The 254,294-nt window shown below is 43.1% G+C and overlaps 6 protein-coding genes and 1 long non-coding RNA gene across 7 annotated transcripts; 3 read left to right on the forward strand and 4 right to left on the reverse strand.

Moving 5' to 3' along the window:
- Window positions 1-10,795: 10,795 nt before the first annotated feature.
- Window positions 10,796-72,007, forward strand: MTMR3 (myotubularin related protein 3; the record flags this gene model as incomplete). Its single annotated transcript, XM_088143159.1, has 21 exons — window positions 10,796-10,827; window positions 30,031-30,099; window positions 32,065-32,107; window positions 33,352-33,441; window positions 35,047-35,163; window positions 44,391-44,473; window positions 45,540-45,706; window positions 46,335-46,431; window positions 49,333-49,446; window positions 51,958-52,163; window positions 52,870-53,001; window positions 54,333-54,444; window positions 55,509-55,704; window positions 56,156-56,341; window positions 59,068-59,238; window positions 61,003-61,148; window positions 61,351-62,767; window positions 64,790-64,900; window positions 65,375-65,463; window positions 67,728-67,754; window positions 69,596-72,007. Coding segments are annotated over 21 exons (3,777 nt in total), but the record flags the coding sequence as incomplete, so codon positions are not given.
- A 1,889-nt stretch (window positions 72,008-73,896) lies between these two features.
- On the reverse strand, window positions 73,897-88,965 carry LOC103063163 (acyl-CoA dehydrogenase family member 11-like). The gene is made up of 14 exons (XM_088143202.1): window positions 88,790-88,965; window positions 86,908-87,140; window positions 85,667-85,766; window positions 85,121-85,238; window positions 82,267-82,409; window positions 81,991-82,137; window positions 81,013-81,107; window positions 79,773-79,872; window positions 79,161-79,301; window positions 78,367-78,459; window positions 77,920-78,027; window positions 76,510-76,681; window positions 75,794-75,860; window positions 73,897-74,823 (listed from the first exon to the last, which is right to left on the reverse strand). Exons 1-14 carry the CDS (start codon window positions 88,925-88,927, stop codon window positions 74,697-74,699), a joined length of 1,782 nt encoding a protein of 593 aa, XP_087999328.1. The 5' UTR covers window positions 88,928-88,965; the 3' UTR covers window positions 73,897-74,696.
- An 8,010-nt stretch (window positions 88,966-96,975) lies between these two features.
- Window positions 96,976-119,218, reverse strand: LOC103050364 (acyl-CoA dehydrogenase family member 11-like). Its single transcript, XM_088143204.1, has 14 exons — window positions 119,034-119,218; window positions 116,923-117,155; window positions 112,927-113,026; window positions 111,836-111,953; window positions 106,231-106,373; window positions 105,955-106,101; window positions 104,987-105,081; window positions 103,736-103,835; window positions 102,839-102,979; window positions 102,014-102,106; window positions 101,567-101,674; window positions 100,146-100,317; window positions 99,073-99,139; window positions 96,976-98,102 (listed from the first exon to the last, which is right to left on the reverse strand). The coding sequence occupies exons 1-14, from the start codon at window positions 119,169-119,171 to the stop codon at window positions 97,976-97,978; spliced, it is 1,782 nt and encodes a 593-aa protein (XP_087999330.1). The 5' UTR covers window positions 119,172-119,218; the 3' UTR covers window positions 96,976-97,975.
- Window positions 119,219-119,332: 114 nt separating this feature from the next.
- On the forward strand, window positions 119,333-128,239 carry LOC148215488 (uncharacterized). Its single transcript, XR_015796589.1, has 4 exons — window positions 119,333-119,401; window positions 121,296-121,379; window positions 121,484-121,628; window positions 124,804-128,239. It is a non-coding gene; the product is annotated as an uncharacterized LOC148215488 (long non-coding RNA).
- An 85-nt stretch (window positions 128,240-128,324) lies between these two features.
- Window positions 128,325-144,024, reverse strand: LOC107326783 (acyl-CoA dehydrogenase family member 11-like). Its single transcript, XM_088143205.1, has 14 exons — window positions 143,826-144,024; window positions 141,941-142,173; window positions 140,678-140,777; window positions 140,100-140,217; window positions 137,241-137,383; window positions 136,964-137,110; window positions 135,986-136,080; window positions 134,747-134,846; window positions 134,137-134,277; window positions 133,347-133,439; window positions 132,900-133,007; window positions 131,479-131,650; window positions 130,406-130,472; window positions 128,325-129,435 (listed from the first exon to the last, which is right to left on the reverse strand). The coding sequence occupies exons 1-14, from the start codon at window positions 143,961-143,963 to the stop codon at window positions 129,309-129,311; spliced, it is 1,782 nt and encodes a 593-aa protein (XP_087999331.1). The 5' UTR covers window positions 143,964-144,024; the 3' UTR covers window positions 128,325-129,308.
- Window positions 144,025-144,124: 100 nt separating this feature from the next.
- HORMAD2 (HORMA domain containing 2) lies at window positions 144,125-179,979 on the forward strand. Its single transcript, XM_088143161.1, is given in 16 exon segments — window positions 144,125-144,193; window positions 146,089-146,172; window positions 146,277-146,421; window positions 149,598-149,661; window positions 150,056-150,092; window positions 152,393-152,413; window positions 156,586-156,612; window positions 157,477-157,544; window positions 159,477-159,628; window positions 160,272-160,540; window positions 162,229-162,322; window positions 164,126-164,190; window positions 166,694-166,727; window positions 167,637-167,644; window positions 179,858-179,918; window positions 179,921-179,979. Coding segments are annotated over 15 exon segments (1,155 nt in total). The 5' UTR covers window positions 144,125-144,193; window positions 146,089-146,121.
- A 44,362-nt stretch (window positions 179,980-224,341) lies between these two features.
- Window positions 224,342-232,673, reverse strand: LIF (LIF interleukin 6 family cytokine). Its single transcript, XM_007439005.3, has 3 exons — window positions 232,602-232,673; window positions 228,455-228,633; window positions 224,342-227,945 (listed from the first exon to the last, which is right to left on the reverse strand). Exons 1-3 carry the CDS (start codon window positions 232,630-232,632, stop codon window positions 227,511-227,513), a joined length of 645 nt encoding a protein of 214 aa, XP_007439067.2. The 5' UTR covers window positions 232,633-232,673; the 3' UTR covers window positions 224,342-227,510.
- Window positions 232,674-254,294: the final 21,621 nt, after the last annotated feature.

Raw genomic sequence — 254,294 nt, forward strand, 5'->3', positions numbered from 1 at the left:
CCCTCTTTCTTTGGCATTATCTTTGCAAAATTAAAGCAAAAGCTGAAAATACACAGAATTTAAAAGGAAAAGGAAAAGAAGGCAAAACTGTTTTTTCTTTAAAGTTAAGGAATAGTAATTGGGAGTGTATAGACATAAGAATACATATGTGATCCCGAGAGCTCATCTGTATTATCTGTGTGTGTATATACATATATACACACACATGTATATGTGTGTGTGTGTATAAAATGCTATTTATATAATAGCATTTTTTAAAAATGTTAGTTTTCTCTTCTGCTCTTTCTCCCAGAACAGTGGAAACAAGCAATAAAACAGTCTTAAATAAAACTCATCAATAAACTAATATTTCTTAGTATCAAAAGTAAAACCCCTATAGCCCAAGAGCCCTTTTTCTCTTTAGGGCTCAAAGTATTATACATCTAGTCTCCCTCATTTTATTTCCCGCTTCATGTTGGAACTGGCCCAGAGTCACCTATGGCTAAGGACTGTCTCCCCAGGCCCAGTTTGGCAGTGATGGCAGCTGAAGTTATTCATATCATTCCAGTCAGGACACATCTTAATGGGGCCACTAATAAGTAATGCCAACGGTCATAAAACTCCACCAATAATTTTTACCAAAAAGAAATAGCAGGACCATTTGGGGTAACTGTAATTCTGAAGCTAATTTTTGTGTAAATGAATAACTTTCAGGAACAGGGGAATTTGATAGTTGGATTGTTGGCAGATTAATGAAGGCAAGTGTTTTGTTTTTAAGAATCATCTGGTCTGAATGTACACACAGATGAAAAATGAATTGTCTCACTATAGTGGTGGGAAGACACGTTATCAGTTCTTGTCCTTTCCATGAACTCATTTGTACAAAGTAGACTAATTCTGAAAATTTACTTTATTGCATGCTGTAAAAATATTTAGAATGTATCTGAAATGGTTTGAATGTTGTAAAGCAAGACTGAGCAGAAGGTAGCCAGGAATCTACAGGGAGATGTCTGAAGACTTGGGGCAATTCAACAAGGATTGCATCTCCTTGTCTGACAATAGCAAAAACTGATTCCCCCACACATTATGCATTATACACTATTGCTGAAAATTAGAAGGCTAGGGGATACTGCTTTCAGAAATTCCTGATCTCAGAATTCTTTAATTCATAAACCCAGAATATTTTGTACTAGGCTCCAGTTGGTGGATATCAGAGTTCTTGTTAAAAAATAAAAAGCAAGTAAATTCTTCAAGCCTGAAATCTGCACATTCCTATTCTAAAACCAAGAGTTGTCCCACGTAACAGGTGTCTTTCTCCCATTATTTGAGCCATGTCAAGCAATCTTTCCAAATAATCTTAACTCCCTTTGTAACTAGACAAAACAATGAAATAAAAAAACAGAGTTACAGAAAGAACAATATTTCTGTCTCCCAAAATTTAATACACACTTTAGGTTGTGACTAAAGAGTCCCCAAACCAGAAAGGCAGGTTGAATTGTTTCAACACTCCATTTATCTTTTGGCAGAATCAAGGGCAAATTTCCCCACAGGAATTGTGTGTTACTTGGACTTTTATGTGTCTTCTGCTTTAAGAACATCTCTGCCTAAGCTTGCTCACTTTGCTATGTGTTTTTCTTTAATTCAAGCTGCTTGCCAGAAATCTCTAATTACAATTCCCAGGATTCCTATTTCCCATCTAATTATCCCAATATGTCATGAGGATACCAATGTGGAGATGGCTGATTTAATTTTCACTTTCAATGACTTCTAGTCCTGAAGCTCCACGTTCTCCAACCTAAATTATCTGGGTGGGTTCTTCACCATTTTTATGCCATCCTGACATAAAACACTGTATACATGAAAACAGTCAAAGTTCTCGGGATGGATTACAGTAGTAATAAAAACATTAAAGCTAATTTAGCACAATATGCTTAATCTAGTCTTAATCCTAAAGTTGAAAATCTAGTGGCTGCATTTCTACCACTCATTAACTTTTATCTTCATTTAGTTTTTCTGAGATTTCACATGTGGTGCAAACCCATCCCACTTGGCCATTTTATGATTCAGTGTATTGTGAGAATCTTTTAAAATAATTTACTGTAGTAACTAAGTTAAGTGTGATGTATAAATTAAGCCTATTTCTTCTAACAACATTAAAAGGAAAGAAAATAATAAAGCCAATAAACAGTACAGGAAAACTATATTTTCATTACTTCAGTGTGGAGCTGACTGACACTGAATACAAAAGTATAAAAATTATAATAATGCTATTGACCATCAAAAAGTAGACAAGTATTTGTGCCCCTTCTCTCAGATTTATTGGGACAGAAGATTGTGTTGAGGTTAAAGATTAGTATAGTAGAAAAAATGATAGAGTGCATGTTTATTTTAATTAATTAATTAATTAATTAATTAATTAAAATTCTCCCCTGCCCATCTCCCCCCAATGGGGGAACTCTGGGCGACTCACACAAAACATTAAAACCATAAATACATATATTTATCTTCTCTAAGAGGCTCCCCTTTTAAGAATAAGAATTAAGAATTTTAAGAATAATTTATTTCATCCATCCTACATTCACTTTTCTACTTTTTCCCCCAGCCTTAACTTACACTTACAGATTGAATACACAAGACTTGATCAATTTTTGATTGATCTGTTGTCACTGATGAAGCTTCTTGTATCAGTCTAGTCAACTATACAAAAACACAAACACAAACATTATAAAGATTGTAGGGCATGAAACTTACGTTTGACCTTCTGTTCTTTTATTATTTTTTATGTTCCTAAAAGGCTGCCCTCTCAGAACTTACTAACCTCAGTGGGATGTCTAGAATTCAAAAATGTTGAGGGTGTTTTGAATGTTGAGAGCGTTTTGAAAGTTGAGACCATTTTGCCTTTTTTTTCCTGTGAAAAGCAGACCACGATCATTATGCCTCATCGTTCTGTGCTCTAAGACCAACATACAGTGGTATTTATATCAAGCTGGGGTCACACTATCACCTTTCCAGATTTCTAATCTATGTGAATTTCACACATGCTGTGGATTGATAATATTCGTCGATAGCATTTCTTTCCACAGGTGTGTAACCAACAACTCTGGGCTGACATTTTGAATGCAGTCAGTTGTAGGAGCTTGCTAAGCATTCTAAACCCCTGCCGAGCCATTGGCTGGCTGGGCAATTCTGGGAGTTGTAGTCCACACATCCCAAGGTTGTTAAGGTTGAGAAACACTGCATTAAGGCATGTGTATGTGCTTTGCTATGCATGTTGCCAGGCACGACCCTACCATTGGGTGTTGCCTCAGATGTAGATGCCAGATGTAGCAGCAACTTCCCACTGCCCCCTCTAAATCTTAAAATCAGTTTGTGTTTCACCATCAGCGTAGGTGAGACAGATGTGGTCAAAGGAGATACAATGCAACTCCCTCAATTAGCAGCAGATACAATTACCATGATGGCAACAAACCGGCCTAGAGGTTTGGGAATGGAATGTCAGGTGCCACCCGTTCTCCAGTCCCAATGCAGGCTGGATCCTTATTTGCAAATTGGATTGGTAGAAAAATTCCCATTCATATCTACAGATGCTTTCCACCCACTGTACAAATAGCAGGCCTGGGCCGCCATATTTCAGCCAGGGACTGTAATGGGGACAAATGATTAAGCCACACACTCCATCACATTGAGCCAGTTTCCATTCTTCTTGTGCCTCTGACTGATCTATTTTTCTTTTTAAAGGCACCACAAAATAATAAAAGATTGAGTCCCACAATGGCTAGGTTGCCCCTAAGGAATGGCACAGAAGCATTATATAATTGCTCTAAAAGTATGTTGAACCAAATGTTTAGAAAAGATGTGCACGCATCTAGTATTTTGGCATGAATGAGAGTTGGCCAAAATCTTAAAAGTGTTTAAACAAATGAACTGTAGACCACAGTGCAATTGATATAAAATCTCTTCTTAGGGATGAATTGGTGCTGAGATGTTACTGGGCAGGATAAATGGCAACTATTGAATTGTTAGTAGTACCCCATCCAGTGAATGCCTCAGATAAATGTCTTGATGTGAAGGCTTGACAGATGTATGCCACTAATCTTGGCTCTGTTTTAAGTGTTAAGAGGAACTTCCTGGCACAGCCAGTAATAGGGTACAAAGCAGCATTTTCATTCCAAAGAATGTCAAGAGCACAAACAGAGAGAGAAGGGCAAATTTGAAGTTGGCATTTAATTTATGCATATCTGCTAATGAAGAGAGGACGAAAACTTGCACATTTTCTAGGCCATTTCAAGTGTCAGAAGAGTTCACAAGTGACGTTTCCGTAATTTAAAATAGAAACCTTATTTTCTGTCCATGCAGAAAGATGCTCTTGTACGGTTCTTTCCCTCCAATTTTTGCCAACCTCAGCTGCAGTCAAGTGACCTCTGTTCCTGCATACAAAGAAGCCACCATTGACTTGTCTCACTTTTCATTTTCCGCTTGCTTTTATTTTCAAGGGAAATACAAAGAAGTGCTTGCAGATTGAAGGGTTGGGAGTCGTTGTGTGGCTTTGTCTCTTTTTCTTTCCACAAGTAGGTCAGGGAACCTGGAAAGCATAAACAAGTCAAACTGTACACCCATTGGCAATCTAGGTTACAAAACAACACATTCAGATGTGATTAAACAATGCGTGGTATAAATTCCATGGAATGACAAAAGCTTTTCCATGGCTAACAGCGCTTTTGCCAGGCAGGGTGGGGGAATCTAGAGGGAAGCCATTGGCCAAAGGCAAATGTCTTCTTTGCTCTGTTTGTTTCCTTTCCAGTGACCCCAATGGGACGGAAATTAACAATGCCACAGCTTTAGGGCTGCATAGTTGTTGGCCCTGTTTTCATTACGCAGGTATGTAGGGGGGGCTGCATTCTCTGGCATGCCCGTGGAATGGCCTGCAACAGACTCTACCAGCGGAGAAAGTTGTGTGTGTGTATGAATGCATATGAAAGTGAGGATGGTAAGGAGCGTTCTGTGGAGCAAGAAGGGGACCAATCTCACCACTTTGTGGTCTGGTACGAGTGCTTTGGGATTAGCACATGAGCCATGGAAGATATTTTGGGAATGGATGAGCTTCCTACTCAGCCAGCTCAGTAATTTTGTGAGGACTGGACATAATCTCAAAATCCCAAATGTGCCAACCAGCACAAAAAAAATGGGAGATCATACCTCATCTTGCACAAATAGCTTAAAAGCTTCATCATCACTAACTTCTCAAAGCAAGGAGAGCCTGTTAATTTTTCTGAAGCTCCAGTAGATGAGACCACCAGGTCCTGGAGCTACGCCTCCCCCCCGATGACTAGGATCATCCTTTAATCTTTTTTTGTTTCATATCAAGCATTGCCATATTCCTCTTCAGAAATGCTTTAATGTTTAGCAGAAGCAGACTTAGGCATTTTGCTTCTCCCTCTGGGCTTTGCATGTTTTGAAATCTATTCTTCTTGCAATAATTGAGTCATCTTGGGCAAACAGGATCATGCTTTCCTTCCTGTTCCTTCTCTCTCTTCAGGCACTTCTTCTAAAGAGTGGTAAATCTTAGAGTTCCTGGGGTAGATGGGCGACTATATAAACTACATACATAAATATGTTTTTATATGTATTTAAATTCTTTTTACCTGGCCTTTTTTCAAAAGCCTCAAAACCGCTACCAGTAAAGCAGATACTGTGAGAGATCATCCAGCAGTTTAGGGTCTGGTCTAATCAAAATGGTAGCTTTACATAACTATCCTAGGCCGGGCTGGTGATGCCATTGAAGACTGAAGGTCTGAATGGAACAGGAGAGACTTAAACTGAATCCTACTAAGATGGAGTTGCTGTTTGTCCATCAGGGTTCTCTGCTTGCTCCAGCAGTGTCTCTTGACAGAGCGGCACTATCGCTGAAGGACCAGATCCACAATTTGAAGGCCCTCCTGGAGTTGCAGCTCCTGCTAGAACCACAGATAGAGGCTGCAGCCGGGGGACCTTCCTGGGGTGGGAGAACTCATGCCTTGTGACCACTGTGACACGCTGCCTTTAAAGACCCCTTGGAAGCTGCACTTAGTTCAAACTGCAGCAGCCTGTGTGTTAGGCAGTGTTAGCTGGTGCTAGTGCCTTATACCAGTGCTGTGGGTCCTGCACAGACTTCTGGTCCAAGTTAAACTGCTAGTGCTAAGTTATAAATGCTTCAACGACATTCACTCATTGAAATTGGCCTAAGTAGTTTGATCTAGCCAGGAGAAGCCGCTGGTAGATCCCCACTTTAGGGAGAAGGGAAGCAAGGTGTAGACATCAGGTTGGCTCTCAGTTGACTGCTTTCTGGAAGCTCAAAACAGAGCTCTTCCAGAGGGCATCCTGACTGTGTATAAAATTGGTTTTGTTTATATAAGTGGTAATGTTATCCTTATTTCATTGGATTGTGGATGTTTTGTGTATTTTAATTGTGTATTGTATATTATTTTCTTTGCAAACTGCTAAGATTCCTTTCAGACTGCAGCAGTCTATAAATGTGATTAATAAATAAATAAGATAGTCACTAGCAAGGCAATCTGTTGCATGTATAATAGGAGATAAGTTCCACCTTGCTCTTATGCATATAACATGGGAGTAAACTCGGTTGTAATCAGTGAGACATTCTTCTCAATAATCCTTCAAAGGACAACCAATTAGCAAACATCAAATAAAAAAATATACACACGCAATCAGTCAAATCATTTTCAAAGAGGATAAAAAAAACCCCTCACTTTAAAGATGAGTTCAAGCATGTCCATCCAGTTTTCTTGGCAACGATACAGAAATGGTTTACTATTGTCTTCTGAAGTGTTTTTCGACTTCCCAGAGCAGCCCTGCTATTTTCTGGAGAGTTCCCATCAAGTTCTGGTTCAAAAGAGGATAGACATCATTAAAATAGCCTGGGAGAATAAGGTAAAGATACCTTGCCAATATTCTACAATACAATATCTATGAGAGCTGAGACTGGGGAGGCAGGAACCATAAGTTCCTGAACCAGCAGAGCCTAAGCAGCTGTCAGCTCCCAAGGTCACTATGTAAGTCGGTTCAGAAGAGAGAGAGGAAGAAGCCTAGATTTTAGATCCTGAAGAAGAGATGTAAGTCTTTGGCGGGGCATTGGGCAATCAACTGTTGTGTTTCAGGCTTTGTTCTTGCCAGCAATAAGAATTCTGCTTTATCTGAGTCGTGTCTGGGAGTCATCGCCTCTAGCCAAGAGCTGAACTGAGCGTTAAAGTATTTGGAAACCTCCAAGGCAGTAGTTTCAAATGATGGGGGCTGAGCCTGCAAGCTGTAGGAAATAAAAGAAATTATGCTGGTCTGTGACTATAATAAAGGTTGCTTTGATTTTAATAAAAGAAAGGGGGGCTCTTCCAGGTAAATACCCCTTGTCTAGAAACCCTGTGCAGAACAGAGTCTCCACCCTCTTTGGAAACCAGGCAGGATACAGAGGTTAAACTGTCTTGCTCTGGTGTTTAGAGTACCTGTTCCAAGCTGGGAGCAGGGATGGGACCATCTAGATGGCATTATTCTGCTCTCTTTACATCCATGCAACAGGATTAACAAAAAAGGGACCTTCCTACATACAGCAGCGTAATAAGAGGGCTTTGGTGAACTGTGTGCATGGCACACCTCCCGGCGTGTTGAAGTAAGTCATTTGAAAACTGAAAAGGGATGGAAGAGATAAGTATGAAGTCATTCACAGCATGGAGGAAAATAACTTCCACACCTTACTTTCAGCTGCCCAACTCACTGATTTACCTGCCTACTCCATTGCTTCAACAACCCAGGATGTGTGTCACTTCCCTCGCTCACAACATTCCTTCCTTCCCTCCTGTACCTTCTTTCCATATTTAGTTTCGTTCAGATTGCCTGTCTAACAGTTGCATGTTTTTCATAATACAAAACAACCATTGTGAGTTGCGCGTATGGGGGATTGGCTTGCTGACATGAGTCGGGAGGGTCACTGTCAAGATGTCCAGCCAAGAGAATCAACAAATGTCTCTTGCAATTTTCTGAAGTTGGTCTCAGAGTCACGTGACATTTTTCCTGCCCAGAAATTACTGCTTTTAGAGCCAGAGAAGGACATGTGGCACGTGTCAATTGCATAGGTGATTGGAAATGGCTCCACGTTGTCCTTTAAAACACGAGAAAGACTGGCTACCTTTTCATATGGGATATGAATGTGTGTTTTCATATCTGGTATCGTACAGTGAATTCTTTCAAGATGTCAAGTGTGTGAGCCATGAAAGAGGAGGCTACATCCTGAAACAGTCAACTCTTGGGTTCATGCATTGCACTAAGCTATGGCTTAGTTTAACCATGGTTCATTGAATAACTAAAGCTGTCTGAGTTCAGTTAACATACTAAACCATAAGCCATGGTTTTATAGCAATCTCAGGGCTTGAATTCATACAGTCCATTGAGCAAAACCAACCCCACCCCACTTTTGTAGGCTTTGCGCAACTTCTGTTGGCCACCCTGGGCTTTGCACAATTCATAAGGGACCATGCTTCAAAAGCAGCAGAGCCAGATCCCATTTAGGCTAAATGTTTCCAAAGCTTTAAGCGTCTTCAAGTCTTCATGTACCCGTATAGCCCTTAATTCAAACACAGGTTCAAGCTTTCAGCTCCACCCATTCTGGAAGCCACAAAAAGGCTGTCCTGCACCTTTTCCACTTCCGGTTTGGCATAGTATATGGATCTCATCCATACGGGACTGCCCCTTGCAGTCTGCTTTTGGAGGTGCCCCCTGAGATGATTTCTTAGACTCGACTCGCCCTACTTACCGAGGCTGGCTATTGGTGCCTCTTAGACAGGAAGGGTTGTAAAAGACTTTTGGCTGGAGTCAGAGATTTCCTGACTAATAATGTTTTCTGGGATTCTTGGCTCCGCTTCCAGCTCTTGACAGCTCACAGCTAACCCCTGATAAACGATCTCCCTTCAGGAACCTGATTTATTGAAGAAGTCCTGAAATGGCCTGAATAAAGGCTGGATTTTATTTTTTTTTAGAGCCAGGTGATTTTGCAGCAAGAGGCAGGCAGCGTCCTAAAGCCAGAAAGAAGTTCTTGGTGCGAATCCTGGCAATGAATTAGCTGCGGGCCATTACATGCAAGCATGTACGTCTGATTAGTAGGTCAAGGCAACCCTTTAAGATACTTAAAGGTCATTTAATTCAAAGCCCCTCTCATCAATTCACACTGTTTATGTGGGTAGAATTCAGCCTTTAGAGCAGGCCTTTTCCAAGATGAAGCCTCCAGATGTGTTCAACAACAATTCTGATGAACTTTATACAGCTCTGAATTGGGAGCTATCCAGCAAACGTGGTGGAGAACATTGAGTTAAGAGCAGAGTTTCTCAACCTCAGCGACTGTAAGATATGTGGACTTCAACTCCCAGAATTCCCCAGCCAGCATGGCTGGCTGGGGAATTCTGGGAGTTGAAGTCCACACATCTTAAAGTTGCTGAGGTTAAGGAACACTGAGTTAGAGGAAGAATAACGTGAGACTTCACAGCCAAGCACTGCAGTAAATTGCATTAATGTATTTACCTGCTTCCCCTTGACAAAATAAAGCAGCTTCTGTCCTGGTTCCAAATGAAGGCACCGCAACCCAGCTCCAAAATAAGAGGTTCAAATCCAGCCAAAAACTCATTGAAATGTTTGCAAAACAGACTGCAACGTTTTTTGGAAACATTAAAAAAAAACAAGACTGCAACACTGAAAAGGCGGACTTGAACATCTACGACAGACGCGAAGGTTTAAAAGATGGATTGAAACATGTAAAAAAGTATCGAAACCTTTAAAACATCTGGTCGAAATGTTTAAAAGCGGATTTAAAAATGTAAAACACAGACCGAAACGTTTAAAAAGCGGATGGAAGGGTTTGAAAGACGGATGCGAACATTTAAAAACAGACTGAAACACAGAAAAAGCACTGACACATAAAAATGGATTGAAATGTTTAAAAATGGATTTTAAAATGTAAAACGCGGGCTGAAGCATCTAAATGGCGGATCGAAACGTTTAAGGGACAGATGCGAACATTGAAAAAAGGACTGAGACGTTAAAAAGTACCGAAACATTAAAAAAAAAACCGGAGAGACAGGTTTAAAAATGGCTTTAAACGTTTAAAACACAGGCTGAAACATTTCATAGGTGGATCAAAACATTTCGCGGAGGCGACCGTTTAAAAGAGAGACCTGAACGTGTAAAAAAGGGACGGAAACGTTAAAAAAAGCCGGGTTGAAATGTTTGAAAGCGGATTTAAAAATGCAAAACACGGGCTGAGGCGTTTCCAGGATCGACGCGAACCTGTGCAAAAGGACGGAAAGGTGTAAAAAGCGACGGAAACATTAGAAAAAAGCCGGGTTGAAATGTTTAAAAGCGGGTTTAAAAGTGCAAAACACGGGCTGAAGCGTTTGGAGCGACGCGGACCTGTGCAAAAAGACGGAAAAACCGACTTAAAGGGGATTTAAAAATAAAGCCGCGGTCGTGTGAGGAAAGGGACGGGGGGAGGCGGCGGCCGTCGCGCGCGCTGGAGGCGCCCCCCGCCCCTCGGCAGCCCCCCGAGCGGGGCGAAGCGGCCCCCAGCCCGGCCGGCTCCCCAGGCCCGCCGCGCCCCGCCCCGCGCCCGCCCCCGGCGTGTGGCCGCGGCCGCCATGTTGTTTGGCTTGTGAGGAGGCGGAGGCTGGGCGGCAGCAGGAGCAGCGGCCGCCGCCGCCGCCGCCGCCGCCACGGCCGCCACGGAGGACCCGGACGGGCTGTCCAGCCGCCGCCGCCGCAGGGACCGAGGGTCGCCGCGCCATGACCGGGAGCCGCCGCCGCCGCCCGCGCGGCCAGGTGAGCGGGCCGGGCCGGGCCGGGCCGGGCCTGCGCGCCGGGCGGCTGGGCGGGAGGCAGGGAGGCCGCGCGGTCGGGCCGGGGGCGACGGGGGCCGCCCTGGCGGTGGGGCGGTGGGGCAGCCTGGGGCTGCGGTCGCTTCGCCCTCCAGGAGGGGGAGGGATGCTGACGGCGGGGCGGGGGCGATAATAGCGGGAATAACAACAAGCAGTTTTGCCCATTAATAGGGATCGGGCACCAGAGGGTGAGGGCGAAGAGTCGTAATGATCACCACCAGTTTTACCTGTTAATAGCGATTAGACACCCGGAGGACGAGGGGCAAGAATAATGATATTAACGATGATGATGATGACGATCGCTTTTGCCCATTAGCAGGGATCAGGCAGCAGGAGGGTGAGGGGGAACAAACATAACAACAGCCAGTTTCACCCGTTAATAGTGATTAGACAGCAGGAGGATAAGGAGGAATAATGATGATGATGATGATGACGATGACAGTCAGTTTTGCTCATTGTTACTAGCCACCAGAAGGAATAACAACAACAACAATAATAATAACCATCCGTTTTGCCCTTGAATGATAATAGTTCTTAGCCACCAGGAGGAGGAGGATGGGGATGGAGGTCAAGATGGATGCTGTTGCTTGCCTGGACCTATGAAGGCAGAGGATGGGCGGGAAAGCCTGGTCCCCCCTGCAGTGGGGATCCATCCAGCACAGAGAGTTGGGCTCCCGGTGTCATCGTCCCCTTCCAGGGGACGGATTGGGGAGGGGTGGTGGCTGTCCCGGAGGTGCTTGGGAAGAAGGAGTGAGTGGGGTGTCTGCAGATGGTCCAGGAAGGAAAGTCATGGGGTGGGGAGTGGATTGGGGGTCCAGCAGCTTGTGGTGTAGGGTTGGAGTTAGGAGGCCTCCAGGGTCCTCTCTGGGCAGGTAGCTATGCTCTGAAGAAAAGCCCCTAAGAATTCAGGGGGGCTCATGCCCTGATTGGGGCATGCAAGATTGCTCCCTTCCAGCCCAGCCAGATGCTTGTTTGCTCAAAAGTCAGATTTTAGCCAGTAAGCAGGAGCACACCAGTGTCTGCTTTGCCCTTGTGCTGCTGTGTCTCTCTGGAAATTGGTAAGTAAAGATGAGGTGTAATTAGCCTCTCCGAGGCTGGGTGCAGCTACATTTTGGATCCTCTGTAGGGCAGGAAGCTGGCTGTCCGTCCTCTTTGCTTTCTTTCCTCCACGTGATGCTTGGCAGCTTTCTGTTTCATTCCCCAAGCTGAGTTTTCTATTTTCGTTTTTCTGGCTGGTCCTAACTCCCATCCTGTATTATTACCATTAAATCACCCTTGAGCTCTGCTGTGGTTAATCCAGAGTAACTCCCATCTTCTGCTTCCTATCATCATGCAGATTAGACTACATTGAAAAGGGTGTGGGGAAAATCCACCCCTTCTTTGCTACTCACTGTAATCTGTGCTGTGCTTATGACTTAAGTGATTGAAGCAGGTTTATAAAGCACCTCCAGGTTGATGTGGGTAATAAAAACCTCTGAGTAAGAAAAGGAGCATGACAGAAGTCAGTTCCTAATGTCTTACTGACCACACTGACTAATGTCTTACTGACCACAAATGACTAAATATGAGAATGTACCAGCACATTGGCTATTAAATATTTCGATAACTAGGATCTTTCATATATTTATTTTCAAATCCTGGGATTAGGGTCACTAAGGAGTAACTAATATGTGATCTCTTATATGAGTTTGAGAATCTCTCTTTAGACACCCTTGTAATAATTATGTGTACCCAGAAACACCCATGTGCAGAGATGAGGCTTATGAAAGTACTTTTTTTCCATTTTCCCTCCAACCCTTTGACAGGATGCTGACAATTATTGTTCTTGGTATGGAATAAGCTCTATACTCTATGGGATATCTATATTTAAATTAAGAGGTTCTTTTGAGGAACCTGAATTAATAATCTTCCCCCCACACCAAGGTTACAGGAGATCCACATTGTCCCTTTATCAGTTTAGATGTTTATTTTTCTTCCCACTCCTTTTGCACTATATTTATTTATTCAGTTTGTATGACTGCTCAACTCTGGATAGCTGACAATCACTTTAAAAATAATCAAGAATAAGCTAGTAACAATGGTAAATGGCACATCTGTGCTCAGAGTGATAGCCGGGTTTTACCTGAATGGATTTAGAACTGTTAATGGAATCCGTTCTTCCTAGGTGACATGGTGTGGTTCTGGGAGAGAGGTTCCCTTTGAGGGTCCACTTTGGGAGATCCGTGCTTTGCTGATGATGTTTGAGGTTCTGGAGTGCAGTTATGCTATAGCATGAGAAGACAGAGGTCTTTTCAGTGATGTCTGAAAAGTAGCAATGGGATGGTAGGTCAGGTTCTGTTGTATCATGCCATATCATGGCAGAGTATTGCTGATTTTGGTTACTTCTGAAGGTTCCATCTTGTAAGCTCTTTAATCTTCTCTGGTCCATTCTATCTAATTGTCTCTTACTACTGTTCAGAAATAGTTCTTTTAAAACGTATCATTGCTTGGGACCTGCAAATCAGAATGAGGTTTACAAACTTAAGTCCGAGTAAATGCGCATGTCTAGAACTGGCCTTTCAGCTAATTTGTAGGAATCTCTCAGTTGCTAGCGGAGTTTTCTCGGAAATTCCATTTCTTTTAAGAAATTCTCCACTTTTTCAGAGCGCTGTGCCTCTCTTTCTGGAGTGAGCATTTTCTGTTCTATCATTTCCTTTCAACTGACCCGAAGGACTTGCTGTTTGCTGATGCTTAAGTACTCAGTTCAGATTCCACAACTTCTCAGTTCTCCTTTTCTGTGCAACCTGCTGGGTTGTTGTTGCTTGCTATTTTTCCTTAGCCTGCTCCTTAAAAATCCAGAATGGGAAATTTGTAGAGGTTTGAAAACAGCTGGGATATTTCAGAATTGTCAGAGAGGGGGGAAATATTGGGTCAGAATGGGAAGGCTTCTTTAGCTTGTGGCAGAGGCAGTGGCTGGAAAACTGTGGCCAAGGTTGGAAAAAGACTGGGAGAAGTAATGATGTTTGGGGGTTTGAAGTCACCACTGCAATCAAGGTTTTGCACAGCTTTAGAGGGCTGAATGTTACTTGGTTTATGAAAGGTTGGGATAGCAAACTGCTGTGTCATTTCATGTGGCAGTAAGCAAAATATCTCCTGGTGCCATATGGAGTTGTGCATTGAAATTGTATAACTGCAGAGGTGTTAAGAGGGAAGGAGACAGAAAGAGCTAAGAGGAATGTGAGAGGGATACTTTTTGTTCGAGGGCAAAATTGCAGGTTGCTATTATGCTTATGGAACTGTGTAATCAGGTAAGAGGAAGCAAGGCTCTCCTCCTTTGATATTTCAGATAAATTATACAGCTCGTTAAAGAGCTATTCCAGCTGGCTCTCATGTGATCTATCCTGCTCATGATGAAGTATAAAAAAAAACAAACAAACTTACTAGGTTTTGGATTTTTGTAGAAGGCAGGAACCTGTTTTACTCTGAATTAAACTGTTGGCACATTTACTTTATTACTTCCTTGTAGTGCCTTTTCAGGTCACAGATAGTCATCTTTTTCAAGCTCTGCAATAGGAATTGTTCCTGGGAAAGTCTAAATCTGAAAATGGCCCTTCCCCGTAATGTACGTTCCACAAAAATGCTTTGCAGCGTGCTGGTTATAATATGCCAAGCTCTACTGGAGAGAATATAGTTGGGCTTATAGAACATGCTAGGGTTAAGCTGAAATGTGTTTTGTTAGGTCGTGGATCCTAGTTTTGTAGGAATCCAGGTACTGTTTTAATGTGTGATATGAGCCAGCTATAATATGGTGTAGAGGTTAAAGTGTTGGACTAGGTGTGGGAACATCCAGGTTCTCTTCCCTCCTTAGCCACAGAAGCTCATAGAGCGACTTTGAACTAATCATTCTGTCTCAGACTGATCTATCTCGCCAGGTCGTTGTTTTGGTAAAAAAAATGGGAGAAGAGAGTGCTGTGTCTGTTGCCTGGAGCTTCTGAACAAAAAGCTGGATATAACTCAGTCAGGCATATGATTTATGGGAGGGAATAAAGTATAATGTGAAGTTAGCAGTTGTGGGTTTTTGAGGCTTATTATGTTGCACGAACCCAGACGCTCTGTCATTTAGTATTTTGTTGCATATTTAGAATTTTAGACATGTTATAGAAAAGCTTATTACTTAAAATGACTGATAGAAGTAGGCTAATGAAATGCTTTTAAATTAAAATGGTATTTAAGGAATGTCAGCTTTGATAGAAAGTATTTTTTTAAACCCTTCTGAGTGTCAGATGTGTGCAGTCTTTGAAGGGGGCCTATGCAAGTCAGTCTTTCAACCTCCTGGAGAGCAACAGGAACTGTCTAGTGACATTATTAGAGAGGGCAAGACCAATTTTCCTTCCCCTCCCTTTTTTGGGGAGATTTAGGAATGGGAATGGAAGATCTCTGGAAGGCCCAGTTCTCCATTTCTCCCCTTAAAACATCCCCTTCCCAAACCCCTTACTGTGGCCTGAAACATGCTACTGAAAATTGGCCAGTTCAGGGTATCGGGTCCACTAGTTGCCCATCCTTGTTCAGTGGCATACCATCTGGCCCTGGTGTTCCTGACACAGGGGTGTAGAACAAATGAAATCATTCTGGCATACCTCTGCTTAGGTCATACTCGACTTCTTCGTGCCCACATAGATGACAAGGTTTCTTCACAGGTTTGGTTAGGCTTATTTCAATTGAACAAGCTCCCTTTTGGTGCATTTACACAAACCAGAGGGCATTCAGAACCCTAAATATGCATAAATGCATTCAGAACCCTAAATATGGATACCAACATCGCTGGTGGAGAAAAGGAGTCTTCTTTCTTTCTTGGCTTCTGTGTATGTTTATTCTCTGAAGTGCTCTCGTGTTTGGGAGTTCTTGTTCACTCCCTCCTGACCAGGTTTATGGGAATCTCTGGACTGGTGCAGTGCTAGCAGCATTGTGGCTTGTGCCAGCCATTGTGCAAAATTGATCATTTTGAGCTTCCCCAGAAAGAAATAGCGGATGCTGTCATATAGTGGCTTGCTACTTTCATTTGAATCCTCCTAACCAGTGTTTCTCAACCTCAGCAACTTTAAGATGTGTGGAGTTCAACTCCCAGAATTCCCTAGCCAGCATGGCTGGCTGGGGAATTCTGGGAGTTGAACTCCACACATCTTAAAGCTGATAAGGTTGAGAAACACTGCTCCTAACAGTTGCTCCTATCTTCCTGGTGCTTCAGACTCCAGAAGTGTTGTGACTGTAATCATGGTTTGTTGATTCCAGCATCATGACAAATATACAGTTAAACTTGCTTAATGCTAGTTTTCTGCAGTACCTGAATTGGGTTCTTTGTGTAAAGGTAGAGAATACTTCTCTCAGAGCTTTCTTGTTTTGCTGATAGGTTTGTGGTGACAAAAAGGTATTGGGTTGCAGGTCTGTTACGGTGGGGCGACAGAGCAAGATGAGAGGCTGTTTATATCTAATTTTCCAGTTCCTTCATTCCCTTTCCATACTCATCTCTCTTTGTTTCATGGGAATTGCACTGTTGTTGGAAGACTGGTTAAATTTGTGATCCCAGATCCAAACCCACAAAAAATCACCATCCTGCACGAATGCAGTTGCTAAGATGGTTTTCTTTTGTTTCGTTTTTGCAGAGGGGAAATGCTTCCACTCAGTGTAAACACAACGAAGTGTATGGATGTGACAATATTGCCAGAAGCACAGCATGTGTTTCAGGCTGCTCTGTGCATTGTGACATCACCTAGTTTAAAATGTTGTTCTAGATTCCTTTTTCTGAGCTGGGAATATCCACAGTGGATGTTGGTGTGCATATCTTTCTACTTGCTTTACCCAGGTATAGCTCTTCTGTTGCTGTACAAGCTTTTGAAACCTTGGCATCTGTTGGGGATCTGACCTCTCAGTATGGGTCTGGGATGGGCCCATGAGCTTCCAAATATTGTAGAATTTGAAGTCCAGCTTCAAGTTATAACCTATAACAAAAGTTGCTTAATATGTATTGTTCATCTGGAGAGCTACAGGTTGCTCATCCTTGATTTAGAGTCTTCTCAGGCTAGATGGACCTGGGATGTGATTTGATGTATAAGCCACCTTCCTACGTTTTTATGTCACATATTTTACATTTGCCATAGCTGCAGTGGTTCCCAGGGGGGTAGGTTCGAAATGAACGGGTTACAGTGTATTTTCTTTATTTTCATTCTGTTCAGCATATCAGTTTGTTTAAAACACTTCTTGTTTTGGTCTGGGAGACACACTAGTAATTTAAAAATTGCCTATTAGGTTATATCCAAAAATAATTATTAAGTGTTGTTCATAAAGAATGATTTAGAATGTGAGGACAGGTCTCTGAGGAAATATAAAGGAAACACTGGAGGAAGAGAAGGGCATTTGGGGCAGAGTAAATATTTATGTGCAATCCTATGTTAGTTCCACACACATACCAATATTGATCATAAACCTAGTAACAGTTCCTATCTGTTCATTTAAGCTGTGATCATCTTGCCTTAACTGATGTATGTCCACGTTTCAATCTGGAGCATTCAGTGGGGGTGTGTGGGGGTGTGGGGGTGTACATACATACACTGCCAATTTTTCCAGCTTTTGCGAACCCCTTTTGATGAGACAGAATAATAGTTTAGAGGTCCAAGAAATGTTTATTGCTATTGAGAGGCAGTAATTGAGGCAGCTTCAATTATTCCCATTATTTCCCAGTACTTTGCTGAGGTTGGAAAGCTGTGAGAACCAATCCTGTCACCCTTCCTAGTGTCACTGTCAATCCCTTTCCCAAAGGAATGTGAATTTGAGAAAAGTAGATTAAATTCAGGAAAGATTATTTTATTTTATTTTTAAGCAGGGGCAAACTTCTGAACTTGCCATTCCAAAGTCCTTTTTCCAATAATCTCTGGAAAATCCATGTAAGACTTACTTACTTATCTATTTATTATTGAGAAGACGGGGAAAAAACCCACCTAGAAAGTGCTTTAACAAAAAAGTGAAAGAAATACAACAAAGAAAAAAAAGTTTTAATATATCATTATATAAACATTATGTAAACCATCGCAATTCTATATATATTTATCTAATGCAAATATTATTTAAGTACATATATATTTCTAATACATTTATATGATGATCATGTTTTTGTTTTTTGACCTACTGTATTTTGTATAAATGAGTCCCATATTTCATTATACCTGTCCATACAAAGTCTACGTTTATGGGCAATTCACTTGTAAGTAGCAAGTGCAATCAGGTCCAATCCATTGAATAAATGGGTCCATATATTTATCTTTCTGATGCTGCAATATCAATCTTTTGGCCATAGTAAGGGCACGGATAATCCACTTACATTGTTTGGTTGTCAAGTTCTATGTGCTAGGTATATAGTTCAAAAGAGTATTATCCTCTGAAAGTTTTAGCTTTTGTAACACAATCTTATTTATATAGTCCACTACTTTCTCCCCAAACTTGGTAAGTATAGGATATTGTAGAAACATATGTTTTAAAGAAGCATTATCCTTATTACATCTCCAACAAAATACTGTTTTTTGACGATCCTTTTCTATACAAACGTAATGGAGTCAAATAAATTCTAAATATTATTTTTTGTTGTAAAAGTAATAATTTGAGGTCCATTGATACTCTTTCCATTGTCTAGACAATATAGGAATCTCTAATTCTGTATTCCACTCATTGCTTAATATCTGCATATCAAATTGATTTATTTATGCCAAATATCTATAAAAACTAATAGTAAGCTTTTTAGTTTTAAAAGATTTAATAAGTTGTTCTAATATCTCAGGAGCCGAAAAATCCTATGCAAGACTTTAGGATAGTTCACCAAAGATAGTTACATCAGAAAAAGGAAGGCCCTCCAACCTATGTGCTTCCTGGAGATAAAGGATATTCTTGGTTGTGGCAATACTACAAAAATGTAAAGGAATAGGGCAATTACTAGCAATCAACTTGAAGAACATTTTATTAACAGCAAGTGTGTCTCAATCCGATTTTCTCCACTGATAGGTTAAATGGCTATGGGAAACACTTATAAATCCATTAGCTAAAGTTCACATGAATTAAAAATGCTAGGGGAAGTTTCCATATAGATCTGCTGAAGTCAGTTCTGCTCACTAACTAGGGGACTGGATGAAGGAAACTGTGTGAGATAGGCCTGGTTCTTAGATGTTAAACATCTAAGTTGGACCACTTCATTCTACAGATTCCCCCTTCATTTAAAAAAAAACCCTAGAAGATAGAGTCTAACCTATCCTTTTGCCTGGGCCCCAAAGGGAGAACATTGTACAACTTCGGCATTGTTAAAAAGTCCCAAACTTACTTTTCCTATCAAACCGTTTGTGAATTTAAGATACATGCCATGGTTTCCACCAGCAATCTTCTTGGTCAGTCCTGATCCTAAGAAAGCTGATGTAGAAGGAAGGAAAGAAGTACGTGCACTCTGTTAGCGTATAACAGAAGAATGGTTGCTTTTGGACAAGGTGGAAATGTTTGTACATTGAAGGGAACAAGTCTTTTAATATTTCATTGAAAGGTTTATTGAGATCATGCAATTCAATAGATGAGGAAACTTTCAAAGAAACAGGATTTTTGGAACATCCTAATTATTTGATATATTCATTTCTCTGGAAGGGTATGACCTAACAATGTTATTAGTTATCTTCAGTATTTTGAGGAATAACCTAACACATCTTTCTAGCAATACCATTCCCCCATGCAATTACCTTATAAATTATGATTGACTTCTTGAAATGTGTGTCACTGTGTGTCTGTTTGACCCAGTTGACATAAACTATGGAGTCATAGGAATTCTTGTGAACAGGATAAACACTTCACACCAAGTCATGGCTTGTAATCGTGGTATTTGAAAAAGCCACAATTGGTTAAATTTATCAGCGACGCAAAGCTAAGGGTCCCTGGTTATTTTCAGCTGGTGGGCACATTTGGAATTTTGAAAACATGTTGTGGGCAATCCTGCAAAAAGGCAGCTGGGGAAGTTTGTCCATTGTAAAGCGCAGCCGCAAGGGTCATAATACCCATTTACTGGGATTCAGCCTTTCCCATTAGCCTCGCAAGGCTCCCAATTCCTCTTCCTTATCTTTGACCTTCTTTTGAACATTTGGTCTTACTTCCAAACAGTGTACTAATCTGCAGCATTGTTTTTATTTCCTAAGAAATCTTATGGGGCCCATCTGGAGCCCAGAAGGATTCTAGGAAATCAAGAACATGCTGGAGGCTGCATGCCAGCTTCTTGTTTCATTTTAATTGAAAGCATTTTTTTTTTTTAAAGTCAAGTTAGATGGAGCAGGGCATCTAGCAGATGTAAAAGGAAATAAATCCATAGGCCCGTTTGCTGCATTAATGTCTTTCAGTCCACATTGGCTGTCTGTTAGCAACTCTTAACTTCTACTGGGAGCATAAGTGTGTACATATGCAGTACTATTGTACACAAAATCTTAAATATAGGATTAAGTCAGATTTCTAGGTAACGTGCATCCACCCTAGTGAATCAAGCCAATTGGCTGGTTTGCACAATACATTAATTCAGACACCTTGTCACAATGCCTGGGTTCATACAACACACAACACACAACACACAAAGTCAAAACCAAACAATCCACATTATGGCTTTGCTTGTAATGCGAACCCAAACTTAGATGTTGCCAGTCTGTTTTCCATTATCAGTGTTGGCACATTGTGCCGGAAAAATACAGTTATTTCCAAGATATTAACAAGTAGCATAATATTTCCTTTAGCAAAAAATCAATAACGTTTTTTACTTCTATGGGTGGTTGCAGTATTTACATGTCATTGCTACACTGATGAAGCGCAGCATGCATAAACTGGATGAATTTCATTCAGCTTTAAGTTTCTGCATAGATGCTTCATTTTGTTTGGTATTTTATTTTAACATACTACAGTTAGCTCTATTAACTGATTTGTATAATGCAATGAACTAGGCTGAAATGCAGTACTGTAGGGATGTTTTGTGGTTTAGTGTGTTGTTAACCCCAGCCTTTATCTAAGCATGTTGTATGAATCGGGCTATCACATTAAGCCATCACGTTTATTTTGGTGAAATGATGTCCATTGGGTCACAAAAAAACAAAACAGTTGAGTCAACATAGCTCCATATTAATAGAAACTCCTTGATACTTAACTAAGATTGTGATTTGGTGACCAGTGATTCTTCTAATCGTGTGGAATGGCATACCCTATTAAAGCTAATACTTTGGAGGAAGGCCATCTTTCATAAGATTATTCCAGAGATTGGTGGTGTTTTCGAGGCTTTCCCCCAAAATAAAATTTTTTAAAAAGTATAATTATGTCTAGGGATCTGAATGTCTGGGGCATTGAATGCTTGCTTAGAAAATGCCAGATGTCCATATCCTTCTGCCTTGCCTTTGTTCCTGTTCCAATTTATCACTCACTTTTGTTGCCTTTTTGGGAAATGGCGATAGTTGAACCTAATTTAAAAAAGTATTAATGTATATAACATTTGTTGTAACTTCCTGGCCTCTATGCCTGTCCTTTTAAAACAATGTGAAAATAGGTGTTTATTTCTTCTGATATTCTCCCGAATGTTTAGTATATCCGTTGGAGAAATGAGTGAACAGGAACTTTTTCATTTTTTTCCTTCTCAAACATTAATTTTTCTTGCCTGATATGTATCTCCTGTATCATATACATATTGTCAGCATATTCCTTCCTTATTGTGCCCCCCTAATCCACTAGTGTTGAGCTATAAATTCCACAGGACGAGACTTTAATACACGATGTTCTTCTTAAGGTGGGGGAGAGGGTCAAGATGGGCGAAGTCTTCTCAGTCAACTATGTTTGCAAGGACTTCTTGATTGTATAGTAGGATGAATGTTGGAAGAAGGGGACTATTAATAATGGGATTGTCTCATTTTAATGTGATTACTTCATAGTAGACTGGCTTCTGTAGGTTTGGTATCCTCCAGCAATTAGGGTGGAAACTAATCAATGCTGACATCAGGTTGCAACAGATGTTCCCAGGTAGGAGTTTAATAAGTCATATAAAAAGCAAAGCTGTGAAAACAGTGAATATGTTTTGGGTAAGGATTCCTATCAGTGATTGATTTCCAGGATCTGCCAGTGTGGGGGGCTAAGGATGGTCAACTAGTGTATTGCTTTAAAGACTGACAAGATGCAAAAATAAGCAGGAAGCTGCCAGTTCATTTTTAAAAAGCTGTTGCCCTTAGAGAAGAATAATTATATTTTTCTATTAAATGCAACATATTGGATTATAACTGTAGACCATGGTCCCCAACCTTTTTGGCACCAGGGATCGGTTTTGTGGAAGACAATTTTTCCATGGACCTTGTGTGTGTGTGTGTGAGAGAGAGAGAGAGAGAGAGAGTGATTTCAGGATGATTCAAGCACATTACATGATAAGGGTTTGATATGAGTCTGCAAGCAATTGATTTATTATGGTCTCTGCAGTCAAACCTCTCTACTAATGATAATCTGTATTTGCAGCCGCTCCCCAGCACTAGCATCACCGCCTTAGCTCCACCTCAGATCATCAGGCATTAAATTCTCATAAGGAGCACACAACCTAGATCCCTCCCATGCGCAGTTCACAGTAGGGTTCACGCTCCTATGAGAATCTAATGCTGCCGCTGATCTGACAGGAGGCCGAGCTCAGGCGGTAATGCGAGCGATGGGGAGTGGCGGTGAATACAGATGAAGCTTCGCTTGCTCGCCCGCCGCTCACCTCCTGTGCGGCCCGGTTCCTAACAGGCCACGGACCAGTACCGGTCCATGGCCCGGGGGTTGGAGACCCCTGCCGTAGGCCATTTCTGGTGCCCTAAAGGCTTATGACTACATTTTGAACTCTGTTTATTTACCAAATGTGTAAAATCTAACTGAATTGTTTGAAGTAGAGAAGATGTCCACTATCAGACAAAAGGCGATAGTTATGGACTTTGAAATTGCAGTGGAATAAAGTCTGTGGCACGCAGTTTTCTAAATAAATAGCGCGCTTGTGGAAAACTCAGATATTGTACCTTCTGTCTTCACTGTTCATATTCCTGATAACAAGAATTTGCTGTGAACAGAAACATTAAATTTTGGCTGGGTACTTATTATAATCAAATTATGTTCTTTGTCTATATGCAATGAACCTTTCTACCTTATTAGACAAGCTTTCACAGGAAGATAATGTACTTTTCAACTTGGAAAGAAATTTGCTTCTGCTTCTCTCCATATTTAATTTCTTGCTAAGTAAACATTTTTTTAAATTTCTCACAACGTGCATTCTTGTAGGATTTGGTTTGTGCGTTCTACCTTAAATATAGATTGCTCTGCCCAGTAGTGCAGAGTAACTTAGCTTTTGCTTTGACTTGGAATCCTTTCTATCTCCTATCTGAATATCCTGTAATGTTTTAGGATGCATCATATTGCTAGCCAGGTCCTTGTTTTGTGAGTTAACAAATCTGATATACCATACATTAAAAATTCCATAATGAACATTGTAAACAGATGTAATAGTTATCTAGTTTATGCCATCCTTTTTTTAAAATGCCTTCCTGATGTGACAGAAGTCTGGACAAGATTATTTATCTAATAAAATGTTTATATTTACTTTGACTATTGTGGTAATTAATCTTCTGGGAAGATATATGCAACAAGACCACTACGAAATGGTAAAAGGTGTACGATACGCCCACTTCACCATATCTTCATTTGGACACCTATTTGCAGAGCGGGGGGAAAAAGCTATCCTGTAAAACGAAAAAGGCAGAGAATTGAAATCTGTGGTTTGTCTTGCATATAGCGAGGAGCTGAATAGATGTCTGTCCTTTTCATATCGATACTGCAGATCGACCCCAGATCAAGGTGTGGTCCCCTCAGTCAAGAAATACATTTACAATACTGTTTCTTACTCAGAACTCCTGGCTGAACTCAGGAAAAGAAACCCTTACCATTCAATAAAATGAATAGGTGCCCTTTGTTCATTTTCTTAATTAATATCTGAGTCAATATAATTTTCAGGCTGTCATTCCACATTTTTCTGAAATGACTGCTGAATCTGGTTTGCGTAATTATTGTGGATTGATTCAGTGAAGATTATATATATTCACACATATGCACGCGCGCGCACACACACACACACCATACTTACATATAGACACACACAATGATTTTGGACAGTGTCATATATTTTTGCTGAATGCTCAGTCTGCCTTCTTTCTTGAGATCTCAACTAACATTACTGCATTTCCTGATTGTAATTTCTTGCTTATATTCTGAATGTGTTTTAGGCCTCTCAAGTTGCGTAGACCCACTTGCATACATATATTGCTCAAGGGTACCTTTTCTCAATGTGGACGTTATTTATTTTTTCTGGAAGGCTTCATGTTTTATGGTGAGATTGTAGTTTTCTTATACGTTTTAAAATTGTGAACCACCTGGACTAGTTTTGAACTTGGCGATATATAAGTACTGAAATAAATCAATACAACTTGCTATCCACCTGAAGTATTGGACTTCAGCTCCCAGTTGATATTTATCGAGTTCAAGCATCAGATCAGCCTTTTCTGGCTTGGAGATATTCAGAAGAAAGATCTCCAGGGAGTTCTAGGACCACAGGTTAGATTAGGAAGTTGAAAAAACATCCCAAAGGAAGGTATTGGCAAAACACTTCTGTGTTGTTTCCAAGAAAACCGCATAGATAGTATGTCCATTCAGTCAATGAATTCAACGTGGAGATTTTACTTTTAATTTTATCCAGGGGGAGTCTCCCCAAATCAGAGTATGGCCCTTTAAATTCTCATGCCCATCCTTCTGGGGTGGGTGGCCCAAACAATTTTAACCATCATCCCCATATTTTTTTGCCTAAAGAACCCGTGTCACATAACTTAGGATGTAAAATAGAGAAGATCAGAGGGAGAGGGCTTATTTCACCTTGGTGTTTACATTATTGTACAGTGTAAGGCATGTATTTTCTTTATAATAGAGTCTGAGAAGTGAAGCTATCTTCATTTTAGTTTAGGAAGAGCCTTCTTAATCCATTAAATTGCTGCACGTTTGTGACTAAAGTTTGATCTGAACATTGTAATTATAGAGTGCAAGTGAAAAATAGGTTATGTACCTCTTCAGCTTTTGTTTAGGAAATTACTGGAGAGCAGTGAACCTCTTTTCTATTGATAGAAACCGTCATGTTATTTGTCTGGGCTTTCTTCCTCAAATAGGAATTGTCCTTAATTGTTTGGTGGTAGTGTACTTTTTGGAGCACTGTGGACAAATCTGATACCAGCAGCATTTTTAGCAATATGGATAAGGGGTTTAGTTGAAAAGAAGATAGCAGACATTATGCAAAAAGGAAAGGAAAGGTTAGAAATGGATGTTTTATTCATGTTCACAAATTCACACATTATAGTAACCTTAATATATTTTGCTGTTACTGATTGGAGTTAATATTCATAATGTGGTTTGCTTGTTTATGGCTTAAAGCAGGGATGAGCCACTTTTCTCATCTGAGGGAAAGTTGTATTGGGGAGATACTCCTACTGAGCCACTGTGGTCTATAAGCCATAGTTTATTGTATGAATCCAGCCAATTGTTCAGTAAACTATGTTTAAACAAACCATAACTTAGTACAACGTGTAAGCCTGGCTATTTCACAGAGGGCACTCTAATCTGTTTTTTTAATAGTGATCTTATTAAACATTACAATTAAAAAGGTAAAAACTAATACAAACTAAGGAAAATAAAAGAAAAAAGAGTAGGAAGTGCAGAAAATAAAAAGTAGAAAAGTAGAAAAGAAAAAATAAGAACATAGTAAAGAAAAAGAAAAGAAATATATAAAGAAATGACTTCCCCCTTCATCAAAACAATTTTAGTAACTTAACATCCTTCTCTTAAAATACAACAAATGATCTCATCTTCCCATATCCCATCTCTAATCTATAAACAAATCCTTAAAGCCTCGTTGTTTCAGTCCTGCAAAAGTCTATTAAGGGTTACTGGAGATAACAATATATCTATATTAACCTGATCAGATAAACCAACTTTATAGTCCTTCCTTTTACTTTTAACGATCTTTAATCCCTTCAAATAATGCCCTAGAACTTGATTTCTTTTCATTTTTTCTTTGTCCCTTCTCACAAAATTCTTCAAAACTTTAACAAGTCTCTTTTGTAAATCCAATATTGGAAAGTTATCCAGGTCACTCTTTTGGTTTGTTATTTATATATCCCTTTTAACTATTAAGACATCAGCCAGTTTCATTTATATATCCAGTGTGGCATCTTTTTCCATATCATTCTTGTGGCCTATCATTTTTAAATCCACTTTCAGATCAGTTTTAGTCTTGTCTAGTAAAACGTGTTCCTCTTCCATGACATCTTTTAAAAACAGTCTGCCTATAATGGCAGACACCCTTAAAATTAACTTCTGGTCCATTATTCACAAATATCCCTCAGTATGTCTAATGTTGAAGTATTTTGCTCCATTCTGCATTAATAAGACAAATTTAAGCATTCTTCTTGTTTAATTGTAATCTTTAATTCCTTCTGGTTCCCTGTAGTGTCCAACCTAAAAAGTCCCATCCTATCATGTTTTTTTTTTTTTTTTAAGAATTCAAAACAGCAGCATTTTCCCATGGGAAGGATTCTTATAATTAATTTCAAAATCTTATTTCAAATCCATCTGGACCCTTAGCCTGTTTATAACTTTCCAAAATCAATGTTCTAATCACCCTTCTGCTGATTACTCAAAAAAAAAAAAAAGATTTTTTTAAGTCCTTAAACCTGTATTTAAAAGTTCTTTCACCAAGTATTGAAGTAGACTCACCTGGTGCTGTAAAAAACTTGCTGTTTCAAAGGTTCCTAATAGCTGAAAAGTAGTTAATAAGCAATTTCCAAAAGTGATTAGAAAAAGAAGTATGCGAACCCTGTGTCTATAAAGGCACCAACCATGTTTTGGGCAAAGATGGCGTTCCCTCATCTCCAGAGCTCTAAACCCACTGGAGACTGCTGTTTTGCACTCTCCTCGTGCGCAGCAAGTGTCTGGAGCACCTGTGGGTGATCCCAAATCCTCTCCTTCTCTGGAGAGGAATTCTGAATTGCTGGTCCACTCGCGGCCCTTAATTCTGCCACCACTGAGAGTGGAGTCATCTTCAGTTTGCCATTTTTTCCCTGGAAGCCAGAGGGCACTATAATCTGGATTAAATTTTGATCAGCCTAAAACAAACAAAAAAAGTGCCATGATACTGCCTAGAAAGAAAACTTTTGCCCATCTAGTTTATTCCTAAGAAGCCATGATTTTGTCCTGGCTTGTTTCGGAAAAACAAAGCTCTAAGTTTGCATGTCATGATACATTGCAGCTTCTGCTATTTCCTTAGCTGTTTCTTCTGGCTGGGGAAGAAGCAGAGTCCTCAAGCCTAGCTTAGTCACAATAAATCAGGATTTCCCAAAACTATGGCTTATATGTTATGCAAACCCAATTACAGGGAACAAGCAGTTGAAATTTGTACCTGTTACTTTTCAATGTTTTTATACAAGCAGAGTCTATTTTGAGCTTTGTGTATTTCATATTTATACTTCAGTGTTGAACAAATGATAAACTTTTGGAATTCAAAAGTTTATCTTCTTTCAAGAACAAATGGCTTTTTTTGAGCGCTGACTCCTTGAAAGAATCACTGACCTTATTGCAGACTTTCTATTTTTGAAATTAGAGGATTCTTCAAACAAAACATTGACAACTACTTTGATCTTAATCTGAGAAATCTGTTCTTTGGACTTGGTGTGTTCTGAAGGCTACGGCCATGGAGGAGAAGAGAGATACTATAATAATACTTTATGTACCTCTGTTGGATCATGTGTTACGTGTATTTTTTTTTTTTAATTCACAATGTGATTAAGTTCAGCCCAGCTGGGAAGCAACACAAAGTTGACCTTGGCTGATCTCAGCAAAGCAGAAGAGGACCAGAACTGTGTGTGTATACTTGAATGGGAGATTCCCAAGAAATCCCATCATTGTAAACTAGAATTGTAAACGGGAAAAAAGACATTCAGAAGAAAGACAGTGGTAACCCATTTCCATGTTGTTGATTGGAAAACAGTATTGATTTGTCCATGAAATCACCAAGGGTCAAGCTCCACTTGAAGGAATTTCTCTAAATTCTGAGGGCATATTTCAGGATGCCAGTATGAACCAGCTAATTCATTGTAAAATGTTTAAATAAATTTGCTTATATGATACACTAGGATTTAGAAGTCCAGAGAAGGGAAGAGTCTGAGAACCATTGCTTTAGACTGGGCTTAAGATTTTAGAGGATTACAGTATAGGTATATTGCACACCATTTTAAGGCTAGTCCCTTCCCATTTTGCTGAACCCTGGATTTCTATTCCTAAAGAACCAAGAAGAAAGTTAAGAATGAATGTGTGTACCGGATGTTTATTAATATGTAAAAACTTATCAGAACCAGTGCAGAAGGGCATGTGTTTTAACATGTGTTATCACATGCTTCTGTTTGCTTGAGATACAGCATAAGAGGTTGAGGCCAACTTGATCTGCTACCCTGGGTGTGTTTACTCAGAAGTGCACTTTCAAAACAGAAGCTTGAACCATTGTTGTATCTGTAAGCAGATGCTCTTTACAGAGCTGGTTTTCAGTGTGGGAAAGAGGGTAGTCAGAGAAGAAATACCACAAAAAGGAGGAGATTTGAAAGGTAATTTGGGTACCAAACCTTGACAGTGTCATTTCATTAGCAGACTTCAAAACTGATGCCATACCTTTGTATCTGTACTTCATTTATACCTCTATATTAAGTCTTCCATAATCCTTATTATATTAACTTGTAATAATCACGTGGAATAATCTGTCATTTAAACTGACAAATAGTCAGGCAGCCTAGTCAGACAATTCCTTCATTTCCTGTCCATATGGAGCTTTATCTGTTTTGTTTTCATTTTGTGTTTATCCTCATTTTGGGGAGGGGGGAGAATAGGAATCTGTAGGGAAATATGTGGGTTAGGGTTGACTGTAAAAGCTAGAAAATGTAGTGGCAGACTCCCAGGAAAGCTTTGATGGGAGTCAAAATGTAAGCATCAGCTCCTGACCTTGACTGTCTTCTCCTAGACCATGTCTAGTCTCTCTTCCTTGTTTTTAACAAAAAATATTTCTCGTGTTTTTAGGGTTTTCTCATTTTAGTGAGCACTTTAATTGTACTTGACTGATTTCCAGCAATGAGATCAGTGGGGATTATTTCTAAACAGATTTCCAGAGCTCTAAAGGATGTGTTTTATTATATTTTACTGTTAATTTGAAAAAGAAGGAAACCCCACAAACACATACATATCAAGTACATTCAAGCTAAACCTAGATATTTACACTGTTCATGTGATACAGTCAAAAGCTAAGTTAGCTCATGTTATAAAAGAAAGGAAAATTAAGCAGATGAAGTAGTTTATGCGGTCCAAATTTCTTAAGTATTCCTTTCAGTCAGTGGAAAATACTCAGATAAAGAAAGAGAAATAAGATCTTCAGACCATTGTATGTATGAATGACAGAATGAATATCCCTCGAGCCATGTTGTATCAATCACGTTATGTACACCATGACAGCTTGCGATAGCCATTACTATTATCCACCTATTAATTTAAAAGTAGACAATCATCTACAAAAACCAGTGACTCCCAAAACAAAATTAACATACGAAATAATTCTCATCCACAAGGAATTCATTATAGCACATACCTTGCATTTTGAGCATCATTGGAACCTGCAGTTCTCTCTAAAAATGTTCATTAGTATCCAGTACACATGAAACAAGGGGGACAGCCTCGCAAACAGCAAGAGCAACTCATCTAATCAGGAGGTTAAATCTCAGGGCATCGCCTGACCCAGAGTTCTTAGTTTATTGGGGAGCAACAAACCAGAAGACCCCAGTTTGGTTAAGATACCAGCATTGGTCTTTGGAGTAAATTGGGATTCTCTAGAATTTAGACTTACCTTTGTATAATGACCAGTACCAATTTTAGGAGAATGTCATTTAATCATTTAATTTTGCTGCTTAAATGTTATTTTAGGATGAAGCCTATTCATAAGCAACCCACTGATGCAGTTTAATTACAGAATGCTCTTTTGTCCTTTCAGCGTTCAGCGTAAACTAACTGACAATCTGAATAGCATCCGAAATTTATCAGAGGAGTTTATTATTAATTGGTAAGTTTACAGATACTTAATGCCCAGCAGAGTCCTTTTCATTTTCCAGATTTGCATTTTTCAAAATCCTGCTAATTTTATGCCACTTTGTGGCCATTTGCTTATCTGGTTTAACTTCCTTTGTATTTATTGATTTTTAATTGTTTGATTCTACCTGTAGACTACCGTGGAAATGTGATGAAAGGGCACAATAAAAATACAAAGCAATGAAATAATTGCTTCTTTAACCTTTCAAATATTAGTTCTGAAGTGTCCGGGGGTGTACAGCAGTAGAATGTGAATATTGCCATCATATATATTTGTTGCTGCAATATATGGCTTTTAATGAAAGATTTCAGAAGGGTACATCATCTCCCTCTTTTCTTTCAGCACTTATTTCTTCACAAGTTGAGCATTTTCGTATGATCAGGAAAGCAGCAGTCTGGAGCAGGATTAATTTTTTCCTTTTGTTCTTTAACCAAGCCAGGTTTGTGTGGAACCATGATTCCATTCAGTTGCTAACTAGGAAAGATCCATATAGGCCGTGCCTATAAATCTCTCCCTCTTCCCTCCTGTCTCTCAGACAATGCTGACCTGAAGTTCTCCCTTGCCTTGCATGAAGGATAGATTGGCCTCAGTTAACCAGGGCAGTCCAGTATGCTAATAGTTGTGGTCACTGTGTTTGTGATGCAACTTAGAATGTCACTGGGGAAGATTCACTCCATTCTTCTGTCATTTTGTTCTTTGTCCCAATGAGAACCACGGCAGAAATGCCTGTAATAATGACCTCCCCCAATTTCTAAAATCCTACTTTCCTAGCACTTGGGACTCAGTGTATACCCTGCTGCATATAAAGATCAGAATACCTTCTCCAGATTTGATTGACTTTATGCTAGGAAAATGTTCTCAAAAGGTGCTTCACACATCACACAATATCATGTTTTGTTGAATAAACTGCAGTTGGATAAGTTGATATAACCCATAAGATAAATCATGATTTACAAATTGGTAATGGCTGATCCACGTGAAACACTAAGGCAAAATTAAACAAGCTACGTTACAGTTTAATATCGTTGGTAAATCAGACCAAAAACTTCAAAAAAGGAATGTTATTGGAACTAACCAGTTCACTGGAACATTAAGAACACTTCTCAAGCTTGAGTTATATAACTGATCACCAACTTGTGAAATGATTGTCTTTGAGTTGACTTTGGTTTCTAACACCGTGTTAAACAGTCTCCGTGATTCCCAGTTGTGGCTTTGCTGGATTGTAGGTAAGATCCAGCAATATTAGAGGTCATTGAATCTCCACACCCACTTTAGAATTGTGTATCAGCAGCATTAAAATTTAATTGAGCATTATGGCAGTTGGATTTAATTAGGGATTGAATTGACCAGAATGCAAGGAGCTACTTTAAGTATGTCCAAGAAATAAAATGCTTTTTTTTTTTTTTTTTACTTTTAGTCTTTAATAGCAGACTCCTATATGGCATTAGAAACTTATTTTAACCACCAAGAAAATTTAGAAGGGAATTACTTTGTAGTATCGGAAACAGTTGAGAAACAAGTCAAATTGGTGGTTGAATATATTGTAATTAGTCTTTAAAGGCATTATGCAAATCATTTTTTTCAGAACAGATTCAGTGAGTCAGGTTCAGTTTTGAAGCCTGGGTTTTTAGAATTTGGAAGTGGTTTTTTTTTTTTTTACTTAGATTATATGTTAATTTTAAGAATGTTTTAATTCCTTTTATTATACATAGCCACCTTGGCAAGAGTTTTGACGTGAAAGATAGTCTATAAATATTTTAAATAAAACATAATAGAATTAATAAAGCTTGTGTCTAAATTTTATCACTAGAATTCTATATATGTCCTTTTGGCCTGTTGGGTGATTCAAAATTTTAATATTTATTTGCAAATAATAAATGTATTGCGCTCAATATCCACTGTCTGATCTGATCTGATCTATCTGATTTTGTCTTCCAGGTCTTCCCATGATATACAGTGCTGCAGAATTTTGAAAGCAAGGGTGAGGACCTTGGCTTGTAACTAGGCTCTGTCATGGTACGTGCATAGATTCTTTCAGGGCTGTGAAAGAAAAAGGACAGTTGAAGCACGAGAATCCAAGAGTGGCAACCCTTGGCTGCTTGCAGCAATCTTTCAAAGTTTGATTGTACTAAGAGATTACAACTCCTTCAGAAGATGACTTTGTTTTGATGCTAGCAAAAATGGATGAAGTTTCACTCTGTTCTGTTGAGGGCATCATAGAAAACTGTAGCTTGTAATGGAAGCAGTGAGTTGGGGAATTAAGTCACTGCTGTCCCTGGAAGGTTCATCCAGGTGAAGCTGCTTCACCTGCCCCTTTGCTTTATCTGATCAGACGGAGACTTTTGTCTGTGCCCCTGAACCCTTGTTTCCCATTCACAGAGAAATAAAGGGTGTTTAGTTCAACAGGACACACTTCCAGGATTCCTGATGTAAAATAAATGGTATCATTCAGCACAGCTAAAGCACTGGATTTCACTGGGTTCACACACTACACTAAGTTGTGGTTTGTTGAACCATTGCTTGTTGATGAAACCACCACTCGCTAGGTTTTGTATCCCATGCTAAGGCTCACCTGTGAATGAATGCAGAGGGTTTAGGGAGAAATCCTTCCTGGAGTGCAAACTCTGCTGAAGTATGAGTCAGTCATCCAAACAGTGCATGTCAGAAATCAAGCAACATTGAAAAGCACATCTGTACCCTCCTCCCAGACTCCTACAAAGACAATCTCACCCAGCCTGCTGCTCTCCCCAAGTCTGGCAGGGCGAGGGATAGGGACAGCAAGGAGGGGGGAAGTCAAGGAAGGCATATAGCTGAGCAAGGCTTCCCATCAGTTGTGTGCAGAGAGTGATTCACCAGGAGATTGTGTGCTGCGCTCTGCCTCAGTGGAGTGCTCCACAAAGGACAACCTGAGAAAGCAGTGGAGTGGTGTCCTTTTGTAAAATTCACAAACCATAAATCAGACAAACCACGGCTTGAAGTACTGCATGAACCCTGTTTCAAAGTTGGATTTAAATTCCATAGCGCCAGTTTTTGTACACGGGCCTACCCAAAAGGTTTGGTAGAGGAAGCATAAGAACGGAGTTTCAAAATGTAGTAACCAAGAATGAATCTTTGTGACTATTCAGTTAGTGGAAAAATGTAACTAGTATGTATGGGTGTATAACTCTGTTGACGTGAACAGAATGATTGGCTTGACCACTAAAATTAATAATTAATAATTCTCAGGATGAAGAGACTCATCATAGCCTTGAATGCATCCAAGCTAATCAGATCTTCCCCAGGAAGCAGCTGATCCGGGAGGATGAAAATCTCCAGGTCATCACTTGACTCTCCTTTGCTCTTGCAGCGTGACCCAATGGTGGTGCTGGTTTTAGTCTAGATCAGACAGCAGAACTTTGGTGTGCTTGATTTGGTTTGCACGTAGAAGTTTAAGCTTTTTGGTTGAAGCAGCAAGCTTGGTTGCAAAAGTTCTATATACTTAGAAGTTTTCTAGTAAACCAGTTGGTCATTGGTCTTTCTTCCTGCCATTAGAAATAAAACATTTGTAAGACCTCTGCCTGTGAACATTCCAGGTTTCTTGTTTGGGTCAAGTAGACCCTTTTGAAGACTGAGAAGATCATATATCCTTTGGACATATCCATCCTTTGGAATCACCCATTTCTTCTTAATGCATCCAATGTCCGTGAAATTTTCTCAAGATTGTTTTTTCCCCCATTAAAGTCCAGTAAATAGGAGTGCTGGGCTAGTTCCAACTAGCAAAATAACTCTTGGAGTTATTTTTATTTAGCTGGTTTTCATTCAGAGTAAAAAAGCAATTGGTCCATCCTTGCAATAAGATTCCTCTGTGTGGGAGGCCAAGTCGGATGTCTCTATTCTGCCCCCCACCAAGGTCTTGCTCTGAAATTTCTATAGTTGATGATAATTTAGGACAGCAAAATAATCTTGCTTTCTGGAATGGCTTGAAAGGCTCCTTATTGCTCCAGTGGCTGCCAAGCTGGGACCAAAAGTCATTTCTTCTAACCTGTACTTGGTTTGGTTGAGCATCTGTTACTAACATTCTCTTTTATGAGAATATTAGATAGGGAGTTGATATGAAAGACGAAGAGCAGTCACTATGCACAGATGCTCGTAGATGCTCTTGCAGGGCTCCACAGCTTTTTGGGCTGGTGGGTGCATTGGGCATTTTGGGGCAAAAGTTATATGGCCGCCGCACTTGGGGAGGCAGGCTCAAAACCCCACTTCCCAGAAGGCAGACTGGTGGAGTCGTTCTTCACCACCCCTGTGCCCTCACGACTGCTCTGTGTTCGTTCTTCTAACTTGTTTATAAGTGGTGGGAAGCTTTCAAGTAGAGCATTGGGTGCACTTCCTCTTATGTTTATATTCTGAACTGCCTCCAGAGTATGTAACAGGGCCCAAAAGCACCCAAGGGGTCAAGAGTTCCTTCCCCTACCCCAGAAATAAAGATTAGACTGCAATTGGTGCTTTGCTTCACAACATGGTAGGTTCCCTTTAATGCTTAGAAATTAAAATAATCTATTGATAATCAGGTGGGTCATGGAGCTAGTCTGAGGCCAAGGACAGAGCATTTGGGCCCTTTGAGGCCCATGGGCACCATGTTGCAGACTCAGGTCCCCTTGTTACAGCCTCTGCATAATAATATAGTTTACCCAGACACACGTGACTGTGGGGTCAGGTAACAATGAATATAGAAATGCCCCTGCCCCCTTTGGTTTCTGTCCCAGAGCCTTGAAACCCCATTTTAGGAAGTGTTTGCACGCACACACGTTTGTGTGTTTTGCTATTTCATGGTGACCATCTTATGTTCCTTCAAGGGGCATGGATTTCTGAGATAGACATCTTTGGCCTTGAGAGGCCACCATCCGCTTGTAAAGAAAACGGATCTCTCCGCTGTCTCTGCAGGTCCCGTTTCTTGAGCTTCATGGGGAGAGTACCGAGTTCGTTGGCCGAGCAGAGGATGCTGTCATTGCCCTGTCCAACTACAGGCTTCACATCAAATTTAAGGAGTCCATGGTGAATGTAAGTTGTCTCTTCTGAACCAGAAACTTGGTGGTGGTGGAAGTGGGAGAGGCGTGGGTAGATCCATTTGGGGCCAGGAACTGCACGTAGTCATCACAGCTCCTCCTCCTCCTGCTGTTACTTTTTGCCTCTAAGCACTGCAGTCAGTGCAGTGGCCCCGTGACACCCCTGAGAGATGTGGAGGCTGATGCTCTGAGTGTTTTTTCCAGACATAAAATTTTTTTCCCCAACACAAAGTTGATATATTGGAGAAACTTAACATTTAATTTTGCCCTTCCTCTTCTCCTAAAGCATGAAAAATCAGGCTGCTGGGGTACCACATGCAGAGGTACCTACTGTTGCTATATTCCGTGATGCTCATGAGTTCTACGTTAGATGTAGCAGTTCTGAAGCTGGCAGAGGTTTGGAATTGAGGAAGGGTGTTTGTTTCCCTTCAACTGTTCTGAAGAATGCAGCCTTCTCCTCCCTTTCTGCGTTCCAGCCGCTCCTCCCCTCAGTTTCTCTACTCGATTGCCTTAGCACCTTCGTGCACCAGCTTTTAAGGTTTCTTTCCTGCAGCTACAGGAGAGCGAACCTTTATTCTCTGCAGCTTCTGGCTCAGTTTCAAACTCATTTCTTACCTGTCCCTCTCTGGTTGCTGCTGCTGGTAAGAATGCTTGAGGTTGGTGAATGCGGCCTCTGGGTTTCTGTCTGTATGCTTCAGTACAGAGACCTGATAAGGAAGAATGCAGGCTGTTGCTTGAATGTGGAAGAGTCTGATTTGAATTGGCCCTTGACTATTTGTTGCTGCATATAATGAATCCCACTTGGGCTGGAACACAGGTGTTTTTCCCCCCGCTTTTTCCTCTTCTTTAAAAGAGGCAGCAGACGTGTGAGTCTGAGTTCTACTTCACCTGAAGAGCACTCAGCTCAGAACTGATCTCTGAGAAGCCCGGGCGACCATGGTTTCTCTCCCCTGTAAGATTTTGGGAAAGTTCTATTATTTGTGGCGCTTCATTCCATGGCAGCCAACTGTGGTGCCACCTGGCTGGGTGTGCCAGTGCGGAGAGGCGGGTGGAATTTTAAGTGATCTTACAGGTTCTTTTTAAAAACGGCTGATTTAGGACAAGAAGAGCATCGTTGTTGTGTTGTGTTGTGTTGTGTTGTGTTGTGTTGTATTTTATTTTATTTTATTTTATTTTATTTTATTTTATTTTATTTTATTTTATTTTATTTTATTTTATTTTATTTTATTTTATTTTATTTTATTTTATTTTAATCCTCATGCATATTCTCCTGGGGAAATGCGTGAGTCCCTTGTCGGCCAGCAAGTTAGAACAGTTCTCTTCGTTGGCAGCTGCGCACCTACAAAATATTACTCTGCTTTCTAGCCTATCACAAAGCTCTGAGTCATCCGAAAGATATGACCGTGAGAAGAAATAGAATCAGAACTATATCTTGGTCTTTAACTTAATCCAGGCCTCTGCATGAATGAATCCCCGACCTTGTTGTTTGAGCAGAGCTGCTGGAATGTTGTAAGCAGGCTGTGAAGTTTTGCCATGGGCAAAGCCGGTCCCCAAATCCTTGGGGGGGGGGGCAAAACCTGCAGGATCCTCCTTGCTCCTGCTTTGAGTCCTCCTCTTCCCTCCCCATCTCTAGCACCCCAGCTGACCTGCCATTTCTGGGCCACTTGGCCCATTCCCGAGCAAAGCTCTGAGCTGCACCCATCTCCTTCCTTTATTTTTTCAGAATGCTGACGGGGTGGGTGTGAGGCTCAGAAGCCTTTTCGGAAATAAAGCTGATGGTGGAGATTGGCTCTTTGCTGGGCAGCAGGCCTGGCTGCCATTTTATTCACCTGTTTTAATGAAGAGATTTTTTTTTTAAAAAGGAGGGGCATGTCAAGCAAGGCAGGAGTCAGACAGATCTCTGCTGCCTAGCTTGGAGCCTTCAGTCAGGGCAAACAAAAAAATTGCATCCATTCCATTCATATCTTAACATAGACACGTTTTGGCAGCTTTTTCTAGACCCCATCCTCCGTGGCACGCTCTCACATGATCAGCCACAGCCCAAGCGTGGCTGTAATCTTTCACCGTCTCTTATTTTCACATACAGGACCCTCATGCTAAGGCCATGATGTAGGATCATGTAATTAAACAAAAGATGTCCATGTTAAGCATTGGCTGGATCTTTCCTCTCTCTTTCCTTTGGGGCTGCGAGCTTGTTTTCATTTTAGCTGATTCCTGTCTCGTCTCTGATGTTCAGCTAGTCAGTTGCAAAATTAACCTCAGAAAGAACCCAAAGAGTCAAAATGTTTGTTTAGCAACTGACTGCATTCTAAATGAAGAACACAATTGCTGTTGACATGATAGTAAGTTATTGCTTGGCTATGCAAGAGAGCGTGCTTGGACTGGATACCTTCTCATATAATGTTAAATTATGTAATGTTAAATGAATTAATACTTTAATGTTGCATGGGAATTTCTGTAATGAGAGACCACAGACATCTATGGCAGAAGGTGGTAGTCCAAGAGCTCCAGCTGTGAGTGAGCTGGCATGTGCAACCCATCAAATTCCAAACCTGGGTTAACAAAACATAGAATTGCTATGTTCATATAACATGGCATGCCTAAACAAATCATACATTGGGTTAATGTGGCCTGGTTTACACAAAGTATAAAGATAATGGCTGGGTTCCCACAACACATTGAACCCCCATTAAACCACCATAATTTATTCAGTGATGATGGTTTTAGCTAGGCTAGCATTTGTGCAAATCTGGCCAACTAATTATTTGCTTGCAAACAGAAGACTAGGGTTGTATTAGTTTTTTATCTTTGTATTTTTGAACTTTAAATTATTATTAGTTTACATACATTTATTTGCAACCTTAGGTTTTAGCAAACTAAAATTATTATTAAAAAAAAGCAGAGGGAAGACTAGGGAGAGCTGTGATAGTTGTTTACAAAAAGCTGCTACGTGTAAGAGAGGTGTTGCCATTCTCTGTAGTAATCGGGGGCAGGACAAGGACCAGTGGGTTGAGATTTTGAGAAAGGAGATTCAAGTGATGTGGTCATGGAGATAGTCTTGAAGGGAAGATTCAGAAGCCATTACAGGGACTACAAGGGCAGAAGAATTCCTAAGCCCAGGGAAGAGAGGTACGTTGGGAGGAGGCTCCGGCTGCCTCCTCAATGGGTTACAAGAGGGAAGGAAGGTAAAACACAAGCAGACTTGCAAGACTGTTACTGTATACCCTATCTCAGTATTTCTCAGCCTCAGCAACTTTAAGATGTGTGGACTTCAATTCCCAGAATTCCCCAGCCATATCTTAAAGTTGCTGAGATTGAGAAACACTGGCCTATCTCAATGAAGTATAGTTATAGCCTTCCTGTGGAGTCGGTTTCTTGACCTGGTCTATCTTATAGGGGTGACAGGTGAACATTCAGAGACATTTCCTAACAGAAAAAACTGTTAAGGAATCAAACCAGCTGTAGGGAACTCTCCCCTATTAGCGGTATTCTCATGGGGCTGGACAGCCATCTATGAAAGATACTTGCACTGAGCAGGGAGCTAGTTAAGGTGATCTCTGTGGTTCCCTTCTGATTCTTGCATTCTGTAATTTTGTAATGCTTTGGTTCTAAGTACTGCAGCTGCAATTTTCAGTACTCTGGAGAGCACAGATCCCTTTTTTTAGTATTTTTATTGTGGAGCTAGCTGAACATAGCGAAATCCTTATTAAGTCTAATTATCTTGGTTAGCTTTTATCTCACAGCTTCACTGAAAATGGATCACCTAACTCCTTCCTTGGAATGCTGGATGAAATTTCTGAGTTGTCATTTCTGAACATCTTGTCCAGGCAGAAATTCATAACCCCAAATTCAATTCAGGAAATCCTCAGCTTAACGGACCTTGCTTTAGCAGACTTCAGCCATGAAAAAAACATGTCTATACATTGTAGGTTTCTATGGATGCATCAGTTCTCATTTGCCATTTTACACAAGCATAAAAGCTGTGAAATATATAAAATATGCATGTGTGAAATCCCATTCTGCTTTAATGGACCCCCCTTCCCTCCCATTAGCATGTTAAGTTTAATGGCCCCGGTGTTCATTTTGGGTTTGATAGTTATCTAGCTTGATGTAAGGTTTATATCTCGCAGCCTTTGATTTTTGCCTAATTTTGTTCTTTGTTTGCAATTCATTAGAGTGTCTGTAAATTTGCTGCTTTTGAGATCTCAGTAAGTAGAAAGTTGCTGTTTAGCATTTTTACTGCCGCACTTTTGCTTGGAATACAGTGAACATGTGCTGACCATGGCTTGCAACACGGGCAGGCATGCATGGATCATGTCAGAGCATGAAGTTCCCTCCTGTATAAATAAATACGTAAATAAAAGATTCAGCAGGCCAAGTGGCAAACTAATGGAATGGTGGCTTCTCTGAAGTGCTGACACGTCCGTCCTTCAGGATCAGTTGCATATTCAACAAGGATACTTTGTGCGTGCATGAAATTCGTTGTCTAAATGATGTCATTTGGAAACAATTGAGATGCTCCCAAAAGCTATGCATTTGGACTGGGTTTTATTCTGAGTAAGTCTTGGCTACAGTTCACTGAGTTTCAGAGGTTCAGATATGAAGTTTAATTACACCATAGCCTTTCTTCTCCCATTTGGTTTAATTTTAAAAATTTTTATTCCATTACTCATGGAGAATCATTTATTTCCCCCAAAGTAGCGCTTACCAGCCGTAGTACATAGCCAGTTCAGAAGCTTCTAATGTCTTTAGGAGATTGTTTATTTAATTACAGGTAGTTAACATTCCTAGAGATTGTTCTCTGTAAAATGGCAATGGTAAGCTTGACTAGTTTTGCATGCTCACTCATAACTAGTAATGTGATTGGTATGTATGTACCTACCCACCATGGTCCTCCCTTTTGGAGGATGTGACATTACGTAAGAGCAGAGAAAAGGAGTAAGAAATAATGAGTCAAAGAAATGAAAGGTATAAGATAAGAAAAAGAAAGGGAAACATGGCTAGATCTAGTTTATGTCACTATCATTAACTATCCCTTTCCGTAGCTTTTTGCAAGTGCAAACCATCCACGCTTCCACCACATCCATCTACTGCCTGCCCCACAGCTTTTTGTTCATTAATCTCACCTCTCTTGGAGGACCTCATCACCTTCATCCAGCCATGACTTTCTTAGCCTTCCCCTTCCCCTTCCCCTTTCCCTTTCCTTTCAAATAGTTTGTGATTATGTCTTCATTCATTCTCTGTTTGACAAACCACCTCCATTCATTCTCACTCGTGCTTTCATCCCAGCCCACTTTCAGGTTCATGTTTGCACCAAACATTCCATAATTCAAGTGTATTCTCTTTGTCATAAGCTTTCTTCAAATCATCAAATGTATGGTAAACTTTCTTACCTTAATGCATTTCTCAGTGGCCTCCAAGGAACAAAAATCCAATCTCTTCACCCTCTGCTCAGCATAGGGTCAGATTGTATTTCCCCAATATTGTCACCTCTTATGTCATTTCAGTCAGCATTTCACTCTTACTACCTTCCTTTTGTGTAAGGTAGGGGTACTCAACCTTTTTGGGCCTCTTTGAGAGTCTCTGAAACCTATAAACCCCTTCGCAGAAAAATTTATTTAAATGCACAAAATAATGAAAATAAAGTTGTATTTTTTTTCCCATCCACGTTCATGGGCTTCCTGAAATCTATCCACAGACCCTAAGTTAAGAACCTCTGGTGTAGGGGAGCAATCGTAGCGTTCTTCTAATCGTTGGGCACAGATGCGATCTTCACACATATGTTAAACGGGTCTTCCTAAGCAAACCACATCCATATTCTCCAGTTATAGCATCTATACCTGCAACGATTATTTTCAGTTTTCTCACAACCATGATTTCCTTTTCATCAATTTTTCTTTAGCATTTTACAATTTTAGCATTCATTTCAGTTCCACTCTTTGACATTTCACCGTCATTCTCATATAAATCTCTAAAATACTCCTCCCAGTTCACCCTTACTTCACTTTCATCCCGGCATGCAAGTTGTTTATTATTATTGTTTCCTTCTTTTTTCCTAGAGGCTCCTCTTCACCCATTTCCAAAAGGTTTACATTTTTTTTCTCTGAAAAATGGTTGATTCATATTGAAAGTTGCATTTTGCTAACCAATTCAGCAAATTGTTATTCGAAGGCTGGCACTAATTGTTACCTGCATGGTGTGTTTTGATTTGTGGTGGTTTTAAGCATGGAAATGGCTCGGGGAATGGATATAATGCTTGGCCAAAAGTCAGAATCCAGAGGAGCATGAAATGCCTTTCCTAGGAAGTAAATATGCCATTTTTATGGGGAGTAATGTGAACGGCATTAAAGAGGTTGTGCATAAAAGAGGCTGCTCAGAAGGAAGGAAAGTGAAACAGATGGAGACAAGGAACAGAGCAAGAGAAAACTGAGGGGGCAGTTGGAAACACTGAGTTGTAGGTGTCAAAGAGGCGTCTTTGAAAATGAGAGTCAGTATTAGGAAGAACAAGCCGAGAGAAGACTAGAATGTTTAGTTTAGGGAAACACATTATATGAAGCACTTGGCTTCTGAGTGCAGTTCATCTTCGTGGTTTACGGCCTGGCTATCTGTGGGACTGCCTCCTTCCCATGACATCAAACTGGCTGATCAGATCTAATGGAGTGGGCTCTCTACGTGTCCCCACAGTTAGAGATTGTTACCTACAGGGGCCACAGAAGCACACCTTTTCAGCCACTGCCCCTTTCTCTGGAATAGTATTTCCCTGCCCCACCCAAGCTATCTGAATGACCCCCCCCCCCTTGATTTTCAAAAAATCTGCAAGGATTTGGTTATTCCATCAACCCTGGGGGGAGGATTGCTGTGATTTTTCCTCTATTTGATTAATCAGGCCTGTTTCGGTTTGGAAAGCTTTGGTTCCCAGTCAGTGTATGGCGACATTGGTTTTTAATTTGATTGATTATAATCGATAAGGTTATATTAATTCTGCCTAATTTATCTGTTTTAACCCAAGTTATGGATATGGGGAATTGCATCCCACATAGAATCAGTTGATTGGAGCGGTCTGTAAGGTGTATAGATAAATAGATAAAGCAAGCCACAGTTTGATGAAGCAACTGTGACCTATGTGAGCCTGGTCTTTGGGAAAATCTCACCATATGTCTTTGGAGAAGTCAAGCAAAACTTTTTAACGCGGGGAAGTTTTGCAAAAGCTTCCTCAAGCTCCAACACTCTGTGTCCTTTGGTCATATGTACATAGGCTTTCTTAGTGTTCTCAGAGTACTTTTGAAGGTTAGTGAAGCAAGAACTATTTAAGAAAGACAGCTGACTGTCAGGAAGGCACCCGCCTCCCAGTCCCATGACAACTGGTGAAGCCGCGGGTTATCTGCGTGCAGTAATAAGAAAGAAACCTATAAAAATGGTTCTAACCTTTTGGTTGCAAAGGAGGCCAACAGACATGAAGACAATAAGGCCTGGCTTCACAGAGGAGCTCAGATAATTCAGATAATTGGCTTTTGCATGGAAACTCTCAATCCCTTATTGTTTTTCTGTCTTAGTGTGATATGTGTAAATGTGAGCATAGTGCCCCCCTCCCACTTTGCTGCCTGTTCCACCAGCAATGCTTCCATACCACCCTTGTGGCTCCAATTCTTTCCATACACAACTGATCTGCTTACCGGGTGCCCGAACAACGCAATGCCTTCCCAGTTTCTTCATGCCAGTTGCTTTTCCCCAAGGCACGCTTTGTCCTCCAGACATTCAGTGCTAGCAAGAGACAATGAAAAGTGTCCAGTGTGTAACAATTTGTAAAATTCCTCTCATTATGAGAATTGGAACTGGGTGATCATTTGCTGGTATCTGTTAGAAATGCTGTATTGAGGTCGAATGCTTTCCTCTTCAACCAGAAATTGAAGGCTGCTGTATGTGCTGCAATAGATGGCACCATTTCGGAAGAGGCTGTGATGTTGATGATGTCAAGGTTATCAAGAATGTGCTGATACTCTACTCTCTTGATGAAAGAAGGAATTATTTCCTGGTGGTTTGAGAATCAAATAAAAAGGGACAAAAAATCCTGCATAATCAGATCACAAAAGTAGAAAGGGGAGCTCTGTGTGTGTGCATGTGTATACACACACAATAACATACTGTTGCCACTGGAATCATACAAATGTTTTATTTTTAATTGGCCTATACCTGGATCTCAAGGAGTGGCACAATCAATACAACAATTTCAGTGGCCGCTATAAAAAAAAAATAAAAATCCATGCTTCCGTGTAACCTAAGTAAACATACTGACACTTTCAAGCAGCAGCCAGGAAGATTATAAATAATGAGGTCTAAACCTGGTGCCAACATAAAGTCAGTGCCCGTGCAACTATACCAGTGTTGTCCAAACTTGGCCACTTTAAGATGAGTGGACTTCAACTCCCAGAATTCCCCAGCCAGCATGTTTGGACAACACTGAACTATACCAACCAGAAGAGAGGGTTTGGTAGTCAGGGAATGACAGGTGAGAAACCTGCCCTAGCGTATTGCAGCTCCAGGTGGGGAGATAGAGAGGAGAGTCCCCAAAGCAGAGCTTAAGCCTTGGACAGGCAGATGTGCAGAGGCCGTCCCTCGAATACCAAGATCCAAGTTTGTTTATTTTTATTTATTATTAAATTTATAGAGCCACCCAGCTCACTGGGTGGGTTCCAAAGTTAAATTGCTGTGTGCATCAAACAACCTCGTTCCTTATGACCAAATTCAGATAAGTGTGCTAGAACTCAGTTCAGGTCTTTTGAAGCTGACGTTTCGGAGTTCTGTGAGCAATTTCCCCTCTGCGTTCTTTGTCAGCAGCGGCGTTCTTGCCAGAGTCAGCCTCAACTGGTCTGCCTTGACCGTTTTAACTCGAATGCATTCCTGAAGATAGTCAAAAGGGTCAAGACGTCGTGCTTCCCTGTCTGAAAGTTTACTGTATAAAAAACATTTGCAGCTGTACAGTAGAATTGAATGCAACACCATTTCATCAAGGTGAATTTTAGATCAAGACGAGAAATGTGGCTGTATGCCATATTATTGCTTCACTATTTCATGATTTAACCTCAGATGCTTGGAGGGAAATACTAAGAGGAATTGCCGAAGTGAGTAATGTATCATTCCAAGGCTTCAACGGTCTAATAAATCCTTGTGAGAAAATGGATGTTAGCCTTTTGGAGTAAGCTTATGTAATCTCTTCAATCACAGGTTCCATTGCAGCTTATAGAAAACGTGGAATGTCGGGATATTTTCCAGCTTCATTTGACTTGCAAAGATTGCAAAGTTATCAGGTATGTGCCCACAATCTGTATTTCATGTTAGTATGACCTCCCCTCCCTAAAATAAATATAATTGCCTTTTAAATCATTATGAATTATCCTTTAATAGTAAAGTTTCCTCCCAACTCCAGACTTCATGGTACCAGCAAAATATTGGCAGAGTAAAGTTTGAATTTATCAGTTGATGGCATTGGAATATCAGAAATAATAGATCACTTATTTATCCGTCATTATGAACGCGGCTGTAGGTTTGGCCTGAGCGTAATTGACCTTTTGGATTCATTTTGCTGCCAATGGGAGATGCTACGTTTGCATTATTTCAGACCTTTCATTTCAGACCCATTTTTTCTTCGTGCAAATGATTTCACGATTTTGTGATTTCTATGGCCGAAGCAACCACTGGGGCTACATTGAAGTTTCAATGCTGCATCCAGTGACCCAACAATTTGGACACTTAAATATAATCCTGATAATATTGACAAAGGTGAATGAAGACTGTGTTTTAATTGGAAATGCAATTTATGAGGAAAAGGTGTATGAAAAGGTCCCCCCCAAATTTATAATTCCCAGATATATAGCTTTGTTCGGTCTGTTGATTTATGCCTTGGTACAAAAAATGTTGATTAGCTTTGATTAAAAATATTTAGGCATCATGGCTTGAGTTATATCATCCTTCCACAGCCTGGATGCTGTCCAGACTGTAAAGTTCAGTTCATGAATTCTCACTAATGATGGGGCTGGCTGAGGAATGCAGGGAGTTGAATTCCACACATCTGGATGGGGGCCCGGGGAGGGGAAGGCTGGGTGATATAAGATGTTACACGAAAAACCAAGCACAGATCGGATGGCCCCAGGCCGATGATGCTACCTTGCATTTTTTAACTCATCAATGTGGGATTCACCTGTCAGAAAATAAATATGCAGGCCAACTTAGAAAGTTGAACATCAATAGATACTTCTTTCTGGTCTGCTTTGACCTTAACCTTAACCTTCCATTTAATTCTGTGGCTTGGATTTTTCTGAAGGAAAGTTAAACAATTCTTGCCTCTCATTGGTTTCTGTATTTGTTTCTTTGCAGGTGCCAGTTCTCTACTTTTGAGCAATGTCAAGAGTGGCTTAAGCGGCTGAACAATGCTATCCGCCCCCCTTCAAAGATAGAGGATCTTTTTTCCTTTGCTTACCATGCCTGGTGTATGGAGGTGTATGCTAGTGAAAAGGAGCAACATGGGGATTTGTGCAGGCCAGGTAGGTTTCAGCTTTGGCTTACACAGCAACAGAGCAGGAAGTAACAAACGACAGTGGTTGAAACAGAATGATTGTGAGGCCACCTTCCCTGGTTGTCTTGGGTACTTTTTCAGTTTGGTGATCTGTAAAATTAGTTCCTTGCCTCTTGAAAATAATTTGGATCATATTTTTGTATAAAGGAGACTTTGGGATGGAACAGTTGAATTGATGACTATTTGAAGATAGCTTTGCACATGACAAGAATGTTTTGGCATTGTGGAGCATCAGCTGGTGCGTGATTTGTTGCAAGATTAGTATTTGCATTGTGCTTCCTACATGACATTATCCCATACAGGATTGTTCTGCATCATTTCAGAGGTCAATGCAGGAAATAGACGATAGGTTAATATTTGTATGTTTTGTCTTTACAGAGTATTGTGTTTGCTGTTATGCAGGATTAATAAGTTTTTCTTTGCAATATTATTCAAAGAACTGGAAAACCAGCTAGAATAATGGGCTATGAGTAAAGATGAACACTAAATTCTGTAAAGGAATTTTCTGCTATTACTAAGTCCATTGGGGAATATCTCACTGTACAAAACAAACACGTGTTTTCTGTTTGCTTCCTGTCGTCTCCTGTCGTACCTAGGAGAACATGTGACTTCGAGGTTCAAAAACGAGGTGGAACGGATGGGTTTTGATATGAACAATGCCTGGCGGATCTCCAATATCAACGAGAAGTACAAGTAAGCTCTTTAGATGTTCGTAGACACTTGCCCATCAGAAAGCCATCTGCTTTTGTGGAAGCCAACATTTCAGGGCAAGCTGTACATGGACCTAGCTGTGATCATATGCCAATGCTGCTAATTATTTGAAGCAGCTTGACATTTTGGAACAGCTTTAAAGTTTCCAAAGGCAGATTGAAGGAGCCTGGCACTCACTTGTTCTATCAGCATTTATAAGTGAATCAATGAAAAGATGGATGCAACTATCTCTCTCTCCTTTCTGGCCTCAAAAGGCTACTGAGACTTTTGACACCAGCTACATCGAATGGGTTCACATGTTGCTTTTAGCCATAATATGGTTTGTTTTGTTTCAGTATCTGTGAGAACCCAACAAGTTAGATTTCATGAGTTATGGCTTAGCCAAATCTATTCAATATATCATGGGTAAGAAACCGTAGCGTGGCACAGTGAAAAACAGTAAGAACCACAACGGCTTTTCCCAGATGAGAGTTCCATTCTGAGGCTGAGGAAGTGGTGCTATAAAGGACTGTAGGGAAGGGAAGGGAAGGGAAGGGAAAGATACAGCTGAGTTTTTTACGGTCATCTATTTATTGAGAATAAACCAGTATGTTACTGTAATTTTACGATCTTTGGACCTGCAGTGTTGCCCTGCGATGCGCAGCAGCAAGTGGTACATAGCGTAGCCTGAAGTGGCTCATTTGCCCGTATGCCTTTTCCCAAAGCCATTACATTTACACCTTTTGCTTGTTAATTTCTAGTGGTGCAAATCTGGCATTTTTTTTCAAAAAAGAAAGCAATTGCTAGGTGAGTCAGCGAGGGTCATGCCTTGCTCTCTCTTAATGGCCGTATGCGCACCTTGTGTTTTTATACAGTGGGGCAAAAAAGTATTTAGTCAGCCACCAATTGTGCAAGTTCTCCCACTTAAAAAGATGAGAGAGGCCTGTAATTTTCATCATAGGTATACCTCAACTATGAGAGACAAAATGGGGGAAAAAATCCAGAAAATCACATTGTCTGATTTTTAAAGAATTTATTTGCAAATCATGGTGGAAAATAAGTATTTGGTCAATATCAAAAGTTCATCTCAATACTTTGTTATATATCCTTTGTTGGCAATGACAGAGGTCAAACATTTTCTGTAAGTCTTCACAAGGTTTTCACACACTGTTGCTGGTATTTTGGCCCATTCCTCCATGCAGATCTCCTCTAGAGCAGTGACGTTTTGGGGCTGTCACTGGGCAACATGGACTTTCAACTCCCTCCAAAGGTTTTCCATGGGGCTGAGATCTGGAGACTGGCTAGGCCACTCCAGGACCTTGAAATGCTTCTTACGAAGCCACTCCTTCGTTGCCCGGGCGGTGTGTTTGGGATCATTGTCATGCTGAAAGACCCAGCCACGTTTCATCTTCAATGCCCTTGCTGATGGAAGGTGGTGTTCACTCAAAATCTCACGATACATGGCCCCATTCATTCTTTCCTTTACACGGATCAGTCGTCCTGGTCCCTTTGCAGAAAAACAGCCCCAAAGCATGATGTTTCCACCCCCATGCTTCACAGTAGGTATGGTGTTCTTTGGATGCAACTCGGCATTCTCTCTCCTCCAAACACAACGAGTTGAGACCAAAACGTTCTACTTTGGTTTCATCTGACCATATGACATTCTCCCAATCCTCTTCTGGATCATCCAAATGCTCTCTAGCAAACTTCAGACAGGCCCGGACATGTACTGGCTTAAGCAGGGGGACACATCTGGCATTGCAGGATTTGAGTCCCTGGCGGCGTAGTGCGTTACTGATGGTAGCTTTTGTTACTTTGGTCCCAGCTCTCTGCAGGTCATTCACTAGGTCCCCCCGTGTGGTTCTGGGATTTTTGCTCACCATTCTTGTGATCATTTTGACCCCACAGGGTGAGATCTTGCATGGAGCCCCAGATCAAGGGAAATTATCAGTGGTCTTGTATGTCTTCCATTTTCTAATTATTGCTCCCACAGTTGATTTCTTCACACCAAGCTGCTTGCCTATTGCAGATTCAGTCTTCCCAGCCTGGTGCAGGTCTACAATTTTGTTTCTGGTGTCCTTCAACAGCTCTTTGGTCTTGGCCATAGTGGAGTTTGGAGTGTGACTGTTTGAGGTTGTGGACAGGTGTCTTTTATACTGATAACAAGGTCCAACAGGTGCCATTACTACAGGTAACGAGTGGAGGACAGAGGAGCCTCTTAAAGAAGTAGTTACAGGTCTGTGAGAGCCAGACATCTTGCTTGTTTGTAGGTGACCAAATACTTATTTTCCACCATGATTTGAAAATAAATTCTTTAAAAGTCAGACAATGTGATTTTCTGGATTTTTTTCCCCATTTTGTCTCTCATAGTTGAGGTATACCTATGATGAAAGTTACAGGCCTCTCTCATCTTTTTAAGTGGGAGAACTTGCACAATTGGTGGCTGACTAAATACTTTTTTGCCCCACTGTATTTGAAATTGGCCACTGTGCTGGAATAAAACAATGCTCATCTGAAAAAAAAAAAAAGTAAAACCTGGCCGAATCACGCCTCAGTTGAGTTTTAAGCTGAACAGCTCAAACTGTGATGGCTGGCATGTGCATCTCTTGCACTAGCAAAAAACAGAACAGAAGAAGCAGTTTAGATTTGCCATGTACAGCAGTGTTTCTCAACCTTGGCAGCTTTAAGATGTGTGGACTTCAACTCCCAGAATTCCCCAGCCAGCCACACTGGCTAGGGAATTCTGGGAGTTGAAGTCCACACATCTTAAAGTTGCCAAGGTTGAGAAACACTGCTGTACAGTATATGAATTTTCCTTTTTGCCTATTTCCCGTGTGCAGCAGCATGGAAGAAGAGACAGGAGGCGTCTGCTCACACACGGCTTGTCTCTTCTCTTGCCCGCAGGCTCTGCAGTAGCTACCCTCAAGAACTCATCGTTCCTGTCTGGATAACAGACAAAGAGCTGGAAAACGTGTCAGGTTTCCGATCTTGGAAGCGCATCCCTGTGGTGGTTTACAGGTGGGGCCTTTCCTGAAACACCTTTCTCTCATCCCGATGATCGTTTTTGCAGGTCAGTTTGCTGAATCGCAGGGCCGGATCTCAGAGGGGCATTCCGGAGGCCTCCTTTTGCTGTCGAAGCCAACATCCTTTGAGGATAAAAGGGAGAAGATTTATATTCCTGTAAAGACAGAAAAAAGCTTCTGAACAGGCTGCCCCATAAATATCCATGCCCAATCTTTGTGAACCTTAAGAAACGTACTGAACAAAAACTGTGACATGAAATAAAGGGAAAGCATGGAACAGATGTATGACAAAGGGGAATAAAAAATACCGTAGGTTCTAGCTGAACTAGTAACTTCTTGCTGGCCTTGAGACCGAAAGACTTGTTCTCCAGCTCCATTTGTTTTCTCCTGTTCTTCACCATTCTTGTTGCTCCTCCTGATGTTTGGCCAGTGGTTCCTGCTTGATTTTCCCTTAGTCAGGCTTCGCTGGCCTCTCCCACTTTTGTCTCTGTGCTCCGTTTAGCCCTTGGCAAGAGAAAATGAGAGACATGATGGCTGGCAGAGGAGCTAAAGGAACATACTCAGCCAACCATTGACCTCTTCTATCCAGTATGAAATGTACTCCAATACAGCTCTTAGGTTTTTCTGGCATACATTTTGCATTTCCCGGGGGTTTCATTTATAATGGCGCATGGATTCCTTACTATTACAATTGCTGTCTGCATATCACCCTCTGAGTTAGTTAAGAATCATTACACTTCTATTTTACAGCAGCAAGAGGAGATGATGATGATGATGATGATGATGATGATGATGATGAAGAATTACATTTATATGCTGTCTGACTCCCAGCGATTGTGGGTGGTTTAGAAATGATTTAAAACATGGAAAACAAGACAAGAAAAATGACAAGAAACAAAACATAGAGATGGCAGAATAACAAACTGGGTGGAAACAAAACAACCTAGGTTAGAAGGAGGCTTCTGTCATCCTGGGTAAAGATCCAGGTCTTCACGGCTCTTCTGAACAACAGCAGAGTGGGGGCCCTCCGGATCTCAGGGGAAACCTTGTTCCAGAGGGTAGACACTGCAACAGAGAAAATGCACTTCTGGGGTCCTGATAGATGGCATTGCTAATTGAAGGAACCTGTAGCGCGCCAATCCCTGCCAGATCAAATCAGCTGGGGAGATGTTATGGGAGCAGGTGGTCCCTTGGGGCTTTTGGGTATAAATATGGGTGTGTGTATATGTGCCCTTTTCTGTATTTACACATGAAGTGCGCAATGTGGTCAGGGTTCACTCTGTGTGTGTGTGTGTGTGTGTGTGTGTGTACGCGCGTGTGTGCATGTGTCCCGGCCACCCCCCTTCCCCCCCGAAAGCCTTGCCAGCAACTCTGGAGCCTTTTCCAAAGTTGCAAAATGTTTTTCACACAATAGGAAAGAAGCATTTATTAAATACATGAGAATAATTGCAATCCCAGTAGTGAAATTAATGTTAAATTAATACTCAGTTTATTTCAGTCTGGGGCCCACCATCCACTTGGAACGCAGCCCTCAAAAAAAGCAGCCACATGCTGTTTTTGTTCTGAAAAAGATGGTCTGCCCCAATACTAGATGCAAGAAAGCGGGGAAATCATTTAAGCACCTTATCATGTTCTAGGACTTCAGTATTCTTAGTAGAATAAGAATAGTCTTATAAGAGTAGTAGTAATGAAACTTAGCAAACGTTCATTTCTGCTTCAGTAGGAAGAGGAGTCTTTCCCCTTTCCAATCGTTCTAGCATTTTTCAGGGTACTCGGCTCTGGATTCCTACTTAGAATCTCTGCTCAGAGAGGTAGGGCTAAATGCTGTTTCATTTTGCGGAAACGCGTGAGTATCCGCTGCAGATTACCTACAGCAGAGTACGCAAGGAATCATCATCATGTCTCTCATGTCTCAGTTGCCCACATGGACTGACTTTGGACACTCACGGATTACGTAAACTGTAGATGGGTTCCCCTGGTTCTCTCTTTTTTGAACAAAAGGCATGTCCAAACTGCTGACATTGCTGACCAGCATTAACCCAGCTGCCGAGGGCCGACTTCACGTTCTAGAGGGCTCTGCATGATTTTACAGTTATCAGCAAAAGCTGATTCAGTTTTTCGTTTTTGTTTTTCTTTCTCTTTCTCTTTATTATACTTTTTAAATGTTTTGTGGAGGCGCTGTTCATTACTGGTGTTTGAAAAACAGACAAGCAAATTCAGATCCTCTTAAGTATTCAGATATATGCCAGTTTGATGACTTGGCAGCCTGTTTCTTCACTAGTGTCCCCCAAACTCTTTAAATCCCAGTGGACATTAATTCATGCATTTTACCACAATTCTATCTCAGCAATGGCAAGTTCTGAGAGTTGTTCCACGGGGCATCAAGTCAGCTCAACTGTGAGCTTTCTAAGGCTCTAAATGCCCCTTTGTCCCACACTGCAATTAGTTCCTATGGGTCCACGTGTGACGTTACAGTGGTGCTGGGTTGATTTGTGTTTCCATGCAGGCACCAGAGCAATGGGGCGGTCATTTCTCGCTGTGGGCAGCCCGAGGTCAGCTGGTGGGGCTGGAGAAACGCTGACGACGAACATCTTGTCCAGTCAGTGGCCAAAGCCTGTGCCTCCGATTCCAAGTCAAGCAGCAGTAAGCTTGTGAATGGGAACTGTCCGCGAGAGTTCTCCAGCGGGGGAGACTTCTCGGATGCGGAGTTTGGTAAGCTCAGTCAGGCCACCTCGCTTTGTTTTCGAAAGGTGAGCTGTCTACGGAATGCAAAGGGGGAACGTCCGCAGACGAGTTAGCCGTCAGAGATTTCTGCGTCTTCCCTGGGATTCTCTGCACTGCCGTATGCTTGCGCCATGGATGCTAATCCCACGGCTGCAGTCTTGCGCATAGTCATGCTACTTTGATGGCCGTGGGGTGTAAGCAGCTGAGGTATTCCACTCCTGCAGTGCAGGGTTTATTCGTAACACTTCTGCTTCACTTTTTCTGCCAAACACATTCAGGGCCATTTTAAGAAGTATGATCTGACATAAAAGGGAGGAGGAAACTAATCAAATTCAGGGGGGCAGACGGTGCTGACAAACCACCCAAGCAGCCTAGCTATCTCGCCTGTCTCTGCTCCAACCAAGTGGTAGTGCCCAGTACAGATGCTGGATCGAGACAGACATGGAGTTTCTACCAAGAGCCACAGAGCCGCTTCTCCTGCCTGTGATATATGGCAGCCTTCCCAAAACAGCCTGCTCTACATCTGCTGGGACTGCCACTCCCCTGGCTATGCTGGCTAGGAATTCTGGGAGTGGCAGCCCTGCACATCTGGAGGGCTCCAGGTTGATATAAGGGGTGGAAGTGGGGGAGAAGGATGCACATTTGTGATCGCTACCGCAGAATTGTGTTCTTGTTTTTCCTGTTTCTTCCCCAGATTCCTCCATCTCCAATGCTTCGGGAGCAGAAAGCTTAGCCATCCAGCCTCAGAAGCTTTTGATCTTAGATGCACGATCCTATACAGCCGCAGTAGCAAACAGAGCCAAAGGAGGAGGCTGTGAATGCCCAGGTAGGTCTTGAAAGCATGTTCGTGCATTTATATACACGAGGAGGCAGAGAGCATGTCCAGACTGGCCCTGCCTGCTTCAGAAAGGTAGTCAGGAAGAAGGGAGGTGCCCGAAAATTGTAAAAACCCAAGAGGAGAATCGCTTTAGAGTATGGGTGGCTAATTTCTGACTTGCAAACTCAACTGAGCCCCTCAAAAGAGGGAGCCAAAACTGAGAGCACAGAGGTCTCTTGCTACCTTCAGCTCCTTCCAAAGTTGTGAATTTCATATGACAGAAAGGGAAGACGATAAAATACATGGGGAGTAATATTGACTCTGTGTCCCTTGGTTATAATCGCATTCACATCTAATTTAATCAAATTTAAGACTGATTGGGCCTCACTTGTTTCACGGAGGGCCTTGAAACAAAGACACACGGGGACCTCGGATCGGATTCCACAAATTATAGCTTTTCATTTCCTCTCCTTGTTTGAAGGAGAAGGCCTGGAATGACTATGGAGAGCTCCAGCTGATCTATGTAACATAAGTGACATTGGAACCTAGGATTTCTATATGCTCGATTAATCAAAACCTCCTATAAACTTAGTTAATTTTGTCCCCCAACTGTGGCATGCAGTCATTTGGGTTTACTTTATAAATGTACGAGTCAGTCAAAGACAACAGTTGCATTGCTTAAGAGACACTTCTCTATAAATCTGTAAATTGAAAGTAATCAGTCCGAAACGTTTTGAAAAACTCTGCCCAGTATGTGCTAGCCATGCATGTGCGTAGAGGTAGGGACACCAAAACTGATTAAAGTTTTGTCTGAAGTTCTGTTAAATTATTCCATCCTCATTTGCTAGACGCTCCTCTCTACCTCGAAGAGACAGCCCACCACCGCCCCGGTAGTCACAGCGCCTTAAGGGATGTGGGGGTTGAAAAGAACGTGCTCCCATTCATGTTCCAACTGATGCCAGAGAGGGCAGAGCTGGGATCCTCTCCAGCTGGCACGCTGATGCCGTAGCTTTGACTTCCCCGTTGTCATTTGCTCATGTTGCCAGCCGAGCCGGGGAGGAATCCAACTTCATTTGCTGGTGATCCAAACGTTGAATTTAAATCCACTGTTATTGATGGTGCCCACTGTCCAGTCCCAGCATAGGGGATAAATCCACGGATGTATTTCCTTTTCATTGCGTTAGAACGATTCCCTTCTGTTGTAACCATCTTTCTTTGAACTCCCAAGAGGCGGGGGAGCTAAGGGTGCTGAGCACAGCTGTGGCCAGCTTGTTTACACAGTAAAGCTTGTTCATTCAGTTCATCCCGGCCTCTTCTGAAATGCCTTCTCTTTGAAACAGAGTATTATCCGAACTGTGAAGTAGTGTTTATGGGAATGGCAAACATCCACTCTATTCGGAAGAGCTTTCAGTCGCTGCGTTTGCTCTGCACACAGATGCCAGACCCGGGAAAGTAAGTGGCCTCTGCCGGCTCTCTCCCACCCGTCGCTTCTCGCCTTAGTAGATGCGGATTTTTTTCTCCCACAAAAGGGAGGCTGGATCGTTTGACCTATATTTGAAGAAGTGGCGGGCACAAGGTTTGGTTGCTGTATTGCGCCAGCCCATAAAAGTCAAAGGAAGTTCGCTTTGGGGGTTTCCTCCCTCACGCTCCTCTGTGGTTGAAGAAGTTCCCAGGTCTGCCGTACCCTTGCAGGACCCATTTTCCAGATCACACTTGCAGCCAGTTGGCTCCCTCCTAAGTGATCTCACCATTGCAGAGTTGTGTGTACCATATTTCACAGTGCTTTTGGGTTTTGTTGTGTTTTGTTTCAAGTGACTTCCTGGCCCAGGGTTTCTCAACCTTGGCAGCTTTCAGATGGGTGGATGTCAACTCCCAGGATTCCCCAGCCAGCCTTGCAACCCCAGGAGTTGACGTCCACCCATCTCAAAGCTGCCAAGGTTGAGAAACCCTGTCCTGGCCTGTTGAGGTGTGATGTCTCCCCACATGAAACAAGTGTGTACTTCTGTACCACGCAGACCATGGGCCAGGGACAAAGGAGGAGTTACTGTCTGTCCAGAAAGGTCCTCTGATAATCTTGCTCTCGTTAACATTCTGGGGTTGGTGTTTGGGAAGTGGCTGTTTTGTCACGTGAGCGATAAGTAGATCTTTTCCAGTTGCTGCTGCTCCAGAAATGCCCAAATTACTGATTTTATTTTAATGTAGAGGTGCACAACCAGGGCTACTGGTGACCCCCGCAAAACCTTGCTCAGCTCCATTCCAAACCCTTCCCACAGTCTTCTCTCAACTGTAATGTTTAGTTTACCTGCCAAAGGAAATTACTAAGTATGTAAGGAGTGTTCTGGTTCTCTTAATTAATCAGATTAAATTTTGTTTTCACCCCACTCACTTCTTTGTCCCAGACTCCCCTGCCCCCCCAACCCAATCAAAGCCAGGGAGTGACCCTCATCCGAGGAAAACCCACACTCCGTGCTTTAAGTGAACGTGAACATCCGATTGTTGTATTTTCACATCTGCAGCTGGCTGTCAGCTCTGGAGAGCACCAAGTGGCTCCAGCACTTGTCTGTGCTTCTGAAATCAGCCTTGCTGGTGGTCCACGCGGTGGACAGAGACCAGCGACCTGTCCTGGTCCACTGCTCGGATGGATGGGACCGAACCCCACAGATCGTGGCTCTATCCAAGCTGCTGCTGGATCCCTATTACAGGACCATTGAGGTTTGTGATCATGGAATCGATCTAGATTGGGGTGCTTTTGAATTTGGGTGGTGAGGCTTTGGATGAGAGCACTTACGGTGGTGCTTCCTGAAGGAAGAGAATGCAGAGTGATAAGGTGTTTGGAGAGTACAGGGAGATAACAAGTTGTGTCCTAGAATGAATGAAGCAGGTGGAGATGAGGAGGGATTTGGGCTGCTTTTTGGGAGGGCCGAGCGACAGATCTGGCTCGTGGGGACATACCCACACACATAGCTCTCCTTGTTGCATTGCACTAAAGCATCCTCAGTGTGCTGGCACTTCCACGGGGGCTTCTTGGGGGTTTGATTCCACGTAGGTCATCTGCGGCAGGGTTACGGTTGTTACCACTGCCGTGCCTCAGAATGGCTTCAGTTGATCCACGAGGTCGAAAGGGGCTGGCCTTTTGGAAGTCATTGCCCTGTGTTTCCCTCAGGGCTTCCAAGTGCTAGTGGAGACGGAGTGGCTGGATTTTGGCCATAAGTTTGCAGACCGCTGTGGCCACGGTGAGAATTCAGATGACCTCAACGAACGCTGCCCCGTGTTTCTGCAGTGGCTCGACACTGTCCATCAGCTCCAGAGGCAGTTTCCCTGCTCTTTCGAGTTTAACGAAGCATTCCTTGTAAGTGATTATTTTTCCCACAAAGATTCCATGTCAACAATTTTAATTTATTGAACCCACAAAATCTGAATTTCCAAATCGTAGCTTTGAAGCAAAAGAGTGGCTTCGGTTCATCCTGTGACTCTGCCCTTTACTCTGGCAAAAAAAAAAAGAGTTGAGTCGCTGTTCTCAGTCTGTTCTGTGTTTATCTTTGACACAGTCTGTTCCGTTATTGTGGATTGTACATTTTGTAAGAGGAACGTGCACCCTCTGTTGGCAAAAATTTTGCAAGTGGTGGGTTCCTTTGAGAAATTCAAACAGCTGTTAAAACTGCAGGTAGCGGCTTTGCAGCTTCTGACACGAAGTCTCTCTTGTAGAACATTCACAGTTGATTTTATTCTTCATCAAATTTCTACCCCACCTTCCCTGCAAGAGCAAAAAGGCACCGTGTGTAGGAATCCATTTTTCCCCTTATAATAACCCTGTGATGTCGGCTGAATAGGGAGCGTGTGACTGGCTGAAGTCATCCACTGAGCTTCCGTGGTTGAGGGTGGACTTGAGCCCAAGTCTCAGAAGGGCTGGAAGAGGCCACCCCTTGGAGCCTTAGGGTGGGGCTGGCCAGCCTACAGGTCACACTTGCAGTCTCCCAGCTCTTGTGGCGGCGACGGCGGCCCCTCCCGTATTTCCCAACTCAGATTTCGCCATCGCAAACCAGCATTTGATGTAAGAAGCAAAAGAGCTGCTGATGGATGCGTTTTCTTTCCACTTCAACTGTAATTAATAGATGCCTTCTAAAAAGCCAAAAGACAAGTAGGGAAAAGGGTGGGGGGAAGACATCCGCCCTTCCCTTTCCAGGGGACATTGTTGTCACAGAAATGCGGTCCTGCTTTAGGGAGCTGCAGTCAGTCACAATCGCCTGGAGATGGACAAGTGGTGTTACTTGGTGTAAGAGTATTTGCACACAACTCTTGGTTATGTCGCAGACATGGTTTCTGAATCAGCAAAATGGAACTTCAGTTGGCTTTCAGCTTTCTCAGCGGAACTAAACGTGCTTAACTTGGGACAGGCCATATTTTTCATCTTTATTTTTTTTTTTCTTCTCCTGGCCATATGTAAAAGGAATTGAATTCACAAGGCAGTGAATTCCTTTCCTTTCCTTTCCTTTCCTTTCCTTTCCTTTCCTTTCCTTTCCTTTCCTTTCCTTTCCTTTCCTTTCCTTTCCTTTCCTTTCCTTTCCTTTCCTTTCCTTTCCTTTCTTTCCTTGTTAGGTTTTTTTGTTCCTAAACAAACAAACAAACAAACAAAACTAGGGCAGTTTGCATTCAGTTCTCGAACAATTTGAGTTCTCAGGTTGGTGTTACTGTATTTTAGACAGTCTCCAGTGAGTCATTTTCATTTGAATAATTTATAATCCAAGAATATTCTCAGTGTTCCAAATGAGTTATAAAATCCATTAAGCTGAATCTTTGGTGCAAGTCTAATCAGAACTAAGTACCATTCAGTAGAACTTGACTGTGTGTGGCCATTTTGAACCAATTCCTAACTGAAACTATCAGAATTAGGCACATCTTAAAAACAGAAGGCTAACATTCCTGGAATTTTTATCTTTCATTCTCTTGTTCTCAACCACCTGTTGAACAGGAATGTAGATAATCATAGTTAATAGTGCAGTTTATTTTTCTTTCTTTGTACTTCCTTGAACATTTTGAAAAAGTTCATTTTATCAAAGGTGGAGAAGGCTGCCTTGTGTCCAATGGTTGAATCTGTTAATGTGTGTAAATCAAGCATTTTATATGTATTACAATACATAATAAACCAGTTATTATTCGCCTGGTGTATGAATCAGTACATGTTGATGTATAGACAGTTTCTTCAACTGTAATAACAGAAAAGGTTTTAGTCGCTGCTGCTTATAGCCATGTGCATTCTGTTTCACGTGAAGATTTGACTCCCACACACTTAAATGTGTAGGGTTATATGGAGGAATCTTCATATGAACCAGTGTCCGAATGAATGAATGAATGAATGAATGAATGAATGAATGAATGAATGAATGAATGAATGAATTCAGTCAGTCAGTCAGTCAGTCAGTCAGTCAGTCAGTCAGTCAGTCAGTCAATTTATATGGCCATCCAATTCGCAAGAGCAACTCTGGGCAATTTACAGTTTGAAGAAGCATGCAATTAGAGAGAGAAAATAGGATACAATATCATATAATAAACCCTCAGAATGAAAAAAAAAATCCAAAAACAGGATAACAGAATAACAGAAGTAACAATAATAGCAGAAGCAATAGAGACCAACCAACCCGTATCTCTTTGCACTCTTATATTTTACACAGGCTCCTTCAATTCTCACTTCTTTAGGAAGGACTGGCTAGTTGGGGCCATCTGAGCCTCAAGAGATATGTTGTTCCATAGGGCAAGCGCTGCAACAGAGAAGACACGACCGCTCGGTTCCACTAGGTGACATTGTTTCATGGAAGGGACCTAAAGCTTGCCCACTCTGCTGGATCTCACAGGACGAGCTGAGGCAATTATTACATGGTGTAAATGTGGAGACAAGCAAGCAGACGTCCTTACTTAGGTGAACTGGCCCTCTTGACTTGTTCAGGCTAAAAGAGTAAACACCCTTTGATACCATTCTTCTTCCAAACCTTGATGGGCTTCAAATAAGCGAGTGAATGTATTCTCTCCAGTGGCATATGAGTCTACCAGCCAAGATCTCAGTAGTATCCTTTCTTGTAGGTCAAGCTGGTGCAACACACCTACTCCTGCCTCTTTGGTACATTCCTGTGCAACAACGCGAAGGAGAGAGGCGAGAAGCACACCCAAGAAAGGACCTGTTCAGTTTGGTCCCTGCTGCGAGGAGGAAACAAAGCCTTCAAAAATCTGCTTTACTCCTCCCAGTCTGAATCTGTATGTACTTGTCTTTATTCTTCTTGGTTTGCCCCCTCCTTTCTTCCAAGGAGCACAAGCTCCTCCCTTTCCCTGTTTGACTCTCACAATCGCCCTGTGAAGCAGGCTCAGCAGAGGGAGCAGCCGGCTGAGGTCATCCAGGAAGCCACGTGGTTAGCTGGTGGTTTGTTCTCAGGCCTCCTTCAGCCTAACCCAGTTTCTTCTTCCACATTGGGGCTTTATTTGTTATTTCTGCCCTCTCTGGAATAGGGGATATTGCTTTATAGTTGAACCTCATTAGAGGAAGGCAGATTTTTATTTACCGCTAACATTTCCAGGCATCTCTACTCCCAACAGCTGAGGGCGGCATAGACAGAAAATCAAAAACAAGACATCAATAGCAAACAATATCCATCATACTGACACTGACCACCAGGGGTTGATGCCAAATCTAACGTGCTCGGAATATTCTCTCCCAAACTAGGTTTTTACTTCTTTATGGAAAATCATTAGGGAGGAGGTAACTTTTATGTACGAGGGCAAGCTGTTCCATAAGAGGGTTTTTTATTACCTATAGGGTGGGGCTTTTCTGCTTGGCTCACTGAGCCCAGAGTCTGCATTTAACCAGAGAAGACAGAAGAACATCCTTGACTGTTCCTGTGTTAGATGATCTGATCCTTCTTTGTTTCTGCACTGAAGAGGCAAATTATTCGATCCCAAAAAAGATGCTAGGGACGCTTTTGAGTTGAAGGGCAACTCAGTTAAGGCGAGGAATCTTGAGGTAGAGGGACCATTCTCCTGAAACAAGCATAGCACCCTAGTGGGAAGGGTCTTGATAGCCATAACTATAATGGTGCTGCTAAGGGTGAGCAGGTCCTGACGGAAAGGCTGGATTGATAAGAGCAGTTACCTGCACGTATAGAAGCCTCCATATATGAACACAGATGCACAGCTGTATCACACGCAAACATTTTTGAGTGAATGGCGACATCGCCAGGTTTGGTTTCAGCTGGAGTTAACAACTCAAGGTTGACCAGGTGGGGAAGTTAGACATTGCAGAAGAATTTTTGTGCCTCTGCTGTCTGTCAACAGTCAGAGACTGTTGGAATAAGGGCTTGGCCCAGTGCTATAACTGGGGAAGGAAAAATACATAAAGAGATTACTGTTGTTGCATTTTATATGGAGCCACCGGGATGTCTTTATATCCTGCCACCCACCCGCAAAAGGAATGCTGCTTGAATATGCTCCTTTGACTATACCTAATAGTAAATTGCAATTTACATGGCCTCAACTTCATAATGCTATACCACTGCAGCCTTAAATATAATGCAGAATTTTCTCCACCTTTGGTAAATTGATTGGAGAACAGCAAATAGCCCATTCTATATGAAAGCTTAAAGGCTTAGAATACCCACGTGCCTTTCTGGGACAGAGGAAGTTATGTGTGATAAGTAAAGCCACTTGTCCTTTTTGTCCAACTATCTAGTTATGATGAATGTTAAGTCGGGTGCCATTTAAGATAATTTGCATTATTGGATGTTCACCCACTTTTGAAATAATTTGCTTACGTCCCAGCTGAATGAGATCAGACTAGAGTGCACGCTGTCTACGCAGACAAGGATGCTGAATTGCATTGAGAACGTTGGGTGGGCTGGCAAAGATATCTTAGTGTATATTTTGAATAGGGGGAAGATAACCCTGCGCTCTTGAATATATTCACACTTTAAATGCGGCTGAAACAAACTGTAATGCGGGTTAGGTGCAATCTCTGGTTTTCTTTCTCAGGTGCTGTATCCTGTGTGCCACGTGCGCAACTTAATGCTGTGGAGCGCAGTGTACTTGCCTTGTTCCTCACCTTCTACTCCTGTGGATGACACCTGTGCCCCTTATCCAGTCCCAGGTTCGAGCCCTGAGGATCAGCCTCTGAGCAGGTAAGCTCCGATTTCAGGGGATCTGATGACACCACATGCCCTTCTTTCACTGCCCATATGTTCAACCAACAGCAGTTGTATAAATCTACCGGTTTGTAGAAGAGCACTGTCGGCAGCAGTAGTTTGTGATGTTGTAACTGATGAATATAAATTTATCGAAAATGTAAACTCATATTTAATTACTCGTGCTATTCTTCTGTAGGCTACCAAAGACCAGGTCCTTTGACAATCTGACCACAGCCTGTGACAGCAGCATACCAACCGCTAACCGGCGTAGTAGCGACCCCAGCCTCAATGAGAAATGGCAGGAGCATCGCCGATCCCTGGAGCTCAGCAGCCTTGGGAATCCAGGAGACGATCCCTTTGATGGTGAAAGTTTGGGCAAGCAAGGCAGGATCGCGGTTGGAGCAGAGCTTTCAGTAGCTGTGGCCGAAGGGCAGATGGAAAACATCTTGCAGGAAGCTACCAAAGAAGAAGGAAGCCTTGAGGAGAATATGAGGTATAGTCAAGAAAGAGCAGGGAAGGAAGGAGAAGAGGATCTCATGCTAGATAAGGAAAGCAGGACTGAACACCTGGGTGGTTCTGCTAATAACAATGTTTATGAAAAGTCTGACATGGATGCAGAAACCGTATTAGACAATCCAGTTTCTAACCAACAGGTGGTATCACAGGGTGCTTCTGAGCTTCAAGGACAAGAGGATGAGCACCTGGCTGTCTCTCATGCTGTCCAGAAGCCAACTCAGGGGAGAGAGCTACAACTTGGCTTTTTGGACAATCCTGGAAATAGTGAAGTTTCAAGAGAGGAGGAGGAGGAGGAGGAGGAGGAGGAGGCGAGTGTTAGTAGAAGTTCAGCAGAAGTTGAAAATGCTCCTGGTGCCGCCCATCCCGTTCCATCTTTACTTGTAGGACATGAGGCAGGAACACCAAATATGGAGAGTTCAACAGAAACCTTAACAGAAGTAGGAGCCAGGGCAGAATGGGCGCAGAACGTGTCTTCCCGTTTGCACCATCCCATGGACAACAGCATTGATGAACTTTCCCAGACTGTTGAGAATAGGCTGGAGAGGGAGGGCTTGATGGACCCACACAAGTTGGCAGCAGCTCTAAATAGGACTCCTTATAGCAGCAACCCTTCCCTGTGTGCCTTGCCTTTAGCTGACTATAAAGAGGTCGTCTGTAACGGAGATCTGGGATCTGAGAACAAGACGACTGAGAGCCCTGTGGGGTTTGGTGCTCCTCAGAAATACGCTGCACCCAATGGGCACTGCATGAATGGAGAAGAAAGCAGGATGAAAATTCCCCTGAGCCGGCAAGTCTCCACCGCCAGCTGCAGTTCTACCCCACTGCATCCACGGAGCCTGCATCACAAATGGGTTCACGCCATTCCAGGCCGGCAGCAGACGGCGAGCAGCCCAGACCAGCCTGCCCGGAATCATCTGGATGATGATGGGATGCCGATCTATGCTGACATCATTCAGCAGCGCCTCCGCCAGATCGAAAGTGGGCATCAGCAGGAGGTGGAGAGCTTGAAGAAGCAGGTGCAGGAGCTGCGAAGCCGCCTGGAAAGCCAGTATCTGAATAGCTCGCTGCGCTTTAATGGGGACTATGGGGACGAAGTGGTAAGTACCAGGGCCTCTGCTCTACTCTGCTCTGCTCAAGCCACCCGTACTGGCCAGGGCACAAATGCAGGACAGATAACAGCCCCAGACAAATGGCTGTGCTGGACACGTGTGGCACATTGATGACTTGGAAGCAGGACTGGGGAGGGGCACCCAGATGAAACAGCTTTCTAGTTTGGCCCCTTGGTATTAATTCTTAATCAGGTTGGGCATCTTGATGGCTGTTTACAAGGCTGGCTACTTCATTTTGAAGGAGATGCATGTGTTTAATCAGTAAATGTTTGGTTGGGGAGAGAGTTGCCTTTAAAAATTATTTCATTTAATTATTTCATTTTGGGGGGGTGTTTGCAGCTTGTTCATCTCTTAACTGGTTTCTCATACTTGGTTAAGCCATACTTTTTACCTAATCACAGGTTGTCAAAGAAACTAGAAATTGGTTGCATTCACATAGCGTGTTAAGTCAAAACTGAAGAAAGTATATTCTGGTGCAATGCACTGTGCGCTGTGTGAACTGCGCTGTAGTCTAGAACCATCTAACAAGGAAACTAGGGTAGAAAGCCAGTTGGCTGGTCTAGCAAGTTTGGGGCAGGAACAACCGTCTGCTGATTCATCTGAGTGAGATGTTGGTAAAATTGCCTGCTGGCTAGGATCCAGTCCCTGCTGAATTCTTGGTCCAAGTTTTCTGAATATATGTTCTGCTGAGGTTGATACAAATCTCCAAGACAGTTGTTTGCTTTTCAGATAGTAATGGGTGTCTGCTTCACTGAAAGGTTTTTTTCTTTCTGAGTTTAATCCAGAAATTCTACTCTCAGCTCCTGGCTTGAATCTTGTGTGTTTCAATGGGAAGAACAAGCAGGATACATTTCCTGTTTGAGGCTAAGGCTTCTGAGACCCTCTTCAGAACTAGCTTAACAGGAGTCATAATAAAAAAAGTAAAGTTCCCCAAACACTGTTTGCTTTTAAGATCCTGCCCGTTCTAGATGTGGACTTCTACTTTCTTCTTTGTGTGCTTCTAGTGAAGGAGCATTCTCAGAAAAAAGTGTATTTGCCGCAGGGCTGCAAAAGCCCCATCTGAGGAAGCCAGCACGGGAGCTGTTCCGCGGAGTGACGGAGCCCACAGGAGAAACGAGGCTTCCCAGAATCCTCCTCCTGCTCAAGGAAATGCCTGCCTGGCCCCTGCTGTCACGGGCCCTCTCTTTCCTCCTCCATGTTGCTTAACGGTTTTGCCCAAATGTTAAATCCAGGAGTATGTTTATATACCTGTGGTGCACAGATGCATTGCTCCCATATCTTTTTTCTTACGAGGTTAATACCTGTGGCTGATATTCTCCGGTACTACTGTAGAAGAAGCTGGGAATCTAAGTATCCCTGGGGCCAGGGTTTCGCAACCTTGGCCATTTTAAGAGGTGTGGACTTCAACTCCCAGAATTCTTGCTGGCTGGGGAATTCTGGGAGTTGAAGTCCACCCCTCTTAAAGGTGCTGAGGTTGAGAAACACTGCTATACCCTATCTCACTATTTCTCAATCTCAGCACCTTTAAGAGGGGTGGACTTCAACTCCCAGAATTGCTGGCTGGGGAATTCTGGGAGTAGGAGTCCATACAGCTGAAAGGCTGAGAAATCCTGCCTTGGGAATTCCAGTATTCACTGTGGGCATGTTTGCAGCCCCGTGAGGGTTTCTTGCACCTCCTTTCTTTAAGTAGCTGTCCTGTAAAAACAGGGGTCAGCGCGCACGCCGTGCCTTCAGCATCCTATCAAAGAAATTTCAAGCCTGAAGTAACATTTTCATCATTAGCACAAGCTAATATATCCCTCACCAGTTTTAACACTGGTTTCAGTTTTCTGGGGAGGTAGTTTTCCAGAGTAAGTGAGGATGATAGAATCAGCTTTCCCAACCCCGCTTTTCCCAACCTCTAATCTGATTGCTCCCAACAGCAGATGTAGAAGATTCCCTGTTCTCAGCTGCTAACCCATTCCATGGACTGGGAGTAGGTTACGCTCAGCTGTGTTTATTTGCCAACAGACTTCAATACCTGACTCGGAAAGCAATCCGGATCACAACTGTTTGTCTCGCTGCAGTACAGAGATTTTCTCTGAAGCCAGCTGGGAGCAGGTGGATAAACAGGACACAGAGGTACAGGCCAAAATCCATCTCCGGAGCCTTCTCGTTATATAAGCACATGATATACTAACGATGCTGCTGTGTGATGACTCCTAACACTGGTCTTTATACACTTTCTTCCTTGACTCTGTTGCCTCAAAAACCTTTCAATCTCTGTGCCTGGGCCAAAGAGTCGCTGCTTTCGGTTCTGCCTTTGGGGAGTGATGAAAGCCATTTTTGGATTTGCACACAGGCGGTATGTTTGGCTCTGGAAGCGTGTAGAGGGAAGACGTTTTGTTATGGCTTTCGCAGAGATCAAGCAAAGTGGGCTTTGGATTACTCTGCCAGAAGAATCTTCAGGGTTTTTTCCTCCTCTTGTCTTCTCCCTTCCAAATGCTGGAGCTTCTCTATAAATCATGTTTTGGGGTTTTTTGGCTGTTTTCTTGCTGCTTTTATGCTTATGCATTGGTGTTATATTTGAAAGCAAGGGCTCTCTTGTCTTTGTAGGTGACACGGTGGCTTCCTGATCACCTGGCTGCGCACTGTTACGGCTGTGACAGCGTCTTCTGGCTTGTCAGCAGAAAGCACCACTGCAGGTATTGTGCTTCACGGGCGGGGTGAGGGAGGGGATGAGCCCATATTGGTGCCGCCAGTGCAGTCCTTTGGAGTTACTGCTAGGCCTTTGGACCTCTGACCGGCATCCTTCCCTGTTAGAGCAGCTCCCTAGCCAAAGCATCCAGCTGTAGAGCAAGTAGGACAGCAGGCAGATGTTGTTTTCCAGTGCTTCCACTGTCACCACCAGCTGCAGCTCTCCCCGTTATTTTGCTCTTGTCACTTCGCTCATCTAATCTGTTCTTCTGCATCTCTGGCCCATGAGTAAAATTATAACACCTCTTACACTCTACCATTTCTAGACTGTACTTTCAAATGTTCAAAATGCTTATATTTGAAACATTTTCAGATCATCTTTACAGAACCCTGCAGTAATATATACCTGTATTTTATCTCCACATTGCAAAGGTGGGCGTGAGGCTGAGAGTAGTTTGCCTGAAGCAGCCCATTTGGTTCATGGTAGAAGCAACACTGAACTAGAGTCTTCCTGGATCTCTAGTTAATGAATCTGCCAATGACTCTAGTGGAATTTGTTGGGTTTGTCTGAATAGTTTTGGCCAACATTTTCTTCTGGTCGCCTTAACAACTGTTACTAGTGTCCAGAGCTCCAGACTCCTTGGTGGCTTTGTAATGAGAATTTGCTGTAAATCCTGATTTAAAGCTCATAAAGTCTTCTTAGACCTTGGATTCTACAAGCTAGTTAAAGAATAGTGCAGTCCCTCTGCTCTGCATCTGCTGTCATCCTCTTTGCTCAAGATAAATTGTGGCCTGAAGCAGGACATGGTAAATTCTCCCACCCCCATTCCACAATAACTTGAGGTGCATCCCCCATGGAAAGGGATTGCCCAGTCTTCATGAAGACAGATCCTTGGGTTTCCTAATCTTTGGCTCCTCGTGGCACTGAAACCCATTGCGTGCAACAGATGCTTCTTGGGCTAAGAACACAGCCTGCTGTACCCAGTTGAAGAAGAGGTGTCATTGTCTTGCTCTGTTAATATCAGCCACTAGGTAGACTAGACTGGAAAATCAACTCCACAGGAAGACTAGAACTATACTTGAGATAGGCTGTAACAACAGGATCTTGCAAGTCTGATTGTGCTAGACCTCCTCCTCCTCCTTTTTGAATAGTGAATTAGGGTGGTGTCTGCCTGAGTGGCTTCTAAATGTTGTTTCGTTGCTCTGGACTTAATGTTTCAGCCCCTTTTGCCTAAGTAATGGTTCCTGCCTATTTCTGTCAAGGTCCTCTCTTTTACTCTTTACAGTTAACTCGAGTACTGTTACCAGAGGAACCAGTCTTGCAGAGTGGGCTGCCTCATCTCATTTTCTCTTGCTAACTTGTCCCATTTCCCATCAAGCAGATCAGTGTCTTCCCTCTTTAAATCTTTTTGGGCTTATGCATCTGGCATTACGTATCTGGCTTGTACTTCACCTTATTCTGCTTTGGAGATCAGGTCAGCCCTAGTACAAGCAGCTCTAGCAGACAAGAAGCTGTGGGGATAATGTCTCAGTACCTTTCTGTATCCTGTTTTCTCCAGTTTACAATGGGCTTCCAGGTACCTTCCCACCCAGGCACTGACCAGACAGGTTGAGCTCAGCTTCAGTAAGATGGCTGCATCGTATGCCATCAGAATATGCCCTAGTATGATTCAGTTGTTATGCTTTATTTTATTTTATTTTACTTTATTAACACCATTCAACCCCAAGCAATATCATTTTGATACTGAAGCTGTAGGGTTGTGTCCTTTATATTCCCCCACTTCACCCTAGTTGCCTTCCTAGAGCAGGTAAAGATAAATTCTTCTCACTGGAGCCCACTTGTGTTTCTGCATGAGTTCTTGACATGCCTCCTGATTGGAAATAAGTGAGCTCAGGGTAGCTTGTCCTGTAGAGATACAGCTGGCAGCCTCAGTGGATGGCTAACGTAGGTGTGTAGGAACTGAATGTGTTACTTGTAGCTCACAGTATAAGGGTTTTTCTTTATAATGTGCATTATGGAAGATTGACCAGTTTCTTTTTCAAAAGTGCATAACCCCACTCTCAGGCAAGAGCAGGTGTTGGCAAGCCAAGGCCCTCCAGGTAGGGCTGCATCCTTCATTATTGGCAGTGCTGGCTGAGGTTGCTGGGACCTGTAGCTTGCAGCCTCTAGGGAGCCACAGGTTTCCCATTCCAGGGCGAAAAGATGTCAGTGGCACTTTTTCAACTTCTCTGGTTTAGAGTCTGCTCTGAGCTTTTTCTCCCCTCCTTGCAGGAACCCTGAACACGTTGATCAGACTTGGTGAGCATTTGCGTCAGCCTCTGTTGTCTGTCTGCATTTCTCCGATCACATCTCCAGACTAACATTTGCCTTTTTCCTCCCTGATTCCTTTGCCCAGAAGTCATAAAGTGCAAACAGCCAATAGGATGTTGAGTCCCGGCCTTTTTGTTTAACATTGGACGCTGCCAGTGTCTTACCTGAGAGATGTTTCACTTGCAACAGCAGATGGTTCGTTTACGCTGCTCCATCAGCAGATTATTTCGGTCTTGGTCTTGCTGGTATTATGGGCGACTGATGGTAGTTCGCAGGTTCTTGAACAATCACCCCAGAAAATCTAAAAACAAATAATAGAGTTACGGTTAGGGTTAGGGTTTTAAGCTTTAACACCAAGGACAAAACTTAGATAAAAAAGAATGATTGGAAGACAAAGCAATATTGTCCATAGAATCACCTTTGTTAGACATGTGGATTAGCAAGGACTGTGACTCTGAGAATAAACTTTAGGACTCTGGCAAAAAGAAAAAGTGAATGGGCATGGATCCTGTTTGGGGGCAATATGATCTCTGAGTGAGATTTGGACAGATATACCCTGGCAGAAAATTCCATAAACAGCCTCTGATTCTCAAAATAGCCAGGAGTTCCTCTCAGAAGTAAACTCTCGTCCTATAGCAGAGATTCTGCTGTGATCTTTTCTACACCTGATCCACAATGCTGGTTTGACTAGAGGGTTATTTTAGGATTTTGTTTGGGGTCATACTTCTCTCTCCCTCTCTGTCTCTCTCACTAAAGTTCCACTCCTACTGTTTTTGTTTGGTTCTGTTTTTCCCTTTCTAACAGCAGTACTGTTTTGAGTCCCTAGGAAGATTTCAGAATCTCCTATCCCAGTCTAGCTTCACTTTCCTAATAGAAAGATTACAGCTTGATGTTTGAAGGCTGCTTCACCTGGTGTCAGGGTGGTTGTTGCTTTTTTAAAGGCTCCCCTTTGCTTGCAGCTACATTAAAGATAACATAAAGCAGAATCGCATCCAGGTTCTGAAGCTTAGATCAGAGGGGCAAGTTGTTCTGTTGCATCCTTTTGGCCAGTCAGCTGCCTCACCTCTCTCTAGGTAAGCTGCGTCAGGTACTGATTAGGACCTTGGTGTGAAACGCGGAAGGTCTCCCTCCCTTCCTGCCTGCCTAGGTTCTGGGGGTGAGGAATTCTGACATAGGGACCGTGTCAATCGGTTTGAGAAAGTGAGGCAGTAAGCAACAAGGGTGCGGTTGCATCGGGTCTGGTGACCAGATGACCCCCCACCCCCCACCCAAGGTGCATGTGCTAGAACGCCCCTGCTGATTGACAGCTGACCAGTCTCTCAGCTGCTGCATCGCTCACATGTGGACTGTGTCTTGTTTTCCCTGGCTGCTTGCTGTGTGACTTTGCATGGCCCTAGTTGATTCACAGGCTCTAAGTGCTGAAGCCTCAATGGGCGACAGTGGACTTCCTCCGAGCCCTGTCATCTTCTCGGGTGACGTGATTAGCTTGTCATTGTCAGGATCGGTTGGCATCTAAGTTTGGGAATCCTCTGGAGGCAGAGTTCAAGTGTCCCATTGCACCCAACGCAGACATTTGTGATTCAACGGGGCTTTATAGAATATACCCTTTTTTCGCCCCTTCAACTCCCTGGCATTGCAGGAATGGCGCCGCCTCGTGGTCCATCCTGAAGAGAAGGAGCTTCAGCCTCTACTCCTGGTGTTATTCTTCGACAAGTAACCCAAGGGGGCTCCTTTTCTGCGTAATCAAACCGTGCGGTTCCTGTTTGAAAGTTGCGTTTCTGCATTGCAAACTCACGTTCCTGTTTTTTTCTTCCTGTTTCTGACCGAAGGAATTGTGGAAATGTGTTTTGCTCCAGCTGCTGTAACCAGAAGGCACCGGTCCCCAGCCAACAACTCTTCGAACCCAGCCGGGTCTGCAAAACCTGCTACAGCAGCTTGCATCCCAGTAGCTCCAGCCTCGACCTTGAACTGGACAAACCCATTGCTGCCACCTCAAACTGAGGCTCCAGCCTGGAAGGAAAGCTGGGACAGGACAAAGCTGCCTTTGTCCCTTAAGGAGACACGCCAATTCGTGGTGGACTGGAGGAGCTGTGCACTTTGGCGCTGGAAGTACAGGTTACTGCTCAGAGGGAGAGGAGGATGGGTAGATAGATCCTGGCGGAGCATTCCTTTCCCACTGTTACTTCCCGTTCCCTTGTCATCCTCCTTATGTACATTTAGCGCGGATTTTGCAGGAAGACTGTGGAAGGGGTCTAAGTCTGGAATCTTCCTGAAGGCGTCGAACTGCCCTGCTGTCGAACTGCACTGCAGGCAGGCCGTTCTCCCTTGCCGAGAAGAGAGGAAGGCGAATTGCCAGAGAGGTTGGGAATACCTGGAGCGTTAGGACTAGGGCTTTCAGTCACTCCTGTTACTTCCCAGCAGCCCCTTGCTGTTTGGAGAGTTGTTGCTGCTAGAAGAAACGGAAACTGCCTTCTCAAAAGAACTCTCCCCCTCTCTGTTCTCAAGAGTGGGGCGGGTTATTCCTGTTACACGAATGCCCGGGGTTGATTGGCAGATCCCCACACTGGGCAGTTCTCAGCCAGCGCCGGCCAGCTCGTGGCCAAGAGCGGGAGGAGCCTGGGCCACTTGGCTAAAGAAGATGCTTGCTTGCTCTGAGGGAAGTGAGAGGGGAAGGGGTTGTTTTAAACTGGCACCCCACTGTAAAATTCTGTACATCTGTTTTTATTTTTATTTTGTAAAGGAATTGGTGCCTAGGCTTGACGGTAGCTTTTCAAATGCCTCTCCTTGCCCCCATTTTAAACCTAGTTTACACAGAAAGTAGAGCTGCTTCACTGCACTCAATAGGCTGTGTGCAAAGTCAGATGGCCTAATGGCGTTGAGGTGTCCTTTTCACAAAACAACCCCATAAAGCTAGAGTGCGATGGTTTTACTTTGCTCTATAGCTGGTTAGAAAAGATGGGTTTGCTGGTGCCCCCAAAATGAGGTATTAGGCGAATGTATAACTTGGCCAGAACAAATTTAAAATGCTTTCCTTACAATAAATCAACTTTTTTAATGTCACCCCATCAACATTTGATAGAGTCCTCCTATTTTTCTAAGTTTTATAATCCCCCCCTCTTTAAAATATACTCAGCTTATGGTTTTGGAGGGGGAGGAAGAATTCTAATGTGTTTTGGAGAATTTATAGTCCATGGTAAGATGCCTGAATACATCCTCAGTATCCTCCTTTCTCTTTTCCCCTCACCTGCTTTGTCTTGGAGAATTTGGATTGGGAAATGCAATTCCTTTCTGTGTCACCATTTCAAACACCTTCCATATAATGCCTTCTCTGTGACATTAATTTTTACACATTACAGATCTACACACTATCCTTGAGCATCATGTGGGAAGTTCCCACACCCAGAACTGCCGTAAGTGCACAACCCTGGCATGAAGCTCTGTCTAGCGTGCAAGATCCATAAAGAACAAGCTACATAATAATGGGCATAGAATGAACGAGAAACACAACACACAGGCCGTTCTAAGCGTTTATACTGTAATAACTAGACTGGTCTTCTAAAGGGAAACTGTTTAGTGAACCTGTTGCCAAGGAGGAAATATAAAAGTGAGGCTGTCCAAACTCATGTTTTAGAAGTTTTAGTCTTCATACTGATTTACAGAGGAAAGATGTCGCCCGACTTCATTCTCGATGTTTCAGTTTTCCCATGTTGTTTGTGAAAGCTGCATGTGTTGTGTAGAACAAAATAATGCAGGGAAGGCATTTGAGAATGAGGATCAAAGTTCCAGGAGTGTGTAGCCAGAGGCGTTGCATCCCTAATGCAGCCAGGGTGTACCTTCTTGGCACTCCTTGTTTTCTTCCAACTGGGAGAACCAGTACAAAATTTCAATGTGGCTTTTTAATAATGAATGAAATACTCGGGGAAAATCAGCAGAGATACACAGTTCCAGGTTGTGAAAGTGGAAACAGGTTACTGAAGTGTCATACAGAATGCTGGCTAATCTATACTTTTCCAATAAAATTGGTGTGTAGAGAGACATTAAAAAAAAAAAAAAGAATAATAAAGGGGAATGGTATTGTGTGATGCACTGAGCCAGTGTGATTTTATGGTACAAACAGATGATGAAAATAAGGTCTAATGTTCAGCAATTCATACTAACAGGTGCCAAGAGGTTCCGATACGGGTTTTGGGGGTCTGTGATGTACAGTGTGAATAAACGCTTGCAGCTCTTAGTCTTTTGAACCAATGAAGCACTTTTTTTATTAATATTTTTCCCATTGGATGTGAAGCAGGAAACCTGGCTCTGTGCGTGTGTGTGAGTGTGTGTGCGCGTGCTACATAGATCTTCTAAAGAGCAAAACTACTTTTATATTTTTCATTTTTTTGTCAAATGTAGACTTAAATACTCTAGAATGATTAAATATATAAATAAAAGTGAAATAAACTTTAGAGTTTGTGCACAGGAACAATTGTTGACCTACTTCCTAATTTTTATCTGCCCCAATCCTTGTTTTGGTATTTCCTCCTGCTGAAATAGATCAGTCTGGAGGTTTCTCTCTTCCTAAGATTTCCCTTAATTTCAAGGCCATCACATTTAAAAGCTAGCCAAATGATTTTATTCTCCCAGATAGCTATAAGGAATACTCTTTATATTGCTTGAAGACTAGACTAGATTCCAGTGCATTTCTAGTTCTGGAGCAAGTTAGTAATCTTCACTGGGAGTCAGTAAACTATCTGTTTTGGTACCTGTTAATCATCTTCCTTGCAAAGTTTGTGGAATTTAAAAATTTGGTGTCCTCCTTTGGGACTGAGGGCTGGAGAGGACTGGAATCAGTTTCCTGAGAATCTTGAATGTGGTTTGAAAAGGCACCCTCATGAGGTTGAAAACACTAAAGTACACTCCTGTGAAGAGATAATGGTATATCCTATATAAGTACACTGCAGCACTTTTCTGTATTCCCAGTTAATTGTGCTAATCACTCCTTACACAGTTGGTTTTCTCAAGCGACACAATTCATATATCTTTGAATAAACCAAGAACTCTTTCTGGCCCTCTTTTTATTTGTTCTATTTGGCAAGCCTCATTTTGTTTAAAGCCTTCCTTGCTGCCTCCTCTGTTCAGTCTGTAGAAACCCTTGCTTATGCACTAATGCGAGACTTTGTATGAATGTGTGGGTTTGGCAAGACTCACGTGCCAGAACTCTGCAGTCATCTTGGAATTCCACGGCAAGACCAACATAATCAACAATCAATTACTAGGTGCCCTGCCTGGCTGGAAAGCGTGGTAAGTCATGGAAGATCTTATGAAACTTTCCTCCAGGCTGTTGGGCCAGGTAATTAGGCGAGTTCTATTGGTGATGTGGCTTTTATTTTGGGGGGTTGTTTAACTGGGGTGTCATGGGTTTATATTGCTACAATGGTTTTAAACTTTGTATGCTGCCCAGAGTCACTGCTGTGAGATGGGCAGCTCCATAAATTGTACAAGCCAACCAGCTAGCTAACTCCTGGAAGCGTGGGTGGCAACCAAAGGCTTCCAAATGGGAAATATGGTATAATGAACGACTGAGCATTCACAACAAGTTGTGCTTCGTGCTGGTGTACTCACGTTAACTGAATTCATAATTTAGCCTAGCTAACTTGTATCTGTTGTTTTAACTATTCTAGAGGAATATCCTTTTGGAAAAATTGGCCTCAGTATCTTTCATTGTTTTCTTTAACGGTGGAAAAGCTCATGTGTTCTGCATCTCCTTCTGAACAGTAGCCAGTCAAGTATCTGTAGGAAGCTGCCGAGCACAGCCTGAAGGCAGTTGTGCCTCCTCACTCTTGGTGTTCGGTACCACATCCATTCTGGCCAGTATCCATGGATAGTTTTATCACCCATGGATTTATCTAATCCCCTTCTAAGTTAGCCCTCGCCAAACAGAGGCATCCATTTCCCCTCAGCTCAGCAATTAAAAGCAAGCCACTGCAAGCAGAGCTCTTGATCCTCCACCACCCATATCTGCAAGCAATTCTAGTAATTTGGAACTCGCTTCATCAGATCACCTCCAGTCTACCCTTTGGTTTGGTTGAGGAATACATGAGGAATTCAGGAACTCATCTCTTTGAAAAGGAAATCAACACAGTGGATCTTCATGAAAAAATGTGGAATCTGAAGTCAGAACTTCATTTATTTCTATGGAAATGAAGTTAAATCCTATGAGAAAAGGTCTGTTGCACCAGGCTAAACAGTGTCTACTTCAGCCTCAGCTAGCCAAATGGTTTTTGAAAACAGAGCAAATGCACTATTATTTGATCTCCAGCTATCTCCATTTGGTTATTGTAGTTCACATTCCTGGTACTAGTTAAAATTGTTTAAATTTTGAACTGGAAAAAAGAAAGGTTTACAATTGAACTGCTTTGAATGTTTCATTACAATTGTATTCGGTTAATTGTATCTAGCTGAAATGCTAAACAGAAGAGATTGAAGGCTACCAGCAAGCGTTTACTACTTATGCCGCTACATCCAATTAAGCATAAAATTCTTTACTTGGAATAGAAAACTGGAGAACGGATCCTAAATAAATATTGATTTGAGTCTACGTTAATTGTTTGCCACTGTGTAGAGAGCAGAGGGAATGGCCTTAAAGGACAGAAAAAAGAGCCACCACCCAGGCAGATAAAAAAGGCCTGAGCCAGGGCCAAAATAATGTGAGTAAATGTCTCAGTCGAGCCTCCCTAGTTAACACAAAGATAAAGGGAGGGGGAAAGAAGCTTCCTCAGATTTGCAAGATTCTGTTGCTATAGCCTTACCGTACAAGCAGTATAGATCTACATGGCACTGGTTTCCTAACCTGATGTACCTGGATATATACACGTAGAGACACAGACACACTTCGCATCCATGTCACGCCCTTCACCAGATGGCATCTTTGGCTTTCTTTCTTCTTTGCTACAGTCTTCCTCTCAGAAATGGATACCCATCATAAACCAAAGATGTATCCAGAGAAGCTCCTTTAGAACCGTAAGAGCCAGCCTTGTCTTCTCTGTCCACCAGGCAGATGTCCTGCTGGCACCACCTACAGAAGATACGAGAAAGCCTTCTGTTTGTATGGTCTTCAAATTAAAATGGTTTCCTAGTTTCAGACCCTGTCTACCTCAGTTGCTTCCTGCTGCTCTGATTTAACGAACTGTTGCAAACTTGTGCATCTTGGAGACTGATGCAGATCTGTGACAATCCACAGCCAATAAGGGTGTATAGCAGAAAGCTTTGATGGCATCTGGCTTGGCAGCTAGGTTCTTGAGCCTAATGACACATGCGTATCAGAGACCTCAGATAAACGTGAGCCAAGATTTTGGCTCATCCTTTTGACCTGCTGTAAAGCAAACGATCACATATCTTATCTCATCAGGACAGAGGTGAGTGATTTTCTCAGAATCCAGGACTGGAACTTGCTCTCACAACTAGTTAGAAGGCTGCCTGCGTCACTGGAAGGATGGACTGAGGCCTTTTGGAGACCAGGGCTCTGCCTGGGGGGAAATGGCAGGCGACTCCCTTTTCTCCCTAATTCCCAAAACTCTGAAATCTTGCCATCTAAATTTTGTCAAATTTCAGTAGAATACTTTTAGCCCTGAGAGGGTTTTAAGGGTGAAAAGGGGAGCTGCTGTTATCCCAGGTTTTCCTTCCCATTTCCATCCTTATTTTTCAAAGCGGGGGGAGGCAAGGGGAAAGCAGATTTGTGCCACCACAAACCACACCAAAGTTCAGGGCTGCTGGGGTGACCCCGTGCAGCCGACGCACTGTCCCTGCCTGCATGAAGAGGCTGTCAGCTGCTCTTTGCTTGGCCTCTTCGTTCATTTTTCCTCTCCAATCTCCCGCCAATTCTCTGGGCCTTCGGGAAGGTGTTTGTCCCAATCAAACTGCCCTGTCTCAATTTTCAGAGCAGCTGCTCTAGCCGTATTGGGGAACTGTGTTTCCAGCAGGGAGCCGTGCAATATTTTGGACTTCTCGGTCTTTGCTTTGCGAATGGTATTAGGTTTAATGGATACCTCTGAGCAGCATAGATATCTGTAGCTGAGGCACCAGACCCGGCAGCGTGCTCCAGTAGAAGGACTCCTGCAGGAATTAAATGCACATTCTATAGCATTTCTGATTCACCTTCCTAGTGCGTTATTCTAACGAGATCTACCCAGCAACCTGAATCATCCCAGCATATGGCTACTTCCACACCGCTGTGCACCCACCCCAACCGTCCCCCGAGCACCCCTTCACTCCCTCCCCCACCCGGCAGCAGCCAGTTACCTGCCTAAATCCCACTAACCTGGGAATCAGTTAGCGACGGCAACTGGGACTGCAGGGGTTGCCGTCGCTAAGTGATGCGGTTGTACTTTACAAACGCGTTGCTTAGCAACGGAAATTCCAGTCCCAATTGTCATCGTAACGTGGCCATTCCCTGTATGAAGTGCACAGGTTTCTGGTTAGCCACTGCTCTCTGATGTCAGACTAATTAGCTTGATTGCCACCAGATATGGGGCTTGGGGCTGTTCTGTTTCCTGCTTATTCCATCTTTCTAACCAGAGCCTCTTTCTTCGTGGTTGTATTGTGGTAGAATCTTTGTCTTTTTTTAAGCATTACGTATGAACTAACACAGCTGGGTTGTTTCAGATGATTACTGTTCCATGTCTTCCTGAGCAACACTCAACAATGAATCCTAAACGATTTCCTGGTAAGCAGGCAACAGATTCTGAAACAATTCTTTCGTTACCTGCATAGATCCGTGCCAGACTATAGGCAAAGTCTCTTCCTGCAAGCTGCATCTCAGCTTCTCCCTCCGAGTCCATTCTTGAAACAAACCGCTTGAGTTGTTGTAGATTATTTTGAACTATTTGCACAGAAGGCTGCAGTTCAGACAGTCGGGTAGCCGCCTCCAACTTGGCCTGCAAGGAAACCACCAGAGCAAACGTGCATAACCCAGAGTATTTCTGGCCAAGCAAAGACATCACTCAGCTGCTGCTGCCGCTTCTCTGAAGATCGGATTCTCTTTTTTCCCCCCTAAGACTGTTGCAGTGAAGACAAGGAAAAGTTTAGTGGCACCTTACAATTAATTTATGCCATAGACACTTGTAGATCAGGGAAGAGATGCACAGTGTTTTTCAAGCTAAGGACTGCTCTGGTCTTTTGAGGGGGACATATCCAAAAGGAGGGGATAGGGCTAGTAAAAAAAAGGGGGTGGCTTTCACAGATGCTGTTCCGTGGGCCTGGCAGAACGTTTCACAGGTGTGCTTTGGTTGCAAAAGATATAATTAAAATGGGTAGTTACATCTGCCAAGAAGAATACCAAACAAATCTTCAACCCCACAGCATAGTAATGCATGTTCCCCTTTTAATGTCAGTGCATATTCCAGTGACTACACATGGGCTGCAACTCAACCTTTGCGTTCTGAACGCAAAACTGTTGCCACGTAGTAATGCAGGAGAAGTTTTACATCTCATATACCAGTAACAGTAATTCAGAGGATAACTGAGCACAACGATGTAATCTGACCACATTTCTAAGAGAAGCCAGTGCTGGATCAAGCCAACAAACCTTTGGTACTGTTCATCCAAATACATTTTGGAACGTTACAAGGAAAACGCGGGGGAAGCAATTGGATGGTGCTCTGTCAGGAAGGGTGTTTTTCCACAGACAGAGATGCCAGCTACCTCTCGCCCCTAAGATGCCTATAAATTAATCCAGCCTTCCCTCAAAACATGCGGCAGTTTTAGAGCCCTCTAAACGCGTGATCAACACTACTTCATGTGCTAATGCCCGAATGCTGCTTCTTGGGCTTTCTAAAGCTTCTGCAAACTGCACGTGGCAGCCCACCTTCCTTTTCTCTAAAGCTTCCCCCACTGAAGGCCCCACAACGAAATACTAAAAGAACAAGATGAAATAAACCGCAAGGCACAGCAAATGAGTCCTGAAGCGGCAGGAGCAGCGTAACTGCATTTTCCCACTTCTTGCGGCATCAGCGTACTCAGCAGCGCACGGCCATCAAGAAGGGCCGCCCCAATTTTACTGGGGGCTGATTGAGCCCGTTCCTCAAATCGTTTGTCCTACGAGGTCCATCTCAAAATTTAGCCCGTTTATAGGTGGCGTGACAAACTCCGGCATCGGTGCCTTTCGGGAGCCTACCTGGGCAGTGGCGAAAAAGGCATCCAGCGCTTTCCCTTGGCTCTTGAGAATGGAGCGCAGAACATCCAGGGACAGGACGTTAGTTGTTCCCTCCCAGATTGTTAGCACCTGTCCGGGAAAGAGAGGCAGCGCTAGAGAAACCCAAGTCAAACGCAGAAGGGCAGACTGGGGAGCCAAGCACACGCTCCGCTGCACGGATGGGAGTGCACCCGAGGGCCAACCGTGTCCCTCGTTACCAAGCATCTTAGGGAGGAGGATTTATATAAGCTGCTTTTCCCTGACGCTCCACGCTGTGTTAGCAAAAGCCAGCGGAACAATTACGCTCTGTCCCTTCTCCAGCGTGCAGCCCTCGTCCAGATGTCTCTTCCTGTCTCTCACCCTAAAATAGCTGCACGCTGTGAGAAGGAAGAGCAGGAGTTAACAAAAAACTACTCCAATGCTTTTTACCTGGGTATCCCGGAGCATGACGGCCAGACCTGTATCTTCCATGAAGCCCTGTCCTCCAAAACACTCCAACCCTTCTGAGACCACAGCAACAGCCTGCAACACAAACTGACTCGTTCACACCTCTGACACATCTTTGAACATTCACAGATCCTCCTAAGGGCCCCCCTGTCTGGTTCCTATGCCCGCACAGTGTACAGCGTGTCCAGTCCCTTCTCCAACCTGCAAAATGGGCCTGGGATGGGGACCACTTTCTCTCCACCCGCTCCCACTATAAGGAACGCTGCAGAGAATGGCAAGATTTGCTGAAAAGATAAGCCAGGGTGAGAGGAGGACAGACCTGGGGCAACAGTCCACCACAAAAATGTTTGGGTTTTTTTTCTTCTGACGTATTTGATCTTTAGATGCAGGAGGGACCTCTCAGCCATATTTACTTGACGATGCAGGGCTTGCCTGAATACACTCTTCTGCCAAGCTACATAACAGAAGGAGCCTGGTAGCCCCTTTTCTGGCTAACAAATTTTACTCAAAGCATCAGCTTTCATGAGCTTAAGAAAGCTGCAGCTGACGAAAGCTGATGCCTTTGAATAAAATGCGTTAGCCAAAGAGGGGCTGCCAAACTCCTGATGTTTTGCTACCACAGACTAACATGGCTATCCTCCCACAATGCCAGCCCAAATTTTTCTTTCATGAGATAACCTGGTCCTTCTATGACAGCCTGCATGGATTCTCCCTCCCCCAGACCCTTTAACATCTGCGGGAAAGCACTGAGCCCCTGGAAGAAACGTGAATGTGACCTGCTTTGCAGTGTAGAGTTTAATGACTGGTGTCAGCAGCCTCAGCATGTGCTCATCCTGCTCCGTTGCCTTCTTTGTTTCTTCCAGGCCAAGCAGTCTCCCAGTCTCCATCATCAGCAGGAATGCTCCGTGGGTTTGTACCTGCAGAAGGGGAAGGCAGTTGCTCTGAGCAAGACCAGCACCTTGAGGATCTCCTCCTGACACTGACAGGCAACTTCCTCCCCTCCTCCTGCTACTTCCTTAACCACTGTCCCAAACCAGCTCTCCTTCCCTAGGACGTCATGCCAAAATCACATGAACCAGGCATATGCAGAGAAAGAGAGCTAAGCAGGACTGGACTGGAAAACCAGTTACTATCCCTACAAGCAAATTGGAGTTACAAAATGTGTTGATTGCAGTTTAAGACTATTGCTAACCTGGCATCCAATAACAGTCCAGCTTTCTTTTGAAGCGTTCTTATTACATGGTTTATGTAATGGTTCATTCTGTTCTTTACGTTCCCCAATTATAGGCTAATTCTTATCCATGCTGGCACTTGATTCCAAACAATGGTAGGAAAAAACGCTGGCATCTTTGCCAAGCACACTTAATCCTAAAGCTGGTTGTGCTCACCTCCATTCGTGCCAAAGTTTGCATATGCAAGGGGTGATCCTTAAGGGGTTTTCCAAAGGCCTCTCTCTTGGTAGCATAATCCCGTGCCATGTGGACAATTCTATGGATGGAAACAAAGTCAGGCCTCAGGGATTAATTGCTGCCTTTTCTCCTACATAAAATGTACTCCTGCTCCGTCCCATCATTTAATTTCATTATTTAATTAATGCATAAAATCATCATGGTTGCTGCTGACTCTCATGGGAGTGAATGTACGATGTTATATGCTGGAGGGATACAACAGTAATTGCATATATAAGGTAAATGTTAATGAACTTTCTACTGTCTTTATTAATTCCACCTCTAGGTAGCAAAAGTATTTCCATTTCTCTCTACACAGACTACAGAACAGCCCTTCCACTCAGAATGATGAAGGGCTGTGCTGCCAATATTGCTCAACAAAATGGGCATTTTTGTTGGCACTTTCTTTTTGCTGTGGAACATCATCCCCGCGGAGATAAGACTGGGCCCCCCTTGATGCTCTTCCGCAAGGCCCTGAAGATACGGTTTTGCCAGAAGGCCTGGGTATCCCCGGTAGTTACGGAGCCCATGAAATGGCTAGTGTAAAGGTCGCCAGGAGGGTGGGGGGCGATAGTGGGTTTTGTATTTGAATATTTATTCTTCTAACCCACCCAGAGTCACTGAGAGTGAGTTGGGCAGACATAGAAATTGCTTAAATAAATAAATAAATAAACAAACAAAAGTCCTCAGATAGGTGCATGAAGATTTTGAAATGCTTAATACTCCTGAGCATTCCTCTACAGGCTCCAGTAAGCTGGCCAACATTTTCAGGCAATATCACCACGCCTCACCCGCGGCTCCTACAGCCCTCTGAGGCAAGAATTGTTCTAAAAATAAAGAAGAGCCCTTCTGTACAAGAAAATGGCTCTCCCACGCATAGATGAAGCCCAATTTATGGTTATACCCCAAGTCCATTGGCATCTATATTTTACATAGTAAATACTGATCCACAAGTAAACTTTCATTTGCAGAAGTTCAAAAAATGAACAAGTTGAACTACACAAGAGTATTAAAGTAGCAATTTGGAAATTAGAAGACTCCAAACTACATCTTCAAATTGGTCAACTTAACTTTGCTTAATTATCCTTCAGATTACAGCATAACTGAATCGGTTGTCATTATGCCCAGATGTAGTTCTTCCTAGTCATGTCCACTTCTCAGGGAATGGGCTGAAATTCACCTTCTCATAATTCCAACTGCAGAGACGGCATTATAGATCCTAGCGATGTTCAGCATGTTGGCAATGCAAGCTATACCCTGGCCTTCTGCAGAGATCTGAAAGCATTAAGAAACAGCTTCAGACTACCGGATCTGGTCCGCCTGCAAAAGCCTACATGCAATCAAACGTGTAAAATCAGTCCATTTGCAAAAATAAAAATTCCTAAATGCCATTTCCAGGATCTGAGAATGAGAAGAGCAAGTAGCTTAAGGAAAGCTAGAAAGAGGGCTTTCTTCAAAAGACTGAAACCTACAAACTAACATTTCAATTTAAATAACTAATTCTAAAAGTGCACAAAGACTGAGGATCACAGGGACCATAAAGCTGACTACACAAAACACAACCAAAGGAGTAATTTTCTGGAGCAGCTTAGGATGCTAAAACTATATTCCATCACAATTTGCGGATGGACGCACCCAAGAGGCGTGTTCTACCAGCCCCTGGCTTCTAAGGTCTTTTGAAGCATTGCTCAAAAGCCTCAGGCTATTTTTCTGTTAACAGCTTTAGAAACGGTAGTAATCTTTTCAGATTAGGCGCTCCAGCAACTAGAGGTGAGGATCTTCCCCTGCATAGCTCTTCCACTCACCGGATGTCTTCAAGCAGACCCTGAACAACTCTCTATTGTGAATGCTTCAATTTGTATGCCTTTCTTAGGCAGGAGGCTGGACCTGGTGGAATAAATCAGTGTTTTTCAAACTTGGCAACTTTAAAAAGTGTAGATATCGACTCCCAGAATTCCCTAGTCAGAATGCTAACTGGGGAATTCTGGGATTTGAAGTCCACATATCTCAAAGTTGCCAAGTTTGAAAAACACTGGTCTAAATGATCCAACTTCCTGATTCTCTCCTTTAAAATCCAGCAACCTACCCTGCCCAACTGCACTCTCCTCGCTCGTCTCAATGTACTAAAGAGCAGAAATATTTTCTCCGTGTTTCTTACCAGATGTGCTCGAGCTCCATCCAGCAACAACTCTGCGGTAGGCAACGGCCTGGTGCCCAGCTTCTCTTTCAGCCTCTCTATTTTTATGCCATTCAGCTTCCCGTCCTCGTATAGTTTCAGGTAGAAGAGAGAGAGGCCTCTGGAGCCCTGCCACCCAAAAGATGCTAGCATGAGACATTGTCTGGTAAGAAACAGAGCTGGAACTGGGATGTTACTAAATGCACAATTACTTGCAACAACTGTTTCATATTCTTGTGGCTCCTCCGTGAATCTGACCTGCTTTATCTGCCCATCAGCGGCCATGATCCTTGCCAGGGTCAGGGTCATATCTGAATCAGTGGCCGATGTGAACCACTTGAAACCGTGCAGGCTGTAGGAGCCATCTGGAAGTTCCCGTGCGATTGTTTCTGTTCCACCTCCTGGGGGAAAAAACGAACAAATTTTTGCTGCTGGGAATCTTCCCTGAAAGAAGAACCAAGATACAAATAACCATTGACTGATTAGTTAGCTTTAGATCCTGCTTTTCATTCAGGAGCTTACAGTGACCTTAGCAGCACTCCCTCTTCTTGTCTTCCCCAGCAAAACCCTGTGAGGTAGGTTGGGCTTAAGAGGCAGAGCCTGGCTCAAATAAAAAACATTTTATTACAGCAGGTCCAGATCTTAAAACTGAAAAACAACCAAATACAGTTTAAAACTACAATACATTCTTATTAATGAGTCAATCCCTACTTTTGTCTGATCTGAACATACTGAAGCCTTATGTCTTGGGCCCAGAATTTAGCTACTGTATAGGTAATTTCAGGGTGCTTATCTTTTAGGAAAAATTCTAAATACTATTGGTTTAGTCAGACAATCTAGCTATTAAGGGTTAAATAGGTTGGGAGTGCAATTCCTCACGAAATCTACCCCGCAGAAGACATGTTGTAAGGGTTTCAATTTCATCAGAGGCACTGGGGTAACTTCCGTGGGAACAGGGTGTCTGATTGTATCTACTGTCCCTGATGGCAGAGGGAAGGGCATTGAAGCATGCTCGAGAGAAGGCCCAGATATTTGGAATAGGGTAACATGTAGAGGCATTGTGCAAGTTGCAGTTTCCTTGTTTCTTTATAAAGTCGGCATAGCCCTGGGCAGGTACAAGGCGTTCTGAATCTTCTGGTCTTTGCTTAATTGTCTACTTTGCTTTACCCAATCTCATGGGAAATCAGGAGACAGCTTGCCGGCTGTAGCTCAGCCCAAGGAGCGGCTTGCTGGCTATAGCTCAGCACATTTGGACTGGAAGGTGTCCTGCTCTAAAAAGGGCAGGAGCCTTCAACGTCAGCCCTTTGAGGTAGTCCACACGAGAAACACAAACCATGAGTACTAACGCTACCTTTATGGTAAGGTTACACTAACAGAATCTGCCGAGTCTGAAAGCACCTCTCCCCTCCTTTACTTTTACTTTCTTGAAAACTAGGGAGGGTCCCTTCTGAGACGCTGCCCACGCCCTCCCTCCTTCTGTGGACTGACATACCTTTTGCATGACGGTGTTCTAGGCTGTGGCTCTTCCTCCTGTCTCCCAAGGTCATTCCCACAGGCCATTACACTATAGGACATAGATTGACTTTCAGCCACTAAGATGTAACTGATTGCCAAGCTTTGGTTTCTATGCTAGGCAGCCCACCCTCCAGTCTAAGTAAAGCATTGGGGGCAGTTCTTGGCATAGAAAATATGGCTCACAGAAAACGCAATCAGATTATTTCATATAAATGGAAGTTTATGCAGGGATGAGTATAAAATACCCATCTTTTTTTCTATACATATAATTTTTATTAAAACCTTTTAAATGAGAAGATAAACACTAACAAAAACTAATATAAGAATCTTTAATTGGCTGCCATTCTTCTCTGGGCTACAGAACTGGCATTTTTGATGGGCACCGTTTGCTATTCAGAAGCTTGGAAAAACCACCCCATGGCACTTGAAGGAGCTGAGTTGTTCTACTGGATGTTTACCTATCAAGCAGTTGTATTTTGGGAGGCGATTTGAAAAGACCATTATTTTGGTTTTTTGATAGTATATAATTAGCTGCTTTTTGATGCAAAATTGTCCTCAGTTGACTCAAAATCAGCAATTTTCCATGGTCGAGAGGGATCTTGAACGTGAGTTTCCCCACCATTAGCCAAATATCTTCGCCTCTTTAAAGACTAGGGAAGATGGCACTGATTGAGGCAATCTGATGACAGCTGATAGGACAACCCACATGCTCCATATCTCATTTTATTCTATTTTTTTCCCATTTTATTTTATTTACTTCACCACTCAATTTTGAGTATTTTTACCACTCCCTTCATCACTTTACCACAGCAGTGGCTCATTTGAAACTCTCCACCAAATTTGTTGGCAGAAACAATGGATAGATGTTCTCTCTGAATTTCTCTGGGGAAGCAAAACTTCCCCAACCATTTTCTTCCTTACCAGTGGGTGACACCATTTCTGTAAAAGCCCACCACCCGTAATGTCTCTGGCGAATACACACTCCACAAGAATTTCTCCAAAATTCTCCTCTGCTTTGAAAGAATATAGAAGATAAATTCTCTCCCTTTGGACTAGACAAGCACTAGTAAGAAAAACCACAGAAAATTTCTGACTGGCACTTTTGAAAAAGAACCAGAACTAGTTCCACATTGAAGAAGCAATGCAATTAATGACCCAGGGCTTTAAAGAGCATATGGTGTAGTTACACAGCTTTAGGGCAACCATGATTTTAAGAAAGCTGTTAGAACCTGTAGTCTTATAGCCCTAGCTGCATCCTGACCACTGTAAATGTTGGTCTGCGGATTCCTACTGGACTAGAGGACGTGCTCTAGTGAAAAGACATCTTAAGTTTCCCCACTTGTCACAGCAATATTGGGTATGATGATTTACGCATTTCTCATTGACTTTATATACTGTGGTGTGCATAAATAAAACACAACATTAAAAAAGTAGCAAAAAACACAAAACATGTCAGGAAAAATGGCATAAAATACAAATTTGACATCTTTAAAAGCAGACTGTTGAATAAGCGACTCCACCCAAATCAGGTCTCATTCGCTAAACTGTTTATATTTTAGAAAGAAAGGATTGGGTCTCCCGTTTTGGACATGCTTACCAACATCAGAGCCCCCTTTGCGTTCAGTCATCCATTGGCCAGAGGTCCAGAATGTCTTGGGGTCACATGAGGTCAAATGAGCATAGGCTTCTTCCAGGGGCTTGGGGATACCTAAGGACTGTTGGAGTTGCAAGCAAGAGACAGAAGGTAGATATAGAGATGGATGGATGGATGGATAAAATAACTGCTACAGGACTCCATGCCCATCTGTCAGACCAGCTTGGATTTTGATTTCTGGACTGACTAGTGTGTCTCTCTGTCCATAACCATTTTTGGAAATCAGGCATCAGGATCTATAACTATACTTTTCCTAATCCTAAACCCATATCCTGAGAGGGTATCAATGGACAGGCAGTAGATGAAGGAGGTTATGATACAGCCAGCCCCTCTGAAGGTTAACGTGAAGACAATCTGTTCATTTAGGAGGATAGCATGGAGAACAGAAGCAATATTTTTACAAATGCTACTAAGAAAACTTGGAGATTTTAATTAACAGTAAGAGCAGCTGAGTCCAGCAGTCCCACCTGCTGAACATTAGAGGCTTACCTCAATAGCTTTTGCTGCTCCATCAGTCATGGCTAGAGGGGACCCGTAGCAACCAGAAGGGGGTATAAAAAGATACAGCTTGGCAATCTGATGAACACGGCTATGAAAAGAGAAATACACGAAGCTGTAATTCCAGCCTCCCCAAAACCCCTTTATCACATATTTAAAACAGAACCAGGAAAAGGACTTCCGGGGAAGCAATGGCAAACTGAAGACGGCTTCATGGAGAGCAGAGCCAACGTCTGCAGCAGAAGAAGGAGCTGGCGCAGGGATCAGCTTCTCAGAATTCCTCTAGACAAGGAGAAAACTTTGGATCTCTCACACGCACTCCAGGCGGCAGCTCCCCACAAAGAGATTGTAAAACAGCAGTCTCTGGGTGGGTTTAGAGCTCACAATTTAAAGGGTCTAAAAACCAAGATCCTTAAAAGCAAAGAGAAGGGATATAAAGTGGGATTATCTGATCAAGGTCAAAATATATATGTCATCGTTTCTGGTAACTCTTAATAGTCTTTTGCTTACCAGGACTGAATGAGGAGGCTTTAACAATTTGTTTACAGAGAGGAGATTAGATATGGGAAGGAGAGATCTTCTGTTGTATTTTCAACCTAAAGTGATGTTATTATGTTAAAAGGAAAGGAATATAAAGTTGGTTTATTTGATATACGTATGTATGTATGTATGTTGTTATTTCTGGTACTTCTTAATGGATTTTGCTGATTAGGATCAAATGATGGGGGTTTAAAAATTTGTTGAAAGATGAGATATGGGAAGAAGAGATCCTTTGTGGTAGTAGTAGAGAAGGTGATATCAAAATTGTACTTTTCATGATGGGGATCTTTATCTTTTTTCTTTCATTTTACTATATATATCTTTTTTTTGGCTTTTTCTCTGCACTTTTTTTACTTTTTACATTTTTCTTACTAAATAATAGTTTTTTATCTCTATCTCAAAACGTAATGAAAATCATTATTTTAAAAAAAGGAAGGCTATAGCAAAAACAGTACTTGGGTACAATGGCTGAATAATATAAATTAGACTTTGCAAACCACTGTTTAATATGATTAGAGTTGCTAGGAGTTGGGCAGCATTTGGGCACATTTAATAAATTATTACTACTACTACTACTACTATTAAAAAATAGACTACCAGGAAAAATGAGCCATGCTAGGATTTTGGGACATACAGGAGATACCCAAATAAGTTCATATGGCTTTGCAGGGCTCCAGTAAACCACATAGTACCTCCAACTGGAATATCTCCTTTTATACCCTTCAGCCACAAGACTCTCCTCAGCAGAGATGTCCTTCATCCTCTTCCAGGCTGGGCAGGTGATTATTTGGTCCACACGCTGCCCCCAGGCATCAAACTGCTGTAATCTAGGGGGGTTTAGTTCACACTCATGCCCCAGGAAGTCAATTTCATCTCTCATACGAGCTCCAAACCGTTCCAGGTCAACGTTCACCTCAGCAAACACCTATGAGGTGGATGCAGAAATATGCAATGTGAAGAGATGGTAGGATAGGAACCAGAAGATAATTCTGAGAGGAACAAAGGAAGCTAAGTTGAGGGGCTACTGATTTCTTTCTTATTTGGCCTGTAGTTTCATCTGTGCTGCTTCTTCAATAAGCTAAATTTGTGGTTGGTTCTTAGAACAACCTGGTCACATCCCAGTGTCTTTCCTAAACAGCACTCAGAATATTTGTGAGCCTGAAACCAGCCTGAAGATCCTGCACTTGTTTAATTCACTGTGTTCATGTCATCCTTTTCTTGGGTAAAACAACTGAAGAAAATACGGCATCAAAAAGGAATATATGAATCAAAGGTTAGTGGTGACTCCTTTTCCTGATAGCTGTCTCCAATCCAGGATTGGAACCATGTCCATCTATTAAGATATCTTTATACATAATCACTCATTTGCAATGGTATTGGATCAAATTGCAGCAACCTGACGGCTGAACCACATCATTACTGCTTTTTCAAGGCTGCAAATTTGTGCTTCCTGAATCAGTGTGCTCATGTAAATTTTCACCTCTATCCCAAATATGCATTTTGGGTGCAAAAACGTGAATGCTGTTGCAAAATCTGCAGACAGCTTTTGTTTCCTACTGCACATTCTGCAAGTTCTAGTAAAAAAGTAATGGCCTCACCAGAACAAGCATAAGCAACACAACTGTGATTTAGGACTGCGGATAAGCGGTTTGCATACAGCTTTCGTTAGTAATCCAGATAGATTCCGTGGCTGGAGGATGCTGTGGGAGACGTTTTGCTAAAAATGCAAGACCTTCACTGTCGGGAGACTTGATATTCTACGCGTAGACCTCACTTAACGACCGACCGCTCAGCCAGCGAGCGCTGGAAGTTACGGCAGCGCTGAAAAGCGGTGTTGGAAATACCGGCGTTTAAAGCTTCTTCCGAACCACTTCAGGAAGAACGTGGCTCCAGCACTGCCATGAAAACTCGGGAAGGAAAAGTGCTCTCTTCATGGACACTCACTTACCCCCCGTCCCCGAAAGCAAAGCATTAACGAAAAAAGCCCCCAACCACTTTCTACAGACCAATACTCTTCTGCCCGGCGTCCCCCCCGCCCAGCACGACTCCCACGACCGAGAACAAGTGGCTAAAAGACGTCGACGGTCCCGCTGCGTTTTGCAACCTCGCAGCGCCCGAAGGGGAAGACCGAGCGGCAGCTCCGCGCCTTTGCAGGGGAAGGCCGGAGGATTCCCTTCTCTTAAAGGCAGCGACACCCGGTCGGGGCCGCTCCACGCTCACCTCTCCCGGGGATGAGGACCTCCTTCCCGCAACAGGCGTCGCCGGCACGGCGCGCACCTGCCCGCTCGCGCGCTGCCTCTGTGCGACCGACGCGGGGAGGCAGGCAAGGGGGGCCCCAAGGAAGCCGGGCAGGGAAGGCGACTCCGCGCCCCGCATCCTCCGCGCGGAAGAGGCGCAGCTGCGCTCGGACGCGGGGCGCGGGCGGCGGGGAAGCCGGGCCGGGGAAGGGCTCCCCCCACCCAGGACCGCGCTCTCCCCGCGGGCAGAGAGCCCCGACCCGGGCTGCAGAGAGTCCGAGGGCCCCGACGCCGCCCGGTCCCCCTGGCGCTCCGGCGCCCCGACCGACCGACCGACCTCGGCAGGCAGCCGGGCTCGCAGATAGCCCTGCAGCAGCGGGTCCTCCAGATACGGGTTCCCGAGCCGGGGCTGCTCCGGGCCGGGGGGCGCCGCCGGGGGCTGCGGGGCCAGCGGCCGCGGAGAAGCGCCCTCCATGGCCCGCCTCGCCGGAGTCCTCGCCGAGTGCGCGGAGCGGGCGAAGGAGCGGCCTCGCCCGCCGCCGCTCGGAGGCGTTCCCGCCGGGGCTGGGCGAGGGCGGCCGGCGGGGGAGGCCGCGGCGAGGCAGGAGCCATCCGCCCCCCGCCCCCCGCCCAGCCCTTCTCCCCCCCGGGCCTGAGGGACCTGAATCGATGTCGCCCAGCAGGGCTGGCTAACGAGGACGAGGGGTGCGTAGAGCGCGCGCAAGCGGCTTCTCCCCGAGCGCCGTCCCGCCGGACGACGGACGGGCGGACGGGGGCGAGGGGGGGACGGGGCGCCCCGGGGAGGAGAAAGCGGGATGGCCCCAGCCGTGCCACCGGCGCCCCCAAACGACGCGGCAGGAGCCTCGGTGGGAAAGAAGCGCACGACGCGGCGGAGCTGCCCCTCCAGGGCCCAGCTCCTCCGCGGAGAAACGGCGGCTTTGGCCGTCTCCGCCTCTCCGTCGGGGAGGTTTCTAGGCTGCTGGGCAGCGGAGAGGCACCTCGGCCGAATAAAGAGAAAGGAATAAAGGAATAAAGCGGCGCCTGAGAGGAAGCCTGTCCGGGCAGCGCTGAGGGAGAGGGCCGAGGCGCCACGGCTTCGGAGAACGGAGGGTCGGGAGGCCTCTTCCCGCCAAAATCCCCTCAGGGCTTCTTTCAGAAATCGTCCTCTTTGCTCTACTACTGATGATCAATAGTTATTAAAAAGAGCTTTTTCACTTTTCCGTTCCTTCAATTATTACTAAAAGGAGCTTTTCCTCATCAGCTGCCTATTCTTACCAAAACCAAATTCTTAGCCTAAAAAAAAATTCCCACACATAGTGTACGCCGCTGCGCAAAAACATGCAGCCGTGTTTATTTCTTTTTTAATGTATTTCTTGATGGAAAGGTGGTTAATAAACTGAAGGGCATTGTTTTGATACACAAGTTTATACTCTCTCATAATGTGTGGGCATGCATGTGACAGTGCACTCTATCTTACTTATAAAGGATTAACTTGCTTTTTAAAGAGCACAGCGTTTCTTTCCCCCCACCTTATCTCTTTGTTGAATGCCTGATTGCCTTCCAAGAGAGCACACCATTCCCCCACCCCATTTCCTTTAGAAGCAATTAGCCAGATGCCTGACTGAACAAGTAAGCTATAAATTAGTACTGGGCAGGCAGAGACACCAAATTCCAAAGAAGTTACAAAGAAGGCCAGAAGAAATTCTACAAGAGATAAGGACCGACTTGGGTGTTTCCTTGGTAACCAGAAGGAAAAAAGTTAAACTTAGATTTACTTCTTTAGGATCCACCTTTACTCCTCCCTGGGTCATCCCAAAATTCCCTTGTATGGGTATGAGGGGATGTACTATCTGATTACATTTGTGGATGCCTATAAAATCTTTGTTGCTTGCTTTGCAAGGTGTGGTTCTCCTCAACACGTTGCCACTGTGTTGAATGAGCCATCCAGAATATTTACTGGCCAATAAACTTCTGTTAGCTAAAAATAAGCCTCGTCTCAAGTTAATTTGGTTCTCTAAACTTGGGTAAACGAATAAATAAAGGCTAGTGCCTAACAAAACATTGGCCAGGGACTAACAGGTGTAAATCCATGAGGCCAAGAGGTACAAGATACGAAAACACATTTTTAAGATTTGCTCAAAAATAGACACACAGATAATATGCCTGTTTCTTTTTACTGTATGACTAAACTGTGGCCAAATTAGGCCTATTGCAGTTGAGATAAAATAGAAAGCTTGGGGAAATTTGCTCAAATTGAGGTTCGTGTCTGGGGTGTTTCGTTATTTTAACTTTAATCTTTTCTAATGTGGCCTTATTCATCCACTTCTCAGTCCTCCAGTGTGGGAGAATTATTTTAGTTGTTAAAGTTAGGTCGATACCGTTAAATTTCCTTCTTAAGCTTGAGCTTGGATTCCATAAATATGTGCAGGAACCCAAATCTGGGGAACATTCATTTCTTTGTTTAGGGTTAGGGGTGCTTATCTCCCCCCAAATTTTATGCCCAAATGCCAGGCTGGAAAAATCAGAAGCCGGAATTAAGATTGCAGGGAAAATCTTCAACAACCTCAGATGTGCAGATGATACCACCCTAATGGCAGAAAGTGAAGAACTAAAGAGCCTTTTGATGAGGGTGAAAGAGGAGAGTGCGAAAGCTGGCTTGAAACTCAATGTTAACAAAACTAAGATCATGGCATCTGGACCCATCAATTCCTGGCAAATAGGAGGGGTAGAAATGGAAGCAGTAACAGACTTCATTTATTTGGGCGCCAAGATCACCACAGACGGAGACTGCAGCCATGAAACTAAAAGACGCTTGCTCCTTGGGAGGAAAGCTATGGCAAGCCTAGATAGCATATTAAAAAGCATAGACGTCCCCTTGCCGACAAAGATTCGCATAGTCAAAGCTATGGTTTTTCCGGTAGTAATGTATGGCTGTGAGAGCTGGACCATAAAGAAGGCTGAGCGCCGAAGAATTGATGCCTTTGAACTGTGGTGCTGGAGAAGACTCTTAAGAGTCCCCTGGACTGCTAGGAGGTCAAACCAGTCAATCTTAAAGGAAATCAACCCTGATTGCTCATTGGAAGGACTGATAATGAAGCTCAAGCTCAGATACTTTGGTCACCTAATGCGAAGAGAGGAGTCTTTGGAAAAGACCCTGATGCTGGGAAAGATTGAAGGCAAAAGGAGAAGAGGATGGCAGAGGATGAGATGGTTAGATAGCATCACTGAAGCAGTGAGCATGAAACTGAGCAAACTCAGGGAGGCAGTGAAGGATAGGAAGGCCTGGCACGATGTGGTTCATGGGGTCACGAAGAGTCGGACACGACTTAACAACTAAACAACAACAACATGTCTTTGTTTAGGGTCAGGGGTGCTTATCTCCCCCCAAATTTTATGCCCAAAGCAGCCATTTTGATCAAACAATATCTTTAGTCCATCTTGAAAACAAACTGAAAATGCATCAGTGGCCCAAACCTGGCTCACTTAAAGCAACCAAATCATTTTGAAGATCGAACATAAATTTCTTAGCATGCAGAAAATTAAACTGTACACTGGACTCCCAGCAAAGCATTAATGGCTTGGTGGGCAGCCCTCAGCCGGCTGTGAAGGTCGCAAATGGTGATCCCGTAACCACGGGATGCTACAATGGTCATCAACGTGAGTACTCGTAAAGTTACTTTGTCAATGTCGCTGTGACTTCAAACGGTCATTAAATAGGGCAGTCATTAAGCGGGGACTATCTGTCTACCTTTGGCCTACTACATTGCAAAGGCAAGACAAAGGAAAAGGCAGACAGAGGGTAAATGACACCATGATGTTGGAATAGCCTTGATAAACCTGTCTGGGTGACCTTATTTATCCCTTCCTGCCAGGTCAGCATGGCAGCTATATTCTCTTTGAGATATAGCCAGGAAATATAAATATAATGTATAAAATATAATAGAAGCAATTAGGTTTAGTGGGCCACTGGTCCCTGTCCCATTCCTCCCCTGTTGCCACTCAGGGTCAATTCAGCTTCCTGTGAATGTTCTCTTAGAAGCAGTTCACATCTGTGGGGGGGGAGCACCTGTAGCTCACGTGTGTGTGCAGGGGTAGGTTTTACCACCATACCAACCATGTCATTTCATTTCAGGGGAGAAATGGCTGAAACTTGGCAGCCTTGTGTCGAGCTGGGAAACTCACGAACTCCTAAATACTGGATATCCTAAAACACAGCACAAAAGACAGTTAAGAATGCAAGGGAGGCCCATCTCCCTCCTAGCCCCGCCCTTAGACTCTACATAGCCCCGCCTCTTGACTTCAGTGCCCACCTACTCCAGCCCCGGACCCCAAAGTTTCCTTAAATGGCATCTCCCCTTCCAGAAGGGCATCAAGCAAATCACCCATACAAAGAGAATTAAACATTAATCACAAAGCACACTGATGAAAATAAGATCAAACTCCAAAAATAATCCAGCCCTCTTCATTCATTTGAGTTCCGCTGTTTAGCACAATATGTGTTTAATCAATTTTGTAATACACAAACTGGGGAGTTCTGGAAAGAGGTAAACCACGGAAAGGGAGAGATGGTACCTTTCGTAAATGATTAAGAACAGGATTAAAGAATAACCAGAATTTTTTTCTTTGTTCAAAGTACACAGAGGGATGGAAATTCTTTTTTTTTTTTTAATCATTCATATAGAAACAAAACTTTAAAAAAAGACATCAGAATTAAAGCAAGAATTACACAGGAAGAAAAAAGTAATCCACATAGTTCCCAATAATCAAAACACATTTATAATCTAAAGGAGAGAGAAAAATATTTTAAACATCCACATTCAATATTTCAAGGGCATTTATCATAGGTGTCAGATAGCTATGTTGATATGTGCAACATGTAAAACGATGACTATTTTGTAATTTTGCTCCCCTTCATATAGATGGAGGTACTCTATTAAGAATTACTGTTTTAATTAAGAATACATAATTTTTAAAATTGAGATTTGCTAATTTGTTAATTTTTCAGCCAAACCTATTTCTTCCACTTTTGACAAGTTCCATTTTAATTTTCAGCACTAGGCGGCCTTGTTGAACATCTAGCCTAATAACTGCTCTTCTCACAATTTCACAACTTTATATTCTCATGAAAATGAACCACGTAAATTTGGATATGTTCTTCAAAGTGTTCTGGTTTATTCAAATAAAATAAAAAGACAAAAGACAATACATAGCCCATCAAGGGAGTATTATACCTGTAATTATATTGGCTTGTGCAGGGAAAATCACCTTACATTTTAAGATTATAAGATTGTTCTGGTTTTCTAGGTTGTTATTAAAAAGTCATTTAAATGCCTTAAAAAGTAAATATACTCATTTGTGATCGAAAAATAAAATCAAGCTGGAAACTCCCCCCGCCCCCCATTGCCTCTCTTGCAAACTCTTTCCTCCACTTCCTTCTGCCATTCTTTGCTCATGTAAAACAGGATCAGCTCCAAGGTCTTGCAGGACCCAAGAGTGACCATGTTTCCCTGCCAAAAATAGCCTTCTTCACACTATCCTACTGAAACAATGGGAGGGCCATCACCTGTCTGCTTAAGGGTCTGCCTAAGGGGCAACCCTGATAAGGAAATCCTTTGCTAATAAGTGAGAAACCACAGGAATGCCATCCTTATTAACAGCACACAACTTTCCATTCTCTTTTGCAATAGATTCTTTGACTTGGCTGGTTCTTCTCTCACAATAGAAATGCCATTTATCCCACATTTAACACCTATCCAAACCTATCCTCGAATCAGATCCCTCAGATTTCTGTCTTTTGTTCTTTTGCATTTGCTTTGGATGAACATCCAGACAAAACCAATTCCATGCAAAGCTGTATGCTGAAACCTTTCAAATCCTTAACTTTAATATTCTGCCCCTGGAGTGGCTACAGAAATCTTCATCAATCTCATTAATTGGCATATTATTAAGGTTGCCTGATGCACTGCGATACTTTGCTTGAGAGCGGAAAGTATCATATGCCTTATGTCCCCGTGCAGAATGTAGATTTTGCCGTCTTTATGCTGGGTAGGTGTTAAGTTGCAGGCAAAGACCACAACTTGTTATAATTATGATAGATTTTAGGAGAGGGACTGGCCAGAGTCATTCAGTAATTTGGAAGCTGAGTGTGAATTTGATCCCTGGTCTTACCCGTCCATATCTCATCAAGAGAAGGTAAATTCCTTGCACCTTCATGTTTGGTGCCCAATATCTTACCACAACTTTGTGCCCTGACCAAGTGTTTCAACACTGATCGTAACAGCGCAATGCCAGGTGCCACAGCTAAAGTTCTAGTGGCTTGCTCCTCGGTTGGCCAACTCCACATTTGTGATTGCTCTTTAGATCCATAAAATATCTTGAAGGAAACATTGGCGTGCTCTGAAACAATTTTGTGAAAAGCAGTATCTAATTAATTAAAAAAAATTTTTAAAAAAGGTTGGGAGATGCAGTTTGGTCCCTTGAAAGAGCAGTTGAAACATGCAAAATGCTGACTTAAGCTGGGAATTTCCTTCTGATACATGGCGCAGAAAGACAACTTGTATCATATTTAGAGTGAGGGAAGAGCAAGTGAAAAAGAAAGAAATCAACCCAGGCTTCTGTCTTTGTAATTAATACAAATGGCCACAGAGTGTCAGTGATGTTTCTTGCGATGCATCCGAGTACTGAAATTCTTGATGAGGAAATCGGCAGCAGTAGGACTTTCCCACTGTGAGGAGGCAGGAGAAATATTTCCTACGGAGATCTCTCTTCCCTAGCATGGAAGAAAGGGCTAGCGTCCTCTCCTCGTCTTGCGGCCTTGGGTCTGAGCAACCTACCAGCCACTGTATATTTAAGTAAAAAATATATTAGGATTTCAGATTTAATCCCCAAAGGTGCTTTGTAGTGTGAACGTAATGCCTGTCTGCAACACCTTAAAGCAGCTGCGTCTTTCTGCCCTGAGAAAAGGCCAAATGTTTAAAAGTTTACATTTTAAATGGTTGTGGACAGGTGTTGTGGTCAGATTCCAATGCACGTTTGTGAGATGAAATCCAAAGAACTGCAGAACCCTAAAAGGTATGTGTTAAACATCCATATGTATATTTCAGGGCTGTGCAGCTCTTCAGATGTATGTTGCATTTTTGTGCTATGTAGTCCTCAGATATTTCGGCCTGAAAAGTAGCATTTCAGCAGCTGAAGTGATGTTTATGTGGTATTTATGCTCAAACTTATAAATCATTTTTCATTCTGTCAAAACCCTCCAACAGTGAATATTACAGTAAATACCACTAAATCCTTCAAACGATAAAATCTGCAGTGATTATGTTGGAAGTGTCAGTCTTCTTTATAGTTTTCACAAAGATTAATGAAGCAGTTGTTATAACTGTAACACAAAGATGATTTACTTCCAGGAAAGACTTGATAGGCATAGGCAGACCTAGCACCTAGCTAGCTACATCCTACTTGTAAGAACCTGCAATGCTCAGTTCCCAACGAAAGCAACTCCCCTTGAGACCGATGTAAGTTCAAAGAAAAGTTCATTTATTAAGGACTAGTGTACAGATCTAGAGCATTGCTGAAATTGATGCCCGCGTGCGCCACGAGTTGAATCTCCTCCCTTACTGCCTCTCAGGTTGTCTTGCGCACGTCACTGGTTTTCTCCTGGTTTCACGCTGGTACGGCCTTGGGCATTCCTGAGAACTAGATAACAGTCCATCTGTGCCTAACACAGGGCCAAATGCAACCCCCCAGGTTGGGCAGCAGACCGCCAGGACTGAGCCTCAGCCAAGCTCCTGGAGCTGAGGGCCCGGGGAGTGGCGTCCTGGGTGGCGGTGGCAGCCCATCAACAGCCTCCCTGCTGGTGGGCCAGCGCCATCCTTGGCCTGCAGACCTTGGCGGGATCTGGCTCTTTACGACAGGTTTGCCAACCCCTGGCTTAAAGAAAGAACAAGCAGAGTGATTGGCAAGGAGGAAATCCTCTATCTACCCCCCACTGCCACTTGGAGTCACTCAGTGCCATTGGATTGGGACCTCCAACATATTAGGGCAACCAACTAGCAATTAAAAAGTGGCACATTCCACTAAATAGAAGGGATTTTTCTCCTCTGGTGACTGTCATACAAGGTAGCGTTGGGCACCTTGTAAATAAAATGCCGATTTTGAAGTGTCTCTGTTTCTGTTTTGCAGCTGCGTATGGCAGTTTTGGCAGTAAGTAATATCTACAGGTTTCCTTCTTTCTCTGTTTGGAAAGGGCAGATTGAGGAATCCTACGACATCATGGCAAACACACAAGGGTTTGTCTTTCATATCCAAAGCATTGTCAGCTCAATTTTTTTTAAAAAAAAGAATGTTTCTCACGCCAGTTATTTTTAGACAGAAAAAAGCCCCTCTGGAGTTGTACAGCTGTTTTCTCCTCACTGTGGGTATTCTAACAGCTTTTAATTTCTCCCCATTACTTTCACTGTTATAGGTCTTTCAACTGTGATGCATTTAATCCGCGGATTAACCAAATTCACACGTTATAATTCATCAGGTAGTTAATTCAGGAACACCTTTTATTGTGGGATATGTGAACAAGGAGGTTACTTCTCCCTTCAACTGAAATTAAAGGAACAGAACGTTACATTCCGAATTATTTTACAGAGGAATTTTATGGCTGCTTAAATGCATAAAAGGAAATGCAGCATCACAGCACATGTCGCCTTTGAATCCAGATGTAACAGGCATATCTATCTAGAGCAAACTTGATGATTAGATCTCAGAGGCGCTTTCCGTCATTAGCTGGATGCATCCATTGCGTTTATAATATAGTTTGCTTGGTTCTGAGGTACTATGATGTACTAAGAAGACCCACCACCAAGGCAATGGCCAGATAAAAGGGGCCTGAGCTGCGGCCAAAAAAAGAATGCGAGTAAATGTCTCAGTCAAGCCTCTGTAGTTAACACAAAGATAAAGGGAGGGGGAAAGAAGCTTCCTCAGACTTGCAAGATTCTGTTGCTATAGCCTTACCGTACAAGCAGTATAGATCTACATGGCACTGGTTTCCTAACCTGATGTACCTGGATTTTGACTTGGGTTTATCTTTTCTCTCTAGCAATATAAAGCCAAATTGCTTGTTCCAGGGTTGAGTCCTTCACGATCAGAGTCTCTAATTCAGCCTTTGCTATCCAGTCCCTCTCTGATGTGTTGTCCTTCTACTCCCGTAATCTAGCGGGCAACGTGTTCAATGAGACATGAGAGCTGAAGTCCAACACGTCCAGAGAGCAACGGAAGGGAAAGACTGCTCTAAAGGACATATTTAAGATACAGGGATTACCTTCAAGAATTATTGCAGAAGTCATTCGGTGAGTTCAGTAAGCAACGGGCACAATAGAGGCGCTTAACTGGAATGTACCCTCAGAATGTTGTCTAGATTGGTTCTTTCAACCCGAAAACCTGAGGGTCATATATACACGTAGAGACACAGACACACTTCGCATCCATGTCACGCCCTTCACCAGATGGCATCTTTGGCTTGCTTTCTTCTTTGCTACAGTCTTCCTCTCAGAAATGGATACCCATCATAAACCAAAGATGTATCCAGAGAAGCTCCTTTAGAACCGTAAGAGCCAGCCTTGTCTTCTCTGTCCACCAGGCAGATGTCCTGCTGGCACCACCTACAGAAGATACGAGAAAGCCTTCTGTTTGTATGGTCTTCAAATTAAAATGGTTTCCTAGTTTCAGACCCTGTCTACCTCAGTTGCTTCCTGCTGCTCTGATTTAACGAACTGTTGCAAACTTGTGCATCTTGGAGACTGATGCAGATCTGTGACAATCCACAGCCAATAAGGGTGTATAGCAGAAAGCTTTGATGGCATCTGGCTTGGCAGCTAGGTTCTTGAGCCTAATGACACATGCGTATCAGAGACCTCAGATAAACGTGAGCCAAGATTTTGGCTCATCCTTTTGACCTGCTGTAAAGCAAACGATCACATATCTTATCTCATCAGGACAGAGGTGAGTGATTTTCTCAGAATCCAGGACTGGAACTTGCTCTCACAACTAGTTAGAAGGCTGCCTGCGTCACTGGAAGGATGGACTGAGGCCTTTTGGAGACCAGGGCTCTGCTTGGGGGGAAATGGCAGGCGACTCCCTTTTCTCCCTAATTCCCAAAACTCTGAAATCTTGCCATCTAAATTTTGTCAAATTTCAGTAGAATACTTTTAGCCCTGAGAGGGTTTTAAGGGTGAAAAGGGGAGCCGCTGTTATCCCAGGTTTTCCTTCCCATTTCCATCCTTATTTTTCAAAGCGGGGGGAGGCAAGGGGAAAGCAGATTTGTGCCACCACAAACCACACCGAAGTTCAGGGGTGCTGGGGTGACCGCGTGCAGCCGACGCACTGTCCCTGCCTGCATGAAGAGGCTGTCAGCTGCTCTTTGCTTGGCCCCTTCGTTCATTTTTCCTCTCCAATCTCCCGCCAATTCTCTGGGCCTTCGGGAAGGTGTTTGTCCCAATCAAACTGCCCTGTCTCAATTTTCAGAGCAGCTGCTCTAGCCGTATTGGGGAACTGTGTTTCCAGCAGGGAACCGTGCAATATTTTGGACTTCTCGGTCTTTGCTTTGCGAATGGTATTAGGTTTAATGGATACCTCTGAGCAGCATAGATATCTGTGGCTGAGGCACCAGACCCGGCAGCGTGCTCCAGTAGAAGGACTCCTGCAGGAATTAAATGCACACTCTATAGCATTTCTGATTCACCTTCCTAGTGCGTTATTCTAACGAGATCTACCCAGCAACCTGAATCATCCCAGCATATGGCTACTTCCACACCGCTGTGCACCCACCCCAACCGTCCCCCGAGCACCCCTTCACTCCCTCCCCCACCCGGCAGCAGCCAGTTACCTGCCTAAATCCCACTAACCTGGGAATCAGTTAGCGACGGCAACTGGGACTGCAGGGGTTGCCGTCGCTAAGTGATGCGGTTGTACTTTACAAACGGAACAGAACGGAATGCAACGGAATTCCAGTCCAAGTTGTCGTTGTAACTCAAAGACTCCCAGTAAGAAGCATGCATGACTTCACATGCTTAAAATTACAACGTTGCATACTTGTACAGACTTCAAACTTCTCAACTAGTATATGTGGAGGCATTCACTGACTAACCCAGCTCTTAACGTTTAGCATCCTGTTAGGTTCCACCACACTGTTTCTGTACATGCAAAGCAAATGCCTCTTGGATGTGATCTTTAGTTAGCATGTATGATACGCTTCCACTAGACATACTCCAAGTAATCACAATACGGCAGGAGAAAGAGAGAAATTATGTGCTGCTGTCTAGAAATCATCTGCATCTTTGTAGCCAGATACCCTATGCAATGGGGAGAAGTGGGGATAGGGTTCATTCCTCCCAACTGATTCCTGTTAAAGGTTTCTGGTTAGCCACTGCCCTGTGATGTCAGGCTAATTAGCTTGCTTGCCACCAGATATGGGGCTTGGGGCTGTTCTGTTTCCTGCTTATTCCATCTTTCTAACCAGAGCCTCTTTCTTCGTGGTTGTATTGTGGTAGAATCTTTGTCTTTTTTTAAGCATTACGTATGAACTAACACAGCTGGGTTGTTTCAGATGATTACTGTTCCATGTCTTCCTGAGCGACTCTCAACAATGAATCCTAAACGATTTCCTGGTAAGCAGGCAACAGATTCTGAAACAATTCTTTCGTTACCTGCATAGATCCGTGCCAGAGTATAGGCAAAGTCTCTTCCTGCAAGCTGCATCTCAGCTTCTCCCTCCAAGTCCATTCTTGAAACAAACCGCTTGAGTTGTTGTAGATTATTCTGAACTACTTGCACAGAAGGCTGCAGTTCAGACAGTCGGGCAGCCGCCTCCAACTTGGCCTGCAAGGAAACCACCAAGTCACAGAGCAAACGTGCATAACCCAGAGTATTTCTGGCCAAGCAAAGACATCACTCAGCTGCTGCTGCCGCCGCTTCTCTGAAGATCGGATTCTCTTTTTCCCCCCCTAAGACTGTTGCAGTGAAGACAAGGAAAGGTTTAGTGGCACCTTACAATTAATTTACGCCATCGACACTTGTAGACCAGGGAAGAGATGCACAGTTTTTCTCAAGCTAAGGACTGCTCTGGTCTTTTGAGGGGGACATATCCAAAAGGAGGGGATAGGGCTAGTAAAAAAAAGGGGGTGGCTTTCACAGATGCTGTTCCGTGGGCCTGGCAGAACGTTTCACAGATGTGCTTTGGTTGCAAAAGATATAGTTAAAATGGGTAGTTACATCTGCCAAGAAGAATACCAAACAAATCCTCAACCCCACAGCATAGTAATGCATGTTCCCCTTTTAATGTCAGTGCATATTCCAGTGACTACACATGGGCTGCAACTCAACCTTTGCGTTCTGAACGCAAAACTGTTGCCACTGTAGTAACGCAGGAGAAGATTTACATCTCATATACCAGTAACAGTAATTCAGAGGATAACTGAGCACAACGATGTAATCTGACCACATTTCTAAGAGAAGCCAGTGCTGGATCAAGCCAACAAACCTTTGGTACTGTTCATCCAAATACATTTTGCAACATTACAAGGAAAACGCGGGGGAAGCAATTGGATGGTGCTCTGTCAGGAAGGGTGTTTTTCCACAGACAGAGATGCCAGCTACCTCTCGCCCCTAAGATGCCTATAAATTAATCCAGTCTTCCCTCAAAACATGCGGCAGTTTTAGAGCCCTCTAAACGTGTGATCAACACTACTTCATGTGCTAATGCCCGAATGCTTCTTCTTGGGCTTTCTAAAGCTTCTGCAAACTGCACGTGGCAGCCCACCTTCCTTTTCTCTAAAGCTTCCCCCACTGAAGGCCCCACAACGAAATACTAAAAGAACAAGATGAAATAAACCGCAAGGCACAGCAAATGAGTCCTGAAGCGGCAGGAGCAGCGTAACTGCATTTTCCCACTTCTTGCGGCATCAGCGTACTCAGCAGCGCACGGCCATCAAGAAGGGCCGCCCCAATTTTACTGGGGGCTGATTGAGCCCGTTCCTCAAATCGTTTGTCCTACGAGGTCCATCTCAAAATTTAGCCCGTTTATAGGTGGCGTGACAAACTCCGGCATCGGTGCCTTTCGGGAGCCTACCTGGGCAGTGGCGAAAAAGGCATCCAGCGCTTTTCCTTGGCTCTTGAGAATGGAGCGCAGAACATCCAGGGACAGGACGTTAGTTGTTCCCTCCCAGATTGTTAGCACCTGTCCGGGAAAGAGAGGCAGCGCTAGAGAAACCCAAGTCAAACGCAGAAGGGCAGACTGGGGAGCCAAGCACACGCTCCGCTGCACGGATGGGAGTGCACCCGAGGGCCAACCGTGTCCCTCGTTACCAAGCATCTTAGGGAGGAGGATTTATATAAGCTGCTTTTCCCTGACGCTCCACGCTGTGTTAGCAAAAGCCAGCGGAACAATTACGCTCTGTCCCTTCTCCAACGTGCAGCCCTTGTGCAGATGTCTCTTCCTGTCTCTCACCCTAAAATAGCTGCACGCTGTGAGAAGGAAGAGCAGGAGTTAACAAAAAACTACTCCAATGCTTTTTACCTGGGTATCCCGGAGCGTGACGGCCAGACCTGTATCTTCCATGAAGCCCTGTCCTCCAAAACACTCCAACCCTTCTGAGACCACAGCAACAGCCTGCAACACAAACTGACTCGTTCACACCTCTGACACATTTTTGAACATTCACAGATCCTCCTAAGGGCCCCCCTGTCTGGTTCCTATGCCCGCACAGTGTCCAGCGTGTCCAGTCCCTTCTCCAACCTGCAAAATGGGCCTGGGATGGGGACCACTTTCTCTCCACCCGCTCCCACTATAAGGAACACTGCAGAGAATGGCAAGATTTACTGAAAAGATAAGCCAGGGTGAGAGGAGGACAAACCTGGGACAACAGTCCACCACAAAAATGTTTGGGTTTTTTTTCTTCTGACGTATTTGATCTTTAAATGCAGGAGGGACCTCTCAGCCATATTTACTTGGCGATGCAGGGCTTGCCTGAATACACTCTTCTGCCAAGCTACATAACAGAAGGAGCCTGGTAGCCCCTTTTCTGGCTAACAAATTTTACTCAAAGCATCAGCTTTCATGAGCTTAAGAAAGCTGCAGCTGATGAAAGCTGATGCCTTTGAATAAAATGCCTTAGTCCAAAGAGGGGCTGCCAAACTCCTGATCTTTTGCTACCACAGACTAACATGGCTATCCTCCCACAATGCCAGCCCAAATTTTTCTTTCATGAGATAACCTGGTCCTTCTATGACAGCCTGCATGGATTCTCCCTCCCCCCGGATCCATTAACATCTGGCCTGTATAGACAAACGCTTCGCCCATCGTGGGAAAGCACTGAGCCCCTGGAAGAAACGTGAATGTGACCTGCTTTGCAGTGTACAGTTTAACGATCGGTGTCAGCAGCCTCAGCATGTGCTCGTCCTGCTCCGTCGCCTTCTTTGTTTCTTCCAGGCCAAGCAGTCTCCCAGTCTCCATCATCAGCAGGAATGCTCCGTGGGTTTGCACCTGCAGAAGGGGAAGGCAGTTGCTCTGAGCAGGACCAGCACCTTGAGGATCTCCTCCCGACACTGACAGCCAACTTCCTCCTCTCCCCCTGCTACTTTCTCCCTCTCACAAGTATCTGGGATCATATCCCTTACCAAACTACAAACATGGTTTACAGGTGACAATGGCTATTTCCCTAGTGTTGCGTGTGTGTGTGTTTGTGTCTTCGAGTCAGTGGTGACTCTTGGAGACTGCTTCGACAAATCCCTGCAGTTTTCTTGGTAAGGTTTTTTCGGAAGTGGTTTGCACTTGCCTCCTTCTTCCCAGGGCTGGCCCAAGGTCCCCCTACTTGGTTCATGCCTCAGGCTGGACTAGAATTCGCGGTCTCCCATTTTCTAGCCTGGTGCCTTCACCACTGTCCCAAACCAGCTCTCCTTCCTTAGGATGTCATGCCAAAATCACATGAACCAGGCATATGCAGAGAGAGAGCTAAGCAGGACTGGACTGGAAATCCAGTCAGTATCCCTACAAGCAAATTAGAATTACAAAATGTGTTGGTTCAGGTTAAGACTGTTGCTAACCTGGCATCCAATAACAGTCCAGCTTTCTTTTGAAGCGCTCTTATTACATGGTTTATGTAATGGTTCATTCTGTTCTTTATGTTCCCCAATTATAGGCTAATTCTTATCTATGCTGGCACTTGATTCCAAACAATGGTAGGAAAAAACGCTGGCATCTTTGCCAAGCACACTTAATCCTAAAGCTGGTTGTGCTCACCTCCATTCGTGCCAAAGTTTGCATATGCAAGGGGTGATCCTTAAGGGGTTTTCCAAAGGCCTCTCTCTTGGTAGCATAATCCCGTGCCATGTGGACAATTCTATGGATGGAAACAAAGTCAGGCCTCAGGGATTAATTGCTGCCTTTTCTCCTGTGTAAAATGTACTCCTGCTCTGTCCCATCATTTAATTTCATTCTTTAATTAATGCATAAAATCATCATGCTTGCTGCTGACTCATGGGAGTGAATGTACGATGTTATATGCTGGAGGGATACAACAATAATTCCATATATAAGGTAAATGTTAATGAACTTTCTACTGTCTTTATTAATTCCACCTCTAGGTAGCAAAAGTATTTCCATTTCTCTCTACACAGACTACAGAACAGCCCTTCCACTCAGAATGATGAAGGGCTGTGCTGCCAATATTGCTCAACAAAATGGGCATTTTTGTTGGCACTTTCTTTTTGCTGTCGAAGATCATCCCCGCGGAGATAAGACTGGGCCCCTCTTGATGCTCTTCCGCAAGGCCCTGAAGATACAGTTTTTCCAGAAGGCCTGGGTATCCCCGGTAGTTACGGAGCCCATGAAATGGCTAGTGTAAGGGTCGCCAGGAGGGTGGGGGGCGATAGTGGGTTTTGTATTTGAATATTTATTCTTGTAGCCCACCCAGAGTCACTGAGAGTGAGTTGGGCAGACATAGAAATTGCTTAAATAAATAAATAAATAAATAAACAAATAAATAAACAAAAGTCCTCAGATAGGTGCATGAAGATTTTGAAATGCTTAATACTCCTGAGCATTCCTCTACAGGCTCCAGTAAGCTGGCCAACATTTTCAGGCAATATCACCACGCCTCTCCCGCGGCTCCTACAGCCCTTTGAGGCAAGAATTGTTCTAAAAATAAAGAAGAGCCCTTCTGTACAAGAAAATGGCTCTCCCACGCATAGATGAAGCCCAATTTATGGTTATACCCCCAAGTCCATCGGCATCTATATTTTACATAGTAAATACTGATCCACAAGTAAACTTTCATTTGCAAAAGTTCAAAAAATGAACAAGTTGAACTACACAAGAGTATTAAAGTAGCAATTTGGAAATTAGGAGACTCCAAACTACATCTTCAAATTGGTCAACTTAACTTTGCTTAATTATCCTTCAGATAACAGCATAACTGAATTGGTTGTCATTTTGCCCAGATGTAGTTCTTCCTAGTCATGTCCACTTCTCAGGGAATGGGCTGAAATTCACCTTCTCATACTTCCAACTGCAAAGATGGCATTATAAATCCTAGAGATGTTCAGCATGTTGGCAATGCAAGCTATACCCTGGCCTTCTGCAGAGATCTGAAAGGATTAAGAAACAGCTTCAGACTACTGGATCTGGCCTGCCTGCAAAAGCCTACATGCAATCAAACACGGAAAATCAGTCCATTTGCAAAAATAAAAATTCCTAAATGCCATTTCCAGGATCTGAGAATGAGAAGAGCAAGTAGCTTGAAGGAACGCAAGAAAGAGGGCTTTCTTCAAAAGACTGAAACCTACAAACTAACATTTCAATTTATATAACTAATTCTAAAAGTGCACAAAGACTGAGGATCACAGGGACCATAAAGCTGACTACACAAGACACAAGCAAAGGAGTAATTTTCTGGAGCAGCTTAGGATGCTAAAAGTATATTCCATCATGGATGAACCCAAGAGGCGTGTTCTACCTGCCTCTGGCTTCTAAGGTCTTTTGAAGCATTGCTCGCAAACTTCAGGCTATTTTTCTGTTAATGGCTTTAGCAACCATAGTAATCTTTTCAAATTAGGTGCTCCAGCAACTAGAGGTGAGGATCTTCCCCTGCATAGCTCTTCCACTCACTGGATGTCTTCAAGCAGAGCCTGAACAACCCTCTATTTTGAATGCTTCAATTTGTATGCCTTTGTTAGGCAGGAGGCTGGACATGGTGGAATAAATCAGTGTTTTTCAAACTTGGCAACTTTAAAAAGTGTAGATATCAACTCCCAGAATTCCCTAGTCAGAATGCTAACTGGGGAATTCTGGGATTTGAAGTCCACATATCTCAAAGTTGCCAAATTTGAAAAACACGGGTCTAAATGATCCAAGTTCCTGATTCTCTCCTTTAAAATCCAGCAACCTACCCTGCCCAACTGCACTCTCCTCGCTCCTCTCACTGAACTAAAGAGCAGAAATATTTTCTCCGTGTTTCTTACCAGATGTGCTCGAGCTCCATCCAGCAACAGCTCTGCGGTAGGCAACTGCCTGGTGCCCAGCTTCTCTTTCAGCCTCACTATTTTTATCCCATTCAGCTTCCCGTCCTCGTATAGTTTCAGGTAGAAGAGAGAGAGGCCTCTGGAGCCCTGCCACCCAAAAGATGCTAGCGTGAGACATTGTCTGGTAGGAAAAAGAGCTGGAACTGGGATGTTACTAAATGCACAATTACTTCCAACGACTGTTTCATATTGTTGTGGCTCCGCCGTGAATCTGACCTGTTTTATCTGCCCATCAGCAGCCATGATCCTTGCCAGGGTCAGAGTCATATCTGAATCGGCGGCCGATGTGAACCATTTGAAACCGTGCAGGCTGTAGGAGCCATCTGGAAGTTCCCGTGCGATTGTTTCTGTTCCACCTCCTGGGGAAAAAAACAAACAAATTTTTGCTGCTGGGAATCTTCCCTGAAAGAAGAACCAAGATACAAATGACCATTGACTGATTAGTTAGTTTTAGATCCTGCTTTTCATTCAGGAGCTTACGGTGACCTTAGCAGCACTCCCTCTTGTCTTCCCCAGCAAAACCCTGTGAGGTAGGTTGGGCTTAAGAGGCAGAGCCTGGCTCAAATAAACAATGACACCCAAAGTGTTGGAAGCCTTGCGGGAGTTCATTGGTAAGAATCTAAAGAGAGGTTTTATTGTACCTACACATTCTCAAATTGCTGCACCGGTGCTTTTCAGGGAAAAGAAGGATGGCTCCCTATGTTTGTGCACAGATTATAGAGGGCTGAATGCCATTTCTGCTGACAACTGGTACCCACTCCCCTTGATGAAAGACCTGTTAGCCCATTTATCCAAAGGGAAAATTTTCACGAAGCTGGATTTAAGGGAGGCGTACTTCAAGGTGCGAATCCAGGAAGGAGATCAATGGAAATCCACTTTTAATACACCCCTAGGATGCTTCCGTTATGAAATAATGCGGTTCAGATTAAAAGGAGCGGCGGGGGTGTTTATGCAACTTATAAATGAGGTGTTACAAGAGTATTTATACCAGGGGGTGTTGGTTTATCTGGACAATATCCTGATTTACACTGAGACCATGGAGCAACATGTACAATTAGTCAGGAAGGTACTAAAAAAGCTACTGGAGGCTCAATTGTATGCCAAGCTCTCCAAATGTGAATTTCATAAATAGCAAATTGACTATTTGGGGTATAGAATTTCACATCAGGGAACTGAAATGGACCCGGTCAAGGTGAGGGATGTCATGGGTTGGGAGGGTCCCAAAACCAGGCGTCAACTTCAAAGTTTCCTGGGCTTTGCTAACTTCTATCGACAGTTCATACCTAACTTTGCCCAAGTAGCACTCCCACTCATCGATTTGTTGAAAACCAAGGGCAAGGACAAGGCGAAGGCATCAAAACCTGGAGCCCCCTTGGCCTGGACTAAGGAGTGCCAGGAAGCTTTTCAAGGTTTAAAGCGTCTGTTTACAGCTGAACCGATCTTAAAGCACCCCAATCCAGAACAGCCATTTGTCATCCAGGCAGATGCTTCGGATGTGGCAGTGGGAACTGTGTTGTTACAGAAGGGGGCAGGGGAGGAGCTGTTCCCATGTGCGTACATATCCCGGAAATTTTCAGAAACTGAAAGATGCTGGTTGATGTGGGAAAAGGAAGCGTTCGCAGTACGCTGGGCGTTAGTTTGCTGGAGATACTCGTTGGAGGGATCACCCCATCCCTTTGAAATTTGGACTGATCACAAGAATCTAGAGGCTTTGACTGCACCGAGGAAGCTGTCACCCAAGCAAATGAGATGGGCACAATATTTTCATTGATTTAACTTCTCCCTGAAGTACATTCCTGGGGGAAAAATTTTTCTGGCGGACGCCCTGTCTCGATTGCCTCAACACAACAGCAAGCGGGAGGAAGTGTTCGCCCCTGTAATTCCATGTACCCAAGCAGCCCTAAGAGTGGTCACTAGAGCTCAGAAAAAAAGGGGTGAAGAACAACCAGAAGGAGAGTTGTTGAAAAAATTAAATGCCCAGATTGCTCAGGATGATTGGCTTAAAAACAACAACCAATTGCTAGTGAACAAACAAGGGGCATGGTGGTGGCAAGATAAGCTGTACGTCCCTGCAGACGCTAGAAAGTGGGTCATACAAAGGAGTCACGACAGCAAAACAGCTGGGCACTTTGGTTTTGTGAAAACATTACATCTACTCAGTCAATTTTGGTGGCCAACAATGAGAAAAGATGTAGGGGAATATGTAGCTACATGCCCCACATGTGCAATGGCCAAGAGGAGAAGGGGCAAACCAATGGGGCTTCTACAGACAGTAGCAAACCCAGGTCCCCCTTGGAAGCAAATTTCCATGGACATTATTGTAGACCTGCTTGAAAGCAACAAAAAAACAGTTATTTGGGTAGTTACAGACCTTTTTTCCAAACAAGCACATTTTGTGGCATGCCAATCCCTTCCATCAGCCCCCAAACTGGCTAAGTTATTTATACAGCATGTCTACCGAGCTCATGGTGTCCCAGAACGAGTAATTTCGGATCGCGGGGTCCAGTTTACTGCCAAGTTCTGGAGGGCGTTCCTAAAACTACTGGGGGCATCGCAAGGCTTGAGTTCAGGATACCACCCCCAAACGGTGGGATCCTGTGAACGTCTGAACTCAGTGCTAGAACAATATTTGAGATGTTTCATTAACTACCAACAAGACAACTGGGATGAGCTGTTACCGTTTGCTGAAGTAGCTTATAATAATGCAGTGCACCAAAGCACTGGCCTCACCCCTTTTAAAATAGCTACGGGACAGGACTTTGTACCCATTCCAGAACTACCCAAACAGTCCACTCAAGTCAATTCAGTTGATGAATGGGTCCAACAAATGACACAAGTGTGGCCTCAGATTGCTGCGTCATTGAAGGAGGCTAGAGCAACGTACAAGAAATTTGCAGATGCTAAGAGAACCCCAGAAAAGGACTGGAAAGTAGGCGATAAGGTTCGTTTATCTACCAAGCATCTTAAATCATTACAACCTTCCAGAAAGCTCGCTCCAAAGTTCATAGGGCCTTTTGTTATTGATAAAGTGATTAATCCAGTTTCACTACGATTACAGATGCCTGCTTCGTTTAAAAGAATCCATCCAGTGTTCCACTGCAACCTGCTTAAACCCTACAAAGAATCATCTCGATGGCATCCCTCCCCAGTGCCTCCTAAGCCAATAATGGTTGAAGGAGAACAACATTTTGAAGTTAAAGAAATACTGGACAGTAGAAAACATAGGAGAGGGGTTCAATTTTTAATTCAGTGGAAACATTTTCCTAAATCAATGGCTGAATGGGTTGACAAGAAACATGTAAAGGCTCCACATTTAGTTAAAAATTTTTATGATGTTTATCCTACAAAGCCTTAACAATTAGAATGGTTATTGTATTATGTTTCTTTTTGCTTTTTATTTTTTAGAGTGAAGAAGAGGAATCATCTGACTGACATCCTCACTTGTGGAGGGGCAGCATGTCAGAATCCTCGCAAGATCTTAAAATAGATTGTTATATGGCTAGTTTAGAAATTGCTTTCTATATGCTGCAGTTCTGCCATTGTAAAAGGGAGGGGGGGGGGAGCCGGAATGAGAAACCGTTGAAAGCAGATGGCTCCTTATCACAGGCACTGGAATGTGAAAGGTTGTACCAGCGAGGGAATCAGAAGACCAAGAACTAGGGGTGGTGAAGTGGGGGGGGGGGAAGTAAGAAAAACAGCTCTTGGCGCGCTTTTGCTTACTCTTAGCAATGCTTTGGATCTGCACACTTATTCTCCATAAATGAACTTTCTTTTGAATCAATATTGGTTGCAAGAAAAGTTACTGGATTTGGGATCAACAGGTGGCAGCTCGTTACACAAACATTTATTACAGCAAGACCAAATCCTAACTCTTAAAACAACCAAATACAGTTTAAAACTACAATACATTCTTATTAATAAGTCAATCCCTACTTTTGTCTGATCTGAACATACTGAAGCCTTATGTCTTGGGCCCAGAATTTAGCTACTGTATAGGTAATTTCAGGGTGCTTATCTTTTAGGAAAAATTCTAAATACAGGGTGTCTGATTGTATCTACTGTCCATGATGGCAGAGGGAAGGGCATTGAAGCATGCTCGAGAGAAGGCCCAGATATTTGGAATAGGGTAACATGTAGAGGCATTGTGCAAGTTGCAGTTTCCTTGTTTCTTTATAAAGTCGGCATAGCCTTGGGCAGGTACAAGGTGTCCTGGTATTCCAAATCTTCTGTTCTTTGCTTAATTGTCTACTTTCCTTTACCCAATCTCATGGGAAATCAGGAGACAGCTTGCCGGCTGTAGCTCAGCCCAAGGAGCGGCTTGCTGGCTATAGCTCAGCACATTTGGACTGGAAGGTGTCCTGCTCTAAAAAAGGGCAGGAGCCTTCAATGTCAGCCCTTTGAGGTAGTCCAGACGAGAAATACAAACCATGAGTACTAACGCTACCTTTATGGTAAGGTTACACTAACAGAATCTGCCGAGTCTGAAAGCACCTCTCCCCTCCTTTACTTTTACTTTCCTGAAAACTAGGGAGGGTCCCTTCTGAGACACTGCCCACGCCCTCCCTCCTTCTGTGGACTGACATACCTTTTGCACGACGGTGTTCTAGGCTGTGACTCTTCCTCCTGTCTCCCAAGGTCATTCCCACAGGCCATTACACTATAGGACATAGATTGACTTTCAGCCACTAAGATGTAACTGATTGCCAAGCTTTGGTTTCTATGCTAGGCAGCCCACCCTCCAGTCTAAGTAAAGCATTGGGGGCAGTTCTTGGCATAGAAAATATGGCTCACAGAAAACGCAATCAGATTATTTCATATAAATGGAAGTTTATGCAGGGATAAGTATAAAATACCCATCTTTTCTATACATATAATTTTTATTAAAACCTTTTAAATGAGAAGATAAACACTAACAAAAACTAATATAAGAATCTTTAAATGGCTGCCATAGTTCTCTGGGCTACAAAAATGGCGTTTTTGATGGTATTCAGAAGCTTGAAAAAACTACTCCATGGCACTTGAAGCAGCTGAGTTGTTCTACTGGATGCTTACCTATCAACCAATTGCATTTTGGGAAGCTATTTGAAAAGTCAATTATTTTGGGTTTTTTTAAAATAGTTTATAATTAGCTGGTTTTTGATGCAAAATTGTCCTTGATTTAAAATCAGCGAATTTCCATGGTTGAGAGGGATCTTGAATGTGAGTTTTCCCATCATTAGTCCAACATCTTCACCTCATTAAGGATTAGGGAAGATGGCACTGATCCGGGCAATCTGAGGACAGTTGATAGGACGATCCACTTGCTGTACATCTCATTTTATTCCATTTTTATTCTAATTTTTTCCCATTTTATTTTAGTTACTTCACCACTCAATTTTGACTATTTTTACCACTCCCTTCATCACTTCACTATAGTAGTGGCTTGTTTGAAACTCCATCAAATTTGTGGGCAGAAAAAACGGATAGATGTTTTCTTTGAATTTCTCAGGAGAAGCAAAACTTCCCCAACCATTTTTCCAGGGCAGGATTCTTCCTTAGCAGTGAGTGACACCATTTCTATAAAACCCCACCCATAATGTTAGTGGGGAATTTACACTCCACAAAAATTCACTTCATATACTATGGCATGCATAAATAAAACACAACATTCAAAAAGTAGCTAAAAACACAAAGCATGTATGAAAAATGACATAAAATACAAATTTGATATCTTTAAAAGCAGACTGTTGAATAAGCGACTCCACCCAAAACAGGTCTCATTCGCTAAACTGTTTATATTTTAGAAAGAAAGGACTGGGTCTCCCGTTTTGGACATGCTTACCAACATCAGAGCCCCCTTTGCGTTCAGTCATCCATTGGCCAGAGGTCCAGAATGTCTTGGGGTCACATGAGGTCAAATGAGCATAGGCTTCTTCCAGGGGCTTGGGGATACCTAAGGACTGTTGGAGTTGCAAGTAAGAGACAGAAGGTAGATATAGAAATGGATGGATGGATGGATGGATGGATGGATGGATGGATGGATGGATGGATGGATAAAATAACTGCTACGGGACTCCATGCCCATCTGTCAGACCAGCTTGGCTTTTGATTTCTGGACTGACTAGTGTGTCTCTCTGCCCGTAACCATTTTTGGAAATCAGGCATCAGGGTCTATAACTATACTTTTTCTAATTCTAAACCCATACCCTGAGAGGGTATCAATGGAGAGTAGATGAAGGTTATGATGCAGCCAGCCCCTTTGAAGGTTAACGTGAAGATACAGTGGTACCTTGGTTCACGAACTTAATTTGTTCCACGACTCTGGTCGCGACCCGAATCAAATTTTCCCATAAGGTTCAATGTAAATACGGTTAATCCGTTCTGACCCCTCTGAATTTGGTCGCCAACCGATTTTGGTCGCATCCCGAATCAAATTTTCCTATAAGGTTCAATGTAATTACGGTTCATCTGTTCTGAACCATATGTATATATATTTTTTTAAACCACAAAAATATGACACAAAGTACAGTATGAAGAGAGAGAACGCTAACCTTGCTCGACACGACTTCTGGTGTGGAGGACAGGAAGGCGGGTGGGGAGGTGGTTATTGCTTGGAGGGAGAGTCCCCCTCCCTACAGGAAGCCACGACCACGTGTCACGGGAGGGAAAATGGCTGCGGATCCTGTTTGTCACCCGATCCGGCGTTCGCGAACGGAAGCAAAATTTTGCGAACAGAGCTGTTCGTGACCCAAATTGGTCGTGAACAGGAGCGTTCGTGACCCGAAGTACCACTGTAATCTGTTCATTTAGGAGGATAGCATGGAGAATAGAAGCAATATTTTTGCAAATGCTACTAAGAAAACTTGGAGATTTTAATTAACAGTAAGAGCAGCTGAGTCCAGCAGTCCCACCTGCTGAACATTAGAGGCTTACCTCAATTGTTTTTGCTGCTCCATCAGTCATGGCTAGAGGGCACCCGTAGCAGCCAGAAGATGGCATAAAAAGATACAGCTTGGCAGTTTGATGAACACGGCTATGAAAAGAGGAGTACACGAAGCTATAATTTGGAATGCCTCCCCAAAACCCCTTTATCGCAGATTTAAAACACAACCAGGAAAAGGACTTCCGGGGAAACAAGGGCAAACTGAAAACAGCTTCATGGAGAGCAGAGCCAATGTCTGCAGCAGAAGAAGGAGCTGGCGCAGGGATCAGCTTCTCAGAATTCCTCTCTGGACAAGGAGAAAACTTTGGATCTCTCACATGCGCTCCAGACAGCAGCTCCCTGCAAGGAGTTTGTAAAACAGCAGTCTCTGGCGGGTTTAGTGCTGCAGGAGCCGAGGTAACCCTGTCTTTGCCCAAGCTGCACTTCGGCACCTTCAAAGGGGCACTGGGTTTGCATACTTCTTCTCTTAATCACTTCCAAAAATTGCTTGTTAACTGCTTTTTGGATATTAAGAACCTTCAGAATGGCAAGTGTCATTACACCAGTGAGTCTCCTTCAATTGTTGCCAAAAAAAGTTTTATGCAAGTTTAAGGACTTAACAAATTCTTATTTTGGAATAAACAGCAAAAGGGTGATTAGAAGCTTGATTTTGGAAAGTTATAAATGGACTAAGGGGCCAGGTGGATTTGAAAGAAGATTTTGAAATTAATTATAAGAATCCTTCCTGTGGGAAAATGCTGCTCATTAGGAAAAAACATGATAAGAAGACTTTGAAGGTTGGACACTAGAGACAACCAGAAAGAACTAAAGAGAAGAATTAAAAGAGAAGAGACCCACTAATACAGAATGGAGCAAAATAATCTAACTTTGGAAGAATTCAAGGGTATTTGGGAACCATGCACTCAGAAATTACTCTTAAGATTCTCTGCTATTACAAAAATGGATTTAAAAGAGGTTATAGGAGAGAACAGGTTTCACTGGACAAAATAGAAACTGAGGCTGATTTTAATGTGGACTTAAAAATGACAGGTTATAAGACTGATATGGAAAAAGATGTTATACTGGATTTACAAATGAAACCCAATGATGTCAATAATTAAAAGGGATATAGAAATAAAAAAATAGACTTGGATAACTTTCTTATTTTGGATTTACAAAAGAGAGGTGCTAAAAGTTTTGAAGGAGCTTTTGAGAAGAGACAAAGAGAAAATGAAAACGTATCAAGTTCTGGACAATATTTAAAGCAGGGGTCCTCGAACTTTTTAAACAGGGGGCCAGTTCACGGTCCCTCAGAATGTTGGGGGGCTGGACTATAGTTTGAGTAGAGGAGAGCCATCGGACCCGGGATACCTGTCATGTAGAATAGTCTGGCTCTGTGATCTCCCTCCTCGTGCATCACCTGCAGCTCCTGACACAGCCCCGACACTTCTGCTTCTGACAGACAGCAGCAGCGGCCAATCTGGCGAGCGGGCCGGATAAATGACCCTGGTGGGCTGAATCCAGCCCACGGGCCGTACTTTGAGAATCCCCGATTTAAAGGGTCTAAAAACTAAGATTCTTAAAAGCAAAGGGAAGGAATATAAAGTGGGATTATCTGATCAAGGTTACAATATATATGTGATTGTTTCTACTAACTCTTAATGGATTTTTCCTGACCAGGACCGAATGACGAGGCTTTCACGATTTCTTTATAGAGAAGAGATGACATATGGGAAGAAAAGATCTTGTGTTGTATTTTCAACAGAAAGTGATAAGTTATTATGTTAAAAGGAAAGGAAATGAATATAAAGCTGGGTTATTTGATTAATATATACAGTGGGGCAAAAAAGTATTTAGTCAGCCATCAGTTGTGCAAGTTCTCCCACTTAAAAAGATGAGAGAGGCCTGTAATTTTCATCATAGGTATACCTCAACTATGGGAGACAAAATGGGGGGGGGGGGGAAATCCAGAAAATCACATTGTCTGATTTTTAAAGAATTTATTTGAAAATCATGGTGGAAAATAAATATTTGGTCACCTACAAACAAGCAAGATGTCTGGCTCTCACAGACCTGTAAGTACTTCTTTAAGAGGCTCCTCTGTCCTCCACTCGTTACCTGTAGTAATGGCACCTGTTTGACCTTGTTATCAATATAAAAGACACCTGTCCACAACCTCAAACAGTCACACTCCAAACTCCACTATGGCCAAGACCAAAGAGCTGTTGAAGGACACCAGAAACAAAATTGTAGACCTGCACCAGGCTGGGAAGACTGAATCTGCAATAGGCAAGCAGCTTGATGTGAAGAAATCAACTGTGGAAGCAATAATTAGAAAATGGAAGACATACAAGACCACTGATAATCTCCCTCGATCTGGGGCTCCATGCAAGATCTCACCCTGTGGGGTCAAAATGATTACAAGAATGGTGAGCAAAAATCCCAGAACCACACGGGGGGATCAAGTGAATGACCTGCAGAGAGCTGGGACCAAAGTAACAAAGCCTACCATCAGTAACACACTACACTGCCATTACAGGGACTCAAATCCTGCAGTGCCAGACGTGTCCCCCTGCTTAAGCCAGTACATGTCTGGGCCTGTCTGAAGTTTCCTAGAGAGTATTTGGATGATCCAGAAGCAGATTGGGAAAATGTCATATGGTCAGATGAAACCAAAGTAGAATGTTTTGGTCTAAACTCAACTCGTCGTGTTTGGAGGAGAGAGAATGCTGAGTTGCATCCAAAGAACACCATACCTACTGTGAAGCATGGGGGTGGAAACATCATGCTTTGGGGCTGTTTTTCTGCAAAGGGACCAGGACGACTGGTCTGTGTAAAGGAAAGAATGAATGGGGCCATGTATCGTGAGATTTTGAGTGAACACCTCCTTCCATCAGCAAGGGCATTGAAGATGAAACGTGGCTGGGTCTTTCAGCATGACAATGATCCCAAACACACCGCCTGGGCAACGAAGGAGTGGCTTCGTAAGAAGCATTTCAAGGTCCTGGAGTGGCCTAGCCAGTCTCCAGATCTCAACCCCATGGAAAACCTTTGGAGGGAGTTGAAAGTCCGTGTTGCCCAGCGACAGCCCCAAAACATCACTGCTCTAGAGGAGATCTGCATGGAGGAACGGGCCAAAATACCAGCAAGTGTGTGAAAACCTTGTGAAGACTTACAGAAAACATTTGACCTCTGTCATTGCCAACAAAGGATATATAACAAAGTATTGAGATGAACTTTTGATATTGACAAAATACTTATTTTCCACCATGATTTGCAAATAAATTCTTTAAAAATCAGACAATGTGATTTTCTGGATTTTTTTCCCCATTTTGTCTCTCATAGTTGAGGTATACCTATGATGAAAATTACAGGCCTCTCTCATCTTTTTAAGTGGGAGAACTTGCACAATTGGTGGCTGACTAAATACTTTTTTGCCCCATTGTATATGTTATTTCTGGTACTTCTCAATGGATTTTGCTGATTAGGATTGAATGAAGAGGGTTTAAAAATTTGTTTATAGATGAGATATGGGAAGAGATCTTTTGTGGTAGTAGCAGAGAAGGTGATAAGTTACTGAGGTTGTGATGAAGGGGGAAGTCATGTCTTTATATATCTTTTTTCTTTCTTTCAACTATATTTTCAATTTTTTTTCATTTTATATGCACTTATTTTTTATATTTTTCTTAGTTTCTACTACTTTTTTATCTCTATCTTTAAATGTAATAAAAAAATCATTTTTAAATAAAAGGAAGGCTATAGCAAAAATAGTACTTGAGTACAATGCACTCAATGGCTGAAGAATATAAATTAGACTTTGCAAACAACTATCTAATATAATTAGAGATGATAGAAGTTCGGCAGCATATACATTTAATACATTATTATTCTTATTATTAAAAAATAGACCACCAGGAAAAATGAGCCATGCTAGGATTTTGGAACATACAGGAGATACCCAAATAAGTTCATATGGCTTTGCATGACTCCAGTAAACCATGAAGTACCTCCAACTGGAATATCTCCTTTTATACCCTTCGGCCACAAGGCTCTCCTCAGCAGAGATGTCCTTCATCCTCTTCCAGGCTGGGCAGGTGATTATTTGGTCCACACGCTGCCCCCAGGCATCAAACTGCTGTAATCTAGGGGGGGTTAGTTCACACTCACGCCCCAGGAAGTCAATTTCATCTCTCATACGAGCTCCAAACCGTTCCAGGTCAACGTTCACCTCAGCAAACACCTATGAGGTGGATGCAGAAATATGCAACATGAAGAGATGGTAGGACAGGAACCAGAAGATAATTCTGAGAGGAACAAAGGAAGCTAAGTTGAGGGGCTACTGATTTCTTTCTTATTTGGCCTGTAGTTTCATCTGTGCTGCTTCTTCAATAAGCTGAATTTGTGGTTGGTTCTTAGAACAACCTGGTCACATCCCAGTGTCTTTCCTAAACAGCACTCAGAATGTATGTGAGGCTGAAATCAGCTTGAAGATTCTACGCTTGTTTATTTCACTATATTCGTATCATCCTTTTCTTGGGTAAAATAACTGATGAAAATACAGCATCGAAAAGAAATATATGAATCAAAGGTTAGTGGTGACTCCTTTTCCTGATAGTTGCCTCGAATCCAGGATCGGAAACGTGTCCATCTATTAAGATATGTTTATATATAATCACTCATTTGCAATGGTTTTGGATCAAATTGCAACTCTATTGCAATAATCTGACGGCTGAACCACATCACTACTGCTTTTTCAAGGCTGCAAATTTGTGCTTCCTGAATCAGTGTGCTCATGTAAATGTTCACCTCTATCCCAAATATGCATTTTGGGTGCAAAAAGATAAATTCTGCTGCAAAACCTGCAGACAGCTTTTGTTTCCTACTGCACATTCTGCAACTTCTAGTAAAAAAGTAATTGCCTCGCCAGGACAAGCACAACCATCACAATCCTGAACTCTACAAGGCTGTGTTTTAAGACTGCGCATAATTGGTTTGAATATAGCTTTCATTAGTATCCCAGGTAGATTTGGTGGCTGTCACATTCTCTGACAGAAGTTTTGCTAAAAATACAAGATTTTCACTGTTGCTCAGTGTCTCCCTACTTTGATGGAGAATACTTTCTTTTTACAAGCTTATCTACTTCAAGTACATGTTCACTTTGCAACTACAGCTAGTTCAGATTTCTTGCCAATGATATCTGAAGAATGTGTAAAAGGTATCTGTTTAAATGGTTTTCCTTTTTTGGTTGATGTTCAAGTTACACAAATTGACTGACTAAAGAGCAGAGACTTGATATTCTACGCGTAGACCTCACTTAACGACCGACCGCTCAGCCAGCGAGCGCTGGAAGTTACGGCAGCGCTGAAAAGCGGTGTTGGAAATACCGGCGTTTAAAGCTTCTTCCGAACCACTTCAGGAAGAACGTGGCTCCAGCACTGCCATGAAAACTCGGGAAGGAAAAGTGCTCTCTTCATGGACACTCACTTACCCCCCGTCCCCGAAAGCAAAGCATTAACGAAAAAAGCCCCCAACCACTTTCTACAGACCAATACTCTTCTGCCCGGCGTCCCCCCCGCCCAGCACGACTCCCACGACCGAGAACAAGTGGCTAAAAGACGTCGACGGTCCCGCTGCGTTTTGCAACCTCGCAGCGCCCGAAGGGGAAGACCGAGCGGCAGCTCCGCGCCTTTGCAGGGGAAGGCCGGAGGATTCCCTTCTCTTAAAGGCAGCGACACCCGGTCGGGGCCGCTCCACGCTCACCTCTCCCGGGGATGAGGACCTCCTTCCCGCAACAGGCGTCGCCGGCACGGCGCGCACCTGCCCGCTCGCGCGCTGCCTCTGTGCGACCGACGCGGGGAGGCAGGCAAGGGGGGCCCCAAGGAAGCCGGGCAGGGAAGGCGACTCCGCGCCCCGCATCCTCCGCGCGGAAGAGGCGCAGCTGCGCTCGGACGCGGGGCGCGGGCGGCGGGGAAGCCGGGCCGGGGAAGGGCTCCCCCCACCCAGGACCGCGCTCTCCCCGCGGGCAGAGAGCCCCGACCCGGGCTGCAGAGAGTCCGAGGGCCCCGACGCCGCCCGGTCCCCCTGGCGCTCCGGCGCCCCGACCGACCGACCGACCGACCTCGGCAGGCAGCCGGGCTCGCAGATAGCCCTGCAGCAGCGGGTCCTCCAGATACGGGTTCCCGAGCCGGGGCTGCTCCGGGCCGGGGGGCGCCGCCGGGGGCTGCGGGGCCAGCGGCCGCGGAGAAGCGCCCTCCATGGCCCGCCTCGCCGGAGTCCTCGCCGAGTGCGCGGAGCGGGCGAAGGAGCGGCCTCGCCCGCCGCCGCTCGGAGGCGTTCCCGCCGGGGCTGGGCGAGGGCGGCCGGCGGGGGAGGCCGCGGCGAGGCAGGAGCCATCCGCCCCCCGCCCCCCGCCCAGCCCTTCTCCCCCCCGGGCCTGAGGGACCTGAATCGATGTCGCCCAGCAGGGCTGGCTAACGAGGACGAGGGGTGCGTAGAGCGCGCGCAAGCGGCTTCTCCCCGAGCGCCGTCCCGCCGGACGACGGACGGGCGGACGGGGGCGAGGGGGGGACGGGGCGCCCCGGGGAGGAGAAAGCGGGATGGCCCCAGCCGTGCCACCGGCGCCCCCAAACGACGCGGCAGGAGCCTCGGTGGGAAAGAAGCGCACGACGCGGCGGAGCTGCCCCTCCAGGGCCCAGCTCCTCCGCGGAGAAACGGCGGCTTTGGCCGTCTCCGCCTCTCCGTCGGGGAGGTTTCTAGGCTGCTGGGCAGCGGAGAGGCACCTCGGCCGAATAAAGAGAAAGGAATAAAGGAATAAAGCGGCGCCTGAGAGGAAGCCTGCCCGGGCAGCGCTGAGGGAGAGGGCCGAGGCGCCACGGCTTCGGAGAACGGAGGGTCGGGAGGCCTCTTCCCGCCAAAATCCCCTCAGGGCTTCTTTCAGAAATCGTCCTCTTTGCTCTACTACTGATGATCAATAGTTATTAAAAAGAGCTTTTTCACTTTTCCGTTCCTTCAATTATTACTAAAAGGAGCTTTTCCTCATCAGCTGCCTGTTCTTACCAAAACCAAATTCTTAGCCTAAAAAAAAATTCCCACACATAGTGTATGCCGCTGCGCAAAAACATGCAGCCGTGTTTATTTCTTTTTTAACGTATTTCTTGATGGAAAGGTGGTTAATAAACATTGGCCAGGGACTAACAGGTGTAAATCCATGAGGCCAAGAGGTACACGATACGAAGAAATATTTTTAAGATTTGCTCAAAAATAGACAGACAGACACTGTGCCCCTTTTTACTGTATGACTAAACTGGCCAAATTAGGCCTATTGCAGTTGAGATAAAATAGAAAGCTTGTGCAAATTTAATCAAATTGAGGCTCCTGCCTGGGGTGTTTGTTATTTTAACTTTAATATTTTCTAACGTGGCCTTATTCATCTAGTTCTCAGTCCTCCAGTGTGGGGGAATTATTATTTTAGCTGTTAAAGTTAGGTTGATACCGTTAAATTTCCTTCTTTTTAAGCTTGAGATTGGATCCGTACACACGTGCAGGAACCCAAATCTGGGGAACATTCATTTCTTTGTTTATCTCCCCCCAAATGTTATGCCCAAAGCAGCAACTTTTTATCTTTGGTCCATCTTGAAAACAACCTTTGAAAATGCACCAGCCAACATTGATTTTTGCTGGGTTTGTATCATGCTGTCCTCTCGACTTGAGTCCCCAAGATAAGAAGGTGAACAAGGCATAAACTGCGTTGATTTAAAAACAAAACGGGGCATAGAGCGCATTGATTTAAAAAACAAAATGAAACAATATTTTATTTTATTTAAGTTTTATTTACTGATTTATTTTCCGCCCACGATGTCCTTTTTCATTTTCTTCTTTTATCTTATATGTAGCCATTTATTTTGTCCCTTAAATGTTTTAAAATAAATTTTTTAACATTTAAAAAACGTTAAAAACAAACAACCCCCGAAAAGTGAAACAATACATTTTGAATATTATGGTAATTGTAAAATTCTGTTTACTTAGTGATGTTTTATTTTCCATCCACAATGTCCTTTTTCATTTCCTTCTTTTACCTTTTATGTAGCCACTTATTTTGTCCCTTAAATGTTTTAAAATAAAGGTAAAAAAAAAAGATTTAAAAAGAAAAAAAATCAGCAACGGCAATGCATAAGACGCAGAATCCGAAAGGAGAAAAGTTCAGACGTATTTCAGTGTCGAAATCTGGGGATGGGGGAAAGGTCATATCCCGGAGTGGGCTAATGGCAATTTGTGCTGACCACAGGCCACCAAGCAAAAAGATAATTACACGCTGGATGCATATCGTTTGGACCAAAGGATTATACCTAAAATGCAACTAATCCGTCTCGTCTTCCTTTAGGTTGTAACAAAAGCGCCAGCTCTCTCAATTAATATGGCAACCGCCCAAATCATGCACGTTGGCCAGAAGCATAAAAGCTTGAAGGTATGAAACCCCAGATGAGCAAAATGGTTAGGAAAGAGAAGTGAGGATTTGTCTTTGAATTTCCCTTCTGAAGCGGACACGCAACCCGTCTTTGTCCTATGCAGGAAACGGCCCTCTTTCCAAGCCGAATTGCTTCTGAGCAAGAGTCCCTGATTCTGGTGAAAAGGCTGCTAGCAGTTTCAATTTCCTGCATCAGTTACCTGCGAGGTCTCTTCCCGGAAAGCTCTTACGGAACCTGCTATTTAGACGGTAACCATGTTTGCTGCCTTGGTTCTGTGTAACGAGATTGCAGTGGAGCCAGAATGGGCCAGCACTCTGCCCACCCCCCTTTTTGCAGCCCCAGAGCTACCTCCAATGTTGCGGCCCAAACCTGGCTCACTTAAAGCAACCAAATCATTTGAGGATTATTTGAAGTAAGAGTGAAAGTAAAGGAGGGGGCTGCGATCTGATCGCAGCAGTATCTGATTCGATTAGAGGCAAGGCAGGGACTGGCACCACTCAATCAGAAGTTTTAATAATATGGGTTGATTAGGGAAAGGGAATCACCCTATAGCACCCCTATATTGCCAGTCAGAAAGCCTGATGGCTCATATTGATTTGTCCAGGCTTTGCAGCACATAAATAAGATCCCCAAGGACATACACCCGGTAGTCCCCAACCCTTATACCCTCTTGACCTTATTAAGCCCCCAAGTTGCCTGGTTTACTGTACTGGATCTGCAGGATGCCTTTTTCTGTATCCCCTTACATGAGGAAAGCCAATCCTTGTTTGCCTTCAAGTGGGAAGACTTAGAGGAAGGGTGGGAGATGCAAATGTTTTGGGCGGTGCTGCCTCAGGGATTTAAAAGTAGCCCCACTATTTTTAAATCCCTGAGTGATTTCCTCCACTTTACTCCCATTGACAACCGAGGAGGAATGCCTCCGAAACACCGTAGGATTGCTGAATTTTCTGGCAGGGTGCAGGTATAAGGTCTCAAAGAAAAAGGCCCAAATTTGCCAGACGGAGCTTAGTTATCTGGGATAGGACAAAGGAAAATAAAGGAGGGAGGGCACTGGCGGTATGTCAGATGGACCGGCCTAAGGATAGGAAGCAGTTGTGGGGGTTCTTGGGAATGACAGGCTTTTGCAGGATTTGGATTCCAAATTTTGGGATACTGGCTAAGCCCTTGTATGAAGCGACAAAAGGGGGGGAACATGAGGAATTCAGGTGGACCAAGAAATGTGAAAAGGCCTTCAGGGGACTAAAAGAGGAATTGAGAAAAGCGCCAGCCCTGTGTCAGGTTCAGCCCAAAGAACTCCACAAGACAGTACAGGTATAGTTCTTAGCATTTATTAGCTTTCACCCACAAGACAGAATCTTGCCAGACTGAATCTAAACTTCCCAAGCCAGCAAGCAAACACTGTGAATTCCTTAGAGTGGTGCCAGTCTCAGCCTCTTCACCTTCCCACGCTCTTTCTGGGGGCTAAGGAAATGCTTATCTCCCCGAGCACGGCCTTCACCAAACCGTTCCATCACACCCTGGGACTCCCTGATCTAACAAAGCAATTTCAGCTGTTTATGCACGAACGAACGGCAAGGCATGGCGGCAGGGCTCCTAACCCAACAGCCCTGTCTCGTAACTTCAGTGCCTCACCTACTCCAGCCCCGGGCCCCAAAGGTTCCTTAAATGGCACCTCCTGTTCCAGAAGGGCATCAAGCAAATCACCCACACAAAGAGAATTAGACGTCAATCACAAAGTACACTGCATGAAAATAAGATCAAACTCCAAAAATAATCCAGCCCTCTTCATTCATTTGAGTTCTGCTGTTTAGCCCAATATGTGTTTAATTGATTTTGTAATATACAAGTGCAAACTGGGGAGCTCTGGAAAGAGGGAAAGGCAGAGATGGTACATTTTGTAAATTATTAGGAACGGAATTAGCACAACGAGAAATCTGTTCTTTGTTCAAAGTACACAGAAGTGTAGAAAGTCTTTTTTTTTTAAAAATCAATCATATATTGATTTTTCAAACTTAAAAAAAAGAAATCAAAATAAAAGCAGGAATTAAACAGGAAGAAAAAAGAAATCCACATAGTTCCAAATCACAAAAGTACATTTATAATCTAAAGGAGAGAGTAAAACGTTTTAAATATCCATGTTCAGTATATCAAGGGCATTTATCATAGGTGTCAGATAGCTATGTTGATATGTGCATCATGACATTATTACACACATGATGACTATCTTGTAATTTCACACCCATTTATATAGATGGAGGTACTCTGTTAAGAATTTGTTTGTTTGTTTGTTAAATTTATATGCCTCCTATCTCCCCCAGAGGGCAACTCTGGGTGCCTCACAATTAAAATCCAAAACAGTAAAAACCATAAATATATGGATGTCCATATTAAAATTGGCTAATAACAATTCTATACAAAAAGACTATATACAATTCAAGATGATGGGGGAGCAGTATCCATTATCCCACCAGCTAATTCCAACAATGTGAGCCCCCATCGGGCCCCCAGCCCATCTGGCATAGCCACCTTTTCGTACTTTTCCCACTTAATTCCTGTTGTAATTAAGAGTATCTAATTTTCAAAGTTGAGATTTATTTGCTAAGTTGTTACCATATTTATCGGCGTATGCCACGCACAGGCGTATAACACACACCTTAATTTTAAGAAGGAAGTTTTAGTAAAAAAAACTTAAATTTAAAATAAATGACTTGGAAGCAAAATAAAGGGAGCTCTGAACCTTTTGTTTATTAATATTTATACCGCTTATAAGTTAAATATGTAATATGAAAGAAAAAGCACCTCTTTCAATTAAGAAAACCAGCGTTCCCCATTGCTCATTTCGCTTGCTCGTCTGCCGCTCACCTCCTGCTTTGTGGAGCTGCCCCAGTTACAGCCCTGGCTCAGATGAAGGCTAGGATTTGAAGGCCCCAAATTTTAAGGAAAAAAGTGTGTGTTATAAACCGATAAATATGGTGATTTTTCAGCCAAACCTATTTCTCCCACTTTTAACAAGTTCCATTTTCATTTTCAGCACTAAGCAGCCTTGTTGAAGATCTAACCTAGTAACTGTTCATCTGACAACAGTTTCACATTACATTGTCATGAAAATGAGCCATTTAAATTTGCATACGTTCTTCAAAGTGTTCTGGTTCATTCAAATAAAATAAAAAGACAAAAGACAATACATAGCCCATCAAGTGAGTATTATACCTGTAATTATATTGGCTTGTGCAGGGAAAATCACCTTACATTTCAAGATTATAAGGCTGTTCTGGTTCTCCGGGTTATTAGAAACTGTCATTTAAATGTCTTAAAAAGTAAATATGCCATTCATAGATTCACAATGTTCTATCTTCATAGCACCAGAAATTAACCTGCTAAAATAAGGGTTAATCCTAGATCATTATGTACTTTTTTTTCCAGACATGTGTTTAAAAATCCTCCGAGAAGATAAAAGTTGCCAGGGATCACTGCAGATAGTCAAATGGTAAGAAAGAGAAAAGAGTGCAAAAATACACCAGTGGGTGCCTGCTTGTACGTGACGTGAACGTACAGCTCTAACCAAGGGCTGTGCAAAGCCAGAGGTATTATCTTACTTGTGATTTTAATGGGGGGGTATTTACATTACCAAAGTAACAACCCAACCTCCCACAAGAGGAGGTGTGTAAGGACATTATTCAAACGAGCGCAAACACACTGCAGCAACCCAGAACATCAGAAAAAGGAAACAGACCGCCTACACAGCATCTTCCAACAAAATGGATATCCACGCAACTTCATCAAAAAGTGCCTGACTGCTCAACCTACTACAACAAAACTAACACAAGCTATGGAAAGGATCACACTGCCATACATCAGAAACGTCTCAGAAACCACCCACAGACTATTACAACCACACGGCATCTCCGTAGCACACAGCCAACTAAAGCCCCCCAAAACATCTTAAGCAAACCAAAAGACCCCGTAGCCCAAGAAGAAAAAACAGGAGTCCTCTACAACATACACTGTAAGGACTGCGACAAACACTCTGTAGGACAGACAGGCAGAAGGCGGGCAGAGCACATCCATGAACACCAACCAGCAGTCAGAAGACATGATGAAAACTCCTTAATCTCACAACACTTGGACTGACTCAACCATAGTTTCAACTGGGAAACGGTCAGCAACTTAGACCAAGCTACATCCAAATGTGCGAGGGAATTCCTGGAAGCATGGTGTTCAGACAAGGCAGCCATCAGCAGGCACATAGAGATAAACAACATCTACCCACTATTCAAAAGAGACAATAGAAAAGAAAACAAAAGACCAGAACATCTCTTCACCAGCAATCGTCACCCAGATAAGCAGAGGTTATCACCAGGCACACAATCAAGCAGTGAACAATGCCCTAATCAAGGAACTACCAGAGGAACAAAACCAAACCCGCACCTCCACCAACACTGGCAGGGCATGCCGTAGTATATAAACAGTATATAAACAGAGCAAACCCCATCCCATTCTAGTACTGAAGATGTTACCTAGCAGGTAATGAAACGTTTGCAAGAAAAGAACCAAGCTCAGAGAACCCCAACCCCACAGCTCAACCCTGAGCTACACATATTCGCCTCTATTGGTATCTTCATGTTTTGCACCCAATCTTACCACAATTTGTGCCCCCGTTTCAACACTGATCGTAACAGCGCAATGCCAGGTACCACAGCTAAAAGTTCTAGTGGCTTGGTCCTCGGTTGGCCAACTCCACATTTGTGATTGCTCTTTAGATCCATAAAATATCTTGAAGGAAACATTGGCGTGCTCTGAAACAATTTTGTGAAAAGCAGTATCTAATTAATTAAAATAAAATTTTTTAAAAAGGTTGGGAGATGCAGTTTGGCCCCTTGAAAGAGCAGTCGAAACATGCAAAATGCTGACTTAGGCTGGGAATTTCCTTCTGATACATGGCGCAGAAAGACAACTTGTATCATATTTAGAGTGAGGGAAGAGCAAGTGAAAAAGAAAGAAATCAACCCAGGCTTCTTTGTAATTAATCCAAATGGCCACAGAGTGTCAGTGATGTTTCTTGCGATGCATCCAAGTACTGAAATTCTTGATGAGGAAATCGGCAGCAGTAGGACTTTCCCACTGTGAGGAGGCAGGAGAAATGTTTCCTACAGAGATCTCTCTTCCCTAGCATGGAAGAAAGGGCTAGCGTCCTCTCCTCGTCTTGCGGCCTTGGGTCTGAGCAACCTACCAGCCACTGTATATTTAAGTAAAAAATATATTAGGATTTCAGATTTAATCCCCAAAGGTGCTTTGTAGTGTGAACGTAATGCCTGTCTGCAACACCTTAAAGCAGCTGCGTCTTTCTGCCCTGAGAAAAGGCCAAATGTTTAAAAGTTTACATTTTAAATGGTTGCGGACAGGTGTTGTGGTCAGATTCCAATGCACGTTTGTGAGATGAAATCCAAAGAACTGCAGAACCCTAAAAGGTATGTGTTAAACATCCATATGTATATTTCAGGGCTGTGCAGCTCTTCAGATGTATGTTGCATTTTCGTGCTATGTAGTCCTCAGATATTTCGGCCTGAAAAGTAGCATTTCAGCAGCTGAAGTGATGTTTATGTGGTATTTATTCTAAAACTTATAAATCATTTTTCATTATGTCAAAACCCTCCAACAGTGAATATTACAGTAAATACCACTAAATCCTTCAAATGATAAAATCTGCAGTGATTATGTTGGAAGTGTCAGTCTTCTTTATAGTTTTCACAAAGATTAATGAAGCAGTTGTTATAACTGTAACACAAAGATGATTTACTTCCAGGAAAGACTTGATAGGCATAGGCAGACCTAGCACCTAGCTAGCTACATCCTACTTGTAAGAACCTGCAATGCTCAGTTCCCAATGAAAGCAACTCCCCTTGAGACCGATGTAAGTTCAAAGAAAAGTTCATTTATTAAGGACTAGTGTACAGATCTAGAGCATTGCTGAAATTGATGCCCGCGTGCGCCACGAGTTGAATCTCCTCCCTTACTGCCTCTCAGGTTGTCTTGCGCACGTCACTGGTTTTCTCCTGGTTTCACGCTGGTACGGCCTTGGGCATTCCTGAGAACTAGATAACAGTCCATCTGTGCCTAACACAGGGCCAAATGCAACCCCCCAGGTTGGGCAGCAGACCGCCAGGACTGAGCCTCAGCCAAGCTCCTGGAGCTGAGGGCCCGGGGAGTGGCGTCCTGGGTGGCGGTGGCAGCCCATCAACAGCCTCCCTGCTGGTAGGCCAGCACCATCCTTGGCCTGCAGACCTTGGCGGACTGGGGGCGGGATCTGGCCCTTTACGACAGGTTTGCCAACCCCTGGCTTAAAGAAAGAACAAGCAGAGTGATTGGCAAGGAGGAAATCCTCTATCTACCCCCCACTGCCACTTGGAGTCACGGAGTGCTGAAGGCTCAGTGCCATTGGATTGGGACCTCCAACATATTAGGGCAACCAACTAGCAATTAAAAAGTGGCACATTCCACTAAATAGAAGGGATTTTTCTCCTCTGGTGACTGTCATACAAGGTAGTGTTGGGCACCTTGTAAATAAAATGCCGATTTTGAAGTGTCTCTGTTTCTGTTTTGCAGCTGCGTATGGCAGTTTTGGCAGTAAGTAATATCTACAGGTTTCCTTCTTTCTCTGTTTGGAAAGGGCAGATTGAGGAATCCTACGACATCATGGCAAACACACAAGGGTTTGTCTTTCATATCCAAAGCTCAATTTTTTTTTAAAAAAAGAATGTTTCTCACGCCAGTTATTTTTAGACAGAAAAAAGCCCCTCTGGAGTTGTACAGCTGTTTTCTCCTCACTGTGGGTATTCTAACAGCTTTTAATTTCTCCCCTTTACTTTCACTGTTATAGGTCTTTCAACTGTGATGCATTTAATCCGCGGATTAACCAAATTCACACGTTATAATTCATCAGGTAGTTAATTCAGGAACACCTTTTATTGTGGGATATGTGAACAAGAAGGTTACTTCTCCCTTCAACTGAAATTAAAGGAACAGAACGTTACATTCCGAATTATTTTACAGAGGAATTTTATGGCTGCTTAAATGCATAAAAGGAAATGCAGCATCACAGCACATGTCGCCTTTGAATCCAGATGTAACAGGCATATCTATCTAGAGCAAACTTTATCATTAGATCCCAGAGGCGCTTTCCGTCATTAGCTGGATGCATCCATTGCGTTTATAATATAGTTTGCTTGGTACTATGATGTACTAAGAAGACCCACCACCAAGGCAATGGCCAGATAAAAGGGGCCTGAGCTGCGGCCAAAAAAAGAATGCGAGTAAATGTCTCAGTCAAGCCTCCCTAATTAACACAAAGATAAAGGGAGGGGGAAAGAAGCTTCCTCAGACTTGCAAGATTCTGTTGCTATAGCCTTACCGTACAAGCAGTATAGATCTACATGGCACTGGTTTCCTAACCTGATGTACCTGGATTTTGACTTGGGTTTATCTTTTCTCTCTAGCAATATAAAGCCAAATTGCTTGTTCCACGGTTGAGTCCTTCACGATCAGAATCTCTAACTCAGCCTTTGCTATCCAATCCCTCTCTGATGTGTTGTCCTTCTACTCCCGTGATCTAGCGGGCAACGTGTTCAATGAGACATGAGAGCTGAAGTCCAACACGTCCAGAGAGCAACGGAAGGGAAAGACTGCTCTAAAGGACATATTTAAGATACAGGGATTACCTTCAAGAATTATTGCAGAAGTCATTCGGTGAGTTCAGTAAGCAACGGGCACAATAGAGGTGCTTAGCTGGAATGTACCCTCAGAATGTTGTCTAGATTAGTTCTTTCAACCCAAAAACCTGAGGGTCATATATACACGTAGAGACACAGACACACTTCGCATCCATGTCACGCCCTTCACCAGATGGCATCTTTGGCTTTCTTTCTTCTTTGCTACAGTCTTCCTCTCAGAAATGGATACCCATCATAAACCAAAGATGTATCCAGAGAAGCTCCTTTAGAACCGTAAGAGCCAGCCTTGTCTTCTCTGTCCACCAGGCAGATGTCCTGCTGGCACCACCTACAGAAGATACGAGAAAGCCTTCTGTTTGTATGGTCTTCAAATTAAAATGGTTTCCTAGTTTCAGACCCTGTCTACCTCAGTTGCTTCCTGCTGCTCTGATTTAACGAACTGTTGCAAACTTGTGCATCTTGGAGACTGGTGCAGATCTGTGACAATCCACGGCCAATAAGGGTGTATAGCAGAAAGCTTTGATGGCATCTGGCTTGGCAGCTAGGTTCTTGAGCCTAATGACACATGCGTATCAGAGACCTCAGATAAACGTGAGCCAAGATTTTGGCTCATCCTTTTGACCTGCTGTAAAGCAAATGATCACATACCTTATTTCATTAGGACAGAGGTGAGTGATTTTCTCAGAATCCAGGACTGGAACCTGCTCTCACAACTAGTTAGAAGGCTGCCTGCGTCACTGGAAGGATGGACTGAGGCCTTTTGGAGACCAGGGCTCTGCTTGGGGGGAAATGGCAGGCGACTCCCTTTTCTCCCTAATTCCCAAAACTCTGAAATCTTGCCATCTAAATTTTGTCAAATTTCAGTAGAATACTTTTAGCCCTGAGAGGGTTTTAAGGGTGAAAAGGGGAGCCGCTGTTATCCCAGGTTTTCCTTCCCATTTCCATCCTTATTTTTCAAAGCGGGGGGAGGCAAGGGGAAAGCAGATTTGTGCCACCACAAACCACACCGAAGTTCAGGGGTGCTGGGGTGACCGCGTGCAGCCGACGCACTGTCCCTGCCTGCATGAAGAGGCTGTCAGCTGCTCTTTGCTTGGCCCCTTCGTTCATTTTTCCTCTCCAATCTCCCGCCAATTCTCTGGGCCTTCGGGAAGGTGTTTGTCCCAATCAAACTGCCCTGTCTCAATTTTCAGAGCAGCTGCTCTAGCCGTATTGGGGAACTGTGTTTCCAGCAGGGAGCCGTGCAATATTTTGGACTTCTCGGTCTTTGCTTTGCGAATGGTATTAGGTTTAATGGATACCTCTGAGCAGCATAGATATCTGTAGCTGAGGCACCAGACCCGGCAGCGTGCTCCAGTAGAAGGACTCCTGCAGGAATTAAATGCACATTCTATAGCATTTCTGATTCACCTTCCTAGTGCGTTATTCTAACGAGATCTACCCAGCAACCTGAATCATCCCAGCATATGGCTACTTCCACACCGCTGTGCACCCACCCCAACCGTCCCCCGAGCACCCCTTCACTCCCTCCCCCACCCGGCAGCAGCCAGTTACCTGCCTAAATCCCACTAACCTGGGAATCAGTTAGCGACGGCAACTGGGACTGCAGGGGTTGCCGTCGCTAAGTGATGCGGTTGTACTTTACAAACGGAACAGAACGGAATGCAACGGAATTCCAGTCCAAGTTGTCGTTGTAACTCAAAGACTCCCAGTAAGAAGCATGCATGACTTCACATGCTTAAAATTACAACGTTGCATACTTGTACAGACTTCAAACTTCTCAACTAGTATATGTGGAGGCATTCACTGACTAACCCAGCTCTTAACGTTTAGCATCCTGTTAGGTTCCACCACACTGTTTCTGTACATGCAAAGCAAATGCCTCTTGGATGTGATCTTTAGTTAGCATGTATGATACGCTTCCACTAGACATACTCCAAGTAATCACAATACGGCAGGAGAAAGAGAGAAATTATGTGCTGCTGTCTAGCAATCATCTGCATCTTTGTAGCCAGATACCCTATGCAATGGGGAGAAGTGGGGATAGGGTTCATTCCTCCCAACTGATTCCTGTTAAAGGTTTCTGGTTAGCCACTGCCCTGTGATGTCAGGCTAATTAGCTTGCTTGCCACCAGATATGGGGCTTGGGGCTGTTCTGTTTCCTGCTTATTCCATCTTTCTAACCAGAGCCTCTTTCTTCGTGGTTGTATTGCGGTAGAATCTTTGTCTTTTTTTAAGCATTACGTATGAACTAACACAGCTGGGTTGTTTCAGATGATTACTGTTCCATGTCTTCCTGAGCGACTCTCAACAATGAATCCTAAACGATTTCCTGGTAAGCAGGCAACAGATTCTGAAACAATTCTTTCGTTACCTGCATAGATCCGTGCCAGAGTATAGGCAAAGTCTCTTCCTGCAAGCTGCATCTCAGCTTCTCCCTCCAAGTCCATTCTTGAAACAAACCGCTTGAGTTGTTGTAGATTATTCTGAACTACTTGCACAGAAGGCCGCAGTTCAGACAGTCGGGTAGCCGCCTCCAACTTGGCCTGCAAGGAAACCACCAAGTCACAGAGCAAACGTGCATAACCCAGAGTATTTCTGGCCAAGCAAAGGCATCACTCAGCTGCTGCTGCCGCCGCTTCTCTGAAGATCGGATTCTCTTTTTCCCCCCCTAAGTCTGTTGCAGTGAAGACAAGGAAAGGTTTAGTGGCACCTTACAATTAATGTACGCCATAGACACTTGTAGACCAGGGAAGAGATGCACAGTGTTTCTCAAGCTAAGGACTGCTCTGGTCTTTTGAGGGGGGCATATCCAAAAGGAGGGGATAGGGCTAGTAAAAAAAAGGGGGTGGCTTTCACAGATGCTGTTCCGTGGGCCTGGCAGAACGTTTCACAGGTGTGCTTTGGTTGCAAAAGATATAGTTAAAATGGGTAGTTACATCTGCCAAGAAGAATACCAAACAAATCCTCAACCCCACAGCATAGTAATGCATGTTCCCCTTTTAATGTCAGTGCATATTCCAGTGACTACACATGGGCTGCAACTCAACCTTTGCGTTCTGAACGCAAAACTGTTGCCACGTAGTAACGCAGGAGAAGATTTACATCTCATATACCAGTAACCGTAATTCAGAGGATAACTGAGCACAACGATGTAATCTGACCACATTTCTAAGAGAAGCCAGTGCTGGATCAAGCCAACAAACCTTTGGTACTGTTCATCCAAATACATTTTGCAACATTACAAGGAAAACGCGGAGCAAGCAATTGGATGGTGCTCTGTCAGGAAGGGTGTTTTTCCACAGACAGAGATGCCAGCTACCTCTCGCCCCTAAGATGCCTATAAATTAATCCAGTCTTCCCGCAAAACATGTGGCACTTTTAGAGCCCTCTAAACGTGTGATCAACACTACTTCATGTGCTAATGCCCGAATGCTTCTTCTTGGGCTTTCTAAAGCTTCTGCAAACTGCACGTGGCAGCCCACCTTCCTTTTCTCTAAAGCTTCCCCCACCGAAGGCCCCACAATGAAATACTAAAAGAACAAGATGAAATAAACCGCAAGGCACAGCAAAATGAGTCCTGAAGCGGCAGGAGCAGCGTAACTGCATTTTCCCACTTCTTGCGGCATCAGCGTACTCAGCAGCGCACGGCCATCAAGAAGGGCCGCCCCAATTTTACTGGGGGCTGATTGAGCCCGTTCCTCAAATCGTTTGTCCTACGAGGTCCATCTCAAAATTTAGCCCGTTTATAGGTGGCGTGACAAACTCCGGCATCGGTGCCTTTCGGGAGCCTACCTGGGCAGTGGCGAAAAAGGCATCCAGCGCTTTCCCTTGGCTCTTGAGAATGGAGCGCAGAACATCCAGGGACAGGACGTTAGTTGTTCCCTCCCAGATTGTTAGCACCTGTCCGGGAAAGAGAGGCAGCGCTAGAGAAACCCAAGTCAAACGCAGAAGGGCAGACTGGGGAGCCAAGCACACGCTCCGCTGCACGGATGGGAGTGCACCCGAGGGCCAACCGTGTCCCTCGTTACCAAGCATCTTAGGGAGGAGGATTTATATAAGCTGCTTTTCCCTGACGCTCCACGCTGTGTTAGCAAAAGCCAGCGGAACAATTACGCTCTGTCCCTTCTCCAGCGTGCAGCCCTCGTCCAGATGTCTCTTCCTGTCTCTCACCCTAAAATAGCTGCACGCTGTGAGAAGGAAGAGCAGGAGTTAACAAAAAACTACTCCAATGCTTTTTACCTGGGTATCCCGGAGCGCGACGGCCAGACCTGTATCTTCCATGAAGCCCTGTCCTCCAAAACACTCCAACCCTTCTGAGACCACAGCAACAGCCTGCAACACAAACTGACTCATTCACACCTCTGACACATCTTTGAACAGATCCTCCTAAGGGCCCCCCTGTCTGGTTCCTATGCCCGCACAATGTCCAGCGTGTCCAGTCCCTTCTCTAACCTGCAAAATGGGCCTGGGCTGGGGACCACTTTCTCTGCACCCGCTCCCACTATAAGGAACATTGCAGAGAATGGCAAGATTTGCTGAAAAGATAAGCCAGAGTGAGAGGAGGACAAACCTGGGGCAACAGTCCACCACAAAAATGTTTGGTTCTTTTTTTCTTTTGACGTATTTGATCTTCAAATGCAGGAGGGACCTCTCAGCCATATTTACTTGGCGATGCAGGGCTTGCCTGAATACACTCTTCTGCCAAGCTACATAACAGAAGGAGCCTGGTAGCCCCTTTTCTGGCTAACAAATTTTACTCAAAGCATCAGCTTTCATGAGCTTAAGAAAGCTGCAGCTGATGAAAGCCGATGCCTTTGAATAAAATGCCTTAGTCCAAAGAGGGGCTGCCAAACTCCTGATGTTTTGCTACCACAGACTAACATGGCTATCCTCCCACAATGCCAGCCCAAATTTTTCTTTCATCAGATAACCTGGTCCTTCTATGACAGCCTGCATGGATTCTCCCTCCCCCAGACCCGTTAACATCTGCGGGAAAGCACTGAGCCCCTGGAAGAAACGTGAATGTGACCTGCTTTGCAGTGTACAGTTTAACGATCGGTGTCAGCAGCCTCAGCATGTGCTCGTCCTGCTCCGTCGCCTTCTTTGTTTCTTCCAGGCCAAGCAGTCTCCCAGTCTCCATCATCAGCAGGAATGCTCCGTGGGTTTGCACCTGCAGAAGGGGAAGGCAGTTGCTTTGAGCAAGACCAGCACCTTGAGGATCTCCTCCTGACACTGACAGCCAACTTCCTCCCCTCCTCCTGCTACTTCCTTAACCATGGTCCTAAACCAGCTCTCCTTCCCTAGGACGTCATGCCAAAATCACATGAACCAGGCATATGCAGAGAGAGAGCTAAGCAGGACTGGACTGGAAATCCAGTCAGTATCCCTACAAGCAAATTGGAGTTACAAAATGTGTTGATTGCAGTTTAAGACTATTGCTAACCTGGCATCCAATAACAGTCCAGCTTTCTTTTGAAGCGTTCTTATTACATGGTTTATGTAATGGTTCATTCTGTTCTTTACGTTCCCCAATTATAGGCTAATTCTTATCTATGCTGGCACTTGATTCCAAACAATGGTAGGAAAAAACGCTGGCATCTTTGCCAAGCACACTTAATCCTAAAGCTGGTTGTGCTCACCTCCATTCGTGCCAAAGTTTGAATATGCAAGGGGTGATCCTTAAGGGGTTTTCCAAAGGCCTCTCTCTTGGTAGCATAATCCCGTGCCATGTGGACAATTCTATGGATGGAAACAAAGTCAGGCCTCGGGGATTAATTGCTGCCTTTTCTCCTGCGTAAAATGTACTCCTGCTCTGTCCCATCATTTAATTTCATTCTTTAATTAATGCATAAAATCATCATGCTTGCTGCTGACTCATGGGAGTGAATGTACGATGTTATATGCTGGAGGGATACAACAATAATTCCATATATAAGGTAAATGTTAATGAACTTTCTACTGTCTTTATTAATTCCACCTCTAGGTAGCAAAAGTATTTCCATTTCTCTCTACACAGACTACAGAACAGCCCTTCCACTCAGAATGATGCAGGGCTGTGCTGCCAATATTGCTCAACAAAATGGGCATTTTTGTTGGCACTTTCTTTTTGCTGTCGAAGATCATCCCCGCGGAGATAAGACTGGGCCCCTCTTGATGCTCTTCCGCAAGGCCCTGAAGATACAGTTTTGCCAGAAGGCCTGGGTATCCCCGGTAGTTACGGAGCCCATGAAATGGCTAGTGTAAGGGTCGCCAGGAGGGTGGGGGGCGATAGTGGGTTTTGTATTTGAATATTTATTCTTGTAGCCCACCCAGAGTCACTGAGAGTGAGTTGGGCAGACATAGAAATTGCTTAAATAAATAAACAAATAAACAAATAAATAAACAAAAGTCCTCAGATAGGTGCATGAAGATTTTGAAATGCTTAATACTCCTGAGCATTCCTCTACAGGCTCCAGTAAGCTGGCCAACATTTTCAGGCAATATCACCACGCCTCTCCCGCGGCTCCTACAGCCCTTTGAGGCAAGAATTGTTCTAAAAATAAAGAAGAGCCCTTCTGTACAAGAAAATGGCTCTCCCACGCATAGATGAAGCCCAATTTATGGTTATACCCCCAAGTCCATTGGCATCTATATTTTACATAGTAAATACTGATCCACAAGTAAACTTTCATTTGCAAAAAATGAAGAATTTGAACTACACAAGAGTATTAAAGTAGCAATTTGGAAGTTAGGAGACTCCAAACTACATCTTCAAATTGGTCAACTTAACTTTGCTTAATTATCCTTCAGATAACAGCATAACTGAATTGGTTGTCATTTTGCCCAGATGTAGTTCTTCCTAGTCGCGCCCATTTATCAGGGAGCGGGCTGAAAATCACCTTCTCATAATTCCAACTGCAGAGACGGCATTATAGATCCTAGCGATGTTCAGCATGTTGGCAATGCAAGCTATACCCTGGCCTTCTGCAGAGATCTGAAAGCATTAAGAAACAGCTTCAGACTACCGGATCTGGTCCGCCTGCAAAAGCCTACATGCAATCAAATGTGTAAAATCAGTACATCTGCAAAAATAAAAATTCCTAAATGCCATTTCCAGGATCTGAGAATGAGAAGAGCAAGTAGCTTAAGGAAAGCTAGAAAGCGGGCTTTCTTCAAAAGACTGAAACCTACAAACTAACATTTCAATTTAAATAACTAATTCTAAAAGTGCACAAAGACTGAGGATCACAGGGACCATAAAGCTGACTACACAAAACACAACCAAAGGAGTAATTTTCTGGAGCAGCTTAGGATGCTAAAACTATATTCCATCACAATTTGCGGATGGACGCACCCAAGAGGCGTGTTCTACCAGCCCCTGGCTTCTAAGGTCTTTTGAAGCATTGCTCAAAAGCCTCAGGCTATTTTTCTGTTAACAGCTTTAGAAACGGTAGTAATCTTTTCAGATTAGGCGCTCCAGCAACTAGAGGTGAGGATCTTCCCCTGCATAGCTCTTCCACTCACCGGATGTCTTCAAGCAGACCCTGAACAACTCTCTATTGTGAATGCTTCAATTTGTATGCCTTTCTTAGGCAGGAGGCTGGACCTGGTGGAATAAATCAGTGTTTTTCAAACTTGGCAACTTTAAAAAGTGTAGATATCGACTCCCAGAATTCCCTAGTCAGAATGCTAACTGGGGAATTCTGGGATTTGAAGTCCACATATCTCAAAGTTGCCAAGTTTGAAAAACACGGGTCTAAATGATCCAACTTCCTGATTCTCTCCTTTAAAATCCAGCAACCTACCCTGCCCAACTGCACTCTTCTCGCTCGTCTCAATGTACTAAAGAGCAGAAATATTTTCTCCGTGTTTCTTACCAGATGTGCTCGAGCTCCATCCAGCAACAGCTCTGCGGTAGGCAACGGCCTGGTGCCCAGCTTCTCTTTCAGCCTCTCTATTTTTATGCCATTCAGCTTCCCGTCCTCGTATAGTTTCAGGTAGAAGAGAGAGAGGCCTCTGGAGCCCTGCCACCCAAAAGATGCTAGCGTTGAGACATTGTCTGGTAGGAAACGGAGCTGGAACTGGGATGTTACTAAATGCACAATTACTTCCAACGACTGTTTCATATTCTTGTGGCTCCGCCGTGAATCTGACCTGCTTTATCTGCCCATCAGCGGCCATGATCCTTGCCAGGGTCAGGGTCATATCTGAATCGGTGGCCGATGTGAACCATTTGAAACCGTGCAGGCTGTAGGAGCCATCTGGAAGTTCCAGTGCGATTGTTTCTGTTCCACCTCCTGGGGGAAAAAACAAACAAATTTTTGCTGCTGGGAATCTTCCCTGAAAGAAGAACCAAGATACAAATAACCATTGACTGATTAGTTAGCTTTAGATCCTGCTTTTCATTCAGGAGCTTACGGTGACCTTAGCAGCACTCCCTCTTCTTGTCTTCCCCAGCAAAACCCTGTGAGGTAGGTTGGGCTTAAGAGGCAGAGCCTGGCTCAAATAAAAAACATTTTATTACAGCAGGTCCAGATCTTAAAACTTAAAAACAGCCAAATACAGTTTAAAACTACAATACATTCTTATTAATGAGTCAATCCCTACTTTTGTCTGATCTGAACATACTGAAGCCTTATGTCTTGGGCCCAGAATTTAGCTACTGTATAGGTAATTTCAGGGTGCTTATCTTTTAGGAAAAATTCTAAATACTATTGGTTTAGTCAGACAATCTAGCTATTAAGGGTTAAATTCGTTGGGAGTGCAATTCCTCACGAAATCTACCCCGCAGAAGACATGTTGTAAGGGTTTCAATTTCATCAGAGGCACTGGGGTAACTTCCGTGGGAACAGGGTGTCTGATTGTATCTACTGTCCATGATGGCAGAGGGAAGGGCATTGAAGCGTGCTCAAGAGAAGGCCCAGATATTTGGAATAGGGTAACATGTAGAGGCATTGTGCAAGTTGCAGTTTCCTTGTTTCCTTATAAAGTCGGCATAGCCTTGGACAGGTACAAGGTGTCCTGGCGTTCTGAATCTTCTGGTCTTTGCTTAATTGTCTACTTTGCTTTACCCAATCTCATGGGAAATCAGGAGACAGCTTGCCGGCTGTAGCTCAGCCCAAGGAGCGGCTTGCTGGCTATAGCTCAGCACATTTGGACTGGAAGGTGTCCTGCTCTAAAAAGGGCAGGAGCCTTCAATGTCAGCCCTTTGAGGTAGTCCAGACGAGAAATACAAACCATGAGTACTAACGCTACCTTTATGGTAAGGTTACACTAACAGAATCTGCTGAGTCTGAAAGCACCTCTCCCCTCCTTTACTTTTACTTTCCTGAAAACTAGGGAGGGTCCCTTCTGAGACGCTGCCCACGCCCTCCCTCCTTCTGTGGACTGACACGCCTTTTGCACAACGGTGTTCTAGGCTGTGGCTCTTCCTCCTGTCTCCCAAGGTCATTCCCACAGGCCATTACACTATAGGACATAGATTGACTTTCAGCCACTAAGATGTAACAGATTGCCAAGCTTTGGTTTCTATGCTAGGCAGCCCACCCTCCAGTCTAAGTAAAGCATTGGGGGCAGTTCTTGGCATAGAAAATATGGCTCACAGAAAACGCAATCAGATTATTTCATATAAATGGAAGTTTATGCAGGGATGACTGTAAAATACTCATCCTTTTATATATAATATATATAATTTTTATTAAAACTTTTAAACGAGAACATAAAACCTAATAAGAATATAAGAATCTTGAATCAGCTGCCGTTCTTCTCTGGGCTACAGAACTGGCATTTTTGATGGGCACCGTTTGCTATTCAGAAGCTTGGAAAAACCACCCCATGGCACTTGAAGGAGCTGAGTTGTTCTACTGGATGTTTACCTATCAAGCAGTTGTATTTTGGGAGGCAATTTGAAAAGACCATTATTTTGGTTTTTTGATAGTGTATAATTAGCTGCTTTTTGATGTAAAACTGTCCTCAGTTGACTCAAAATCAGCAATTTTCCATGGTCGAGAAGGATCTTGAACGTGAGTTTCCCCACCATTAGCCAAATATCTTCGCCTCTTTAAAGACTAGGGAAGATGGCACTGATTGAGGCAATCTGATGACAGCTGATAGGACAACCCACATGCTCCATATCTCATTTTATTCTATTTTTTTCCCATTTTATTTTATTTACTTCACCACTCAATTTTGAGTATTTTTACCACTCCCTTCATCACTTTACCACAGCAGTGGCTCATTTGAAACTCTCCACCAAATTTGTTGGCAGAAACAATGGATAGATGTTCTCTCTGAATTTCTCTGGGGAAGCAAAACTTCCCCAACCATTTTCTTCCTTACCAGTGGGTGACACCATTTCTGTAAAAGCCCACCACCCGTAATGTCTCTGGCGAATACACACTCCACAAGAATTTCTCCAAAATTCTCCTCTGCTTTGAAAGAATATAGAAGATAAATTCTCTCCCTTTGGACTAGACAAGCACTAGTAAGAAAAACCACAGAAAATTTCTGACTGGCACTTTTGAAAAAGAACCAGAACTAGTTCCACATTGAAGAAGCAATGCAATTAATGACCCAGGGCTTTAAAGAGCATATGGTGTAGTTACACAGCTTTAGGGCAACCATGATTTTAAGAAAGCTGTTAGAACCTGTAGTCTTATAGCCCTAGCTGCATCCTGACCACTGTAAATGTTGGTCTGCGGATTCCTACTGGACTAGAGGACGTGCTCTAGTGAAAAGACATCTTAAGTTTCCCCACTTGTCACAGCAATATTGGGTATGATGATTTACGCATTTCTCATTGACTTTATATACTGCGGTGTGCATAAATAAAACACAACATTAAAAAGTAGCAAAAAACACAAAACATGTCAGGAAAAATGGCATAAAATACAAATTTGACATCTTTAAAAGCAGACTGTTGAATAGGCGACTCCACCCAAATCAGGTCTCATTCGCTAAACTGTTTATATTTTAGAAAGAAAGGACTGGGTCTCCCGTTTTGGACATGCTTACCAACATCAGAGCCCCCTTTGCGTTCAGTCATCCATTGGCCAGAGGTCCAGAATGTCTTGGGGTCACATGAGGTCAAATGAGCATAGGCTTCTTCCAGGGGCTTGGGGATACCTAAGGACTGTTGGAGTTGCAAGCAAGAGACAGAAGATAGATATAGAGATGGATGGATGGATGGATGGATGGATGGATGGATGGATGGATGGATGGATAAAATAACTGCTACGGGACTCCATGCCCATCTGTCAGACCAGCTTGGCTTTTGATTTCTGGACTGACTAGTGTGTCTCTCTGTCCGTAACCATTTTTGGAAATCAGGCATCAGGGTCTATAACTATACTTTTCCTAATCCTAAACCCATATCCTGAGAGGGTATCAATGGACAGGCAGTAGATGAAGGAGGTTATGATACAGCCAGCCCCTCTGAAGGTTAACGTGAAGACAATCTGTCCATTTAGGAGGATAGCATGGAGAACAGAAGCAATATTTTTGCAAATGCTACTAAGAAAACTTGGAGATTTTAATTAACAGTAAGAGCAGCTGAGTCCAGCAATCCCACCTGCTGAACATTAGACACTTACCTCAATAGCTTTTGCTGCTCCATCAGTCATGGCTAGAGGGCACCCGTAGCATCCAGAAGAGGACAAAAAAAGATACAGCTTGGCAATCTGATGAACACGGCTATGAAAAGAGGAGTACACGAAGCTATAATTTGGAATGCCCCCCCAAAACCCCTTTATCACAGAATTAAAACACTACCAGGAAAAGGACTTCCGGGGAAACAATGGCAAACTGAAGACGGCTCCGCAGACAGCTGAGCTGACACCTGCAACAGAACAAGGAGCTGGCGCAGGGATCAGCTTCTCACAATTCCTCTCTGGACAAGGAGAGGACTTGGGATCGCTCACACGCACTCCAGACAGCAGCTCCCCATGAGGAGATTGTAAGACGGCGGTCTCTGGCTGGGTTTAGAGCTCACTATTTAAAGGATCTAAAAACCAAGTTCCTTAAAACCAAAGGGAACGAATATAAAGTGGGATTATCTGATCAGGATTAAAATATATATGTGATTGTTTCTGGTAACTCTTAATAGATATTTCCTGACCAGGACCAAATGATGAGTGTTTAACCATTTGTTTATAGAGAAGAGATGAGATATGGGAAGAAGAGATCTTGTGTTCTATTTTCAACAGAAAGTGATATGTTATTATGTTAAAAGGAAAGGAAAGGAATATAAAGCTGGTTTATTTGATTAATATATATATATGTGTGTGTTATTTCTGGTACTTCTTAATGGATTTTGCTGATTAGGATTGAATGATGAGGGTTGAAAAGTTTGTTTATAGATGAAATATGGGAAGAGATCTTTCGTGGTAGTAGCAGAGAAGGTGATAAGTTACTGAAATTGTGATGAAGGGGGAAGTCATGTTTTTACATATCTTTTTTCTTTCTTTTAAGTATATTTTTAAATATTTTTCCATTTTTCCTGCACTTTTTATCTTTTCATTTTTTATCTTTTTCTTAGTTTGCATTAGTTTTTTATCTCTGTATCTTTAAACTTAATACAAATCATTTTTAAATAAAAAAAGGCTATAGCAAAAATAGTACTTGAGTACAATGCACTCAATGGCTGAAGAATATAAATTAGACTTTGCAAACGACTATCTAATATGATTAGAGATGATAGAAGTTCGGCAGCATATACATTTAATAAATTATTATTATTATTATTATTAAAAAATAGACCAGCAGGAAAAATGAGCCATGCTAGGATTTTGGAACATACAGGAAGTACCCAAACAAGTTCACATGGCTTTGCAGAGCTCCAGTAAACCACGAAGTACCTCCAACTGGAATATCTCCTTTTATACCCTTCGGCCACAAGGCTCTCCTCAGCAGAGATGTCCTTCATCCTCTTCCAGGCTGGGCAGGTGATTATTTGGTCCACACGCTGCCCCCAGGCATCAAACTGCTGTAATCTAGGGGGGTTTAGTTCACACTCACGCCCCAGGAAGTCAATTTCATCTCTCATACGAGCTCCAAACCGTTCCAGGTAAACATTCACCTCAGCAAACACCTATGAGGTGGATGCAGAAATATGCAATGTGAAGAGATGGTAAGACAGAAACCAGAAGGTAGTTTTGAGAGGAACAAAGGAAGCTAAGTTGAGGGGCTACTGATTTCTTTCTTATTTGGCCTGTAGTTTCATCTGTGCTGTTCTTCAATAAGCTAAATTTGTGGTTGGTTCTTAGAACAACCTGGTCACATCCCAGTGTCTTTCCTAAACATCACTCAGAATATTTGTGAGCCTGAAACCAGCCTGAAGATCCTGCACTTGTTTAATTCACTGTGTTCATGTCATCCTTTTCTTGGGTAAAACAACTGAAGAAAATACGGCATCAAAAAGGAATATATGAATCAAAGGTTAGTGGTGGCTCCTTTTCCTGATAGCTGTCTCCAATCCAGGATTGGAACCATGTCCATCTATTAAGATATCTTTATACATAATCACTCATTTGCAATGGTATTGGATCAAATTGCAGCAACCTGACGGCTGAACCACATCATTACTGCTTTTTCAAGGCTGCAAATTTGTGCTTCCTGAATCAGTGTGCTCATGTAAATTTTCACCTCTATCCCAAATATGCATTTTGGGTGCAAAAACGTGAATGCTGTTGCAAAATCTGCAGACAGCTTTTGTTTCCTACTGCACATTCTGCAAGTTCTAGTAAAAAAGTAATGGCCTCACCAGAACAAGCACAAGCAACACAACTGTGATTTAGGACTGCGGATAAGCGGTTTGCATACAGCTTTCGTTAGTAATCCAGATAGATTCCGTGGCTGGAGGATGCTGTGGGAGACGTTTTGCTAAAAATGCAAGACCTTCACTGTCGGGAGACTTGATATTCTACGCGTAGACCTCACTTAACGACCGACCGCTCAGCCAGCGAGCGCTGGAAGTTACGGCAGCGCTGAAAAGCGGTGTTGGAAATACCGGCGTTTAAAGCTTCTTCCGAACCACTTCAGGAAGAACGTGGCTCCAGCACTGCCATGAAAACTCGGGAAGGAAAAGTGCTCTCTTCATGGACACTCACTTACCCCCCGTCCCCGAAAGCAAAGCATTAACGAAAAAAGCCCCCAACCACTTTCTACAGACCAATACTCTTCTGCCCGGCGTCCCCCCCGCCCAGCACGACTCCCACGACCGAGAACAAGTGGCTAAAAGACGTCGACGGTCCCGCTGCGTTTTGCAACCTCGCAGCGCCCGAAGGGGAAGACCGAGCGGCAGCTCCGCGCCTTTGCAGGGGAAGGCCGGAGGATTCCCTTCTCTTAAAGGCAGCGACACCCGGTCGGGGCCGCTCCACGCTCACCTCTCCCGGGGATGAGGACCTCCTTCCCGCAACAGGCGTCGCCGGCACGGCGCGCACCTGCCCGCTCGCGCGCTGCCTCTGTGCGACCGACGCGGGGAGGCAGGCAAGGGGGGCCCCAAGGAAGCCGGGCAGGGAAGGCGACTCCGCGCCCCGCATCCTCCGCGCGGAAGAGGCGCAGCTGCGCTCGGACGCGGGGCGCGGGCGGCGGGGAAGCCGGGCCGGGGAAGGGCTCCCCCCACCCAGGACCGCGCTCTCCCCGCGGGCAGAGAGCCCCGACCCGGGCTGCAGAGAGTCCGAGGGCCCCGACGCCGCCCGGTCCCCCTGGCGCTCCGGCGCCCCGACCGACCGACCGACCGACCTCGGCAGGCAGCCGGGCTCGCAGATAGCCCTGCAGCAGCGGGTCCTCCAGATACGGGTTCCCGAGCCGGGGCTGCTCCGGGCCGGGGGGCGCCGCCGGGGGCTGCGGGGCCAGCGGCCGCGGAGAAGCGCCCTCCATGGCCCGCCTCGCCGGAGTCCTCGCCGAGTGCGCGGAGCGGGCGAAGGAGCGGCCTCGCCCGCCGCCGCTCGGAGGCGTTCCCGCCGGGGCTGGGCGAGGGCGGCCGGCGGGGGAGGCCGCGGCGAGGCAGGAGCCATCCGCCCCCCGCCCCCCGCCCAGCCCTTCTCCCCCCCGGGCCTGAGGGACCTGAATCGATGTCGCCCAGCAGGGCTGGCTAACGAGGACGAGGGGTGCGTAGAGCGCGCGCAAGCGGCTTCTCCCCGAGCGCCGTCCCGCCGGACGACGGACGGGCGGCCGGGGGCGCGGGCGGGACGGGGCGCCCCGGGGAGGAGAAAGCGGGATGGCCCCAGCCGTGCCACCGGCGCCCCCAAACGACGCGGCAGGAGCCTCGGTGGGAAAGAAGCGCACGACGCGGCGGAGCTGCCCCTCCAGGGCCCAGCTCCTCCGCGGAGAAACGGCGGCTTTGGCCGTCTCCGCCTCTCCGTCGGGGAGGTTTCTAGGCTGCTGGGCAGCGGAGAGGCACCTCGGCCGAATAAAGAGAAAGGAATAAAGGAATAAAGCGGCGCCTGAGAGGAAGCCTGCCCGGGCAGCGCTGAGGGAGAGGGCCGAGGCGCCACGGCTTCGGAGAACGGAGGGTCGGGAGGCCTCTTCCCGCCAAAATCCCCTCAGGGCTTCTTTCAGAAATCGTCCTCTTTGCTCTACTACTGATGATCAATAGTTATTAAAAAGAGCTTTTTCACTTTTCCGTTCCTTCAATTATTACTAAAAGGAGCTTTTCCTCATCAGCTGCCTGTTCTTACCAAAACCAAATTCTTAGCCTAAAAAAAAATTCCCACACATAGTGTATGCCGCTGCGCAAAAACATGCAGCCGTGTTTATTTCTTTTTTAACGTATTTCTTGATGGAAAGGTGGTTAATAAACATTGGCCAGGGACTAACAGGTGTAAATCCATGAGGCCAAGAGGTACACGATACGAAGAAATATTTTTAAGATTTGCTCAAAAATAGACAGACAGACACTGTGCCCCTTTTTACTGTATGACTAAACTGGCCAAATTAGGCCTATTGCAGTTGAGATAAAATAGAAAGCTTGTGCAAATTTAATCAAATTGAGGCTCCTGCCTGGGGTGTTTGTTATTTTAACTTTAATATTTTCTAACGTGGCCTTATTCATCTAGTTCTCAGTCCTCCAGTGTGGGGGAATTATTATTTTAGCTGTTAAAGTTAGGTTGATACCGTTAAATTTCCTTCTTTTTAAGCTTGAGATTGGATCCGTACACACGTGCAGGAACCCAAATCTGGGGAACATTCATTTCTTTGTTTATCTCCCCCAAATGTTATGCCCAAAGCAGCAACTTTTTATCTTTGGTCCATCTTGAAAACAACCTTTGAAAATGCACCAGCCAACATTGATTTTTGCTGGGTTTGTATCATGCTGTCCTCTCGACTTGAGTCCCCAAGATAAGAAGGTGAACAAGGCATAAACTGCGTTGATTTAAAAACAAAACGGGGCATAGAGCGCATTGATTTAAAAAACAAAATGAAACAATATTTTATTTTATTTAAGTTTTATTTACTGATTTATTTTCCGCCCACGATGTCCTTTTTCATTTTCTTCTTTTATCTTATATGTAGCCATTTATTTTGTCCCTTAAATGTTTTAAAATAAATTTTTTAACATTTAAAAAACGTTAAAAACAAACAACCCCCGAAAAGTGAAACAATACATTTTGAATATTATGGTAATTGTAAAATTCTGTTTACTTAGTGATGTTTTATTTTCCATCCACAATGTCCTTTTTCATTTCCTTCTTTTACCTTTTATGTAGCCACTTATTTTGTCCCTTAAATGTTTTAAAATAAAGGTAAAAAAAAAAAAGATTTAAAAAGAAAAAAAATCAGCAACGGCAATGCATAAGACGCAGAATCCGAAAGGAGAAAAGTTCAGACGTATTTCAGTGTCGAAATCTGGGGATGGGGGAAAGGTCATATCCCGGAGTGGGCTAATGGCAATTTGTGCTGACCACAGGCCACCAAGCAAAAAGATAATTACACGCTGGATGCATATCGTTTGGACCAAAGGATTATACCTAAAATGCAACTAATCCGTCTCGTCTTCCTTTAGGTTGTAACAAAAGCGCCAGCTCTCTCAATTAATATGGCAACCGCCCAAATCATGCACGTTGGCCAGAAGCATAAAAGCTTGAAGGTATGAAACCCCAGATGAGCAAAATGGTTAGGAAAGAGAAGTGAGGATTTGTCTTTGAATTTCCCTTCTGAAGCGGACACGCAACCCGTCTTTGTCCTATGCAGGAAACGGCCCTCTTTCCAAGCCGAATTGCTTCTGAGCAAGAGTCCCTGATTCTGGTGAAAAGGCTGCTAGCAGTTTCAATTTCCTGCATCAGTTACCTGCGAGGTCTCTTCCCGGAAAGCTCTTACGGAACCTGCTATTTAGACGGTAACCATGTTTGCTGCCTTGGTTCTGTGTAACGAGATTGCAGTGGAGCCAGAATGGGCCAGCACTCTGCCCACCCCCCTTTTTGCAGCCCCAGAGCTACCTCCAATGTTGCGGCCCAAACCTGGCTCACTTAAAGCAACCAAATCATTTGAGGATTATTTGAAGTAAGAGTGAAAGTAAAGGAGGGGCTGCGATCTGATCGCAGCAGTATCTGATTCGATTAGAGGCAAGGCAGGGACTGGCACCACTCAATCAGAAGTTTTAATAATATGGGTTGATTAGGGAAAGGGAATCACCCTATAGCACCCCTATATTGCCAGTCAGAAAGCCTGATGGCTCATATTGATTTGTCCAGGCTTTGCAGCACATAAATAAGATCCCCAAGGACATACACCCGGTAGTCCCCAACCCTTATACCCTCTTGACCTTATTAAGCCCCCAAGTTGCCTGGTTTACTGTACTGGATCTGCAGGATGCCTTTTTCTGTATCCCCTTACATGAGGAAAGCCAATCCTTGTTTGCCTTCAAGTGGGAAGACTTAGAGGAAGGGTGGGAGATGCAAATGTTTTGGGCGGTGCTGCCTCAGGGATTTAAAAGTAGCCCCACTATTTTTAAATCCCTGAGTGATTTCCTCCACTTTACTCCCATTGACAACCGAGGAGGAATGCCTCCGAAACACCGTAGGATTGCTGAATTTTCTGGCAGGGTGCAGGTATAAGGTCTCAAAGAAAAAGGCCCAAATTTGCCAGACGGAGCTTAGTTATCTGGGATAGGACAAAGGAAAATAAAGGAGGGAGGGCACTGGCGGTATGTCAGATGGACCGGCCTAAGGATAGGAAGCAGTTGTGGGGGTTCTTGGGAATGACAGGCTTTTGCAGGATTTGGATTCCAAATTTTGGGATACTGGCTAAGCCCTTGTATGAAGCGACAAAAGGGGGGGAACATGAGGAATTCAGGTGGACCAAGAAATGTGAAAAGGCCTTCAGGGGACTAAAAGAGGAATTGAGAAAAGCGCCAGCCCTGTGTCAGGTTCAGCCCAAAGAACTCCACAAGACAGTACAGGTATAGTTCTTAGCATTTATTAGCTTTCACCCACAAGACAGAATCTTGCCAGACTGAATCTAAACTTCCCAAGCCAGCAAGCAAACACTGTGAATTCCTTAGAGTGGTGCCAGTCTCAGCCTCTTCACCTTCCCACGCTCTTTCTGGGGGCTAAGGAAATGCTTATCTCCCCGAGCACGGCCTTCACCAAACCGTTCCATCACACCCTGGGACTCCCTGATCTAACAAAGCAATTTCAGCTGTTTATGCACGAACGAACGGCAAGGCATGGCGGCAGGGCTCCTAACCCAACAGCCCTGTCTCGTAACTTCAGTGCCTCACCTACTCCAGCCCCGGGCCCCAAAGGTTCCTTAAATGGCACCTCCTGTTCCAGAAGGGCATCAAGCAAATCACCCACACAAAGAGAATTAGACGTCAATCACAAAGTACACTGCATGAAAATAAGATCAAACTCCAAAAATAATCCAGCCCTCTTCATTCATTTGAGTTCTGCTGTTTAGCCCAATATGTGTTTAATTGATTTTGTAATATACAAGTGCAAACTGGGGAGCTCTGGAAAGAGGGAAAGGCAGAGATGGTACATTTTGTAAATTATTAGGAACGGAATTAGCACAACGAGAAATCTGTTCTTTGTTCAAAGTACACAGAAGTGTAGAAAGTCTTTTTTTTTTAAAAATCAATCATATATTGATTTTTCAAACTTAAAAAAAAGAAATCAAAATAAAAGCAGGAATTAAACAGGAAGAAAAAAGAAATCCACATAGTTCCAAATCACAAAAGTACATTTATAATCTAAAGGAGAGAGTAAAACGTTTTAAATATCCATGTTCAGTATATCAAGGGCATTTATCATAGGTGTCAGATAGCTATGTTGATATGTGCATCATGACATTATTACACACATGATGACTATCTTGTAATTTCACACCCATTTATATAGATGGAGGTACTCTGTTAAGAATTTGTTTGTTTGTTTGTTAAATTTATATGCCTCCTATCTCCCCCAGAGGGCAACTCTGGGTGCCTCACAATTAAAATCCAAAACAGTAAAAACCATAAATATATGGATGTCCATATTAAAATTAGCTAACAACAATTCCATATAAAAAGACTATATACAATTCAAGATGATGGGGGAGCAGTATCCATTATCCCACCAGCTAATTCCAACAATGTGAGCCCCCATCAGGTCATCTGGCATAGCCATGCTTTCATACTTTTCCCACTTAATTCCTGTTGTAATTAAGAGTATATAATTTTCAAAGTTGAGATTTATTTGCTAATTTGTTACCATATTTATCGGCGTATGCCACGCACAGGCGTATAACACACACCTTAATTTTAAGAAGGAAGTTTTAGTAAAAAAAACTTAAATTTAAAATAAATGACATTGAAGCAAAATAAAGGGAGCTCTGAACCTTTTGTTTATTAATATTTATACCGCTTATAAGTTAAATATGTAATATGAAAGAAAAAGCACCTCTTTCAATTAAGAAAACCAGCGTTCCCCATTGCTCATTTCGCTTGCTCGTCTGCCGCTCACCTCCTGCTTTGTGGAGCTGCCCCAGTTACAGCCCTGGCTCAGATGAAGGCTAGGATTTGAAGGCCCCAAATTTTAAGGAAAAAAGTGTGTGTTATAAACCGATAAATATGGTGATTTTTCAGCCAAACCTATGATATTTCTTCCACTTTTAACAAGTTCCATTTTAATTTTCAGCACTAGGCAGCCTTGTTGAAGATCTAGCCTAATAACTGTTCATCTCAGAACAGTTTCACAACATTACATTGTCATGAAAATGAGCCATTTAAATTTGTGTACATTCTTCAAAGTGTTCTGGTTTATTCTAATAAAATAAAAAGGCAATACTTATACATAGCCCATCAAGTGAGTATTATACTTGTAATCATATTGGCTTATGCAGGGAAAATCACCTTACATTTCAAGATTATAAGGCTGTTCTAGTTCTCTGGGTTATTATTAGAAACTGTCATTTAAATGTCTTAAAAAGTAAATACGCTATTCATAGTTTCACAATGTTCAATCTTCATAGCACCAGAAATTAACCTGATAAAATATGGGTTAATCCTAGATCATTATGTACTTTTTCTTCCAGACATGTGTTTAAAAATCCTCCGAGAAGATAAAAGTTGCCAGGGATCACTGCAGATAGTCAAATGGTAAGAAAGAGAAAAGAGTGCAAAAATACACCAGTGGGTGCCTGCTTGTACATGACTTGAACATACAGCTCTAACCAAGGGCTGTGCAAAGCCAGAGGTATTATCTTACTTGTGATTTTAATTGGGGGGTATTTATATTTTTATTGTTTTTATTGTCTCGGTTTTAATTGAAAGCTGCCCAGAGTCGCCCTCTGGGGGAGATGGGTGGCATATAAATTGAATAATAAATAAATAAATAAATGTTTACTATTAATTAATCTGGTATAAATGTTGCATTGAAGAACTCTTAATTTCATTAGTGATCAGCAGTAAATTGCACCTGGCAGCTTAGAAATTTCTTGTACTAACACATTTTTTGGTGACTGTTTACTCATCTACATTTCTGCTTTGATAGGATCCAGGGATGTTTCGATGCATTGGAAAAGAACTATGTAAGTTGTATGTCAACTCACCTAGAAAGTGTGTTTGATGCAATGGGATTTCATCCCAAATTCTCAGAATGGAATGGTCTTGTTTTTTTGCGATTGTTTTGGATGAACATCCATGCAAAGCTGTATGCCAAAATGCTTTCAAATGTTTAAGTTTAATATTCTGCCCCTGGAGCAACTACAGAAATCTTCATCAATCTCATTAACTGGCATATTATTAAGGTTGCGTGATGCACTATGATACTTTGCTTGAGAGCGGAAAGTATCATATGCCTTATGTCCCCGTGCAGAATGTAGATTTTGCCGTCTTTATGCTGGGTAGGTGTTAAGTTGCAGGCAAAGACCACAACTTGTTATAATTATGATAGATTTTAGGAGAGGGACTGGCCAGAGTCATTCAGTAATTTGGAAGCTGAGTGTGAATTTGATCCCTGGTCTTACCCGTCCATATCTCATCAAGAGAAGGTAAATTCCTTGCACCTTCATGTTTGGTGCCCAATATCTTACCGCAACTTTGTGCCCTGACCAAGGGTTTCAACACTGATTGTAACAGCACAATGCCAAGTGCCACATCTGAAGTTCTAGTGGCTTGCTCCTTGGTTGGCCAACTCCACATTTATGATTGCTCTTTAGATCCATAAAATATCTTGAAGGAAACATTGGCGTGCTCTGAAACAGTTTTGTGAAAAGCAGTATCTAAATTTAATTAAAGCTTTTTTGAAAAGGTTAAGAGATGCAGTTTGCAAAATGCTGCCTTAAGCTGGGAATTTCCTTCTGATACATGGCGCAGAAAGACAACTTGTATCATATTTAGAGTGAGGGAAGAGCAAGTGAAAAAGAAAGAAATCAACCCAGGCTTCTGTCTTTGTAATTAATCCAAATGGCCACAGAGTGTCAGTGATGTTTCTTGCGATGCATCCGAGTACTGAAATTCTTGATGAGGAAATCGGCAGCAGTAGGACTTTCCCACTGTGAGGAGGCAGGAGAAATATTTCCTACGGAGATCTCTCTTCCCTAGCATGGAAGAAGGAAAGGGCTAGCGCCCTCTCCTCATCTTGCGGCCTTGGGTCTGAGCAACCTACCAGCCACTGTATATTCAAATAAAAAAGATATTAGGATTTCAGATGTAATCCCCAAAGGTGCTTTGTAGTGTGAACGTAATGCCTGTCTGCAACACCTTAAAGCAGCAGGCCTTTCTGCCCTGAGAAAAGGCCAAATGTTTAAAAGTTTACATTTTAAATGGTTGTGGACAGGTGTTGTGGTCAGATTGCAATGCACGTTTGTGAAATGAAATCCAAAGAACTGCAGAACCTTAAAATGTATGTGTTAAACATCCATATGTATATTTCAGGGCTGTGCAGCTCTTCAGATGTATGTTGCATTTTTGTGCTATGTAGTCCTCAGATATTTCGGCCTGAAAAGTAGCATTTCAGCAGCTGAAGTGATGTTTACGTGGTATTTATTCTAAGAGTTATAAATCACTTTTCATTTTGTCAAAAACCTCAAACAGTGAAGATTATAGTAAATACCATGAAATCCTTGAAACAATAAAATCTGCAGTGATTATGTTGGAAGTGTCAGTCTTCTTTATAGGAGTTTTCACAAAGATTAATGAAGCAGGTGTTATAACTATAACACAAAGAAGATTTACTTCCAGGAAAGACTTGATAGAGATAGGCAAAGCTTAGTACCTAACTAGCTGCATCCTACCAGAAGGAGTATCTAAGAGCATTTACTCTGTGTCTCCCTTGGCAGAAAGGCAGAAGGAATTGACTTGAGATTAGCAATTTCTTGGAGCAGGGGTTGGCAAACTATGGCCTGTGGACCAAATGCAACCCCCCAGGTTGGGCAGCAGGCCGCCAGGACTGAGCCTCAGCCGAGCTCCTGGAGCTGAGGGCCCGGGGAGTGGCGTCCTGGGTGGCGGTGGCAGCCCATCAACAGCCTCCCTGCTGGTAGGCCAGCACCATCCTTGGCCTGCAGACCTTGGCGGACTGGGGGCGGGATCTGGCCCTTTACGACAGGTTTGCCAACCCCTGGCTTAAAGAAAGAACAAGCAGAGTGATTGGCAAGGAGGAAATCCTCTATCTACCCCCCACTGCCACTTAGAGTCACAAAGTGCTGAAGGCTCAGTGCCATTGGATTGGGACCTCCAACATATTAGGGCAACCAACTAGCAATTAAAAAGTGGCACATTCCACTAAATAGAAGAGATTTTTCTCCTCTGGTGACTGTGATGAAAAGTAGTGATGAGCACCTTGTAAATAAAATGCTGATTTTGAACAGTCTTTGTTTCTGTTTTGCAGCTGCATATGGCAGTTTTGGCAGTAAGTAATATCTACGGGTTTCCTTCTTTCTCTGTTTGGAAAGGGTAGATTGAGGAATCCTATGACATCATGCCAAAGACATAAGGGTTTGTCTTTTCACGTCCAAGACATTGCCAGCTCAATTTTTTTTTTAAATGAAAGTTTCTCACACCATTGCCACCACTTCCCCCTGATTCTAACTGAAAAGAAATTAGTTGATGTGCTCTAGAGTTATTGTGTGTTATTTATTCATTAGGTGGTTTACCATGGTGCATACATAGCCCTCTCTCCTCCATTTTTCTTCACAATAACTGCCTACAAGGTAGTTGGGCTGAAGGAGAGTATGTGTGGCCGAAAGTCACCAATGAGTTTTCATGGCTGAGGATGGACTTCAGCCTCAGTTTCCCTAGTCCAACACCATACCTCTGCACACTGGCTCTAACTGATGAAGCTGCTGGGCTGAGTTTTGGGAATGAGAGGGACAGAACCCTATAGACTCCAGAATCCACTTTACCCTGGCAAGTCTATAAGACATTCTGGTTCTGGTCCAGTGTTGCCAATATAACAACAGTGATGCATCTTTCCACCATAGGACAGGGAACTGTTTCTGTACAAGCTGAGATGCTCATCGGAAGCATTTATTCCTATATTTCTGTTACTGACACAGTAGATTTTAGGTCTAATCAAGGGAAATAGAAGAAAAAGGAGAAGAAATAGAGACTTAGAAAAAACTCTTGCCCATGTCCTCATATAGTGTCCTTTTTATGTTGCCCCACATACTGATAAATTTTATGTTTATTATTTTTTAAGAGATGCTAACTCTGCACTCACATATTAGGTGGCCAGATATCTTCATCAAGTCATACAGTTGCACAAAACTTTTAATTATATATGCTATTTTATTGTTTTATTTTTTTCCCTGATAATGAATTGTTGTACTAAACTATTTCTCTTATCCCGCTGTACAGGCTGGTCAAAGAACCTAATAAAGATTGATGTGGACTTACAAAAAGTTCAGATATAATGTTTTCTGTGTGTTGAAGGGAAGCATGACAATTTATATACATAATCTTGCTTTTTTAATGCTTTCTATTGGAATTTTTATTTTTTTAAATGTCTTTATTACTTTAACTCTTTTTATTTGTATTCTATTTATTTGCTTTTATAATATTTGTAGATTACCCCAAGCAATTCTGGGTGGTCAACAACAAGACAAAGATAAAACAAGTAAAACAACAATAAACTAAATAAACAACAGTGTTTTGTAAATGTTACATAAATAATATACTTTGCTTACCATTTTATTCCTTTTGTATTTTGATATTATTGCTAATAGAAAAATATAACCAAAATATTAAGCTAAACTAATTGGTAATTGGTAATTCAACTGGTAGAAGCTTCAAACCTGTTTTGTGCTGCCATTGTGTCTTGGCATCATATGGGCAGTGCCCAGAATTAGGGACAGCATAGGAGGCATTTTTCATTGTTCTGATTTTTCTACAATAGTAGAATTTCCTTCTTATATTTTGCTTTTTTCCTACAGAGGTGGAGGGAATTTTAAAGCTGGGTTGTTTCTCCTTTTCACTCCAGGAGGCAGAGCTAAAATACTCATAATGATCCTTAGAGTAGGAAAGCACAGTTTCTCCCTTCCAGTTACATTCCTGCCTATCATTTTGCACAGCTCAATTTACATTTCCCTTACTTGCCGTTTTGAACTCTCTGATGGGCATGCTTTGGCTCTCAGAGCACCTGCTACAGGCTGAACTTCCCATTTGGCAAATTACTGGAATAATTCTTATAAAAAGGAAACTTGTTGAAAAATTTGGTCCATTTAATTTTATCTCAGTCAGCTAGTGTCCACAAATGAATGACCAAGGTAACATCTTCTCTTTGCTACATAGACAACATTGTAATGTTCTGTCATTCTTCATTTTTCATTGCCAGAATAAACTAACACCAATCATATAGCTTTACTAGAACACGAAGCTAGATCAGCACTCAGATCATTATCAAGATAGAAGTCTGTAGGAATGGATGGACTACAGAAATATGGCAAGCAACAGATGAAGAATCAGTAACGGTTCTAACCAAGCCATGTTAGCAAATCTGGAGAACAACACAACGACCAGCAGATTTTTGTTGTTCAGTCATTAAGTCATGTCCGACTCTTCGTGAACCAAAGAAAGGAAATTTAACAGAGTGTGCAAAGTATTGTACAATATGCTTATTTTACAATTTTACATACCAGCAGAATAATTCTTAGGATAATCCAAAACAGATTAGAGCCCTACATGGAAAAGGAGATGCCAGATGTTCAACTTGGCTTTAGAAAAGGCGGAGAAACACAAGACATAATGAACTCTGGTTAATTGAGAAAGCCAAAGAAATACCAAAAAGAGGTTGGTATGTGCTTCACTGATTATAGAAGGGCCTTCAAATATGTCAGTCATGTCAAGCTGTGAAATGTGCTTAGAGAAATGGGAATCCCAGAACATCTCACTGTCATGATGCAAAATCTACACAGAGGTCAGGAAGCCACAGTACAAATAGAACATGATGAAACAGAGTGGCTCCAGGCTGACAAAGGAGTGAAAGAAGACTATATACCCTCCCCTTCTTTATTCAACCTATTTGTTGAATATATACTGAAGGAAGCTGGATTGGAAGAAGAAGAATGTGGTTTTAAAATTGGAGGAAGATATGTCAATAACCTGCACTATGCCGATGACGCTACCCTGATAGCTGAAATGCAAATGATCTGCAAGCTCTAATAAAAAAGTCAAGGAGTACAGTGAAAACAGAGCTAAAATTAAATGTAAAGAAGACCAAACTAATGACAGCAGGTACAGCAACCAACCTTACAATTGGCAACAAAGATACTGACATGATGGGTAGCTTCTGCCTTTTAGGATCAACTATCAACAATAAAGGAACAAGTAGTCAGGAAATATGCTGCAGTCTAGCACTTGGTAGGTTACCAATGAAGGCCACAGAAAAGATATTCAGATGCTATGATGTGTCTATACCTACAAAGATCAGTATGGTGCAGGCAATGGTTTTCTCAGTGGCACCCTATAGAAGTGAAAGTTGAACTTTGAAGAAGCAGGACTGAAAGAGGATTGACATTTTTGAATTTTGGTGTTTGAGAAGACTCCCGAGAATACTATGGATAGGTAAGAAAGCAAACAAACGGATCATCAAACAAATCAACCCAGAGTTCTCACTCAAGGCACAAATGACCAAGCTCAAATTATAATACTTCAGACAATATGAAGACCTATCTTTCTGCAGAAGTCTATAATGTTGGGAAAGGTGGAAGGAAAGATAGGAAGAGAATGAGCAGCAAGGCAGATGGACTCAAATTCAGTGGCAATGGGTGCATTGTTGGAAGACCAGAAGGACCAGGTTGGGAACAGATCCTCCTGGAGAAAATCTAAGGTTGCCGAGAGTCAACCAACAATCAATCAAATCTAGGTTATCATATTTCTGCTTGGACTTGGCAATCTGGGATATTGTGCTAGATATTTTCATGGAAATTACAAATTAGGGTAGGTCAAAGGAGTAAATCGCTTTGACAAAGTTGTTTCACAAAGCATTATCACCTCCCTCTGGGGAAAAAAAGGAGCAAAAATGAAGTACCAATACCAGAAACAATTACTTCTCTTCCAGTACTTCTCTTCGCTTCTGGAAAGACAAAACCTCCTTCTGCTAGTAGAACTATTGGACGAGACCTCAAGGTAGCACAAAATGGTTTGGTGAGGCAAATTGTATCACCTTGCCATCATAGATGAATAAATTAAGTATCTCTGTCCTGAAAAGCCCCTCATTGAAATTAAATGTGGCCTCCTCACACATCTCTGCTATTAGATGTTTTTAAAACGAATTTCTTGTGTGTTGGAAGGGTTGATGAATTGACCACAGTTATCTATGTAGGTGGTGAACAATTCTCTGGATAAGAGCTAGGCTTATGGAAAAATTGACTTAATTTCTCCAAATATAGACATACACTTCTCATCATTTTATAATTTGCTCAGTTTATGTGACTAGTTACAAATGCAGGAAGAATGACAAAAAGAAAAATTCCTGCAGTTATTATTATCAGTCTGTGATCAAAGAAAGCTGTGGTTTGGCTTTATTTTATTATGACAGTTCACTGAAGGACCACAGTAATTCTGTCTACTTTCTTGAAACAGATCTATACCAATCCCCAAGACCCTGAGGTAAGAAGTACAAGTTGTAAACCACAAACAATATAGACAGAATTTTTTCACTTCATATTTAAGTCAGCCAGGATTCATTTGGTTAGTTGCCTTGATAAAGATGCAAATCAAATGTATAAATTCCTTTAACTATCATTGCTACATCTTCTGTTGAACCACATATTTTTGCTTGCTTCATCAGATGTGGGCCACTTTCTACCCTCCTTCAGACAGTTTTTTGCCCAAACTTCTGATTATCTTTGGACACTAAATTTACCTAGTACCTTAGATAAGAGAATGTTTCTGACAGATAGTTAATGAACTCTAATAAATGGTCTGAATTAAGGGCAGAAGAATGCATGTTATTGGGCAAATAAAAGCTCTTCCATTTAATAGCCAGACAATCTGTTTGCTGCTGAAAATATTACATTTCCCTGAATATAACATACTGAGAATATCTAAGGGGATGGATAACTGAAGAAGGAAAAATTCAGGAGACAGCCTACTTGTCTTAATATCAAGATATTGTAAAACTTTTTCTGAGTGCTCATATAAGCATTTGTTTTGTCCAGAACTGCCCTTGTTGGTCCAAAGTCTATTTTAAGACAAAGTTTAATAACTTTATTAGTTATGATATTAGATCCCTACCTAGTCAGTGCCTTTGTTTATCTATAGGGCCTGTCTCTATTCTTATTATACTGTAGTTTTTTTTCTGTCATGTTGCTATATTTTATAACTGAGTAAAAGCATTGTAAACTTTTCTGAGTAATAATAGAATCACTGATCAAATATAAATCTGTTTTTGATTATTAAATGTGAAGTACTTATTAAGTACTCTTTTTTAAAAAAAAGCAAAACAAGACCTGTTTCCTATTCAATTCTTAGCGCTTGACAGAATTCTATCAGTTCAAGTTCAAATACTCAAAGAATGGGCCTCAGATGGACTTTGCCAGGTAATTCTTTTGTTCTTTAATTTCTGGAAAAATGGACAGTTTGTATTGAACATCTGGTTAGTGGAAACTGCTGTCAGGTACACAGATTCTGACTTCTTTAATTTTTAATATTTTCATTGTAAATGCAGTCTCTAATGCATGTCTTCTAACAAATCCATTATTTTTTCAGAACTAGTGAAACTCATTAGTGAGTTACTTCCTAAAGAGCAAACCTTGTTAAATACAATTTCTTCTCAGTTGTTGTGCATCTAATCAGGTTGAGATAATAATAAGAGCTCCAAGACCATGTTGGAACTGGGCAGGTGGATTAAGAAGTCTCAGCTTAGATCTAAAGGAACATTTTCCCACCTGGTGGCCCACATCATGTGGAAATATAATTTAAAGCACTCTTTAGTATTATGTAGTAATTTTGGGAGTTGGGGGACAAAATATGGACATGTGCTTTGCCCCTTCAGCTGTCTTCTTGGGCAGCTCATCCTTTACTATTCACCAGTCTCTTAGTCTGCTCACTATGTGAACTGCAGTTGCTTGTGAAGAACGGAGTTAAATGTTGTACCTACCATCCAGCCTATTTTAATTTTTTTCATATAAACTGGGCCATTCTATCTGATGGGAATTAATGCACCATTCCTTATTTCTTAGAGGGGACACACAGAGACATAAGTTCAGTAGTCCAACAAAAGAGTATTCATAATCTTTTTGTGTGTTTGGAGATGTGCCCTGGTGCATCATAGTGTCAATTCACTGTTAATGACCCAGTTTATAATTCTAGACAATTCCCAACCACCAATCCGCCTTCATTATCCTATTTATCTTATTGAAATGACAAAAAGGTCTCTACAGCCTTTTTCTACCCTTCCAGTAAAATGAGTCAGTGGGTGTTCTATATTTGCCCTAATGTCATGGCTAGTGTTTATTTTTTGCTGTTTTGGTTTGCACTGTACAGAAGTGGTACTCCAATCCTGCAGAATGCCTAGTTGTGGAATATACACATGCTGGCTTACTCTGACTTAATTAACGTATCATCTGATTTGTGGCAAATCCCTCTTGATACTCTGGCTGCCTGTTACAAGTCTTTTACAGTAGGGAGTCAATCTGGCATTGGATCAATGTGGCATTGCTTTAGGTGTTTAAGGCTGGGCTCACTGAGACTTTATTTAGTGACCAAAATAATGTTGGATTTAGTCCATGTGCCTTCTTGTCTTATTCTGGGATGGTTTAATAATTTAGCATACTATGAAGTCATTTGTCTTGTTCTGCTAATGTCTCAAGTTATTCCTCTTGTGAGCAGCTTATTCAGGTGAACACTGTAAAGTTAGAACTCATGCAATATCATAGTGCTGATTCTGCTTAATTTCACAATTAATAACAATAACAATTCCTTAATTGCACTCGTAGGGAAATGAGGGGTGTAGGGACCCAACCATGCATCTTCCAAATGATTACCCCCGATCCTATGAAACATTTTGCCATCTGAGATGTGGAACGCTCCCATCCTCTTGGCCTGCAAGAAGACCTTGGACATTTTTTTTATTCTGCAGAGTATATGGCTACTGCTGATATTAGAGCTGCCTTAATTAGGGTAAAGCAATTGAGTATTGTTTTTAATGGTTGGTACTGTATTACCTTACTCACAAATAGCCTTGAGTTCTTTGTGGAAGTGGGCAGGATGTAAATAACTGAATAAATAAATAAAATAAAATCTTCAAGAGTGAAATTGGTATCTTAAGCATATAAAATTTAAGGTAGTCATTTTGCTCCTAACAATCCTTAATCCTCCCAATATGCAAAAAGGGCTCAAATGCTTAGCTCCACCCATTCAGGGAAGACGCTAGGGTTTACAAAAGATGTGCTGATAGGCTGCATACGCATTCTTGGTTTAAACCACACGAGTCAAGATCGTTTTTGACATTTGTGTTGTTTTCCCGGTAGCACTCAAGTCAGCTTTCAAAATGGAACAAACAGCGATGAAATTAAGAAAGCCAGTATCCTACTGATCCGCAAATTGTATATATTAATGCAGCATCTTGGACCACTACCTAATGACATTACCTTGACCATGAAACTGTTCTATTACAATGACAGTAAGTGGTAAGAGTTCCTGTCTATTCTGGCTTCCACTCAGGACTAGCCCCAACCAAGAGATGTTAGAAGCTGCAACTGAAATGTATCTCAAGACTGGGAGCTTACAGCTCAACTGGAACTGAAGATGGGAATCAATGAGAAAGCAGAGAGCAGATCATTTTGGAGGGGGGGGATTCAAAATCTAGCCCAGGACCTTGTGAACCTTGAAATGGGAAATAGTGTCCTCTCCACTGGCTCTGCTAAAAACCAGCTGCATCATTTCCTCTCCCAGTTGTTTGCATTCAAGTTGCTCACTCTAGGAACAAAAATCTTCATTTTTCTCCTTCCCCTTCCTCCACTTTTCCTTCCCTGTTGTATTTTCTAGATAAGATAATCTCTGTCCATAACTTTATTATTTTTATTAATCAATAAAAATCACTATGAGAAGCTTTTTGGCTGAATCACAAGGTAAAAATGCTTTAAATAAATTATGGGGGCACCTACAGTATGTGCATAAAATAATGGAATTTATTTAGACACTTTGTCCAGTGTCTAAATAAAAAAGCCATATGCTTTTTTCCCTTACCTTTAGCCACTCAGCCTATTTTCATGTCCTAGGGGCAATACCTGTTGCTCCAGATTTCATACACCTTTCCTTTGCAGTCACACCCATTGATTACCAGCCCCAGGGCTTTAAAGAAGCCAACAGCTCAGATGGTCTGCTTTTTGATGGTGACCCTGTGAACCTCAAAGTAGGATCAGTTTCCACTGGATTCCATGTGTTGAAAGTGAGAATAACAACAGAGAGCAAAAGGATGGGGATGTTGGAGAACGGCCTGGTGGAAGAGAATGGTCCCACTGAGATTTCCCACCAAGGGTTAGACTGTGATGATGAAGAAGAAGAAGAGGACAGCACTAAAGTACCAGAACAGGTTATATACATTCTCTTTTTCACAAATCATTCTGTATAAAAATGGGGGTGATCTGATAGTGGGAGTTCAGTGTCATAACATCAGGTTTAAAATGGGTTATGAGGTGGTTGTGTGTGGCCTTATTACTTAAAGGCAGGACACCCTATTTTAAGCACTCCTAGTAAATATACTGTTAAGTCTTTTTTTTTAAGGCAAAGCAGAATTATTTTATTCTTAGGAAGTTGACAGGCATGCCTAATTATTTGGTAAGTTTGCTTTAAAAAACCTCCAACTTCTTGCAAACAACATGATTCTTTGAATATATGTTGATACTACAAGCTTAAACTGCCTTTACATTAGACCTGGAGAGTGGTAGGGCAATAGCAGGTTCATTGAGGGTGGACCAAACCCATCCTAATCTCCCATAAAGACCTGAAGAAAAGATTAAAGGTTAAAGCTACACACCTAGAGAAAAGGTCCACAGATTAAAACCTTGGGAGAACCAGTGTGGTGTGAGAATATTATTGGAAAGATCTAGGTTTCAATTCATCATCAGCCAACTGACATTGGGTCTTACTTACCTCACAGGGTTGTTCTTGGTGGGAAAACATGGGAGGAGGTGATGCTGTATGCATCATTTTGAGCTCCTGGAAGTAAGGTGGGCTATCAATCTAGTAAATAAATAATTTATTAGCTATGGGAAAAAGTCAATATTTGACTTCTTGTGAAGTGGAAGAGAGCTTCTGGTAACTTTTGTGAAAAGTTTATTATCACCTAGGAAAAGGACGAAATTTGGCCATCTTCCTGACAAAGCACATTATTTCTCCTCTCTTAGAGCAGGATATAACCATTATTTTCATGCTCTACCCATAGGCCAGAGCAGCGATCTCTTCCAAAAATGAAAAAAGCACATCCTCCAACTTGATTAGAAGAAAAGGGTCAAAATGTGCCTGATTTTGCAGAGGAAAAAAATGTGTTCCATCCTAGTCTTTTTACACAGAAAAAAAGCCCCTCTGGAGTTGTCCTTTGTTATTCCAGTCACATATCTGCACAGAAAAAAAAAATTCCCCCCAATTGATTTAAAAGGGTTAGTTCTGTGCTGACACAAATCTGTAGAAAGAGACAGAATGTCATTTGTGCAACATTGCCAACGAGCAATTAAGTTTTTTTTTTGTACATTTATTGATTGATTGATTGATTGATTGATTGATTGATATGTCAAATTTATATCACTGCCCAACTCCCCCACAAGGAGGGACTCTGGGCGGTACATGATTTTCTGTAAATGAATAAAGGTGGGATCCTTCCTGAAAGGGAAACTGCTCCTGCAGGGAACTGTTAGTGAAAGTACATTTTAAATGTCCAACGGAAAATATGTATCATTCTCATTTAACTGAAGTTGCCAGGGTGTTCTGGAGAAAGTGATGATGGTTAAACCATTAGAAAACTGATAGAAAAACATACAGCAATTTTCTCCCCATTGTGGTTATTCTAACAGCTTTTAATTTCCCCCTATTACTTTCACTTTTATAGTAGGACTTTCAAATTTGATGCATGTAATCTGTGGATTAACCAAATTCACACATTATAATTTAACATGTAGTTAATTCAGGAACACCTTTTATTGTCAGATATATGAATAAGATGGTTACTTCTTCCTTCAACTGAAATTAAAGAAACAGAACATTGCATTCTGAATTGTTTTACAGAGAAATTTTATGGCTGCTTACATGGATAAAAAGAGGATGCATGAAGAAAATGCAGCATCACAACACATGTCACCTTTGAATCCAGATATAACAGGTATATCTATCGAGAGCAAACTTACTAGGATGTGTAAGTAGGTACTAGGATTGTGGTTTATAAGTAATAATTTTAGCTTAACCGTATGTGTGAAGCAGGTCACAACAGGTACTTCAAGCAATCATTTTTTAAGCAAACCATGGTTTTGTGTAATGTGAGCTGCTGAAACATTATTCCTTCTGGACTTGCTTGGATAAATGTCAGAAAACCCAGCCTAGGACAAAAACTGCAGGATATAATTCTTTTCCCAGTCAGCATTGCCTAGGTATCTTGGGGGCATAATGCTCCTCCTCCTAACAGTGGTATCATCCGTTAGGTACATAAGTCACAGTATTTGCATGCTGTATATGTCATCCTTTGTCCCTCCCCCTTGTCCCCCTCTGCAAAAACCCATAACTGAATAGTTGCATTTGTTGAATATATTTTATATTGATTTTATGGACTATAATTACAGTGACTATGTCCTTTACTATAAAGGGCAGCCCTTATTTTGGAAAGCTGTCCTTTAGTTTTATTTATTTTTCAAAAACTCACTTTTGTCCTTTACTTTGGACACTTAACTTTTACCATACAAATGGTACTACTTAATGCACAATCTTTCATGTTCATGTGAAAAATATGGAAATTGAATTGTCTTTTTAAAATAAATTTACATATGCTGTTTGATTTTAGAGAGTTTTATTAGAATATGTGTTTTTGTAAAGTTTTTCTTGGTTTTACTCTTGAACTTCCTTCGTAAAGCAAAGTTATAAACATAAACAGTTCAATTTTTTATCCTTATGAACTTCTTTCCGATTTGCCCCTTTTTCAGATTTGTCCTTTATTTTTTCCAAGAAAATATGGCCACTGTAATTATAATCCATCAAAGTATATGTGGTAAAAAATTTACTAATTTTGAAAGAGGATAGAAAATGTTCCAGTTGTACCTCTCTGGATAAGCATTCATGTAGGAGCTATTTCATTCATTTACAGAAAAGGAAGATACAAAACGAAGGCAGGTCACTAATCCTTCTGAAAGACCACTGCACCAGGGTTCTCCTCTCCTTGAACTGTATCCAACTGGTTATTTTATAAGCACTGCTATTTAAAAACCAATCTCTGAGCTTGCTTCCCCACCCCACCCCCCTTTACCTCCTTATCCTTTTTTCCTTATGTCATGTCCTTTAGATCAGGGTTCCTCAACCTCAGCAACTTTAAGATGGATGGACTTCAACTCCCAGAATTCCCCAGCCAGATGCTGGCTGGAGAATTCTGGGAGTTGAAGTCCACCCATCTTAAAGTTGCTGAGGTTGAGGAACCCTGCTTTAGATTATAAACTACCTCTGCAATGCTATCAAATGCTGGCTTTGGTGCACATAAGCAAAGATTTTTCAAATATTAAATTTTCTGTTTTTGTCCATGAAAGGCCATAAACAATCTATAATGTAAGTTTTGTATAAGATCACCCAAATCACTTCAACCTTTGGGCTGCTAAATTTATTTGTAAATAGTTTACTATTCTAATATGTTTTATATGTTATTTTTGCTTTTGATATTGCTTCAATCTGGACATTTCTATAGCTGTATGAGTGTAATAAATTGACTGAATTTTAGATACCTATGGGTAGGGACTATTCTGAGTTGATTGTATGTAAATAAATGTTTTTTGGCTCAAGACTGGGATTTTAATTTTTTTTCAATTAACAAATAATGCCTACTTTCATGCATTTCTCTTAATGCGTTTTTCCACAGATATATTGTTTTATGTATTTATTTTTATGTACAAAATATTTTTAATGCAAGTCTATAAACTATATATTTCAGAAACAATCAGAAAGGATGGAGCTGAAGAGGCAGAGCGAGAAAGCTGTGCTAAGACTTTTCACAAAGTGAGCATTACTGTTTTGTAGATACGAATTGTTTTCACTAGTTTTTTGTCATCTGATGCTGGCCAGAACATTGTGCTGCCTGGACAATAATCCAAATGAAACTTATGTCTGTAAGCTGAACATTTAAAAGTCAGACATTAATCTTGGCCTTTGTCTATCTCTGTGATGTAGAGAATGTGGGCATAAATTAGTTACCCCTGGAAGTACCATGGAGATGACCAAGGAAGCATTAAAAAAAAACCTGTGGACATCTGATTCTTAGCTGAAGTTTGCTGACCTAGAATAGTGCCCAAATTCTGACCTCAGGAATCATTGCCTTAGTTTGCCTGGTACAGTTGAAATGATGATCTGGTATTTTGTTTGAAATAATGCCTGAGTAAGTTTCTGGGCTGCTTGTTCTCTTAAGCCCTGTTTCTTGCATAAAAATAGGCACTTTTTCTTGACTCAGCAACCCAGATGTGCTGAGTCATTCACTGAGCAGCAGTCCTCATTAAAATGCCATGATTCATGCCTTCTCCACAAATGCCAATTAATGGCTTATATTACAGTTTGGTGTATATTTGCAAGAGAACATTCCATCAGCAAAGAATCGGTGTGAGTCCATTGTCTTTTCTACTTTTTGGTGCCCAAGCCATTACTTTATAGTACCAACAATTTTTCAGTTCACTGATAGTTTTCTTAATGCGGAAACTGCTGTTCCCTATTTTGCAGAGATATTTGACTGGTAGGCTTGAATGATCATGTGGATCATTTCATGGAAAAAGAAAATCAGGCCACTAGGCAAAACCAATTTATTTTTCTGGAAATGCTATTACTTTATGAATGATTCATTAATTCTGTTCTATTTAGCAGAGGGACTTTCCCTTCCTATTGTCTCACTAGGAAATAGGTAAACCCAATTATTGGGCAGTACATCGCTCACTGGAATCCATGTGATGGCAGTTCAAAAAAACCACAACTTGACACACCGTGGGTGAGAAATTTGGATTCAGATTGTGCCAAGTACAGCTAAATCTAGGCAAAGGAAGCTAAAGAATGTATGGGGGTGTGATTCAGTCTCTCTCTTTGCAGTTTATGTATAACTAAATTAAGATGACTTGGCTTAGAGATGCTTAATTAGCTTTCTGAACTAATCCCCTTTCTGTATTTGCACAATGCGCTGAACCATAAACTATCCTAAAGGTCTGATTTTCCACAACATGCTTTGCCACAAAATCAAATGTACAGACAATTAACACTAACCAGGTTTAGCAGCTTGTACAAATGCAGCTACTAAGTCTGTAACTGAGCTGGTTAAGTATGTGGCATTTAACTTAAATACTAGCTCGGTAGTCCAAGATTTTACTTTAGGAGCATGGAATATCAAAACAGTACAAAGAGAAAGAATACATAATCATGGAATCACAGAGCTGGAAGGAACCCTAGAGGTTTCCTAGTTTGACCATTGCGCAGTACAGGGTCAGTTATAGCATCTCTAAGAGGTGACCATCCAGCCACTGTTTGAAGACCTCCGGAGTAGGAGAACTCACCGGTTTATGTGACAGCTTATTTCACTTGCTGATGGCTTATAAAGTCAGGACGTATCTCTGTCTATTCTTCATAGGGCTTGATTTCCAGTCCCTTCACCAACTTAATAGACCAACCTGAACTCATTCCACTTTGTAACTCACCTTTTTGAACTGTGGCACTCAGATCTGGGGTTTAACCAGGTCAGAGTACAGTAGAGTGTGACAATCAGTTCCTGTGATATGGGTAATCCTTACTCTATCCCACCATTTTTCTGCTGCAGAGAAAGGAACTTCTTTGCTCGAAACATCGAAACTAAGGTTGTGCTTAGAGCCTTATATGATGAAACATAATTGGGGGTGATGGGGGGAGGGAAATAATGGAGTGGAGAAATATTGGGCAAAGAAAAGGTTAAATACTTTGGTTGCAGTTTTTAGATTTTTTAGATTTCTTTTATCCTGCCTTTCTTATTTTTATAAATAACTCAAGGTGGTGAACTAATACTCCTAATACTCCTTCCTATTTTCCCCACCACAACAACCTTATGAGGTGGGTTGGGCTGAGAGAGAGGGCCAAACTCTGTAGTCCCACCTTAGGCATGAAAGCCCAAAGTCACCCAGCCGGCTTTCATGCCTAAGGTGGGACTAGAACTCACCGTCTCCTGGTTTCTAGCCTGGTGCCTTCACCACTAGACCAAACTGACTCTCAGTTGCACTCATTAGTATGTGTTATGTGGATTGTTCCTAACCTGTGAAGAAACTGTGACTTAAGTGAGTTTATATTTCAACCTGTCCTCTTAATATATCTGCATTATTGGTTTAATATTATTTTACCAAAAAACATCTCAAAGCTTCAACATGTACCATATTTTGGATATATTATCTTGCCTTTATGTGGGATTAGCTCAGTAATATAGCCACAGGCTTCAGGAGTCTTGAGTAGCCACTGTTGCAGAATTTACCATATTAGTTTTGGTTATTTTTCCGTTTTCTCCCAGGTCCAAACAAAATGTTCTTCTAAAGACTCAGTAGGTACCAAAAATAGTAACCACATCCTTAGTTCCTACTTCTCTTTTTGTCCTATTTCATTAAATTTGCCCTGTCCCGAAATCATTAACATATAAGACATTGCTGCTGAAAAATACCTAGAAATATGGAGCAAGGACAGGAAATGATGCTATCAGGATGTGATCTATTGATATAATCAGGATGCAAGTACATTTGACAAGATATTATGAAATACGGAACTAAAAACATGATTTCCAGTTTTGACAGCAAATTGCACATAAACTGTAATACCTAGGTTGACCCTGCAACCATTTAATTTTGTCTGCAGCTTAACAGCTCTCCTCAATCCATTTTTATTGTCCTTTGATTAATCTGAAATTGATTATCATGAGGCTGTACAGTATAACTGTAAATATGCTAATACACAGCATATGCGGGTTTTTTAAATGCAAGCTTGCAATACCTGAAAAAGGAAGCCTGTATATATGAGAAAAGTGTGACTGTTAAGTAATAGGATAATGAAAAAATTAGATGAGACAAAATTGCTAGTCCTGGTGCGCACATTAACAGCTTTTGCAAACAGCCATTGGCCTGCACACAGAACATATTAAATTTCTGTAACTGTCCAAATGTCTTTTTATTTTTTAAAACACATTAATTACATTTTCCTGGCCCTCATTCTAGAGCTGACACACCCATTACAAAGGATTTGAGTTTTCTAGGATCCCAAACAACTTATAATTTGCCATTGTTGGAAAATGCTGACCCTCCCCCAAAAGTTCGCTTTCCAGTTTTTTCCCATCCACCCTTCAGCCTTGTAGAAGTAGACTGGGAAAATATTGTAGCAGACTGGGTGGGGAGGCCTTTCCATCCTCCTCTAGGAAACTCTACCATGTCCCCATCCCTAATATTGGTCTTGGCAGCTTCCAAAAGACCAGAGGGTGGATCTTGATCTCCTCTATTGTTTCCCTTCAAGGGAAGTGCAGAAGCAACAACTGTCTGTGAGAAGGCAGATAGCAGATCTCAAGAAGATGAAAATGCCTTTCTGGCTATGTCACTTTTCAATGGACAAGCTTATATGGAAAGAATTCCACTGAATTTTTCATTTCCCTTTTGTACTTTCCCTTACTGTATTTGGTAAAAAATGGAGAGTCTTTTCATATATTTGAGTTTTCTAAAGTTCTTGTGTTTCCTCCATATTTCAACATATTTCAACAGCATTTTCAGGCACTGCTTTTTTCTCAGCATTTCAGGCTGGTGCATCTTTTTCAGTTGAGATACTCAGTTTTAGAACACACCTCCTGAAAAAGTATATCTGCTATTTATGCTGCTTATTTTCAGTTGCTAGGTAAAAGGTATTTATTTTCCTTCATGTCGTCAAATTTCTTGTTCTTGCTTCTTCTGTCACTGGATGTTGCATTAGATTATTCTGTGGTTCTTATTTATGGAGTTTGATATTTTAACTGTAAGCTACTCTGGAAAATTAATTGGTAAGATGAGATATAAATATATATAATATTTAAAAACTAACTATAGCCTTGAACATATCAAGTGATATTAAACAAGTAACTATCAGCCTTCACACTGCCAGCATCTCTCTCTCCTATCTGTACTATGAAGATAGCAATGCCTTCTGTCCTTATAAGGATGTGAAGATCTTTAAGCAAACACCATATAAATATAAAATTATTCATTAGCAAATACATTGCCTGTGGTTTCTTTAGAAAATATTTCTAAAAAGAATTTATAGGTACAGAAAAATACTATAATAGATCCATCACACATGAAAGAAATAAGATATTTTTTTTTGTAATCATTATTTCAAACACTGACATTACTTCTGACTCTTTTCATTATGTAGCATTTGATAGCAATTTCCAGGAACATCTGAGCACACTTCAAATGGTCCATATCTGTGTTTGTGAAAGTGACACACTTAATGGTTTACTGATAGAGAAGTCATAAAAGGAGAAAAAAAGGGTCAGTTCCTTTCTCTCTTTTCCCACAATTTCCTCAGCCCTTCACATATTTTCTTCCACTTCCAGGCCTCTGAAGCTCTGTTGCTGCTTTTATAATGGAGTTAATTGCCTTATCCCACCGTATCTTGTTGCTTTTGTAGAGACAAACTTTTTTAACTGGTAGGATTTTCTCCTGTACCTCTTTTCTTCTTTTGATGAATGGTGTGATGGGAAGAGATAGGCTGGGTACACGCAATGCATTTGGTACAAATGAAGTAGCTAGCTTGTGATTCAGTGTGTTGTGGGAACCCAGCCAGTGTGGTTCAGTGTGTTATGAGAACCCACAATTCAATAATCCATAGTTCATTGCAAGCAGGAAAACTGGTGATGTGTCCTTGGGTCTGGTGTAAGAACTGCCATCACTATTCCTAGAAGCCCCCAAAGTGAAGTAGGCTAACAGTATGGACCATTTTGGAGTTTGGGAAGATGTTGAAGGGGAAAATGGGTGTCTTGCACATACTTAAGCTGATGTGATCCATATGTACCATCCCTCCCAAAAGTACCATTGCCAGCAGAATTCGGGCACTCTTTTTGGCAGGTCTAAAGTAGAAAATAATTGTGTTATCTTATCCCTTGATGCTTTTTCCAGATTAAAAAATAGGTCTTTTCCCATTTCAATCATCACTGGCTGAAAAAATGGTCAACTGGAGGAAATGGAACTCCAGCAGAAGATAATCCCCTCGGTTTTCTGTGCATCCCTAGGAATACTCTGTTGCAGGAAAGGTGCTTGTGAATCCCATCTGCTCTGATATCCTCTGAAAGCTGAATTAGGTTAATACTTCCTGAAAGTGTCTCTTACTTAGTGAATAACATTCTTAAGCTACTCTGTCACTGATAACTCTTACCTTTAAGACCACCAGCCTGTAGTGTCTTAAGAGAGGTGGAGTTCTTTAGTCAAGAAGTCAATAGAAACTCATACAAAAAACCCCCAATCAGTTGGCATTTTCATGCTGAATCTTCTGTGAATTTGAAGAGGGAATGGTTTCTTTCTCTCACACGCACGCACAAACCACATATCAGTGTTTAAACGGAAACAAGCAATTCCATCTCCATGGGCATTCTTAATCTGGAAACAGGACAGGGAAGATGTACAGAGGCCCATGGTGCTTTGGAAACCTAATTAGGATCTGTTAGTTTAATTAACACAGAAAGACATATCAGTAGCCTTTCTACCAGTTTTGAGAAATATTTCCCCCCCCCCCATTAACTGGCAAAGTTGGCCTAAAGATTCAGCCTAGCTCTGATTTGAATGAATTCCTTCACACTAGCAGAATTAAAATGAACCTCCTAAGACAGCTCCTCCCTCTAACAACAGGCATGTCTGCAATTTTGGATGACTAAAAATACAGAGACTTTGTAGGCATAATGGTTTCCCTGTGAAGAATTATGTGAGCCATTACCGGACCAGTCAAATTAATCCATTTAGCCATTACTGGACCATTACTGGACCATCTATCTATCTATCTATCTATCTATCTATCTATCTATCTATCTATCTATCTATTTAATTTCTACAGCCACCCATCTCAACTAAGTGACTCTGGGCAGTGAACAATGCTAAAACAATAAAAACAGTTAAAAACAATATAGCAGCCAAGAAAATTATCATAATTATCAATAGAGCCAAGAGACAGGGTCCTTGACACATTCGGGGCCCCAGGCCCGAGCACATAGCGAGGTCTTTAAAGACTTACAAAAGGCCAACAGGGTCAGGACCATCCTAACCTCTGAAGGGAGGATGTCCCAAAGGGCAGGGGCTACAGCAGAGAAGGTACGTCTCCTGGTCCCTGCCAGCTGACATTCCTTGGCTGACGGGACCCGCAGCACGCCCAACCTGCTGGACCAGATCGGATGGGTAGAAACTATTGGGAAAAGACGGTTCCTCGGGTAACCTGGTCCCGAGCCGTGCAGAGTTTTAAAGGTGACAACCAGCACCTTGAATTGTACCCGGAAACACACCAGCAGCCAATGCAGCTCACGCAGTAGTGGTGTTATATGTGTTGCATATCCAACACCATTTATGACCCATGTAGCCGCATTTTGCACCAGTTGAAGCTTGTGAATGCTCTTCAAGGGCAGCCCCATGTAGAAATCCTGTCACCTCAGAGATCTTGCAGCAGGACATGATTTCCATGGCCAACTAGGTGGCTTGTAAAGTGCATTTCAGACAAGCTCTCTACTTTTTGTAGTGTGGGAAGGAGGATACCGTGGATAGTCAGTCGTTTCTCTATTTGGGAACACCATGTCTCCTTTTATACGTAAGGTAGAAATGATCTCTTTTTATCCAGCTGAGGTTTCTATTCTATGAAAATTGTTTATTCCTTGGTCACAATAAAATAACGTTTAGGCACCATTTAAAAGACATAATGTTTTTGCAGAGAAAATGTGGATGTGGTTGCAGTTCTGTCACTGTTGATGTGTGCATAATTGCAGTGGTGGGGAAACCAGAATACATAGAATTATTAAAGCTAGTCTGGCTTGTATACCTAGAACTGGGAGTAATCTCTGAGTTGTTTTTGTTTTATCTCCATTTGTTCTCATTTAATTTGGGTGTAGTGTGTACAAAGAACATATTCTCTTGCTTTTATAATGGATTGTGATTAAATAATTTTGTGTAACAAAGTGCTTTCCTGAGAGCAAGGAAACATGAAAAAGCATCTCTTGCAATGTTGCAATTCTGTGACACCACTTAAAAACCATAGCTATATCAGAAACCAAAAAGGAAATCCTCAGAGCTCAAAAACTTCATCAAACAACAGAGGAAATGGAAAGTAACCAGTCAATACTTACTTTTCTGACCTAAAGGCATCACTGTATTCCACAAGGGCCATGGCAGAATTCTACAATAAAAGCTTAGCTTTTCTGTGATGTTTTAGAGTGTTGAAGAGACTTCCCTGTGCATTTCTCCACTAAATTCAGTGAATAGAATTGTAAGTTAGGCTTGTTAAGTTAGGCACTCACAGGAAGAGGGAAATGCTGAAAAAAAATAAATGTAGAAATCTGGCAATGTGATTCTGTTTGGTTTAATGACTCTGAACTCACACAACTGTTTCCATGCTAAAGGCATGAAATTGTGGTTTATTCAACACAGTGAGGTTAAGCAAACATACTAAGCACAATGTGTGATAGTAAGTTCTTTTATTTTGGTCGATGACCAGCATAACACAATAACCAGACAAACACAAGAACAGTGAAAGAATGAATGGGGAAGCAGTAAAATAGCAAATACAAAGCAGAGAATATCAAATCCATGTGATATTGAACAACATTTTGATGTAGTATAATATAATTATAAAAGAGTATGCTGAAACAAATTGTTCTAAGACTAAAACTCATAGTTAAAACTAATTATTTTGAGCCTGTCTACAGAGAGGGAGCAAAGAATTACTGTATTATTGGGCTGAAAAATTGATTAGAGCAGTTTTAATTAGAGGAAAAGAATTCAACGTAAAACACTGTTTATGGAATAATAGCCCAGCCTTGCAAATTTTGATTGCCACCACACAAAATTTAGCTACATTACATGTACTGAATTGAGCATGAAACTGAGCAAACTCAGGGAGGCAGTGAAGGACAAGAAGGCCTGGCGCAATATGGTTCATGGGGACACGACTTAACGACTGAACAACAACAAATGTAATGAATGGTTTCTTGTCAGACAAAAGAATATCCACAAACAAGCTTTCGTTTTGGCTTATATAGTGTGGTAGTACAGGGAAAATGAATTGATTGATTATATATCATCAAGTCAATGTCAACTCTTAGTAACCACAGAGATAAACCTCCAGGACGATCTGTCCCCAACTTGGCCCTTCAGGTCTCCCAACAGTGTACCCATTGCTGCTGTTCATCCTCTTTTTCTCTTTCCTTCTGCTCTTCCCAACATTATAGACTTCTCAATTTCACTTCCATAGAGAGTGATAGGGAAAACCATTGCCTGCATGATTCTGATCTTTGTAGGCCAGACAATACAACATGACAACTGAATATCTTTTCCAAGCCCTTCATTGCTACTCTACCAAGTGCGAGTCTGTGCCATATTTCTTCACCGCTGCTGTCATACCAAGGGAAGGGTATACAGTCTTGTTTCACTCCTTTGTCAACCTGGAACCGCTCTGTTTCATTATGTTCTGTCTGTACTGTGGCCTCCTGATCTCTGTATAGGTTTCACATTATGACAATGAGTTGTTGTGGGATTCCCATTTTCCTAAGCACATTCCATACCCTGATATGGTTGATACAATCAAAGGCCTTTCTATCATCAATGAAACACATATTCACTCCTTTTCTGGTATTTCCAATTTTGGCATTCCAGTCTCCAACCACAAGGAGCACATCTTGCTTGAGTGTTCTGTCTATATCAGATTGAACATAAAACTCATCAACTTCCTCTTCTTTTGTATCAGTGGTTGGAGCATAAACTTGGATAGCTGTCATATTCAAGGGTTGTCTGCAAAATCTAATTGATATTATTCAGTCATTGATTGCATTTTTCCAGTACTGTCCTTATTATCTCATTCCTGACTGGAAGCAACACCATTCCTTCTTTATTTTTCATGCCCTTCGTAGAAAATAGTACAATCTTCTGGCTGAAAGTGTCTACTCCCAGTCCATTTCAATTTGCCAATATCTAAGATATCAATGTGCAATCAATTCATTTCATCTTTCACTGTGCTGAGTGTCTTCATGCTTCTCACATTCCAAATTCCCACTGTAATTCTGTCTTTGCAGCTTTGGATTTACTTTTTTTGCATGGCAACATTAGCCACAAGACATTCTGAAAGCTTTAATCTATCCACATCATAAATAACATGAGTATTCTGAAAGATTCTTAGCTCCTCCTTAGTAGTATGCTGAGTGCCATCCAGTCTGAGGGGCCATCATCCATCACTTTATATTGGCTCTCCGTGTGGTTTTCTTGGTAAAATATAGGTGTGGATTATCATTATCTTCTCCCATACGGGATGAGACAATGCCTTTGTGTTGTCACTAAAGGGATAATCTGCCTCCAGCATCTTCCTATCTCATTGCTGCCCAATGTAGATCACTGCTTACTTTAACTGGGCACCTGGGATGACCTTCACAACTTAAGTGACTTTGCTAGGGTTGTATACTTGTGGCATACACTCCTGACATTATTCACTCATCCCTCCCAGGAACACCACCTCTCCCTGCCATGATGAGGCAGCACTGCAGTATTGGGAGATGGGGGCAAAACCTAAAGGAAGAATGCTGCTTGCAGAGAACCCAAATTGCAGTGCTTCCCCATCATGGTTTTTTATCCAGCCTGCTTTGAAATTATTGAGGAGCGGCATTGAAACAAAATAAAAGAATTTCAGTCACAGACCAAGAACATGACATGAATCTCTGGACTCCAGGGACATTAACCCCACCTCAAGGCAAACAGATGCATTTGTAATGCAACTGAGGTCAGCCAAGATAGATCTGACAAATGTTGATTGTATATTTTCCAGAAGAGCCAATTTCCTGAATGTGCAGAGTGGTATGTCATCAAAAAGCTGAGGGATAACGTTAATTTCAAACACCTTACCAACTTTCAGAACAAAATAACCCTCCTTTGCAGGGACAAATGTAAAGATTACAATCAAGCTCTTCTGAATACAAATGGCAAAATACTCGAGGCACTCATTCCCTGACAACGTGGCCTGAAAGAGTATTCCAATGTACTTATAGTCAAATACCTGATCTATTCTAATTTGCCAAGCATTAACCTTTTGGTGTGTTTTTGCAAAACCTGATGCTTTGCTTGGTTTTCTGGTAGTTTACAGTATCACTGAATACAATTCTACAGTTTCTGATACCATGAAACCCCAATTTACTAGACATCATTCAAATATTATAAAATAGTATAAATAATGTAATTTGTATGATTTCTTTGATGATGCCACCACACATTAAATCATCTTAATGGTGATGCTTTCATATTTAATGAACATTTGTGAATAACAAAGACCCTTCCCCAGTTAGTCCATTAAAATGACATTTCAGTGTAACAGCATCTTCCAGATTTCCTGGATAATATCAGAGATTAAACCTCCACAGAATTGCGAGCCATTTCCTGCTTTTTTATCAAAATACTTAAAAGGGCAAATATCTTTGGATTAATTTACTGCTATGTAGACATGATTTCAATGGCTCTTGTATAATTCTTGTATAAGTCACCTTTTTACAACCAGTCCCATTGCTTATTCAAACAGTATTCAGTTTATAGTCAATTAATTTTCCAATAATTTCCAAAATACCCAACCACATATCCCTCTTCTAATGCGCACGTGTTTGATTTCTGTTTCCAAGTAAATAACTTTTCATTTTGAACGTTATCTTCATCTTTTAAATATTTTACCAATTTTGTATCTTCCACTTATTTGATAGTTACTCTTTACCTGTCATTAATGAAAATATTGAAGAGCCTCAGACTGAACCTTGTAGCACCGCACTCAATACTTTATTCCATTAATGAGCATTCTGTGGGTATGACTGTCAAGTCAGTTCTGTATCCACTTAATTGTTGAGCCATTCTGTTAATCAGAATATGAAAAAGTATGTTAACAAATACTTTGCCAAAATAAAGGTCTATTATGCCTACAGCATTCCCTCAATTTATTAAATACCTGATTAAAAAATGAAATAACATTTGTTTAGCAAATCAGTGTTTGTTCTTAACAGATGCATCCTGTTAATTCCTGAATTGATTTCAAGGTGCTCACGGACCTATTTCTTTATTATCTATTCTAGAATATTTCTGGAATCTTATATGTAGGACAACAGGGAGGTCATCTGAAAAGATATATAACCTGTAACCCCAAGAGTAGTTGAAGCTTCCCAAAGCCCTTCCAAATGTTGCTACCAAGCTGTAACTGTTAGTACTATTGAAGAACAGAATGGCTAAATATAGAGAGAATAATCATATTTTACTGTAGTTGATTAATCACATTTATTTAAATTAAGATTTAGAATATGGCTCTTGGTGCACCACTCAAAGGCCAAACATGGTATTTGGCCTCCTTACTATACACAACTGCTCACAATACTGCAACAGGCTACGAACCTTTTCATGTAAGCATTCCTGATTAGTCAAGGAAGTGCCCTTGAGTGGGGAAAATACGAAAGGCACTGATTTCTATTAGCAAGCATGTTTAAATATGTCATATTACTTCTGCCTTGGAGTGCTCTTGTACCCAACATTATTACAACAGACCCAGGTAGGTTTATTGACTTGGAGAATCTATTATTGCCTTTGGTTAGTCCAGCCTTACCTTCCTTGATGGGGCTAGCCTTACTATAAGTAAGATTAGTGTGAAGCATCATATGCGGGGCTGCCCATGGAGTCAGTCCAGAACCTCCAGGCTAGACTTCTGACCAGTTTGAGTAAGCGAGGTATGTGAAAAAGTATCATTTTTCTTGTGAAAAAGTATCATTGAATGAGTACTTGCTTCTGAGTCCCATTCATAGTTAATTTTAAAGCTCTAAACTACCTGTGGTCCCAGTGCCCAAAGAGCTGACTCCACCTATCCGTGTACTAAGTTTTGAAATTTTGTATGGTGTCAGGTGAAAATATTTTTATACTGTAATGTTTAGACCTATTGATTTTATTTTTATTCTTTTGAGAATGTTGTTTTCTGCCTGATGAATTCTTCTTTCATGCCTCTTATTTTTATTTGTATAAAATAAATACAAACTGTATCAGCATTATTCCCTTATCTTTGTACCGAGTCCAGCAACCTACTTCTGTGAGTGAAGGGCAGTATCAAAAATTTCAAAGTAAAACAGAATGAATAAATACTAAACTCTCCTGCATTAAATGTTCTCTTTGGTGGTTCTTGCAGACATGGCAAATGGACTTTGCTTCCAGTCAAGAAAATACAAGTGCACCAAAGAAGAAGAAAAAGAAAGTCAGCACACCACTTGATTTGATTCTTCCGCCTCAAAAGTTATGACGACCTTGGAAGCAATAGCTTTGGTTGCAATGTGCCTGGAGAGCGTTTTCTAATCTGTTACCTACTTTGGATAAATTTCTACACACAGCATATATTTAAGACAATGGCAGTTTTGAGCCCAGTTGGAATAGAGAGAAAATGGACTCCTGTTAGCGCAACCACCTTGAAGCTGTATTAGCAAGCTGATTCTGCCAATTCTTGCCTTTGATAAAATTTCTATCCAGTGCAATGAGATTGTATCAGACTGTTGGTTAATAGTCAGGTAAAGAGTCACAGTCTAGAAATACAGCTAACTGTAGTATGGTACTGTTGTATCATTATGTTTCCCTGGGCGCAACATTTTCAGAGATGATGTAGATTATTTTCCATTGAGGAGGATGTATTGGAGATTTATATGTGTTCTATGTGTTCCCCCAGTTTCTGCTTATTTTCAAATAAATAGAGAAGAACCAGATATATAATTCTGAATTTTAACAACAGAATGGGTTTCATTAATAGCTGCATTTCTTGGTGGTATTACTCAGTAGGGTAACTAAAGCCACCAGTTATCAAAAACATCAGTGCTAATTTAAATAGCTATCAGTACTTCTAACCTGATTAAACTAAGCAAAAACCCAGAAAAAAAATTATTTCCTCATTTTGCATGGCTAGACTATCTCAGGTCTCATCTTAGTCATTTCTAGAAAACATTTCATTTTCCTGTTAGGGTGTTTTTTCTAGGTACTCTAATTTCTTCTCACTTTGGGGCTTTTTTAATATACTTTCAGTATATTTGTAAAACATACTGCTCCTTAAGACCAAGCACACAATATTGATGTAAAACCTTCAGAGGTTTTTGGTGCAAAATTTTCTGATCTTCCCCTTCCCGCTTATAAATGATGGAACTAATTTTCTAGTGTGGGAGATAAAATCTAGCAAGAAAAGCTTGTCAGCTCTAGTGAAAAATGACGGTAGCTTTAAAACGATATATTTAAGATATTCACCAAAAACAGATGTAAATTGATTGATTGTATCTGGGAGCTATTATTTATGTGACAGATGGTTGTTTTGTTTATTACATTCATATTAACTATCCTAACTCAGGCCATGCCTGAAATGCACATGGTTTCTTCTTGCATCCTGTAAAAATAGGCATTAGGGTTTCTCTCACACTTCTTGGTGCCATTTTGCAAAGAAACCAACCTGTAACAAAGCAAGTGAATATAAGCCTCTTCTCCTCTATTCGGTTGTGCTGTTTCAGCAAATGCAGCTTTAGAAATAGAAGGCCTTTCACTAATATGTCATAAAAACTGCTGTGGCATATACCATTTGTATATTAAGCTATTTCTACCCCACATCTCAGACTACGAGGGATCCTACAGTGGCTATTTAATATTATAATCATAACAGCAGCTTGATCTTCCATTCCCTGTCCTTGGAACTGCTAAGACCATCTTGACTTTACAAATCAAGACCTTTCACATTCTCTTTAGTTTCTCTGTTAAGTAATATTTACCAAATGTGCTCTGCAATGTACATTTAATGTTGAATTCCCATTGGTCTATCCTTCCTTCCTTCCTTCCTTCCTTCCTTCCTTCCTTCCTTCCTTCCTTCCTTCCTTCCTTCCTTCCTTCCTTCCTTCCTTCCTTCCTTGATCTCTGTATTGCCTCCTATGCTTTCCCCAAGCTTCTCAGTTTTTAGCGTTAAAATACTTCTTTAAAAAGGTAAACTATGCACCGAGAGAGCAAGTCTGGTGTAGTGGTTAAGGCACCAGGCTAGAAACCAGGAGACTGTACGTTCTAGCGCGCCCCCCCCCCCCAGCTTAGGCACAAAGCCAGCTGGGTGACCTTGGGCCAGTCCCTCCTCTCAGCCCTAGGAAGAAGCAGGCCAGGGCAAACCACTTCCAAAAACCTTGCCAAGAAAACTGCAGGGACTTGTCTAGGCAGTCACCAGGAATCAAGTTTGACTCGAAGGCACAACAAACAAAACCCTATGCATTAGCACTTACTTCAAAGCAATGGCTGTGTATTTAAAATTGATTTTTTAAAAAAGAGATAGCCAACTTTCTGGACATTTTTTTTAAAGTCAAGTCCAGTCTCTCTTAAGCTGGGCTTGACTTTGATGATTCCTCAAACATCCATGTCATACTCTTGGCAATAATATGGAAGACATTTGTCATTGTTTTCTTCAGGATTTTTAATCACAACTTCCAGATGTAGGTTTAGCATCTGCCCAGCTTAACCTGATTCTGATGATAGAGAGTCAAGGTGGGGAAAGCCTCCAGTATATGGCTGCTAGAACTCTCCAAATCTCTTTACTTGTCTTATGAGGCATCTGAATGTACTTCTGTGTGAACAAGTAACATGTCTTTGTGTTTTTGCTTTCCCTTCTGCATCTGTGTGCGTTTATAAGCATGAAGCCCAGGGCATACTAAATATGCTCTGCTCTGGGTCATGTGACCAGAATGGAGAAGGAGGGGGGCTTGGAAGGAGCACTCAGCAGCTTTCCAGGCCACTGGTCAACCTCTCTCCTATAGGGAAGCATTGAGTATAAAGGTATGTGGGAATGACCTTGGGAGATAGGAGGAAGAGGCGCAGCCTAGACAACAGTCTGATAAATGTAATTTGAGTCTGAAAGAGGAGGAATGGTTAAAGCATCTCAGAAGAGACCCTCCCTAGTTTTGGGAGAGTAAAAGTGAGGAACGAGAGGGGTACTTGCAGACTTCCAAGATTCTGTTAATGTAACCTTACAATAAAGATAGAGCTAGTACTCTTGGTCGTGCTTCTTGTCTGGGCTACCTCAAAGGGCTAACATCAATCTTGGAAGTCTGAAAGTACCCTTCCTGCCCCTCCTGAAAACTAGGGAGGGTCTCTTCTTAGATGCTTTCTCCACTCCTCCTCCTTCAGACCGTTTCATAAATTTCATTTATCAGACAGTTGTCTAGGCTGCGCCTCTTCCTCCTGTCTCCCACAGTCATTCCCACACACCACTACACTGAAGGATATTTTTCTGGAATGCTTATCTCACCACCCTGGCTGGATCTGGCATCAGATCCCACCATATCAAGTTTGGCCCCATTTTGTTCAGGTTTGGGAGAGTTATCCTGCTGATGGACAGGCAGAGTCCCAAGACTCTTTACGCAATTTCTTTCCAACATTCTGCCGGGTTGCAAAGAATAAAAAGGACTCAGAGTTGTCAGTGATACAGGGCTGCAATAATCCAGATTCCCCTGGAGAGCAGCAGTGAGAAACAGAAACCATCTTGTGTTTCCCTGGAATTCTGCAACCCAGATATAACAGCCCCATTAAATGTAAACAGTGACTTATTTATTGCACTCTGGATAAAGTGACAAAAACAGCAGGTAAAACTGTGAATAGTAACTCAGAATTGTAATGTTTTCTGTTTCAGTTCTCGGCCAACCTGCCATCTTAACAGAGGCAGTGCAAAGATTTTTATGTGATGCAAGTCATAGCCTCCTGTACCTTGTTTCAAGAAACTGGTAAATTAGGGGAATTCTTCTCCCACAAACCTTGGCCTTTCCTGTATGCCTCACAGACATGGAATACACCTGCCTTCACCGAGGTCTCTTACTCACCTCACCAGCCAGGAATCGCTTCTTGAGCGAAAGCCACCCTGGCAGAGCTCTTCCGGGAAAACCACTGCAAATGAGCCACTTCCTTATACTTCAATCTGATTTCAAGTTTTCAGAAAAGAGCTACTGGGCGTAAAGGCAGATGTGACTGTGTTATGTGGGTCTAGAGCTACATTAATGATTTCACCTTCCTCCCTTGGTATAGGGCTTTTCCTTTGGGGTGAAACAGCCTGCTCCTGCAACCTAATTTAGAAAGGAGGCAGCCAGCACAATGGAGATCCGCCACGGACTATTGCTTTCACTTGGATTGCAGGGAAAAGTAGGGGATTGTACTAAGCAGAAAACTGTTTAACTGTGCCAAAATTCCCTGCTCTGCAGAGCCAAATCCTCATCTAATATGTCTGGTCAACTGGGTTTTGACCTTTCTGATTTGCAGTGAGTAATAAAAGTTCCAGATCATCATTCAGTTCCTTGCATATTTCATTCGCTGATGAAGTAGGAGACAAAGGCCCTGTGGCTTCACCCACTTAGTTCTCACCTCCAAACTCAGCCAGGCATCATTGGGCAAAAGGGGTGATTCACCACTTGACAATTCCTTTTTTCTGCTATGGTTTCCCATGATCTCATTGTGCTCACAAAATAAGGTAGCATTACTGAGGGCAGCACCTGTGCCTGTTCAAGAAGCTTCCCCAAAAATATTCAAAGGGGTGAAGAGGTAGGAAAACGGGTCCTCCGTGCAAAGAGTCGGTTGGAGTTGGGCAACATCCTAATTGAAATAAATAATATTTATTTTATAAAGCAAGAGCTGGCTCATTTCTTCAAGGATATTAGAGGGCCTCTTTCCTTAATTTTCAGCTTAAACAAATATTTAGTACTTAGCAGGGAGGTATAAGGGAATGCAGACCATAGTCTATCCATTCAATAACCAAACTACCTTCCTATTGTGATCAAAGAATTCAAAGGCATTTTGTTGGTGCTGTTTTATTTAAGGATGAAACATTTATTTTATCAGAATTATTAATCCCCTAACAGTTCAGTCCAAAGCTAGTCAGGAGAAAGTCTGCATGTTTCCAATTATTGGAAGGACCAATAATTACTGTTTTAAAAGTCTGTTATTGTGGAAAGGAAGAGGCCAATAAATAGTTTTGATCTGCACATGCTTTCCGTAAGCTGGTCTCCCCCACATACATGTCACATCTCAAAAATCTGGAAGGTTGGTCCACATGTACTGACTCAGACAAATAACTCCTGAGGATGGATTCCACCTTTATTCCCATTTCTGCTTCTATGACAATTTTGTTTTCAGTTTAGGAGAAAAATACCCAGTTAATCTTGATCCCAAGCATTTGTGGTGTACAGCTGTCTGGTGGCTTGGAAAAAGGGGTTTGGCTTGCTCGTTTGCTTTTAGCAAGTATTTATATACAGAAATCTATTCTGTAGGTTTTTCTTAGCATGGCATTATTAGGTTGTTAGGATCTGCACGTTAAATGTCTTAAAATCACAGAAGCGAGGGCCGATATTGTCAGCCTTTACTATTACACAACATAAGCCACCCCACAGTTTTAGCCACACAACATGTCTCTTCTCTTTTTTCAGAAGTCCCTGAAACTAACAGACTCAGCATGATTTTACCCCAGATATCGGAAATTACTTAAGCCAACATTCTTCTTGGACACCGGAAGGAAGACTCAGAATATTGGCCATTATTGACCCAGCAGAACTAAGAACAATTAAAATACGGGATTGCTTTTCCTATTTCTTTCACGGGTGGTATAATTTTTCACCAGAAAGACCATCTGTCATCTTCAAAAGAAAAGAAAGGCATCTTAGCCAAAAAAACAAAACTCTGAAAACTGTGGCCACGTGATCTAGGGTAGTAAAAAGGAAAACAAATAATGGCACCTTAAATTTCCATCTCAGCCCATGAAATTAGACTTATAAAGTGGTATCTTAAGTTGGTAAGTTTAAATTTGGGCACATCAATGATGTACAGTGTTTGTTAGAAATAATGGAGCAGGAGGCATAGAAGAGTACAGTACCTGCATTTTGCCACTTCTCTCTACTAAACTAACTGCATGCAAGAAAATAACAACTTTGAAGAATAGCTATTGGCTGATAAATTAGTTAATAAAGCATTGTAAGAGGCTGGGTTGGTTTTGTGGTGACAAAGCTAAGTCGTAGTCAAACTAAACACCAGAGTGTCAAATTTGCAAATGAATGAAGAAGGATTAGGTAATTAGGTAACTAATGCCTGTTAAGTAATGTCTCTAAAAATGAATGAACTGAATTTCTCTGAATGTTACTAATCCTACTTTGCCAGCTCTTCAGCGTCACTGATTCTTGACTCAGGACTTTTCTGTCTGCAGAACAGCACGTCAAGGGTATGTGTGTTCTCCAGCTTCATCCTGTCCGTGGTCACTAGCGACGCTAACAGTGAACAGTGTGGGCTTTGGAGCATGAGTAGTACCGGCATCTTCCCAGTATCAGACTTGTGAGATTCAAAAATTCCCAAAGCAGAGCCAGAAAATTCCATAAGGTGGTAGAAACCGTGCAAAGAGGCTGAAATGCAAAATGTAAGATGTATTGGTGTTAATGGCCCTTTGATCTTGCTCTGTATTAAACTGGTCCTCCTGTTTGGTTTCCTTGATGAGGGTGAACATTTCTTCAAACCACGGTAGTTTCCATGCTTGTGGCTGTTTTTTTCTTTTACAATAACAAGGGCAAAGGAAACATCTAAGACATCGATGTCTTATAAAAACAAGCATGTTGTCACTGGCAATGACTTCAAAAGAATTAGACTCCTGAGTGTCATGCCCTATTTTTTTTTTTCAACAGCAGGAAACTCCGCTGTGATACAACCCAAGACATTTCTCTGACATTTCCTAAAGTTCCCTCCCTATTTGATATTAATTCTGTTGGTTGATTGGTCTGGAAAATGCCCATTGAAGGATGAGGTTTGTAAAGGAATATGCAACCCATATTCTTCCTTTTCAACCTGTGAAAATTCTCCAGCAAATTTGTGGGGAGGGAACTTGGGCAGAAGATGTCATCCAACTTCTCCAAGGGAAGGAGAATTTTTCCAGCCATTTCTCAAGGGAATAACTCCTTAGTAGTGATGTTGAAAAAGTCAGAGGAGTTCCTCCTATGCTACTTACCAGTATATGAAAAATGTCCTGAGGGGAATTCCCTTCAGAATACCTTTGGGACTGAATGGAAGAGGGTGAGAAGCCAAGGAGGCTGCAAGCACTGGTGGGATTTCCTGTTCCACACCTTTCTATTCCTCTGCAGCTTCTCTGGCTGACCAAACTTCACAATTAGGAAGAGCTTCCTGGAAGGAATACCCTCTTCATGTCTTTTTTTGGGAAAAAATAGAAGTGTTGGAAGGCAGGGAAGCCGCAGACCGCTGGAGGATGGCTGTAGAATGAAAGGCAGGCTATTCTCTCTCGCATGTGTACACAGACTGACTAGGTGCCAGAACACCACATTCCATTCAAGAGAATACCTCCTAAATTCTCTTTTCCATTGAAAACGCTTTTGGAAACCAATGTACTTTCTCAGATTAAGGGGGGGGGAAGATTTGGATTTGTTCTCTGCCTGGCACTGGTTTCTGGCTCCCTCTAGCACACTCCGAGGGCCGGATGGGAAACAGGAGATTTGAGATGAGGCTTTCTTGCATTATTCACAACTGGGACCATCACACTTTTCTCATTAACTTTTCAATTTTTTTTTCACCAGAAAGTTACATGGTTTTGCTAAATAATTGTACTTCTGGGTTTTACCTCTGTTTCTTTTGACACCTCCCAAACCACAATGCCTCCTTTTTTGATATGTAGATAGATGATGGAGGGATGGATGGATACATAGATACATAGATCATAGCTCAGTCCACACTGATATGGATGATTTAGTGCTACTCAGATTCTTTTTTTCAGAAGAGTGATTTGATGTGGATGATATATCAGATGATAAATTTCTACCTTAGAAACCAATTGTGATTACCTCCTCCCATGATTGCAATTCTATCCATGTTTTTTGTTCATCCTTTTTTAATCAACTTTTCAAAAAAATCGTTTAAATTTAAATTAACATCTGCATCTATTTAGTTATGATTAGTTGTGTTTGACTACAGCTGGGTGTATTATTCTTCCACTCAGCCACAATTTTTTTTTTAACTCACATTTATATATACTTTTTTTCCTTTCTATCTGTAAGTTGCCCAGAATTATCAAAGAGCTGCGCAGCCTCAAATTTGGATGGATGGATGGATGGATGGATGGATGGATGGATGGATGGATGGATGGATGGATGGATAGATAGATAGATAGATAGATAGATAGATAGATAGATAGATAGATAGATAGATAGATAGATAGATGTTAAAAATGGTACTCTGATAAAAAAATATCTTACTAAAGTAAAACTGGATGATACAGCTCCAGCCATGGCTAGTTTTATGAGGATCACCCCTATCTCCAACTCAAGTTTTATCCATCTGTAGACTAAACATCAGTATTCTCCTTATTCCAGTCTACTCCTGATTAGGTACGTTGGTTCACTGAGAGCTTCTCATGGTAGGTGGTGTTCAAGATTATGAGACTCCAAGATTTCTCAGCCAGCGTGGGAATTCTGAGCATCTTCAACCCATTGGAAGAGCATCAGCATGAGGAAATGTGCAACGTTAATTTCCATGCCTTGACCATCTGCTTCTAATTAACAGATCTCAGAAATTCCCACCCACTGACCTACTGCTAAACTCCATTGATTCAAACCAACCACTCGGTTGCAAAAGACTTTAAAGGCAAAAACAAAAACAACACTTTTACTTTACAAAGCAAAATGTAGAATTTACTTTTCACAAAGCCAGCTCTTCTTTGGGCAGGGGGGTTGCGGGGGGCAGGGGAGATGAGCAGGATCGGCAAGAAAAGGATCTGATTCATAATTTTTGCAAAGGAACACGACATGTAGCTGTTCTCTGCTGATGCAAAACAGACAGCTGTTTGCAGCTCTAAAGCCAGCAGAATGGCTCCCAGCCAAGTCTTCGGCTTCCAGTGATACCCTTGTAAGAATGATTTAAAACATTAAGAACTACTGAGAGATCTGCTGAGTAAGAATGAAAACAACTAGTGTCCCGGAAATTCTTAATCTTTATCCTTTCAAGTCACAAGGTCCAGAAAACGTGATCCAAGACATGCAACCCTCCTTTAAAGGAGCCACATGCACAGGCCTTTGGAAGTAATGCTGCATATTGTGCTAATTTATAGGAAAATATGCAGATAGAGACTTGAGTGCAATTTGAATGTCATAAATTCAATTTGAATTGAGCATATTAATTTGCATGGGAATGTCTCCTCTATCATCTGTCTGTCTGTCTGTCTCTCTCTCTTCTGTATGGCATTCCCACCATTTCCGGGCAGGGAGGTAAAAATGTCAAGATAGCAGCTGTGCAGTCAAAGCCCTGCCTGAGTACATATTCATGGCTACCACCTTGACTTTTTTTGACACTGCCCCCCCATGGACAGCCCTAGGAAGGAATCTCTGGCAGAAGAATGCTTGTCTCTGGTCCCCTTCTGTGGGACTTTGTGTAAGTCCTGTCCCTTCAGGCTGGCAGATTCTATTTGAAGCAAGTGATCTTGTAGATATCCAGGTCCTAAACCATTTATAAGTTCTTACTAGCACTCGGAAACCGATGCCGTTCTTGAGGGGCCATCACTAGCAATGCCGTTCCTATAGTTATGCTTTATCCATCCATGGAGAACCTCCAAGTTCTCCAAGTGTGATCTGGGGAAAGGGGTCCACAAAGTCAAATAAATAAACATTTTAACATTTCTCAGTTTTCGCTTCTCATACCGTAAATCCTGATAGATGTAACCCCCATAAACCAAAGCTCTTTAGGGTCCACAATTGTTTTTAAGAATGTAAAGGGGTCCTGAAACCAAAATGTTTGAGAACCGCTTCTTTAGGGTTCCTGATCTGCCATATAGAGCAAACCTACCCACCCCCCAATTCTTAAACAAACTTGTCCTGATTGCCCACTGAACGTCATCCATTTCATTTAGCAGACTATACATGTCTACAAACTGTAGTTGCTTACTTCCCTTTGGGATTTCAAAGACGGCCCAAATTACTCAGAGGTTTTTTCCTCACCCAGCAACACAACATGGTTGCAATCCAGTCAACATGAAGACCTGCCGGTGCCATGCATCATCGTATTACGTGATGGATATAAAAAGCAATAGGCTCAGCAATAGGCAGTAGGAACAAAGTGTGGGGGGAAAAACAGGAACAAAGAATTGCCAGTCAGTTTCAAAAACCTATAAATAAAAGTGTTTTCTGGGCACATCTGGATCTCAGTCTGGAAGGGGGTAGCCTACCTTTACCGATTTCAATTCCAGTTATGGAAAAATGTTCCCTCAGTAGATTAAAAAAAAAAATGGGTGGAGAGATAAACCACATGGTGATGTCTGAAAGATGACATCAATCCAGAGGTTACAAAAATGGCTATTGAAGGTTGTGCACCTCGCAAAATCGTTTGTGGACACAGGGGAGGAGCTTGCCCAACAGGCAATGGAAGAGAATTGTATAATATGAATCCGGATCTCCAAATACAACTGGTATGACCACTTCTTGCTTGCAGGTATATCCAACAATGGTGGGAAAGTTTGTGGACTTCATCTGAAGTGGTGTGCATAGATTTTGTTCAGGAATGCAGCTTTTATGAGGCTAGCTGTTACCCATACTGGCTACTCCCTAGACGGCTCGCTGAATTTCATGTTTTGAATTTATTGGCAGGCTCAGTTAAAGCAGGAATGGAGTATCCCACTAGGTTGCTGTGAGATTAATGAATAGTTAATAGTAATTGAAATAATAGGGCTCTGTAAAAGAATCATAGGCTAAGTTATGACTGAAATGTAAAAGGAGTGATTTTATTACTTTTGTGGCAGTGAATGTTTCTGATGTTAAATCCATTTAGGTTTTAATTTAAGAGCTGTATTAGATTTTCAGTTTTCCTTCGTTTGTTTTGTTTCTGTTTGTAAAGGATTTTTTTTTTTATGTTTTCATAAGCTTTAAGGCAAAGAACACAATGGTCTTTCTTGGCTGTGTATACTCCATATGGACAGTAACACCCACTAGTTAGGCCTGCTGGGGGAGGATGGAAGTTGTAGTCCAACACACTGAGAAGGAGGGTGTTCTCAATGCTCCAAATGATGTTGTTGCAGATAGGGCACGGCTAATGATTCTCCGACAGACTAAGGTTATTTCAAGGGCATCACTGGTTGTATATATAGACTATCTCAAATCAACAGCCAAATGGGCAACAAAAAATTAAGAGGAGATCATAGTCTATCAGTTTGTCCAGACAGGTCTAAGGTACCTGTCAGTAGGAGGTAAATCATATGTGGATAATGAGTAACTTGAACTGGTTGAGTCAAAAACAAATGACCCCATTATCGGGAGGTGGTCACTCTCTGAGTGAAACATCTCACTAAATCTTTGCAATGGAAGGCAAAGGTACTGGTAACTAGCATGTAGTACAGGGCTGAGACCCCAAAAGATAAATTAACCCTCTGGATCCCTGGCAGAGATCCATTACAAAATTTTGAGTCAGATTTCATGGCCAGTAAGAGAAGTTTCCAACTTCTTATGTTAATGGCAGAATCCTTAGATTTCTGGAAAGTCTCCTCAATTGAGCAAGAACATGGGACACTGTGACGCTGCAGGAGACCTCATTGTTCAGGTACTGATATTCTCTAGGAAATGCTTTAAGACCCCAATTAGATGGCCAATTAATGGCAAACTCATCAAGCAGGTAAAATTCTTTAAACATCTAGGTCTCTATTTTCAAGCTACTACCTGCTGGTCTACTCAAACAAGAGAGCTTCTAGTAAAAGCCCCCAAAACATTCCTTGCATTTACTAAATTTGTAGGCCAATTTGGTAACAATTATGTTCCAGCAGCTATTATACTATTTAAAGCCAAAGTTCTTGATTTGATGCTCTATGGTGCTCAGTTGTATATTTATAAGGAGTCTCCTAGTTTAGAAGTCATCCAATCCACATTCTTGGAAATCTTACTACAAGTCCCTTATTCAACTTCCAATGCTCTAACACAATTAGGCTGCATTTCCTTTGGGGCTGATTAAGAGTTTGTTTTCTTAGATTCTGGCTGAAACAAGTCTATTGGGGACCTTCCTTGGTCATCTTAGGGTGGAAGAGAATGGAGCTTCCTTAGTCCATCTAGAAGCTCCGTTCTCTTCCACCCTAAGATGACAAATTAATGATGACTTGGCATACTGCGGTCTTACCTTGTCATCACTATCTGCATTGGGCCTTGATAAAACAGAGGATTTGGGATCTAGATATTCAACATGCTACAGCCAAAATCTCCCATCCCTTTTATAGCACAATTGCTCCTCCTCCCGGGACTGTCCCTAGATATTTTTTTAACATCTTATATGCTTCACATAGGAAACTATTTACTGTGGTCCAAATGGGGCACTACCAATTAGGGCATCAACCGGTAGATATATAAGTCTCCCATGTGAAAGCTGAACTTGTTTCTGCTCAGACTTGGAGTAGAATCTGTCTCACATGCTATTAAAATGTTTAGTATTTCCTATTATTAGCAGCTCTAATCACCATTGCGACCAGGAGATTATTACCCTTCTCCTGGGTGACCACTCTTCAGAAGCCTCTAAGAAGGTTGCAGAATTCTTATCAATAGCAATAGCTTTTAAAAACCATCCGGTTCCTCCTTTGTGCTATTAACTGTTAGCTGCTAATTGCTTTAGGATTTTCTCTCAATTTTAATTTTTTTTATAGTTATTGTATTGTATCCTGGTCTTAGTCTTGGACTGTAAATAAATTTTGATTAGTGGTTGCAGATCTATGAAGCTATAGGTCACCACGATCTTCTCTCTTCTTCTACCAGCCTTTTCTCAATAGGAACTCTTGGCAGATCTAGAACTTGTTGGGCCGAGTGTACACATAATCGAGAACAGTAGACTTGGGGGGAGGGGCATGTTTTTCAATTCCCTAATCTAGATGACAGTTCTGAGATTCCCTGATGATATTTCAGCTAAGGATTAACCAAGACTGACCCAGATTAATTTCTGAGGCCAGACAGGTTTGACCCACAGATACCCCTCCTAAGTCCCAAATCCCCAGCTTCTTCATCCACTGTAAAGCACAGACAGGTAGTTGCTTAGTCTTTCAAGATAAAGAAATCCATTACTAGGGATTTCTCAGCCACCAAAGTTTATCCCATAATAAACGGTCTAAATTTTCAGGTGCCACCATCTTCACTGTTGCTTCGTTCCTACTAGCCAAGCCATCCTAACCAGGAAGCAGCTTAATGCCTTTAGACATGCCCTTCCCCCAACTCCCTGTCCTTAAAATTATTTTTTAAAGTTGCCTGGACTTAGCTCTATTATCTCTTCAAACTGATAACAACTGTGCTTTTTCTTCTTCTGCAGAATGTGTCTGTGGTGTCTAGAGTAACTTTCTCTGGGCACAGTTGGGGTTGGAGTAAATGAAGTTAAGTTGTGACTATTTTCTGGACAATGATAACTGCTGGTTAATCATGATTTCCTTCCCCCACCCTGATCTGTTCAGAATTTAGGGATCTTGTTCACTTGGCCCTAGTGACAGCAAAACATGCCCTTGAACAACATCCTCTTGTTGTTGCCTACATCTCATCTCCAGTCCACTATTAAAATGATTGACTGTGGTCATCTTTAGCTATTCCAATGCTAAATTAGTGTTTTCCCTCTTCGCCCAACACAATTATTGGTATTGATAGGATCTAGGAGGCTTCATGGAGGATGTGGGTGATGATACAAATAAGGATGGGATTTAGGTATCTCCTGTTGGCTGCTTCAGGCTGGAGTAGGTATGGCCCTTCCCCTCTGGTCACTACGGCCTGGCCTACAGGAGAAACAAAACATCTGGCTTCTTCTGCAGCATCTGCCTGCGTCATTTATTTTTTCATTTATTTAATCGATTTATATAGCCGCCCATCTCACAGACATGACTCTAGGCAACTTAAAATAAAAATAGATGAAATACATCCAATATAAAAAGAAAAACACATATTAGCCAAGCATCAAAGAACCATTAGCAGCTGTTAACAGAACCAGGAGACAGGCTCTGTCCTATACTCAAGGCCCCAGGCTCAGGCACAAAACCATGTTTTCAGTCTTGCAAAAGACCACCTGGGTTGGGGCGAACCAGATCTCTGAGGGAATGGTGTTCCAAAGGGCAGATGCCACAGCAGAAAAGGCTCCGATTTGTTTTTTACAAATATCTTCATCGGGTCTTACATAAACTTCTTTTAAGCATGGGTTAGCGCTTTTTAGAAGAGCACTGGTCCTGTGCTGCACAGAAGGTTGATTTAAACCAGGAAAGAGACTTGGATTCTGAGAGTGTTGCAAGTTCTGCTTCTGCCAAAAAGGTGTTGACAGTATTTTTAGCTGTTTTTATTATCTTGTTCAAAAAGGGCTATTGTCCTGATTGCGCAACACTCCTAGGCCTAGTTTCGTGCGATTGCACTTCTAGAGTTGTGCGTGCAATGCACTAGGGTTCCTTTTGTCCCCTTTGGTGGGAAGGGAGGGGCAGGTGCCCATTTTCCCACTCCATTCTAGCTGTCCTGGTAATCGATGCCACGATTCTGTTATTATTCCTGCAGTTTGCCCTAGCATGCATAGCTTCTAGATTGTAATGGATAGAAGGAATGACCTTGAGGAACAGGAGGAAGAGCCACAACCAAGACAATGGTCAGATAAAAGAAATTTGAGTCTGGGGCAGAAATGTAATTTGAGAAAGCATCTGAGACATGACCTCAGTTCTCAAAAGATATAGGCGGGAGGGAGAAGCATATTCAGGCTTGCAAGATTCTGTTACCATAATCTTATAATAAAAGTAGTATTATTGTTCCTAACTTCTCTTTGAAAGGCTGACAATACTCGTTTCCCTGGCTTCTTCTGTGGGTTGCCATTTCAAAGGCTGAACTGGTCTTCTTGCTCATGTGCTACCAGCAGGACCATCCCGTACAGTGCTACACAGGAAGGGAGCTCACTGGGTATCAGACACTGTCCCCTGCTTCACCCCATCCCTCTTCTTGTATTACCTGTTCGCTGGAGCCTGTTTGAGCACAGGTTTAGCACTCTTTCAGAAGAGCACTAAACTCAGGTTCAGAAATGCCCTGACTGACAGTTAAAGGCCCAGAGGAGGAACAGAACCTTTGGGATCCTTCCTCTCCACCTGATCCCATGTCCTCCCATTAGTGCCTGGGATCTGTTAATCCAGCAATTTGACAAGTGGCCTAAACCTGCTTTTTAAGCATCTGCCTAAGCTAGTGTTTCTCAACCTTGGCAACTTTAAGATGTGTGGACTTCAACTCCCAGAATTCCCCAGCCTGGCTGACTGGGGAATTCTGGGAGTTGAAGTCCACACATCTTAAAGTTGCCAAGGTTGAGAAACACTGGCCTTACCTCACTCGAAGTTCGGGGAAGTAATTGGTAGGTGTTTTCCTGCTAAGAGGTGACACTTGGTGGATGGAAGAAAAACCCAGGGGGATCCACAAATTTGCTTGGTCCTCAATAAGTAAATAATTTACTTATAAATTACTTATTTATAAGTAATTACTTATAATTTCAATAAGTAATTACTTATTATTTCAATAAGTAAATAATTTACTTATTGAGCCTCGTAGGTATGGCAGAACAATCAGTTTAGCAAATGTTCTGCCCGCTCAGAGATTGCTGTCTCGCATGAATTTGGCCACAATGAAAAGCCCTAAGACAAATTTGGAATTTTTTTTCCTGAAGGTGCACTCATATGAATGTGGAAACTGGGCCAAATCTTTTGGTTGTTTCCTACACAAGCTCATTAGCTGTGCTCAAGGGGGTCAAACTTTGCCTCTTCATGTCCAAACACATTATAGCTATGATGGAGTTTGGAAATGTGAGTTCAGGGAATATTTTTGTGGTTCAGAAAGGAGCCGGAAGAAGATGCCTCTCGGTGAATTGGCCCAATGATGGTCTTTTTCCCCCCTTGTGTGAGGATGCACATGGCCAAATATTCTCTCCCTTGTGTGCATTGGTTTACTACTTTCAGAAGTGCTTTCTGAAAACTTTTGGAAGTTTACTGAAGTTTTCTGAAAACTTTCAGACGTTTACTAATTTCAGAAGAAATTGGACAAAGAGGTTGGGGAAAAGTTTCAGATGATGCTTACTTGATAGAAAGAAGGGTGGAAGCATAATTGTATGTTTTTTCTTTTTGTAAAAACTTCTTTCTTTTCTATTTTTGTTCTTGTTTTGTATATTTTACTGCACTGAAAATATCTCATTAAATCTGTTATCTGTCTATCTGTCTGTCTGTCTGTCTGTCTGTCTGTCTATCTATCTATCTATCTATCTATCTCCATCCATCCATCCATCCATCCATCCATCCATCCATCCATCTAAAAGAACTGCCACTAAACTTTAATCAGCTCTCCAGGGAATCTTTTCCCCGGATTGGACTCCCTTCTGCTAAATCTGAACATCCTCGGAGGTTTCCAAAGATCTGTCTCATGATCATCACGCCTCTGCAGAGACAATGCCAATGTGGGTGTGCTCCAAATAATTTTATTTCATCAAGGAATAACTGTAGGAGTTCAGCTTTGAAAGGCGATCAAGACGTCTAAGAATGCAAAACCGGTGCCAATCCTTTTGTTGATGATGCCCTGGGGGGGTTGCAGATGAGGAAGGATCAATGCAATGGCTTGATCGGGGGCCACTGCATGTTTTTTTCCAAAGAATGCAGACAAATGGGAAGCCATGACCTCATGGTCTACGTATCTATCACTTGCTTTCTGCAGAGCAAAACCACAGAGAGGTTGTACCGACTTGACATTGGCCTCAGGTGAAGACATTTGCTCTATAGAGAGACTCTTGGGGTGGGGGGGGTCTATGTCGGGGGGGAGGGATATACAGGAGAGAGACAAGACCAGTATTAGTATGTGCGACCAAGCAACTTTCCCCAATTTGATATCTTCCAGATGATTTGGGATTACAACTCCTGGTCCTGGCTGAGCATTCTGGAAGTAGCTAATTCCATCCGCAGAACATCAGGTTAAGAGAGGCTTATATAGAAGATGCCCCAATGATGGGATCCCAGGGGAATCCCTGGAGTTCATGCCAGTCTCTCCTCCTTACATTCTTCTTCTTCTGATGATGATGATGATGATGATGATGTCTCTAACACAATCCTACCAAGACCAAAGGACTGTGGATGTTTGGACCACCCAGATCTGGAGATATTCCATCTTTGACCTTGGATGAGGTGGCACTTCCCCACTCATATACCAGTCTCTCTTAACCTGATGTTCTGCAGATGGAATTAGCTACTTCTACAATGCTCAGTCAGGACCAGGAGTTGTAATCCCGAGACATCTAGAAGATATCAGATTGGGGATATCAGATTCAAGGGTGGAGGGGAAATTGGGGGTCTTCCTGGATTCACAGCAAGTTCAGCAAGGTTGGATCTGGTTAGTCCTTGGACCAGGAAATCTCAAAGCCCAGCTTAGAAAGTGAAAAAACAGCCTAAAAGAAGGCAGTTGGAAACAATTTCCCATGTCCATGAAGTCATCAAGAGTCAAAGTTGAAGGTAATCACTGGGACTCTTGTGAAAAATGGAGGTACACTCATAGGCATGTGTAACAAAATTCTGAACAACTTTTCTGAATTCCCAGGAACTGAGGTGGAGCGGAGGGAGACATAATGATATAAAATCTATATAGGCTTTGGAGTGTGAATGATCTCTTGTGAACTCTTCCAAGGAAGAATTCCAGCCATACCTTGGGATAGAATTCTTGACAAACATGAGCAATGAGGTCTCCTGACAAGCCCTGCAGAATTTGTGCAGTAAAAGATTGTCCAATATACAGTGTTTGGAAATCAATTCCACTCTCTAGGACCATGGAGTATTGGGAAGACACTGATATGAGGATAGCCTTCTTCAGTTTATTTGGGGACAGCCACTATCTTAGATGGTAGTCAGTGGGCAGCATGGCACAGCTCCAACCATAGCTCTACTTCTCAACCTAGGTCTGCTCTCCTGGACCAAAAATACCCCTTCTCCCTTAATTCCAGGCACACCAGAATCTTTATTCAACCCTGGCAAGAGTTTTAGAGTCCTCTAGATGGGTAGTACTCACAACTCCATCTTTCTAGAGCAGTGTTTCTCAACCTTGGCAACTTTAAGATGGGTGGACTTCAACTCCCTGGGGGATTCTGGGCGTTGAAGTCCACCCATCTTAAAGTTGCCAAGGTTGAGAAACACTGTCCAGAGAGTGGTCAAAAGGCCCAGGAGGAACAGTTGAGAACCCTATTTCTGCCTCCTCTTACATCTACTGCCCAAGGAGACACCTCACTCTCCAGCTGTAGCATGGTTGTTTCACGGGTGCGTTCCTCTGAAATTTTCAAACATCTGAAAAATCTCTGCCTTGTGAATTATTCATGGCTGAAACAAGACCAACGTGCCCCAAAGTTCTTAACAGGAGGATTCAGGAAGTGGTTAATTAAATGCAGCGGGTGGGTGGCTCATTTGGCAAAAAAGATTCCTCTACCTGTCTCCATTAGCTTTGACAAGCGGGGCAAAAAGCCATCTTTCTACTCCAGTGAACCCAACAGATCTGGGTTTTAGCATCTTACTCGGGTGTGGTAAGGAATCTCGCTTCAGGGCATCAAATCTTTGTGAAGACAGTGTGGGTGAGCACTGGTTCCCTGCCAAAACACACTGCCCCTTTTGTTCTTGGAACAATCCCCTTTTCCCCACCAAAATTTCTCTCTCCTGTTCCGGAGACCTCACGGGGAGATTTTTTTGTTCTGAACCGTGCCATCTGAAACTCCCAAATTGCTGGAAATTCCCTGGCTGATTCAGAAACTTTCTAGCTTTAGCTGGCTCAGCTGATGACCTCAAACAAGATCAGGTGGCGTGGTTCAGATGCAACCATGGTGAGTATGACGTTGTCCGGGGTCCACTTAGGAAAAGAATTATGTTGTTATATGAGAATTGCTTTTCATATTAATTGTGTCTGGAAAGCTCCTTGCTTTTTATCGATGTGCATGTTCTTTTGAAAGATGTATTGATAACTGGGAAATTAACAGGAAGGCAACTGAAATGGCTATGATGGATTGATTATGTTCCATCGAGTTGTTTTTGACTCCTAGCAACCACCTAGAGCAAGCAGTGTTTCTCAACCTCAGCAACTTTAAGAGGAGTGGACTTCAACTCCCAGAATTCCCCAGCCAGCCAGCCAGGCTGGCTGGGGAATTCTGGGAGTTGAAGTCCACTCCTCTTAAAGTTGCTAAGGTTGAGAAACGCTGCCCTAGAGAGAGAGAAATGGCTCTACAGTAGTGCCTTTTTATGACTACAACCAAGTGTGGAAAGATGCTCCCTCCCCACAAACTGCAGAATGATCTGAAAAGATTTCTTTTTCCCTAATTCAACCAATCTCTTCTCATCGCCGTCCCAGCTGGAGAATGTTTTCAAAATTTTGGCTGCACTAGTGGACGTGCTTCAATTCCTGTGTTTCCGGTCGTTCAGTCAAGTGACTTAACTGTTACTAACTGTATAACAAGACATGAAGATAATAGGTTGAACTAGTTTTGTTTTGTATACAGAAGATGGTATTTTTGTCAGGTCTCCCCCCCCCCCTTTTTGGGTGGGTTCAAAGTATACATTGCGGTAAAATTCTCATTAGCCAAGCTGGTCAGGGTTGATAAGTGTGCAAGGCAGCTGGAAGATGTCAGTGTAAAGAAGGGTGTTGTTTACACTGACATCTCTTACAACATCACTCCTTACATGTTAGATTGGTTTGGTTCACCGACAATTGTCTCAGCAGGTGGAAACATCTGACTGACTTTGCTGGGACTTGCCTGGGCTTGTAAGCTGAGCGAGGTCAGACCCGGTTGATCCCTGAATCAGAGCCCACAGGAAATTCCCCAGCGGCCGGCTTGGCTTGCACTTCCCTGCTGCGATCAAGGAAAGTGCGGAAGCCGGTCCAGCTTCCGGTGGATGGTGCACTTGGATGGCTATTTTACAGGAGGCAGGCAGGCAGGCAGGAGGGAAGGAGGGAAGGAGGGAAGGTGGGTGGGGAAGGAGAGATGGATGGATGGAAGGAAGGAAGGAAGGAAGGAAGGAAGGAAGGAAGGAAGGAGGAGAGAGATGGATGGTTGGATTGAAGGAAGAAAGGAGGAAGGGAGGGAGGAAGGAGAGAAATGGATGGTTGGATGGAAGGAAGGAAGGAGGGAGGGAGGGAGGGAGGGAGGGAGGGAGGAGAGATGGATGGTTGGTTTGAAGGAAGGAGGGAGGGAGGAAGGAGAGAGATAGATGGTTGGATGAAAGGAAGGAAGGAGGGAGGGAGGGAGGGAGGGAGGGAGGAGAGATGGATGGTTGGTTGGTTGGTTGGTTTGAAGGAAGGAGGGAGGGAGGGAGGGAGGGAGAGATAGATGGTTGGATGGAAGGAAGGAAGGAAGGAAGGAAGGTAGGAAGGAAGAGGGAGGGAGGGAGGGAGGGAGGGAGGAAGGAGAGAGATGGATGGTTGGATGGAAGGAAGGAGGGAGGGAGGGAGGGAGGGAGGAGAGATGGATGGTTGGATGGATGGATGGATGGATGGATGGAAGGAAGGAAGGAAGGAAGGAAGGAAGGAAGGAAGGAAGGAAAGAGGGAGGGAGGGAGGGAGGGAGGAAGGAAGGAAGGAAGGAAGGAAGGAAGGAAGGAAGGAAGGAAGGAAGGAAGGAAGGAAGGGAGAGGAGAGGAGAGGAGAGGAGAGGAGAGGAGAGGAGAGGAGAGGAGAGGAGAGGAGAGGAGAGGAGAGGAGAGGAGAGGAGAGGAGAGGAGAGGAGAGGAGGAAGAAGGAAAGAAGAAAGAAGTAAGGGAGGAAGGGGAAGAAGAAGAAGGGAAAGGGAAAGGTCCAAAAACCAGTATCACGTAAATCACCCGTGATTGTCCCCTCTGCCATTTCCAACAACAAAGTCAGCTCAGCGGTACCACCAAGAAAAATCTGAAAGGTGTTCTCCAGCACACTAAGAACATGGAAGAAAAACAGAAGCCTTTTTCGCTGGGGGAAAGAAAAAAAGAACTTATGAGAAATTTCAAGGTGGATTATGAAACCTTTCTGAGACGCCGCAGTCTGTTTTTGCTCTTAGAGTAAGTGACCATTTGGAGAGGTCGCAACTGCCGGGGAGAGTCAGATAGGACAGTACGAAAGCCCCTGACATCCCGTGCACATCCCAAAGCGGCGGATCTCCCGGTGCAACGCTGCTTTTGTCAATCTCATGACACCAGCCGGTCCTCGTACATGCCTGGGAATCAGAGATGCCTTCCCTGGCATCTTTCTCCCAACATCTCCCGCCCTATGAAATACCCTCCCCCCAGAGGTGAGGCAGACCCCAACTCTCTTGTCCTTCCGCAAAGCAGTCAAGACCTGGCTCTGCCAACTGGCAGGGGGCAAAAAAGGGGGCAACCCACCCTGGGGGTGGCTAGCGCCTTGAAGAGGCTCCCATATGTTTATTATTATCCCAAATAATAATATCTCCAACATCTCGGAAGATATTATTATTTGCGTATGTGTCTGGTTTTATTCTATTTTTACGGTGTTTTATATTGTTTGCATTGCATTTTAATGAATATTTATTGTTGTTTTATGGTGAACCGCCCAGAGTCGCTTTTTCGTGAGCTGGGCGGTATCTAAATCTGAAATATAAATAAATAAATAAATAAATAAATAAACGAACAAACACGACGCAGAGAAAACTATGGATACTCTTTGCCCGTCTCCTGGAGAAGGGGAGAACCTGCCAGCCTTGCTCACCCATTGTAAGAAATGCTGGGTCTGAATCCGGGCCTTGCTCTGCTCACACGGCCCATTTTTGTACCGCTGGGTCTGCATTCCGGCATATTTTGCTGTCTGCTCCCTCCAATCCATGATAAATCCCCCTCGAAAGTTTTCTTGGCAACAGAAAGAACATGCTTTGCCTTTTTCTTTGTCTGAGAGGTCTGTTTGACTTCCTAATCCAAACTCGAGCACCAGGATTTATGTATCGGCTCGCTTGCTTGTTTGTTTAACGGCGGCCCACTTGCCAAGCGGCTCTGGCGACTAACCAACGAGAATTAAAAACACCCAGAAAGGGAAAACAGGAGAAATAAGAGGACATGGCAAGGTAAAACATACGGCAGAGGGCATGAGACACATGATTCATGTAGCAGGCTCATCTGACTTCCTGGTCCAGCAGGTGCATTTCCTGGTGGTCTCCCATCCAAATACTAAACCAGGTTCAGTTTTTCTTAGTTTTTTCATGGCTGGGGGATGTTGGAACCAGCCAACCTTGACTGGATGCTATGATCGCTTTTCTCACGCTCTACAAGGCCGCGTGATGTTTTCAATACATGCTTCACTCCAATTCCAGATGGGGTACGAGTGGTCCCCAGAAGCTTAGCTGACCAACACTAGAGCGAAGAGGGAGGGGCTCTCTTACTGAACGCTTGGACTCTGCCTATATCAGAGATCAGGGGAAGGCCGGCCCAGACAGCAGGGAAGGGGCAAATGAGGATAAATAAACCTAAACATGTTCAAGGAGTTCTAGAGTCCCACACCCTATCAGAAGTGATTCATGAGCGCTGGAGAGGATTTTTGCACACAAACAGGGTTTCATGCCAATGCTTGAACTGTTCCGCCAGCTTCTCTTTCTAGCTCTGAGCTCTGTGCGTCCAGATATTCACTGCACTGAGTTCCAAAAATCCAGGTCCAAAAATCCAAGCCATACTATTTTCTTGGGACCAAGCCAACCGTTACCAGCTCGGGACCCCAGCTCTCCAGCTCTTTCCATCCGGTTAAGCCAGTCTTTTGGAACCCGGGCAGGAGACCCATCTCCATTCGGCTAGATCCTGACGATGCTGTAATCTCGTCTGTCTCGCAAGCAGGGCTGCAATGCCGCCTTCGTGCGTTCGCATCCTACTGCTGATCTAGAAATCCACCCTGAAAAACTCAAGGTGGGTGCATTCAACCAAGCGGCGCACGAACCACCCCCATAACTGGAACTATCCAATTGAGCTTTTCCAAACTTGGCGTCATCCTCCTCTTGGGAACCTCACGCTTCAAACCTTCCCCTGCGAGCCCAAACAAATGCAATGGTTAAGGAGTCAAGCCGTAAGAGGAACAATGATGTGCCTGCCATAGTTAATATTTTTAAAGCCAAAGAGCTAAGTGTTTTTGCTGCATGGCGCACATTGCAGTTAGAGGGACATCCATGCCTTAGAAGGGGTGCAATCTACATTTCTGAGCTCCTTATTCTGCATTCTGTTGCTAAAATGCTTCTCTGGCTAGAACTCGGGTATGTATGTATGTACGTATGTATTTATTTATTAAATATATATGCCGCCCATCTCCCCCAGAGGGTGACTCTGGGTGACTCACAATTAAAATCAAACCTCAAAAACGATTAAAAATATAAATATCCACATTAATTTCATTAAAAAATCAGACTATATTTTTAAAAAACTGTATACATAAAACAACTAAAGCATTCAAGATGAGGGGGGTGGGTAGAATCAATTACCCCACGAACCAATTCCAATGGTGCGAGCCCCCATCCGGCCCCCAGGCCATCTGGCATAGCCAGGATTTCACACTCTTCCAGAAGGCCAGGAGAGGGGGGGCGCACCACATCTCCGGTGGTAAGTTCTTCCACAGAGTGGGGGCCACGGCAGAAAAGGCCCTGTTCCTAGACCCCACCAGCCAAAATTCCTTGACTGGTGGGGTCTGAAATTCCTTGGCTGCTGGGGGCCATATCTGAGTCGAGGCTTGATTGACAAGCCGGCCAGTGGAACCGTTGGCTCAAACAAATTTGGGGAGGTGAATCACTAGTCCAGCTGGTCCTGCCAGACCGATACCTGTCTTCTGGGAAGAAACAAATTGGGGGTGACCTGGTTCATTGTGGGCTCACCCCCCGCCCAACCTGGGTCTATGCTAGGGTTGGAGGAAGCCCATCAAGAGCAGAAAAAGAGAACTTTCGTTCTCAGTTTATAAGGAGAAAAACCAACGCCTCTCTGCTACACCGAGCTCACACGTTCCCTTTTTACAATTCCTCGATGCCTGTGTCATTTATTAGCCCCGTTTCTCGGGAGGGCCTTCACACTAGCACGTTTCGAGGCTTTCTTGTACTATTGGGCAGATACTATGGGATCCCTTACCAAGAGCGTTCGCGTATCTGCTCAAAGTCAAGAGGCACGTGCCTCTGAAACGCCCCATCTTCCCCTTTTGGGAGGGCAGAGTTAATCTCCCCTCTAATTACAAACAATTCAATAACCCCTAAACAACCAGGATTGAGACGTTCCCAGGGTGTAGCCAAATTTTTTAATATCACTATATTGATCAGAATGTTCTGGACCTGGTTGTTTTTCGAGGTGTATCTTGTGCAAGCATGAATAGTTTTGTTTCGGTTTTTTTTTAATTGGATGCAGCTTAGGGTACTTTTGAGTTCACCAGGTTTGGTCTGTGACCTTATTTTAATAACTAACTCACTCAGTCTTTTGAAACGTGGCTTCTGGCCCTTTGGAGAACTGCAGCTTCAACACTACCTGGAGACCACCAGCTGGAGAGATAAAGTGTCCTCTGAGACATGCTCCTTATGAATTCACGGATGCACCTATGTAGTTTTCTTGGTGACAGTATGGAATTCACTGGTCACTGCCTTCTTTGAGCATTTTTTTAAATTTCCCACTCTGGTCTGTAAGCCTGGGATTTCCTTGTGGTCTCCCATCCCAGAAATAATGTGGTCCAACCTGGCCTAGTTTTTCAAAATTAGCTAAGGTTGGCCAGGTGCTGCCATGCTATCCATTTTTTAAAATGTCCCACTCTAATCTATACCTCTGAGATTTCCTTGTGGTCTCCCATCCCTCCTTTTTTCAAGATCAGCTAAGGTTGGCTAGGTGCTGCCATGCCACCCAGCCAGCCATGGGTTCACCTTGGTTAGGTTTCTCAGGGCAAAGCCAGGCCATTGGGTTAGCTGATCATTCAGTGCATGGCCTCCTTCCTATGGTGCGAAGCCAGGTCAGACCAAGTTATTTCTTGGATGGGAGACCACAAGGAAATCCTTGAGAAATTACAAAAAATCCAATGCCTAGTGCAAAGGTGGAAAATTCAGCAATGAGGTTAAGTAGATTAGGTGGAGACAAGCCAAGCTAGAGAGTTGGCAAGCTGATCCTCTTCCTCTTCCCCTTTCTTCTAGGGCAGCATTTCTCAGCCCTGCCAAAGCGTAGTGGGGCCAGTGCTGCACCCTCCTTCCAAATCAGGCAATGTGGCTTAGGGGCACCATACACCATGCGCCAGCACTGGCGAGGGGTTGAGGAAGTAGGATCAGAAACCCGACCGAGGTGAGCCCCGGCCCTGCTTAGCAGCAGACATGGTGGACAGATGTATCTGCTTGTATCGGCCTGACCTGCTTTGGTGAGTTGCATGAACGTAGCTGGCGTGAGGCATTTTATCCAAGCGTGGCTGGCTGGGGAATTCTGGGAGCTGAAGTCCGGACATCTTAAAGTTGCCAAGGCTGAGAAACGCTGCTCTCGGGAAATGTTGATCAGATCGTAGTCTTAGCTGAGCAAGAGGCCGCCTTAAGGCATACCCTCACTTCAGGAGAAGATACCGTTCCCGTTTTGCTAAAGAGCAGTGGGTTGGGGGTGAAAGACATGGGTGGGATGAGAATCCCTTTCGAGGGCCCAGAACGCAGGAGGTTGACCCCTTCCTCCAGCCTTCCCCACTTTCTCCCCAGCCAAAGTTCCCAGCCTCATGAAGGTCTTTGCCAAGTGGGGAAAAGTTGCAGAGTCAGATGGAGGGAGAAGCAGCCTCTCACCCCATTACTCACTTTGCCTCTTCCCCAGGTTAGAAGCTTAGATCATTGTTTGTTGTGAAATGACTCATGTGAGTCTGTACATCAAACATAGATGTAGAAATCCTTCCTTCCTTGCTTTCTCTCTTTCTTCTCCCTCCCTCCCTCTTTCTTCTTCCTTCTTCCTCCTTCCTCCTTCCTCCTTCCTCCCTTCCTCCCAGTATGAATTGTTCACCAGATTCAGCTAACTAACCACCTGTCTCTCCAGGGATAGCCACAGGGGGTGGGGTCATTAAAAAAGCCACACACTTGTTAAAAAGGGTGGGGCTTCAGTCACAGGGGTGTGGCCACCGTCTTGACTTTTTTGACTGCCCTGCAGGCCCCCTGGCGGCATCCTTTAATTTCCAGCAACTTGCTAGTCTCTGGATACCATCCAGTGAAAATTCGCCTGTGTTTCTCGGAATGCACCTCCTTTTCATTTCTCTTCCTCGCAGCCCTGGCCAACCGGAAAGTTGTTCCCCAAACACACGTGGAGCAAGTTGTCTTTTGTTGCGTTGACATATTTATTGCTCCTAATATGTTCCGCAATTTCCTTTCTGGTACAGTGCAGAGAAAACGAGGGAAGGGGGAACTTGGAGTGGAAAGAAAGCCTACAGTTAAAAACACACTTGAGAAGGAAGTGGGTTTTGCTTGGTCATCAGCTGTGGCTGTTGAAGCTTTTAAACTGGCCAACATCAGGAAGGGATTGTTCTGTGCCTTTCCAGTTTGGGCTCCAAAAAGCAACATCTGCAGGGGATGGAGGACCCAGCACCTTTGTCCCCTAGCCCTGCTGAAAATTTTCACTATACTTTTTTCCTGGGGAAATCAGAAGATACTACAGATTAGGGGGAAAATCAACCTACAGAACCACACTCATGTAGTTGGGTTCATACAACTCCCTAAGCCCCAAACCCAAGTTAACAGAAAACATAATGGCTGTCTTCACATAACATACTTCTGTTGTTCTGTTGTTCATTTGCTTCCCACTCTTCGTGACCTGATGGACATCATTTTACCAGATCATCTATCAGCAATTGATTCTTGTAGGCATGGGTCTTCAGTGATAATCTTCAGTCACCTTGTCTTCTGTTGGTGTCTTTTTCAGATGTCATTGATTAAGAATCTGGATCTTCTCCAGTGACACTTGCCTTCACATGAAGTTTCCAAAATATTGAAGCTTCCGGTACTGAATGATTTGTTCTTCTTCTCATCCAGCAGGCATTCTCAGCAACTTTCTCCAGCACCACAATTCAGAGATATCCATTTCTTCTTTCAACCTTTCTGTTGATCCAGCTTTCTCTGCCATAGGTTATACCTGTGCAAACCATGGCCTTAGCAATAGGAACTTTGAAGTCCGTGTGATGTCCCTGTACTTGAATATTTTGTTCAGATTTGTCATAATCTTCCTCCCAAGTAGCAGACATCTCTACTTCATGGTGACAATTACCACCACCATGAACATTTGAGCCTGGGAAGATCCCACTTTAACTTCTCCATCGATTTGCATTGGGTTTGGGATAATGTGTTATGGCCAGCCAACTAAACCATATAGTATCTGAGTGTGATGGCTCATCTCACATGCTATGAAAGCATCTGGGTTCCCAGAATTGTCAACTATTCAACAAGATGTTAGTCTAGCTTAGTGTCTAGTGTGAATCCAGTCAAGGTGTGAAACAATACGACTTGACCACTATTTCCTCCTGCCCCCTAGTAAATTTGGGGAGAACTTTGGAGAAGGTAGAAGAAATAGAAGCAGTTCCTGTGCCTGAATAAACACCAGCCCATTTTCTCTGTCTGATGAAGATGATGTCCATGTTAAAGCTGACCACTAATAGCTTTTTGAACTTCTCCACCTAATTTCTGGGCAGAGAACTGGGCAGAAGAATTCCCTAAAATTTTCTAGGAGGAGAAGTTCTCCAGCCATTTTTCAAGGGTAGGATTCTCCCTTAGTGGCGACAGGGATCCTGAAGGAAATGCTTCCTCTTGAGGTCTTCCCTGGAGGTTGAATGGAAGGGTGGCAAACTAGGGAGGCTGCAGAGCACTGGAGAGAGGACTGTACTGCAAAAGATAGGACCAGAGATGTCCACAGGATCAAAGGCTTTCATCAAAATGATAAAAACAGCATTGCACTGTCCAATGCAACTTCCATCCCTTTCATATTTATATTCACAATAACTCCTTATTAAATATTGGATATTTAATTATGATTTCACAATTCATTGATTGATTAGGTACCATCAAGCTAGTGTTGACTTAGCAACCATGTAGCTAGGCTTTCTCCAAGATGGTCTGTCCCCAACCTAGTCCTTCAGGTCTTCCAGCGATACACCCATCACCGTTGTAACTGAGTCCATCCACCCTGCAGCTGGTCATCCTCTTCTTTTCTTTCCTTCCACCCTTCCCAGCATTACTACAGCTAGGTCTTCCCAAAACGTGTCCAAAGTATATTTTAAACTTGGCCATTTGTGCCTTTAGTGAGAACTCTGGGTTGATTTGTTTGATGATCCATTCATTTGCTTTCTTGGCTGTCTGTGGTCTTCTCAGGAGTCTTCTCCAACACCGACATTCAAAAGTGTCAATGTTCTTTCCATCTTGTTTCTTCTAAATCCATCATTCACTTCCATAGAGTGTCATAGGGAATCACAATTTATACAATCAATGTAACGATGACATCACAACTTATACAATCTATTTCAGCGTTGGACTCAATCTGGTCCAATAAATCCTAGATAACTACAGAACCATAATCTCCTACCTAAATTGACCTCTCCTGTACAGGTATTCCTCAGGTTACAACAGCAATTGGGAGCAGAATTTCCATTGCTAAGCGATGCAGTCGTAAAGTGCAACATCTTGAACCAGGTTTCCTCCCAAGCCCCATATACCGTGCTAAAAAGGCTGCACTTTCTAGTCCTGGTGAGCAGAAGATAATTGCATGATGCGATTCCTCCCTCGAGGGAGGAAGAGGGCTTACCTGTCGACTGCCGGCGCCCACCCAGCCACCCCTACATTGCCAGCAGCCATCTAAGTTGCTCCCTCGTCCTTCCCTCAATGCCCACTGCCATTAAGAGATTTAAAATTTTTAGCTTTGGTTCCAAAGCAGCCAATCGCTGCTTGCCCATTGCGCCTGGCCACCAGCCAATTGGGCACAGGGGACAGAGGGAGGCAGGAAAGAGGTTGGGGATCCCTTTCCCATTCCCTCCCTCCCTCCCTCCCTTCCAACATATAATATAGGCTTGCACTGTTTGCCCTCCCCTCACAACCCTCAGGAGAGCCCCAGTGAAGCCTCCTCCTCCTCCTCCTTGGCTGACCTGTGGAACTGCCTGCCATTTTGCTGGGTGGGGGTGGAACAAAGGGAGCCAGGCCATGAGGAATACTGTGCCCTCACTCCCTATTCCAGTGTGTCCCCAAGGGCCCCCTCCCTCGAGGGAAGAAGAGGACTCATCCTTCGACCATCAGCGCCCCCCGGCCAGCCCTACCTTGCCAGCAGTCATCCCTCATCCTTCCCTCATCGCCCACTGCCATTAGGAGATTTCAAATTTCTCCCTTGTTTCCAGAGCAGCCAATTGCCAGTCACCTGTCAGGCCTTGCTGCCAGCTGATTGGCTGCAGGGAACAGAGGGAGGCAGGAAAGAGGTTGGGGATATGCCCATGATGATCATGTGACCTGGGCTGACCGCGGCAGCATGGCAGCACAGCAGCACTAAGACAGCCACAAATTTCACAAATTTCAATTTCATGGGAGTCAGGGGGCCCAGATTTTGGACAGATTCTGTAAGGTAGCCCATTTGAGGGACCTTGGTTCAAAAATTGTTGCCCTATGACACACCGTTTCACCCAGTTGGAGGTTACAGACATGACAGTTTCAGTACCATATAGATTAACTGCACCAGGATGTCTTATGATTGCTTACCACTAAGAGTCTCATGATTCAGCCAATCAATTGAATTAATCTTGATTCAACCAGTCATTAAAACGGTTTGTTTGATTTTGGTGGCAGCAGCTAGCCAACCTGGCTGACCTCAGAAGGCTATGTTCTTGTCTTTAACTTGGGCAGGAATCTTCACCAGGAAGGTCCATCCCACAACATGCAGCAGTCAGTAAGCGTTGCTTTCTTTCTGCTCTGACTGATGCGCTGTGCCCCCCAAGGAAAGGTAGGGGCTCCGGTGTGGCACCTTCAAGCACGTTCACATCATTTGCATGATGTCATCATGTAGAGCATAATGTCATTCCCCCTTTCCCCTCTTGCACCCTCTGGAGATGCCCCTGATTACAGGAAGCTAGTGGGATATCTTTTTAGTTAATGCCCTGCTTAAACCTATAGGAGAAAGTGATTGGGCTAAAATGGGGAAAAGTTAGAGCAGAGTTGAGAAGTCCTACAAGTTTCATTGGCCTCAGAGAATTTAGCCACTGCGGAGAGATGGTTTATCAACCACTGAAGAACCACAGTTTTTCCCTCTCTACATTAAAGAACTTGCTGATTTCTCACCTTCAGGCATCAGCTGAAATCTGGGGATGACTAACAAGATAACCCTCTAGAATCTATTGCTATTGGGGTCGCTCTACTGTTCTGCCCTTACAACCTGCCCTGCCCTGCTTTTCCTAGCCTGCTCCACTCCAGAAGTGATGGACTTCAATACCCATAATCCCACCCATCTGCAGGGTTTTAGGGAGGATGACTGGGAGGACAATGCGACTTGATATCCAATCAACTGGAAGGCACCAAGTTTGGGAAACTTGACCAAATGGATTAGAAATTTCCTACATCACCGATAGAATTAGGAGGAGCCTGGAAGCAGCTTTTCCAGCTAACACGTTTTATTAAAAGGCAGAAGTAGTTGTGAACTGCAGCTCAGTTCATCAGATGCATGGAGTAGCTGGACTGATGTAGGACATTCATTTAAACTACATCACTTTACTCCTGTGTTTCTCAACTCTGGCAACTTTAAGATGTGTGGACTTCAACTCCCAGAATTCCTCAGCCAGCCATGCTGGCTGGGGAATTCTGGAAGTTGAAGTCCACACATCTTAAAGTTGCCAGAGTTGAGAAACACTGCTTTAGTCACTCCGTGCATCTGATGAAGTGTGCTGCAACTCACAAAAGCTCATGCCATTTATAACATTTATTGTTCATAAAAGCGACTACCAGACTCTTTCTGATTTGGGGCTACCAGAAACTAACACGGTTCTCCTCCTACAAGGTCCACAGAACTGGAATGACATTTAACAGGAGAAACCATTCCATGCTACAAAAGACCTCTTTTTGAGGGGTCAGCGCAGAATTATTATTTACAAACACAGGTTCCAAGCATTTTCCCCCAAAGTATTCTCGAGAACAAGACATTTCCTCTCCGACTTGCAATCTTAAACCCAGCTAGATGGCTGTTCTGATAAAAACCATGGAGAATACGCTCCAAAGAAATATCTTCAGACGGGACGACGTTTTTCTGGAACCAGCTTTCCTCCCAAGTCCCACATATCATGCTAAAAAGGCTGTGCTTTCTACTCCTGGTGAGCAGAAGATAATTGCATGATATGATTAGACGTTTAATCAGATTAAGCTTACAAAATGGAAGCCGGCATGTGATCTGATTACTGATTCTTGCTCATTCTGACAGATACATGAGAATATTCCATCATTCTCCAGGTTGCTAAGCAATAACAACGGTTTTGTGGACGGGTTCCTACTGAGTGTCGGAAACTTGCGATGACCGTGATATTATTCAGATTGAGCAAACCAGCTTCGATTTATCACGCAACACATTAATCCCTGAACCCAACTAACCAACCAGAGCCACGTTCATCTATCATGCTATTTTCCTACCAATGAACCATCCATGGGTTCACATGATGGGTTGGGTGATAAAGCATGCGGAGATCACTGGGTTCGCGTGACCTGTTTCACCAGGCACCTTAAAAAACAGAAAGGCAGCATTTGCAATGAATTGGGTTTCCCTTTTGCATCTGCTTCAAGTTTAAATTGGACAAGGGCCGAACAGCTCTCAAAACAGGACTATCTTTTATAAAATAAAGAGCTGTGGCTAGATTTCTCCTCAATTACTTACTTAGCAGATCGTTTGGGAAGGTGTATGTCACTGGTCATAAAAACTGATCTTTTGCTAGCAGATTGGAAATGAATCACACGCCTACATGCACATGAACCAGCACACACCCAGCCATCATGGCTAATAGTCAACCACGGATTCCACTCCAGGCTCCTCTTAGTCGGTTTAGCTGCTGAGAAACACACATCCCACAGATTACGATGTCGAAAAGCAGCCTCCATTTACAAGAACACTTTATCTTTGTCCATCAAGGGCTGCAAAAGAAGATGAAGCTCTAGTAGTGAAAAACATGGGAAAGAGTTGATCGGCCGAGCTGGATAATGTGAGGATGTTAAGCTACTTGGTTCATCCATCAACAAAGTTCTTCCATTCTTGGTGGAGCAGAAATGGTCCTGAACGGTTGGCTATGTGCTTGGCCCCAGGTGCCAGCAAGGGTCAAAGAAATCAAGATGGCAGCCACAACTATACGGCCAAAGCCCCACCCCTTTTCCACGTGCATCACAACACACATAAAAAAGGGCGGGGCATCAATTGCATGGATGTAGCCACCATCTTGATTTCTTTGACCCCCCCTCCCTGAGGATATCCCCCGTTTGCCCCCATCAAGGGATGCTGGCCAAGATTCTGTCCAGAACTGGATGCAAGTTCATTCACATTTTTTAGCGGATGCATGCTGACATTTTCGGCTTTAAAAGAGTACCAAGATGTGTTAAAAGGGGTATTAAAAGAGTATATTTTATAACATGCATCAAAAGCATATTTTATAATAAACTGAATATTCCACAAAGGAGGTTGAACAGATACAGATTAGTATGAAACTGGGATAAATCAGATTTGCTAACCAATATAACAAGAGGACTTCAGATGAAAAGAATGGATGAATTCCTAGCATAAGCCAGGGTTCTACATGGGCGTTTTCTTCATAAAAATTCAGTGCTCAACTAAACCAAATTCTGCACTGGAGTAACTGAATTGGACAACTGCATTATAGGCACCAAAAAACAACACACTGGCTTTCCTCATGTAGATACAGAAATGTGTCCTGTGATGCCCACATTATGGGCTGGGCTCACGCGACATGTTTGACCAGCATCTAGTGGCTGCTTTTGCACAACATGGAAAGCATGGTTGGTTTTAACCAGGATTCGCTTTTCTTTGGGGAGGTATCATATGTATGAACCTGGCCCATCTGATGAGGTTTATAAGTCAACATATGAAGCAACCAGAGAAAATAGATTAACTCAGTCACCAGGTTATGCGTGTTCTGTGCACATGGTCACTGTGTTCATTCATGGGGGAGAATTACAAATGCCATCACACTTCCCCCATGCTGTTTACTTAGAAATCTTATTTAGAAATTCTCTACATTCTGAGATTTCACTAAGAACTGTCCACGTGTCTCACAGTAGGTTACATCAAATGAGCTAGCACCAAAATGAAACCAGAAAACGAGCATTCTCAGTTATTCGTTTGTGCTTTCCTTTTCTTAGAATCACAACATGAACACAAGCTGGTGTGCCCTGAGAGCAGTGGCGTTCCTTACCCATCTCTTGCTCCGTGCTGAGTACAACCATCTGCTCACTTAGACATGTTGTTTTGTCTACAGCACTGAAACCGCCCTCGAAACGTGTGATCGGAGGGGAAAGCTTTGGCGACCCGCCCCTCCATCTGCAATGTTGCACTTCTTCTGCTCAGCACATCTGCAAGGTCCCTAATCAGTACATGTGTACACGATTGGTGGGAAAGGTAGAACAAGGGACTCTTGCAGGTCTCCAGGTCAAGCCAAGAAGGAGAGGAACCAAGACAGTCTGACGTAATGTGACATACGTGGGCTATGGAGACTGGCTGGATCTCGGTTGTGTAAGCATCCTTGATCCCTGACAACAAATGTCCCTGATCTTACTCAATGTAGGAAAAGAGCCATATTAGTCTATGTGTCAGAGTCAATAGCCAACAGTCAGAAGGAAACTGGTAGCACCTTTTCCAGCTCACACCTGTTATTAAAAGGCATCACTTTAAGCCTTTTAATAGTGTATGCTTTCTAATAAAATTTGTGAGTCAGGAAAGGTGCTACCAAACTCACTCTGATCTTAGCCAAGGATCTGGAAATCAGAAAGGGCTTCCATCGGCAGCTTTGCTATCAAAGAGCTTGCACAAACTAAAGCAACTGAAGCCCAATTTGCCATGCGTGTGAATTGTCATACTTTCAGATCTGCAGAGCTGTAGGGTTCTGTGTGTCCTCCAAGGACGTTGGGAGAATGGAACACTACTAGCTTCTTTGGGGGTCCTTATCACTCAAGCCAACCATCCCAGTTTGGCTGGGAGAGTCACTGTTTGTGGCTGGACATGTCATGGTATGTGGGAAAGACCTTGGGAGACTGGGCAAAGAGATGCTGCCTAGGGAATGGTCAGATAAGAGGCAGCATAGCCCACAGCCAGATAGCGGATGGGGCAAGAGGCTCAGAAGGGACCCTCCCTAGTTTCTTGGGCGGTAAAGAAAACTGGGGGAGGGAGAGAATTGTACTTTCAGACTTGCAAGATTGATGTTGGCCTTGTGGGGTAAACCAGATAGGAATCACAACCAGATGAGCTAATTCTACTTCATTATAAAGCTACGTTGACAGAATCTTGCAGATCTGAAAGTACATCTCTCCCCCCGTCTCCTTTACTGCCCAAGAAACTAGGGAGGGTCCCTTCTGAGCCTCTTGACCCATCCACTATCCAGCTATGGGCTACACCCTCTCTTATCTGACCATTCCCTAGGCAGCGTCTTCGCCCAGTCTCCCAAGGTCTTTCCCACATACCATTACAGGGCATCCCATTGCAAAATACGTCATGGGGAAACATGGGAAATTCCCAATTCTCAATGCATGATGCAAGGACACTGCTTACTTGGTATGACATCATTGAGCCAGGCCCCTCCCCAGAGGACCTTGGCTGCCCCAGGTGCTGTTAGGTTTTACTCTCCCTGTGATAAGAATCTCAGATGGAGTCACTGGAGAGGAAGGGGGAGGGAGTGGCAATTCATGACAATTGAATCATCATGTTGTTGGAGATACAAATCAGAATAACACTGCATTGAAGCATCTGACCTTGCAAGGTCCTAAAATTATGATGTGGTGGGAAGAAGTAATTGCACATATCAATTTCACTTTGAGTCAGAGTTTACTACTTTGAGATGCCTATATTCTTTTGGATTACAGATCTATTACTTGGAAATCAATGGTTTGGGTAAATGGGATTGGTTTCTCCACATCCTTTCTGTTGCACGGGGACTTTATTGGCCTCAATTCCTCAGTGGATTGAAGAGCTGATGTTCCTGGAGACTTACTAACAAGTGGCTTACAGACCTAGAAAATGTATGGATAATTACAGTGAACTATGGTTATCCTTTACTGAAACTGTTGCATTAAACTTTTTGTACTTATGTACCTGTACGAGAAACCCTCGTAGGTGTAGCATTTTTAATTGCTTTTGGTTTTTTCTTGTTCCATTTAAAGGCTTTTTTTTTTAAAAAAAAATCAATTTATGGGAGATCCAGTGTGGTGTAGTGGTCCAAATGTGTAATTGGCATGGTAGAGACCCCATTCATGTCCCCCCTCAGTCATGGAGCCTCAGTAGATGACTTTGGGCTAGTTCCCCCCTCTCAGAACCCAAAGCCACTTGAGTATGCAGTTGAAGGTGCAGGACTAGGAGCTGGGAGACTAGGTTCTAGTCCATCTGCAGCCATGGAAGCTCCTGAGGTGACTTTGGTCCAATCTCTCTCTCTCCACCCAAGAGCCAGTCCAGTCCAGTGGAGAAGGTGTTGGACTAGAAGTGGAGAGACCCAGGTCTGGCTCCCCCTTCAGCCATAGAAGTTCAGTGGATGACTAGGCCAGCCCCTCCTTCTCTGCCCAGCAGCCTGTGTGGTCCAGTGGAGAAGGTGCTGGACTAGGAGTGGGAGACCCAGGTTCTAGTGCCCCCTCAGCCACCGAAGCTCCTTGAGCAACCGTGGGACAATCTCCCCCTCTTAGCCCAAACTTCCTCCTATGACTTTGTTGTGGGGGGAAAGGGGAGCACAACATAAAGTCAAGGGGTTTCATTGTAATGAAGAAAACCCAAGTAAGTCAATGGCCTTTCATATCCAGAATAGCATTTTATTTCCAAAAAGGGCAGCAGAGTTAAAATTAAATCTTCTCTTATCCAGACCAGGATTTTATGTTCAAAAATGTACCCTTGCCTTATGTCTCAACCAAAATACAAAGGAAAGAGTCCTTATAGAAGAGAATATGTGTAGCTCAGGGTTGAACTGTGGAGTCCGTGGGGTTCTCTGAGCTTGGTTGTTTTCTTGCAGATGTTTCGTTACCCGGCTTGGTCACATCTTCAGTGCTAGAATGGGATGGAGTTTGCTCTCTGTTTATATCCTGTGGCCTGCCCTGCCAGTGTTGGGGGTGGGGGTGGGGGTTTTGTTTTATTTTGTTTTTCCAACAAAATAGCAAAAGAACTGACAAAAAAGCTTGGACATCTCGCAGAGAAGAGTGAATATTCTATCAACTCCTCACTACAGTGCCTCCAGAAAATCAAAGATGTACACATAGATGAAGATGAAATGATGGTCTCATCTGATATCACAGCACTCTTTACATCCATAAACCCAGAACTAGCAAAAGAATCCATATCAGCAGTACTACACAACACACCCGACCTAACCAAATACACCCAGATCGAAATACCCAGAATCATGGACCTCGTCAACCTCTTTTCAATTTGATGGACAAATATACCAACAAATCAGAGGCACAGCCATGGGATCAACACTCTCAGGACTCATAGCAGAGATTGCCTGGAAACTATAGCACTTCCACACGTACAACCTAAAGTATGAATCCGGTATGTAGATGACACCTTATAACAAAGGTGTAATAATCAAAAAAAGGAACAACTAGAGAAGACACATGAAACCATTAACAGCATCTTCAGAGGAATAAAATTCACCAGAGAGGAAGACAACGACAACACACTACCCTTCCTGGATATCCTCATCAGCAGAGGAAGCAACAGCAAACTAGAAACCCAAGTCTATCGGAAGACAACCCACACTAACCAAGTACTCCATTACCAAAGTAACAACTGAACCTCCCACAAGAGGAGCTGTGTAAGAGCATTATTCAAGCGAGCACAAACAAACGCATTGCAGCAACTCAGAACAGCAGAAAAAGGAAACAGACCACCTATACAACATTTCCAACAAGATGGATATCCACGCAACTTTATCAAAAAGTGCCTGACCATTCAACCTACTACAACACAACCCACACAAGCTATGGAAAGGATCACACTGCCATACATCAGAAACGTCTCAGAAACCACCGACAGACTATTACAACCACACGGCATCTCCGTAGCACACAGCCAACTAAAGCCCCCCCAAACATCTTAAGCAAACCAAAAGACCCCATAGCCCAAGAAGAAAAAACAGGAGTCCTCTACAACATACACTGTAAGGACTGCGACAAACACTCTGTAGGACAGACAGGCAGAAGGCTGGCAGAGCACATCCATGAACACCAACCAGCAGTCAGAAGACATGATGAAAACTCCTTAATCTCACAACACATGGACAGACTTAACCATAGTTTCAACTGGGAAACTGCCAGCATCTTAGACCAAGCTAAATCCAAAAATGCCAGGGAATTCCTGGAAGCTTGGTGTTCAGACAAGGCAGCCATCAACAGGCACATAGAGATAAACAACATCTACCCACTATTCAAGACCAGAACATCTCCTCACCAGCAATCATTACCCAGACAAGCAGAGATTAACACCAAGATGATCACCAGGCATACAATCAAACAGTAAACAATACCCTAATCAAGGAACTACCAGAAGGAAAAAAATAAAACAAAACAAAACCCACATCCCCACCAACACTGGTAGGGCATGCCACGGTATATAAACAGAGAGCAAACCTCATCCCATTCCAGCACTGAAGATGTTACCTAGCCAGGTAACAAAATGTTTGCAAGAAAACAGCCAAGCTCAGAGAACTCCAAGGACTCCACAAAAGAGTCCTTGTTCTGATGTAAATTATCCAAGTGAGAGGTAGAGAGAGAGAGAGAGAGAGAGATTCACCAAGGAGGATCAAGACTGTTCAGGGAATTAAGTACTATGGGTTGGGTTTGGAAGATGAAAATGCTAATTCGATGCATTAATTCTTGTAGGAACCTAGACATTTTGCAGTCTGGGGGATCTAAGCAGGCCAAACATCGGCAGAATGATCTGGTTCTGCTCTGAACCAACCACACAGCTGCAAGGGGCTGTGTGGAACCCCCTAGGCCACAATTCACAGATTGTGGTTGAATGCACTCCTATTATTGCTGTTTGTTCATTCAATCACTTTCAACTCTTCTATGGTGTACGCTATAAAGTTCAATGCCGTAAATGTGGCCTACTGAAAACATTGCTTTCTTGATTTTCCCACCCCAAGTTATGAATATTGGGGATCGATAAACCACTTCAAAGATCAGGGGAATTCTTCTATGACCTGAATTCTTCCCAAGGTCAACCCTGCCTCCTTGTTTCCCCTCTTCCAACTTTGGCACCCCACTGACCGGGAAAGGAGAAAAGGCACTCTTGACCCACTTTTACACCTGTGAGATGCCCCAGATCTAGAGAAATCTAGGGTTGTTGTTTTTTTTAATCAAGGGTGTGTAAAAATACAAAAATGTAAACATTTCCAACTGCTCCATCCTCCTGTTCACAGCAGAGAGCTAGCCAAGTTTTAGGGGGTTCATAGGAAGGAGGGAAGGTGAAGAAAGTTTGGGGGCAGAGCCCAAGGAATAAGCCCTTTGCCCAGCAGGAATGATGAAAGATTAAGCCCAATTATGACCCCCACACAGACACATTCGGACAATTCCAGAGGGACTCAGGGACCCTGAAGGATTGCATTATTCTTCTTCTAGGGCATGTACATATCCTGCCATCCCCCTTCTGCAGCTGAACGGGTTTACTTTGACTCCCTGATAACACATGACAGAGATCAGTGTTCGTGTTTCCGGAGAAATCTCTTTTCTGGTTTTAAAGCTGGTGGAGGAGCAAACGTTGTGTAAATAAATCAGGCCGATTATGGAATCCAATAGCGTGGAGCGCCTTTGTTCACCAAAAGCCAGATGACCCCCACAAAAATGTCCGTCGGAGTTGCGGCTGTTACTGGGCAGGATTCACAGCATTTTTCTCCTCACCCATCCGGGGGGACCAGCCATACCCATACAATCAAAATCCTGCTCTTTTCAGGTGTGTGGTAAAGCACATAAAAAGGAGTGGGGCTTTGGACACATGGTGATGGTGGCCAATTGACTTTTTGGACTCACCTGCAGATATCCAGTTGCCACCCCCTGTCTGCTGGCCACAGGAACTGCATGGATCTCATACCCTTTGGTTTCTTCAGCCCAGGAAGAATGCCCAAAGCAATGTGTGAAAGCAGACAGAGAATTTAGGACGTAATCTGGGTATAAAAGAAGGATGTTTCAAGAGGTCCCTATCTTCCATCTCTGATATGCTGGTACATGTGAGATTATAAAGGGTTTTTTTTCATCTGTTAAGGAGATGGTATCTGTTCGGGTTTCTGTGCTCAGTTGAAAAGATGCCTGGTCAGTGTCTTTTGAGTGGCGTCTGATGACTCGTTGAATTCACTGGAAAAAAAGGCTTTTCATTTGTGCAGTTCAGCACACACAGATGTGAGCCATCTGAGACATGTGATACCGAAACAAGAAAAGCTATTTCCACCTACGAATCGGATGCTGGAACTGAACGCCAGACTCTCCCCGTTGGAATGTCATTAAAATTCCCCTCTCCTTCCCTCAGCAGCATTAAAAAGCCAAAACAGGAAAATCCCCTTTGCTGATGCTAGTTGGCCCCGTGATGCAGGTGCAACAGAAGTTACAACCCACGTCTTCGTTATACAGCCAATTCTCTAGGGACCCTTGTTTGCAGCTAATCTCCCTTCTCCCCTCTAAATTCCCAGGGCATTCTGACTTATTTTACTTGCATGACCTGTTAGACAACCAAGTCAATTCTGCGTCCTTAAGCATTGCTAAGTTTTGTTACACTGGGTATAAACTCTGCTCCGCTCTGAGCTGTAATTGTTAATCGTCATGCAATGTTTTATTATGGAGGTATTTATTACAGCCATAGACCAAAAGGAAGAAAATACCTCCTCCTCCATGAAGAATTTCTAAAGTACATTCATCTAACTGAACAAGTACCCCTAAAGAAAAGATACTGGAGCACTTCTGTGTGTGGTACTCTCATCTTTGATTTAGTTTGATTTACAGTCAAAGGCCAAAAACAAACATTGATACTCTTAACTAAAGATGATAGGCTTGAACGTTCAAATCTGCTATTAAAATCAATGGAATTCGTTTGCTATTTAGCATCAAATAGCAATAGCAATGGAAGAGGATGTAGCTCGTCTGGAGATCTCAGATAACTTTTATTCTCCTCTAGGTCAATAAAAGAGTTGTTAGGTGTTGACCTATTTAATAAAGCATGCTACCTGTAGATAGCTTAGTCCATGCATGGGGAAAATGTTCCTTGTGTTCTGAAAACGAAAGATGAACAGTAGGCAAAGGACTGGTTTCCAAGTGGTGATTTTTAGCCAGCCCGGGTTGGCACAGAAGAAGATTGGAGGTTGCCCACCTCCACTTTTGAAGCACCAAAGATGGGTCACGGAAGGGTAGAGACACCCATGTCCTTTTTGTTTGGAAGGAGAAGTGAGTCTACCAAATCCAGAGTGTTCCCTTAAGTTACTGAAGTGAGAGATCACCGATTCTTTTCTTTTCTTTTCTTTAAAGGCAACTCACGCAACCTAGTTGATTCAACTTCTCTAAAAAAAGAAAACAAATCTTTGAGCCCGTGGTGTTTCTTCATGCCTTTGAACCGTAGGAGATTCTGGATTTAGTTCTTGCTATGTTGGGCCGGTGACGCAGATCTCTGATGCCATTGGAGGGAGATGGTGGGTGACACAAGGCAACCTCTATTCCCACCACGGGAATATCTAAACCCAGCCATCAATGGGGCATTTGTCCACACCGCCGTTTTTCCAGGCAGCGAAAGGACAGAGCCATCATCAGCCACTTTGCATCACTGAAGGTCAAGGGCCAGCCTCTGTCATCCCCCGTGATTTCTCCACTCCGTGAGCCCAGAAAAGAACAAGAGAAAGCAATCTGACCAGGCATGTTTTTATGGAGAGAAGAAGAGATTTGAATTCCCTGGAGATCTGGCGATGATCAAACAGGATCTTAGCTCATCCGCTTGCTCTGGGAGATTTGGCAAGAATCCTGCCAAGCTTGGCCTGGCGGAGAGTTTCATAACTCTGTTCACACACCACGGTTGCCTCCCTGGAAGCTGATGTGGGCCTGGGTGATGAACACCCACAGGCCTCCCACTAAGATCTAGGTGGTCTGAACCTGGCAAAGGGGTTGGAATCTGCACTGGGAGTTTGTGTCTGTTCCTTGGCTTCTCCCTGAGTGTTTGCTGTCTGCAAACGCCGCACTCTCCGGGGTGATAAAATATCTGCAGAATGGGAAAGACTGTCTTCCATCCACTGTCCACTTCCTCACTGTCTGACTCTTTGGAAAATGCGTGCATACCAGCGGAGGCTATTTTTATGCAGAGGCTTCTATTTATAGCTTAAAAGGCTCGTGTGTATGGTCTGTGTTCCTGCAGGCAGAGCAGTGCCAGGATTCTGGGAGTCCACACAGTGCCAGGATCTCGCCTACAGAATTCCTCAATGGGACGGCTGAAGCCGGCACCACAAGGCCAACATCTAGGGCTTATCAAGTTAGCCCCCACCCAATGATGACCCCAAAAGTAACATAATGTGGAAGCATCTGCAAACCATCCCAAAATCAGTACTGGCCCTGTCTGAGCTCTGATGTTTCTGATGCTTTTGGTGCAACACACTTTATTTCTTTTTTAAGCATCCATAGCTGGGGTGGCTTTGTTTATAGATTTTATTTTTGACCTTCATTTTTAAAAAAAGGCTTTATGGCTGAGGAGGACTAGAACCTGGGTCTCCCCCCACCTAGTCCAACACCTTAATGACTCCACCGTGGTGGCTCTTGGGTTGAGAAAGGGTGATGGTCCCCAGGTCCCTCATGGAGCTTCCATGGCTGAGGGGGACTAGAACTGGTCTCCCCACTCCTAGTCCAACACCTTCACCACTATACCACAATGGATATTGGCCCAAAGTCACCCTGAGTTTCCGTTTCTGGGAACTTAAAAATCAAACCAAAACGTAAAAATCAAACCAAAAACTAGTTCAGGATTGTCAAATGTTGCTGAGCTGGGCTTCATTTTGTTCTAAATGGGAAAAGAAATGAGCAATATTGTTTGAACTCATGATTACACTGGGAATTTGAACAGCATAGAATAGGTACCGTCAACAACGGTGCCGTTGTTCGGCTCAGTCAATCAGAAAGCACGTATTTTCTTTTACAAAAAAGCTATGAATCTTGTGCCTAAAAAGGAAGCGATAAGCAGGTGTTTCTCACTTTCCATATGCCACCTTATTTTTCTCAATTAAAACCATTTATAAACTACATTAAAGCCAGGTAGGACAAGAGTTTGATTTGTTTTAACGTATTACAAGAAGAGAAGCAGTGGTAACGTGCAGTTGTACATTCAGTTCTAAACTAACTGAATCGATACTGAATTACTAATTCAGGGCACAAACCTCTCTTTTATTATGACCATGTCAAGCACAATTTTCTGCTCAGTGCCACCATAAACTCCACTGAAAGTGAATTTCTACTTTCTGCAAACTGCAACAGACTTTGCAACCCGGCCAAGGCTAATATGGAACAAAACCCAACTTCTGTCTTTCTCTAATAAAAAGTCTAGAAAACACTGCAGCTTGGGGGGAAAAAAAGGTACACTAGTTAAAGTTACATGCAAAGAATGAGAGTTACATTTTGAAGAGAACTTCCATTGGAGGAAGTTGCAGTTTTAAAGCCTGCGGCAAAGGAAATGTAGCTGTCAGAAAACAAATGCAGGGAGATTAACGTCTTTCAAAAAGAATATTGGGCAATATTGTTAAATAGAAACAGAGGATACATCCAAGTTCTCTATGTGTGAAGAGACCCAGAAATGTCAATTGTTCCCATTTTTTTACAGCTGCAGAATAAAAGAACAGACTAGAATACTACTATAACACAACAACCAGGATTTTAGCAATTGGCGCATCCATATATTCAAGACCCACTGAGTGTAAGATTATATTGGAAGTTCAACTGCAAAGATCTTTGCCCCAAACTTCTTGTTAAAATCTAAATTAAAAGCAGGTAGTCATACGCAAGAGAGCAGAATACATAGACATCGTTTGAAGCGATGATGACCTCAGAATGATGTCATGATGAATATGATGTCACTTCCCCCCCCAGGCAAGGTGCCGTACACAGTATCCCTAATAGATAATCCCTATCTAGATTCAGCTCCTATCACCATCTTTGTCTCCCCAATATACAAGTCCTGACTATGCTAATTTTCAAAAATAATTCGAGACAAAAATGGAAGGGCTTTGCTCCTTACTTGCATGCAGGGGTGCCCACAAGGTACAGTCAAGAAAGTCAAAATGGCAGCCACAACAGTGTGATCAAAATTCCACTTTCATAATGTGGCCAGGAAAACTACATGGACGTGCATGGAATCCCCTAGAATCGAGCTCAGTGTTTTTCAAACTTGGCAACTTTAAGATGTGTGGACTTCAACTCCCAGAATTCCCCAGCCAGTATGCTATAAGACATGTGGACTTCAACTCCCAGAATTCCCTGGCCAGCATGCTATAGGACGTGTGGAAGCATCCTGGCTGGGGAATTCTGGGAGTTGAAGTCCACACATCTTAAAGTTGCCCAATTTGAAAAACACTGGTCTAGCTCAGTTGGATAGAGGCTTTTCCCCAGTTCAGATGGCAGTGAGTCCATAGCTAACCATGGATGATCTTGAAAGGGCCTGATTCATCCTTGGAAGGAAGGCCACAAGGAAATTCCAGGGCTGTAAGATACACGGGGATGTCCAAAAACATTCCAGAAGAAAGCAAAATCAAACCTGTTCCATATTGTCCTCAGGGAAACTACATGGACACCAAGCTCCCAGGATTCGACTCAGAGGAGGCTTCACATCTGTATTGTTTGCACCTAGGAAATGAGTTTGATATGGCAACTGAACCTTGCCAATGGGAAGGATCCTCTAGGGAGATGATAACATTCAAAGAGTCCTGCTGGGTCAGGACCAAAGACACATGTAACACAACATCCTGTTTCCCACAGTGGAAACCCAAACACTTCTGGAAAGCCTATGAGCAGGAGAAGTGGCCAATCACTGTGCCCCAATCAGTGGCCACCCTACTGAAGTGTAGGGTGGCCACAGTCATGCTTCTGCTCTTGGCTATTGAACATGATTGATAGCCATTGATGGGTTTGGTCTCCAGGAACTTATCTTAGAATGCTTCGAAAGCCCTCTAAGTGGGCAGCCGTCCGATCTCGTGGTCACAAACTCCACCACTGAACTAGTCCTTCCTTTGCTCTGCTGCAAACATTTCCCCATTTGCATGACCCCAGGTTCCTACTCTTAATAAGATTTCCCAAAATTGCAAAAATGGTGGCCTTCTTTCAGCTCTTTCCCGACTGTTAAAGAGCATATAAGAACTACTAAGTCAGCGAGGATCTCGCAGACCAAATTTCTTCAAATTGTTTTGGGATTCCCGATAATACCAACAGGGAAAGAGATTGGTGTGTCTTCTCCAATCCTGCCTCTATGGGGCTGTCTTTCATCTCATCCCCCTGTGACACCAACATGGGGTGGGGGATGAAAAGTGAGAAGGAGGCACGTATGGAGTTCCTAGCCCCAAATTTTCTAGGACTTTGTCTCTGGTTCAGAACTCAGAAAGGGCTAGTGCACGGATGGTGAACCTTTTGGGCTCAGCATGTCAAAGATTTGGAAGCCTAACTTGATTCTGCTGGCATGTCACTCCCCCCACCCAAAAAAGAGAAACAATTCTTTACATATTCATTTATTTAAAAAAAAAATACAGCCCCATCGTTTGTGGTGCTCTGGATTATATAAAGAACTGTCAAATAATTACAAAAATGAAATACAAATAAAACCAACTCAGTTTCTTTGGTAACTCAAGCTGAGAGATTAGTTGTTGTCGGGTGTTGGTGAATGCTGGTGTGTCACTCAAAATGTCGTGGTGTGTCACCTTTGACACACGTCATAGGTTCGCCAACACTGGGCTAGTGGATCAACATGGTTGATTGGGGACGTGGGTGCTTGTGTTGGGGCTGGGGGAAGACGGACTAGTGACAAAACACGTATACAACTTATGTAGTTGCATGAGACATTGGGATTCAAATGCATCAGGGCCAGATTTGCTCAAATCTCACAAGCTTCACCTCAAGATTGCAGGTGATCTGGGGGAAAGCTCAGAAAGGTTGATGACCCCAGGAATGAATGCCACGGCGTGTGGCTTGGGGATGAGGAGAGCAGATGATGCCAGTTTGGGGAAAGTGACTCACAATGGTGAACCTCAGAACTGAATCTTCACCAGCTCTAGGATTTTGACTGTAAGATAGTTTTCTAGGGGCTGATAAGACTGTTTATAGGATCTCCTGGGTTCTTCTGCCTTTTTGTGTTCTGAGCCACCTATGATCACAAGGCTGAGATGAGCGGCAATCAAGCGATCAACATTGACCTGGAGGGTATCAAATGGTGGATGATCAGAGAGAATTAGGACATGTAACTAGGATTCCTTCCAAAGAACAACAAGAGCATGTGACTCTCTGACTTCCCTTCTCTTGCAAGCCTGCTTTGGCGGTGACATTGCTGGTTAACTCTAGAGTTTGTGTACAGTAAGAAACTGATTTCCAGATAATGAGCTAAAAGAGGCTTTTTGACATCCTGTTTGCCTCTTCCAATTCTTGCTGAACGTTTTAACAGGAAAGGAAGAAGAAATGAAAGCTTAACGACAGGCCAGTCCTCCTTACAGTTGTGTCAAAGTTCACCCCTTTGTGTTCAGTCCTTTTGGATGTACCAAGGCAAATTCACGTTTGGGGTTATGTCAGGGTGATTACCACTGCCGCAAGGGGGGTTAGGTTGAGGCTCCCTGGGCTGGCAAAAACTGCAGACCAAGCCACCAGGCCCAGTGACTGCAAGGCCATCCTTAAGCGAAAGTCAAGATTCGGCCATCCTGATCCATATATGGAAGTTGGCTAAAGAGGCAATGCCCCTTAGACTGTCTCCTCTACCATGCTTGAGGGCAACTGTCTAGCTTGGCTTCAGGAATGCAGGAAGTGGTACACACTGCTCTGCCTTGGGGTTGGTGATGATACTCCCTAGCCCACCACAATCTGCTGCCCAAGGCCCCTGCCATGCTCTGCCTAATGGTAGGGCTGACTCAGTCATCAGGCTTTGTTATCAGGCCCTGCAGAAAACTTCACCATTTTTTCCTACCCGCTCTCATTCACGTTGACCTCTCAAGATGACTGTCTTCCCCAGTCCTTGTTTTCCACTGACATCATCTTGGAGGACCAAAGATCTGGTACAGAAAGCATGGAGACTATGCCTTCTGGATTATTTATTCCACCCCCTTTGCCAGGCACCTCCATTTTCTCCTGTGTTGTGCCTGGAGATGTGTTTCTGCCCTCCCCTCATGTTCCACCTGTGTGTGTTTGCATGTAGGTGTGCCCTGGGAAGCCCAGGGCAGACTAAAAATGCTCTGCTCTGGGTCATGTGTCAAGGAGTCTGTCACAGTCATGTGATGTCTCACTTAACGACTGCGGCAGAAATGAGGTTATAAGTCCGTCACCGTCACTTGATGTCTCACTTAATGGCTGCATCGCTTAGTAACAGAGTTGCCAGTCCCAATTGTGGTTATTAAACGAGGACTACCTGTATTCCAAGACCTCTTTCCTCATCAGTCCCTGTATTTATTTAATGATGGGGAGCACAGAGGGTTATGTGGATGCCCCCTGAATTCCATGGTACGGTCCTCTCTCCAGCAGCCTCCCTGGCTTCCTAGTCTTCTGTTTAACCATTCAAGACAGGAGAAAGACAGACAGCAGCCTTTCAGAATGAGCATCCGGGGGGCCACACAGTGATGGAAAGACATCACAGAGTGAACACCATCAGGCCTAGCCTCCTCTCCTCCACTTTCTCAACCCAGAAAGAAAAAAAAGAGCTCAAAAACCAAAAAGAAAAGGAAGTTGAAGAATGCCTTTCATCCCCTTGGAGTTAAAGGAATAAAGCAGAGCCCTCTTTCGCAGGGGAAGAGGGAGAACCTTTGAAAAATTGCAGGATAGACTCAGCATTGCTCGTATTGTCATAGATGCTAGGAATGGCCCAGATGCTTCTAGGGAAGATGGTTTCTGAAATGGAAAGGGCCAGTAGAAGGCCTGTTTCCAGTAAGAAGGGTTCCCTCAGAACTGGTTCCTACCATCTTGTCTAGTAAGCTTCTCTATGTGGGGATGGCAGCAAAGAGCAACTCAAGGCCACCAGATCTGGGCTGCCGCAGTTCGAAGACCCACCTGCTGCCGTAACCACTTTGCTGTCCTTTGGAGTGACCCAGTTTTTTTCGCCCCTGATTCTGGAGGTCCCAACATGAATATCCAAACCAGTTTTAGATGGGTTTTAACCAGCGTGTGTGTTTCAAGAAAGTCAAGACAGCAACTGCACAATTGGACCCCTGTCTCTTTTTGCATGTGCTGCCATCTTGACCTTTTTGATCCCTGCTGCAGATGACCCTGGCTTGAACGAATGTCTCTTTCCCTTTTGTCCCAAAGAACCTTGGGAATTGTAGTTTTGTGGAGGCATTGAGGTTTCCCCCCAGATTTCTCCCCATGTTTCCTTCCCATCCTTCAGGCCCATAGTCTTCTCCAACCTGGTCTTCTCTTGACGAGGAATCAGGCAGCAGTTGGGGCCATTAAACTGGGTTTAACCAAACACTGCCCTCCCCCCGAGACACGAGCTCAAACAGAGGCTAAGACTGAGAAATCATAACATGATTTTAAGAAGCCTTTTTTTAATACAATTCATTTTATAAAATGCATATAAAATCCAAAGTATAAAAATATAAAAATTTATGCAAGTGAAGACATCCATACTGTTTCATACAAATAAAACATTGTGAGAGTTAGGACCAAACAAATCATTGCTTGATGCACCTTTCAGTCAAAATTGGAAATCCTGTTGCCTTGGCCCAAATAAATATATTATTATTATTAATTATTATTATTATTATTAATTATTATTATTAATTATTATTATTATTTTCAAGAACAACAAACAACAATCTAACTATATTCTAGTGCCTGAGTTTACTTCTCTCCCTTACTTAAGTCCTAAACTATGGACAGAATGCAAACTACAGTGCCTGCAAATCTAAGGGTAGAGTCCTGTGGCTTTAGGAAAACATTCCAGCCTGTCAAGCATCTCTACATTTTCCCATGGAGCTACAACTTGGAAGATGAAAATTCACACCACTTCCTTCTTCCGTCTGTCTTCTGCATGGCCGCTCTTCTTCTGCCTGCCATCTCCAAAGCTCCAACATGGGAAGGTGGCATCTAACCATGGTTCCTTCCTATATCTTCTTCCTCACCCTGCCCTTTCTAGAACTCCAAGGATGGGATTCAGGATGGGTTCCCTCCATCTTTACAGCTGGCTCTTTCCAAGGTTAGGAAGATCTGGCCTTGCCAACCATCAAAAGAGCCATCTCAGAGGCTGGGATGGAGATAAGGTTGAAGAAGCTGAGGGATAGGACAAGCAGACCCGCCCAGCCTTATTTATGATCTCCAGCTGGGGAGAAGGATTTAGAGCACGACATATGTCAAGCAATGGGAGATAGAAATAATAATAAAAAAGATTGACTGGAGTTTCCAAAGGACTAAGCTACGTATGTTGCAGAACCCTGATGGTTCACCACAACCAAGGCACCACCCTGAAAGACCTATTTATTTATCATCTATCTATCTTTTAAAAATAAAAAGTAGTCTCCTGTCATTTGGCAGGGATATCCTGAGAAGGTCTTAAAAGCCCAAGGAGATAACACTTCAGGCAAACTGAATTCTCAGTGGCGAGGGAACCCAAATAGCGGTGTTCCTGCAACCCCGTTCACCGTGTCAGTTACAAATCTAGCGGCTGCATTCATCGAACATGCTATGCGCGGCTAGTTTTCATCTTAGCTACTTTTGCTTTTCTCTGGTGGCCCAACATGCAGTGGGATTTCAGTTTCAGTTCCAAAGTCTTGCGCAAACCTAGAAAAACAGGTTAATTCAGTCATGAAGTCTAAGCACGCTTTCTGAATGCATCTTATAGATTGGAAGAATGTTCCGGATGCCTCTGAATGCGATCTTAACTATAAACACAACAAACGAGAGATTGAATTGCTAGATAGTCAACATGACAAGCCCATATCAGGTAGCCAAATCATCATTTCTTCCTCATACTTTACATATAAGCAAGAAAGAGAATGGTTATTCCTATCTTGCTTACCAGGGATCAACCCCCTGTGAGCAAGAATGAAACCTGCCAATCTCTACAAAGGAACTGAATCAATGCATTCATTTCACCCAGCATCCACCAGTTTGCTTGAAAAATACAATGGCCATCTTTCCACCGCAGGGCTGTTCTGCGCACATTTTTAGCTGAGATTGTCCTAGTCATCAACATTTAGAATTGATTGCACCCTTTCTTTTAATCTCTTTCTCTCTCTCTCCCTTTCCATGCATTTTAGTGCACATTTATGCATCATGTAAAACCCATTCTTAGATCAGCATTTAAATAGAAACGTGGGGAGAAAGCAAGGGGCAAGAAACTGAAAGAAAAATCCTATTGGAATTGGATAGAAACCTGGGAATGTTCTAAAAAAAGGAGATAATAAATAATAGCAGAATGTTCAAAGCATTTTAGATCATTTCCACAACAGTCCTGTGAGGTAGATCATTGCTATTATCATCATACAAGATTGTGTGGTGGGGGAGCTGGGAAAGAGAGATTAAAGAAGGCACTTAGTGAGCTGGAAACCAAAATGAGATTCAACTCAGCCTCTGGACCAGATCTGACTTCTGGATTTTGTAATGTGCTGGACTCAACTCCAACTATCATGGCCAGCGGTGAAGGAATCTATGGTTTGAGAGCAAGGGCATATGAGAAAAGGACAGGGCTTCAAATGGATGGGTGTGATGACCATCTTGACTTTTTTGACCCCTTGTGGACACCTTCGCTGGGAGAGCCATTCTTGGGCAACTAGCTGTTAAAAAACCCAATCACTGTTTATGCCTCTGGTCATCTACGACAAGATAGCGAATAAATATTGAAGAGTATCAGAACAAGGGTGGGCAACTATCAGGCCAAATAGTTCTTTAAGCCCCATTTATTTGGCCCTAAGAGCTTCCTGAAATCCCTGTGGTTGAAATGCAGCAGCAGACCGCCAGAAGACCTGAGACCCCAGTGATTTCCAGGGGAAAAGAAAAGAATGCAGGTGTGTAACAAGGCTTTTGCACACCTATAAACTTAGCAGTCTGACCCACGGGAAGGAGCTTGCCCCAAATAGTACAATGAACTCTCCCCGCCCAATTCAGTGGGGCTGCAGATACATATCTGCTTCTGCAGGGGGAGAAGTCATTGAAAAAAAGCTTTTTAAGGGATGGGTTCTGGCAGCTGAAAGATTGCCTGACTTTCATACTAGCCAGCAGTAAACTATATGTGTGTGTGTGTGCGCACGCACACACATGTACACACACACACACGCAGATATCTCCAACACAGCACAATGAAATAATAACATTAGATACTATCATAAAAAGACATCAAATAAACTATTATTAAACTATCATTAAATTAAACTATGCATTGATAAAAAAGGATTGTCCAAATTTCAAAAATGCCTGAGGCTTTGGGAGTGTTTTTAGCCCCGCAAAAAGGGGCTCTTAAATTATTCCAAATGAGAAAAGTTTTCATTGTCCTTTAAATATTTGTTAAGGTGCTGCACTCTCTGGCTGTTTTAAGGAAAAAATAAAATAAAATAAAATAAAATAGAACACCAGAGAGGTTAATTTTTGTGTGTGTGTAACGCAACCCTGAGATTGAAATAAATACTCTAGTATTTCCACCTCAAAAGGAGGAGAAGGGGAAGGGGAAGAAGGAGAAGGAAGAAAGGGAGGAAGAAGGAGAAGGAAAGATGGAGAAAGAGAAAGAAGAAGGAAGGAGAAGGAAAGAAGGAGAAGGAGAAGGATCAAGCCAGGGAGGACAGTTTAGTATCACGTCTGCTTGTGGTGGCAGTGTCCCAAAGCTTGGGCAGCGTGGCTGATGACATTTTTGTATTTCCGGAGTATCTGGCACCCTTGTCGTTTTTTCTCAAAGTTGTTGGTGCTGGAACTGTTGCCGTAGGTCACGTCCACGTGGTCGACCTTGTACTCGGAGCAGAGCAGGCAGGTGAGATTAGCCAGAAGGCCACCAGTATTGTTGGTGGTGTTTCTGAGTCGCCGTAGCAAGTCTTCCTTGTCACTGTGAAGGATTTCCTGATCTTTTGTGATATTGTCCAAGGAGGCGTTGAAAAAGACAAAGATCTTGTAGAGGTTGATCACGATTTCCTTCTTCTCGCTGGCCCGGCTGACAAACGGAGGAAACGCGTGGTCAGGTTCACAAAAGACGTCCAGATTCTTCTCTGTGAAAGGGGGCCCTTGGCTTTGGAGCTGCTCCGGAAAAATGGAAGAACCAAATTAAGGGGTGCAAGAAAAGTCCGTTTCAAAAGACCCCTCCATTTGGGAACGCGACCTTTACACCCCTGTTTTGAGTGTGAAACATGATTTGAGCATCCCAAGTCCATGTGCCACCCTCACCCCCAGTATCTGTCACAAGAAGTGATGTTCTGATAGCTGACATGCACGGCACTGAAGATCTGACCTGCTTCTACTTGGTGAAAGGTAATCAAAGCCTGTGAGTTTTCGACATGCTCACCAGATGGTGCAAAAGTTTCAGATGAGATTGCAAAATCATGAGAGATTTGGGGTCTCCCAAGATTTGGGGGGGGGCCAGCACCAGAATTCTTATCATCCCTGCCCTGATTTTCAAAATCCTGTTGCATGCTTTCAGCTGGTCCTTGCTCCCATTTTATTTCCCACCTGACCAGCATTACTGTCCAGGCTGTGCTAAACCATGAACCTGTTACTTAAGATAGAAACAGTTAACAGAGATAACTTACATAGGTCTCAAATAACCCTGAAGCGGACATGTTCAGACGTGACACCAGGCACCGAACCTGATCAAAGACATGGTGCTTGCAAGGACGAACATCATGACACATGGAGTTGTTTCTGTCCTGGTGCAAAGGTCTCCCAGATGAGAATCTGCAGTGTGTGATCAATAGCATGGAGAGAACTCCTAGTTGGAAGACAAAGCAGAGGAGGTGAATTTTTCCACTAGTAAGAAAACTATGAAAAGCTGGTGAACCTCAGAAGTTTTATCACACTTTGGTTCTCGTTTTCCCATCTTCCTGTCCTTCTGTTCTGATGTTGCCTCCATTTACAATTTTTTAAAAAATCACCTTTGCATTTTTACTAAAGTCACATGTTTTATGGAACACATGAATTTTTGTACGCATTTTTCTGATGTAAAATATTACTGCAGACCTCTTTTTAGTTGGCAAAACTTCCTACATACGTAAGGCAAAATGGAATTAGCTCTGGACGATTGCTTCCTGCTTTGGATATACTATAGCTTTAGGGAGGGTCAGTTCACACAAAACATGCTCAAATATGTGAAAATATGGATTACACCAGTGTTTCTCAACCTTGGCAACTTTAAGAGGTGTGGACTTCAATTCCCAGAATTCCCCAGCCAGCCAGGCTGGCTGGGGAATTCTGGGAGTTGAAGTCCACTCCTCTTAAAGTTGCTAAGGTTGAGAAACGCTGCCCTAGAGAGAGAAATGGCTCTACAGTAGTGCCTTTTTATGACTACAACCAAGTGTGGAAAGATGCTCCCTCCCCACAAACTGCAGAGTGATCTGAAAAGATTTCTTTTTCCCTAATTCAACCAATCTCTTCTCATCGCCGTCCCAGCTGGAGAATGTTTTCAAAATTTTGGCTGCACTAGTGGACGTGCTTCAATTCCTGTGTTTCCGGTCGTTCAGTCAAGTGACTTAACTGTTACTAACTGTATAACAAGACATGAAGATAATAGGTTAAACTAGTTTTGTTTTGTATACGGAAAATGGTATTTTTGTCAGGTCTCCCCCCCCCCCCCGCCTTTTTGCAGGGTTCAAAGTATACATTGCGGTAAAATTCTCATTAGCCAAGCTGGCTGGGGAATTTTGGGAATTGAAGTCCACGCATCTTAAAGTTGCCAAGGTTGAGAAACACTGGACTACACTCAGAAGCATTACTTCATCACACAGTTTTGCGCATCACACAGGGATAAACCTGGACTTGTCCATGTCTCTTTGCCCTTTGAAAAGTTTGTGGTACTTATTTTCAAAAACCAGCTACTATATTCTCATTCTCACTTTATATGAAAACAATTCTGGGTGGCTCACAGTAAAACAAAGCAAAACCCCCCTATAAAATCCATAAAAACACATAAAAGCGAAAAAGCTGGTGCCTTGATCAACCTCCCACGCTCCACCACTCTACCCCAGTGCCTGAGTAAAGAGCCAGGTTTGAATGGCCTTCTGGAAGGCTAAGTGGGTGGGGGGCTGCCAGATAGCTGGGGGGAGTATATTCCATAAGGTAGGGACAGCTACAGAAAAAACACACTTGCTAGGTCCCATGAGATGGCAAGGTTTCGGGGAAGGGACCTGGAGCGTGTCCATCCTATCTGATCTAATGGGATGGGCAGATCCTCCAGAGAGAGGTGGTCCCTAGTAACCTAGCCTTGTGCCATCTCGGGTTTTAAAGGTGAGAACCAGCACCTTGAATTGCACCTGGAAAGCAACTGGGAGCCCGTGCAGCTCGCACCACAAGGGAGGAATGGGGGTGAACCTAGAGGTGACCAAGACAGGGTGCGCGGCTACGTTCTGGACCAGTTGTAAGTTCTGGGTGGTCTCCAAGGGCAGCCCCATGCAGAGTGCATTGCAATCATCCAAAGAGGACATTAGAGCTCTTTAGCTCGGAATGAAGAAAGGAAGAAAAGGGAGATATGCTAAAGATAAATGGAATTTGTCCCAACTTGGGATCATCAGTGGAAAATGATGGAGGGCTGATAGAAGGGAATGCTACTTCTCATGGCTTGAAGTTGCTACACGTAAGGACAGCTGTGTCTCCCTTCCTGAACTCAAGGCAGCGATCTTGGCTCCTGGAAAATGACAAAGGGGAACCTTGCCCTCCAGTCCAAGCTGGTAAGCTTTCAAAGGTATTATCTGTCTGACTACTCAGAATGTAGGACTAGATGGTCAATGGCCTGATTCCCTCCAGGCCCCCTCCGATGTTCTCATGTCTGGATGCATGGCTTCAGGACGTAAGAGAGGAGAGAGAAGGCCTGATATGGGAAGGACAACAAGAGGATGAACGAAAGAAGAGCCTTGGTAGATCCAGGCCTTGTGATCCTCCTGCTTTCTGTGTTTTAATTTTTTTTTTAAACTAATTAAAAAAAATTTTTTTTAATTTTTTTGAACTAATTTTTTAAAAATGTTTTGTGGACCAATCACCTCCATGCCACTGGCAACGAAGACATGAGAGCAATACCGTGCGTCAGCCACTGTACAGGTACGCAACCAGACTGAATTAAGATTCAATGAAATTGCTATTATACACATGCTGCTTTTGCTCCTGCGGCATCCGACGTGAGCACACATATCAGCTTTGATCTGATTCAAGTTGCAATGTGGTTCAAGCCTGGGTTTCGATTCTATTCAGACTAGCAGTTCAAATCTTTGTCGCAACGGCCAAGAAAGCTCCAGACATCACATCGCCGCCCTGATTCAGAAGCCCCTGATTGGATTCATCCTGTCGGTCGGGCAGACCAAGGTAAAAAAAATCAAAGAGGAGATTTGCCCTGGAAATACCCCTCCGAACTGATGCTTAGTTTCTGTCCAGAAAGATGACAAAGCAGAAAGAGGATCCAACAGAGATGGAAGACGTCCAGAAGGGGAGGAGATATCAAAGCAAGATTTCTGGAGGAAGGAAGAGAAGAGAGGCCCTGGAGAGGAATTTTTGGAATAACAGGAAACGTAGCCGAATCTCCAGCCTGGGCGTGCAGATGTCAAAGAGAGGCACACCTCTGGCAGCTCTTGCACCAGATTGCACAACACCCAGGGAATTCTGACACTAGAGCGAACGACTGGGAGAAAGGTTGTGCGGTGATGAAACCATCATGCTGGAAACGGCAATCCAGCAAATGGAGTTGTTACATCACGAGGCGAGGTTGGGCTGCTTTTCTAAGATGGTTAGAAATGGAGGAGGCCAGCCTATGGTACCAAATCCGGACGGGCAGTTGGGTTTGGATTTTAAGGCCAAAATCGATGGATGAGTCACTCTTGAACCCATATTCCGGTGAGAATAATTCAGTTTTGGAGCACTGAGGTTGGCAATAGAGCCCTTGCTTGGTTCAGAAAGATATTTCTGCCCTGGAGGAGGGGAGTAGCAAACGGTATCTGTGCTGTTAAAATAGGTGCCAAATATTATTATTAACATTTACTCCTTTCATAGCATCATCGAGTTGGAAGGGAGCTCAGAGGTCATCCAGTCCAACCCCGCACACTGCGTGACTCACTACGCCATCTCTGATAACCAGGGTCTGTTTGACCACTTCCAGCGAAGGGGGAGAAACCACTCTGTGTAGTGACATATTCCACGGCTGTCAAGCCGTGGAATATGTCACCACACGGAGTGGTTTCTTGACAGTGTCAAGCAGTTCTTCCTAACCTGTATCTGCATCCTTGAAGGTTCATCCCATTCGTTCTTTCTAGGGCTGAGAGAGAGAGGGGGACTGGCCCAAGGTCACCCAGCTGGGTTTGTGCCTAAGGTAAGACTTGAACTCACAGCCTCCCGGTTTCTAACCTGGTGCCTTTAGCCACTACACCAAACTGGCTCTCGCAATGTCCTCGCTCACCCATTTTCTTTTAAAATCAGCCCTTGGTGAAGCAAAGCAGCTCTTTGTTCAGTGACCCAGGTGTTTTCCCGGCAGCCAGGAATAAAGGGAAAAAGAGAAAAAGAAGCTTTTTCCAACACCGTTTGGTTGAATGCCCAGATGTTTAGCGGAACTGGGCCCAAGTAGTGACACGTCCTCGTGTTTGTGGCAAGAAAAGGAAGAGGGTGAACATCTGAGACCCAGGTGCAGTTCCAGCTGTAGACCTTGACAGTGTCAATGAAAATCTTAAAACAAAGTTAAAGCTTGGGAAAAGATTTCTTTTTTACCTGCAAAGATGATTCTCACTGAAAGTGGCATCCTGGAGTGACGTAAGAGGATCAGCAGTTCACAGGATACTTCATTCATAAAAGTGATGCCTAAAAAGGGACATTTGGACCGGTTATATACCGAGTGAGACATGGGAGGGAATTGTTGAGATCATTAAAAAGGGGAAATCTCTTCTCCTCCCCACTATTTTTTTTTAAACATCCAAACACACATAATCAACTTTTTAGTCAAAAGAAGACCGGCTTCATGCTTACATCATAGATGACTCATCATAGCAAAGAACCCAACTTCTCTCCCCCCCCCGCCCCCCACCCACAAAATTAGAATCATTTCACAAGTATGAATGGAAAAAAATGGGTGACGGATAGCTCCATTGCCCCCTAGTGGCTTTGGGGGTTTTAGGGAATAAGAATACTAATATTGGTACAGTAAAACTGTCGAGAAGACAAGCGATCAAGAGGTATCTGATGCTTAGAGGTGCTCCACCTTGGAAGTTCTAGGCTTTGTTTTATTTTTAGAAGAGGTTCTTGAGACTGACTTGTCCAAAAGCCAAGGGTTACAGACCTCCGGAGAGAGTTTCACACTTTAAATGACTTTAAGATCATTTTCAAGGAAGGGATTTTTCAAAAAGTCAGCCTACTGTGCGTGGCTGAGATGAAGAAAACCTCAGTTTTCAGATGTAAGCCGAGTTCTTTGAAAAGATTATTATCTCTCTGGAAGAAAGCCATATTTAGTCTCCTGTTTAGATATTCCAGAAAGACTGCGGTTACAAAAAGAATATTCTATACAAATCAGAGCTTTCCAAATAGTCCCTAAGTAGTGTGTGGTCTTGGAAGAGAGCTGATAAATACCATTTCTGATGTAATGGGTCCAGTCAAATCTTCCCTGGTTCGCTATCTCCCTTTCTATAACAACTCTTACCTTTCCTGAACGAAAAGTTAGCCCGATGCTAGGAATTCATCTCTCAGTCTGTGTGTGTGTGTGTGTGTGTGTGTGTGTGTGAGTTAAGAATTTATGGTGTTTGTAGGTGATGCAATGTAGATATTTGCAAAAGATATTGTTTAGCTATGTTGGATTATGGAGATTCACCGCCCTCCCTTTCAGGTAGATTTCTTAACCATTAGTCAGCAGTTCTATATTTACACGCCAGGGAAAGGAACAGACCACTTTTCAGGACAATTAATATGAGCCTCTGTTCACTCTTTCTTGTAAAATACTCTTCCGGTCTTCAACCAGTTAAGGCTGCATTCAGACAACCCCCCTTAATACGATGAGTTAAAGACTTAGGGCTGCATTTATACATGTGCTAGACTTGGTTAGTGTTTGCTTGTGTGACTATATCATTCCTATTTCAAGCCTAGGAGTTACCTATAAGTTGACCTTTGCACCTTTTCGCTGAATTTCTGCTTTCTTTTGTTGGTGGGAAAGGGTGGAACCCTCAATTTACATGTGTTGGACAGCTAGTGTGGTTCAGGGGTTAAAGCTGATGGAGTAGGAGTGGCAAGGACTAGAATCTAGTCCACCTTCCGTCAACAGAAGTTGCCTCCAGGACTTTGAGCCTCCTCTCAGTCCAAGAGCCAAATGTAGTCTAGAGGTGAAGGTGTTGGACTCGGAGCTGGAAGATCCAGGTTCTATTCCTCTCTTGGCCACCAAAGGTCATGATCTCTTGGCCCAACCTACCTCAACAGGTTGTTTGGGGGGCAATGAAAGAGACGGTGCTATGGATGTCACCTTGAGCACTTAGAGCAATGTTTCTCAACCTTAGCAACTTAAAGACGTGTGGACTTCAACTCCCAGAATTCCCCAGCCAGCCATGCTGGCTAGGGAATTCTGGGAGTTGAAGTCCACGCGTCTTAAAGTCGTCAAGATTGAGAAACACTGACTTAGAGGAAAGGTGGTATATAAATATAATAAATGAATCAACAAACTCTCAGAGTTCCCAGCTACAGTGGCCTTGTTGACTAGAGTTCTGGAAGTTGAAGTTAATACATATGTACCTTGGGTAGGCTGTTCTTGTGGCAGGGGAGGGGGGTGTATTAGAAACTAGTTTTTTTACAAATAGCTCAAAAACTCTCAGAAAGACACAACTGTGGACATACTGGGTCCTTTTATTTTCCTTCATACTCATCATATTCCAGGTATCCTTCAACCAAATGTCATTCTGGAAGACCATCTTCTAGAGCAGCGTTTGCTACATCCAGATTTTGCCACCAGGCTCCCTTGCTTGCTCTCATTTTCTTTTTGAAGTTTGGGTTGAAGGTTTTATGTAAGGATTTGACTGCAATTTTTCTTTTAATAACACTTTTTTTCAGAAGAGAAAGTCTCAGAATGAAGCATCGGCGATTCTATCGCATTATGGAAAAGCTTGAGGTTAACTTTTAGATGGGAAATGGTTAAAAAAGAACGAAAGAAAGAACAAGGTGACCTTTCAGTCAAACTGACAAAGAAAATTATAAATCATTTCTAAATTCTTCCCCAAATGTAAATTAGAAAAAGAGGCATCTTGGGTAGATAATTGGGGCTGCTTGAAACAACATCACAGGATAGGCGAAGGAAAGAACTTCATTTCATTCGCATCTGAATGTGAACTTGTGTAACTGTGCAGTTTTGAACAAAATATTCAAACCCAAACTCGCTTGTCTTTTAAAATTTATATATATTGATCACAGAGAGGTGATAGATGATAGTTAGATGAGATAGATAGATAGATAGATAGATAGATAGATAGATAGATAGATAGATAGATAGATAGATAGATAGATAGATAGAGGTAGTTCTTATTTAGCTACCACAATTAGGAACCACGACTCAGTCATTGAGAGAAGCGGTCGCTAAGTGAAACCGCAACTGTGCTTGCTTGCTTGCTTATTTATTTATTGATTGATTGATTGATTTATCAAATTTATATAGCCACCCATTTCACAAGAAGATGATCTTACTTCAGCTTTCCTTTGCTTTACAGACCTGCGACAGTTGTAAATGCGAGGATTGATCTCAAAATTACTTTTCATCATTGTTGTAACTGCGAACAGTTGCTAAACAAGGCAGTCACTAAACAAGGTTGACCTGTAGATAGATGATAGATGATAGATGATAGATGATAGATTGAGATAGAGAGATATAGATAATAGGATAAATGTGGGGTGGGGTGGGGTGGGGTGGGGTGGGGTGGGATGGGACGGGACGGGACAGGATAGGATAGGATAGGATAGGATAGATACAGAGATAGATGATAAATGCAGGATAGGATCAGAAGAGAGACAGAGAGATACAGGATACAATAGCATAGGAAAAAATAGATAGAAATAATAATTAGTAGAATATTATTATTCAGAATAATTCAGAAATGTTATCCCTTCCAGAAAATCCATTAATTATTGTCACCCAGGCCTATCTACCCTCAACAGGAAGCAATAAAAAACAGGCTGTATCTGCACAGAGGAAGAGTTTAATTGAAGCACAAGAACCTCAGTCACGATTTGTTTGGGTTGGCTGGAGCTACACTTTGGTTGTATCACTTTGTATTGCTACAGTGTGGATTAAAGAACATCACTGGTCTTCAGCAATCATGCCATGACATAATTGTAAGTGGGTAAAAAAGAGAAAGGTTTGGGCGAACCACTTGCCTGACTCATTAAAAGGGGCTCTGATTGACTCCACTTCAGCTTCAATTAATTAATCTACCCATTGGAGTCTGCCACTGAGATTTCTGGATTCGTCCTTCAAGTTTTAGGAATCCCCAGAATTGCTCTGTCAAAACGTAACAAGCCTTAGCTTTATGACCTTTCCATGTCTAGACAAGGAAACATGCCAATTGTTTGGGAAGTCAGGGGAACAAGTTGGTTATTTGGCAGGAAGACAAAAATGTATTCCTCTAGGCCTGCTTTAGGCTGATCTCCACCCTGCCCTACTCCTCTTTGTCATCCAGAAGTCTACGTCCTTCCTGTTTCCACCTCTTCAGATTCCTTCCTCACCACTCTCTGCCATACCCTGCCTTCCAGAACAATGAAAAACAGTGCCTTTGGAACATCAAAATCTGTGTGTGTGTGAAGTGTGTGTGTGTGCATAAAAAGAAGAACTCAACGATAAAGTCCTTGGAAACACCACCATCAAAGCCTCTAACGTATGTGTTGTAAGGGAACAACCTGTTGCAAGAGGCATGTGTAGGGTAAGAAATCTCACTGGCTCTTCCATTCCCACTTAAAGAACTCCTGGGGCATGGCTGTTGCGAAACTAGGTGAGAAATGGTTGGAAAAAGATGACTTTAAAACACAGTTTCCTTCCTGCCTCCCTCTTTCCCCCCAAACTCCATTCCCTTATTAGAGAAATGGGCAAACTTCAGCCCCCAGATCTGACTTTGTTTCCTTGCTTTTATAGCCCATAGCAGTCTTCTAGGAATGAACTTCAGCTCCCAGTAACGCTGTTGCTGTGTCCCCGTTTTCTGGTCAACGATACAGAAGTGACTTGCCACCGCCTTTTTCTGGCGGTTTATTTAATTTCCCAATCTAGCCTTGTCATCCAGAGGTTTCCTAGGGGTTTCCTATCCAAAGACCAACCCTGGTCAGACCCTGGTTAGCATTTTCAAGATCTGCCAGGATTGATAGAAGGAGGCATCTCCCTCTCTTCTTCCTACCATGGATTGTTGAAAGTAGCAGTACAGTTTCTTAAGACTTTGAAGGGAACACCCATACGTGAATGTCTTAAGCTTCTTCCAGACTTTTCCCCCAAAATGATGTGTGCAAATCTTGGGCCCCCAGATTTTGTCCATCCTTGCTTTACAAAGTACATATCATAGTGGAGAATATGTGTAGCTCAGGGTTGAACTGTTGAACCTTGTTTTGCTTTATATTTCTTTATTTGCTTTATTGAATTTTGAGGCAACACAGTTCCAGACAACTCTGAGTTGCTTACATGAAGATACAAGTAAAAACAAAAAGAAGATCATGAGAATTCCTGAATATCCAGAAGGAACCAACACAAAACACCCAAAGAAACACCAACAGCAAAGCCAATTTATCAGCAACCTTCAGAACACCATCTGGGTGGGATCACATAGGTCTCTGGCGGGATGCTATGCCAGAGCGCAGGTGCTCCAACAGAGAAGCTTCCTAGGTCCCAACAGATGACATTCAAGCAGGAACTGTGGGTCCAGAAAAACCCCAATGTTCACCCTGTCTTGAATGAGGAAATGCAACGTCATCGTGATGTTACCTAGTGATGAAGCCTCTGCAGGAAGGGAGCAAGGTCAGAAAAACCCCAAAACCCCAAAAGTACAGGTCAACTCTCAGGTTTTAGTCCTCCCCCACCAGAACAGGTCCTTTGAATAGAATCCTGAAGGCAGGACTTTGGAAATAGAGTCCACAGACCTACTCACACATACACAAAAAAAGCCGTCCTCTGTGCATCAAGGACCTTTAAACACTCTCCTTAGGCTAGTAGCATTTCAGGAACCCAGAGAAAAGTTCCTTAGCAGTGATAACTTTGCCCCCAGGTTTACTGAAAGTGTATTGGGCATGGGGTGTTCCAGGGGAACCCTTTATGAACCCCCACACTCTTTGAGCTACTTCTTTTGAGTAACATGCTCCCACATGCTGCTTCTTTTGCACCAGAGTTTTATGCCTGCATTCATAGCTTCTAGACAGAATGTATTTAAAGTGCAAGGCCATCACCCATCAATAGCTCTTAAGTCAGGGTTTCTCAACCTTGGCCACTTTCAGATGGGTGGACTTCGACTCCCAGAATTCCCTAGCCAGCATGGGGAATTCTGGGAGTTGAAGTCCACATACCTGAAAGTGGGCAAGGTTGAGAAACAGTGTGTTAAGTCTTTCTAGCTTGCTACGAATGCTGACTGGAGAAGTCAGACAAGATCTAATGCTCTTGCATGACAGGACTTCAGTAGACTCTTCCCACTAGCTTTACTTTCTATTTCTTCTTAAATACTGCCTTTTATTCTGAAATACTATGATTGATCTCATTTTTTAAAAAATGAGGATGTTATCAGTGTAGGTTTTCATGTTCTTTTATGCTTTGATACCTGATGACTAATGAAAATCTCTCTCTCTCTCTCTCTCTCTCTCAATTTATAAAAAAGAAAAAAAGATATGTTGGTCCATGGGAAAAACAGCCAAAATCTATCACATTTGACTATGAACACATCCAATCAAATTTCCTTAGGGCCACAAACTCCAGAATTTTGTGGAAGGAAGGAAGGAAGGAAGGAAGGAAGGAAGGAAGGAAGGAAGGAAGGAAGGGGGGAAGAGGTTCTAAAAATTAGGTTATTGATGCTTTAGCCAAGAGTGCATCACTAAAAAATAAGATTTGTAATAATTTAGATCGTTTGCTACCTTTGATGTATATGTAAAATGATTTAAATTATTATAAATCTCTTTTTTTCCAGTGATAAATAAGTAGCCATTGATTCTCTTAATGCCTGGGTGATATTCTTTCACCCAGATGAGCAGCGGTACTTGAAGCTTGAAAACTGGAAATAACCCAAACTACGTGAAAGTCCACTGGCAGTTGCACAAGAACCAACTTTTCCTTATTCATCGTGGGATGAGACCGAAGGGAGAGATTTACGAACAGCAGAATCAGGTTGGGCATTCATCTCTCTCTTACACATTACAGAAACTGCCTCCCCCTGCGCGCACACACAAGATGAAGTTGATAATTATTGGAGAAAGAAATGCTTTGCCCCTGCTGATTCAGAGCTCCCTTGCTTCGTAAAGGAAATATGAGATCAGCGTGAGCTGCGGGCAAAGCAGATCCTGCAACTGTCTGAAAGAGTGTTGCCTGCAAAACACTGACCAGAAGAATGATCTAAACTGAGCAATTTCACCAGATGGGAAAAGGTGGGAAGGAAAAAAAGATTTGCATAAAGGCAGGAAGAGGGGGAAAAGTTGGGATACCCGTCTATTGCAAGTTCCGAGCGGGTGAGCAAGAAAGCCGGATGCAACGGCCACACCTGGAGCAAAACGTAGGGAGTCTGTGAGCAACTGCTGGAATATAGCCATGCAAGCAAGTATTTACAGAAGGGTGCTTGATGTAGAAATCACTTCTCCAGAATAATGGTGCTCCCCCACCCCAGCACGCTGGGACCACAACGCCTCCCATTCTGGCTCCTTGTTTAGGAGCGTGACGTAGCTGGGTTTGGTTTGTTTGAGCCATGGATCCTTTTCCCAACACTGGGAGTCGCCAGACAAGGCTGCACTGAAAGGCAAGCTACTTATTTGCTCTGCATTCCAAGTCAGGGCAAACTCTGAAGAGCTGTGCAACGCGCCCATTTGAAGCTGCTGATCCATGCAACGGCTTCCCAGGGGAGCTTTGCACGACGTTTGAACGTTTGCACGGGCCTAGAAGGTGGTCCGTTATGGTCCCAATGCACCTGAAGGACACCAGGCTGGGGAAGGCGAGAGGGTTAATCCTCACGAATCCTCCAGCAGAGATGTTCTGCATGGGAAGAAAGCAGTGATGGAGGATCCCAAATTTTAAATAAATTTTAAAAAGGAAGCACCCAGGAAATCCCTAGAAAGTCCACCCAACCGATTCTTCTCTGTTTCACCTGATTCTAAGGAACTTCCTCAGCCTCACAAAGGCCCAACTTGTTCTGAGCCAAGAGGCAAATTTGGCTTTGGGAATAGACAGTTGTGGGAGATGCTCCAAAATATTGGGGGGAGGTAGGACAAAAAAAAAAAATCATTGGATTTCATTGCAGTTAAATAAAAATGAAACACCACAAATAAGATACCTTATTATCTGTCTCACACAGAGACACAACAGTCACACACACAAAGACAACCATGACTTCAAAAACACACACTAGGCTCCCTAAATATAATGCTCTTCTAAATCCATTGTTGTGTGATCATCCAATTGGAGACCATGTGACACACCACACACACACACACACATACCCGCAAATGCTTGATTTTTACTCAGAACCCCCATACAGGACACTGGGATGGATAAGTTTCAGTCTTTTGCAGTACTCCATCTGCCCAAACTTTCAGGTCACATCAGAAGAATTTCCCACCTTAAATGCTGCCAGCCAACGTTGACATGACTTACATGGAGTAGGATAGATAGAAGCAAAAAAAAAAAAGCAAAGTGAGTTCAGATCTGGATAGTAGATCTTGGATGGGAGACCAAGTAGGTTTGTAATTGACTTAGGTTGTTCAAATGCAACCAGGATGTTGTCTAAACTCCAGAGGCCCACCATCTTAGCTTCCTTTCATTCAGATGCAATAGCTTAAGTTTGTCGACAGTTACAACATCGGCCTGGTTAATCCTCTCTGATAAGTTTACTTCTTGGAAGAAAAGGAGAGCATCAGACCTGTGGTCTATCAGTCCAATTCTGGATGTTCTCAGAGCCTGAGAGAGCCATCCTAAAGATTAAACAGTGAGTCCTTCAGCTGGATTTGCAGATAGATAGGAGCAAAGCCCTTATATACAATGATGGCCTCTCCCTGGCAGATCTTTCTCCTTATCTAATTACCTCCATAATATCCTTTCTGTCTCACACGGAAATGTGTTTTGTTAGACAGGCTCAATGTCATTGATGGTCTTGAAGGAAAGGTTGAACCATACCTCACCTAAAGATTGTGTGTGTCCTTGTCTGGTGGAGGCTATGAAAGTCTTGGACGTTTTGTTGTCCTATCAACTGTGGTGTTCTGAATATATAAGCACCTCTGCTCTCTTCCTGTTTGGAGCTGGGTGGTAACGAGAATGCTCTGTTTCTTTTAACAAAAAGGTCTGCAGAATATCCAGGAAACTGCCAAATCTGGATTTAACCTTGGCAGCACTCACTGACTGATTGAATTTCTGCCCAGATGGGCTGTAATTCTCTTTATTTCTGTCTCTCCCCACCTCCACTACCAATTTCCTTTTATATCACTATAGTGTCTGATATTTCAGATCCTAATAATGAAAGATTACAATATCCAGATGAATGAGATGAAGACGGTGGCCATTGAAAGCTCCAATGATGTGGTGAATCTGCAAGATGGCATACCTTATGTGCTTTGTTATTTTATGTTGGTGGGTCAATGACCATAATAAAGAATATTCTAGCTATCTGTGGCATGCAGGGAAATTAAAACAGCCTGGCTCATATTCTCAGTATCTAATTTCTCTGTTAGCATGTTAGGTAAATCCAGAGTGAAATCACAGGTTTGGGGGTTTTAAAAACCATATAAGATTGCAATTTTGTAGTGACTGGATGTACATAGACAAAGCCATGGTTTATTCTGATGATTTTTTGGAATATTCCATAAGGGCTACATTCCCACAGCACATTCAGTCCAAACAAACATGCCACATTATGGCCTAGTATCAAGCCAACCACCGACTTTCAGATCAATCGTGGGCTATCAGATCTGGGCAGCAAAAATCAATATGGCCGTGAGATGGCAGTCAGGAGTCAGAGACAACTTTTAATTCTTTGCTGCCCTCTAATGAGATCCTGTTTTTTGCAGCTTAGATTGGGTAACGCTAATAACCCACTATGGAAAATAGAATTTTCTTTGAAGGTCAATATCCAGTTACATCATTTTTCTAAATGCTTTGATCTGTTGGGGTTAAGAAGGCATGGGGAACCTCTAGACTTTGTTGAACAAAAACTCCCATCATCCCTTGCCGTTGGCTAGACAAGTCGGGGCTCCTGGGAGTTGTTGTTCTGGAATGTCAACCACTGCTCCACAGGAATATCCAACTGTTGTCTTAATTCTCCAAACCACTATCGGAAGGTCCTATTGACGGGATAAAAAATGGCTGCCTTTGGGCTGCTGTGAAATAAGCAAGAGCAGAAGCACCGGCGAGAGATGAGATGGAATAGCCCTGCAGAGATAATGAAGTCATCAGCGGTTCTACTGTTCAAACTAAATTAGATTTCGGAAGGGGAATCGGGCAAGGTAGGAGCAGTAGTCCGACCTCCTCCAGGACAAGACTCCTCCTTCTCCTTCTCCTGGCTCAATCAGCCAGACAAAGGGGGATAAAGAAAATAGAAGGAGATGCCACATTGTTGATCTTGGGTCATTGCTTGGATGCTCCAAGTTGGATGCTGAAACAAGGAAAAGTTGCAGAACTAAGAGGCCCAGAAAGTCTTTGGGACAGTCCTGAGGTCAATATGGGTTTTGGTAGGCAGTGTCCAGCTATACCTACCCTTTACCTCAACCTTGTAGGAAACTCTGTGATGCACCACATTCATCCAGGACCATGCCTCGGCTTTCCATAGGAGCTTATTCTTAACCTGTGGATGGAAACTGAGCACTGAACAGAATACTGCCCTGAGATTTTGTGCATTTCAGAACATGTCATGGGGAAGTGTCTGCCATTATTAACTTCCTTTCCGAGAAACTCCACTAAGTTTCTGAAGAACTTCAGTGTTTTAAAATCTATACTGGGGTGGGGGCAGGACAGGGGAGGAAGGAGTGGCACAGCTGTAAGCCAATAAATACTTTCTCAACAGATGTCTCCAGCGTTCATTCTGACGATTCTGCAAATTGCCAGGAAAGAAAGACTGGAAGCTTGATTGGGTTCATCCCGTGGGCTCAGCTGTGGTTTGATTAAACCCGCTTTACTGAGTAAACCATAACAGCTAGGTTTGCCACAAACCCTGGTTTAGAAATCACAGGGGTGGGGTGCCAACAGCATGTTCAATCAAAGCTGATCCAACCATGCTTGTATAACTTAGTAGAATGCAACCGCTTGGCCTTTGCCTAAATTCATGGCACCAACTCAGGGTAGCCCACAGCATCCAGGGTTCAGGATATTATGTCTCCACAATTTCAACCATCTAGTGTATGCAACAGAGTGTGGTACACAAAGTGATCAGTATTGCGTAGTTCTGAGCATGACTGTAGTAGAGCGATCCTGATTCTGTGCCACCTGCTGAGGCTGGAGAACTTCCCGGAGCTGGCACTTTCCCCAAGGTGGGTCCTAATCTGGAATTGCCTAAACAGAACAGCTACCGTCTCCTACCTTGCGGGCATGATTTATTTGGCTTTCCCTCTGTGATGATTGCGTTAGAGCTGTCAATCAAAGCATAAAGCAGGAATCTCCTCCCAGATTATATGCCAGAGGAAGCAGAAACCAGGGAGAATTTGGGAGGTGGGGACAGAATGGAATGAGAGAGACCAAGCCCTTGAAACCACCCATCACTCAGAGTGACAGATTTGTAAGTACAGATTTAGTGCCAGGAAAGTAAGTAACGAACTCTAGATATGCTGTGATATTACAGGAACCTGTTAATCCGATTCTTTGCTTCAATATTAACAAAAGTGACTGTGCTGTTTGATATCTTCCCTACGTTTTGCTGGTCACATAACCTCAGGTAAGAAAGGGAAGGGAAGGGAAGGGAAGGGAAGGGAAGGGAAGGGAAGGGAAGGGAAGGGAAGGGAGGGAGGGGAGGGAGGGAGGGAGGGAGGGAGGGAGGGAGGGAGGGAGGAAGGAGAGATAGGGAGGGAAGAAGGAGAATGAGAGAAGAAGGGAAGGGAAGGGAAGGGAAGGGAAGGGAAGGGAAGGGAAGGGAAGGGAAGGGGAGGGGAAGGGAGGGAGGGAGGGAGGGAGGGAGGGAGGGAGGGAGGGAGGGAGGAGAGATAGGGAGGGAAGAAGGAGAATGAGAGAAGAAGGGAAGGGAAGGGGAGGGAAGGGAAGGGGAGAGAAGGGGAGGGAAGGGGAGGGGAGGGAAGGGGAGGGGAGGGGAGGGAGGGAGGGTGGGATATTTTAAGGATACCCCTAGGGGAAAAAGAATCTGCTTTAATTTTGAAGAAAGGAAGAAAATTACTAAATTTGAAGCATAACATGAATGCTAACCTCAGCCAGCAATTAAAAGCTTGGAGGAATTGATGCATCTTTGCAGATTTCCTAAATGTTGGGGGGGGGGTAGATGCAATCCCAAGGGCGTGTGCTCCACCCCCTGGGAGCAAGGCAGGAGAAGGCCTTCTCCCACCTGCCAGAAGATGAACTCCTGACGGCAGGGAGTGTCTTCAGCATATCTCTCCTGCAATTCCTAAGGACCCCACGGTGGGATGGTACTGGGATTCTATGTTGCGCGGTGGCTGCTTATGACAAATGTTTCTTTCTTCACTGTCTCCCACCAGCTACTAAGCTGGAAGCCACAATAAAGCTAAGTCTGCTGATTTTACAAAAGCGATAAATTAGTCGTGGCTGTTTGGCACTGCATTACGCAGGCTTTGGGGTGGAAGGTGGTCCACTTCTAGCCACTCGTTGGTGTCCTTGCGCAAGAAGCGCCAGTCTAAGTTTGTGAAATAAAACCATTTGTGTAAAGAGCACAGCCTATCCTGGAGCAGTTGGTATCTTAGAGTGAAGCAGTTGTGCGTGCCACAGATTTCAGACAGGCCGAAAATTAACAGCAGAGCACCCAACTTCTCATCTTCCTCATAACAACATACACCCAAGCATTCCAGTTGCAAAGAATGGTTGATTCATGGACCAGGACTGCTGTATCATCAACCTTGCACATTCCTTCCACATTGCAACTGTTCTCTTTTACTTCCACACACCCCCAAACCCTCCAGAACCATCTGAATCCAACCTGAACTCCATTTCTTCCAACCCTGAAATGCTGAAAACAGGCAGAGACGGCCTTGAGGTCTCTCTCTGCCGATCAACAGAGAGTGTAGAAAATGCCATACGGTCAAGTGCCTTGCCACTCAAACTACGACAGCTCCTGACATCAAAAAAATGCCCTCACTGCCACATGGAAAGGAAATAAAACACTCCTTCTCCCAATCCAAGTTTTCAGGACATCTTATGTGCATTTCCATTGTGTTGGAAAATCTGAGCGGTTGAGGAAAGGAAGAGCTACAAGACCAGCAAGCCACCTGTCCTCCATTGCATTCGACAGCCCTTGTGAACTCTGAGGCAGAAAGCATAGCGTGTCCTCAGGAACAGGATGCTGAAGCTTTATGGGGTGGGGAAGAAAGAGAACCCAGGAGCTAGGAAATGGGGGCAAAGCAAGAATTCCCACCAATGGGAAAATGGACTGCCCAGAGCTGCAACATGGCAGAGAAACAACCTTGCTCTGATTGGAAATAAGCCATAATGGAGCCACAAACAATCAAAAACAGCAACTCAGCACTCAAAGCCACCTTCATGCAAATCATAATCACAACAAAAACAGCAACACATTTCACTCTACCTTTTCGGTAGCTTTCATATTTTGGCACCAACACACGCGAAGAAATGCTGTTCTTCCACCACGATCTGGCTTCCTGGGGACAAGTGGAGAGACGTTATCTTATTTTCATGGTCCTTGATCTCAAATGTTCTCTTGGTTGAAGTTTGGATTGGATGCAACAAAAAAAGGACCCGCCAGATGAGACTCACATCCACACCCTGGAATCTCTGCCCACAGCTGTTAAAACGGAAGGGATCCAAAGCAGGCAGATGTTCCCATGCAAAAAAACCTTGTTTCCCTGCAGAAAACTGTCAGAAACCCTCTGGCTTTTCCTTTTTGAAGACTTCCTTTCTCTTGGGGAGACCGTCTTAGGATCCAACTTTGGGGATTGTCAAGGCCATTGGAGATGCCAAGGGACAAGAAAGTGAACCATTGGATTTGGGCTCTGCCCAGATCAATCCTGGGTGGAGATTCGGGGAGAAAAGCGTTCTCAAAGGACGAATTGGAATCCACGTCCCCTTCAAGAGCTGCTGTCAAGAGTAAAACCTTCTTACTGAATGACTCACCGTTCAGCTGATCTTTGCTACGCCTGGAGGCTTCATCCAGCAAGAGAGGGAATAAATGACTGCTTTTATCTCATGATAGCAAGTGAACACTGTTTGACTCACCTGCCATCCTAGTTGCTCCATGGATTAGGCAGAGGCCTCCTCCACCCGAGTGAGTCCAGTTCTAACCAACCTGAAAATTCCCAAGGATGGTCTATAGGGAATGTGGCAAAAACCATTATTCAAGAAAGAGAGCTTGGAGTGGAAGTGCCTAACACCATCACCTTTCAGAAGCTGTGTGTTTCCAGCTCAAGCGGGAAGGCCAGTGGCTTGATGATGGGGCCTTGAATTACAGGGAACAAGGGACAGGAATAAAAAAGAATTTTAAAAACCCAAGCTCTCAGTCTGCCACATGTTTTCTGACTGATCCAGCTGAATGTTAGGAAAAACATCTTAAAGATAATTCAATAGGAGAACTCAGAAAGACGGTGGACTCCCCTTCCTTGGTTGTGTCCAAGCAGAAGTTGGATCATCTCTGGCTGGGATGCTTCAATGTGGATTCCTGTACAGAGGAGGAGGTTGGATCTGGTGTCCTCAGCAGCCCCTTCCAATACCGTGATCCCAGGATCTTCCTTGACCGTCCTTGCATCCGGTTGGTGAGGTGCATTGCTACTGGCAGCAGACTGGATATCAGAAGGTGGGGAAGGGCCAAAGTGCTTGGTTACAAGAGAGACCATCTTGGGAATGAAGATATACTCAAGTGTCGATAAATAAACTGGATGGACTTGCAGCCATATCAGTAGAGTTGAGTCGAGGCAAGGAAATTACATCTTTCAGGTCAAAGGTCTCCGGTCAGCAGCAACTCATGGCTGGAAGCAATCTTCTGGGCCTGTTTGAGTGGCTTCTCTTGGACCCTGATGGAGCCGTCAGATCACCTTGGTCTATCACAAACCAATCTCTATTCTTGTCTGAACCTTGACTTTGGTTCTTGCCCTTTGTGACCTCCACAAGGAAGCTTAGCTTTGATATCTGGACTGACTTCCTGATGATCATTCCATCTACCTCTTTGGCTGAGAGTAACTCTTCTGGAATTAAATACTGGACTGTGTAATGACTCTTTGGGACAGGACACCAAGAGCCATTCATGGACATTTGATTTCACTTTCCTGAACTATCGAGAATTTGGACAGATCCTTTCTAAAGCCAGCACAGCGAATGACTGTAATCACATCTTGAGATAGCAGCTGGGTTAGTGGAGGCCTATTTGTCTCGCAAGCATGTTACCCCGAGGGAAGGCATTCCTTCCTTACAGTCCCTTTTAAACTATGTTAAACTGGGTGCTGTTTGGTATGTTATTGTTTTATTGACTGCTTTTATTAGCCCCTGCAGCTATCTATACCTTGTTCTCCCTGCTTTTGAGTTTTTCTCCCATATCCTAGAGGTAGTCAACCAAACACCTTCCAGATGCTTTGAACTACAAGCCCCATAGTTGCTCTCATGGCTCATGCTGATTGAGGCTTCTGGGAATGGTGGTTTTGGACTGCATTTCCCATAATCACTCAGGTGGGGAAAGCCCCCGATTGTCTAACCAGCTCTAGGCTAAAAGCAAATTAATTCTTAGGATGCCGAAGTAAAAAAAACACTATTGACTCAGCTGATAGAGGGAAAGATCAAAGGGCTTGGGGGGACCCCAAAATTAAGGGCACCCCTTAAAGGTAGGGGGGAAATCCCCCAAAGCCTGGGAGCATATCATCATCATCATCATCATCATCATCATCATCATCATCTTCATCTTCATCTTCATCTTCATCTTCATCTTCATCATTATTTTGATTTGTATGACTGCCCATCTCATTAAGTGACTCTGGGTGGCTCACAACAGGTAAAAAATAAGTTAAAAAAACCAATATACAAATGTATAAAAACCATCCATAATCAATTTAAAACAGAAAATCATGATCAGTGGCAGAATTCATCCTATGTCCGCTCAATACAGCCATTGTAAAGGCTTTCCACCATTGCCAGACCCCCAGGCATGGCAGCTGAGCCATGTCATCAGGTCCTTCCCAAAGGTTGGGAGGATTAGGCCCAATCTAAGCAGACTAAGCTATAAATCATGGTTTGGAAACCACCATCGCTGTGCCAAAGCCCAACCAACTGTGTTCCAGCTTGGCACCGTTGAATCAAACAATTGACTCCATAAACTTCTTGGCTGAGATTGGTTTGATTCCACAGCTCCCTGTCCTTAGCCTCGTTTCAAACTGGTTTGATACATACAAAGCTTGAAGGAGACCCAGGTGGGTGGATTCCCATGTTAAGCCAAGCATGAACCTGGCCACTGAGTCAAACAAATAGTCCATTGCCTTCACCTTCTGCTGACCTGCTAGCAAATACATTCAATTATAACTCGCAAGCTTTTGGAGAACTGAACCCTGGTCATAGGATCTTCTGTGAACCAGGCCATCTGGTTGCCCCCATAAAAGGATCAACTTTGAAAATCATGTTTTATAAACACAGCCGTTTTATTTTGTTAACCCAGGTTTAGGATTTCACATGTGGAAAGAACACAGTGTATGGATTAATGCAATAGGCGAACCACCATTTTGTTTCAGATTTGCTTGTGGTCAACCACCTTAGACAGTGTAGGCAAGAAGTTGGGGTATGGATGGAAATTAGTCAAATAAGTCAATAAAAACAAAATATGCATTATGAAGATGTACTTTCTAACTTCAAATTCTAAAGTTAAAGAGAGATGGAGAAAAAGTTTTCTTATAATATACTGATGTCTCTCTTGGTTCTACCTTTTTTTTTTTAAGAAACAGCTAATCAATTGGCAGAGGTAATGTTTATTCAATCTAGATAGATGATAGATTAGATAGAAAGACAGAAAGACAGACAGATGGACAGATATAGATATACAGTAGATATGATAGATGATAAATGATGATAGATGATTGATAGATAGATAGATAGATAGATAGATAGATAGATAGATAGATAGAGACAGACAGACAGACAGACAGACAGACAGACAGACAGACAGACAGGAGTGCAAATGACGGCTCACTTTGGAAAATCAGAATATCATTGCAGTTTGGAAAATCAAACCAGGGTTATTGAATCAAAGCATTAATTTGGTTCAACTTTCTGAATCTATTGGGGGGGGGGAGTGCATTTGCACATGTACAAGAAATCCATCAAATAGTTTAAAAGCATCCAGACATCGGTATCAAATAATTAAAGCTATACAGATAGTTGATTTACAAATCTCTGGGTCAAATATTCACACTGTCTTAGCATATTATTCCCGAGCATTTCCCCCCAAAACTGAAATTAAGAATTGAGTGCAGTGAAGCTTTATAAATATGGGAACAATGGGAGTTTATCGGCTGGGATGCTGAAGAAGAAAGTGTTGCGTGTGCCTTCAAGTCAGTGTGGCGATTACATGGGGGGTCCTTGTAGTTTTCTTGGGAACATTTTTGGAAGCGGTTTGCCCAGGCCTTCTTCTTCCTAGGGCTGAGAGGGAGGAGCGGCCCAAGGTCCCCCCACTGGCTTTGTGCTTAAGGCAGGACTGGAATTCATGATCTCCTGGTTTTCAGCCTGGGGCCTTCAAGCACCACACCCAACTGACTCTCGGAACATGAAGTAAAGCACCTTAATTCAGATTGACTAAATATATCCTTTTTAGTTTTGTAAACCTCTATCACTGCACATCACAACCGCCGGTTGTTTGGATCTCAGGGGCTCAGCTACTTTGGGTTCTTCACTGGCTTGTATTGTAGGACCTCAAGGTGGACATCGATGTACCTGAAGATGCCTCATTTTGTACCACTATATTTCATGTCCTGATTTAAAAAAAAAAAGATGAACCCATCCTGTAGCTCCTGGATGTCTTTTGTGATTTCCCACTCTAGGCTACACCACTGGGATTTTCTGGTAGGTTCCCATCCAAAGGCTAACCAGGGTCAACCCTGCTTAGCTTTCTCAAGATCACTCAAAGCACAGCCAGTTGCTGCGGTTTTTAGAAAAAGAATCTTGCAAGCCCAACCAAAGATGTAAATTGTATTCCCTCAAGCATTGTCTTTATTTTCAAGAAAACTTTCTAGGCTCTGCGCGTACTTCAAAAGCATCCTAGGAAAATTAAAATGAGAGGAGGTTGTAATTAGGGCCTCATTTAAAACGAACTCAGTTTTCAGAAAAATGCAAGTAATTTTAGATACTATAGCTTAACCTTGGGTGGTAGAGGGGGGGTGAGAAGCACATTGCCTTTGGGTAAAAGGGGGTTTTATGTTGTCGTTTTATACCACCACAACAGCCATTTTGTGAGAGCGCCCATAAGACGTTCCCCAAATTCCAAAATATGCCAGTGGCCTTAAAAGACTGAAAACCCCAGCCGATGTGTCTGTTCAGATGTACAAAGCAAAGGTGGACGTCTTTTCAGAAGTCAAAACTTCATTCCAGAAAAATGCATCAGCTGCTTCTGGAAGAGAAACCAATTCTGGAAATGGGTTACTTGGCAGGTCCCAAAGCAAGTGGAAATCATTTTTCCAGCTAGAAACAACAGTGTTAAATTTGATAACACAATTTCTCTGGCAGTGATAAAGGGGAGACCTATATATTCATACATATCCCCCCCCCCAGAAAGTGGTGCCCAGGGAGGTGGGTCCAAACGGACAAGATGGCAGACAAGATCAAGATGCCGGTACCCCTAGATCTGACACCGAGCAAGCTATGGAAGATGTAGGGGATTCCCTGACCACAGCTAATTTACCCATTTAACCAACACTTTTACTTTTTGTAATGGCTTATACCACCCACTTCACTTTCACATGACCATGTTCTGTGATGTGGAACAGGCTGGGGTTTTTCCTGCAGAGGAATAGTGAGACCGCTAAGCTAATCCAGTCTGAATTTCTCAGGCCTCTGAAAGAATGGAACAGAAACTACTTCTGACTTTGCTATTCTGGGGACCGGAAGCAAGTATCTTAGCTAGAGATGAATCAAAGAGGTCTCTTCTGTGCCTTTCTGTCACAAGCAATTACCCAAAGCCTACGGTGGTGTTCACCCCCTTTGCCAGTTAAAAACCTGACAGCTGCCTTGGCTGGCCCCACACGCTAAGCGTGGTTACTTTTAATTTCGGTTCATTGTTGGTGGCCAAGTGGTCGTGCAGGGTGTCAACCACATCAAGGTCACAGCCATAAGCGTGTAACCAAAGCCTCGCCCCTTTTCAACGCATGTAAATCCCATCGGTGAGGCCACCGTTTGCAGACCCATGCCTGGTTGTGTGAACCCAGCTCACTTGGGTCGGCTCAGGGTTTACTGGATTGTATGAGCTCAGGAAATGGGTGAAATTCAGTAGGTTCTGTTGTATGAAGGAGGCCACTGTGGGAGATGGAGAGGTCTCGGATGCCAAAGAGAAGGGGGGAATCGTGAACATCTGCAGGGGGTAAGTGAAGAAATGTCCATCATCAACAGATGCAGAAACCTATGCAGAACCAATGCAAGGTCAGGACAGAATTACGTAAACGGAGGATGTGTAAATGTAGGGCCTCCTCCCATAGGTAACTACTCAGACCTCAAATCTTCCAATGAGATCCTCCTCCAGGCCCCCCCAAAGGAAGTGAGATGGGCTTCTACAAGAGGACAGCCTTTTCTTTGAGGACACCCTGTTTTGACTTTAGAGAGGCCCAACTGATGCTCACGTTAGCATCATTTCGAAACCAGGTGAAGATCTTTCTATTTTCCCAGGCTATCTATCCATCTGTCTAACCCTAACCCTAACCCTAACCCTTTTCCTCTTTTTTAGTAATGTTTTAAAATTTTGCTGTTTTATGTATTTATATGTATTTATGGTTTTAATGTTTTGTGTGAGTCGCCCAGAGTTCCCCATTGGGGGGAGATGGGCGGGGGAGAAATTTAATAAATAAAATTTAAATAAAAATCTATCTATCTATCTATCTATCTATCTATCTATCTATCTATCTATCTATCTATCTATCTTCTATCATCTATCTATCTTTCTATCTTTCTATCCTTCTATCTATCTATCTATCTATCATCTATCTATCTATCATCTATCTATCTATCTATCTATCTATCTATCTATCTATCATCTATCTACCTACCTACCTACCTACCTACCTACCTACCTACCTATCTATCTATCTATCTATCTATATCTTATTATTAAATTAATATGCCGCCCATCTTCCCCAGAGGGTGACTTTTTCCTCGGCTTATGTTTTCTGTAATTTTAGATCTTCAGTGACCGCCTTGCTGCTCCCTAGCCTGGATGGAGTTATCCTTTTGCATTTCCTTTTGATTTTATTGTATACGTTTTTATTCAAGTTCCATTTTGAGTGTCTTTTCTTGTAAGCGGCCCAGAAAACATCAGCGACTGGGCCGTTTAAACATTGGATCCAGCAAAGCAAGTCAAAATAAATAAATGGGATTTGCATCAAGACATCGCCGCGTGTGGGTCTTGGTGTGATCTCTTTTCCAGTTGTGGAATAAACTACAATTGGTTGGAGGTACCCAACGTGCTAAGCCAAAAGCAAGCCAACGCGATATGCTTAACCCAATATGGGCACCCAAACATTAAGAAGCAGGGATGTCATAACCTTATACAAAGGGTCTTACTACCCAGTGATGACATCAACAAATTTACTGAACAAATAACATAATAATCATAATACCGTATATCAGTGTTTCTCAACCTTAGCAACTTTAAGATGTGTGGACTTCAACTCCCAGAATTCCCCAGCCAGCCTTGCTGGCTGGGGAATTCTGGGAGTTGAAGTCCACACATCTTAAAGCTGCCAAGATTGAGAAACACTGCTGTATATACTTGCAGATAAGCCAAGAATTTTAGGTGCCAAAATACACCCCCAAAATTGGGTTCGGTTTATCTGCAATATATACGGTAATACTTTCTTAAAGTACCATATATCCCATATATACTCATGTATAAGCCCATCCATAAACAGACCCTTGAATATTTAACTAAAATACCATGAAAAAATGCACCACCCACTGATAAATCAAAATTCCCGTAGGGTTTAATTCCCAAAATTGGTTTGTCTGCGGGTGGCCCATTTTTCATGATAACTTGGTTAAAAATTCAAGGGTGGGTTTATCCGTGGATGGGCTTATACGTGAATATGTATGACATTATACATAATTGTTCAATGAACAATAATGTATAATTCATGATAATAAACCCTCAGTGATGTATTTATAATATTCCAAACTAATATAAAATATAAAAGAAATAATGGTTCGTAATGATTTTAGTAATGGTCTTCTGTTAGAGGTCAGCGGAAACCTAGCAAAATGGCACCAGGCATAGTTGGCATAGTTTGAAAGTTTAGGGGGGTGAATATTTGGCATAATTTACATGGAGCAAAATTAACAAAGTCCCAGCTCGTGGGGGGGGGGGGGATGTCTTCAGCCAACCTCCCATGGAGAAAATCCAGAGACTGCAATGAATCTTCTCTGCCCTAAAATCTGAACACAGAAAAGCAAAAATCTAATGATTGATCGTCACAAAGTTGGTCCAAAGAGGGATCCCTCCATGCGCAGGAGAGAAAATAACGGGTGCAAATGATTAAATTCTGCATGTTCTTTCAGAATGTCCGACTCTTGCTCCACAGGGGAAAAAACTCACCATTCGTGAGCTACGTTCGTTAGAACCGGTTCCGAGGGGCCTTTTGAAGTTCTCCGGCAGATGTACGGGCAGGGAAATGGCATAGATCACGTCTCCAGGTTTGGCAGGGAAAGAAGGAAGGGTCTGTGCCAGTGGTTTGCAAACCTGGCGACTTTAAGATGCGTGGACTTCAACTCCCCTCCAAGAAATGACGTGGTCCAACCCATTTGAGTTTTTCAAGATCGGTTAAGGTCGGCTAGATGCTGCCATGTTACCCACTTTTTAACATTTCTCACTCTAGTCTATACCCCTGGGGTTTCCTGGTGGTCTCCCGTCCCTCTTTTTTTCAAGATCAGCTAAGGTT

This window comes from Python bivittatus, unplaced genomic scaffold (genome assembly GCF_059951505.1).
Source record: "Python bivittatus isolate LINGU-HERP-01145 unplaced genomic scaffold, Pbiv_v1 ctg000280_np1212, whole genome shotgun sequence".
Classification (NCBI taxonomy): Eukaryota; Metazoa; Chordata; class Lepidosauria; order Squamata; family Pythonidae; genus Python; species Python bivittatus.

What these genes read in the sequence shown, in the direction of transcription:
- LOC103063163 (XM_088143202.1), bottom strand. Translation starts at nt 88,927, where the DNA reads ATGGAGGGCGCTTCTCCGCGGCCGCTGGCCCCGCAGCCCCCGGCGGCG. An exon ending in ATGGAGCTCGAGCACATCTG is followed by an intron (nt 81,108 to 81,990) that starts GTAAGAAACACG and finishes TAATGCTTTCAG; the next exon opens with ATCTCTGCAGAAGGCCAGGG. An exon ending in AAACTTTGGCACGAATGGAG is followed by an intron (nt 79,302 to 79,772) that starts GTGAGCACAACC and finishes CCCCTTCTGCAG; the next exon opens with GTACAAACCCACGGAGCATT.
- LOC103050364 (XM_088143204.1), bottom strand. Translation starts at nt 119,171, where the DNA reads ATGGAGGGCGCTTCTCCGCGGCCGCTGGCCCCGCAGCCCCCGGCGGCG. An exon ending in GAGCAGCAAAAACAATTGAG is followed by an intron (nt 111,954 to 112,926) that starts GTAAGCCTCTAA and finishes CAACTCCAACAG; the next exon opens with TCCTTAGGTATCCCCAAGCC. An exon ending in GCAGTTGGAAGTATGAGAAG is followed by an intron (nt 103,836 to 104,986) that starts GTGAATTTCAGC and finishes TTCCATCCATAG; the next exon opens with AATTGTCCACATGGCACGGG.
- LOC107326783 (XM_088143205.1), bottom strand. Translation starts at nt 143,963, where the DNA reads ATGGAGGGCGCTTCTCCGCGGCCGCTGGCCCCGCAGCCCCCGGCGGCG. An exon ending in GAGCAGCAAAAGCTATTGAG is followed by an intron (nt 140,218 to 140,677) that starts GTAAGTGTCTAA and finishes CAACTCCAACAG; the next exon opens with TCCTTAGGTATCCCCAAGCC. An exon ending in ATGGAGCTCGAGCACATCTG is followed by an intron (nt 136,081 to 136,963) that starts GTAAGAAACACG and finishes TAATGCTTTCAG; the next exon opens with ATCTCTGCAGAAGGCCAGGG.
- LIF (XM_007439005.3), bottom strand. Translation starts at nt 232,632, where the DNA reads ATGCCACTTTCAGTGAGAATCATCTTTGCAG. An exon ending in AGTGAGAATCATCTTTGCAG is followed by an intron (nt 228,634 to 232,601) that starts GTAAAAAAGAAA and finishes TCTTCCAACTAG; the next exon opens with GAGTTCTCTCCATGCTATTG. An exon ending in CAGGGTTATTTGAGACCTAT is followed by an intron (nt 227,946 to 228,454) that starts GTAAGTTATCTC and finishes TTTCCGGAGCAG; the next exon opens with CTCCAAAGCCAAGGGCCCCC.